Genomic DNA, 213,921 nt, shown 5'->3' on the forward strand with positions numbered 1-213,921 from the left:
CGGCAAGAGCCCCCGTGCAGACGCCGCGTTGTGCAGTTCTGGGGGGCCCTGCCGGGGAGCCCTGGGCCCTGCCCCCCGGGGGGCCAGTGGAGATAATGATCCAGAAGGGATCCCAGGGATTAGTAAGAGCTGGAGCCAGGCTGACCAACAGATGTTAATTGCATGAAGTGAATGACTAAACAGGGCTCACATAGGGGCTCATTTAAATAAATGTAAATAACCCACGCGCGCCCCCCCCCCCGCAGAAACACCAGTGAAATGATCACATGGCCCCCCAACCACCTTGCTGATCAATATTCATAAACTTCATTTGAATGCCCCGCCTTCTTTTGGCGACTTGTGCTCTGATTGGCTAGTTCCTTTGTCACTCCCTGGCCCGCCTCCCGGCCCCTCCTCTCTTGCTTCCCGTTACTTGGAGGACCCGCTAAGAAGGTTGCAGCCTAACCCGGCGGCTGTGCTGGGCCCCGCCTTCCGTGTTGGGGTGCTGGGCGCCGATTGGTCCTCCCGTGCTGTCAGTCAAGCCGCGGGGTCCCCACCGCGTCCCCGGCTGGGGCTCGGCAGCAGGTTGCGTTGCGCGGCGGAGGTTGGTGTCTGAGGCGGCCGCGGCGGCGGGCTCCCTTCCTCCGCCCCCTCGGTGCCCCGCGCCCTGCGGAGGGTGAGGAGGGGCCGGGGCGGGTGGGGTTCTCGCCCAGCCCCGGGGAGGGGGCGACGGGAAGCCCCGGCGCAGGCCGCGGCCTGGCGGAGCCCCCGCCCCAGGGACCCCCTCGGGGCTCGGCCGGGCCGGAAGAGGGGGAGGGGTATGGGGGGAGTGGAGGGGGGAAGGGATACAGGGGAGGGGGGAGTGGAGGGGTATGGGGGGATACAGGGAGGGATACAGGGGAGGGGGGGAGTGGAGGGGGGGAGGGATACAGGGGAGGGGGGGAGTGGAGGGGTATGGGGGGATACAGGGGAGGGGGGAGTGGAGGGGGGGGGGATACAGGGGAGGGGGAGGGGGAGTGGGAGGGGTAGGGGGGAGGGTGGGGAGTGGAGGGGGAGGGATACAGGGGTGGGGGAGGGGGGAGTGGAGGGGTATGGGGGGAGGGTGGGGAGTGGAGGGGGAGTGGGCAGACGGGGTTGGGATGGCAGTTGGGGGTTAAGGGGTAACGGGGCATGTGTGGACATTGGGGGGATGAGGGTAACAAGGGGTACTGGGATAATAAGGGGATGGCCATGTAGGGGGATAAGGGGACATGTGGAAGTCCTGGGGTAATGAGTGGGAGGAATAGGGGGGTACTGGGTAATAAGAGTGTATACATCGGGGAGAGTGGAGGAGTAGGGGGCATGTGAGGATACTGGGGGAATAAAGGGGAGCAGAGGGTAATGAGGAGCATGTTGGAATCCTGGGGGGAATAAGGGGGTGTTGGCATGTGGATGGGTGAATTTGGGGTAATAAAAGGGCATGTGGGGGTTCTGGGGTAATAAGACAATAGGCCTGTGGAGTGGGGGAATAAAGAGGAATGTCAGGGTAATTAATGGAGGAATGTGGGGATTTGGATAGGGCCATTTTTAGATAACTGGGGAGCAGGTACTTGAGGATATAACATGGGTATTGGGGACAGTTGGAGAGCATGGGGGTAATACGAGTTGTATGTGGGACTGGTAACATGCATATATATACATGGTTATAGTGTGTGTGACATAAATGTCACGATATTCTAGGAGGGGTTGGGAGGTAGCAAGTGTGGCGTATTGGGGAGCTGTTAAAGATGTGGGTGGAGTATATCACTGGCAAGGAGTTGATGGCTGATTGAAGGTGGTACTGGTAGCTTTCCTGTTCTTTTGGGGAGTATTTTGGAGGGGTATGTGATGATTGTAAATTACAGGCTAGTTTAGGGAGGAGTAATTGTGCTGATCAAGGTTTTTCATTTTTATGAGGTGGGGGCTAGACAGGTAATGTTGGTGTTGCAGGCAACAAGGGAGGGAAATTCTCTATCTCCTTATTGAATTTCAGGCTGAGGTGCTATAGAATGGGGAAGCCAAATACTGGCAGGTGTTCTGGGGGAGCAGGGGGGATTAGGAAGGGAAGAGTTTGTGGGAGAGGGGGTGTTATGGCTCATTCTGGAGGCAGTGGATTTCCTCTCAAAGTTGTTTCATTAGGCTGGGTTGGAGGGTCTAAACACATGTTTTTTGTACTAGGCCATTGCTAGCAGATGTGATTTTAAAATAGAAACAAAGAAGGAAATAACTAATTAGGTTATAGTCTAGTGTTAGATTTATTTTGTTCTTAGTATCTTTTTGTATTAGTGATTGTTTTGAATTATTCAAATTCCCTGTCAATACAGCTTTTTAAAAAATAGGGTGGAATTGCACTTGATGGATGGTTCTTGGTGAAACTGACAACCTAGACCTATTTGTTTATAGGTGTAGGTATTTAAAAAATGTACTCTGACAAATACGACTCTGGTGACTTTACCAGTAGAGGAGCTGACTTCCTCATAGGCCACAGGAAGCAGTAATTTGATATTTAATCTGAGTCCATCCAACTCTATAAGAGAACTTGAGGTCCTTCAAGTAACTGTTCTTGTGTTTCAGAGTAGCAGCCGTGTTAGTCTGTATTCGCAAAAAGAAAAGGAGGACTTGTGGCACCTTAGAGACTAACAAATTTATTAGAGCATAAGCTTTCGGGAGCTACAGCTCACTTCATCGGATGCATTGTTCTTGTGTTGGTTTTCTTTTGAAGCATATTAGCTTTCAGAACATCCTTAGCCTTACAACAGCATGGCAGTGAACTAACAGTAATTCTGAAGACTTAAAGCATATTCTTAACTTTATGCACTGTGGGTAGTCCCATTGGCTTCAAGTATGTGGGTATCTTTTTTGTAGGATTGGGGCCTAAATCTGTTTGCTTTATGAAGCTGTGCTATCTGCTGCAGTTTAACTTCATGGTGTTACCTAGATTACTTCAACTGTATTTATGACCAATATAAAATATATTACACAAAATAACACTAGTTATACTTAAGTACAGCTTTTTGTGTTTAAGCTTCTCTCATGCATTTTGTAGCTCTAAACCAACAAGAATAACACTTTTTTTGTTTGTGGTCTTCCAAGTGTTGTAACATGTTACAGCTTCCATAGGAAGCAGTTTTTAAATGTACCTAATGTGTTCCATTTGTAATGTTCCTTATTTTCCCCCTTGATGTAGTGTTTATACTCGTATAACTTTGTCTTCAGAATATTTTAAAAGCATTAACTAGATGCTCACAACATAGAGGGAGTTTTACAGCTGGGGAAACTGAAGCACACAATGACTTGTTCTAGTCTGGGACAAGCAGAAAGGATGATGCAGTTGTTAGGTGCTAGCTTGGGACTTGGGAGACCCAGGGTCAGTTCCTTGCCCTACGCAGACTTCCTCTGTGACCTTGGGCAAATAATTTAATCTCTCTGGGTCATAGTTGCTCAACTGTAAAATGGAGATAGGGCAATGTTACTATCTCACAGGGGTACTGAGGATAAATACAGTAAAGATTATGAGGTGCTAAGATTCTGCTGTAATGGGGGGCTGGATAAGTACTAAAGATATGGGAAAATAGTGTCAGGACTGATGAGAATTTGGGGAGTTCTAGCTCCTGACTCCCAAACTCATGCTCTAACTATTAGACACTGTTCTCCTCAAACTTGAGCAGACTCTCTGGCCTTCAGAAAGTATTAAATGCCATTCCCCCCCTTCCCCCCCCCGCTGATTAAAGTAGCCCACTACTTTGTAAAATGAAAATCACATAACTGAATGTCACTTTTAGTAATAGGGGTAATCATGATTCCTCATACTGAAAGACATCTCATTAGCCCAGTGGCTGGTCCTTTGAGCCTTGGTGCTGGCAAAATGCCTCGGCTTAACTGGTTGTCATTAGAATAGTTTATGCTTTGTGCAAGGCTTGAAATAGTCACTTGTCCACTTACCAGTAATGTGTTTGGGAGGGGGTGGAGAGAAGCAGAATTTAAGCTGCCATTTAAAAAAAAAAAACCTTCTTGTCCTTTCAGTTGTGAAGAAATGTGGGCCTGTGTAGTGCTATCTTACTGAATTTGCAGACCCAGGTCTGACAACTGATCAATTTCACTGCTGCTGTTAGAACCCTGGGGGTAGCAGTAAAGCTGAAAAACAATCATGACAGTTTCACTGTATTGCTGCTTGGAAAAAGGCAGGCTCTGGGGGGAGGGTGGCCCAAAAATGGTGGCTGCAAGAATTGCAGAGAAACAGTCCACAACAGATGAGGTATTCTGGGGTTAGGGCAGCTGAGGGGTAGGAAGAGAACTCCTCTTTAAGAGCCATAGGGGGACTTAATTTTATCAGACCCTTGCTAAGATAGTGATATGAGAAGTGAACCCCTTGCAGAGTTTCAAGCAAGGTTCTAGGATCCCTAGGATAAGAAGCTATAAACAGCAGCTTGCTCCAGTCCATGTTTTTTTGCCTGTCAATGCTAGAGACTTGTACCAGTCTAACTACAGTGGTGGCTAGCTATGAATTCTTGAAATCCTTTGTCTGGACAAGGTCTCTGTTTCCCCATCTCTAAAACAGATAAAGGGTTGAGGCTTGACTGGCTACTGTTTGAACAGGTACTTTGAAGTGTAAAATGTTAAATTATCATTTGCCTTGTCTAATGTGTTTAGACATGCATTTTTTTTAAATTGGGTGGTACCCTGACCAGTTGGTTGTCAAAGTGTTGAATTTGAAAATTGCTAGTATGACTGTTTTGTAACCCTCCTGATAGGTTAAGAGACCTAACAGGTGGTAAACACTATGTTGCCAAGGTGATGTGTTGTGTTCTCCTCCTCCTTTATGGATCTCTCATTTTGATGTGCAAAATGTCAGAAGATATTAAAGGGGGGAGGGGAATGAAGTCTAAGAAAAATGTAAGTAATGTTCCTTCCCACACTGCTCTGTGGTCTCACTTGGTTAATAACCTAAGCCTGTCAGAGGACCACTAGCAAAGCTGAAGAGGGCATAATTTTTACCCATGTCTTCATGCTGGTATCCTCAGCTTGTTAAAAAAAAATTACCCAAACTTTTGCTGCCTAGATAAGATTCAAAGGGCCAAGTTCTGCCCTTGGATTCATGCATGAAACTTTTGACTTCAGTGGGAGTTGCATGTGCATTACATATGTATATCTGATGGTAGAACTTGTACCAAATTACTCTGGGCTAGCTTACAATATTAAGCTGAGTGCTATAGGTTTTATTGCTATCATGTAAGCATTTCACCTTTCTATTTGCTCCAGGTACGCTAAATAGGTAGCTGTGGGAGAGCTGCTGTGGTACTGCAGCAACTCTGCCTCTGTTTACCCAATGAAGTCTTCAGGACACTTTGTTCATGGATGTAGCTTGGATGTGGGGACTTCAGTACCCCAGAAGTCTAAGACCAACAAACAAAAAGAGAATCTTTGGGCTTTCAGCCCCCTTCCTCTCAGGTGGTCCTCAGCTGCAGTGGCTTGGCTTAATGACTACCAGCCGGTTCCTGGTAACAAATCAAACTGTCTGACATACCCGTCCGCAGGAAGGCTCTGGCAGACTTTAGTCTTCAGTCACTCCGGGGCCCCACCCAGGCTTCTTTCTGAATGTGGGGACTGCCAGTCTGCTCTCCTTCTCAGTCAGGGCCAAACTGAGCTGTGCTCCCTCCTTTTAACTCCTCCTTCCATGCCTGAGGCCCAGCACAGGTGTAGGGGGGCTGGTGGGGGCTCCATGCAACTCATTAACCTGTTCCTGACCAGTGTGGGCTTTGTATATCCCATCACAGTAGCTTAACAAAATATACAAGAATAGACTGATAAATCTGGATGTATATGTTATGCACCTTTATTTCATTCATGAGTTTTTGAGGTTTCTAGTATTTAAGCTTCTTATATTATGGGAAAGATTATCATGGGAAAAGGGATGTCTTTGTTTAGCCTTATTTTTAGTATTAGCTGTGTTTTGTAAATCTTTATCCTCCAAAGAGATTAGGATCAAAGTTATTTTAAGTCAAGAGAAGAGACTACAAATGGTCAGGAAAATCAAGAGAAAATCTGCTTAATTTTGAAAAAGTTCAATATTCACTATACTGATTTATTTTAGTAAATAGAAATCTTAGAATTGTCTTTTGGCTTTCTTAAATACAAATGTCTTGCTTGTGCAGAGTGGAAGCAATATTTAAAGCATGTGTGTTTTTATTTTTTAACATGGAAACCAGACTTTTTTCCTGAATTGGGCTACGTGTATGCTACTGATCTTATATATGTGTTTGTGACTGAAATAGCTCCAATAACTCATTATTACCTTTGGTCTAAACTTGTTCTAAATACTTTCTGTGAACAGCTTTTTAAAACTACTGTTTACAAAAAAAGAGGAAATTCGGGCAAACTGTTAGTGTTGAGACACAAACCAGGAAACTTAGTTAAGTCAGATGCTGTCTCATAACTTGCCCTTCCCCCATCCACTCCAACAGACACAAGTGTGTCTGCCTTACCCTGACCTGTCCTATTATATATTTGTTTGCGAAATTTTAAGTGTTCAGACATGTACTTGGAAATAATTACTTTTGTTTAAAATATTAAAAGGTGTAAAATCTGAGAACTCTTGAGTCAACCATGTACTGTTTTACTTTGTCATTCCTATAGTAGGAGGAAAAAGGTAGAAAATGGATTTGTGTGAGTGTGTACTCTCTGAAAATAACCCACCCCTTTTAGTGTGAATATGACAGTAACTGAACCAGAGGTTTTAGTGCAAGCAGGATTTCCTTCATTTTCAGTCCTGAAGCTAGTGTTATGAATACAGGGCCTATGACAGTTGCAGGATGTTGTTGTTCATCATACTCGATACCTTGCCCAGTCCTGCTCTGGTCGCTGTAGAGAAATGACAGCCCTTTCCTTTCCATTAGTCCTCCTGGAACAATCAGCATGAGAAATTGGCATTCTATTAAAGTTCTTCAAATGGTTTTTCAACTTATCCCATTCAGAGGGCTTAAGGTCTATTTTTAAACATATAGAAGAGTTTATGGTGATGGTGGGTTTTTTTTGTTTTTTCAAAGCCCTGCAGGATTTTTGTCCATTTCTGCTTGCTTCGCTCTTACAATTTAGTCCTTGGGTGTTTTCTGTTCTCCCCCCCCCCGCATGTATTTTAACCTTTTCCCAGCTAAGTGCTTATTTTCTGATATTTTCCCTCTGAAATCAGACAAATGTTTCTCTTCAGATGTCATTCAGAAATTGGTTTTACAAAAAGTAGTGTTTTCTTCCTAGTTTGGTGGGTGATACTATGATCCCTGCAATGTGCTGGTGGTGAAATTTCTGTTTTGCCTGGCAACAGAATGATGTTTTTGCTCTGTAGGTCATGACTGTTAGAGAAAACTAACTAGGATTACTGAAAACGAGAGCTGTGATACTAGCTGTGGTACACCACTTGAATATTCTCAATACAAATTCTGTTTAAGATTACTATGTAATTCTTTATTTAAAAACAGTTTTGAGGGCAAATAGTTACAGAATTTAAATATAGAACTTTAAAAAAAATCCTTAGTTAAGGTTAATGAATATAATCACTTTTCTGATAGTATTACTTTCTAAATTTAATAATGACAACTTTTTGCTTTGGTGGTATCAACCACTCAAGCAGGCAGTATTGCTTGGATGTTTAAGAGCAAATGTCTATTTGTTCCATTGAAGAGGACAATCCGTGGAGGTAGGATCAATCTTTCAAGAGGAACTTTCAGCCTCATCACAATAGGAAGTTCATAGTGTATCTAGAACAAAATGTTGGCAAATCATTTTTCCTCTGACCTATGAATGTACTGAGCGCCTCTGTGGGGGCATTCTACAGAAAGTTTTGTTAGGCTAATACAATCAGTCAGATTTAATTGCCAGCTAATCCAGATTAAACATTGTCGTCCTTCCAATCATTGAATCATATATGGGTTATGCTGTTAATCTTGACCCATAGCTTCCTATTGTTATAAAATTTTAAATCTTGAAACAAAAGGCTTTTTTATTTTTTTCCAGCGGGTTGTATATTAAAAAAAAGAACCATTGTATAGTACCTGTTAGTTCTAGGAAATAAAAGTGGAACAAATCTTTTGGCGTTAGGGATGTTTTTTGCTTGAGGAGAAGTAAAGCCATGTTGCTTGGAAATGGGGAAACAAGTGTTCTATAAATTTGTTTATTTAAATGAAGTGGCGAAAAGCAAGTAGGGATCAGAAGAACATGCTGAACCAAAGGTATAATGGTTGAGCAGTTTTGGAGAGGGCTAGCCTAACAGGAATAGGAAAGACAATGGAGTCAAGTTTGGAAGGAAAGCTGTAGAAAATTGAGACCACAACTGAAAACAATAGTTTGGAAGCTCATTTAATTCACGTGGCTTTGGGAATCTGTCAATTTGGTTTTGTTGAAGTTTCTTATAACTTGTGTAAATTGTTGCTAACAGATAATGGCAGAAGTAGCCTTGGAAATCGTGATGAAATGGAAATCATATACTGTAAACTATGCAGACAGAAGCTTCTCTTGTATCCTGTATAAGGCCAGGTTTATGCTACAAAGATTTGTAGGTGTAGCTATTGATCGGGGTGTGAAAAACATACCCCCAGCTGACAGGTTATTTCTGCAAACCCCCCAGTTGTAAAAGCAGCTATGTTGACAAAGTGCTTCTGTTGGCATAACTAATGTGTATGGGAAGGTGGTGTTACTATAGTGGCAGAAACTCCTTGTATCAGCATATGCTGTCTCTACGCTACGAGCCTCTGCCGATACCGTGCTGATTAACTATACTGGCAAAGCCTGTGTAGTGTAGACCTGGCCTAAATCTGTCTTTTGTAATGCAAAAGTTATTGAAGGCTGAGTGGGAAGAATGAGTGTTGAACATCATGAAGAAATGTAGTGAGGGTAAGGAAAAGTTCTGTCATGCTGCTGTGAACCGAGCGTGAAGATTCAGGGTCTGAACTATGGTTCATTTAGTATGAAACCTTAATTCTAAATTTCTGATTTCAAATAGTTTTTAATTGCAGTAATCTAATGTATTGTGTTGATATGCTTAAAACTCTGTTTTTAGTCTAGGATATGTGTGTAGTAACTCAAGTCTAAATGACTCAATTTCTTCACGGTTCTTTAAAACCTTGATACGGTCTTTCTTTTTATGATAAGAAAGCCACTGGCTCTGATATCAGATAGCTCAAAAATTGTTTCTCAGTAGGTTTCAGAGTAGCAGCCGTGTTAGTCTGTGTCCGCAAAAAGAAAAGGAGTATTTGTGGCACCTTAGAGACTAACAAATGTATTTGAGCATAAGCTTTCGTGAGCTAGCTGAAGCTCACGAAAGCTTATTCTCAAATACATTTGTTAGTCTCTAAGGTGCCACAAGTACTCCTTTTCTTTTTGTTTCTCAATAGTTTCTGTCAAACATTAAGTTGGAGTCTGGACAGACCTGGAACAAAAAAACCCAACTAAACAAAAAAAACAACCCCTAATTGGCAGTTGGCTTCTGGCTTTTCCCGCACTCTTCCAGTTTACAAATCTGTTGCACTGTGTTTAACACTTTGCAAGCAGTTTCTATAAACTATTTTGCAAAGTCAGGTGCCTCTTTCTCCATTGCTTAATCTCTAAAACCTCAAAAAAAAAAAAAAAGACGACTTGTGGCACCTTAGAGACTAACAAATTTATTTGAGCATAAAACCTGTTAGTCTGGAGCAGTCACTATGCTTTCAGCAGAATGTTTATATATAAAACACTTCTTTTCACCCCCATGCCATTAATTTGGAGGGTCTACTCTAGCGTGTCTCATGTATTTCTAAGAACATGCGTTATTGCATTCTTTGCAGTATACTGCCATTTAGTTTGGGAAGTCATACAGCTGGCAGGCTTCAAGAATGCACTTTATAGCACTAATTGTGCTGAAACCAGTTAATCTCAATTTATCATAACCAAAATCCACCACTTTACTGGATTTTTAACTAAGTCTTGGAGGGTGGGGCTTGGATCTAACCTTACGTGAAAATAAACTAATGGCTCTCTGCAGCAAGGGTATGTATTAAAAGCAGATGATGTGTTTTTAAAGAAGTGCATTGTTGCACAGGCTGAAGTACAAAAGGTCCTGTAAAGCCTATATTTTTGTGGGGAAGGCAATTCTGTTGGTAGCTGCTGGTGAAATAGTAACTAGATTTATTTATTTCTTTTAATTCATGGCAAAGACATGCAGGATGGGTGAGAGGAACCCTTTCTGGTAGAATCTTTAATTTTCATAAAAAGAAAAGGAGTACTTGTGGCACCTGAGAGACTAAAAAATTTATTTGAGCATGAGCTACAGCTAGCTCACGAAAGCTTATGCTCAAATAAATTTTTTAGTCTCTCGGGTGCCACAAGTACTCCTTTTCTTTTTGCGAATACAGACTAACACGGCTGCTACTCTGAAACCTTTAATTTTCATGTAGATATTAGGTAAGGGTGTGAGAGCACAAATATTTGCTTTGAGTTAAGGAACAAAAGGGAGCATTAAAGCTTTACTTTAGTCAAAGGGAACAGAAAACACCAGTCCAGCCAGAAGGACTGCAGTAAATACCCAAGGGTTTCCTTTCCTTCATGAGCACAGTAGGTTGTCATTAATAGTCTATACTCCCTCCTGTCTTTTGGAAGGAGGCATTCTAGGGTTGATGAACGCAGCCTTTTGTCTGTGTTGCAAACCCTTTCTAAGCAGGGAAGGGGTTAGTCACATGTATCATTGCTCTAATGGAAAGCTGTTCCCTTGTCACATATAGGTAAGTATATCATGTAGATGCTTAATTTTATGATTTAGGGGTTTTTTGGGAGGTGGGGTGTGTGACTGGGGAGAGGACCTGGGGAATCATTTTTAAAAGTTTGGTGGTTATTTTTAAATCATTCTTTTACCCTTATGGGCTGGATGATAAATTTTGCTGATTGCTTCTCTTCCTCTTGTGATGAAACAGGTTTTAATTCTGTGTTTACTATGTTTGTTTGGACAAAATTAGGATTCCAGATCTAATTGCAACATGGTGTTTACCTTCTCCTTACACCCTTGAGGTAGAACAGTCTTTTGTGTATTCTGCTTTATTTTGCTTTTCACCCCAGAGCTTTCTAAAACTGGCAAGTTTGTATTTTCTTTTTTGTACTATAACAATCTGAAATTACAGATGTAATTCAATTTTGAAAGAGCTTCCTTTAGGTACTAAGCAGTTTATTTGCTGAGTTTTTTCTTGACATTGTCATTAGGTGGTTCTGATTTCTTTTGGCCCTCTTTCGGAGTTAGGCTGCTCTGACTGAATTTTCACTCTGTTAGTTCAGATTCAAGACCCTGTATTTTGACTTTTCAGCTGTTTTAAATCTAGTAGGCAGGGTTAGATACTGAGAAAAAGGGCATTCTGAGGTTTCAGTAGACAAAGTGAAGATCAAACCAAATTCTGTTTTCTCGGATACCCCACGTTCCAATTTCCATGGAAGACGATCCGACTAGACTGAGGTCAGTCTGTAGGGCTATTATGTCCGTCACAAAGGATAGCGACCCTCAGATTGTACTTCGTGTATCCTGCTCTTTTGTATGAAGACCTACTTTTGCTGCTGCTGCAGTGCCATGTATGTTTGCAAGTAAGCTGTGGATAGAATGTCCAGAGTAGGAATTGCAACAGAATTTTTTTTTTAAAGTTTTCATTTCAACTCCTTTGCAGCTTGTGCAATTGTGTATCTCATTCTACTGAGGGTACGTAAATTCTGCATTCTGAATGAAAAGGCTCACTTGCAGATGTTCTTCTGGGAAAGGTAACTCTTCTGCAGTCATGTAGATGTGAGATCCTGATTTTAGTAATGCTTTTGGCGCCATGCCACATGGAATTCTCATAAGCAAACCAGGGAAATGTGATCTAAATGAAATTACTATAGGGTGGGTGCACAACTGGTGAAAGACCATACTCCAAGTAGCTGTCGAAGGTTTGCTGTCAAACACGGGAAATAACTAGTTTGGTCCCGTAGGACTCTGTACCGGGTCTAGTCCTAGTCAATATTTTCATTAAGAACCTGGATAATGGAGTGGAGAACTTGATTATAAAATTTGTAGATGAAACTAAGATGGGAGGGGTTGCTTGCACTTAACAGACAGGATTGGAATTCAAAACTATCTTGACAAATTAGAGAATTGTTCCAATTCAACAAGATGAAATTCAATAAAGACAAGTGCAAAGTACTTCACTTAGGAAGAAAAATCAAATGCACAACTACAAAATGGGAAATAACTGGCTAGGCATAGTACTGCTGAAAAGGATCTCAGGGTTATAGTGGTTCACAAATTGAGTGAGTCAGCAATGTGATATCAGTTGCAAAAAAGGTGAGTATCATTCTGGAGTGTAATTAATAAGAGTTTTTTTGTAAGACATAAGAGGTAATTGTCCAGCTCTCATTCTCTTGATGGTGCCTCAGCTGGAGTACTATGTCCAGTTCTTGGCCTCACACTTTAGGAAAGATGTGGACAAATTGGAGAGAGTCCAAAGGAAAGCAACAAAAATGATAAAAGATTTAGCAAATCTGACCTTTGAGAAAAATTTGACCTGATCAATCTTCAGATATGTTACGGGCTGTTAGAGGACAGGGATCAATTCTTCTCCATGCCCACTAAAGATAGGACTAGAAGTAATTGTGTTTAATCTGATTTAGGTAAGATATTCAGAAAAAACTTTCTAACTATAAGGGTAGTTGAGCTCTGAAATCCGCTTACAAGGGAGGTTGTGGAATCGCTGTCATTGGAGGTTTTTAAGAACCAGCTAGGCAAACCTCTGTTGGGGTGGTCTAGGTATATTTGGTGCTGCCTTAGTGCAAGAGGCTGGAATAGATGACCTCTTGAGATCCCTGGCAGTCCTACATACCTATGATTCTGTGCTTTCCAGTGGAAATATACTACAGGGGTCCCATGCAGTTTTTTCAATAAATGTATGGCATTTGCCTAAATATACACCTATAATGAAGGAACTGTGTAAGAACTGAATAAGGATTAGATTCTGTTTCTTAAACATGGGATTATTTACAGGGGTCCTAGAAGCTGACAAACTTCTGTAAAAGGCAGCATCAAGGTTGAGTAACATGCAGGGTTTTGAGCATAGACTGCTGCGATGAGTCCTAAAAAGGACGCTACATTGGTTAGTGCAGATAGAATAGGATCTAAGTGACAGCAGTGGCTCCATGCTTGCAACATACCAATATAGATGAACCAAATGTTGTTCATATGGCAGATCTACTCTGGAAAAGTGGCCTATGGGTTTAGAGTAGTAATTATTTTCTAACAGCCTTGTGGAGGAAAAGCAATTGAGAGAGTTTATGGAGGACAAGGAAAAGCTTGCTCCAGAATATTAGTATAAAAATGTTTGCATGTGAGCTGCAGTGGGTGACTGTGACTAGAATAGAATTTGGCTAGGCAGAATTCATTACACACACAGTGGAGGCTACAGTCTTCCTGAATCTGAACTTGTATGCTGAAGAACCTACCTTTCTGGCAAATGGTGTGGTGGAAGTTGGGTCAAGAGCAACTGCAGGGTGCAGTCTGCAAACCCTTGGCGCCGCTAGGAACTGCCCATGTACAGAAGTGGCAAATTGCTTTGGAAAACTTCAGCCTTTGTTGGGATGTCGTAGGTGATTTGGTAGAGCCCTTCTTCAAGAAGGGCGCTCTATAAATATATCAGAAGGATAAATACCAGGGAGGGAGAAAAATTATTTAAGCTCAGTACCAATGTGGACACAAGAACAAATGAATATAAACTGGCCATCAGGAAGTTTACACTTGTAATTAGATGAAGATTTCTAACACTTGGAGTGAAGTTCTGGAACAGCCTTCCAAGGGGAGTAGTTGGGGCAAAAGACACATCTGGCTTCAAGACTAAGCTTGATAAGTTTATGGAGGGGAGGGTATGATGGGATAGCCTTATTTTGGCAATTAATTGATCTTTGACCATTAGCGGTAAATATGATCAATGGCCTGTGATGGGTTGTTAGATGGAGTGGGATCTGAGTTACTACAGAGAATTCTTTCGTGGGTGTCTGGCTGGTGAGTCTTGCCCACAAGCTCAGGGTTTAGCTGATTGCCATATTTGGGGTCGGGAAGGAATTTTCCTCCAAAGCAGATTGGCAGAGGTTCTGGGGGGGTTTTTGCCTTCCTCTGCAGCGTGGGGCACAGGTCACTTGCTGGAGGATTCTCTGCACCTTGAAGTCTTTAAACCATGATTTGAGGGCTTCAATAGCTCAGACATAGGTTAGGGGTTTATTACAGGAGTTGGTGGGTGAGATTCTGTGGCCTTCATTGTGTAGGAGGTCAGACTAGACTATCGTAATGGTCACTTCTGACCTTAAAGTCTGTGAGTCTAAGAGCTCATTGCTACGGGATTTACAGGTTCTTCTCATTAGGGACCCTAAACAAATCTCTAGTTGGGAAGAGAAGAGGACTATTGTTTAATTGTGGTGTCTGTACTTGCCAAGAATGAATGTAAATAAGCAACTATCTTCTGTGCCTGACCAAAAAGATCTGCACTTTGGACTAGGTGCTAATTAGGTATCTGACATCCATTGTCCTATCACCACATGCTCTGCCTTTATAGGGATGGATCTAGGGCAAAAATTTCAAAAAGCTCCTAAGTCACTTGAGTGCTTTTGAAAATGTTACCGCTAGACTAACAAGTGGTTCAGATTTCTAATGACCTTGGAGTTGCACTAGAATCCTCGGAGTTACGAACACCGGAGTTATGAACACCAGAGTTACCAACTGACCAGTCAACCCCACACCTCATTTGAAATTAGAAGTACACAATTACGCAGCAGCAGAGACGAAAAAAAGCAAATACAATATAGGACTGTGTTAAATGTAAACTACTAAAAAAAAAATTAAGGGAAAGCAGCATTTTTCTTCTGCGTAGTAAAGTTTCAAAGCTGTATTAAGTCAGTGTTCAGTTGTAAACTTTTGAAAGAACCACCATAACGTTTTGTTCAGAGTTACAAACATTTTAGAGTTACGAGCAATCTCTGTTCCCGAGGTGTTCGTAACTGAGGTTCTACTGTACTAGTTCTGGATTTAATCAGAAAATTTTGTTTGAGAACATTTGATCTTCTCCCCTGTCGTCCCTTCACATCTCTCTGTTGAATCATATTGGTGCTTCCATAGTCCATTTGGTTAAACATCCTGTGCTTATGAATATTTTTGGGGATAGGTCAAATAGACTGATTAGACCTATGCCTTTTTGAAGCACCTGATAGCCAATAGTATCTTCTTACATTTCACTATGTGAAATAAACAAACATAATTTACATTACTGGCAAATAGTTTCATGTGCCTCTCCCGTTCTTTTTGTTTTGAAACTGGCACCCATTTCAGTATTAAACACTTGATTTATTTTAAAATAGGGTAGATAGAAAATTTGTGGCTACTATTTTTCCTTTGAATTAGGAAGGGATGGCTTGGTATTGCCTTGGGTAAGTGCATCAGTCTTTAACTGCTGGGGAAATGGGTTTGTGTTTGTCCTAACACACATCTTAATATATTGCACAACTTCGGTACAACTTTGTCAGGTTCCGTTGGAGAGGCCCAGGACTTGGAATAGCAACAATTGTTATCGGCCAAGAGGGTGGTACATTGTGGGAATAGTTTACACAGTACCAGGGCCATGTGACTAACTTTTTTTTTTTTCTAGAATCTCACACCTATTTTTCTAGATCAGTATCACCTAATAAATATCCTAAGAGATTAGGTGCTCTTAGGTTGCTTATTGCTGCTATAAGATGCCAAGTGACTCTACTCTCTAGTCTCTTGCAAAAAGTTGCTGCGATTTAGCTCTAGTTTGAAAGTAACAGCTGGGAGAGATTGTTTGGATAATACTGTATATACTGTTACTTTGCAGGTGAAATATGATCTCTTTGCAGCTCAAGCCATTCCTTGCAGTTACCATGATTAATAGTATTAAAGGAAGTGCTTATTACCAAACTTTCTAATGTTTTCAGATGGAAATTATGCTAGCATTAGAAAGATTAAAATCTCTCCACAATGACCAGGAAGATACAATCTGAAGAAAATTTGTTGGAGGACAGGAAATTTTGTTAAACTAGCCAAAAAGCCAACTGCTATAGGAAATTCAGAGATGAAGTTGACACTGGCACTACAGCATGATATGAGAGTGTGGTTTCAGCTGAATCAGTAAGGCTGCGACTGACAAAAGTTAATTATGTAGATTCTGATTACCACCATTTCTGAAAAACTTTTGGCTCAAAGTATCCATATGAAGTTTTAGTTATTTATATACACTAACTACAGAAACAAGAGCTACAAAATGTATCCGAGAAGGTAGAGAATCTCTAGTGGAATTCTGGCTTTTCATGTGAACTTCCTGTTTAAATGTTTCAGAGTAGCAGCCGTGTTAGTCTGTATTCGCAAAAAGAAAAGGAGTACTTGTGGCACCTTAAAGACTAACAAATTTATTAGAGCATAAGCTTTCGTGAGCTATGCATCCGATGAAGTGAGCTGTAGCTCACGAAAGCTTATGCTCTAATAAATTTGTTAGTCTTTAAGGTGCCACAAGTACTCCTTTTCTTTTTGTTTAAATGTTGTTTGTTGTACTACAGGATCATTTTAGCTATTGTCCTCTATGTAAATAAGGCCTCAGTGTTGCAAGCTTTTTGCGGGCTCAGACTTGTGGGATTGACGTCAGTGAGTTGGATTAACTCTCAGGAGCAGGGGTGGGCAACTACGGCCCACCAGCCATTTTAATCTGGCCCTCGAGCTCCTGCTGGGGAGTGGAGTCTGGGGCTGGCCCTGCTCTGGCACTCCAGTTGGGGAACAGGATTGGGGGCCACTCCATGTGGCTCCTGGAAGCAGCAGCATGGCCCTCCTGTTACACCAATAAAATAAAAACCAGCAGGATCTTATTAAAGGGGAAAAGGCAAAATGCCACATTTTACTGTGAATACAGAAAGAATCATAGTAAGCAGTTATCAGAGTAGCAGCCTTGTTAGTCTGTATTCACAAAAAGAAAAGGAGTACTTGTGGCATCTTAGACTAACAAATTTATTTGAGCATAAGCTTTCGTGAGCTACATTGGATGAAGTAAAAGCTTATGCTCAAATAAATTTGTTACTCTAAGGTGCCACAAGTACTCCTTTTCAGTAAGCAGTTAGTTATAGCTATACCATTCCATTCAATTTCATATTTATTCACACATTCATTCATAGATGCCACGCACAGGTTCTGCAAGGTTATCATAGTTACCAGCCTTAGAGTTGCTCTTGCCAAGCCACTGGCCAGGTGGCCTGGACATGAGGAGGGAGCAGGGCCTTGTCTGATGCTCATCTGATGCTCCTGGAAGTTGGTTTGCAGAATCAGACCCCAAAGTTCTCACTTTCTAGAGTCCATTTTTATAGGAATTTCTTCCTATGCCAGTCTATGGGAATTGCTTCATCATGCTGTTGCTGAATCAATCAGCAGATGACGCATTCTTGACAGCTCCGTGCTGCCAGATGTTATCTTGTTCTTTGGTTCTCCCATTCTTGAGGCTGTTGGGTGGATTCCAGTCTGCCCTCCGGAGGGTCCTCTGGTTATTTCCACTTGAGGCCTTCTTCAGCCGATGGACACTGGATTCTTAGGCTGGCACCTCCCTGATCATTCAGTTATTATCCACACCAAGCATCCATCCACATACATCCTCTATCTCTCTATTTTAATCACAATTGTTAACACAGCGAGATGAATACAACAAAAGGGTGGGGAGTCTCTGGGTGCTGTTTCTGTTGTTAGAGTATTGCTTTGAGTCTCTCTCCGTGTGAGTAGTTGTTACAAAGAATTGCTTTGAGAACAGACTGTCTTAGAATGTACTAACACAATTAGCAGCTTGCAAGTTTCACACACAGAGGGAGAGAAACAGTACCAAAGACCAAGAGACCTCTTAATTAGTAATACCCTGGAATTTAAACTATGGAAATCAAATTCATTTGTGATTTTAATACAGAACTTCTTTAATATGATCCAACACTCCTCCGGCTCCTACTCATGGGGCAGCCAAGGGCCTCCGCTTTGCATGCTGCCCCCGCCCCAAGCGCCACCCCTTCAGCTTCCATTGGCCAGAAATTGCAGCCAATGGGAGCTGCAGGGGCGGCATCTGTGGACGGGGCAGTGTGCAAAGCTGCCTGGCCATGCCCCCGCGTAGGAGCTGGAGAAGGGACATGTTGCTGCTTCCGGGACCCGCTTGAGGTAAGCACTGCCCAGAGCCTGCATCCCTGAGTCTCCCCCTCGCCAGTCTGTGCATATCTTCAGTATATCCCTCCCTCTATTTGGGATAATATTCAGGAGGCATTTACATGCAAATGTTTCATGAGAATTTACCTGTTCTCAATATTCTCAAGCATTCAGAAATTGGGAGGTTGATTTAAATCATGAGATTTTAAACATTTTAGATTTGTTTTATTTGCCTTCTGTATTTTGAGCCCTGAAGCCTTATGTTTTCAGTTATTTTCTGTGCAGCCTTATGAGCTAGGATAAATATTTAATTTCTTTAGTGAAAGCAGATATTTACATGTAATCTCCTAACTCCATGAGCTGGGCCTTTAAGAAAAAACAGAGTATTTTGAGGGGCTGGCAACACTGTGATGCTTATTCCTCCTCTATAATGTCAGGTTACTGTCCATAACATTCTGCTGTAGGTTTCAGAGTAGCAGCCGCGTTAATCTGTATTTGCAAAAAGAAAAGGAGTATTTGTGGCACCTTAGAGACTAACAAATTTATTAGAGCATAAGCTTTCGTGAGCTACAGCTCACTTCATGCATCCGATGAATGCATCCGATGAAGTGAGCTGTAGCTCATGAAAGCTTATGCTCTAATAAATTTGTTAGTCTCTAAGGTGCCACAAGTACTCCTTTTCATTCTGCTGTAGGTGATGTGGAAATGACTGACAAGGAGGAAAACCTAGGAGCAGGTGACCTTGTTACAAAACAAAACATTATGTCTTAAATGTCCCTGATGTCTCCAAATCTTGTGATTTGTAACAGAAGAAATACGTACTATAAAGAATGATGGAAGAAAAATAGAGAATATGTAGCATTACCAGATTTGTTTCTAACTACTTTTTTCAGGGTTTTCTGTGAGCTGTCGGTGTATTTTCTTACCAGGTAACTTTGCCAGAAAAATCTTATTTATTTATAAATAGAAGAAAACTGCTTGTGAATTTATGGCCCATCTCTTGTCTTTGCTACCAGTATCCAAAAAATAAGCTTCATGTTCATAGAAAGATGTTTATTTGTAAAATTAGATTTACAAAGATCCATTGCTAAGCTGCTTTATAAATATTAGTTTACTTTGTCTGTAATCTGACATTGTAAACTGATCAAATTAAGGAAGGAAAAGCTTTCAAAATGCTAGAGAAATCCCAGGTTGTTTTTTTTTTCCCAGTGGCAGCTGTTGCTCCTGTTTTTTATGGGGATTGTGAAGTTAATTCCAGTTTTATTTGCCAGTATATGTGATTACTGTAATGTTATCCTAGTGAGATGGCCAGAGTTGAAGAAATAGCTTGCCCAAAATCATCTGGTTTCTTGGGATATTGCAGACTAATCGTTATCTGTTTCAGAATCTAGACTGACTGTAGCACACAGTTTTGGTTCTTGGCATCATGCAGAAGGCTACCATAGATCATGGGCCCCTTCTGAAAGGGGAAAACCTGTAGCCAGGTGGCATCTGGTTATTGTCCTGCAATGTTCCCCATACTACTGCAATGTGAGTGGTCATTCTAGAAAAGGTGTCCAATGAAAGTGTTGCTATCAGTAGGTAGTTTGTCATGGGGAGCAATGATTTCAGAAATAATCCCAGTACATATGGGTCATCTTCCTAAGAACATAATTGATCTCATTTGTCACTACTTTAAACAGTGTATTCATGTCTAATTTGGACAAAACCCACTTCTAACTCCTTTAGTTTACGTAACACCAAAACTTACTGCAAAATTGCAGGTCAACTGGAGCTCCTAGCAAAGGCAAGTGAAAACACAAGAGAATTACTAAACAGCTGAACTCCAGTTTATGTAGGGAGTGGGGAAATACCAGTTTTGTGTGTGTGTGGTGGGGGGGGGTTAAGTATTTTGGGCAAACACTGCAGAAGAGACTTCAGTAAAGTTTCTAACAGGCTAGCTTTTATTAAAAGATGGCTTTGGAAAGCAGAGTTCTTTAATTCTCTGGGTGAAGTATATGGCTTTCTTCTCAAGACAGTCACTAAGATTACAGGGAAAAATCTTGTTTGTTAAATATTTCAGTCAGTTTTAGGGATTTCTGTTAAATGGTGGTGGTATAACTTGCATTGCCACCAGATCATATTGCTAGAACTCTTGTCAACATACTGATTTGTTCCCTCCAGCCACCTCAGTAGTGTCGGTTGTTGTTTTTTTTTAAATACCGTCAGTGGTTCTGATAAAGAAATAGACTCCTAATGCTTCTGTTTCATTGCACACTGCAAGGGTCCTCATTTCACACCTGTGGATGGAGCAAAAAGATGCTAAAACCTGTCTGCTGCTTGTTGTACTTTATAGTTCAAGTTGTTGATCAAGAATTTCTATAGCAGGGGTTCTCAAACTGGGGGTCGTGAGGTTATTACCTGGGTGGTCGTGAGCTATCAGCCTCCACCTGAAACCTCACTTCCCCTCCAGCATTTAGAATAGCGTTACATATTTTAAAAAGTGTTTTTAACTTATAACGGGGGGGTCACCCTCCGAGGTTTGCTGTGTGAAAGGGGTCATCATTACAGAAGTTTGAGAACCACTGTTCTATAGGATTCTCTCTCAAAGGCAACTAATTTCAAGAGCTGCCTTAAGCTCTGATTCTCTTCCAAGCTCTTCTTGGGCCCTCACTTATAGATGCATTTCTGCTACACCATTCACTGATCATAATGATCAATATAATATCCGTTTATGATCATTAAAACTTGATTGGATCGTCAGGCAGTTGAGACTTCCAAAACCAAGAACTGTGGGGAGAACAGTGATTACTTAATGTGTAAAGAGAGCTTTGGATGAAAAATACTATGGAAGGGCAGGGTATGACTATTTTATAAATAGGCTTTTTGCATGTTCAGAAAGGGTCATTAGCCAGTTTTTCTACAAGGCTCTCTCGCACAATGCAGGTTTATTTTTTATCCAGGTATTTTCACTACATATACAAGATTTAGATTATGTGGTCACTTGCATTGCTAAAGCAGATATATATGAAGTGCATTTAATTATATGGTAATATCCTCTAATGCTGTGTGATTTATCCTTTAATATTACAAGGAGTGAAATACTGGAATAACCTGGGATGCCTGAATGCTCTGTAGTTGTCATTGACATTTCATTGCACAGGACTGTAAATCCAATGGAAATGGATAGTGCTGTGGTATGCCTTACTGCATTATATAGGCCTTTGTTATTGCATTAAAGAAAATAAAGCAGGTTATTTATGGCCAAGGAAAGATGCTCAGTACTCTAGAAGCATCTCCTGGCAAATAATATGTTTACAGATGAATGAAGGGCCTTGGCCAGTGAGTTTCTTAGTTTATTGTTTAATGGCCAGAATGAGGCTAGTTGTACAGTTTCATTATCTGGAAGTGAACCTGAGTTGGGTTATTATCATGCTGTTGCTTTTTTGTGTTTTATTAAAGAGATTTTACACTTCTGTTGGGTTAATGCTCCTTTAATTCATTTTGTGGCTGCTTTTAGTGACCATTAAGTCAGTTTTTGCTCCCGTTTGGAAGTAAAGTCATAAAGGGAGTCAAGTGGAAAAGCCAACGGAGGATGATGCATGTGGTGCTCCTGATGCAACTTCGGTTCCTCTGCCTATTACATGAAACTTTATGGATTTTCCATATATTCTTGGAGGCACATAGCAGCAGTTTACTGCGAGCAAAATTACATTGGTTAGCTCTGTTCCAGTTCATGCTTTGTTGTTTTTTGCAATCTCCAACAGCAATTTGCCTCCCCTCCGATTACCTATAGCAGTATCCTTTTGAAGATCCCACAGTAGAGGGTTCAACATAGGTACCCCATTCTTTCTTTCCGGAAATTTGGGAGTCAACTTGAAGCTCCTGCTTACCTCAGGATTCCATATGATCTTTGGTGGATTTTACTTTTGATTTATCTCTAGACCATAATTTTGAGAGATTAGGGTACAGATGAAAGGATACAAAAACCCTATTTTTCAATTTTAGTACAGTGGTTTGTTGACTCCTTTTCCTCCAAAGCTTCTCTGGAATTACTTTCCCTTGGACCTAGATAACTGTTAATGACACGTGACCATGTTTACCTTAGCACCTTGAAGAAAGCAGTATTCTTGTAATGTCCTCTCTCCATTTTAAACCATGGCAGTGATCTCTATCCAGACCTGTGACTGTTTCCAACTCTTGAAATTGTTTCCAGAGAACCTTCCTCCCCTGCAGTAGAAACATGGAAGATTCATAACAGGAATAAATAAACTTCCTTAGCTTCCTGGTGATTATCACTAATGACTCCTCTGACTTTCTAAAACTTGAAATGCATCACTGTTTTACTATGTCCAGCCACCTCACTGGCTGCACATTGAGAGGTAGCTTTTTGGGTTTTTTTAAACTGTTAATGATTAAAGTCGTAAACAAGGCATCTGTCTAGGAGGAAGGAGCTGCATGCAGTACTTGCTATCGCATGAGCTCACAGCATCTGTATTTTCTGAACTGTTGCCATGAAGACCGAGTGCCTAACCATAAAGAATGGTATTGTTATATTGTGCCCTAGCAGGCCATTGATGATGTGGGTTTTTTTTTTGTTGTTTTTTTTTGAGCCGGACAACAGAAAGCAAAACTTGAAGAGACTTGAGAAACTCAGTTTTGTCGTCTGCTCTCCCCCCTCCACCCAATAAAATGATAGCTTGGCTCTCCATTGTACTCTCCTTTGGCTACAGTTAACATGTGTTTTAACTAGTAGATATCTCTCACCTTTTGTCTGTTTGATTTTCCTCCTCTTCTCTCCTTCTACCCACCAAAACCTCCCCACAACTATAGGAGTTTGAGGGGGCTCAGAAAGTCACCAGCATTTTTGTCACCATGTTCTCTAGACCTACTTGGAGTAAGCATAGTCTAGATGACTAAAGTGGTAAAAATGCAATTGCCCTGTTAACATGAGCTGTAGTTCACGAAAGCTTATGCTCAAATAAATTTGTTAGTCTCCAAGGTGCCACAAGTACTCCTTTTCTTTTTGCGGATACAGACTAACACGGCTGCTACTCAGAAACCATTCCCACCTATGTCACCCCTGGTGGAGCAGCATCAATACCAGTGTAAAAGGAGACTTGCTGACACAGCCTTGGTGGAGCAGACAACTGCATTTGAATTCATTTGTTCACACATGTAAGATGAAAAAACAATGATAGGGTGCCCCTCTTCAGCAGAGGGTGTCAGTTTAGTTGACAAACATTGAACTGCATTACCCCAGGGAGGAGGACATTTTAGCACCTATTTTACAGAGAAGATAAATTGAGGTCCAAGGTCACAGGTCACACAAATCAGCAGCACAACTGGGAACAGAGCCTGGGAGTCAGAATTGCTGACCCTGTTTTATTACAGCAGATTCCCTTCCCTCCCTTTAAACTATCACACACAGCTTCCTGGCTTTTTTTCCATCTTACTGCAGTAATGCTTTAATTCTTGACTCAGGCCCTGTAGTGCTTAGATGTGTCAGCCATGAGGCCTGGCCAGCCATGCTGCAATACTGAGACATGGGTGAGTTGAGAATACATTATACTCTCCCTGACTTCTCTCCGTTTTAGATATTTCATTTAAGATGGTGGATAGTTTAAAGCCACACTGTCCAGAGTGGTAAGGCTAAAAATAGCATCTTCTGTTAAATGCTTTTCTTCATTCAAGAATCCAGTTTCAGTGTCTTGTTCTCCCTTTGCCCCTCAATATCTCAGAAAATTTAACCTCTCTGGAGGGTTCCAGCCCAGGAGGAATCTTGTTGGCTAACCATTCCCTGGGAACATAGGGCTGTCATGGAAATGTTGAGGCAACTTCCTGTCATTGTGTATTAAACTACTTCAATAACACTTGAAGCTGTGGACACAGTGTAAATGCAAGGAATAAAATTCTGGCCCCATTGAAGGCAATGACACAACTCCTGTGGACTACGGAAGAGCCAGGATTTTGCTAAAGGTTTTTCGTTGTAGTAGGTAATAAATTAAACACTGTTAGCCTCATTTCTTGTGCAAAAACTTTTTTTCTCCTGCAAAAGCAGATATGGAGCTAAAAGTTTGTAAAATATTAAACACATCTATGATTTATGTAACAATTCTGGGGTCTCTGCTTCGCTGGCTGTATTTTGAAAACATGGTAGACAGTGTTGCCTCAACCAGTCTGATTTGCGTTTTGAGAAGTATCTAGACAGCTCACTTTATAGGGTACGCTATATTTCTTTGTCATACTGAATCATAGGGTTAGAAGGGACGCAAGGGTCATCTAGTCTAACCCCCTGCCAAGATGCAGGATTTGTTGTGTCTAAACCATCCAAGACAAATAGCTATCTAGCCTCTTTTTGAAAACGTCCAGTGAAGGTTTCCCTTCCAACTTCCCTATGAAGAAAAGGAGTACTTGTGGCACCTTAGAGACTAACAAATTTATTTGAGCATAAGCTTTCGTGAGCTACAGCTCACTTCATCGGATGCATTTGGTGGAAAATACACAGACACACACAGAGAACATGAAAAAATGGGTTTTATCACACACACACACACACACACACACACACAGAGAGAGAACATGAAACAATGGGTTTTATCATACACACTGTAAGGAGAGTGATCACTTAAGATGAGCTATTACCAGCGGGGCGAGGGGGGGGGGAAGAGGGAGGAGGAAAGACCAGAGGAGGGACACCACGCAACAGAACGACTAACCCAGGAACCTATCCTTGCAACAAAGCCCATTGCCAACTCTGTCCACATATCTATTCAGGGGACGCTATCATAGGCCCTAATCCCATCAGCCACACTATCAGAGGCTCGTTCACCTGCGCATCTACCAATGTGATATATGCCATCATGTGCCAGCAATGCCCCTCTGCCATGTACATTGGTCAAACTGGACAGTCTCTACGTAAAAGAATAAATGGACACAAATCAGATGTCAAGAATTCTAACATTCAAAAACCAGTCGGAGAACACTTCAGTCTCTCTGGTCACTCGATTACACACCTGAGAGTGGCTATCCTTCAATAAAAAAACTTCAAAACCAGACTCCAGCGAGAGACTGCTGAATTGGAATTAATTTGCAAACTGGATACAATAAATTTAGGCTTGAATAGAGACTGGTAGTGGATGGGTCATTACACAAAGTAAAACTATTTCCCCGTGTTGTTTCTTGCCCCCATCCCACCCCCCACTGTTCCTCAGACGTTCTTGTTAACTGCTGGAAATGGCCCACCTTGATTATCACCATAAAAGGTTTTTCTTCTCTCCCCCCCCCCCCCACTTGTAATAGCTCATCTTAAGTTTCATCTTAAGTGATCACTCTCCTTACAGTGTGTATGATAAAACCCATTGTTTCATGTTCTCTGTGTGTGTATATAAATCTTCCCACTGTATTTTCCACCAAATGCATCCGATGTAGTGAGCTGTAGCTCATGAAAGCTTATGCTCAAATAAATTTGTTAGTCTCTAAGGTGCCACAAGTACTCCTTTTCTTTTTGCGAATACAGACTAACTCGGCTGCTACTCTGAAACTTCCCTAGGCAATTTGTTCCATTGTCCTACCGGTCTTTCAATTAGGAGGTTTTTCCTGAGATTTAATCAATCTGCTATGCTGTAGTTTGAACCCATTGCTGCTTGTCCTGCCCTCTGTGGCAAGAGAACAACAAAAGAGACATGCATCTCAACAACTTTCCCTACTTGAAAACATTCTGAAAGGTTTTATTTGCAAGTTCTTTTCTATGATTTATTAAGCTTAAATCAAATATGCACTTAGTACATTTGCTGTGGTGAGGAAGCAAACAGGAATACTGCTGTAGGCATGGCCTGTGGCTAAATCTTTCTAAATTCTTTTTTTCTTTTTAGGACAATGTCTGTCTTCATGACAGGCTTTGCATTAATAGTTTTGGCTGATTTCTCTGGTCTCTCTCTGAAATATTCTGTCTTTTATGTCTTTAGAAAAGCATAATATGTACATGACCAATTCCATAATATCTATATCACTTTCGTCAGCAGGAGAGAAGTTCTCTGTGATACCTCAGTTAATGGCTGACTAAGCACTTGGAATATTTCTTCATTCCTTACATGCCTAACAATAGATTTAAACAACAAACAAACCCTGTATTTATGAATGACCGTTGTTTTGGTGAGGTAGCCATCTGCAGGCATAAGTGAGAATTACTTCATCACAGAGCTCCAGCCTGCATTGATGCCAATGATCAAAGTCTCAGCCAACCACCATGAAACAGTAAGCTAAAATGTACATCATAGTTATTTAAATATTTTTGCATCATCAAAACTTAAATGGTTTAATAGAGGGGGAAAGTATCATATATCCCACACTATCTATGCAAAGAGGCGCTCTCTTACCCACTTGGCTAGTAGCTAATCTGTTTGTGTCCTTCATATAATAAATGCCTGCCAAGTAGGAAATACAGTATCTGGTTGGGCTCAGCATCTTTATGCTTTAGTACTGCACAGGACATCCACTGTTCTGGGAGCAATGACAGCTACAAAGTATATTCAGTGCAAATGATGTTTCTTGTCAAAAACAGTAACCTTGTCTTGATCATTGTAAATTCTCTTCTCTTCTGTTTTGTTTTGTTTTTAAAGGAAAAGTGTCTTCAGTCAAGCCAGAGAAATCTGCTATCTTGGTGCTGAAAACAGTAGTTTTGACATCCTCTAAACAGGTACATTTTGTGTTACAGTATACCACAACACACTCCTAAAATAACTGCTGTGCCTCTTAATGACTTGTTAGTTTCTTTAATCTATGGATCCTGGAGTTTCAAAAAACTGAGTAGCTGTTTTAATTACTCCTCCCAGTGGCTTGAAGAGAGTGGTAGCAATATGCGTAGAATCCAATCAGAGAGACTGCCAGGGCAGATAAGACTTGCCACAGGTTTGTCAAACGGCGATCATATGTTCTGTTCCGGGTTTTGTCCTTTTCCCTATAAAGGATGTGGGTTTAGATGGAAAGATACTAGGGGATATCGGGCAGGGAGGAGCTGGGGAGGAATGTATGTGTGAGATTGGGTAGTGCCAGTTTCCTTAAAGGGTTATTTGCCTGCTGCCCTAATCCAGATGCTCTGTGCGACACTTGTTGCAAACTTTAAATAGTTATGTATCTAGCCGATTGTTGCAGCATCTTTGTTGCAGAAAGCTGTCTCTATCCCTAAAAGTAAATTTTCAAGACTCTGTACAGCAATTTATTTGAACTACCTTTTGTGCTAATAGCAGTTAAACACTAAATCTTCATGCATTGTACTTGGGCTGCACCCTAAAATGCTGAAGCAGCCATGTGCTGACATGTCCTACAAAATGCATCGTCCAAAGACAAGTTTGCAAAAAGAAAAGCAGGACATGTGGCACCTTAGAGACTAACAAATGTATTTGAGTATAAATTTGTTAATCTCCAAGGTGCTACAAGTCCTCCTTTTCTTTTTGCGAATACAGACTAACACGGCTGCTACTGTGAAACAAAGACAAGTTGTGACTGCACTTCAGGCATCTTTTAGTAAAAAAACGATGGTTACAATTTTCTAACTTTGGGTAATAGTATGACTATGATAGATATTGGGTCTTCTAGAGAACACCAAGCAGCAGCTTGAATTTCGTGTCACAAGGATAATTGATTGATCAGTATAAATGTTTAGGTCACATCTACAGATTTAGAATTTGTTGTCTGTGAAGCCTATAGGAATAGGATGTAGAGACTTGTTGAAGGGCACAGGGCACAAACAGCCCCTTAATGTGAAACATTACAAAAAGGCCAACTTCTGTCTATACAAGGTGTCTACATGGCCCACTTGACCATTGTATCTGAATGCCTCACCACACTGTTGCAAGCAGGGAAACATTGCTACCTGGGTTTTACAGACAGGAAACTGAGGCATGAAAAGACTCAGTAAATTTCCCAAGGTCACACAAAAGAGTCTGGTAGATCAGGAAGTCAAAACAAGGTTTCCCAAATCCCATGCTAGTGCCCTAACCCCTGCACTATCCTTCCCCTTATTGTTCCATAGAAAATGAAAAATGATGGTTCGTAAAACAGTAATGCTTTCCTATACCTGATTGCTTGCTTGCTTAAGTCATCTAGTCCATACCCAAGAGATAGTGCAGGATTGTTGAACCCTGTCTAGTGTTAAAATCTCTGTTTATGGGGTGATTTCTCTGGCAGGTTGTTCAATGGGCTACTGGATTGTGCTTTCAGATTATTTTCCTGTTCAGCCTAAATTTTCCATTGTATTTTATCCCATTGTGCTTGGTTGCGACTCCCAGGGGTTGTATCCTCTAAATTCCTCTTCCTCCTTGATGTTCATGTGTCCCCTTGGCCTTCCACACATTTTTTTCATCGCTTAGCCAAGCTTTGGATAGTTTGTAGTGCTCCCTCAGAAGCCAATCTATCTCTGGTAGGTTTTTGTTGGGAAATACAGGGAAGACTGTTCTCAAATACTAAATATTTGATTTGCCTTTCTTGATGTGTACCTGCTTCAAATATTTCTGTATAGATTACTCCTTCGTGGTCACTGCTTTGTCAAGCAATGAATGTTTTTTTTTTTTCCCTTGGTTCATAAAGTAGTGATATGGTGACTTAAAATACTGTTAAGGTTATTAAGTAAAACTGACCTGCCTTTTGGGTGATTCCTCTTTAAACCTGTCCCCTTCATTCAGGTGACCTATCCTCATACTGTCTTTCTTCCAAACTAAGTCCTCATGGAACTGAAAGCCAAACCTAAACTAGAAATCAAATAGATTGAGCTTGTCAGCAAGGAAGCTAGAGGAGAGGCGCTTTCACAAAACAGTTTGCTGGTTCTGACTTGCACATTCCAATACTTTTAAGAGAACAGTGTCATCGGTGTGCTTGTCCCCAGTGTCTTTTCCTGTCACTGGTAATAGATTCTGGCTTAAGACTTCTTGAATTGCCACAAGAGGGCAGTTGTGTCCATGAGACTTGTGCTTTGCAGCCTAAAGGAAAGCTTCTGTTTAGTGCTTTTAAACTAGCAGAATCAGTCATTTGCCAATTATCTAAGAAAGATCTTTGGTCCCTGGATATGTTAGTAGGCATTCACTCGCTAAAATGAGGCCCAAGTGATGATTGTACCAACTAAGTTTGGTTAGAGCTGTCCACGTTGGTATGACTGGCAATTCCCCCTGCTTTCTCCAAATGGTAGCAGAAATGGAGTAACTTCCTGTTGCTGTGTGTTAACAACCAAAATGTCCCCCTAACCTGCTTCACTTCAAGGGCAGAATGTAAATCAACACTTTTTTTTTTTCTTTTGTTTTCTCCCTCCATTTCTGTATTGGCCACCTAGTGTGCTAGAACTGATTTTGCTGTGCAGAAAATGTATCCAATGCCGCATTCACAGAATTGGAGGAGAGTGCCCTCCTGTGGGCCATAATGAAATGCTTGATTGAGTCAAAGCATAATGAAACTGAAAAAATGTAATGAAAACATTCATGGATTAATTTTCTGTTGATCACTGCATGTTGCATTAGTATCGGCTTGTCTGGCCCAGAGTTAACATATTGTTAACTGGTAATCTCCCTAGTAGGTGCTAATTTGAAATATACTTCTCGTTTGGAATTATAAATGTATAGACACTATCTATGTAAACCCCTGCACAGTGAAATAAAAATTACATATTCACTAGAGTGGTGAGTTTGGGGGGCCTCATACTCTTGCTGTGTGGCGCTTTTTTCCCCTCTTGAATTTTATTCCTGAAGTAGGGCACATGTTTGAAATGTCACTGCTAGATTTGGCTTCTGTTTTCAGGCTGCATTTAAGAGAACCCTTTTGTTCCATTCATCTCTTCTAGATGAATAACCAGTGCTTCATCAATGGACTCATTCAGAGTGCTCTGCACTATGAGTTTGTCTTTAAAATATAACAATCTTTTTATTTATTTATTTTTTTTTTAAATTCTGGTGATTCTTGTCCTCTTCCTGGAGTTAAATGAAGATTGCTCTGTTGCTGACCTAGATCCAGCAGAAATTATGTTGCCTTGTTCCAGTTATCACTGCTGTATCTGGAGTATTGTGTGTTCCCAAGATTCATTAAGGTATTTATCTAGTTTCCTTATTAATTGACTCTGAAATAGCTCATTGACTTCAGATCAGTCTCTAGAATTTAGAGCACTTGTATAATATGAAAGCAAACTGAAATGAAACCTCAGAAGCCCTGTCCTGGGAGAAACGTGCAAATCTAATACAATACTGTTAACCTTGTTTCCATGTCTTTCCCTATTTGAGAAGGAAAAAAACAATATCTTTAGCAATCTCTCTTGTAATCCCTCAATTCTATATTAAAGACTGAATTTTTAGTTTCTCTAATGATGGACTAAGGTCCATTCTGAAGGTATAGCTTGAGAAGGGAGGGGCACCTTACTTTAGGCGTAGTTTGACACTGGTTTGGAGGCAAAACAGACTTACCTCTGGTTCATTAATTTCATTACAGGAATCTGTGTGCCATTCCATTTGGTCTAGTATTTGCCAGTCTTAGTCTGGAGTGGTCACAATGCAGAGCACTGTATATACAGCCAATCATTAGATGAGATATAAAACCTGATCACTTGTAAGTAAAGATCACATGGTGCTTTAAGAATTGTTAACTTCATTGTCCCATCTAGGTTTCAGCCCTGGAATTTACAGTGTATCTTTTAAAAAGAAAAGGAGGACTTGTGGCACCTTAGAGACTAACAAATTTATTTGAGCATAAGCTTTCATGAGCTACAGCTTAATTCATCAGATGCATGATCACGAAAGCTTATGCTCAAATAAATTTGTTAGTCTTTAAGGTGCCACAAGTACTCCTTTTTCTTTCTGAAGTATTTATTATTAATAAAACTTTAATTTAAATCTCATCCATTACACAGCAGACTTTTTCACTCTGTTAATGAAAAGCTAAATAGACTTAAAATTAACTAGTTGAAAACAAACTCTGAGCTTGAACGTGTGCCAAATACAATTGTGAGTTAAACGCTCTTTTTTTATGATGGAAATTGCAAATGACCTTAGACAGAAGCTATTTTGCCATATAGTGGACTGTCTTTTACTTTTTTTTATATCCTGGGCATGTTTTTAGTGTGTTTTCTCTTCTCTCCTCCCCACAACCCACTTTTCCACTAAAAGGGGAAAGAAAAAGGTTGCTTTTGATGATTATGATGATGATAGAGACTGAAAAGATCTGGAAATCATCTAGTACATCTCTTAGCCAAGGAAAGGAGTATTACTGTAACACACTTCTTCCCCTAGTTAGTTTTCCAACCAATTTGAGGAAACTGGCATCCCTGTTAATGTTTTTGAAAATAGTTTTTGGCGTTACCAGTGAAACATAAGTTCTGTTCTTTCCATGGATGCTGTGCTCTCCTGAGTGATCTGCAGTGTTAGCTATTTAAAGCCTTGGGAAAGAGCGTAACAAGATATTATTAAGCAGGGTATATAACTTCATGTATTTACCATGGAATTAGCTTGTCTTCTTTCTTTAAAGAATGAACTCTTGCAGATAGAATGTGGCTGTCTGCAGGGTTTATTGTGTATAAACTTTTTCCCTGTTGCTCATTAGTAGAAAGACACAGCCTAAGAGCATAGTTGTATGCTGTCTCTCATTCTCAGTATCCCAGAATGCTTTACAAAGAAACTACTAAGATACTAGCAGTGAAATGACTGAGTAAGCAAATGTGGTTGCCATCATTTGCTTGCCTTGAACATCTGAGAGGGTATGCTCGCTATCTCTTTTTTTTTTTTTTTTCACCTCTTCTCCTTTCTGCAGGAGTTCCAGGCTACTTAAATCCCTCTTTCCCCATAGCTTCTCAGTCTCCGGGCAACTTCTTTATAGCTTCTGTTACCTGTTACTCTGTGCACCTTCCCACTAGGACCCCTAGTGGAACCACTATGCATGCAGAGATCCCTTCCTCCTAGATGTAGGGAGCGCAGGCTCATCAGGCTGCTCTCCCTGTCTTCCAGCAGCTGCCCTATTTAGAATGTTTCCCACTGGCTTGCTGAGAAGCCCACAAGCAGCTGAGTGAGTCTACAAAAGCAGGTGCGACTAGAGCTTAGTAGCATATTTCTTGGTGGTTTGAATGGATTTCCATCTCTGAATATTGATCCCTTGATGTATGGATTACTACAGAGCAGTAGAAGAGAGAGAAGGCCGCTTTTTTGTTTTCCTCAATCCCTAAACCTTCCATTTTCAGGAATCCGTTATTGTCCGAGCCAGTTCCCAGAACAAGCTTCCTAACAACTTCATAAATGGCAACTTGGTCTAGGATCCGACGTGTGCAGAATGGCTGTGGCGGCTGCTGGTTACTGAGAATTCTGGGTCACACGCTTGGCTTTGGAAAATATGAAGACTTCTGGGGATGAGGAGAGATTCAAAAGTTGCTGCTCTTTTGGGGAGAGTGGTGGTGGGTGGCTCAGCTCCCCTGTAATCAGGGTAAGCACACCAGCCATGCAGTGTTGGCTGCCCATTCAAACCTGCCTGACACTACTGATTTTTAATCGACTGGGCTGCTTAGAAAAGGGACATGATTTGTAACTTGGTTGGCCACTAGATTGTTATCCAGGCACTATATAGCAGGATTAAAAAGAGCATTCTTATTGGCCAGTTAAGACAATTGTATGTGGAATATCTCTCCTGAGCAACTACTTCTTCAGTAATGCATTCCCCGCCTTTAGGCTTATGTAATGCTGATGTAACCATGGAGTACAAAGTCCTGGTATGGGCCTTGGGCTAGTGACCTTCTAGCCCAGAAGTGAATATTCCAAGGTGAGCCATACTGAAATCCAATTGATTACCTCACATACAAAATTGCAGTATTATCATGAATCAAAATCATGTGAGAATGTGTCCTGGTGTCTGAGTCAATTAATTAATATTAGTGGTGCTTTAATTAGCCTATTGGTACACTATGTAACATGTCCCTAAGTTACTTGATTAGTGATGTTGCAAATAGGATTCACTTGCTACCAACAAGTAAACCTCTTGCCATCTGACATCTTCATCTTCCATGAGTTGGTACCTGTTACATCTCAATGCCTGCAGCATTGTCCAGTGACTAGAGCACTAGCCTGGGAGTTGGGAGACCTACGTTCAATTTCCTGCTGTGAACTTGGGGAGATTACTTCACCCCTGTTTCCCCTCCACTCTATTGTAAATTCTTTGGGGGCATGTACTGTGCCTAGTGCAAGGGGGCTTTGATTTGGATTGGGACTTGGTGCGATTGTGGTACAAATAATAAACTGATTCACCATCTGTGCAAATGGCCGTTGTATACAAGCTGAATTTGCACTAAAACATAAGGACTAAAACGTCAATTCATAATTCTGCTGTTGAGCTGTTTAGCTGTTGTGAAACAAGCTGTCCTGCCACGGGGCTGGGTGGAGTGCCTGTAGCTGGAGTCAGTGCAAAGGATATATTACCAACTTCGCATGGTCAAAATGCATGTCAGCCCTATTCCCCCCCCCCCCAATTGGGAGATGTAAAAATAAAAGGGGATGGTGGGAGGTTTTTTCCTATCTGCCTTTTTGGTTTTTTAGGTTATGCTCAGGCTCATTTTCAAGCTTTTTTTTTTTTTTTTTGAATCCACAAGGGCTAGAAACTTAAACCAAACCCCCAAGATTCTTTCATCACAAGATTCCAGAAGGCTGGGGCTTTAAAAAAAGATGAATAAATAAATGGCAAATATTGAGGCTTAACAAAATCCCAGGATAAAAATCAATAAAATCACAAGACTTTGCAACAGAGATCTCCTGCTAATCTCCCTCCCAGAGCTGTCATAATGTGGCATTAGGGGTCTTTCAAAGCTACTGGTAACGAGTGAAAAATGGAATGTCTGTTCCATGCATTCAGGGTGAGGGCTGTGATAAACAGTGGGTACTGCAGTTAATATACTGGTGGTCCATTTGCCTTCCTGCCTCCCTTTCACCAGCTAAGAAATGATGAGAACAACCAACATAGCCTGATGAACTAAACTAGGAGTGCACCCAGTGCAGTTCATCCTCTTTGCTTTGGGATTTTTGTTTTTCCCTGCAGGGATATTGGCAATACAGGATTTTTTGCTGTCATTCATTCTGTTCTCAATCAGCTTGTTCCCATTGCATGATGTCTTGTGCTTTTACCTTTGCACTGGGAGTGATGGTGTGGGGAGGGAGGGAGCAGTTTTTGTTTCAGCAATCCGAGGTCAGGCTTGTTTTCTCTCTTTCTGAGCAGGAACAGGCTAGCCCCTGGAGTGGAATTCCGCAAGCCCTGTAAACAAAAGGCTTATTTCTGTGGAAAACACCAAAGGTGGCGCTCTGTTTATCAGGAAGATTTGAAGAGGGGTTAGTATTTCTGAGAATTGTTCCGAATTATGCTAACTCTCACCCCTAGATTTTTGTGTAGGCTTTTGGACTGAATATGCATGAAGATTACAGCAGCCACACATGTTATTAATCAGCCCTGTGTTTAGTATCTGACAGTGCTTGCACTGTTTACAAGCCAGTGAGGGGAAAAAACAAACTGCAGCAGCAAGCTTTTATTTGGAGTAAACAAAACAGCAGTTTGTGACTCTTTAAAGTAAAATTCTTGTAAGTGGGCCTTGCTAGATGTGTGTTACCTGGTTGAAGTATCTTGAAAGGACACATGAAGCTAGTAGTCCAAACATCTGATTTGCCAGCTGATTGTAGGCATGTGCTGCCTTCCCTCTTCCTCATGAATAATGAATATAACCTATACTGAGGTGCCCAGTGGCTTCAGTCAGGTTTGGGACCCCATAGTGCTAGCTGCTGTATAAATGGTACCAGCCCTGAAGAGCTCACAATCTAAGGGACTAATTTTAAACCCTTACAAAAGCATTTGAAAATATTGCCAAGAATCTGACCCTGTTCCTTTTTAAACTACCATAGAGAAATATTAACCAAATCTTTCCACTGCCCCTCTTCTCTCAATATGGCTTGCTGCAATTGATATGTAATAAGAGGTTTAACATTTTTTGGAAGGTTCTGGATTTTGGAAGGGTGTTTTCTGGGACTGGAAACTGGAGCTAGAGCAGCTGATTTAAAACCTTTAACATGCCACTTGGTGTGTGGGGGAGGTTGTTACAGTTGAACTATTCCCTATATTCAGCCAGCTGGTCCAATAAGTGAATCCATACCACAATTGCATCTGCCTGCTTTGCCCTTCCTGTGTAAACTTTGGGGTCACCTCCCTTCTGCCAGCCAAAGATTTCTGAATGGCTTATGCATCTGCTGTTCACTAGGTTAGTGGAAAGTAAGTAACAATTATACTTATCCAAAAGATGGACTGCAGAAAGGAACAGCCTCTGAAATAGCTCTAGGGCTTTTGTAATAAGCTGGCCTGGTACTCCATTATGGTGGAGAACATGGACCTGGTGATTGTAAAATAAATGAGCTTTATAACTGTTAAAAGATTAAGGGTGCCTGTTGGAATCCTAAGAGTTTTGTGAGCGGGGTAATGCTATTCATTCTGATGTGTGCTCCTTATGCCTGAACTGTTCATCAGCTTCGGGGTGAGATGCATTTCTTTTCAAAATGACACGTTAAGGAAGCTCTGATAATCACTGATAGAAGAGTAAACCTTAGGTGAACACTTGTTTATATCACTTCAGTTTTTCCATTAATTAGGTGTAAACATTTTAGGAAGCTGGTGTTTGGTGTTCATAACTTGAGTGCAAACATAGAAGAGCATATGTGCTTTATTTAACATACCTGCAGAGGGGGGTACAGTGCTTGTTCACATTCACTTGTTGAAATTTCAAAAAAGTCACTGCACAGGGAGCCTCACATCTCTTGTTATGATCATATCCCATGCGGGGACCAGTTTGTTCTACTCAACACAGCTTCATCTAGCCAAAGGTAGATGTGTTCTGCTGAGAGAGTTAAGTCATCAAATAAATCAACCCTTGCGCTTCCTTCTGCAGTTTGAAAATTGTGGTTGATTCCTTTGGCAGTTTGCTATTTATCACTTCACTATTTATCACCTCTTACTGAACACCAGAAGCATTTAAACAACTGTGCATACTTTGCAGGGTCCAAGTAACTTACTATTTAAATCTGTTTTCAGATTAGAAGCCCCTAATATTCTCTGCTATTCCATGGTGTAAAACTGCATGCAGTAGTTCTGAGCCAGCTTTGGAATGGATACTAATTTTTTTCATTTAAATCTCATCAGGAAAAGCAGAAAAGTAGTGCATTGCTGTGGCCCTATATTACTGTGAACCAAACTCTGTGGTACAGTTATAAAAGATTGGGGGCCTAGTGAGGATTTTCTAGGAATCCAGTTATTGAATTATTTTATTGTCCCTCTGGTGATTTGTTCTTGGAGGCATGGCTGAAGTCTGTATCTCTGCTGACTGAGCTGCTTTGACCGTTATCACTTAAAATGTATTGTGCTGTTGGACTGGGCCTTAGAGAGATGATAGTTTGGCTTTTGCTTAGGGAAGTGGCAGTTCATAGTAGTGGACTGGTTAAAAGCTTTGCAGTTTGGGGTGGGCAATACAAGTAAACTCTGACTCTAGTGTAGCCAGAGAGTTAAGAGGGTAAGTTCTTTTTCTTTGTTGTACAGAGACACTAACTAGTAAGAGATGGCAGGAAATCTGGGAAAGCAGTTCATGCCCTTCCCTTATAAAAAAAAAAAAAAACAAAAAACAACCCACTAGTTATTTCATAGAAATAGCCTAAGTACATAGTTGCTTATTGATGGTTTAAATTACAGTAAACTAGTATAATACCCTCTCTCCCTTTATAGTGATTTAATTAAAGTTTAACTAAAGGTGTGTTTAGGTCTGCAGCCCTCGGTATTAGATGTTGAAACTGCCTCTCTAATGGTAATGCACAATGATTAGTAGATAGCACTGTCTTCAAGAACTTATTTCTCAATATCCTAAATGGGTGAAAACACTTCTTGAGTCTCTAATCTTTCACTTGGCCCTTCCTGGAAGTAGAGGCAGTGCAGAGGTAGCAGGCAGCTCCTGCATAATTGAATTAGTGTGGTGTGTTACACAACCCATTGCCTCTCACTGTCTCTCCTTGGCTTTGACTTAAGTGCTCACCTGACATTGCAAAGGAAGCTTCTTGAAACTCAATCGTTGGTGCATATTCATAGCTGAGATTTGAACTTGCATCAAATCAAGCAAGTCCTTGCTGCTTCAGTGAGACTGTGATGCACCAGCCAGCTCAAACGTTGGCATCTGTTCTGAAGAGGGAAGAATGAGGGGAATTCTAACCACCTGTTCTCCCCCTGCTAGCATTACTCTGGTTAATTCTTCAGAGGGTCACTGAATCCAGGGTTGCCTCAGAAAGGAACACATGGCCAATGTTACGGAAAGTTTAACTAAGTAAGTGTGGGTACAAGTGGAACACGTGAAAGTGACAAGATGGTGTCTTGACCTTGTACTCTGAAGAATGTCTAGGTCCCCAGTGGTGGTCCAAAAACAAGGCTTTTGAGAGGAGCCAGTGTGATATCTTAACTACTGCCGTTTGCCCTTTATCTACAATAGCTGTCCTGGTGGTAGCATTCAGTTATATCCCATCTCTCTGCTGGATCTCCCAGTCTCTGTGGTGTTGCTCCTGACACTGATCTCTACAAGCAAGCTTTCTGTGTTGTGACATGACCTTTGTCTCGGCCTCTTCCACTTGTCTCTTCTCCTTTGTCTAAGCCTAGTTGCCTTGCTTAGTACTTAGTGGTTTGGGGCCTGATTTCTTGAGTCTGCCTCTTCTCCTGTCATAGGTTACACTGTTATCAGTGGAGGTGCTGAGCTGGAATTCCATCTCTAAAAGGGCAGAGGAGCTGTCTGTAACAATGAGAACCCTCTGTTCTAAACTTGCTCTCCTGACCCCTGAGGCATCCAGAACCTGGTTTTAATCTTTCAGATCTAATGCAAGGTTCTTTTTGAGGAAGGCATGGTCTGAGGACTGGAGTTCTTTCTGGGGCTTGAGGATTTTATGTTTACTTTGCATATAAACAGATTTTCCTGCAATGAATAATTAACTTAAGTGTCCAGAGAACAGGAAGGGGAACCTATTGATCATTGACATACGTGCAAATATGCCTATTAATAGCAAAAAGGTGACTGCATTTAATTCTAAAGGAGCTTTTCTACAAGCTCACAAAACAGTACTAAACTGTTACAGTAGATCTCTGAACGATTATCAAAGTCTCAAGTTTCTTTCTATTCATCCCTACTTTGTTAGTATTCAAGCAAACAAAAGGAGAGGTAATACATATTATTTAGGCACATGCAATTTCTAAGTATCTGTAGTGATAGCTGGCAGTTTTGTCTGTGATAAAGAACTTGCAGCAATTACTATTGCATCACAGTAAAATGACATTTGATTAAAACACTTCCCTCCAGCCAGAGTACAGAAGGTATGTCCCATTGACCAAGGTTTAAATAAATCAGAGGAAAATATTGGTGAAAGGAGCCAGTCGCTCATGGGCCCAGATCCCAGTAGAGATAAGCATAAGTGACAGGTTTTCACTCCACAAAACATTTTTGTTTGTGTTCAGACAGTAAGTGGGGGAAACAAGCTGACTTAGATTTCAGCTCAGCTGGATTCTTGGAATTGATCCAGAACACACACACACAACCTTTGTGTTTAGTGCAGTAAGCAGGGCTGACCGGAAAAAGGTTGAGCAATGTCTTACTGGTAAGCAGGAAGACTCTTCCTAAGGAGAGTTGGAAGGTGATGCAGGAGGGGAACTTCTACATATAAAAACTAATTGTGCCTTTAATGCTTCCTCTCTGACTTTTAATGTTCCGTTAAAATACAAGTTGCTTCCAGGCCTAGAACATCTTTTGTCCTTGCTGCTTGAGAAAGTTAGACTTGCCACCAGAGCTGTTTTTAGCCATTGTGACTAAGGATACTAAGGGGCTTCAGTGTAAAAGCGCTATTGTGTAGAATTCTCCTATCAGCATTACATGGGTGCAAATTCTTCTATTTGTTTGGATTCCCTTGTAATGGGGGAGGGACGGTGTCGGAGCTTTTAAAGCACCAAGCCTGGTGGTGGTGCACAAATAACTTGATCAGCTAACCAGACTGCAGAGAATTTGAGAGCAGATTGCTATTTCTAACTGAACTCACTCATCCAGTAATTGAAATTGGAGATGACTGATCTGATGTTTCAGATGCTGCCAAGTCAGACTGAGCATCACAAGAACACAGCTTGACCTCTAGGCATGCACGTACATTATGTATTAAAAAAAAAAAATCCCTTGCCAATGTTTTTCTGGCATATTCAATAGGAGCCCTGATCAGAAATACTTTAGCATTCAAACGAATCAACATGTACCTAGGTATACAAAATTCATATTCGTTGTGAACAAACTGTTTTCATTGTTGTAATAAACAAGGCCCTACATTCACTTTGGTTGAAGTATGACTACAATAAAATCACTGTGTAAATAGGGCAAAATATATTGCCCCAGTTTGTAACCTCTAATAATGCATTAAATGGATGATGCATTAAGTGATGTTAAGCCTGTGAATTCCAATTAATTTTACAAAATGAATCATAACTTTGAGCTCACAAACATTGACACCTGCTATGCCGCAGGAAAGCTGGAAGAGGTTTATTGTTGCCTGGATGACAAACAGGGGGACTAATCTTTCAAACCTCTGAGTGGCTATTTAGCTGTATTCTAGATTGCATTGGAACTAAGGTTTTGTCTGCTTGCAGTTGAAGGTGCTTCAGCATGCAGGTGTGCTGTCCGCTCTAGCATTGCCAGCCTTTTGGTCATGTTCTGAGCAGTTCTCGACTCTTTGGTGTCTACTGCTTGACTTTTCTTGCTTCCTTCAAGTTGGGATTGCTGCTGACTTGAGACAGCACGGTTGGCTCATGTGGAATTGTGCAACAGTGATCACGCTGGTTGATTAGGGATCAAGCTGGATAGGCTCCAAAGGATGTTCATCCCTCTTAGCCAGAAGTCTTACTTCATGGGGTGTAAAAGAGCTCTACGCTTCCATGCAGGAGCAAAGGGAGATGGGGAATTTTTTTTATGTGGCATCTTCAATACTGGAGGTTTGCAGCCTTGGTAGTCTTTTTTTTTTTTTTAATGGTCCTTTTTCTAATCTTTTTTGTGGGTGAGTGTAGTCATTTTGATCCATCCAGGATACCACAGCATCCATCCAAGATCGCTTTCTGCCTTTTATTCCCTCTCAGTGCTTGTAAATGTGCATTGCCGGCTGTAGCTCTCGAAATGTGCCCTGCATATTGAATCTTTTTTACTAAGATCTCTAAGTAACACTTACTGAATTCAGTCATCTCCAGTGCTTTTGGGGAATTACTGTGACTGGGTAGCAGGGACACTTTAAAAAAAAAATCAATCTAATCTAGTCCTCTTCGGAGCCTGGTATTTGATTAACCAGTAGTACCGGAACAGCAGCTATTGAGCACAGTGACTTTCAGCTTTAGTGTTGCAGGATTCATTACTCTGCACTAGAATACATGAGACGTACTGGAAATACCATACCTTCCCCATCATTTTTAATTAAGCAGAATGGCTGTAGCTGAGGCAGCACCTCAATAAATAATTTAAGTGCTGAGCTTCTCTGAACATTGATGGTATCACACTTAAAGTCTCTCTGGGAAGTGTCTAGCAAAGCAAACTGCAATTTGTTCCATTGTTATCCTCCTGCTGAGCATGGCGTTAGCACCATATATTCTATCAAAATTATTAAACCACCAATTCCAATCTTCTGTGTAAACATTCAGCATTAAAGTATTGTCTTGTTGTGCTGACTAATCCTGAAATAAGCAAACTCCAATTAATATAATGAAGCACTGTTGTAATTAAAATCCCATGCCTTTTATATAAGGTGGAATAACAAGTTATGTATCAGTAACATTGTTGAATCCGCCTGTAATTTGGTATGATGGTTGTGTTCTGGGATCACTCTACTCAATTTTACAGCCTCTGTGATCTCACTCCAAATTCTTCAGACTCTAACATGGCTTTTTTTTTTTTTTTTGCAGTGAGTTTTCCCTCTTCAAAATAAAATCTTTCTTGTGTTTTTAATTCTTAAACTGGAACAGTGTCTACAGTTGCAATTTATTCCTGGTGCTAAACTACCAATGAGAATTCATTATATTGAGAGATTGGCAGAACTAGGTGAGTGACTTTGCAGCCACTTTGAAGGAGATAACGGAGATTAAGCATTGGGCTCACACTATATAGACACTCTGGAGTCAAAGTTGAATCCCAACACGATAGACTCGGGCTGTCTATCCCCCTGAAGTAGATCAGCTGAGTTTCATGCAGTCCTGTCCTGTGTGGATCTCTCCCCTGAGACCCAAGAGGCTCTGTCTATTTTGTGTGGGTGCTGAAGATTCCCTGGGACTCGACATGTCAGGTATCCAGGCCAAAATCATTTCTCCTCCCCCCGGCCCACATACACACAGATCTAGTGCTATGCATCTAGATGTCATGACCTTTCATTGGTGTTTGCCTGTACAAATAAAGTACTGAGATCCCTTTGGGGATGAAAGGCTCTATGTAAATGTCAAATACTACTACTCTGGGGGCCACATAATATGGAATTTGTGGCTATTAAGAGTTCTACAGCAGGTTGACTGCAATGTGCAAGTGGAACTCCAGTAGTATCCTGTTCCTTTCGTTATGGACTAAGGTGTGCTCTCTTGTTTGGATCAATGTTTTAATACTTTGCATTTAACTAGATAGCTCCTTCTATATAGGAGTCACAAAGGACTTTTCCGATATTACTTAAGCCTTGCATCAGCTCTGAAAGAGGCAAGTGTTTCCCCTTTTTACTGAGGCACAAGTGAAGGGACTTATGTAAGCTTAGACAGGGAACCTGTCGCAGAGCTGGGAGTAGAGACTAGCTTTCCCAGTCCTATCCCTTAAGCAGACTGGTTTTGCTTTTCATCAGCAATGTAGTGTTGGGGTAACCCACTGGTATCCTCAGTCCACTTTACTTGTAGGTACGTCCAATGAAACCGAAGCATTTGAGAAATTCGTGCATGAAACATGCAGAGCATCATAAAATCGTTTTTAAGGTGTTCAGAGTTCATAGAGGTACATGAGATGGACCATAAAATGTACCACGGGGGAGACTTTCAAATGCATACATGGCAGCCAGGCACCCAGGTTTCTCTTGTGCCTTTGAAAATTTCCTGTCTTTACACACAACTTATTTAAGTGGGAAAGAAGGAAAAGGCAGCTGCATGCAGTGTACCTGTTTGATCTGCAGATGTCGCTGTTAAACCACTTAACTGGTTTCAGGGGTAGAAATGCTGCTCTTTTGAATTCAAAAACTATTGATACCGGCATTTTATCTAACCTTAAGTAAAATATGCAAGCTTTTAAAAAAAGCCTTACTGAGAATAGAAATCTAACTTGCTTTTGACCTGAGGTGCAAATCGCATCAGATGTTGCCACTGTGCACTGAATCCAATTGGCATGAGTGGGAGTTGCTTTGTAACTGTTTGGATGCCAGAATGAATGCTCAGAACACTCTAGTGAAGCCTTAAAGTATCAGGCAACTTTGCAGAAAGCAATATATTTAGACTTAAATTTTCAATAAAATGAGGAAGCCACCAGGTGGCAGTTCTTTGTTCTGGTGCATCTCAGCTGTTGTGTTGTTTCTGGCCCACAGATTCCAGAATCCCATGGACTGAACACCACAGTCTAGACTAACTGACAGACAGAATTCCTCTCCTGTTAGGTAAGCAAGGAGTAGACACCAATTATGCAAATTCTCAGCCATAGTCTTCCTTTTTAATTTTACATTTTTCAAACTGTCTAAATAAGGAAACTGCCATCTCGTACAGTGAAATTCAGAGCCAGAAACTAGGGTAGCTCGCAACTGCCATGCCTTTGTGGGTTGGTTATGTTTTAAAGGTGTCTATCACTACATGCTGGGCATTTTTGCTCTTGGTATTGAGTGTCTGCTGAGAAGAAGGTGGTATTGAGAAATGGATAGCAATATAATATGGCAATTAGTTTAAGAAAACCCTCATAGCTAATGGATTTTATGTAATGCTGATTAGCTGTGCAGTGATGCTGAAGTATACATAAGGATGCTATTAAATACTAAAGCGATATTCACATACTTGATAATAAATAGGCATAGTATTGTTTGTGCTCTTGTATACTAATACTGGGAGTGACTCAGGAACAGTGTGCAGAGCTTTTTACATCTAGGCTACTGAATCTGTATTGAGTTGAAAATCTTCAGTTAGTATTTGACTATTCTGTGGCCTCTGTGAAATGAATTTTTTCCCGTGTGTGTGGGGGGGAGGGGGGAACCTATTGCAGTTAATAGTCTAGAGTAACCATGAACACTTAATTCACTTATTTGCTCTAGAACAGGGGTGGGCAAACTACGGCCCACGGGCAGGATTCGGCCCGCCAGCTGTTTTTAATCTGGCCCTTGAGCTCCCGCTGGGGAACGGGGTCTGGGGCTTGCCCCACTCCAGCCATGGAGCAGGATTGCGGGCTGCACCACGTGGCTCCCAGAAGCAGCAGTATTCTCTTCCCTCCCCCCCCCCGCACCCCCCCCCCGCACTCCAGCCAGGGAGCAGGGTCGGGGTCGCTCCACATGGCTCAGAAGCAGCGGCATGGTCCTTCTTCGGCTGTTATGCATAAGGACAGCCTGGGGCTCCGCTTTGCATGCTACCCCCGCCCCAAATGCCACCCCCGCAGCTCCCATTGGCCAGGAATCGCAGCCAGTGGGAGTTGCTGGGGCAGCATCTGTGGACAGAGCAGCGTGCAGAGCCGCCTGGCCATGCTTTCGCGTAGGAGCCAGAAAAGGGACATGCTGCTGCTTCTGGGAGATGCTTGAGGTAAGCGCCGCCCGGAGCCTGCACCCCTGAGCCTCCCCTCATGCCCCAACCCCCTGCCTCAGCCCAGATCCCCCTCCAGTCCTCCAAACCCCTCGATCCCAGCCTGGAGCACCCTCCTGCACCCAAAATCTCTCATCCCCAGAGTCTGCACCCCCAACCAGAGCCTGCGCCCCTTCCCGCACCCCAGCCCTCTGCCTCAGCCCTAATCCCCTTCTCGTCCTCTGAACCCCTCGGTCCCAGCCCAGAGCCTCCTCCTGCACCCTGAACTTCTCATTTCTGGCTCCACCCTGGAGTCCACACCCCCAACCAGAGCCCTCATCCCCTCCCTCATCCCAAGCCCAATTGTGTGAGTCTTCGTGGCCCACCATACAATTTCTATTTCTGGATGTGGCCTTGTGCCAAAAAGTTTGCCCAGCCCGCTCTAGAGGAATAAAATTGGCCCCTTAGGGCTGAGCTGCTCTGGGTATTTCTATCATTGTACGTGGAAATCTATCATGCCACTGTGTTCGTTCACCGCACTTCTCCAGCACTCATTTTTAAACTTTCTGCCATCACTTGTCCCCTGTAGCGCATTCCCTATGTCTGCTGCTCTTTTGATTAAATCTTAATATTTCCTCACAAATTGAATCCTTCAGATTTTTGCCTTTTTATGTAAGGAATTTTTTTCTTACAGTGCAAAGACTGTTATGTGCATTATCTAGTTCAGTGATTTTCAAACTTTTTTTCTCGTGACCCAGTTGAAGAAACTTGTTGATGCTTGCAACCCAACAGAGCTGGGGATGAGGGCTTTGGGGTGTGGAAGGGGATCAGGGCTGGGACAGAGGGTTGGGGTGCAGGGCTGAGGTCAGGAATGAGGGGTTCAGGGTGCGGGGGGGGACAGGGCTCTGGGCTGGGAGTGCAGGCTCTGGTGTGGGGCGGAGGATGAGGGGTTTGAGGTGTGGGAGGGGATCGGGGCGGTGGATGAGAGGTTTGGGGTGTGGGAGGGGATCGGGGCTGGGACAGAGGGTTGGGGTGCAGGGTTGAGGTCGGGAATGAGGGGGTCAGGGCTTTGGGCTGGGGGTGCAGGCTGTGGTGTGGGGAGGGGGATGAAGGCTTTGGGGTGTGGGAGGGGATCAGGGCTGGGACAGAGTTGGGGTGCAGGGCTGAATTGGGAATGAGGGGTTCAGGGTACAGGAGGGGCACAGGGCTCTGGGCTGGGGGTGCAGGCTGTGGTGTGGGGCGGGGGATGAGGGCTTTGGGGTGTGGAAGGGACTCTGGGTTGGGGGGGCTCAGGGTTGGGGCGCAGGCTTACCTCAGGCAGCTCCCAGTCAGTGATGTAGCGGGGGTGCTGAGGCAGGCTTTCTGCCTCCCCTGGCACCATGGATTGTGCTGCGCCCCAGAAGCAGCAGCAGGTCCGCCTCCTAGGTGGAGGTGTGCAAGCAGTGTCCGAGCAGGTAGGGACTAGCCTGCCTTAGCTGGGCAGCATCGCTGACGGGACTCTTAATAGCCTGGTCAGCAGTGCTGACCAGAGCCGCCACCACCCAGGGCCTCACGTTCTGTGACCCAGTACTGGGTCGTGACCCGCACTTCGAAAACCCCTGATTTAGTTAACTGTTAGATGGATCTCTCTCTGCCACTCTCTTAAAAGTCAGCATCATTGAATCTTAGTTTGTCACACTTGTGTGTTATAGAGGTGCAGCATATGTTTAACCAAAACCTGATAGTTCCCATAGAAGTTACTCCCAAATCTTGCTGAAGACCTTACAGCATTAACTTGACACAGTGAGCTGGAATGAGAAATAAGTGGAGATTTAATAAAACATTGCTTAATTGGTCAGTATTTGGCAGCTCACCAACACGGTGAAACAGTTGCTGCCATGTGATGATCAAGTCTCTTCCTAAGAAAACATTGGGAAGAGTCTTGTAAACATATTAGATTCACTATAGGTATGTGAAGCTCTTCTGGCCGCCTCTGCACCTAGGGGTCATAGGTACATGCCGGTTGCTTCTGGGAGCTGTGTGGAGCCAGGACAGGCAGGGAGCCTGCCTTAGCCCTGCTGCGCTACCGACCGGACTTTCAACAGCCCGGTCAATGGTGCTGACCAGAGCTGCCAGGCTTCCGGATGCCTGGCAACCCTATCTCGGGTATACCACTATCTTATTTAGCCTCCCAAAATACCATGTGGGAAGGATGTCTTTCAGTAGTCTGTAGCACTAAAACCCTGAAACAAATAATGTGTGTGATATTGCTTATTAAAGTGCCCCTGTTACACCCATGACTCGGAACACAATTTCTAATCACTCTGTGGTGCTGGCTTCCTAACATGACTGACATCTGCAGATACGACTGAAATAAGTACTCTGTAAACTCTGCACGCAGTAAAATATTTGTCCTATTCTAGACCTGTTATATAAACCATCTTCAGCTCATATTTTAATTTGCAAGTGTGTTTAATCTCTCCTCTTTGAGATGAGAGATAATGTGAGGGGATGAGCTGTCTGCTGAGTCAGTCTTTACTGTCTCTTGTTTTTGTCCTCCAGCCCTCCTACACACTCCACCTGCATGCTGGTCTAACCTTTAGCAGCTGAAATCTTGATGTGGTTTTTCTCTGTGTAATGGGTAACAGTCAAGTAATCTTTGTTTACCTTTTGCCTAAATGACCATCCTCCCACCGCAAATACAGTTTGTTTTTTTTCACAAGGAGAAATGGCTTGCGGGGTGTGGGGTGTTTTTTTTTTTGTTTTTTTGGTTTGTTTTTTTTTTTTGGTTTGGAGGGGCCATTGCTGATGAAGAGAAGGGTGTTCCTACTAAAGCATGAGCAGTTAGCCTACCGGGGTGTGTCTGTTGGCAAACAGCCAGAATAATCCAAACACATCTTTCCTTTGAAACATCTAAGCTCCTTGCAAATGTGAATGCATTTATATTCCAGAGGCAGCTTAATTACCGGGCTGATATTTCACTATCCCACAACATAATGTGCACAGCCTACAGAATTGGGTCAGTGTTATCTAATGGACTTCAAGATAACTTAGCTTAGTAATAGTAGGAGAGTCCTAGATCACTCTGGAATACATTTGATTTCTGCTTTTCCTGTGGAACATTAATAGCAACTGATTTCTTACTTGTTTGAAATGGTGTGTTGTGTGATGTTGGACGTACATGTCTGAATTGTCCAAAAAATAAACAATCGGTCTGTTGGCATTGCTTCCAACACCACCATGCAGCTAGTACGCTGTTGAGTTAGCCTATATTAAAACAGATTTGATTTTTTTTTTTTTGGTCCGAACGCCAATAAAATCCTTAATTCTTGTGGCATAGGAGTTCTCTAAAACCTGGTCCATGTTTTTATTGCGCAAAATGCGGACTTCAGGCTTAAACTAAGCCCATCATTGCAAAGAGGATTAGGAAACATGGCTGAGTTGCACTCTTCTACCTAGTTTACAGTCCTGTCTGAACTTGTAGACAAGACAAGAAGACTTTGTCTGGCTGTAAACTTTTGGTCTGTTTTAAAATGCAAATCTTCAGTGAGGTTTTGCTGGTGGATTTCACTGAATAATCTAGCCATTGCGCTGTTTTTATATGTGTCCTAGTAATACCTGGTGTGAAAGCCCCCTATCAAATGTCACTCTTATTTTTGTTTAAGTTGTAGAACTGTGGTGCATAGAATACTTGAGTTTGACAGGGCCCCTTACATTCTCTAGCTGTTCGATTTCTCTAAATATAGATGCATGTAAAAATGCTTTAGCAGTGTTAACTTTGCATATTTTCAGTCGGTCTCCTATCTCTGTTCAGGGTGCATTATACAGCCTTCCCTCTACTCCCCCACCCCACTCCTGTCTCTACACACTTGCATTCCACAACCCTTAGAATAGCATTCCTCCTTTCCTCTACACTGGATCATTTGTTTAGGATCTGTTTAAATTTTGAATCCTAGGAACTGTCTCCAAATCACTTAAACTGCCAGACACCTTTTTTGTTAGTTACATTCAAACTTTTTTCCCTGTGGCATTTTAAGTCTCCTTCCTACTTACTAAAAAAAAAGTTGATTTTTGGCAACTTTAAGTTGCTTGTTGCTATAGTTCAGTGTGTGGAATTAATTTTGAATCCCAAAATACCATTGATTAAGTGCTGTTGCAGTTTGCTTATTAGGTAGCCAGCTCTTTCAGTTAAAGGTCTCAAGGGAAAGTTACTTTTTTTAGTTTTTTTAATGAGCGATGGCAGCTTTGACTGGAGAAATCAACCATGTCTTGAATTTTTCCTCCTCATATTGTGTATACAAGACCTCATGCATGAGCTTTTCTTTCCTATGAGAAGAACTTTGCTTCACAGCCAGTCCTAGCCAGAGAAACTCGCTATATTATTGCATGCCTTGTAGCTGTGGAAGGTCACAAGAAAAGTGTGTGCAAGACCAGCTTTGTGGTTAAAACTTCACAGAAATTGTTTGAACAGTAGGCTTTTAAATCTCTGGGGCGCCTCAGTTTTCCACCCAGCACCAGTGTTTATCATTGCTGATAACTTGGGAGAAAAAAGTTGTCCTCTGTTACACATGTTGCTCTGAGACCAGATAAGTCAGAACAAGTGCAACTCCTCTCCTGATTCAAAAGATTACAGTACATCCTGTTCTGCCAGGCTTCCTTGATGTTCCTCCCAATATGCTCGTTTTTATTTTTTCAGTGGGATTGAAGATTGATTTGTTTTTGGTTTTTTTAGTAGTTTATATATTCAGTAGAAGCAAACTTTGTATTTTACCTCTCTCTCTTTGGATGAGATAAGCCATTTGGTTCTTTCTGACTTTCTTTAATTGCATTATCTAGCATTTCTCATTCTGAAGGATACCAAGTGGTCTACAAAATTAACTAATGCAGCAGGTGTCTAATAGAGCACAGCAACCCTTCTCTGTGACTTTAAATTGTCACAGGTGCCTTGAGCCCAGGGTAGGTGCTTTTTTTTTTTTTTTTAATCTAAACTGGGTAAAACACTACACAACAGTTCACAGCAGGAGGTCAGTACAATGAGGCTTCAGAGAGCCATAATTACCTGCGCGGGAGCTTGACCAGCTCACTGGTGTTAACACCTTTTGCTCCTTTAAAAAGCATGAGGAGATGTTTTTAACGAGGGGGGTCACCCACTTGATCACTTGTTGTTAGCCAAGCTTCTTGCACACACCTAGGAGCTCCTTGCACACTCCATTTCCCCCCCCCCACAAAAGCTCCCTGGGGTGCCACCCTCCCAACCCCCTCTTTTTCAGGGACTCCCTGCAACTCCCCAGTCTCCCCCAGCTAGGGGCTCTGTGTGCCCCTCATTCCCTCTCCTCCCCACAGTCTACTAAGGACCATTATGCCAGCCAGAGTGACACACCAGGGTCTCACATTCTCTCCCATACTAGCACCATTGCAGAGGCTCTGTGGGGATTAGCTTATGGGGGGAATGGGGGCACAATCTCCCCCCTCAGGTGGTGTTCCCCATTCTCCCTCTATGCCAGAGCGTGCTCTGCTCCCTGTTCACACCTTCCCACCCTCTTCTGTGCCTATTCCCTCATCCCCATACAAGGGTCCCACATTCCAGCCCAATATGATGGTATGTGTGCATGCCCCCATTGCTCTTCATTCAGAGTACCAACATGTTACCTTATCTCATCCCTGCTCATCCTCCAAACAGAGTGTATTGTTATTGTGGAAGGTGTTCGTGGGGCCATCAACCAGGTGTTTGATCTATAGACAATTGCAGAGGTGTTTGAGGTTGTGGCTGTGCTAAAAAGTTTGTTGCGACTTCATGTGTTCCTGATTGCCCCATCCCCTTTTGTTTTTTTCAGTTTTTCCCTGAAATCAAGAGGATTCTGGCCATTGATTTCTAGCATGTTCCCTGAAACTTTGGAATTGATTGACCTTCAAAAGTTACCGAGTTACAGAAAGAGAAATGCTGTCAAGCCGACTATAAAGTCTCTGCAAGCTTAACCAATTCTCACAAGTAATCAGGACCACTCTATTGAAGAAAGATGGCATTTCCTCAGTGTAGTTAATCCCGTCAGTGCCATGCTGGTACTGATTCTGAGGAAGTAGTGCCTCTCACATGAGTGCTGCTTCCTGCAGCACCTGAACTTTCCTTGAAGGCCCCTTTGCCATGATCTAACTGGATCACAGCACTTGGTATATTCCAACAGATTTCTGGCCATTAATAAACAAAGGTTGGTCAGAGTCTGGCTGCAGCCATGTCGATGACCTGTATAGGAGACTCTTGTGCCCCTTTACAAAAGCCAAAATTCCCAGGTTTTGCCTGCTTTTCCTTTTCCTGTTAATTAGGGCAGTGGTTCTGCATTTATGAATGGCACATAGCAGAGACAGGAAGCGTAACCCCCTCACTACCTCCCAACTCCCATCAAAGTGAATGGTGGGTGTAGTGCTGAGAACTGATCCCCAGTGGTGCTGGTTTGGATAAATATTTCTGCAGATTGTCCTCAGAAATGCTGACTAAAGTCACTTTGATAGAGAGCCTCTGACACAGAATGCAGAAAACTTAGCAACAAGAGCAGTAATCAGATCATCCAAGATATTTCCTTATAAAGTGTTGGTGGGGCTGCAGAACACTGCCAGCAAGAATGGTCCGTACTGCCAGTAATTCCCCCTCCTTTTTCCTTTCTCTGTGGCAGTGAAGACTTGGTTTACGTGAAATCCACACCCTTGGCAATAAGGTTTGTGTGGAGATTGCTGAGATGCCTGCAAGATGCAGATTCTGTAGCTGTCATGTCTACAAACTCAAGAGTAACACCAGGATTTTGCAGAACAAAAATGTTTTATCAAAGGGTGCATGTCCCCCCCCCATGTAGCCATTCAGAGCAGCAACAGAAGCAGCTTTTCAGACAGCCCTAAAACAAAAGGACACGATTCCTGAGAACCTTTGAGGGAGCACCTTTTAACGCCCTTTTTGCCATCCTCAGTATAAAGAAGCCTAGGGTCACTTACATTGCAGAAGCAAAGGGTTGTAAAAGCAAACTAAGGCATGCTTCTGTACTAAACTCCTGTCTTTCGCTAGTTGAGAAAAATGTCTCAAACAATTCTTCTGATTGTAGGACAACCTAGCATCCAAGCAACTAGCCCTTGAGCGCCAAAGAAACACATTTTTTTTCTTTTACTGTTGAATCACGTTGAGTACAAACCAGATGCAAGAACCAAAGGCTCCAAAACGTAATTTGCTTTGTTTAGTGACTCTGGGATGAGGTTCATGTGAGCTTTGGGAAGTTTAGTTGTGCTTTGAATTCAGTGTTTCTAACCCCTCTTGGGATCTGGAGCTATGGGAGATTGTGCTCATCCCTTAGGCCACTACACAAAGGGATCTCACAAAACTGGGTGATTGGGCAACAAAATGGCAAATGAAATTAAGTGTGGATAAGTGGAAAGAAATACACATTGGAAAATATCATCCCAACTACACACACGCAGAGAAAGATCTGGTGTTACTGTGAATAGTTCTCTGAAAACAACTGCTCAATTTACAGCAGCAGTCAAAAAAGCTAATCCATGTTAGGAGTTATTAGGAAAGGAATAGATAACAGAAAACATCATAGCACCACTATGTAAATCCATGGTACATGCACACCTTGAATACTGCTTGTAGTTCTGGTCACCCAATCTCAAAAAAAGGCATATTAGAATTGGAAAAAGTACAGCGAAGGGCAACAGAAATGATGAGGGGAATGGAACAGCTTCCGTATGAGGAGAGAGTTAAAAGGCTGGGACTGTTCAGCTTAGAAGAGAGATGACTAAAGGGGGAAGATGATTTTATAGACATCTATAAAAATTGATTGGGGTGGAGAAAGTGAATAAGGATGTGTAATTTACCCCTTCACATAGCACAAGGACCAGGGGTCACCCAATGAAATTAACAGGCAGCAGGTTTAAAATAAACGTAGGGAGGTACTTGTCTGCTCTTACGGTGGTATGTAGTGTATGTGTAACTGTGCACTGCAGTAAAAGGGAGGCTGTGTCCCCACTGCAGTGCGTAGCTACACACACATGGGGAGGCTGCAGAGAAATGCTCTGCCAGTTTCCTGCTGCTGGAGTCTTTCCCTGTAGTGAGGAAAGGTGTCCTGCTGCTGGAGCTATGCTCCTAAAAATAGCAGTGTAGACATGGGAGGTGCTTCCTGGGCATGTAGAGAGCCGTGCAGAGTATATACACTAGGTTCTGCTGTATCTCTACTTGCGTAAGCAGGGTCTTGGCATCTAAACAGCTATTTACCCTTGCTAGGTGGGTGTACGGTATCTGTACTCTACACACTGGAACAGTTGTAGAGCTACTTTTCTAGTGTAAGACCTTTCGGGCAGAGACCAATCGTCTGTGTGTGTGTTCTGTGAAGCACCTAGCACAACTGAACATTAATCAAAAATCTGTGTTATGGGGAAATCGGCAGACACAAAACCAGATGCTGGAAGGGTACCGAATTCCAGTGATAAGGGTGTTTGTATTACACTGTTGGACTCTGCATGGGAAATCCATGCAGTACATTTATTTGTAAGTGGGAATGTTTTCAAAGCTGGCATTTTTCTGGTGGGATCATTACCTTCTAGAACCTCCCAGAAGTGACGCCATCAATCAGTCTATCCTTTTAGTATGTGCAGGCCATCTACTCCTTCAAATGAGTTTACACCTTTCTGTTTTCAAAGTGGCCCTTCTTTCTCACAGCAAGGTGCTAGATTTGACAGTTCTCTTTTCACCATAGGCGTTTCCCAACCCCTTACCATCATGAACTTTGCATCTGGAAAATGCATTAATGGGAAAGGGTGTACCCCCAGACTAAAACTAGCATAACCCTTGGCTAAAAGGGCACTTCCAAGCTATGTTGTAAACAATCATCTTTGCAGATTTTGGCTTTGTGTAGCACTTCAGTAGTGGAGGCATCTTTAAAATGGTTACCAGTGTGCAGTGTAGACGTGCTCTTCTTTTGGCAGTGTATAGAGTATGTACACTAAACTGCCCCTCTTCCCCTCCGCAGAAAAGGTATAAATAGCAGTGTAGACACTGAGGCACTGCTTTGGTGAGTAGAGTAAGGGCATTCCTAAACTTTGTGGGGATGTACCTCAGTATGGACCACACTCTGCCAAACAGTGCCTCCTCCATTGCAGTGTAGCATCGTGCTGCAGGGGTCTTTCCCTGCCACAGAGAAAGATTCCAGCAGTGGGGAAAGATTGGCAGCAGGAAAGGTTACACACCGCAGTGTGGACACAACCAGCTTTTCGCTATGGCATGCAGCTATAGGTATCCTACACCCTGTTGTCAGCGGTATGCAGTGTAGACATAGACTAAAAGATCTTTTCCATGGCTTTGTCTACACAACTTTTGGGGGAAATTGCCCATCATTGTTCCCCCACTGCTGCAGTTCCAGTAGTAATGACTAGGGAGGCCTTAAGCAGCCACCAGCATTTAACCACCATACTCGTCAGACCTCTTCTGGGCGGGGTTAAATGATGTGCTGGTTATGAACACCAGTGCCTTGGCTATACTATCACTCCTGACATGTTTTCTGCCAGTGGGGGGTTGTAACAATGGGAGACTTCAACAAAAAAGTTTAACATACAATTCCAGAGATCAGGCAGCTAGCAAAGTTGTGATGCTCCTTCAGAAGTTCTGTGCATAAAATCTCTTGCAACACTTTCTATAGTGAGCCTTGAGCTAGCACTCTTCCTTTAATGTGAAGCAACAAACTTCTGCTACAATGTAAACATCTGGCCAGCGTGGCTTATTTTGTGAATGAGACGCACAAGATTTGACGTGTGCCAAAACATCTGAGTGTAAACCATGAGTCTCCTGGACTCTGAGAATGAATTCCAGGGGTGGAGCCTAATGTCGCCACTGGTGGTGAAATTAATTTCTTTTACACCACCTACCGTAACACCCTGTGGACTGAAAATACATTGAATGTTTTCTGTTCGAGGGAGAGCAAGTGTCTCCTCACAGTTCCTGCCTGGCTTCTGTTTTAGTTGCCTTTATGGAACATCCTTTCAGGGGAAGTGGATGCATAATTCAGAGAAAATATGGATTCTTTTTGTTAATCTCTGTGCTGTTAATTTGGCTTGTTGGGGTGGAGGGAAGAGAGCATGTGTGGGGGGGGGGAGAGGGGTTGCCAATTTCAATCATAGATACAACCATCTTGAAGAAGTATGGTTAACTGGCAAACTCTGATTCGATGTACATATATGACAGGTTTCAGAGTAGCAGCTTTGTTAGTCTGTATTCGCAAAAAGAAAAGGAGTACTTGTGGAACCTTAGAGACTAACAAATTTATTAGAGCATAAGATTTCGTGAGCTACAGCTCAAATGCATCGGATGAAGTGAGCTGTAGCTCACGAAAGCTTATGCTCTAATAAATTTGTTAGTCTCTAAGGTGCCACAAGTACTCCTTTTCTTTTTGCGATGTACGTATATGAACAGGTGTTAAGCAGTCTAAAATTCCAGTCGTCTAGGAAGCACAGTTGTGGAGGACTTGCCACAATGATCACATGGCAAGCATTTTTAGAGAATGGGAGATGGAAATAGAAATGTACAGTACAGAACGAATATTGCTCAGTACACACAAACCTTCTGAAACAGAAGATAAACTTCTTATCTAGACATTTATAGGCACACCACTGCAGCTAAGGCCAGCTTCTGGTCTGTGTGCTCTAGCCTCCTTACATCTGTCAGGCTAGCTATTGTTACCCTGAACGTGCCAATTGGGCCCTCCTAGTAAGAGCAGCCCCACAGAGCAGAACCTCATGGCTATGAATTTGTGATTAGTCATTTGGGACGTACAGAAAAATATAATTGTCTAACCCTTTCTCCTTCCTCTTTTTGGTAGTTAAGTGACACCATTAATACTCAGTCATAATACCAATGCTCATTGTGCTGTCACTCACTAAAACTGGCTTATGCCCTCTCTTTTAAAGATGCTGGTGTACAGAGCCTGGTTGGAGGAGCACACACACAGATAGCCTTCTCCAGCAGTGGAGGGCTACTCTGAGTTTCTGGCAAGCTTGGGAATTGAAGACAAAATGCTGCCTGTCCTTATGATAGCTGAGAATATGCCACAACTATCTTGATTTGAAAACTGTTCCACTGTGCAATTATTTTTGCTGTCAGTTTTTCCTAATCAAAGCAAATTTTACCCTGTTTGAACTTCGGCCAGTTGCTTCTGGCTTTAAAATTGGATCCAATGCTAATAGTTAGTTTCCTTTCAGGTATTAGAGTATCCCTTCACCATGCTTTGGTCCACTGTGTTTAAAAGAAATAAGCTTACTGTTCGGTCTTTCCCACTAGGTAATGCCAGCAGCCTCTTCTCAGTACTCATAAAGTATGACATCTGTTCTCCAGAAATGCACTACTTGAGCTTTGCTTTCCACTGATGTCCCCTTTGTGCAGTCTAGTTCTTTCCTTTAACAAGGAGGTAAGAAATTTAACAATAAGGTTTGTGCATGATACAGTTCAGCTAATGTTATCTTTGTTTTAACCCTCATCCCTCTCTTCCTTTGTTACCTTGTTCTTAGTTTAGAATTACATTGTAAAGGTTCTTTTCAGGGCTTCGCTTCTGTTGGAGTGGTATTGCTCTGAGCATACTTTGTCTTAATACTTCAGTTGGCATTTAAATGGGCAGAGGATACCCAGGGATAGAGCTAATCAAGCACAGTAGTCCCCGCCTACCCCGCCCTTTTTAAACTTTTTTCCTCCAGCTATTTCAGTAACTAAATTAACATGTTTACAGCACTAAAATGCTAAGTTCATGCTTACAAGATTCTGTCTGCTGCTGGTCCCCATTCTCTGAGGAGTACACCCCTGAGCAAAACTTGTAGCACTGAGCATCTCTGTTATTTGCAGAGACTGTCTTAATGCAAAAGAAGCCTATTGAATCTTTTTTTTAGCCTTTGGCTTCTAAATAAAATAAGCCACAAAGCTCTATTTGTTGGAAAGATTATCCCTGTCCAGACACCAGAGCCTTGCAATACTTTGTCTCCTGTCGCTCTTTCCTTTTGGTTCCTCTCCATAACCTTGGGTGCCTTCACTGTATCTAGGGTCCTTCCAGCGACATTACGTGGTTATTTTCTAGACTGGTTTGTTTTTTTGCATTCAGCATTGCCCTTGGGTCTTTGGGGGTGGAAAATCCTTCGGGTTTTTAAAAAGATGCTCAAGTCTATTCCCATCAGTGGTAACTCTGGGAACTGCAGGTACAAAAGGATTAATGGCAAACAAAAATAGTACATGCGCAGTCCCAAGTGGAGCAAAAATATTCGGCATCACAGCCACTGCTGAACAGTTCAGAGCCAGGCCTGTGTATATTCGCTGCCTGCTGTTCTCAGCTTAGCACCAACAAATAAAGCAAATGGATGGGCTTCCAAGAAGGGCCTGAGAAATGGCTTTTTGCTGTGGCCTGTTGCTTTTGCTGCCGACAAATGGAAGTGCTAAGCATGTGACCTCCGGATAACCATAGTCTGTCCTGTGCCAGTGTGTTCACATCTGCTTCCAACCCAGTAGGTGTGAGGGAGAATAAACAAAATTCTTACTTCAACAAAGGCAGGGGCTGTTTTTTGCCTTTTAATCAGCCTGAATGTAAGTTAGTTATACTAGTTCTGGTGGCAAGTTCCAAACTTAAGTGCAGTTTTTCTTCTACTACTGCAAAAAGGCGCAGCTGATGTGTGTCCTTGCTTTCTGAAGGCAGCTTTCCAGGAACCCAGATAGAGTGTGATGTTTGTTATATGCTCTCCAAATGTTGCCCTACTGTCTGCAGATTGGCATGCAAGAAATAGAACTACAGTATACTGCTGAATGGTCAGCTACAAACTAACTTACCTAAAATGTACAGGTCAGGCCTATTGAGGAAGGGGAGAAAATCATTTGCATTTGATTGCATGTTTTGGCACTGGTGTACCAGAAAGTACAAGGTTCTTTTTTGGTACTTGTGTGAGGGGGGGGGGGGGGGAGAGAAGAATTCCGATCATTTTGGGTAGGCAGAAGTGTTGCATGATCACCTTTTGGCTTTCCCAATACTGTGCTATGTGCTTTCACTTAAATCAGCCAAACAGATTCAAGGCTGCAAAGTTTTGCTTCTAGGTTTTTAATGTGAAGGGTTAGTTGATCATTAAGGCTGAGCAGCAGCAAGGGACTAGATAAAGCATTTTTGTTCTTGTTCATATAGATGGGCTTGCCTTCATAAATCCAGTCACTGTCTATGCAACAAGACCAGTCCATAGGGTGTATTTTGGAAGCAGACTGCTGACCTAGTCTGAACACACCTTTGTGTTTCTCAGGCTTGGAGCCAAACTAGCACCTTCCACATAAGGCAGGAGTCAGCTGGAAAGTTGCTTATCACAGCCCCTTGTTCGGGTAGGCAAGAGGTGACTCATGACACCCAACACCTCATTTGTTTGTTTCTGGTAACGAGTTCCCCATATTGTTAGCAGGGCCATAAATTTGCAGAGGAGCTCAATTTACCAAAATCATGGAGTCATTTTGTAATGTAAAGAGATTTATTCTCCTGCCAGAGTCTGCAAAGAGAAATATGCATTAATGTAAGCTCATCGAGGCTGGGATCATCTGTTGCTCTTTGTTAGACTTAGCACACTGGGGTCCCAATCTTGATGGGGTCTCTAGTTGTTCCCACAATCCAAGTGATAAAGTTTATAATTAGTCTGCTGCTGGGTTTAAGTTTATCCATTTACACTAAGTTAAAGTCTCAGCTGTGCACACTTTCAAACAAGCAGTTTTTAAGTTTCTGGATTTACAGTCCATCTCTAGTTAGTTGTGTGGATGAAAATTGTCCTGATCTTGGTCGATCTGTCACAAAACTGCAAATCTGCTGTGGACTTGTTTGCATTCCTAAGAGAAGGCAGTCTGCTGTGGGAGCTACAAAGATCTTAGGGAGACTGTTTTCAGAGTAGCAGCCGTGTTAGTCTGTATTCGCAAACAGAAAAGGAGTACTTGTGGCATCTTAGAGACTAACAAATTTATTTGAGCATAAGCTTTCGTGAGCTACAGCTCACTTCATCGGATGATCCGATGAATTGAGCTGTAGCTCACGAAAGCTTATGCTCAAATAAATTTGTTGGTCTCTAAGATGCCACAAGTACTCCTTTTCTGTTTAGGGAGACACTAATTTTCAAGGCTCAAAATGTTGCACAAGGAAAGGTGTGCCATGCAAACGGACATGGAATTTAACTCCAAGTTTTTGAGGAGAAGGGAATATTTTTGATAGGCTCTCGCATAATGTGGCAGGCAACATAATCTTGGAAAGGCAGATGCCTAGTTGCCAAACAAGCCAAAACCAAATGAAACATTCATGGGGCTGGAAAACACATTTTTAAGAGGTCCAGGCTATGTGCCAATCCCTGGAAAAAGCTTTGGTGGTGTACCCTTCCCCCACCCTGCCCTCCAATTTGAGTTTTGTTCAGAGCTCCAGAACGTGACCCAGCCTCAGTCTTGGTGGTAGGCATTTTGTTTTGCTACAAATCCAACTTGTAAAGAGCCTATCACTGTGGTATTTAGTACTTACTCTACTTTTGATTTAGGAAGAAAGATTGTATGAAGCAGTCACTCTAGGTTTATCTTTTCTGTTGACATCTACCATATTTTGAGCATGATTACCTTCCTGTTCTGTCTTTTTAAATGTTACTGGAAAACTTGGTAATTCCAGGGTTTCTGAAAGTTGAGGTTTGTCTGTATTAACCATACTGGGTGAGAAGAACTGAGTCTGTGTAAGATTCCTTTACATAGAAGATGTCTGATGGATCAAATTTACACCTATAGGAAACATCCAACAAAGTTGCAGCAGGAATAAAATAGTGGAGATTAAACACTGGTCTTGCTGCATGGTGAGTTTTATTTCTGTTGGATTAGTACTTGTGTTTAGCTCATTTTATTTCACTAGTGTGAGAACTGACATCTCGTTCAGGCCCAACACCCAGTCTCAGCTGATCTGCAATTCAGTCATCCTTGACATTCTTTGAAGTAAGCTGCCAGTTTTGGAAGATAAAGCAATACTGAACTGAAATTGTCACTCTCTGCTCTGGAACCTCTTTCATATCTTAAACTGATTTCCATAGTTGATATCATTTGAAATCCACATCGGAGTTGTGTTAACATCTCAAGATCAGAGTTTTTTGTTGTGGCTTCCAGAGCAATATGGGACTGTCCATAAGACAACTGTATGTTTTGTAGCGGTGTAGGACCCACTTTCAGCGGACACATGAATCTTCCACTATTCCTCCTCCACTATTCCAAGGTAGTGATGACAAGGTCAAATCAACTTCCACAGCTGACTATAATGCAACTTTGACATTGCGGGAGGGACAGTTTGTTTTTGTTTAGAGTCCTGTCTTAATAAATATTAAGATGACTTTTATGTACGTACCTTAATCTTACAAACAGACACTTTACTAGGTAACCCCGTCCTCTTCTTTAGAGGGCACTGCATCCCTGGAACATTTTACTTCCCTTCATCTTGTGTTCACATGCATAGTGTCCCATGCTGCTTTGCAATCTGCTGGAGGGAGTTGCTATTCAGTAATGCCAGATATTCACGCTCAAGTGCCTACACAACATTCTTGTCCTCTACTGGGACAGGAAGCAAAGGCTGAAATTGAGAACCAGATTCATTTCCTCATCAAATGCCTTGCACTTCCCGAAACATGAAGGGTTCTTCCAGAGCTTTTTAAAATAAAGTAATAAAGCAGAAAGACATGCATTTGTAACTAACTGAAAGACTAGCTATTCTCTGTTGTGTATCAGTTCTACTCATTGTGCATTTCATAGACTCACAGGGTTGGAAGGGATTTCAGGAGGTAATCTAGTCCAACCCCTTGCTCAAAGCAGGACCAATCCCCAGCTAAATCGGTTTCAATCCTTCTGAGTCTTTGGAAAGAGTTGGTTCTGTAGATGCTATGCCTAAAAGATAGGAATGACTTTTTCAAGCATCAAGTAGCTGTAGGTTTCAGCATTTGTTGTTGAGCTTACCTTGCAAGCTATCCAGGATTCAAGGTTGCCTCCTTTTTGGATTTTAACCATATGAGTGTGACCTTTTGTCTAGACTTAGCCATCATTTATCCTTGAAGCACGGTATTGTGACCATTTTTCTAACTTTTTTTTAGTCATACACATGCTAATAATGATGAGGGCCGGTTAGGGGAGACTGTGCCTCCCCAAACAGCCAGGCATGGCCCTGCCCCCGCCCCCTATCCAACCCCCCTGCTTCTCGGTCCCCCTGACCGCCCCTGGACTCCCTGCCACCTCATCCAACCCCCCCTTCCTGACTGCCCCCTAGGACTCCTGCCCCGACTGCCCCCCCCAGGACGCCTGCCCCATCCACCACCTCGTCCCCTAACCACCCCCTGCCGCCCAATCCAATTCCTCCTCTCCTTCCTGACTGCCCCCTGGGGATCCCTGCCCCATTCAACCCCTGTTCCTCACCCTCTGACTGCCCCAACCCCTATCCACGCCCTTGACCACCCCCCCGAACTTCCCTGCCCTTTATTCAACCTCCCCCTGCTCCCTGTCCCCTTACCGCGCTGTCTGGAGCACCAGTGGCTGGCAGCGCAGCTGCACCAGGACAGGCAGCCGTGTCACACTGCACAGCACAGAGCACCGAGTCAGGCCGGGCTCTGCAGCCCTGCTGCCCAGAGCATTGCGCCTTGCAGCAGTGTGGCTGTGGGAGAGGGGGGACAGCCTCCCGGGCCAGGAGCTCAGGGCTGGGCAGGACGGTCCCGCGGGCTGGATGTGGCCTGCAGGCCATAGTTTGCCCACCTCTGGTCTAGTCAGTTACATCTACACTAAAAGGTCACTACCACAACTTAAAACATGGCTTGGTATTGCTGGGTAGTTAACATCAGATTTGGTTATAGCCCTGTACAAGTCCAAGGCTGTAGCACAGGTTGAGGTGACAAAGTATGGTCCAGTCCTTTATACGCTGCAAGCGCAAACTGGGTTTTAACTATGTCCACAGCAGGGGTTCTCAACCCGTGGGCTGCGATGCAGCTCAGTAAGCGCACAGCTGGGCAGTGTGGTAGGGTCTGGGGCCTCCAGTTGGCTGCCCTGCCATCCAGCTCCGCGTGGTGGGGTCCAGCAAGTTGGGTCTGCTGCCCAGCCCCCCCTACCCAGGGCTACACTCTGGCTCCACTATGTGGAGGAGTCTCTGGGCGGGAGGTGCTGGGCATAGAGGTCTGTGGGCAGGGTTGGAACATGCTGTAGTTCTCAACCTGCAGCCCCCGTATGATAAATAGGTTGAGAACCCCTCGTCCAGAGTGTAACAGCTGGACCCTTGCCATGGAAGGAATAGCAGTGTCAGCAGAAGGTTTGATTTGATAAAGAGAGAATATGTAATCTGGTGTGAACCCTAAGCCTTGGGGCTTTTCTTGATATCCTGTTGCTTTTGCATGTCTTCCATGTTCCTTGCTACTTTTTTGTTAAGTTTTTGCCCCTTCCCTCATTGAACTTTTCTTTCAGGTATACTCATTGTAAACCCCCAATCAGAATAAATGTTTTAAAACTGCCAGGGCTAAATTAAACTAGTGTTCGCAGACTTAGTGAAGTAACTTCCTGCAGTGATGCTATATGTGATCCTTCTTCACTAATCTCTGTATAAGATTTTTTTGACCATTTCATGAGTAGTGTTAATGCTATACAAAATATGGCTTTGCTGTAGAAGCAAAGCTTGTTGGGTTAGCAGTTGCTCATTGTGAACTGCATGGCTATACTACAGCCCTACTCAGTGTTGTGTGCCTGCAAAGGAAGGCTTCTGTTCTGTCTTTGGTCAGAACACAGTCTGCTCTGCAGCTTGTCTCTCTTCTGTACCAAAATAGACATGTTGTACTTCTCATTCAAAGTGGATCACACTGTCTGTCTGATTTACTAGAAGGACTCAAACACTCACAGCTCTGGAACATCTCTGGTCAAAAAGACACAGATCTATAAACCACATTAAAAACTGCCTGCACTGTATTGTCCAGTAGCTAAGAGAGGTGGCAGCTTCATTAAGAATCTGAATGTGTAAACACAGCTTGTGGCTGACTTTTTAATTATGCTAGTAGCCCCATTGATCAAAATTACACGTGTGCTTAAGTGTTTGTGGGATTAAGCGGTAGGGTTGCTTTTAACTTAATTAAAGAGCCACTTTTAAACTGTTTTTAAGAATATCCACACAATGGCTTTACAAAAATAGATTAAGTCTGTGCAAACAGATTTTTGCTAAATTGGTGCAAATTGTGTAGAGACAACCTGCTATATTATTCTAGGTAGAAACTTGGACTCCCCATGGCACCTTATACAGTAACGATATTGGATTTTTTTAAGGCCCTTGTTCCACCACACACAGGACAAAGTCAACCCAGTAAGGGTTAGATTAGAAGGCCAATTTTCTGTTACTAGGTCAAGCTTTCAACCTACTGACTCCTCAAAATTGGACAAAAGCTTTTTTTTTTTTTTTTTTTTTGGTGAGTGTTCTACTTGTCTTAGCTGTTCTGTTTTTACTAGCTGTTCTGTTATGAATAAGTGACTTTTCCTTCCCCTGGAAAAAATCAGGTGGAGCAATGTTGAATAGGCTATTTAATATTGCTTGGGAGAAAAAAAGAAAGAGAAGAATTTAAATCTTACTTTTTCTGTTCACAATAGCTACATGGGCTGAGCTGACGAGAACACAATTTAATGTCAAAGGTATTTCACAGCTTGCATTGCTGATGACCTTTAATTTTTGCTGGTGCTGCTTTAAATGCACAGGAGTTTAGGAGTTAATCTGGAACAACTAGAAATTGATGTTTGTGAAGATTAAAACCAGTGACATTTACCAGGCACTTACTGGAGAAGCTGATTGGGAGTCGATGGATGGGGTATGGAGGTTTGTTTTGTTTTGTTTTTGAGCTGCCTCTTTGTTCTGCGGGGTTGCTAATATTCCCAAATGCATTATGCTTTTATCAGTGGCATCTGTGGTGCACAGCCTCTGACTCATGTGCTCTTTGAGTGAGAATGACACAAGGAGAGGAAAGGCAAACAACTCCCTTGGCTCAATGAGCCCTCTACAAGACGGGGAAGGAGACAGTGGTCATCTTGGAAGGACCTTTTTAGCAGTACTCTTAATAATTACCACCCTGAAGTGGAGGAATTGTTTTTTCACTCATTTAGATTCTGCAGCCTGTGTGGTAGGGGAGGGGAGTTGATGGAAAACCCTATGGGGTTGAGGTCCCACTTAGTAGAGGCTGGTAGTTTGCAGAGGGGGAATTGATCAGAAATTGGCCCAGGGAGCTTTCTTTGAATGTTTGTGAAGCACCATATGTTCTTTTCAGCACCCTCTGAAATTTTCTTAGTGTAACTGAGGACATCCTGTGTGCTCTGTGTCCTTACTTGACCGATTCTCTCAGCACAGAATTTTAATGTACCACATTGTAGCAAGTAGCACATCAAATGATTCAGCCCACAGACCATACTTATTCTTTTAGCAGAGGTACTGACAGAAAGGGGAATACCTCTTTGGCACCAAACTACTTCAGTCAGTGGCACCAGGTCAGGTATAAATAAAAGATACAGATTGCTGATCTCTTAGATACGTTATTTTTGTTAAGAGGCTATAGAGAGTCTGCTACCCAGCCCAATACATCAAAGATTGTCAATCAGTTTATTAGCTGAAATTCCTGCAATGCACCTGCCCTGTGCAGGGCCTGTGTATTTTAACAGCATTTTAATTGCCGAGTATCAAGTCAGATTTCATAGCAGTGCTATGGCTGGAGGGCTGCATTTCTCAGCTGTGACGCCTTAGGTGCAAGTGTCCTTTCTTTAAGTTGCTAGGACCTGGAGGCAGCTTTTCCCATTATTAGAGTGAAGAAGCTTGCACAGGCAAATGAGCCGCTAAATTACCTTTCAGGTGTATCAGTCCCACCACCCTGCAGTCAAGCTCTGTCTGTTCCAAAGGGCAAACTAAAACCAGACCTTTTTGATGTCTGATTGAACAGTAAACTGAGATCCGAAGGGTGTTAAACCTCGCCTAGGAAATCTAAGCAAGGCTGGACATACTTCTCAGATATGACAAGTTTTTGATATCACACATCTTAATTACTTGCCTGGTGTCCTCCTATAAGTGAGGCATATAATATATTTGAGTAAAAATATCAATTTGTGGAATATGCAAATTTTAAATCTGCTGATTCTAATCATGGCTTTACAGCCCTGCAATTCGGTTACCCAGTCCTTTTGGTTAAATGTCTCTTCTTTCTCTCATCACTTATCATGGTATGGGTGCTCGGAACACCTGACAGCAAAGGCCTGGAGCTGGTGATCTTGACATGTTTCTGCTCTTGATGCATTGAAAATCTTCCTAAACATTCAGTTTGGTCTTAAATTGATTCTCTGTGCTACACACTGTGGCATAAATCTTAGACCCTCTTCATACCTGTTAGACAGAGGATTGTTGTTTAGCCACTGCCAGAAAGTATAGTGGCGGTTTGCCTTCTAGTTTGTGTGGTGTAAACACCAGTATGAGTCCTTAACTGATACATACTGATGTTCCTTCATTGATGTCATGTATGTAGAGCTCAACAGATTTACACCAGCTGAAGATCTGGTGCATTGATCTTTGAGCTATGATCTTTCAAAACGGAACACTGTGGAGCCAAAGTTTTCACTTGGGGAGAAAATTTTTATAGCCAACTTCCACATCATGGAAATGTGGCCATGTTAAATACAAGAGAATTCACAAATGCTGTTCTGCTTTCAGGTAGCTTTTATATTTGGGGGCTAGGAAGAATAGGACAACTTGGAAACAAGTTTTTAATGCTATGATCTGAGATCTTGGCAAGATAACAGTATGTTACAAAGTCCCAATGCAGAGACTAATTATTCATGAATAAGCTTTCATTGCTTTGATCATCTCTGCACAGAAATTTTTTTATCCAGTCTTCCACCATTGCACTATTATTTAATACTGCTCAGATTCCAGGCAAATGGTAGAGAACTGCTGAAAATTCTCTGCAGACAGCCACTTTTCAGGTGAGCTCTTTGTTGCCAAAGGAGTACAGTGAGTCTGCTACAACAGTCTGTAGTTAGGCACATGGAGAGGACATCTTTGCCCCTACAGGAACCCATTGTGTTAAACAGCATTTAGGTGGCCAACTTTTGAAACTTAAAAGCCTCCAGAAGAGAATGGGGGACAGATAGGGGAGTTTCCATATTGATTCATATTCTGAGTTGAAGTTGAGTATCTGACAGCCTTGTTGCATGTGAGTGGAGAATAAAGCACCAGAAGGGGGTCTATAGTATGTTTCTGGGAAAGTGAAATATTAATTCTGGTGTTTGCTTAAGGGGGATTTACCCACAGGTGACCCTTCTAGGAATAGATATCATGAAATCAAGCTATTCAGTTTCACTTTGAAGATGTTGAATTTCAGTCTCTCTTTAGAATAGTTTTCTTTTATGAATTGTGGACTTTAATAGAAAGTCTTCTCTAGTCTTGTGGCTGAATATCACGCTGAGCAAGTGAAATCTTCTTTGGCAGGCTGAATTCAAGAAATGCATGATATTATGGCTGTTAGACTTAAAAGCCACTAATGTGAAATTAGGTAATACTAGGACTCATAGGAGTTAAAAATATACAAGCATTTGTGTGATTTCAGCAGAAGTGAAAAACGGGGATTAAGTCTTTACAGTGGAATTGGATTTTCCAATCCATAAACCTGTTGTATTTGGCTTCCATCCTAAAGCCTTGGGATAAGAGAAATGTTCTCAAACCTTGTACCACTTTCTGCGGACAGTGTCTTTGTTCCTGTGCTTCTATAGAACCAAGCAAGAAGGTGACCGTTTAATGTGCCTTAAAAAGGCACATTAGTTTTAAACCTGGGAAGGTGGGGTGAAGGTGGATTTGAAATTTAACTTTGACTCGTCTAATGGTCTGCCTTCATTGCAAAATTAATCTGAATTATAATTCTGGAGTCCTGTCCTAACACGCACACATTCTTCACTCGAGTGGTGCTGCTATTAACTCGTGTTGGCTGGCCCATCAGGAGGTATGGGCTAAAAGCTTGAGTTAGCACAAGTCAGCTGCTAACATGACCACTCTGCAGTGTGGATGCAGGCTAGCTCTACTTGAGTGCCGCTAGTTCTCCAGTTTCTTCCAACAATTTCCCCTCTGTGCCCAGAAAGTTCAGCCAATTTATCCCATAATTCACTGGGAAAGGTTTCAGAGTAGCAGCCGTGTTAGTCTGTATTCGCAAAAATAAAAGGAGTACTTGTGGCACCTTAGAGACTAACAAATTTATTTGAGCATAAGCTTTCGTGAGCTATAGCTCACTTCACCGAATGCGTCCGATGAAGTGAGCTGTAGCTCATGAAAGCTTATGCTCAAATAAATTGGTTAGTCTCTAAGGTGCCACAAGTTCTCCTTTTATTTTCACTGGGAAAGATAATTCATAGAGGGGCTCAGTTTACCACAGTGCAAAGAACCACTGGATATGCCCTTAGAAGTCTTGGCACCCACACATGAGTAGAGATCATTCCAGGATGGGCACAGCAGCCCGAGTGGTGTTCACAGTGTGGGTGCTCTCACTTGAGCTAGGCTAACTCAAGAGAGGGAACTCAAGTTAACTGCAGTTAGCTACACTCTGCCATGAAGACACATCCTAACACATGTTTAAGTCATAGAGTTTAAGGCCAGAAGGGACCACCAGCTCATTGTCTAGTGGGCTGTGCTATACTGGAGATCAAACGCCAGCCACTACCGCACAACACCCAACAGCCAAAATCAGGCCAAACTATTACCAACCTCAGGAGACTAAACTAGACAATAATCCTCATCTAGAGAAAGCAGTCACTAACATGTTATCTCACGATCAAATCCTAGTCTAGACAAGGCCTTAGTGTTAACTAGAATCCCAGGGCAGCATTCTTTCCCCTGCCCATATTCTGTACTAACTCCAGCATGACCTTAACATTGACAAACCATGCCAATGTTGTTGGCAACTCCTGCAAAGTTTCAGCTTTAAATGACATAGTACATTTTTATGTGCTAAAGATGGGCTCGGTGCACCTGTGTATTGGCCTTTTTTAAAAAGGGCTGAGTGCCTTGTCTTTTTGACACCATGCACACTGAACAGTGCAACGTTTATCTGGCTTTGAGGTGAGGGACTAGAGGCCTGAGAAACAGGACATGCATGTTTCATTCCTCTGTTGTTGACTGTCATGAGGCCTTGAGTACCTGGCCTCAGTTTTACCCCTTTGTGAAATAGTGATAATACCTAACCCAATGATGTTGCAAGGCTTGATTAAAGCATTGTGTATCAGACACTTCACACTGAATAGGATCTTAGCCCCAAGAATTCTGAAGGCTTTAAAAAAAAAAATGTCTGTATAAATGCACATCTGAGCCTCCCCCAATCCGTTGAGTGTTAATTTCTTACCCTTCACCAACAGTAGTCCTTTAATTGGGGGAGGAAAAAAACATTTGAAAACAAAGGGAAGGCAGATTGACTCTGGGTTTTGTTTTCCACCTTTAACAGTTACTATGGCCACCCTTTGTGTCAATTTTATTTTTACATGCTGGGGAATGGTTCAGTGGAATGTTCCATTTACTTTAATGGACTGCAGTCGTCAAAGGAATGTGGAACACACTAAGGAAAACAATGTTGTTGGAGCAGTGAACTCTGCTACACTTCAGCAGCTCCAGCTATGAAGTGGCATAATTTTTTTTTCACTACAGTAATTTCATAAGAATAAGAGTGACAATAGTGGGTTCTACCAACGGGCCATGTAGTCTGGTATCCTGTTTTCTGACAGTGGCCTGTGCCAGATGCTTCAGAGGGAAGAAACGGAACAGAGCAATTATCGAATGAGCCATTCTCCTATCGCCCAGTCCCAGCTTCTGGCAGTTAGAGGTTTAGGGACCCAGAACATGAGATTGAGTCCCTGACCATCTTGGCTAATAGCTATTGATGGACCTATCCTCTGAACTTATCAAATTATTTTTTGAACCCAGTTATACTTTTGGCCTTTACAGCATCCCTTGGCAATGAGTTCCATGGGTTGACTGTGCATTGTGTGAAGAAGGGCTTCCTTACGTTTGTTTTAAATCTGCTGCCTGTTAATTTAATTGGGTGACCCCTGGTTCTTGTGGTATGTGAAGGGGTAAATAACACATCCTTGCACATTTTCTCCTCACCAGTCATGATTTCATTGACCTCTGTAAAAGTTATTTCCCCCCGCCCCCCCATCATCTCTTTTCTCCAAGATGAACAGTCCCAGCCTTTTAACTCTCTCCTCATATGGAAGCTGTTCCATTCCCTCATCATTTTTGTTGCTCTTTGCTGTACTTTTTCCTATTCTAATATGCCCTTTTTTAAGATTGGGTGACCAGAACTGCAAGCAGTATTCAAGGTGTGCGTGTACCATGGATTTACATAGTGGTGCTATGATATTTTCTGTCATTATCTATCCCTTTCCTAATGGCTCCTAGCATGATTAGCTTTTTTGATTGCTGCTGTAAATTGAGCAGATGTTTTCAGAGAACTATTCACAGTAACACCAGATCTCTGTGTGTGTGTGTGTGTGTGTGTGTGTGTGTGTGTGTGTGTGTGGTTGGGATTATGTTTTCCAATGTGCATTCTTTGCATTTATCCACATTGAATTTCATCTGACATTTTGTTGCCCAGTCACCCAGTTTTGTGAGATCCGTTTGTAACTCTTTACAGTCAGCTTTGGCCTTAACTAGCATGAATAATTTTGCATCATCTGCAAACCTTGCCACTTCACTGTTTATCTCCTTTTCTAGATCATTTATGAATATGTTGAACCACACTGGTCCCAGTACAGATCCTTGGGAGATGCCGTTATTTATCTTTCCATTGTGAAAACTGACCATTTATTCCTACCCATTGTTTCCTATCTTTTAACCAGTTGCTGATCCATGAGAGGACCTTCCTTCTTGTCCCATGGCTGCTCGCTCTCTTAATTAATGTCTGGACTCTAGCAAGCTGTATGCCAGGGATGGGCAAACTATGGTCTGCAGCCTGGATCCAGCCCCTCAGGGCTTTGGATCTGGCCTGCGGGTTTGCCCCCGGTGGTGCTGCAGACCCATGCCGCTCTCAGAAGTGGCCGGCACCACGTCCCTGAGGCCCGGGGGGGCAGAGGGCTCCGTGCATTGCCCTTGCCTTCAGGCACCAACCCCCGCAGCTCCCATTGGCCAGGAATGGGGAACCACAGCCAATGGGAGCTTCAGGGGAGGCCTGGAGGCGTGGCAAGAGCAGCGCGCCAAGCCCTGTGGCCTCCCACCCCCCAAGGGCCGCGCAGGGATGTGGTTCCAGCCGCTTCCCAGAGCAGCATGGGGGCAGGCAGGCAGGGAGCCTGCTCTGGCCCTGGTGCGCGCCGCTGCCACCCCGGAGCCGCTTTAGATAAGCGGTGCCGGGCTGGAGCCTGAACCCCTCCTGCACCCCGCTCCCCAACTCCCTGCCCTAAACCCCCTGCCTGCACCTCGCACCCCAATCCCCTGCCTTGAGCCCTCTGCCGCACTCCGCCCCCCTCCTGCACTCCGCAACCCTCTTCCCTGAGCTCCCTCATACACCCCTCACACCTCCTCTGCCCCAATCCCTTGCCCTGAGCCCATTCCTGCATCCCGCACGCCAACTCCCTGCCCCGGCCTTGCATACAATTTCCCCACCCAGATGTGGCCCTTGGTCCAAAAAGTTTGCCCACCTCCGCTGTATGCCATTCGGAAGTCCAGAGCTTCATGCAGTGCTTGGTTTTGCTTGGATGATTTTTTTTTTTTTTTTTTTTTTTTTTTTTTTGGCAATGATGTGAGATCAGCTTCTATCAGATTTTTGGCTTTGATTCACTCTGCCGGCAAGTGTATTATATAAAGCTGAGTGTTTAGTCTTGCAGCACAATATCTTTACTGTTTGTCTGCAGTTCTGAGCCACACAGGTGTGGGTTTAATATGCATCTTATTTTACTTATTTGCTTATTACTTACCTTATTTGCAGCACAGGTCCTAAATTGTCTCCCAATTTTAGTTGACATCAGATCTTGACTTGTTTTTGGTGAGGAGTACAGAGTTCTTCTGCTCTCAGTGATGATTCACTAGTTGCAGGTTTAAAGTACACCCCATTTAGAGGTAAGTATCTCACTTCAAAGTGACTTTTAAATAAATAGGCTTTTGTTTTTGTTTAATCTGCTGAGTTTGGGAGAGGGTGCCTGGTCTAGTTCTGATTTTAGAGGGGGTGTGTGTGTGTATGGGGGGGGCATTGACACGGTCCCCCCAGTAAAACCAAACCTGGACACAGCTGTCCATTGCTACATTTCAGTGACTCAGTTTAGTTGCAGTATTTAAACAATCACTGCTGCTGCATGGTTTGCCATGAACTCCCTGTTGAAGCCTCCTCTGCCCTATGTTTTTTCTGTTAAATCATGTTTTGAATTGACCTCTCAGCCAGTGGGTTGCTGATCTTTCAGTCATCTAGCCCCATGCATCCTACTGGAAGATCTCCGTGAGCTGACGCTTTGTCTTTCTTTTTCATAGCATGACAGAAAATAGTAAAGAACTGGACCCAAGGGAAGGTGTCCGCTTGCTTCAGATGCCGAACAGTGCGTTGTGCCGCCTTATGCTGTAACCAAATGAACTATTTTATTTTTAACAAATCCTCTTTTAGAGACTCTTAACAGAATCCTCAGCCAGCCCCTAAATTTGGCACTGACTTGACTTACACATGGCACACTACCTCGTTCTTCTGACTATTCAAGCACTTGATGAGGCATTAATAAGCTTCAAACTCCTACTCTGACATTTCAGAAAATCCTATTTCTACTGCATCGGAGTAGTCAGGGACTGAGCTGACTGACACTGATTCATCTGGTACTAATGGGTGTTTATTTGCAAATGGTGTGTATTTTCCCACAAGATTCAGAACAATCCATAGCATAAAATGAGCTTGCAGGAGCATTGGGTCAGAAATCCTGCTATTCAACTGTCCCTCTCGAACAGATCTTCGACAGGAGAAGCAATGCACTGCAACTGGAGGCCACATTAGATGGCACATGACTCTTCATGATTGCCCAGCTCAACATCCACTGCTTCCCTTTTCATATCCTAGCTATCGCACTGTGCTATGGTCTTGTGCCCAGTCTTGATCCCAGTCTGTCTCGTGCCCAAGCTTGTGATGCTACAGATGGACTAGCTTGTGGTATTTTTAAGCGTGGAGGATTGTGTAATTAGTCACTCTTGCAGAATCTGTAAACTAATGAGGCCAAAGAATGCATAATGCTCTCTGAGCATTTGTAAACAGCAAGCTTGCTACTGTCAAAATTCTTTACAAATTACTAGCCATCACCTGTAGCTCTCAGTAGCTAACATTATGGGCAAGCACCCTAGAAATAGCTGCAGATGTTACCATAATTGGAGCAACTAGTATTCTACAGAGCCCTTGTATATGCTGGGAATTTTAGCCATAGCTTCTTCTGGGGCAAACCCTTGGTGTAGAAAGGCTAAGATGCTGTAGGCCACAATTTGCCTCAGAGGCAGTTTACCCCTACTTGAAACTAACATAAGCTTATTCTGGTGCTAATAGTGGTTTATAGCCTCTCTACGGCCATGTCTACACTACCCGCCGGATCGGCAGGTAGTGATCAATCTATCGGGGATCGATTTATCGCGTCTAGTGTAGACGCGATAAATTGATCCCCAATCGCTCTGCTCTCGACTCCGGAACTCCACCACAGCAAGAGGCGGAAGCGGAGTCGGTGGGGGAGTGGTGGCTGTCAATCCCGCGCCGCGAGGACGCGAAGTAAGGGATTCTAAGTCGATCTAAGATGCGTCGACTTCAGCTATGCTATTCTCGTAACTGAAGTTGCATATCTTAGATCGATCTGCCCCCCCGCCCCCTCCAGTGTAGACCAGGCCTACATAAGAGAGCAGTACCAGTGTAAACCCAACTGTTGCTATCCTTCACTGAGTGTAACAAAGGTAAATCCCCAGTGTAGATTAGGCTGGAATTTCTGATCTTTTATTTGCCTAGAATTACTGAATGGGAAGAGGAGGGAGAGGTGCTCAAGCCTTTTTAATATAGTAAGTTCTCTGCAGCTGGTGGTCTGGTGCATCTAGAATCTCTTTAAAGTATGGTTGAAAGGAGGCAGTTGGTGCATAGGGCACCTTTAGTCTAAAGATCTGTTACAAGTGACAATTTGTTTTTGCAGAAAACTGAAGAGGAGGATTAAGAGCAGCCTTGTTAACCCTTCCAGGCTGGCCATTGAACTGTTGGCTTGGAAGTAGTAGTAACAACCCATATTAGATGCCTTGAACTCTTTTGGGAGTTGAGCTGTGGATCTGATAATTGTGCTCCAAACCAAGGTTCAAACCCAGAAGATTTCTATGAGGAATGTAACATAGCTCACTTTGTTTCTTGGGAGGTTATGGAAGGATCTTCCTACCTGTAGTGTGGCAAGGGGAAACTGACCTTGCACAGAGGGAGCTTCAGGGGCTCTTTCTCCCATTAGTGGCGAAATTGAAGGATGTTTACATTTGATGACAAAACACTAGGGGTCAGAACAGACATCTTATTACTACTGATTTTTGTAACTTGCCTTTTATTTCTGGCTAGGGCTTCCTTCCTTCTTGGCAAATAAAAACAGCAATATTCCTATCATTGGAATTTAACCATTATTCCAGATTGAAAATTTTGTTTGCTGTGAGGCCATTATTCTCTTCCTACCATGCTGGGGAGCAGTTTCCTAGTGACCTGATCATCTGCCTTCATATTTTCAATTCAATTCCATTCCATGGAAGCTGCTTGTCTGTTGTCAGAGCAATTGCATTCTCCAGCAGAGAATTAGTTTTACTTCATTTACTTTAATGCTGGGCTGCTACGCATATAATGTCTGTGGAATATTGAAATCCCTTGTGTGAGCGTGGTGAAGGAGGGGGGTGAATGGATGCATGTACTAAATATATTTTGATTGTGTTTTTAGTCTTCAGTGACTAATCCCACCTGGCTTCTCATCCTAGCTTTCTGCGTCTCCTTTTCCCTTTTCTACAAGCTAGTTGTGTAATAGTAAGGAATGGTATCTGGGGCATTCACATTACATCCCCTCCATAGCAATTACCCACACTTTAAATTACAGCACTTGTTTCTATCCTAAATTAAGTGTTGACACAGGGTGGAAGCAGGGAGGAGCTACAGCATCCTGCTGCCTTATCTGTCATCCCGGGCAAAGAATTTAACTAATCTTAAACGATTCCCTGAAAGATCATCAGTGTGTCTGAATAATACTTAAACTTAATTGAAAGTTGCCCCTTGTTGTGACCTATTCTGTTCTTTCAGGTAAAACCCTTTTGCTCTTTTAATCCAGAATTACCATAAACTACCATACGCATAGCATCCTTTTTCTCTTTTTAACCTTTCTTCTTCACCCTGCTTGTAATTGCTCTTTTAAAATCATTGGATGAGCCCAAAGGCCTGATCCTGTGAGATTTCAAGTACCCTCCTCCCACACTGACCTCAGCGGGAGTTGAAGGCACTCGGTGCCCCCACAGGATTTTGCCTCAAGTTTGGATGCTGAGCCCTATAGTTCATAACCCACAACAGTTACAGCACACTGTAAATGGTCAGAATGCAGCATTCCCTGAAAAGACTTAAGTAGCTTTTTGTATGAACTTGCTCCTTCAGGATTCTGAGATCTGAATGAGTCTGATTTAGGAGAATAGCTTCATGGATTAAGATTAGATTTTCAGAGGACCTAGTGGATTTAGAAGCACGTCCCAGTGGGTTTTTTAAAATCTTCCCCTCAACTCTGCCATGCACTTGTTGTCTGCGGGTTTATTAAATACGAATCTCAGATGATGTATTTTCTTATTTCTCTGAACCTTTTGCTGCAGAAACAAAACCTCATGTGCAGTGGAGAGAGGCTTGCACACAGGGCACTGATTCCTCTAGGCTGGGGGAATAGGCCGTGCGACTCACTAGCCTCAGCTGCTCAGCTGACAAATGTAGGCAAAGTTTGACAAACAGCCCACTCTGAGTGGAATGTGTGGTAGTCTTACTCTGAGGTTGAGCAGGATGGTGACTTTATAGAGGGGGTGGATAAAGTGGTGGGTGGAGGAAGGGAGCAAGACACTGAAAACTTATGCATGTTTTTCCTGATGGCTTTTAGCCCTAGTAATAGTTAATGTCAAAACAGCTGTCAGCCACCTCCAATGCACGTATATACAGGATCTTTTCAAAACACACAGTCTGCCCCTTTGCTGACCCTTCGTTTTAATTTTAATGTTGCAGACATTGGACATTCAAGGTATAATCTAGTTAAGACTCAAATTGAGGTGAAATGCTAATGCCCATTTTTGCATCCAGTCTAAAATTGCAGTGTTATGATATTTTTTTTTTTTTTAAAATGATGGCTACTCTGTATACCGTTGCTTCTGCAAGCTGCTGACAATAATCTCTACTCGGTACTGACAAGACAATGCACCCCTATGCTTTCACACATTCATAATTATTTTTATTTTGAAAAGATGGCTGTTCTCCAGAGAATGTTATGTAATGCTTTGTGATGGAGCAAATAACCACGGAGTCTGCCCTGCTTTTATCTCTAAATATGAAGGAATCCTTTCTTTCTGAGATGAACTACTGCTGCTAACAACTGTGCACTTCTCATTCTAGCATTCTATAAGCATGTCAAATATTATTAAATCATGGTTACAGTAGTGCCTATGGATCAAGCATGATCAGGGCCAGCTTGTGCTAGGTACCGGGTAGAGCAATACGCAGTTCCTACCCTGAAGAGCTCACTGTCTAAAGCTGTTTAAAAACACATGTTGAAGAGACCAACTGATATTGCATTGTCTTCTCTAAACAGTTCTAGTTAAAACAAATGTAATCTGAATCTTATGAATAAACTTTCTTCAGCAGGACACTGCTAAGATTAGACTGTTTGCGGGGTCCAAAATGTTTTATAAGCAGATATTTTCCCTAAACAGATGTCTTTTTTTAATCACTGAACATCAAGGACCCACCCTACAGCAATAAACTACTGTGCAACCAATAGAGAGGAAATTGTTTTAGTACAGTTTCCAATTACTATAGAAACAAAGTTCTTGTTTTGAACGGTGGTAGGAAAAATACCTTAAATGTCCCTACATTAAATTCAAGCTTTCTCCACTCTGGGGACTATTTTCAGAACTAATTATGCTATTTGTGCTGTAGATACCAACACTGATTCTAGCTTACTCTTGGGAACAAAACTGTGGCATAGCAGAGTCCATATGCTTTGGGAGTTAAGCAGTTCTGTTGTCAGGATCACGTTTTTTTTAATGTAAGGGATCTGTTGCATGAGACCAGTGACCACACACACACACACACACACACACACACACACACACACACACACACAGACACAGACACACACACACACACACACACACACACACACACACACACACACACACACCCCCATCTGTATGGCCTCACAGCAAAACTCCTTGAATGGTTGTAATAACTTGTGAATTTCTCAATAATAATCTCCTATGGCACCATTTAGCAACCTCAGATTTTCTGGCCTATTGAAAAATGCCACTAACAAGTCAACATGGTCCATTCTCTGGAATCTGATACATCCAGTACCTGTGGCAAATTAAGGTGCAGCAGTATTCTGAGTGGTGACCTGCTTGTCTGAGTGGTTGCTCTTTCTCCTGCTGTTCTTCATTTTCCCAGGATGAATAAGAAAAAAAAAAGTCTGTCCTGGAATGACTCAGTGTAAGTCATTACTGCATTATGACACTAGTAGAGTGAACTTTAGATCTGCGTCCATGAGGCTGTCACCAGACTCATTCTGGAGATCAGAAAGGATTAAAATAGAGGGGGGGAAATGAGACTTAAGTCCTGTTTTAACTAATTATTGGAATTTGAGGCATTGAGAATCAGTTTTCTGAGTAAAACATGATTGCTAGAAATTACACTTCTGGTTTAGTTAAGTCCTGCCTTTTTTGTATGCTTAAATTAAGTTCTGCAGACAGTCTGGAGCCAGTTTCAAAACAAGTCTCTAACAGGTAGTTAATGTCCTATATTAAAATGAAATTGTATGGAAAAGCTTGGTGTTAAAGCAAGTATTTATGCTGTAAATGTGCTGCTCTGGCTTGCTCTGTTTGAATAGAAATAGTCACCTGTGAGTGAAAGTTGGAGAAATCTCAGGGGCGCAGGGGGGACAGACCAGCATGAGGACCAAAATCATCCTGCCTAATTTTAATGCACTAAACCAGGAGTCTCAACAGAGTTGCCACTGTATTGTGTAGACGCAGAAGGGGATGTGGGATTTGTTGTATCTTTTGTTCAGTGGCCACCCCCTGAGGTCTCAAAGTGGAATTCAGAAGAACCTGTACATAATGATAACTTGCAGTGTGTTCAGCTTCTTAGCATGTGACCATTCAGTCCTTTGCAGTGTTACCTTTTTATTTAACCTTACAAACACACTAGTTTTCCTTATTACTTGTGTGTGTGTGTATGTATGCGTGTGTGTGAGTCAGCTTTGTCCTTTCACTCAAGTGAAAAGTGGTGCTTTGCTTTTGCTCTTTCCTCCTCCTCCTCCTCCTCCTCTCTCTGAGCCTATAGAACTGAGGACAAGAACAGTAAACTGAACTCACTGTGTGGGTAGTGATATGCTGTAGGAGGGTTCCCCAACCCCAGAGCCTCAGCAGTGATGCAGCCCATTGACGTAGTTTTTCCTGCATCAGAATGACTGTTGCCTAGCTGCCTCACTGAGCCTGCTTTTTTTGTTTTAATGGTCAAGTACAGAGCTGTGAAAGCCCACATGCCTTTTTACTCTCTGAAGCAGTGTTGGCTAAATGCCTGAAAAACATTCTCTAGCAGTTGTGGAAAGAATCCCATTAATTTTTACAAATCTTTTTGTTTCCCCCCTCCACCCTTCTCTTCAGAGATTTACAGTAGTTCTCCAGAGAACTGAAATCACATCTCACTGGCAGAGGCTGACCAATCTTGATCAACTAACTTCAATGCTACAAATTAACTTTGACACCAAACCACATAGAAATTAAACATGTATCTGGCTGTTTTTACCTATTGTAATACATTTTCCTCATCTCCAACCACTCTCAACTAGCTGAATTGTTGAAAGTGTATCCTCAAGAAATAAACAGGTGCTCTTCCTTGAAACTGGACTGCAGAGAGTTTTAAAATATTGAGTACTGGCACATGTACTTGACACTGCTGGCTGTGTTTCTCATATGCTTGTGCATCAGATTTTAAGGTGTAAACTGCAATAGGGTGGGTAGGATTATAGTATCAAAATGATTTTAAAGTTCCTGAGAAAATGCTGGACTGTCCACATCTTGTATTCTTGTAACAACGGGTATTGATTGTATTTTCCATCAGCTGTAAGAACAAAGAGTTCATGATACTAGTTGAATCATCTTGGCAGATGGCAGTAGTACTTCAGTTGTAAAAATGCACTGGTAACTTTTTGCATTGTAATTTGCTCTCCTGGATGAAAAAATTCAGTAGCCAATGATCATGCTCATTTGTCTGGAGTATTACAAAACTAGGTGAATTTTCTGGGGAAGTTCATACCTTCCTCGGCAATTTACCCAACACTGGTTGCTCTTAAACACTGTTCTAGTAGATAGACCATTGGTTGTCTTCAGTTTGTCACTTTAGCAACACTGTGACAATTGCAAAATTCTGTTCCATGGGATAGAAACCTATCTGTTTTGCTCTTTTTTTAACAAGTTAAATTAGAACTTTAAATTGCAAGAGTTCAAACTGGGGATTAAAGGGAGATGGCCAGGTGAAATTTGGTCTCAAACTTTTTTCTTTTGAAATTAGGTAGGGGTTTTTGTTTTTTGTTTTTTTTTGCAAAGCCTACAGCCAATAGAAATCTTTCCATAACACGTTTTATATTGAAAAGGTTTTTTAAGTGACACTTGTTCTGTGTGTACAATCTAAACTTTATAGAATTCATCTAGTGCATGAGAATGTGCAGCTCAAATGAAACTGACCAGTCAGATTTTCCTAATTTAAAAGAGAGACAGGTAAAAATGATGGAAAGATAAATTAGATGTTTTAATGTAAGATGCACATATAAGGATGTATGAAAATGCATGGGGTATTAAACTTGCTCCTGTACCTATTGAACCTGTAGCAGGATGGCAAGCTAAGGTTTTCTGACATAGGTTCATAAGTTCAGTAATACAGGTGTGTTTCTGAAATAATTTTGTGTAAATGATTTGAGTAAACTGGTAAAATTCCATTAAACCTTTCTAGGGCCACCCTTTTCCTAGGTCATTACAAGTGAGCTGATCATGGGATATGAATTTCCTGTTGCCTTCATTGCCCCTACTACTCTATGTAATAAAACAGCATGCCAGAAAATCAGGTTGTTTCCTGTAATGATGTTCCTGTCACTTGTTCCATTTTAGGTTAATTTGCTTGATAGGGAGGTTATGGTTTTCCAGCTTTCAGCTTGCTCCAGGTTCTCTGCTAGTCCTTTTTTAAAACTAGAACCCAAAGTTGGAAGTACACAAAGCTTTTTAGCTTGTAAAGGTATCTGACATATTCAATGTTGACAAGTGTAAATTTCTGGTTTAAAAGTTTTACTTAGAAATTATAGTACAGTCTCATTAAGCATCTTTAATGCCATGCAAAGCCAACCTGAATTTGCTTAAATATCTTACTCAGAGCTGTGGGTAAATAAACTTGATTCATTCTTTCCCCCTTGTGTTTTTAAAACTATGAAGCAGAATAAATTTTTGAAAAGACTGACTCTTAAAGAATGCTGGTTATGTGAAAAATGCACAGTACTACAGAGCCATGCTGGTGACGTCCTTTATCTGCCCCCTTATCCCTGCCAACATGGAGTGCCTCAGGCATTGGCCCTGCTGTATGCCCAAATACCTTCTTGCCCTTGGATGTCTCATTGCTGCCTTCAGCTTAGGTCATCACTTCTATCATTTTGACTTTCAGCCCCTGGCTAGAAAGTGATTTACTGAATGCTGTACAACTGAAGTGACCCTTCTTCATGGAAGTTTTAGTTTGTGCCATCAGATACCATTAGGCTTGTATAACCTCAGGGACTTCTAGTATCTGATGTTGCAGACTGCAACATTTTGCAACATTCTGACTTCCATTGTGAAGGATGTAAGTGCGCACTAGATGCTAACGAGTGTTATCTTGAAATAAGCACACAGAACTAATGTCCAATGTTTTTTCTTTCAGGAATAATCCAGGAACAGTGAGGAAAGGTATGTACACACTGGCCATTTTGAGCCCTTTTCTTAAAAACTATGCAACTAAAATTGACATGCTGCTCCATGGCATACAGCTCTGTCTGATAGGAATGGTTTCTGGTCTGTAGTACTGCTTAGCATTAACAACTCTGATAGTTCAAACAGAACTGAACCTTAAACTGACCATATCATTAGACCTATAGGACAAGCCTTTGCTGAATTGGTCTGTGCCACATACATAGCTCTCTTCAAAAGAGGTCTTGAAAGGACTATTCTTAACAAGCAGAGCAGGTAATTGCTGAGTGGTCCTGCATCACATGTAAACTACATGGACCAGCTATTTTCCTCCTTCTGCAACGGGAAAGGGAGGCAGCTCACTGGCGCCCTGCTCTTGCTTGTGGCACATAATGCATATTGTGGGCCTGGGTCTAAATTTATTTGGCTCATATTTTATATTTCAGGGTATTTGCTTTCCTCTTATCTCCCATCACATCCATAGCACCCCGGATGTGGCACTTCTGAGCCTTTATGACCAAGCTGTCTCGTATCTCCTCTCCGTCAAGTTACCTTTGTGGTTATGCCTGCTGAATTGCAGAAGATCCATGTTGCACAAAATCTCTTATTGGCCACAGGCTGACTAAATTCTTGTAGAAATCTTTAGAATTCATTAGGTTGCAGTAAGAGGTTGAGCAGGACGAGCAGTGCACACTGAAATAGCCTTTTTAGATCTTGCCGAATTCCCAGACATTGCAGTACATGCCAGAAAGCATAAATATAAGTAATAGCATGTCCTTGCCTGAAATACTGTGTGTGTATCTGATCTCCCTGCCTCAAAAAGAATATAAAGAGTGATAGGGTTGAATAAGAAGAATGATTAGAGGCATGGGAAAGCTCCATTCGAAAAGAGAAGACTGGGATTTGGTGGGGGTAGTACACGATAGGTATACAAAATGAAGAAACGTAGAAAGGGCAAATGGGGGCTTCTAATTATCCTCGCCCACAAATTCACAAACAAGGAGACATTCAAGGATGCTGAATGATGACAAACTTAAAACGAATGAAAGGAACTCCACCTGAAGAACTTGCTGTCATTGAAGCCAAGAGCATAGTACAGGGGAGGGCAAACTATGGCCCGCAGGCCGGATCTGGCTCATCAGGGCTTTCAGTCCGGCCCGTGGGATTGCCAGCCCTATGGTGCAGCGGGGCTAAGGCAGGCTCCCTGCCTGCCCTGGCTCCACGCCCCTCCCAGAAGTGGCCAGCACCTTGTCCCTGCGGCCCCTGGGGGAGTGGGGGCAGAGGGCTCTGTGCACTGCCCTCACCTGCAGGCACCGCTCCCCCTCTTGCAGCTCCCATTGGCTGGGAACGGGGAACTGCAGCCAATGGGAGCTTCCGGGGTGGTACCCACAGGTGAGGGCAGCGTGCAGCGGAGCCACTTGCTCCACCCCAAGGTGCCACTGCCAGACATGCTGGCCACTTCCGGGAGCAGCACGGGATCAGAGCAGGTAGGGAACCTGCCTTAGCCCTGCTGCGTGCCTCTGCCACCCTGGAGCTGCTCGAGGTAAGCGGCACCGGGCCACACCCCAAACCCCTCCTGCACCCTGCACTCCCTCCCATACCCAAGCCCCTGCCCCAGCCCTACATTCATGGCCCTGCATATAATTTACCCACCCAAATATGGCCCTCAGGCCAAAAAGTTTGCCCATCCCTGGCATAGTAGATTCAGAAAAAGATCTGACGACAAGAACGTATGCAGTCCCTTTGGGAAAAGGAAAAGATATTTTAGAAAGGATAAATACACCCTTGTGTGTCAACTCTTAAAGCAACAATTAAATGACAAGGATCAGTAAGAAACCTCCCCCCTCCTCCCCCTCCCCCCGCAAAAGCAGGTTATAAATCTTTCTTCTCTTCTACTTCTGAAGCACTGAAACATCTGGTACTGATCATTTTTATTTGATAAGCCACTAGCTTGCTGTGTATGGCAGTTTCCATAGTTCTGTGTTCCACAGGCTGTCGTGTAATTATGAGAGGAAAGGCAGGTGGTCTAAGCCAGTGCTCTGTACTACATGTGGTCCACACTGTGCAAGAATTTGAGTCCCTGTCCTAGGTATCTTTGGAAGGTGGCACTAAGTTTAAAGTGCTCTACATACCAGAACTCTGACTCCTATTAGTAATACCTAAAAACATCCCAAAAAGAAAAGGAGTACTTGTGGCACCTTAGAGACTAACAAATTTATTTGAGCATAAGCTTTCGTGAGCTACAGCTCACTTCCTCGGATGCATTTGATGAAGTGAGCTGTAGCTCACGAAAGCTTATGCTCAGATAAATTTGTTAGTCTCTAAGGTGCCACAAGTACTCCTTTTCTTTTTGCGAATACAGACTAACACGGCTGCTACTCTGAAACCTAAAAACATCCTTGTCTTTCATTAGCAAACCAACCGACGTGAAAACACAAGCACTTCTCTTGCTCGGACTGTCATTAACATTGTAAGCATGCTAGCATACAGCATTCTCTGTGGCGCAAAGCACAGAATTCTAATGGGATTGGTATTCCTGGCTCATGTAAATATGCCATTCAGAATACTCCCAGGTGTGATTTTGAATAAGGTTGTCCCCTAATAATTGATTTCTACACCTTGAAGTGCACACTTTTTTTCTTTTTCTTTTTTTTTTTTTTTTTCTGGGCTTAGTTGCTAGAATTAAGGTTTAAAAAAAAAAAAAGGCCAATATGTTTGTATACTTAAATAAAGCTTACATTTCTCTCAGGACAATTACCAGACTTCAAAATATAAACCACTGCCCTGATGGAGCAATCTATAAACCACAGTACAAAGAAGTGACTCTCCAACTTTGAATCAGGTTTATTGTGAAATCTAAAGAATTGGTGTTCCAAGTGCGGAACAGGGATGAGTAGAAACAGCATGATCAGTCATTTCCCTGTATTAGAATTGAATGACAGAGGCACTGAAACCCTTGAGAGAGGATGGAACAGAACAGAAAAAGTAAATTACAAATACACTCCAAGTTTTCTAATATGAAGTGAATGAATGTGGATTGATTGTAGGTTGCCCATCTTTAAATACTGATCATCCTTTGTATAAGACATGACTTGGTGTGTTCTGTACATTTTTCAGTATCTATTTTTTAGCCATTCATTCATTATTTTCAATTTCTGAAAATGCATCTTCCACTGTGGTGTCCTGAAATGTGCATGATCTCTTCAAGCCAACAAAGGGGCAGGTACCATGCCTTTGGCATGATTTGCATATTTTCTCAAACAGCAGAGGCATTTTCTAAACAAATAAACTTCCTTAATCAACACACTATTGAATGCATGGAAATAGGAATAAGGAAGGAAGTTCCAAACAGGCAGGGCAAAGATCAAAAGAAAAGCTAACTTGCTTAAGGCTTTTTTAACCAGATTTTCCTTGCATTTTACATTCACATTTGTAACATAATAGGATTCTGACATCCACCTCCAGAGATGTAGAGAAGTTCAATTGTATAAAAATAGTTTACAAAAATGCATCTTGCGTAGGAGGACTGGTTAAAATTCAAACTGAAAAACCTTCTAGTAGTATTCCCAGATGAGTGCACATTTGGATGTATCTCTAGATAAGCACAGGATTCTGTGTGCACTGGGTGGTTACCCTACACTTGTACCAGTCTAAAGTGTCTGTTTTTGAAACTGTGGGCATTGATCATGATGTGAAACATACTCCCTGCAAACTGTATCAAGGTAACAATGCTATAAATGTGAGCCTGCAGCCTTGGAATTGGACCATTGTGGCAGGTTTTACTTAAACTGGAAGTGATTGCAACAAAAATATAATGCAGAATTAATTGTTTTGCCTCAAGCCAGTCACTTGCTAGGCAAAGTAGGATCTACCTTTGGTGGGTTTGTAGTAACTTCTTAAGAGAGAGCTATTTTAAATTTTTGGAACACATTTAAATCTACATCAGTCTGTTCTTATGTAAACTTTCTTTGGAGTTGAGGCAGTGGGACATAATTATTTTCAGCAGATTTAAGGATGGGTAGGCAGAGTCCAAGGACTTAGCTAAATTTGAAAATTGTTTCTTACTAAGGTAGCATGTGAATTTAAAGTGAAATAGATTGATTGTGGAATAAATGTTCACACATGGGATTAATCAGAAACAGTGAATCTGAAACAACTCCATGTTTAGACAAGCTTGTATTAATTAACTCATTTTGCAGCCAATCAGTCTTATTTGTACTGAAAGGCTCATCTTTCCAAGGCGGAGGGCAGTCCTTTTTCTGGTGGTTCAACACTGAGTCTTCAGTAGAAACCATACTGTGGCACTGGGTTGTGACACTGACGTGAGGTCATGCACCACTGTTTCTTACCAAGGGCTAGACACGTTGGTTGCCGTGACACTTACAAATGCTGGAATCTATTTTCTAAAGTGGTTGTCACATGAATATGTATATTTGAGAGATACAGATTTCCCAGAAAAGGTGTAGGAGGCTTGAAGTGTTTTGGTCCAAGATGGATAAAAATCTGTTTAAATCAATCCGTTAGTTTTATTTGAATCAGATTTTTTTTATTTAAATGAGATTTTTTTTAAAAAAAAAAAAAGTAAACCTGTTTAAAACTCAATTTGAAATTATGACAGCCCTGTTAAGGCCTAAATTTACTCCAACAAAATAATGTAAATGTGCTGCATCAGTGAGCCCTCCTAAAATAGCAGGTTTCAGAGTAGCAGCCGTGTTAGTCTGTATTCGCAAAAAGAAAAGCAGTACTTGTGGCACCTTAGAGACTAACAAATTTATTTGAGCATAAGCTTTCGTGGCTTCATCGAAGTGAGCTGTAGCTCACGAAAGCTTATGCTCTAATAAATTTGTTAGTCTCTAAGGTGCCACAAGTACTCCTTTTATTTTTTCTCCTAAAATAAGTTAGTATGCTTCTCCTCTATACAGAATATGTGCTTGGGGGGGGCATTGTTAACTTTTGAGGTCAACTCAAGCATTGTAAATAATGTCACAATGTTATATACTGCAGTAAGCATCTATAGGTTCAGTTGTTACAATGGAGTGAACGCTAGTATTCACATTTTTTCAATCTTAAGTACTTTGAGTTTCTGAAGTGCAGAAAAGCTTTTATCTTAATTACTTTTGGCTATGTTCAGCTAACAGGTGCGGAGAGAATACTTCCTTCACTTGGACTAATTCATTCAAAGTTAAGAAACCGAGTGGGACTTGAAGCAGGAGAGCTAGTTTTCCCTCTTCAAATCTAGGAATTAAAATCAGGGGCGAGAGGAAGAGGTCTACTAATTCTAAGATCTTGAAGGACATTGGGGCCAGATTTTAAAAGGCACTTGAACATGCAGAATAAGGACCTAGTGGATTTTATAAAATAACTATACTTAAGCACTTTTTAAAAATCCCACTAGGCCTCTATCTGCAGCTTTAGGCGCTTAAATATCTTTGAAAAGCTGATCCCATGGGGAACAGAAACAATCTTCAGTTCACTTACTATAGTTAATATTTCTTTTCTTTAAATACAAAACATGTTTTGATAAACTTTTTATGTATCCTGAACACTTAAAATAGATTTCTTTAACTAATTAATACAATTTTAAAAGGCCTGGTTTTGTACATTTTAATTGAATTCCAATTTCCATCCAAATGCAACTTGACACAAATCCCAAGTAAAATAATCTATGAAATAATGCATCATTTACTCTTTACTAACATAATATAAAAATTAAGAATCTGAATAAATGTATTAAGCTACATAAGAATAGCCATGCTGGGTCAGACCAGTGGTCCATCTAGCCCAGTACCCAGTCTTGTGGCAGTGGCTAATGCCAGATGCTTCAAAAGGAATGAACAGAAGGAACAGTGCAATAGTCAAGTGATCTATCACCTGTCCCAGCATGTGGGAGTTAGAGGCTTAGAGAGACACAGAGCATGGGTTTGCATCCCTGACCCATCCCTTAACCCAAGTTAAGTCATTGGTGGGCCTATTCTCCATGAATTTACCTAATTCTTTTTTGAATCCAGGTATAGTTTTAGCCTTCACAACATCCCCTGGCAATGAGTTCCACAGGTTGACTGTGTGTTGAGTGACGGGAATATTTCTTTTTGTTTGTTTTAAACCTGCTGCCTATTAATTTCATTGGGTAACCTCTGATTCTGGTGTTTATATGAAGGGGTACATAACACTTTCTTATTTGCTGTCTTCACACCAGTCAAGATTTTATAGATAACTATCATATTCCCCCTTAATTGTGTCTCTTCCTGCTGAAAAGTCCTCATATGGAAGCTCTTCCATACCCTTAATCATTTTTGTTGCCCTTCTCTGTACCTTTTACATTTCTAAAATCTTTTTTGAGACAGGGCAACAAGAACTGCACGCAGTATTCAAGGTGTGGCTGTAATATGGTTTTATATAGTGGTTTATATAGCCCTTTCCTACCTGATTCCTAACAACGTTAGCTTTTTTGTTTTGCTGCTGAATACTGAGCGGATGTTTTCAGAGAACTATCCATGACTCCAAGATCTTTGACTACCAGCTAATTTAAAGCCCATTATTTTGTATGTAGAGTTGGGATTATGTTTTCCAGAATGCATTACTTTGCAATAAAATGGCAGATGGAATTCAGTCATCTAGTTTTGTGAGATTCCTTTGTAACTCTTAAGTCCAAAGCAGACTGCAATCTCGAGTAATTTTGTATCTGCAAACTTTCCCACCTCTCTCTTCACCCCTTTTTCCAGATCATTTATGAATATGTTGAACAAAACTGATCCCAGGACAGATTCCGAAGGGACACTGCTATTTACATCTCTCCATTCTGAAACTGATCATTTATTGCTACCTCTCATTTCCTGTCTTTTAATGAGATACTGATCCATGCAAGGACCTTCCCTCTTATCCCATGACTACATAGTTTGCTTAATAGCCTTTGGTGAGGGACCTAGTCAAAGGCTTTCTGACTGTCCAAGTACACTCTAGCCGCTTGATCATCTTTGTCCACATACTTGTTGACCCTCCTCAAAGAATTCTAATAGACCGGTGAGGCATGATTTCCTTTTTTAAAAGCTGTGTTGACTCTTCCCCAACAAATCTTGTTGATCTGTGTCTGATGATTCTGTTCTTTACTATAGTTCCAACCAGTTTGCCTGGTACTGAAGTTAGGCTCACTGGCCTGTAATTACCAGGATCGCCTCTGGAACCTTTTTGAAAAAAATTGGCATCACATTAGCTACCCTCCAGTCATCTGGTACAGATGCTGATTTAAGTGATAGGTTACATACCACAGCTCATAGTTCTACAATTTCATGTTTAAGTTCTTTCAGAACTCTTGGGTGAATACCATGGTCTTGGTGACCTATTCCAGGCATATAATTGATAAATGTATCAATTTATTCCAGGCATATAATTGCATAAATAAGTGTGTATAGATTGTGTCGGCAAAAAATACCAAATTTAGCTGGTTGCAAATAAAATGGTTTAATGAGCCTTTATTTAGGAGAATTAAAAGTACAAATGCAGAACTAGATTGATTTTTGTTTTTTAAATCAGCAATTCTGATCATGATTTAAATCAGTAAACAGAAAACTGATTTAAATAATTTGATTTCAATCTACCCTGCTTTGGTCACCCTAGTTATTCCTTTATCTTCTCTCTCTCTCTTCCCCCTCCCCCCATCACCTTACTACTTTCTCTTTCTACCTGAAACTGAGCATTCACCTGAGTTAGATGCAATGCTGGGAAGTAAGGAAATAGTGCTAATCTAGTGCATCCTATTAAGTGCTTTCAGGTTAGGTTGTGCGGGGGAGGAAATTGGGGGTGGGAGGGGGAATGAGGTCTGTTGTTTGTTTCCCGGATAACATCCTGCTGGTCTGTTTATCATGCTGCTGCTGGCAGCTGTTCTATATCTAGTGCTGTATGAAAAGTCTCATTTGCAACATGCACTTCTGTATATACAGATAAATTGCTGAAGTCTAAAGCACAGTATATTATAAAAGCAAATCTCTAAAACTACTAGTTTATAGGTCAGATCAATATGACTATTTCTTCATTTTTAATAATTTTGTGGGACAAACTACTAAAACAGCATCTGTTACAACATACATTGTCTAAACTAATGGGAGAAGTTTGAATGAATTTATATTCTAGTCTGTACTAATCATCTAAAATGTGTAGCTCTACAAAAAATAGTAAACTGAAGGTCAGCTATTAAATGAAGGCTCATTACTTGTTTCTCTCCTTTTATAACCTGTTGTGTAATTTGTCAGTTACTTTTCTTTTTTTGGTCTCCGTCTTTCTAGCCTGGATCTTTCAAATTAGTAACAACTACCCAGTCCTTAGCTCAACTCCTGAACTTATTCCAAGCCAACGTGACTTGACTTCCTATAAAAGAGACAAAAGAAAGCGACCTTCTGCTTCCTTTCTCTGCCTAACAGATTCCGTGGCCCATGTGGGAGTCGCTCCTCAGTTGCAAATCCTCACATGATGTTGCAGTCATCAGCATTACCGAAAAACCCAGGCTTCTGTGAAAACAGCTACACAGACACTGCAGTCACATGCTGGAGTGTAATTACTTTGATGGATGAAACAAGTGGAAAGTAGTCATCGAGTCAATCAAGCTGCATTTTAATCTGGTTTAGGGAACAAGTATTCTCATTTTTACTTGCATGCTGCTAACTTAATTAAGGGATCTTGGTTTCACTGCTAATCTATTTTGAGTCCCTTATGGGCACCTCATTTTGCCCTCTGCAGACATAGCCCTAATAACAAGGTTAGTGTATGGAAAGGGAGTGAGAGTAATAGTCACAAGACTGCTCTCGTACCAGTATGTTTTGTTTTATATAACGTGAACAAAGCCATTAGCGCTTACTGTCCTCATGTGATGTGACCACTACAAAAGGTCAAGGACATATATAGGGAAATTACCAGGAGCTATCTATGCATGGGAGTGAAGCAGTTTCAAAATATGAATGAGAAATCTCTTCTGCAGTCAGTTTGTTAGTAATTGAACCTGGCAGAAGAGTTAGCATGTGAAAGAGTTGTTTTATTCCACTGGCAACTTACTGCCAGGCTTCTGGGGCATCTTGCTTAACCATTCATTTTAAACTTGCTTTTCCATTATTGAAGCAGTATTAATTGGGGCATGTCAAAACAATTTAGTGGCTATGGCACTGGATTGGGATTCAGGAGACCTTGGGTTCTTTTCCCAGCCCTGCCACTGACCTGGTGGGTGATCATGGCCAGGTCACTCCCCCTCCATGTCCCTGCCCACCTTTTGTCTTTTTTCATTTAAATTGTAAGCTGCTGGGGCAGGGACTGTCATTTTAGTATGTTTTGTAGAATAGTGGGGCCCTGGTGTCAACTTGGGCCTGTAGGCACTACCAGAACACAAATATTAAAAGAAATCTCTTGGAATGCCTGTCATATGATTAGGGGGAGATGCCAACCACTGCATCTCCTTAAAGATGTCATGGATACCATAAATCTCCGGAGACTTCCAAAGAAATAACTTAACATAAGAACTTAAGTTTATAGATCTGGTTTTTCAGTGTCATTAATAAATGCACTTTCCTATGATGTAGGCAATTACTGCTATTATTATTATTGCTGTACTATCTACAGGCCAATGAAGAATGGCACCCAGCTGTGCAAGGTGCAGTACAAACGGAGTAGTAGATGGTCCCTGTCCCAAAGACCCTACAATCTAAATGAGACAGCCGCTGGGTGGGGGAAGGTAAAACACACAATCTGAACTGCAATTTTAGGATAGGTGCTGCTCTCCTTTGCTTAGCTTTACTTATACAAGCTTCACTTTTTTTCCTGCCTTAATTTTAATATAAGGGCTTCAAGAGTGTTGTGTTGGCCTGGAGTGGAATCAACTTTAGGAGGCTTAAGCATGGATTAAGAGGGAAGTCAGATCTGCAAGGGTGAAAAGAGAGCACATAAAGGAACAAGAGCAGATGGATTGAAAAGGATATTTTAGAACATCTTGATTGCTGTTGCTGTGTGAACTTTAGTCTAGTAGTGATTACTGCTGAGTGAGATTGAAACCTGATAAGCAAAGGTCACCTTGCAAAGATGGCATCACAAATGAAATATTTATAAGAAACTAGCATTAAGACTTTCTTCCTTTCTGCTTCACTTGGTTCGACTTACTAGCAATAAAAGGTTATTGGCGCTACTCAAACATGTGTCCCTGTGGCTCTGCCTCACTATAGGTAATAGTCATTGGTGTGCAAAAGTGCCCATTCAGTCACCCTTTGTCTTCCTTTTTATTTAAGTCTGTAGCCATTTTAACATGTTCTCCTGCAAAATGTTTCCTCTCTGGCATGCTGTGCACCACTCCTCCATTCCTCGCTTCTTTTGGGCAGACAGCTCTTGAATTAATACTGGGGAAGGTGTTTAGGAATTTTACTGTGCTACAGGTTGGGCTTTTCAAAATCATCAATGGGGAATTATGGATCCTGCTTTTCCCAGTGTAGACAAGGCCCCAGTGTCTGGTTTATGAAGACTCTCCCTCTCTTTCCTTTGTAAAGCCCTGTCAGCTGCACAAATCAGGGAAATAGGTTAGCAAAAGAAGTATTCAAATATGGTTTGTTAGAGGTGCTAACACGGTTTCCCTGTCACTGTGCGCAGAGCCTTAATGATTTCCAGAGCGGGCTGGTTGCTTAATTCTCTCTTGAATCACTGTCTTCCTAATTAAGAGTTTTAAATAGCACTCTGCCACCAGATGAGATGCTGAATCTACCAGGAATTACAATTGTCTTGACACAGGGTCACTGAGGGATTATCAGGGGTAGGTTAGAAAGTAGAAACCGCCCAACTCTCACTGCTCAAAGTAATTTTAGTTGGTGTCCGCATGTCTTGCCCATGGCTTTGCAGTAATGTCTGGTATTTTACTTATTCTGTTTTGCAATATTTAGTTTTCTTTAGCAACAGACTGTCTTGGCACCCTAAGGTGCCAAGGACATGGTCACCTCATTTCATGCTGCATACATTGTCAATGGCATGGCAGTGTTCACAGAAAGAATATTGGTCTGTTCACTTTTTTTTTTGTTGTTGTTTTTTTTTTTTGTTTGTTTAATTGATTCTTACGGTTCCCTGAAAGTTAGTATGTTGCTCCTCTTGGAAATTGCTTGTCTAAAAATCTGCGAGAATTTCAGGGAATTTTTTGTGTGCTCACATATCCCCATCTTATTTATTGTCTTTGCTTCACATAGATTGAAAAAGAGCTTGTGTCTACATGTCGGGTTGGGGGAGGGGGATGAGTGCAGCCAAAGGGCACATGGGATATACGTGTAACTGTTCTGGCTTAAGCTAGAAGTCTCCATTAGTTGAGCAATTAGTCTTTTTTTCTTAATGCCTTCTGGTATGATTCTGCCACCCTCTTAGTTTAGTTTCACTGCCTGTGAAACGAACACCTGAAAATTTGGGAGTGTCCCGTGTTGCATATGAGGTCAATTAAGGAAACAGTCAATGTATTTTAACTGAGCAATGCTGTGAACTTAAACAAGCATAGCTGTCATAGAAAGTGTTGTATGAAGAGACTGTTCTTAAGTTTGAAATCAGTGCCCTTCTGGAGAAATCAGTGGCATTTGCTCTATGTGCTCTTCTAGAAAACTCTTCTGAAGCAGTCGATTTTATCAAAAGGATTCCTGTTAGGGCTGTCGATTAATTGTAGTTAACTCATGAGTAACTCAAAAAAAAAATTGTGATTCATCGTTGTTTTTAATCGCACTGTTTAAATAATAAAATACCAATTGAAATTAAATATTTTTGGATGGTTTTTCTACATTTCATATCTATTGATTTCGATTACAACAAGGAATACAAAGTGCATAATGTTCACTTTACATTTTATAATTACAAATATTTGCACTGTAAAAATGATAAACAAGAATATTTTTCAATAGTGCAATCTCTTTATCATGAAAGAGCAAATTACAAATGTAAATTTTTTGTTACATAACTGCACTCAAACAAAACAATGTAAAACTTTAGAGCCTAAAAGACCACTCAGTCCTCCTTCTTATTAAGCCAATTGCTAAGAGAAATAAGTTTGTTTACATTTACAGGAGATAATGCTGCTCGCTTCTTATTTACAATGTCACCTGAAAGTGAGAACAGCTGTTCTCATGGTACTTTTGTAACCAGTATTGCAAGGTATTTACATGCCAAATATGCTAAACATTCGTATGCCCCTTCATGCTTCGGCCACCATTCCAGAAGACGTTCTTCCATGCTGCTGATGCTTGTTTAAAAAAAAAAATGCGTTAGTTAAATTTGTGAACTCCTTGGGGGAGAACTGTATGTCCCCTTCTCTGTTTTACCCGCGTTCTGCCATATATTTCATGTTCTAGCAGTCTCTGATGATGACCCAGCATATGTTGTTCATTTTTAAGAACCCTTTAACTGCAAATTTGACAAAATGCAAAGAAGGTACCAATGTGAGATTTCTAAAGGTAGATACAGCACTCAACCCAAGGTTTAAGAATCTGAAGTGTTGTCCAAAATCTGAGTGGGACAGGGTGTGGAGCATGCTTTCAGAAGTCTTAAAGGAGCAACACTCTGATGTGGAAACTACAGAACCCAAACCACCAACAAAGAAAATCAACCTTCTACTGGTGGCACCTGACGCATGTTCATTTTCATCATCTGAGTCAGTCCGCACTGTTTTGGATAGTTATCGAACATAACCAGCCATCGTCATGGACGCATGTCCTTTGGAATGGTGATTGAAGCATGAAGGGACATATGAATCTTTAGCACATCTGGCACGTTATATCTTGCCGTGCTGGCTACAACAGTGCTATGCGAATGCCTGTTTTATTTTTGAATGCAGGTTTTTTTGTACATAATTCAATATTTGTAAATTTAACTTTCATGATAAAGAGATTGCACTACAGCAATGCACTACACTTGTAATGGGGGAATTGAAAAATACTATTTGTTTTTACAGTACAAATATTTGTAGTCTTAAATCTAACATGAGCACTGTACACTTTGTATTCTGTGTTGTAATTGAAATCAATATATTTGAAAATGTAGGAAACGCTCAAATATTGAAATGATATTCTATTGTTTAATCACACGATTAATCTTGATTGATTTTTTTAATTGCTTGATAGCCCTAATTCCTATGTATACTATACATGCTCTCCTTTAGTTTCTCATACAAACCTCCCTTCAATGAACTCAAAATCCCATAACATGGTAGTCTGGCCAGTGCCTAAACCAGAAGTTCTCAAACTGGGGGTCATGACCCCTCAGAGAGGCCGCAACGTGGCTACATGGGGCTTGCAAGCTGTCATCTCCATGGGGCTGACAGCCCTGAGCCCCCATTAAAATTAAATTCTCCCCCATTTTTATTTTATGGGGGATGCTCACACTTAGAGGCTTGCTGTGTGAAAAGGGTCACCAATACAAAAAGTCTGAAAACCGCTGGTCTAAAAGGTGTGATATTAAAGATACAGCAACAAGGTTTCTGGACCCAAAATCTTGCTTGCTTTTTTTTTTCCTGGTTTCCTTGACCAGAAAAAACATGTACCTATTTGTTGGGGAGGGGAAAATCCTCCCTTGTTCTTTTCTTAGTGAATGCCAATGCCACACTCATGAGAGCAGCTCACAAGAACAAAGTAAACACACATGATGTAAGGGAACAGCTCACATTTCAAACTTCCAAGGAGTTGTAATTAACAGGGGAGGTGGTGTTAATGGAAGGGGAAATTACCTTAATTATACTGTGCAGAGGTGCCCAAACATTGCAGGATACAGGGACACATGGCAACTTTCCAGAGCCTGGAGGACAGCACTTTTTTTTTTCCCAGATCCCCTCTTCTGAATGGGAAATGTAACAGTATGTGAATGGATAAACTGTACAGATAGAAAAGGAGTACTTGTGGCACCTTGGAGCTTATGCTCAAATAAATGTTAGTCTCTAAGGTGCCACAAGTCCTCCTTTTCTTTTTGTGGATACAGACTAACACGGCTGCTACTCTGAAACCTGTACAGATAGAGAATGTTGTGTCCTGGCTTTAGTTTGCTTCTCTCCCTCCCTCCCCAATCTCCCACTTCAGTTCTTTACATGCCTTTACTTTCTATCCCCTCTTCTCTCCTTCCCCATGTCTGCACTCTTTCCTACCTTAATCCATTCTTAATTCCATTTCTTCTTCTCCTCATCTTTATTCCAGGCGGCCATCAGCTGCCATGCATGGCTTAAGGCTGAATGAGGCCTGAATCCGGCAAAACAGCTCATAGCACAGCTGGTTCCATACCTTGCCAATGCTTCCTTCTCCCCCGGCCTCATTTGAGACCCCAACAGTGTCAAATGGTGGAGCTCGTGGATCTTCCTTTAATCCACCCTGCCATCTACCAAATAGGAGGAGCCGCAGGGAGCATAGCATGCTGGGAAATGAAGTCCCAAAATCTCACAGGCCACACTTCCTAGGCTAGCATTGCTAGGGTAGCAGGGAACATGACGCTGAGTGATGCGAATTGGAGACAGTTACTTACCAATGGTAATGTCCTTCCTCCATCATGTCAAATGTATTAAAATCCAAACCTGCAATGCATCGCGTGGCATCGAAACCCCCGTGCCTACTCTTGTAGGGAGCATCAAATGCTCAGTGCTCACACTGTTCTCTTCCCCATTTTGGTCCTGCAAGTCGTCGTCTTACTCAAGTAGAATAATAAGACCCAAGAACATAAATGGCTGAGCAGTGATGGGACGAGAATTGGTGACATTTGTTCAACGACTTTTGTAATGTAACTTGAGGCTGAGCACTTAGACTGTTCTAATCAGGCACTGCCGTCTGAGATGAAGAAAAATGACCCTTTCTGTGTGAGGAAATCCAAGTCGAAGATTCTGAGAAAAGAAATATGCTTCTGGTGGTTGTGCAAGTTAGACTGGTCAAAATTAAATCTATTTCTAAAAATAGAGGCTGTCAATATTAACTATGAAACGTTTGCCCTTTAGAATGTGAAGAAATGTGGGTGTCACCAAATTAAATCATGTAATCTATGGGCAAATGCACATTCTGCATTTAAATTCATAGAAACTTCTTTGGGAGAATTCAACCACCATTCAGTGGTTCAGTAGAGATTGTCAGATCAGACACCTGATTTCAACAAAAAGGATTTTGTCTTCTGAAGTTAGTCAGGTTTTCGTCCCACGTTTCATGTGAAGTGCATTCTGATGCATGTTCAGTGAAGGAGAGAAAAACACTCTGGACTACTTGTCCCAGTAACAGCGTTTTGTTCTTTAACCCCCTGCAATACTTGTGATGTAACTCTAGAGGGGCCTGAGTGCATGGTCTGTTACTGCTGTCTCCCTCTTCCACTGACATGGGTGAAAGTGCAGTTAGTCAGTGACTTTCAGAACAACACACACACTTCTACATCTAACTTGCTCACCCTGACTCGAGATTTCTCTAACACTCAGTATTGCAAATTCAACCCTGGATCTTCAAACCAAACAGGTCTCATTCTGCCTCTCACATTGTCACCAGTAATAAAGGTTCTCTAATGGGAACTTACCCATACACAAAGCTGTGAGCTAACAATAGAATTCAGCAGCTCATTCTTCCAAAACTGTAGTGGATCTGCAGCAAAACTTTGTATGCTTGGCAGTGTTGCTGGTAGACATGACCCAAACGTGCATATAGCAGATATGATTAATAAGGAGATGCCGTTTTTATAGTCACTTCTGACTACAGCTGCATTGTAAAGCAATGGAAAATGTTCTCATGAAGGGTCTGAGTTCACACTTAATATCTCTTGTATGAAACTGGAAAACTAGCTTTTCTGTGCTTGTGCCAGATTAAAGCAAATGCCAATTCACATGGGCACATTAAATATTCTGTTCAATTGAAAGGTATTGGGAGTTCTGCTGGAATTAATACCAAAAAAGCCCTTTTGGAAGATTGTCTGACTCCTAGGTACATCTGCCCATTATAGATATCAATCTGGTAAAAATGTTGACATCAGATTACACTGATGTGCACTAGATTGCTTGGCAGCGAAGGGACATAGCTGCACATTCCAAGACAGACATCTCCTTGGATTCTTCCTGTGAAGCAGAACAGGGGAAGCAATTCTAGTAATTCTGATAGTTCTGGGTTGGCTGGTCCCAGCTCTGTACTTTAGAGTCTGCTTTTATCTGCTGCAACTGACAGACATTTTCCTAAGAAGCAGTAAATGAGAAACCCCACTTGGTGTTAAAATGGAGTAGAGAGAACAAAAGGAAAAAGTTTCTAGCTGCAATGATTGTGCAAACCATGTTGGCTGGTTTGGCCGGTCTGACCTTCCACATCATCACTGTACTCCTGGCAAGCACTCTGTCATTAGGAGTAAAGTGTTCAGACTTCATATTTTAAATTCAGTGTTGTGGTCATAAACACTCCTTACAACATACAATGTGCAAAGGATTATCTGTGACCAGCAGAAAACATGCTGTAATTTTATTCTTCTCTCCTCCCCTCCTCCCCCCCAAAAAAAAGTCTGTTTAGAGCTGGTGTAGCCAATTGTATATCAAGTTTGTCAAAGCACATGGAAGAGGTTAGTGTATGTTTGGTACTCATGTTCTTGGAGAACTTTTTTATGGGCCTGTACTTCACCAAGGCACATCCAAGAGCTTGTCAGTATTTTTCTTGTTTGCTTAGCATCAGCTGAATGCTGGTTCCCAATAATGTGAAGCTTGACTGAGAACAATTGTCAAGCTGGTAGTTTATTTTGCCCTAAACTGAGATAGGGCTTTTCATATGAAATAAATATTTGGCATAACATCATTTTTTGAAAACTTTTTGCTGGTAAATGTCTAAGCCAGAAGCCTCCTTGCACAGGTATTTGTAAAAGACTGAATCTGTGATGTCCAAACCTTTTTATAGTGGATTATGTTTATTTATCTAATCTGGGTATGGGATTGTCATGATTTTATAGAGGAGGCTGTTGCTTACATTTTTATTTTGGAAGCTGCAGAAAATGTGTTAAATGGGGCAGACTCCACCCTGCACTGACTCTTTTTATTTACTAAAATATGTTCAATTGCACATCTCTGTGCACACTAGTCATGCGAAGGACAAGTCCCAGAGCAGGCTACCCTCAGCTCACTTATAGACAAAAACCTGAAAAAAGACATGTCTTGAATTGTGCCCTAAAGGTTAACAAGTTTAAAGCGGTGCTGGACCAGATGTAGCGAACTCCTCTGTGAAGAGTATCTTGTCACCAAGCATCTGTCTGCCTAATCTTAAAACTGGTAGATGGCCAACTTCTGGGACAACTCAGAGATGATGCCTTCCTGGTTCTTAACCACTTAAGTCTTTATAGATCAGTTTGTAGACTTGCCTATAAAGTACATGGAAAATATTCTTGTAGTAAGAAGCATCTGGCTCTGATTTCAAGTGAAGGCAACCAGCAGTCACGTGGCTTGTTCTTAGGTTTATGGGACCTGTCTTTTATTAAATGGTTAAGCCTCCACAGTTCCCACTGACTTCAACTGTGGATCTTTGGGTACTTCTGCAGATCAGGCTTCTGGTACCTTGTCCAGAGGAACCAGCCCTCCTAGATGCTTTGGAGGGCTGTATGTAGACAATACCTACAGCAATCCAGTACCACATAGGGACTTTGGTTCAGCACTGATCTGGAGGTAACACAGTTGCTTACTAAGCCACCAGTATTGATTCATGTAGCACCTTGGATATCTCTAATCTCGGTACTGACCAAGCCTGATCCTGCTTAGAGTGGGATATCCCAATAGATCACAAATGAAAGCACAATAACTGCCGGCTAGTAGAGAACAAATAAGCTTTTGGATACTACTAACGTTTTACTGTAACAGAATAGTTGTAAAAAAAAAACCCATGTTCTTGCTACTTTGAAGTCTTTCTGAGAGGGACAGCTAACCTGGGATTTCAGTAACATTTTATCACAGCTATGCTTCTCCTGAATTGATACTTAGAAAACAGAGTAAGGGTATTTCTGGCCTAGTACCTGTAGTGCAGTATAATACAGAAGCCAAGGTTTCTTCCAGTAACAATTTTTAAAAAAAGCTTTTATAGGCATATTATGCCAGTGAAAGTTTTAATGGTTACATTACCTCGAGTATTTACCAGTATTCTTGGCATCTCAAGTAGCAATGACTGAACAAAAGATTGTTATGCCTAATCATACAATGAGGATATTATAACTTGTGGTTCTGATGTCATTCCCAGCAAACTCACTTTCCACAGTCAACTTAAAATCCTATGAAACCAAACGCCTTAGCCTTTCCATTCCTCTCATACAGAGCTGTGCAAAGTTTCAGTAAATATGCCCCCTCCCTTTTTTTTTTCTTTTTCTTCTGGTGTATTTATTCTCCAGAACTCTGACTGTCCCAGTGCCATTTGTAAGTCAGTGCTATAATAAGAATGATGTGCTCTGGTGTATTCCTCACAGTAGTTGCTTTGACTTATTTGAGTGTTGTACAGGGTATTTTTATATTCTTTAATACGTGGCTAACTTGCTTTGCAACAGTATGATCCTATTTCTGGGAGAGAATAAATTTGTGGAGCTTTTTTTTGTAAAAAACAAAGCATTCTGCTTACAGATGCTGAGCAAAGATACTTGACATTTAATTCTTCAATGCCTACATACCATGTAAAATATTTTTTGCATAGATCTGCTATATATGAGGGTAGCTGCTTTTATTCTGATAAGCTGAATTAGTTTGATGTAAGGAAAGATGTGTTTTACAGACCATAGATAACCTTTGTCTTCTAGCTACAGTGACATAAACAGATATAGCTTAGTTTTTGCTCTGTTACTATAAATGGCATGTTACTTACCTGAGTATTTCTCTTCACTCCTGCATCAAGTCCACCAAAAAAAAAACCTGAAGAACAGCAATCTTATTCAGTGTCTTGAATCAATGCCTTCATCCATACATTCCCTCTCCCCTCCAATTGGTAAAATGATGCCAAACTTTTCTTAATCTCCCAAATGCCAGCTACTCTAAGGGCTCACATGTAGACTTTGGCAGAAAAACAGAGTGCTTACAGTTCTGTGTAATGATGTGTTAGCATCTAAAGAATAGTGCAGGCAGGCATTGCCCTTCTTCCGCAAGCGTTTGGCTTCAAAATGTGATGTGCAGTCCTATGCCATTTTGGATCCATCACGTTCTTGGTGGATAGAGGACAGTCTTGTTGATGTTATGCCTGGTGTATGTTTCTGTCCAGTTTTATTGTACACAAGTTCAGGTGCAACGTAGTGCTAGGCTGCTGCTTGGCTGCTGAAGGTGAGAATTTTGCAAATGCATGACACTTAACATTGGCCTCCATTTAAGACCCTCTTCGTAGGGAAGAAAAACAAATGTGGCTACTAGACTTGGTGGGGTTTTCCCCTCCTGGTGTACTTGCTCATCTTCAGAAAACAAGATTCATTTCAAAACCTCTCCACCCACTCAGAGCATGCACAGGAGCTGCAGAGCAGCGAAGGAAAGATGAAATTTTGTTTTTGAGCTGGTGCCAATTTAGATCTGGGACAAATGACTCTAAGAGCAATGTGGAGCAGAATTATTAATTTTAGTAGGTGGTGGCAGCTTTGTATTTTTAATGGCTTTGGAAAATCTCCTACTTTTCTCTTTGCATAGTACACTTGCCTCCCTTCTGTACAAATCATAGACCTCTTGATTCTCCTAACGCAGCATTGTATGTATACATGTTCATTCCAGCACATTGTTCAAAGCTTTGTTCTTACCACTTTTCTTTTAATGTCTCAGAGGAACTTCCACCATTTCCCGACTCAGGTCAAGTAGACTATGAAAAAATCAAGGGAAGTTTCCTGATGTTCAGCCTAAACTTCCTTTTCCTTAATCTCGTCCTATAACTCTAGCGATACCCTCTTGTACCACTCTAAAAATTCCCGAGTTCTCTGTCTCTCTGCTTAATGTTTACACATGACAGATAGTTGCAGAGTTACAATCAAGCGCCCCTCTCCTCTTCCCCCTCCCCCCCGCAATTTTCAACTTCCATGGTGGTTTAGCCAAGCAGTACATATTCAGCTCTCAATCTGTCCATTTAAATCAGTCCCTCCTTTTGGGCTCCAATTCAGGACAGTATTTAAGCATGTGCTTAATTACTATCTTGAACAGGGTTGCTTTCCTAAATCAAGATATGACTTATGCAGGATCATTTTTGTAACTGTGGTGTATCAAAGTAAGAAGTCTGCTTGACTGTAATAGGCTAAATAGTACAGAGCTGCCTTTCTGGGATGCAGTACTATTTCTTCTTCCTAACATGGATTGTTGCCTTCTTCCTAAAATGGATTCTTTTCTGTATATACTATTATCCACTTATGTGTTTTGCTGTACCTCCAAATGTCATTGCAGAATACCAAAACTAAGTTTTTGTAGGACTTTCAAAGAAAGATCCAATACATCATTTAGTTATGCCCTTGTATAGAACTGTCCTAATAAAATGTTTTGCAACATGTATCTAGGACAGGTTATTAAAAAATCAACACTAATTCATTGTTACTTCCTGTTCAAAGTATATTACAGTGTGATAATTGGCTAACACTAACACTCTGGTATCTGGTAAGCACTGCTCTTAACAATAGCATGAACACCTGTACAAATGTTCTTTACTTAAAAATTACTGCTCCTCTTCAACGTTTAAAAATAACTACCCAACCTTCTTTGTACAGTGTATGTATTTTCATAAAGACTATCACCCTTTTACTTTAGGCAGTGTCACAGATTTCTTGTGTTACAGGTTACACATACAGTTACCGTATGTATTGCTCAAAGGTCATAAATGTCCTTAGCTTTAAAAGCCCGTATGCAAAAGACTTAATATTTAGCAGACAGAACTATTGAGCAATTGTGCAATTTATTATATCCCATGAGCAAGTCTGCAAGCATAATTCAGGGAATTTACTGAATCAGAGTGAAAAGGAGGAACTATCCTGCTCCTCTCTGCAGTATGGCCTCTTGAGCACCATGGATGAAATTCAGCCCTAGATGCTAATAAGCCCTCAAAATAGTACTTCTAAGTGGGACATAAGTGATTCATATTCCTTGTAATGGCCCTCTGCACATGGGCGAATTTCACCACAAAATTTAATTGTATAAGGCACAGGGAAAGTAGCTGAGAATGAACCACAAGCGATCAAAAGTAGGAAGATTTAAAGCAAGAGTTACTCCGGTACTAGAGGTGAAGCATTTTTTATGTCTGGTTACACAGCATTGCAGACTATGTGGCCATAGCAGTGTTGTAGTTTTTTGTCTCTGATCTGCAAGGCACCTGTTACTGCTGAGCTGCCATGTTATAGCCATTACTACTCAACTCACAAGCCTCTCTAGCATATTCCGTTTGCTCTTCTCCCTTCCCTCCCAGACAAAAATGTAATTAATACTGACCAAGACCCTCTAGTTCTGCAGTTGTTCCAAAGGACAAGGAGAATGAGGAGGAATGCTGTGGCCTGATTTTCAAAGGCTCTGAGCACATGCAGCTTCTATTAAAATTAGTGGGAGCTGCAAATAATTAGCACTTTGTGCACAAGTGGCCTGATTTTCAGCATACATTATCCCTTGACTGAAATGAACTAAAATGCACACAAGGGAAGATGTTAATGTTGAAAGTCTTCCTCTGCTCTCAAATCCTGACTATACCGCTTCCAAAATCCGAATCCTTCGACTTCTTGAAATCAAAGACTTTTAGCACGTTAGGTATTAGTCTAGCCTAAATTATGTAGTGGAGCATTCATAATATAACTAGCTCTTGCACCATGGACTAATATTAAAAACCCTGGGGGGTAGCTTCAGATCTTTAGAAAAAACAATCAAATTTATCTACTCAGATGAGGGAGCTGTGTTGGCTGGTTTCAGGAAGGGAGTAGATATGATGTTAACCACTCTAATTGTGTGGCTTTCATGCATGGGAGGACCTGTAGTTATCTGGGAGGTGGCTGAAATAGTCAGCCCATGTTGAACATGAATGCAAAACGGAAGCCAGCAGTTGCTTCTGTTCTTGCATTTACGTGATTAGTTACAAAAGAGCTCCTGGGTGAAACCAGGTAGTGACTTCTGCACGTATTCAGCTTCATGCTTTTGCTGCTCCTGCTGATTTTAAAAATATATATATATTGGATAGAAGTATAACTGCTATAACAGTGAGAAGTACCTGATGGCACTGAGTTCAATAGTACAAAGGTTATGATTGTGTGAAATGCATTGTCACCAGAAGTCCCCACCTACCTGACACCAAGGGCTTTTTAATGATAAAATGTATCCGATGAAGTGAGCTGTAGCTCACGAAAGCTTATGCTCAAATAAATTTGTTAGTCTCTAAGGTGCCACAAATACTCCTTTTCTTTTTGCGAATGCAGACTAACACGGCTGCTACTCTGAAAAATGAAAATGGAGGGAGTGTTACTTTTAACATCAGGCCTATCTGCAGTAGCATAGGTGCATTAATCTTACTCTTTTCTGTGGAATTTTCAAGTTTACCATGTAATTTTGCAAATAATCATATTCTAGTACAATTCCAAATCTGTGGTTTTTTTAATTCTTGTTTCAGAGTAGCTGCCATGTTGGTCTGTATCCGCAAAAAGAAAAGTAGTACTCCTTTTAATTCTTGTGTGTCTTAAGTGCCTGATGCTGTTTTACAGAATTTCATACTCTCTCTAGCAAGTAACATCATCTTTAATGGGAAGGAAATTGAGATATAGACCGCTTAAGATGTAATGTCCTCCCAGAATCTTTTGCCAGTCTCTTGAACTGTTCCAGTTTCTAAACATTTATGCAAGTAATGGATCTTGTAGATGGGGCAGTTGCTATTGATCCACATGGGCTTTTTCCACATATTGTCACTTAAATTGATGCTAATGTGTAAATTAGTGCCCTGAAAGGAAAAAATCCACTAGATAGCTTAAAAGGAACTCCAAGGACCTGAAGCTAGAGAATAGGTCTGATTTGTGTAATTGTATTCCCCTCCCCATCTTGTAAATGTGCTAATCCCTGTTTTCTCCATGGGCAGTGCTGCCAGGAACAGAGCTTGTACTGCTTCCCAGAAGAGGAGACGCACGCATGTTTTTGGATAAATATTCTAGTGACCTTGCATAATGGCACTCAGTCCTGTATTTTTAGCATGACCTCACCTGTGCTTACTGGCTGATTAAATCAGGCAATGAGCATTCATTTCAGTCAGTAGCTACATTGAGATCTCTGTCAGCAGTAGACTAGCCTCTGATCTCTTATGTCAGACTAGGGTAGTGCCATTCTAACGCTTACACTTTGGACTTTAACTGTAAACTACAATGCCCATCTGTACACCTTTCAACAGTCTTGTATCAATTAATGCTCCCTTTCCCTCGACACAGAAGCTCTTGTTTTTACATCAGAGAAAACTGCTTGGCATTTTTACAGGAGTTGCACAGTTGTAACTTGGCAACCATGTTAGTACACACTTTCACTGCAAAGATGGTTCTACAAGCTCCTCTCCCTTTAGCCATATGTTTACTGGGGAAGTGAATAAAATAGTCAGTTTTCTGTCTGCCCCTTACTCACTGAAGTCCTTGACTCCTCAGTTCAGAATTGCAAGCCCTTATTTGCTTCTAGAATAACAGGAAATTATATTTTTCCAGCTTGCTATATGTGAAGTCACATATCTTCAGCATTTTGACTAAATCCTTAGAAAGCTATTTTTTCATCCTATCTATCCTAAAAGTCACTTGCTTATTTTATTTTGCTGATCTACTAATCAAAATCATAACTAAACCCAAAAAATCAAACTCAAAGCAATAAAATAAATGATGGCTGAAATTCACTAGTGTCTGGATCTGGGAAACCATGATGGAAAGCAAATACCAAAGGCAGGGGTCCTCAAACTATAGTCCGGGTTCTAGCCTCTATTTTAATCCAAGAACTGAGAGTCAGAGCATATACCCATCAACCCCTAAAGGAAAAGTGATAACCAGCCTCAGATACTCAATTATTGTTTGGATTCCACTCACCTTGAAACTCTTGTTGGTCAGAGGTGTAAAAAAACACACACCCCTGACTGACATACTTTTTACTGGCAAAAGTGCTGGTGTGGACAGTGCTATGTCAGCAGGAGAGCTCTCTCCTGCCAGCAAAGAGCAGCTACACAGGAGACCTTACAAAGGTTCTGCTATTGAATTTAGGCCCTGCTGTGCCCCTGTAAGGTCTCCTGTGTAGCTGCTCTTAATTGCAAGTCCTAAATTGCAAGTCCTCTGGACTGGGATTCTCTAGGACAGTGGTTCTCAGACTTTTGTACTGGTGACCCCTTTCACAAAGCAAGCCTCTGAGTGCGACCCCCCCCTTATATTAAAATGTGTTTTTAGTTTATATTTAACGCCATTATAAATGCTGGAGGAAAAGCAGGGTTTGGGGTGGAGGCTGACAGCTCGTGACCCCCCATGTAATAATCTCACGACCCCCTGAGGGGTCCCGACCTCCAGTTTGAGAACCCCTGCTCTAGGAGGTGTTCAGTGCCCAATGCCGTGGAGCCCTAATGTTAGATGAAAAGGAGGACTTGTGGCACCTTAGAGACTAACAAATTTATTTGAGCATAAGCTTTCATGAGCTACAGCTCTTCAAATAAATTTGTTAGTCTGTATCCGCAAAAAGAAAAGGAGTACTTGTGGCACCTTAGAGACTAACACGGCTGCTACGCTGAAACCTAACCCTAGATGTAACACTTGGGTAGAATATAAAATATTTGCTATTAGGAAAATAGACTAGGTTAATTTCACTTGCTAGTCCTCATGCGTGAGCACTATGCTGAAGTTTTGGGGCTGTAAACGCTGCGGGGAAATGTTTAAGCCCAAACCAAAATGCAGGCACTTCTCTTGCATTTGTTAAATCCTCTTAACAAACAAAAGTGAAATTGGGGGGGGGAGGTGGGGCTTATCTTTACCTGGCCCTGTCCCTTTAAGGCTGTGTGCCCCAATCCAAAATATGGCTCTGTCTGCAGAGATTCTTGCAGTGCTCTCACCGGGTATTGTTTGTCACACCATAGAAATTTGGAGGTTTAAAAAAAATTACAGCACTCAGGAAAAATTTCAATAGCTCATTCAGCTGTTGAGCTACTGATGCAGGAAGTGTAAAAGAAAAATGGAGCCTGCTTTGTTCTCCCGAGACAAGAAGTAAAAGCCATCACCCAACAGCCACTCTCTGTTCCAAAAAAGCATGAGGTCATGTTAAAAGAAATAACCGAGTGTACACTCATTTGGTGGTTACCAGTCTCCGTCCCCCTCCTCCTTTCCTGAAGCACCAGCCTTGCTTTGGGTTCAAGACTGGTGCTAAGAATCAGTTCAGTAACATGTGCATTACCTCATGTCAAGTCCCGCTCTGTTTCTGTAGTTGCTGCCAGTGAACTCCTGGCTGTCATCCAGGAGCAGTGTGGGAAGAGCACTTTTTTCCTCCAGGGTCAGTGCAGGTCAGTGATCTGCAAGCAAGGATTTTCTTTGGAGACCTGTCCTCACTTTTTAAAAAAAAAAAACATGTTAGGAGACATTGTGATTAAAAATAGTTTAACATGTATAAGAAAAGCAGATTGAATCCCTATTGTTATTAGAGAGGAGGTAGGTGAGGTAATACCTTTTATTGAACCAACTTCTGTTGGTGAGAGAGGCAAGCTTTCAAGCTACATAGAGCTCTTCCTCAGGAAGAGAGTCACAGCTAAAGACAGGTTTCAGATGAAGTGAGCTGTAGCTCACGAAAGCTTATGCTCTAATAAATTTGTTAGTCTCTAAGGTGCCACAAGTACTCCTTTTCTTTTTCACAGCTAAAGACAAGTTCAAACAGATTATTTAGCATAAGAAGTTAGCACATATTCTAAGGGACCATTTAGGGTGAAGTGGCTCGTTAACACCTCTATAGTCCTAAGACAAAAGGGGGGTTTGTGGGTTATAGATTGTTGTAATAAGACACAAATCCAGTGTCTTTCATAAGACCATGATTTTTAGTGTCTAGCAAAGTTATGAATTTAAGCTTCCAGGCTCATCTTTTGAAAGTGTTGCGCAGGTTTCCTATGAGGATGGGTAGGTCAGATACAGTGTGATCGCTTTGTCAAAAGTGCTCACCCACAGGTGATACGGTGTTTTGTCTTTTATCATCTTCCTGTGTTAGGATCACTCGAGAGAGCATAGTGATTGTCTGGTTTCACCCACATAGTTGTTGGGGCAGTTAGTGCACTGCATGAGGTACACCACATGTTGACAGGCATGTGTAGGACCCATGGATCTTGAAAGGAATGTTGATCATTGTAGCAGTGGAGATATGTCCGCAGGTTTTGCATCTGTTCTGGAGGGGTCTGGTGCTGCTATGAGTTGGTGTGTCCTGGTCTGTGGGGAACTTGTTTCTGATGATGAGGTTGGGGGGCTATTTGAAGCCCAGAAGAGGGGATTTGGGAAAGATTTTGTTCAGGATGGGGTCCCCATCAAGTATGGATTGTAATTGTTTGATACCCTGTATGGGTTCCAGTGTAGGGTAGTAAGTGACAACTAGGGGTGAAGGCAGTTTTGAGTGTGTTAAGGTGTATATTGCAGACCTTCTCCTTGGAGCGTGTTCTGTGGTATCTAAGTGCGTGGCTGTAGATAACAGATTTCTTGGTGTGTTTGTGGCGGTTACTGGATCTATGAAGGTAGGTGTGGTGATCTGTGGGTTTCTTGTGTATATAGTTGTCTGTAGCGTTCCATTGTTGAAGCTGATCGTGATGTCCAGGAAGTTGATGCTGGTGTGGGAGTGTTCTAGAGAGAGTTTAATGGACGGGTGGTGGTAGTTGAAGTTGTGCTGAAAATCTGAGAGTTTATCACCTGTGAAGAGGATGAAAATGCCATTGATGTATCTCGGGTATATAATTGGTTTTGTGGTGCATTTGGCCAGAACTTCCTATTCAAGGTGGCCCAGGAAGAGGCTGGTATATTGGGGAACCATCCTAGTACTGGTGGCTGTTCCCATGGTTGGGACAAAGTGTTTTGTTGTTGAATTTAAAATGGTCATGGGCAAGGATGAAATGGATGAGTCTGGCAGTGTGTTTGGGGTCGATATCTGAGGGCTCTCCATTGTCTTGTAAATATTTGAGGCAGGCAGCTATGCTGTCATTCTGAGTGGTGGTAGTGTATAGGGAAGGATTGGTGGATAACCTGTTGCTTTGGCTATCTTTCAAGAGATGCAGGACACAGTATCTACACTGTTTAATCTCTAAGGTGCCACAAGTACTCCTTGTTCTAGTATCTACACAACTACAGGAACTTCAGAATCCAGTGGTTAAATATGCTCTTCCTGAACCATAGATCTGTGGATTGTTTTTGTTTTGTTTTTGTCTGGAAGGAGCGTTGTGTTCACTCTGTGCTACCCTTCTCCTCGCTTGAATTGTAGGTAGGAATAATGTGCTCTAAACAATGTTCTGAGGAAACCATTCCTAGATGTGAGAGGGTTTTCAAATTCCTCAGAGTAAGTCCCAGCAAGCAGCAATCAGGGCCAGACTTTCAAGTGCCCCACATCCTCAACTATGGGGCAGATTTTCCAGAGTTAAACTCCTGTTTGGCCCTTAATAAGGGTCAAATTTTCAAGAGCTCAACTAATCTATCCACTTATATTTGTATCTAAATGGGAGCTGAGCGCTTGAAAATCTGACCCTGGTTGTGGGGGCTCTGCTATTGAAAAGCTTGGCCCTAAGGATGTGTTAAGAAGGCAAAGGTATGTACATACTGTATTGAACGCTGCAAAATTAAGATATTTTAAAATGAGAATTAGTCTTTTCAAGGTGTCAGATCCTAACTAGCCACTGAGTCAGAGGCTTCCCCATCCTAGCTTTTAAACTACTAAGCTATATGCTTCCCTATAGTCTTGATGCCTTTTTAGCTTTGTGCCCTTTGTATCTGCAGTTAGAATGTGAGATGGAAAGGGAGGGAACAGGGCTGAATTTGCAGGTACCCTTTTTCCCTTTTTCTGTAAGTCCCTGATGGTTGTCCCCTGCTGGGCACAAAGGAAGTACAGAACCTACTTCAGACTGCCAGACAAGATTGCTTTTATATTGCTGATGATGAAAGCAGTGCTAGGTCACTGATGCAGAAAGATGTTCACATGCGGGACTGGCTTTTATGTCTTTCTGAGTGTGTGAGTCTTGTACATAGCTCCACAACTTGCTAATAGTGTTTTACCTGTACTAAATAGGTTTCAGAGTACAAGCCGTGTTAGTCTGTATTCACAAAAAGAAAAGGAGGACTTGTGGCACCTTAGAGACTGACAAATTTATTTGAACATAAGCTTTCGTGAGCTACAGCTCACTTCATCAGATGCATTATGCTCAAATAAATTTGTTAGTCTCTAAGGTGCCACAAGTGCTCCTTTTCTTTGTACTAAACAGTTTTCCTATCCTGAGGTGGAATTACACACTCTGCTGTAATACTTACATGCAGCAGCTGGCTTACAAATTGCAGTAAATTAGAGGCAGTAGCCAAAGGAGATCCTGAAGGAGCGGTATGTTCTTCTCTCTCAAACCTCTTTCGCTAGACATCTACTTCATAAATAGACTTCCCAGGGTGCAAATGCTGAGCTTATGCCCTGGCCAGTTCCATCAGCTCTTGATGGTAGGATGTGTGGCAGACAGTTCAGTCAGTTTCAGAGATTTGGGATGTGAAACCAAAGCAAAGCTTCCTCAGCATCACAAAATGCATTCTTGAGATGCTTTTCATGTAGCATGTTGAAGTCCATGACATTCAGAAACATCCAACACCAGAATTAAGTTTTTTTATTTAATATTTAAAAAAAACAAAACCCCAACATAGCTTCAGCAGTTAACTCAGATGTTAACTTGTTTATGTAGCCAGCTAGGAGTGGCTACTTCCCAGCTATGAGAAGTATGGGAAGAATTCCGAAACCAGAGGGATCAATGCATATTTATTTCCTACTGTAATATTTCCTGTCCTTAAGCTTGAGAGCACCCTGTGGGTGGGAGGGTGGAGGTGGCACTGATTGCATAGAAGAGAAAGGGATTTGTTGTTGAGCATTCCATTTTATACAAGGTAAATGATTAAACTGCTTTGAATGTCACCTCATACCTTGCAAACAAAAACATGTCAGGACAAGTCAGGTTTCTCTGTAGTTTTTTGGTGTATGCTTTTGAGTGTTGCAGCTTCATCCTCTTAATTTGCATGCTGTATATTAAACACTGCACTACATCAAGAGAATGCCAGGAGGATTGGCAGGAGGATCATGCATCACTTTCAATGCTCTTGATGTTGGGGGAGGAATGGAAAAACTAGACTCCAACATAGGCAGAAAAATTTGCCACTTAATGCATTTTCCACCACAGTGATGTTACAGTACTGAACAGAGAACTGAACTCTGGTCTCTCGCTCCTGAACTAATTTTGAAGACTATATTCAGACAGGTTTCAGAGTAGCAGCCATGTTAGTCTGTATTCGCAAAAAGAAAAGGAGTACTTGTGGCACCTTAGAGACTAACAAATTTATTAGAGCATAAGCTTTTGTGAGCTACAGCTCACTTCATCGGATGCAGACAGGCAGGGTGTTTTGATGGAAAGGAGTCGGGAGTATGAATCTGGGCAAATAATCCTTAAAAGCCCAATTAAGATAGAGTCCGAGGGTGTTTTTTGAAACTGGTGTTCCACCCCAGTACTGTAATGTACTGAGTCACGATTTCTCACAGCTGAGTGCAGTAATCACTAGTATCCCTGCATTGTTTGTGACTCAGCAAAGCAATCGTTCTGCTATAAACTCTAAAATCATTAGAATTGTGAACTACCTTGGGCATGAAAAATTGCTTTGGGAATAGGGAAACTGAAGTGAGAAACTCTGAGGATTCTCTATAGTTTATGGCAATAACAAACCAAACAAATTTGAAATGATCCCAGGCTTTGAGGACTCTTGTTTTTTCATGACTAAATATCATTTTTCAAATGTTTGTTGCATTGCAACTTATGGATCACAAATCAACATGTATGTTAGAGTGTAAGCAGTAATAAACATTGTGCAAAGCATTTGATCATATCTTAAACTCTGAAGAAACTGTTAGGTTTTTGAACCCTTTAAAGGGAACTTATCTATTTTAAATAGAGAAACCTGCTTTTAGATCAGCCTTATTTTGAGCCTTTACTTTCTGTTTGGTTTATTGATGGAACTTGATTTTCTGTCACAATTACATGGGATCGTTTCTGCAAGGATTTCTCCAGCTAACTTGCTAGCCAGTCATTAGATCAAAAGAACTGGATTGTGGGGCAGTGGTGTCAGACTATCACATGCCTCTATACACCAATGAGATTGTTTTATATCCTGTGTGAGAGATGGGTTTCAGTTAACTGATCTGCATATTTTGTTAATTGAAAACAGTGGATTCTGGCCTTCCCACAACTCAATCTAGCTTTGCTGTTGGGACTTGCTCTTTGTTTTTCATGATCAGTTTTGCCGTTATCTTTTGCCTGGAATTCATGCAACCCTCACCAAATCAAAATTCTTTCTGCTTGCCTGCTCTATTCCTGCTTCTTATTTATTGCTGCTCTGTCCCTCACCCCCATTCTCGATTTACTACCTGGTTGCTGCAAGACTGTGCAGTCCTTCCTCACTGCTTTCAACACTTCTTTCCTTAAAGAGATTTCCAAACATTGCCAGTTAGTACAATACCTGTGTTGTATTTGCATACACGTTCTTAATTTCATTGATCGCCTTCTCTCCCAGCAGCTGCCTTCGTAGTATTTTGCTTGCATTCAGGAGTGTGCAGCAATGCTGTTCTTTCCACAGGTCTGTCCTGCTGCTGCTATGTGGGAAGTGTTATTACCTTGTTGCTGTAGCATGTGTCCTATGCTTACATCACCTCTTCAACACAAGTTTTCAATGACCGGGTGATCATGACCTGTAGGTTGTTCCCTTTCTCAAGTCTTCAGAGTGTTGTGCTGTTGGAGGAGGAATGTGGAGATAGGCAGAGAACTTCAAGGCTGCCTAACTTTCTGAAGCTTATGACTCTAATCGTGCTGTAATTGCTCACATGACCACGTGAATATACATATAGGAGTGTTTTAACTTTGCATGTACTAATGCAAGGTTTCTGAAACTCAGGCGGTTTTCTCTGCAGAAGCACTGTCTTCCTACTCCATATCTCCCTTCTCTGACCCAAAGAGTTAAAACCTGCCTAGGCAAAGGGGGAATGAGGCAAGAGATTTCTTTCCAATTGCATCGCTTTGCTGAGTCATGAATGGAAAGCAGTTTGCCGTGTTGTAGCCTTGTTGGTCCCAGGTTATCAAAAACAAGGTAGGTGAGGTCATATCTTCTATTGGTGCAATACTTGCATTGTATTTACATATACGTTATTAATTTAATTGATTGCCATCTTTCTCAATGGCTGCCTTTGTAGTAGTAATAAGATATATTACCTCACCTACCTTGTGTGTGTCATATCCTGGGACCGACACAGCTACAGTGCTGCAAACAACATGAAAGATGTTGAATTTTGCTGTTTAAAATGGAAACTTCACAACATGAAGAAGGAAGTCAGACTAAACAGAAACATCTGCTTCCTGATGCAAGAAACAAAACATCATCCCCAGAGGACTTACCATCTGTAACCCTCTGACCACTCGATACAACTTCAAATATGCTGAACAGCTCTGCAGGAGGACTTCAAAAAAACTAAAGAACCATCTCTTGCACCTTACATACTTCAGAAGGGACCCCTTCAAATAAGAAATCACATGCTCCCATACATGGGAAATTTAGAAAACCTGGTACAGAAGTTAGTCTAATAAAAGATATTACCTCATCTACCTTTTTTCTCAGCAAAAGCAGAACGGTCTATGGAATGTGAACAGTCTTCATAGAATATCAGGGTAGGAAGGGACCTCAGGAGGTCATCTAGGTCTAACCCCCTGCTCAAAGCAGGACCAGTCCCCAATTTTTGCCCCAGATCCCTAAATGGCCCCCTCAAGGATTGAACTCACGACCCTGGGTTTAGCAGGCCAATGCTCAAACCACTGAGCTATCCCTCTTTGCAGAGTCATGAATAGAGATGACACAGAAAGGAAAGGTCTTCCTAGACAGATGTCTAAATATTCTTTCGTGCCTCTATCTATATTCTTAAAAAGAAAAGGAGTACTTGTGGCACCTTAGAGACTAACAAATTTATTAGAGCATAAGCTTTCGTGAGCTACAGCTCACTTCATCGGATGCATTTGGATGAAGTGAGCTGTAGCTCACGAAAGCTTATGCTCTAATAAATTTGTTAGTCTCTAAGGTGCCACAAGTACTCCTTTTCTTTTTGCGAATACAGACTAACACGGCTGCTACTCTGAAACCTATCTATATTCTTGTAAGGTATCATCCCTGACTTACAGGTGAGGAACGTTGGGTGGGAGAATTATTTGCCCAAGGTCATACCACAAATCAGTGGCAGAGATGTGAGAACAGCCCAGGTATCCTGACTGTTTTGTGTTCTTTATTCTCTTTAAAATTGTATTCCCAAGTACACAACATTTTAAAAATGTTCTCCTTGGGGAAAAAGAGGGAGGATCAGATTACCCTAAACCTCATTCCGATATGAACTATCATAGGATCAAAAATGCTTTGCTCAAACATACTTCCATAAGGTCCTCTTCCAAAGGATTTCACGCTGGGAGTTTACGTATCCATTATAAATCTACTGGATGACATCTTTAAAAGTTTATTTGGGCTTCTTAAAGGTCCTGAAACAGTAATCCAATCCTTTCACGTGCTATGCAACAAGCTGCTTTATCTTTTGTGTTCATGGTTTCCAGTTGCTAATGACGCGTTTAGTCAATTATTTACCAGGGTAACGGAAATCTTTTTTCAATACTTGTCTGGCAAAGCAGTCCTGGAATGTGACCGGTATTATAGCTTGGCTACCTGAAACATTCCGGCAATCTCAATTTGAGAGGCAATTTAACTATCCTCCACCTTTTCAAAGAAACTAATTGAGATGTTCTTAAAGCCTGGGAACACACTGCTACCATGCAGCTAAGACTACAGATCTGGTCACACATACTTCTAGTTATAGTAGCCTTTTTAGCTTGCTTAACAAGAGGGGACTGCTATCGGTGGGTGCAATATGTGTGTTGAATGGGTGCATGTTGGGTCAATGGAAGAGCAGCACATATGCATTGTAATAATCTGAGTTGCATAACTGCTGTATGCTCCAGTAGCTGAGTGATTTCTTATTTGGCTAAATCTCCAATGTAAGTCTATCTGATGTGGAAATAAATACTAGCTTTCTCATTGAATTGTTTACAATGCTGTACTAGAAATTGAGCTTGGAAGCCATGCAATGCAGCCGAGGGAATGCACACTTGTTTGTTAGGCCTCCTCTTTTCCCTCCAAAGCTCCTTTTCATTTAACTTCCAGTGCTGCTGCTGTTTCTCCAGCAGCTGTAGTTGTTCCTGCAGAGGAGCCCAGGTGAGCAGCTGCTGGCTGACCATAAAGTCTGGAAGCAAACAACAAATGCCTAAGCAGTTATTTCTTCTCTAAACTTAGAATGAATCAGCAGTAAGAAATCATTGGCCTTCTCTACAGCATCTTTTCTCCATAGCTCTGAGGGCTTTACAAAGGTGGGTTAATATGGCTTTGTCATCCTAGTGCATTAAAAAATTTTAACTAACCCTCAATATCCCTATGAGATGGGCAGGTATTTCTATTTCCACTTTATAGATGAAGAAACAGGCCTGGGCAGGTTAAGTAACTTGCCTGTGGTCCCACCAAGTTCTTTCTAATCGTAGAGGAGAGTCCATACAAGCTCCCCGCCTTTAGCAGCTACACTATTTTTGATAACGTTGGCTGGTGGGAGTGCTACTGTCAACTGGGGCTGCCAGCCTTCTAACAACTGTCCTCTAACCCTCCCCAGAACAGGTCTAGACAACACACTGACTGCCAGCACCTTGTCTATGTTCTCATCAGTGCCACCTCCAGTGGTAGCAATGATGGGAAATCAGAAAAATCGGTCTAGTGTACACAACACCTAGATATCTTGATCTGCAGCATAGCTCCCAGAGTTCCAGTTCTTCCACAGGCTGTGTTGAATTTTTGCATTTGTCAGCCTTTTCATGTAAAGCGTACTAGATTATAACAAGGCATGTAGTTCCCTTGACAAGAGAAGCAAGATACTCAATTTCATGCCTCCATATCTTAATGATGGCTTGATGCACCTGCACTGAAATGCTGTCCAGGCTTAGAATACTGGCTGGGTCTTTGAGATGAAGTTTCATCATCCCGTCCCCATGACTCCAATTGCTAGGTTAGAAATGAAAATGAAGTTAATTTAGAAGGACGCTAAATGCAGGATAACTGATAATGGTCAGTGAAATTTAATTTTCCCTTTCGTCTGACCGTGAAAGTAAAATGTAGAGGGGCCTTTTGCTTCTCAAGTGTACTTCAAAATGTACCTTCTTGAGTGAACCAGAACATATTGAGCTTTCAGGTGAGGCTGATCTGAACATTTTATTCAGATACAGTACAGGTATTAAGTGCACTTGGAAACGTTCAGTGCATGTTGTGCACGAAGGCCAGAGGTAGCATCTGAAGTAGTTTTATATAATAGAAATATTCAATGGTTACTCTTTTGAGGGATGGGGAGGAGATTCTGATGGTAGAAATGTGTATTTTTAAAACAAAAAGAATCTGGGCTTTGAAGAATTACACAATCAACACTTAAAGGCATGAACAATGCCTGTCACCCTTTGTTATGCATGTCAGATCTCCAGTTGGTGGTTTTATGCCAAGAAGTGATGTCAAACCCCAGAAACTGGAAAAAGTTAACAAAAATTAGGATGGCACATAGCTTCAAAAAGTCCCTTTGCATACTCGTATTAAGGAAAACTAGTTGGGTTTCTGCAAACTGGAGCCCACGCTCATAAAATGGGAGTTGAGGACTCTTGACCCTTTGCAGAGTTGGGTCCTAAATGTTTTGCACTGATCTGATGAGAATTACAAAGCAACTCTTTGGTCAGATTATCTGTAGATAATCCCAAGTGAAACTAGGATTGTAATTTTGCACCCATGGTCCTACTGGATATAGTAACTATCTACCCCTTCTTTGTTAATACATGACCACAGTGCGTTAACAGATACAGGGGGCATCAATCTCGGGGGTTCAAAGCTCGGTCACTGCACTGTCAACCTGTGGTGGTGAGTTTAGTGGAACTCTATTGTAAACATTAGTAAACTGAAGTTTTCATACAAGTCCAAAACTCAAGCTAAACCAAACATGGTTGAGTTAGTTTTGTATGTAAAGGAGGTCTATATGGCGGTGATGTGGGAGGGGAACAATTATTTGAATGCCCTCTCTAAAAACTATGGGCCGGTCTTGCACCCTTATCTACCTGATATTCCCTTTGTACATACACAGTTCCTGCAGACTTCAATGATTTCAGGATCAGGCTTTAATGACTGAAGAACACGGAGACTGTGTTCTTTCACTTTTCATGCCATGTTCCTAGCCAGAAGTAGCCACTCTGTTCTCCAGAAAACAAAAGATAAAGGGACAGATTCAAGTGACAAAATCATAGTTGAAGCCCATTTCCTACCTAATGTTAGTATTCATGCTACAGAAGAACATCGCAGCTTTTAAAAATCTAACTTGTTTTTCACTATGCATGTGACTTACACGTGTGTGTGTGTGTGTGTGTGTGTGTGTGTATTCGTTTGTTCGTTCGTTCTCAGCTTGGATAGTCAAACTAGCTGAGTCACTTTCTGGCTCTCATGCAGGAGCTCAGCACTGTAGAGTTTGGGTTGCAAATGCTGCTGGGGAACAATAGTTCTTACTATTCCTACTTGGTGAATGTCACCAACATTTTTTATGTTTACAGCACCTCCGTTTCGGATGTAGTTTCATATGACGTGTCAAACTACGGTAAGAACTGCTCTGTAACAAGGCAAAGGTTTTAACTCCTTTACTATGCAACTGTAAGCTCCCATACCCTTATGCGTGGACATATTTCCTTCACTACTCTCTTTTGACAAGGCAGGCTGCTTCTCAGTCTGTTTAAACAATACAACAATCATAAGTACCTGGAATACTCTTCGAAGCTACTAAAGTAATCAGACTGGTCCTTGGCATTTTGTGGGTAGATTTTCTTCTTTAGACAAGTGCTAGCTTTCTCAAGAGACCATTATTTTGACTAGAAGCGCTGCTTGCCTTGCACACCTTGTCAGTACAAAGAGCACCAAGATCTATCACACTAATTCACAATCTGTCCCACTGCATGTTAGGCCTGGACTTCCTTGCTGTATATAAATTTCACTGTCATCTTGTCCAGACAGTTGTGAATTATTGATCTGCACTGTCAAGCAACTGCCACATTCCGTTGCAGAGAACTTCAGTGGTAGATTGTAATCCCTATATATTAAGGCAGTGAACTGAATTCAGGACTGGGAACCAGGGAACGTCAGATTTCTAATCCATGCTCTGTCACTTTGTGTGTGACCTTGGACAAGTCCCTTTTCTGTACATCAGTTTCCCCGGCTGAAACATGGGGCTATCATCTATTTGACCAAGACCTGAGCAACATTGGGCTGGGCTGGCGTAGTTGCTTTGCCAGCACTTCTCTGGGCCCCGCTAGTTTGTGCAGAATTTAAGCTTTCATTTAAAAAAAAAAATCTCATTTTAAAAACGCTTCCTAGCCTCTATGACTGTGAAGAAAACTCTCCAAATGTGACATCATGCAATACTTGTCATTTTGACTCTGCAGATGATAAAGCAAGACAATCTTAGTTAACACTGAAGCCTCATTATGATAAATGTACAGTAACTATCAACTGTGCTACCTTGATCATTTTAGCCCAACCATTCAGCTATTCTGGAATTATTTTAGGTAGAGAAGTTGTCCCACTTTTTTTTTTTTTTTTTTTTTTTCCAATTTGACTCTTGGACAGTGATCTTGTGAGGTCTAGTTGATATTTTCATAGCACTTTTTGTTTCCAAAGTACTCTAGACATGGTAAGTATTTATTTTATTATGCACTTTGGAAGCCTTTATGCTGAAAAGCTGTATAGAAATGTAGTTTGATCTGTAAACATTTTATCACTGGTGGCATATAATGCATCGTTTCTACTCTGACTTATGTTTCTTGGGCACTGAAATGTTGCTATTCGTGGTTATTGCTGTTGGAATCATGTCTTAGTTCTGTCTTATACATTTCACACTACAAAGATACTGTAACCCCCTCACCCCAAAACAGAGCAGATTATATCTCAGCATCCTCCTTTCAGCCCTGAAGCTGCATAATCCCTGTTAAGATGGCAATTGTATCCCATTACAATAGGCAACTGGTTTCATTGCACATAGAGCCATATGGATTTACTTTCATTCACAGGAATGCAGTTAGACTATGAAAAAACAGGTGAAGCAGAAAAGATGCAAAATAAAAAGGTGGTGTAAAGTGACATGCAAAAATGATCCTTCTACCATGATAACTGTAAACAGGGCTTGTCATTTAAACATGAGTTAACTCGGTTCAAATGCCAGTCTGTTTCTGAGCTTGCATTCCTGGGTGTACCGAGGCAACATGGAGCGTTTCACAGCCCAGCCATAAGAACGCTGCAAGGTGCCATCACAGCGCAGAAATATATAGGGTCCTTTTGTTGTATACATTGTATTTATCTTCAAGATGCTTGATCTTTATTTTTCTTTTGCAATGTTGTAGCCGTGTTGGTCCCAGGATACTAGAGTGACAAGGTGGGTGAGGTAACGTCTTTTATTGAACCAATTTCTGTTGGTGAGAGAGACAAGCTTTCGAGCAACACAGAGCTCTTCTTCAGGTCTTCTTTTTTTCATGTCCTTTTCTAGTTATTATTTCAGTGTCTTTATTGCTTGAATAAGCAAAGCAAGGTTTACCATGTTCATTAGGGTGTTCTCCATCTTTAGCAACTGTTCCTCTACTTGGGACTTACCAGAAGAACATTCCCAGGGAAATATGATCTTCAGCATCAGTTTCTCAACAGTGTAACAGTAACGTAGTTCATGCCTAGCCTGCTGCCTTCTGGTGTTGAATAGTTTCAAAGATGGGTTTATATTGCTCTCTATTCTTTATTTTAAGGGAGCCTTTAGGCTGCACTTTCTCAAACCATTAAATCACAGAAGCATGCAGATGTTGGTATGGGCCACTACTTCATGCACTTATCTAATGCATCCGATCAAGTGAGCTGTAGCTCACGAAAGCTTACGCTCTAATAAATTTGTTAGTCTCTAAGGTGCCACAAGTACTCCTTTTCTTTTTGCAAATACAGACTAACACGGCTGCTACTCTGAAACTTATCTAAGCAGAATATCCTTATGATCGTATTCCTTCCTCCCTGCTTGGTGTCCCAACTAAAACTTGGATTGGAAACTCTAGGGCAGGGCTGTTTTGCCTACCTCATCTTTTTGTTGCAATAAAACTAATAAACATACCAGCAATGGCTCTTAGTGATGCTCTGCTTTGAAATCGGTAGCACGTGGAGTATGTTGCTCTCTAATGTTGTTTGTTTGGTATGTCCTATTACTATACCCATCAGTTGGGGGAGTTTTTTGTCAAAAAATAGTATAGTGCAGTGGAAGGAAATCTGCCTACCTTCAAAAGAATGAGTTATTTGTGGGCTTTTCCCAAATTAACCATTAGAGGGATTTCTTCTGCACTTCTTGAAGTGACTAAATGAAACATCATTTGTGGGTTAAAAGTGAAGGACACGCACTCATTAATTCTGTGTTGCAAACTATTGCTGTCGATGGATAGTGTGTAACTGCAGATAGACCCTCTTAAGCCAGGGCAAGGGAGGAGTAAGGACTCTTACCCTTTGCAAAAGGTTTAGACTATTGGCTTAAGAATTGTAAAGCTAGCATGAGAGGCAGATAACTCTGCGGTGCCTGGTGACAATATCTGTCCTTTGCTGTGTCAGATTTATGTCCCTCATCTGGAAACTAAGCTGAATGTTATGTAAATTAGCTCAAATTTGTGCATTATCTTGCACTTCTTAGTACAATGCACTGCTCAGGATATTGCTATAATTTCATTAAACAGGCTTTGGCTGATTCATCGGTGGTGTTCCATAAACAGAAAGCTGTAAAGATACAAACAGGTGACTTTGCTGTTGCAAACATAAATGGCATCCAATTGCTTGTATTTCCCCCCTCCAACTCTGTGATAAGTCCTATCCAGACGAACAATTAATATTTTAACAATGACTATATGACTACTTTATTTGCAGTAAGGTCTTGCCAGTTCTCTTCCCTGGTCCTAATACCACTGCATATGCTGTAGGAAGAACTGCGCTGTAGCTGCCTTTTTAATAATAGTCCTGCTGTCTAATAGGATATTTCACCAGGCTATAACTTACTTTCTTTAGATATGTAAATGAGACATCACTGATCCAGACACACGGTTGGCTGCACTAAAACCAGCAAGAGGCAGGGGAAAACTAGCCTGCCTTTTGCACTGTTAATGCCACAGACACGTTGGCAGTAGTAGTACTAATAATTAATACCTAACTGGCTTAATTTAGTATAAGAGCTCAGTGCTAAATAAGTTTGCTTCCTATAAATGATACAAGGTCACATCACAGGCCACTGACATTCCTCTTCTGAATTTGTCGGTATTTGTTAGGGAGACTAGCAGTTCTTGTGTAGCTCTTCACGCTACAATAGCAAACTTTTTTCAAGATAAGCTGCCCTTTGCAGCTACCAGCTTATGCTGGTGCAATCTAGAAACACTACTTTTTAAAGCAACTATTTTCAAAACTCTGTACATGTGAGAGGGTGGTGGAACTGTGGTTGCTTTATCATGGGAAAAGATCAAATCTTGGAGCATCCTACACACGCTCTCTCCTTAGTCAGACTGGGTCTAGAAAAGTGCTGAGTCATAGAAGTTAAAGCTGTGCCAAGCACCCTTATAGGCAATCTCAAGGAGGCAGATTGTACTATGGGGAAGCAAAGGTTTTAAGATTGTGACATTTGGGTCTCGTGAGGGTAGTGTGATGAGACAGCTGATTAAGATTTTTGTAGGCTCTTATCCCTTTTTAATTCCAGATACCATTATGCCCTGATCTGCAAAGTTATCTGAGTTTGGATTTGAGTAGTTGCAGATGCCACCAGTTTGGGGGCAAGACCTACTTTCTGTTGTAAACCACCTGGATTTTCTCTCTGCAGCTTTTTCTTTTCTTGAGAAACCAGAAATTCTACATGAGCTGACATGCCTCCACCAGCTTAAAAAAAAAAAAAAAAAAAAAAAAAAAAAGCTTTGCCTGCCCTTTTAAAATGTTGTTGACTAAAAATTCTCCAGTAACAGTATGTTAAGGGTTGGTACCTTGCGCTGATAATGATAGCATGTTCCAGTGTATAGGGAAGGAAACTTCCAAATAAACTCCTCCCTACTGCGTTAGGGAGTAGTCTAATAATAGAATTAGTAATGTTGGCTGAAACACCATTTGTTTTTCTTCAGCATTCGATGTTACAAAATGAAATTCATGAGTAGAATTTGTCATGGATCTAAAAGTTCAATGAGGATTGCACAATTCTGCCAAACAAAACATGCCCAGAGCATGCCATTCTGGTCTAGAATACACCCTTTTAATGTCTATATTTAGACTGAGAGAGATATTTTTAAGCAGGACAGATGCCTGTTTTTCCCTCTTAAAAAGAGCAGTTTAGTGTCTGCTTTGAAGCTGTCTGAGTTGGAAAAATTGTGGATTAAAGCTAGCACACCAGGATTCCCATATGTGGCTGACTAGAGATCTGGGAGTGTGGTTCATCTCCAGCCTGGTGCTTGGTCTGATTTTAAGTTCAATTGCAATTATCAGGGGTTTGGCAATTGGCGTAGGAGTTGCAAGAGGGGAGGCAGCGTTGACACCATCCTTCCCTCTTGTCTCAGTTCTCTACAGTTTCCTTCAGGTCATGGGTAAGTCACTGTCAGGAGATGCCCAGGAGGCTCTTTCGGATGACCCCTCTGTAATACAAATGTAGCAGCACCCTATGGGACCGGTCAGTGGCTGGTATCAGAGAGCAGAATTTGCCAAATTCGTCAGGCTGAAACTGTGGCAGAGGGTAACACTACTGCATATCACATGCTGCGTCCATGAGTGAACACCAGGGGACTGCAAGTTGCTCATCAGCAACAGAGTTGGATGGCAGTAGCAGAGGTTTATTTTAATTTGAATAAACCTGCCGATAAGTAGATCGCACCCAACATTGTTTTTGTTACTTTCTGGCCATTAAGAAATGGCATTTAGTTATCTGCTTTGATTGCCCTGAATTTTACTGGCCTCTGCTCTGCATATTCATTCATGGGATGAATGTAGTAGTCCTGGACAGTGTTAAATTGTTGCCTCAGCTTTGCTGTGCAGTCCCTTGGAATCATGTTTGTTCTGAGCCAGGCTACAGCCTTCTTAAAATCCAAGGCGGTCGCATGGTTGGAACCTTGCTTGTGTCTGCCCTGCACAGCTAAACAATGCGAGTTGTGGTGGAGCCTTGCCATGTCATCAGAGTCCCCCAATGCATTTGACTTTCTGCAGCATTGATGGTACCCAGGTCTCGGTCGCTTCTGCATTGGACCCTCCATCCAGGGCAGCTGAGCAGGTCATACTTCAGAAAACAGACAATGAAATCCCTTCATGTTGCTATCTGTGACTCTGAACCATGCTGCCACCTTTTCTGAAACATGTCATTTCCACTGGCACTGCTCTTGTGCACTTGGCTTTCACGTGCACTCATGTCCTTATTTTGCAAGACCTCATCTGAGACGCATGCTCTAAATATCCCTGTAATTGCTTTGCATCAGCTCATCTGACTGGCTTCTCTGCTCCTTGTCTAGCACTGGACTCCTTTCTGGTGTGAGAGCCTTTTTTTTGTTGTTGTTGTTCCTGCAATCTGGAAGAACCTCCTTGGGTCTTCTCTGCTCCTTGACTATCCATCTAAATTCAGATCCCACCGGAGACTTCTCCCTTATGGAGCCATTTGAGCATCTTACTCTGCTTTTCAAAGACACCCATTGAAAAATTGCGAGGGGTGAGGTGGTAGTGGTGGTAATGTATGTTGTTTTGTATTGTGCTATTGTCAAGGGGCCAAAATCATGGATCAGGGCCACACTGTGCAAGGCACCATATACACAGAGCAGAGAAACAGTTACTGCCTCAGAGCTTCCAGTCTAAGTATGAGGTGAGACAACTGGTAAATACAACAAACAGACAAGGAGAATGGGAACCTCAGGAAACAATGAGACTCATCTAACTAAAAATCTTTCACCCAAGATAACAGAAAAATATTCCTGTTAATTTTTCAGTCTGTTTAATTTGTGCATTTGGCAGCACTTTCTGTATAGTCTTTTCACTTTCCTCTGTAGTTAGTAAGCTTCTCCCTCGCTGAAAAGACCCTTATAATATATAAATAGGAGCACAGGAATTATGTCTTGAATAAAAGGTATATAATAAAGGGAACTTGGGAAAAAATCACAACATATTACATGGGATCTCTTCCAGAATGGTTACATGGGTGTCTTGTTGCAGTTCTGAACAGTGACCTCTTATATGTTGCATTAGGTTCAGTGTGAAGAAGACAAGAAGTGGACAAGAAGATGAAATTCTGCTGTTTTAGGACTCTCCCTGTCCAGCTTTCCGAGAGGATGTAGCACAGAGTGAACCTTTTTGCTTCTTAAATCCAACCTTTCTCTCTTGTTTTGCTTTGTTGTAGCGTTCTCAAGTGCTGGGGGCTAGAACTGATGGCAGACAATGTCAACGACTAACAACATAGCACAGGCCCGGAAGCTGGTGGAGCAACTCCGTATCGAGGCTGGAATTGAGAGGATCAAGGTGAGAAGGGGATCAGGAGTAGCACGCACGAGTAACCTTTCTCTCAGTAGTTATGAGAAGGGGAAGAGAGGGCCTCTATGTACGTTTGTTAGCCTGTGCCAGAATGGGCTATGAAAACATAAATTAGGCCCTCTCCATGTTGCTATTGAATCATCGCCATTTGCTATCAAGCTTCCTTTAACTCCTGTGGACAGACACTGTTTCGGAATGGCTGCATATTGCCCCTCTGCATAAAGTGCTGTATGCTTTATAGACTGCTCTGTTAACACTTGTTTGGAAAAACCATTCAGTCACCTTTACGGTCATGCTGTGAGCAGAGCCAGTTCTCTCAACTCTGCACTAAAAGTACCCTGTAGCAGAGGCACATGCTGCTGTAATCTCTCTAGTGGACTTGGCTTTTGCAGCACCTGTTAAGTGAATTTTGCTTCCTAAATGAGTACCCCACAAACCATCTCAACTTTTATTTCTCCCTACCCTGCCTGAACACAGTTCACAACCTCTGCCAACGGGTCTCTGGTGTACTGCTGCTTCTCTTTCGTTGCTGTGTCTTAGAATACAAAATAAATGCAACATCTCTGTACACACACGCATGTTACGCTCTGATTTCAGGCATTTTATCATGGCATCCTTTTATCATGGCATGTTTTGGGAACAGGGAATATGTCCTCTGCGCCCTCTTTCACACCCGCCATGCCTCCTGAAAATCGGAGAGTGGATCCTTAAGTATTTTACTCTCTTCTGGGATACATGCTCCTCTCAGCCCTCCAGGAGGCTGCAGTATCTCCATTGAGCATGTGATTTTCAGTGGACAGCTTCTGCTGAAGGGTACGGGTGCTAGTTTGTGCATTAGCATCTTGTACTAACTGGCCCCACTGGGCAGTCATTCCTTCTCGTTGCCTACAAACTCCATCATCTCCTGACCTTTCCACCCCAATGAACAAGACACACAAGGTCATTCTTAGAACCCTGGGCTCTTGTGCCCTGGAAGAACTGCACTTGTCCAGAAGGCCAGCAGTTTTGCTCTAATCTGGAAAATGACTTGTTTTGTATGCACTGGTTTTTAGGGGCAGGAAGGTTGTAATGTTTCTGCTGTCGGTGGCTTAAAGTGAAGCTCCCTGGGAACGGAGAGAAGGTGGGTGGGTGGCTGGGTAACTGCAGAGAAGTGTTCATGAAAAATCACTTCCTGTCAGCAAGCAGAGCAAAAAAAGCCTTTACTGTGTCTTTCATCACCATCCAAAAATTAAAATATTGGTTAAATATACATTAATTCCTCCTGGTTTAAGATTTAAATGCTTCCTGGTTGAAGAATGTTTTCTTTGACTGTCAGTTTCTGCAACTCTTGCAGGGATAGATTCATCATCTTGAGCTTTTGATGGGCAGAGGGAGCTGCTACTGCTTTGGAATTTCTTTTTTAAATCCAGCCTGAGGTTTTGTAGCTGTTTTTAGGGGCACTACTTTCCAGACTCCAGTGATGCACTGATCTGAGAGGCCAGTTTGGGGAAGACTCAACAAATTACAGGTCTCCCTGGCACAAACATTGCTGAGTCTCCAAGTATTACTAAGCATCTCTAACTTTCAGATCCAAAACTATGTGTGGTGAAGAGCAAGAAGGGTGTGGGTGTAGTTACCTACCTTTGTGCTTATTGTAGAGCTTTTGCTGGGGGAAAGAACGACGACGACGGGACTGCAACATACCACTATGTAGCCTGTATGGAGAAGATGTGCTGTCTAGGTCAACTTCAGTTTGTTTGGTTTTTAAAGCCACGAACCAAGCCCTGTCCAAGCAATCGATCTGCTGGTCCTGTGAGATAGTGGGTCAGATGCCTCCCCCATGTCTTTTTTTCCCTTCTACATCCTCCGTTTTCTTCTCTGGATGTTTCACAGCTAAAATGAGTGAAATGTGTCTCTGCATTGCAAATAAATGTGGGTGAACTCCTGTTTCTATTATGGGAGAAAAATGTGGGCTTCCTAGAGGAGTGACTACTAAATCGTCAGCTGTGAAAATAAATGCAAACCTTATGCCAGTCCTCTGAAACTCCACTGCCAACGTTTGTTGAACAAGTTGGGAGAGGAGAATGGCAGGATGGAGGATTAGGTACTCAGAGAATTGGGCAATGAATGACTTCAACTGGACCTGACACTGCAAGTTTTATGCTCCCCCAGTGCATCACAATGCTGATCAACTGCATACGTCTCTCCTGTTCAGGAATAACTCACTGTGGCATCCAGCCTCAATAATTTGCACACCTCTAGTACAGAATATCACACAGCATCATAGAACTGGAAGGGACCTCGAGAGGTCATCTAGTCCAGTCCCCTGCACTTGTAGCAGGACTAAGTAGTATCCCCGTTGTCACTCTTCCTCCTCCTTATTCAGTTCACTTAAACTGTTTATAGATCAGTTGAAAGGTTTAGGATCACTCCCAGGGCTTTCAGGGCACCTACTGTCAGACTCCTGTCAAGATAATCTCTCTCCATTCCCTTTGCTCTGGAATTAGGAGTCATTACTGTTCCTTAGAGCCTCATGTGTGAGTAGTTGGTTTCAGCTGGAGGTTTGACCTTGTCACTGATTGCAGAAGAGAGAGTTACTGTCCCCTCCACATATTTGGTCAGGGTGGCTAGTGACAGTTGGTGTTAGAAACCTGCCATGACTCCTAGGGTTTCAGTACTTTTTGTATTATTGCACTAGTCTCCGAGACTTCAGCCAGGGCTGGATACTGGTGCTGTGCAAATAAACAGTGATGGTCCCTACCCTCAAGAGCTTATAGTAAGACAGAGGGTGGGAGAAAGTATAGCGGGAGAAGTGAGGCACAGATTAAGTGAGTTGCCCAAAGTCCCAGTCTGTGGCAGAGCCCAGAACTGAACCCAGATCTTCCGAATCCCAGCCCAGTGCCTCCAGCACCAGGCCAGCCTTCCTCTGGCTCTTTGTACACTGCGTTGTTTCTAGAAGGTTCAGAAACTGAAATGCACCAAATTGCTGAATCTTCCAATGTAAGCTCTCTTTCTGCAGGCTGTACTAGGATGTGTCCTGACTGCATCCTGGGGTGAGGTTATCTTGTAGACTGTCTCTCCTCCTCCTCATTATTTACTTTAATAGATCTCACTGGTGGGAGTAATTGACTGAAATCCTCTCCCAAGGGCAATAGTGGAAGCCCCTTTGCTTGGGTCATTGTACGTGGTGTGGACAAAGCACTGGAAAGCAAATTAAAGGACCATTCTGTGCTACCCACGGGTGTGGGATGAAATTAAATTTAATAGGTCTTTTCATTCTTAAGTCTGTGATTGCAGGTAGGGTTTGCATTGGCAGGATCTGATGCTGAAATAGAAACCTAGAATAAAACTATTAAATATGAATAATTCACATCTGGGACCAGAAGAGACCTCCCTGTGATATGAGGATTCTGTATGTTGTGTGTTAGCCCTTATGTACAACCAGCTGTTAAATCAGTAACAAAGAATACAGCGTTAAGTACAGTCTCCAAAGCTAGCAAAACCTCCCTGACTTAAACCTAACCTAACCACATATCCCAGGCTTCTAATTACTAAAAGGTGCATCCAAGTTAGCCTCCCCTTCCATCTAGTGTCTTGGTTGGGTTGTTACTCTGGGTTCCAAGTTCTCAGAATAAATCTTTGAACTAAAATAAGCAGGAGCCTAAGTAACAGCTTCTAATGCTTTCAGTGCTGTGGTTTTCAAAACCTCCATTTTTAGCAGCAGAGAATCACCACTTCCAGGCATGCATTCTCTCCTAAAGTCCTGAAAGATGACAGAAATTACTTATGGGGTGGGGGAATATAATTTTAAAAGTGCTCTCATTCTAGTAAAGAGAGAGAGTTTTCCCTTGCGCTTCAGTTTATTTTTATACCTGAGTCTTAAGCATTTCTTTCCATGCTCATTTCCCCTTTTTATTTCTGGTGATCAGTTTTGTAGAGTTCCCATTGTGAAACATTGGACTTGTAACTTCACCACCCCTAAAATTCCAGTCTCTGTCCCCTCCTTAGAACACTTGCTGCACATCTGTATAACTCAAAAACGTTTAAGAGCAGCTGGTCTGGTGCAGGCCGCGTGCGTTGAGTGCTGGCCATGAGGTGAGTTTGTGGGGATATCCAAGGCATTCTTCTCACTAAATCTGTTCTTTCTCTCTGAACATTTAGGTCTCCAAAGCATCTTCTGAACTCATGAATTACTGTGAGCAAAATGCCAGGAATGACCCACTGCTGGTTGGAGTACCCGCCTCGGAGAATCCTTTTAAGGACAAAAAGCCTTGTATCATCCTATAGCTTTCTTCGCTCTCGCGTGTACACTCTCTCTCAGGCAGGGCACCATTCTGTATCGATTTAAACCAAGTCCCAAACTTAAAACTGCGCAGAGGGATAAACACTAAATGTTGGATTCAAATAGAACTTAAAATCTCAAATTGGAAGTGTTCAGAAGGGGCTCAGCTGCTCCTGGGCGGTTTGCAAACTAAGAGGGGTTCCAATTTACAAAACCATCGGGGTGGGCGGGCACATTATTAATGCTAATTCTGTTTTCAAGGGTGGTGGGAGAAACAAGAATTTAACTGCATTTGTCAATGGGATTCATGGCCTCTTAAAAAGATGGAGTTTTGACCTTTTTAAAGTATTTGGGCAAAACTTTGGGTGTACTTTTGATTGTTAGTTATTCCAGCTGACGTATTCAAAGAATTTCAGTCTGATTGCTCTGTTTCTTGGGGAGGCTGTTTGTGGTGGTGGTGGCTGTTTATTTTAAAAAAAAAAAAATTAAGTGGATATTACAAATTAGTAAATTCAGAATTAGTGGTGGGGGAGGGAGAGCAAAGTGTTTGGCAGCTGCATTGTAATGTGTAACGAAATCATGAAACTTTCTCTCTCCATGAAATGTGGCATGTGGTTCTGAAGCATCATATGATCTTACGGTATTTGTTACAAATGAATCCCATTGTGGGGAGTATACTTCGCAGAGTAACCCATCAGCCATGAAAACTGAAATGACTCTCCTTAAGTTGTGCTTAGCCCAAGGCAAAGGAGATGTGGGTGTTTACACCCTCCGGTCACAATTTGGATTTTTAGTTCTGTGTGTTGTTACCACTATTTTCCTAGCAGAATTTCGATGTTGAGGGCATTGAGTTGGGTTTGTTCTGCCTTTTTCTGATGGGTGGTGGGATTCGTTCTGTTCTGCAGTATCCTGTTGACACTTTTTTATCCTGGCCTTTCAGAGATTCTAGGTCCAAAACACTAGAACTGGCCACCATTAACCTCCCAGCTCTCCTTCCCTCTCATTAGTCATTAATGTGGATCTGTTGCATTCAAACCTATTCATTGGGAGTGGGGGGGTGGTTTAAGGCTGTCAGGAAGAAGTATTAACTCCCAACAGTTCCCATCCCTTGGAAATAAGAAAATTAACTAATTTTTCATTTACCAACATAACTATGGGCACTGCACATTTGGGAACAAACTCGAGACACAGCAGCAGGCAAGGGGCAGTGTCACCTGCTGCAGGATGTAAGCGACAGTAATAACAGCTCCTAGGTGGACTGAAGGTAGCGCAGGGCCTTTTAATCTACTTTGTGGATCCTTGCTGCAGCATGCAGGTTCTGAGCACCCCCACCCTGCAATGCAACCCAGATGGTGCTTGGAAGAAAGATCAGAGCTCAGGGAAGTACTGCTGCCTCTCCCTGGTAGTTAGATCTATTACCATGGGGTGCATCCTGGGAACATTTTATAAGAACGCAGAATTCTGAACAGTCCTCTGGCACCGCCGCAGATTTGCGTACCAGCTTAAAGAGAACCTGTCCAATACTGTCCACTTGATCTAAACAGTCAGGCCTAGATCTCTTCCTACAAGAGAATACCCAGCTTTCTACGGAGAACATGGAGAAGTAGGGGAGTGGCCCACTTCTGAGGGACGAGCAAGCTTCTGAGGTAGCAGAACAGTTACTAATTTCTCATTTCTGATGTAAAATGGGAGTTGAATACTGGCAAATTCAAGGTGCAAGTACTAATAGTTTTTACTTGACTCACAGGGTGTCCATTTGTACATAGTCTTGCCACATTTGGGTCCAGATTGTGTTCAGGATGAGAAGGATAAAAGCCTCCAATATGGAATCCTAGGAAGCCTACCACACTGAGCTGTTTCCCCAGTGTTTTGGGTCTGTTTGAAATGTCTAGGCCTTTAATAGAAGCCCAGTGCTTTGCACTTTTGGTACCCTCAAAGCCAGAGAATGCTTCCTGTCGCCAGGTCAATCTTTGTGCTGTAGACAAGAAAAGCTAGAGGAGAACTTGGGTTTGAGCTTTCATGGGAACTCTGAGGATTTGGGCTCTTCTGAGGTGCAGTCTGGGGGAGGGAAGACTTGCATATCAATAATGGAGACTGTACACACCTTCTACTAGTAAAATGAGCAACCAGGGATCTGCCTTGAGCCCAGCCTAGGCAAGCAGGCACTGCTCCCCGGTTACCTCCCTGGTGCTCCTGTAAGGGAAAAGTGTTGCAGCGTGTGATACTTTCAAAGGCGGTTCTGGAGCCCAGGCTGTGCTCTCTGTCCGGATTTGTGATCCTGGTATGCCATCCAACAGCAGTTACTTTGGGTGAAATGAAAGGTGGGGGAAGGGGGAGCTAGTGCCACAATTCAGGCTAAAATCTATAGGGATAATAGCCGAGTCATTGACACCGGCCCTTTGACAGAAACCTAGCTTAGATTCTTTCCAACTCGGTGCGCACACAGTGCCTATCTGCTTGGGGAGTAACACTCAATCTTTATCCATTCAGCGTGAGATTTACTAGTGGGATTGCAGATGGGGGATGGGACCTAATAATCTGAGTCTGCCTCTCCTAAATGCCACTCCACTCTACCTGCTCATGCAACCGATTGACAGGGCTGGCTGGTGACAGGACGGGAGCACCTCTTATGCAGGAGGGACATGCTTTGTTGATCTCGTGGGTTCCAGATATTTTGCCGGCAGCTTTTTATTACATGATCATTTGCCGTTTTAAAACAATCACATTTGTAAACACTACTGCAAACTGCTGCACATACCGTACGTCGGGCTGCCGCTTTCACCTGGCTTTCTGGGGCCCTGTGCTGAGCTGAGGGAGCTTCAACCTTCCACTGGCCTTTCCAAGGGCCCTGGGTTCCAATCCTGAAATCAGCCAGCAGCCTCAAAACTAGTTGCCAGCTCCCCTTCCTGCCCTTTGCCTATGCGCCACAGGAAGTGGGTGGCAGAGGGGAGTGTGTTGCTTCCCTCTGATGAGCCTTCCCCAGGGCATGCTCATTAAATGCCTCTGGGCTGGCATGGCATTCCCACTCCTCTCCTTTGCACTGTGAACTGCTGGCTTGCTGTAGGCCGTCCAGTGCACATTGTTAAACTTGATCTGTCAGCCAAGAAACCCAATGGGCCTCTCCCGGGGCAGCCAGCTGCCTTTGGGGTTTCCTGTAGGCTGAGCTATTCCCATAAAATTGGCGAGCAATGCCTTTGTTCTCTTTTGTCCAATGTGATTTAAAACTCTGTTGAAGGTTACTCCTGTAGTGGGAAATTAACACTGTCCCAAGAGGTGTCTGGGTTTCTCCCCAGTGGGGCTTTCTCTTGTAGATTAAGGATTCCTTCTGTTCTTAACCTAGTGTGGTTCCAGCCTTATTTTTCTACTCCAGATTGCTGATTCTTCCTTTACATTAGAGAACAGTGCATGGTGCTATGGTGGGCAATCTAGGCAGATGCATGAATTTCCGGGTCAGCCAGAAGACCTGGGTTCTTCACGTGCATAGGAGAAAGCTAGTGGCAGAGGTTACTGCAGAAGCTATCCACTTCTACTCCACTCCAGACCCAAGCAAAGGACAGGCCAGTGTCATTAGCTCGGACAGCCTAAGGAGTCTCCGAAAACCTACCCCTCTGAGGCTGATGCCATCCCTCTCTCCCCTTCCAGCAGGCCTTTCGTGTCCCACGCCACTGCCATCTCCTGCCCAAAGCTCTTTCGAATTGTCCCTGGGTCAAGCTCTCACCCCCTGTACTATGTCTGCAGGGTTAGTCTATAGTAATCATATAAACTCCAGACACTTGGTTCCCCCACAGTCATTCTATTGTTGAATTCCACCAGCTGGTCACTTAATAGTTTAGCAAATTGGTGTCGATCTTCCTTTTCTTTCTCTCTGCCTGGCATATCCAGTTCAGCACCTTTACCTTATCTCCCTCTGTCTGAATCCCTCTAACATGCCAGCCGGTTTGTTAACCGGGAAGGGTGGTCCTTTACACTATGAACCTGTAGTGGAGTTTAGACTGTGCCATATTATCTGTGTGGAATGGGGCTGGGGGTGGAATGGTCTTCTGGTGCAGGACACAATTTGAGAAGGTTGGGGAGAGGGGACAGGACCCATGTGCCAAGCAAGAGCCAATTCCTTTGATTCATACAGTCGATGTTTTTATGGTTTCCCCACAAGAGTTATGCAAAGAATATGGGGAGGAGGGAAGCTGGGGGCAGCTGGCAGCTCAGGCCCCACTGATCCAGACCACGTTTTCATGAACCTTTCACAAGTGCATGCCCTGTGCTGTCCAGAGTCCCTGACTCTCCTTGGTCTCCACAGATGCTGATTAGAGGCGAATGGAAGTCCTTGGCACTATATAAGGGGAGTGGGTGGGGAGAAGGCAGCTGGATCTGAACAACTATTTCCGAGTGGGGCGGGAGGGTTGGAAGGAGCCTTGCCACTTGGGTATCTGATGTATCTTCAACTGGTGACTTGCCTCTAGGTGGAAAAATCCTCAACCTTTTTTAGTTTTTCCTTGTCTGAGTAAATGGGTGATCATATTGTAGATGTTTTTGTATAGCATAAATATAAGTGCAAATTACAGTAGCTGCTTGTACTTTGTTAGTGCATTTGCCCCCCCCCCCAAAAAAAGACACTTTCAGGACTTTTTAAGTGCTCCAAAATGTAAAGGGGGGAGGAAGGTAGTGGTGCCTCTATTATGAGCTGAATCAGTGGCCAGACAGCCAGTGCCAGCTCAGCATTTACTCCACAAAGACCTTTTTGGGTGGCAAACACATGCCCAAATTTGTCTGAGGATTCTTTAGCATGTGGTGAAGCTGTTGCCCAAAATAGAAAGGTGAGGGATGTAATCTCTAGGCCAGTCTGTTCCCCCTGCTGTTGGAGGGCTTCCAGCTGGCTAGCAAGTAGCCAGGAGGCTACCCTGCTGTGTGAGGCCACCCTGCTGTGTGCCAAGTATCTGGGCCCCAACAAACAGGTTACACAAGGACAAAGGCTGCATGATGCCTCTAGCTGGAAAAAGAAAAGGAGTACTTGTGGCACCTTAGAGACTAACAAATTTATTAGAGCATAAGCTTTCGTGAGCTACAGCTCACTTCATCGGATGCATTTGAAGTGAGCTGTAGCTCACGAAAGCTTATGCTCTAATAAATTTGTTAGTCTCTAAGGTGCCACAAGTACTCCTTTTCTTTTTGCGAATACAGACTAACACGGCTGCTACTCTGAAATCTAGCTGGAAAGATCATGTTACTTACAGCCTTCCCCATAGATGGTCTCTGTACTTGAAACCAGGTATATGGTTGGCTAGGATTTGGGAGTATTTCCCATGCAACCCCCCCTTAAACAGCCCCCTCATTATAAATGTAACTCCAGTGCTCTGCCTCTCCTGAAGGCATCTTTGGTCCTGTTCCTCTTAGAATAAAGGCAGCTTTCCTTACCTAGCTCTGACCAGCATCCTTACCTGTTTGAGCCAGGCTTATCCATTAGGAGAGCAGGGCAGCTGAGCACGTGGCAACAAGACAGAGCAGCAGTGCTTGCTTCCGTATCCCCTTTGCACTCGGGTGCACTGGCACGCAGCAGCCGCTGTGACAAACAAGAGCACTGTGCTCTAGGTGCTTCTAAAAAGCCAATCCCTTTGATACTGTAGTGATCTCTGGGCCTCAAGCACTGTGTCCTTATCCTTTAATTCACCTTCCAGCTGTGTGAGGAGAGGCTTTAAGGGTGTTCTGCTCATTGCTCTTCAGAAATGCTAATGGGGAACTCATCACTCTTTGCCCAGTTCTGAGAAACAAAAATCCCTCTTCCTTTTACGAGAACTTAAAAAGTCAACTTTATTTAACTAAAGTAAAAATAACGCATTTCCATCATCAAAACGGGAAGCCACGCGTCTGGCACTTTGTGCTCTTCATTTCTCTCTCTGGTTTCTTCTGATTTTTTTTTTTTGCCAAACTCTGATATTGTTGCCAAATGCAAATCAAGGGTTATAAAAACTGTATTTTAGGAAGTAATCAGTGTCTGTAATGTAGGTTCTTCAGAATGTCTGCATTTTTGGATCCCTGGTTTTTATTTCTGGTGTGCCATAGACCAGTTTCTTGCACAGTGTTTAATATTTTGTGGAATTGTTGTTAAAAAGTGAATTGATAACACAATAAAAAGGCTCACTTTTCATTTTACCTGGCATGCTGTTTATCCTTCGTACAGCCACCTACACCGAGAAGCCATTTCTGCTAGTCAGCTGCAGTTCCTGAAGACTGAGCAGAGTATTCTCTTGAATGCCAGAGTGCCAGCGACTAAACGCAGCCGGCTAGATCTGTAACTGGTGAAAATTAGAGAAACTCCATTGACTTCAGTCCCAGTTTTCGCCAGCTGAGGATCTGGCCCAGTATGAACAAAATTGAAGAGATGGCTACTATTGGCTATGGCTAACCAGCACCATTTTGCATTTGTATTGTGGTGGTTTTAGCCCCAGATTCCCAAAGTGCTTTACATGCAGGAATCTCTTCCCCTGCTGTGGAATCGCAGCGGCTCTGGGCAGAAGTGAAACCGCATCTTCTAACTGAAATGGCAGGAGAAATGTGAGTTGGCAATAGCGTAGAAAGTGCAGTGGGAGGTTCCTCAGACCCTGCTGTGTCCCTGCACTCCAGTGCTGAGCTCCCTGCAGCAACCCTCTGCTGCACCATTCCTAGGATCCCTGAAACTGGAGAGAGCAAAGGTGACCTGAACTCCATCATCTAGTTCATCTCCCCCTCGCCCCCGCAACTAGTGCAGTCTTGGATCAGAGAGCACCTGCCCTGATTTCCAATACCTCTTTCTGTTCTAGTCCAGAGATCCAAGAACCAGTGTGACACCACATCTCAATCCCTTGCTATTCCAGCCCCCAGTCTTCTCTGGGAGTGCTATGTTTTGCCGAATGCTCTGGTGTGGGTGTATCCCCAGAAAAGACTTCAACCACTGGCCTAGTGCTTGTTTGTGGTGCGAGCCAGGATTTGAATCAGTTTCTCTAGAGAAAAATAATCGGGTTTTAATTCTGGTTTAGCACCTTCCCTGCAGCAAATGGCTTAAAAACCAAATAGTGTCAGGCATTTCCTTCTCTTATAAATGCTGGTTCCTACTCTGCAGACCTCCCAGGATTGTCCAAAGGGGCTTAGCATGGCCTGCAATGACTTGTAGGTTTTCCAAAGCCACTGCAGCTAATCAGACTTGCTTGGGATTCTCCAATAACCAGGCATTACGGAGATGAGACATTCCCAAAAGGGGCTGACACGAGGCCAGATCTGCACCTTCTGCAGTCATTTACACCAGGGCAAAATGTTTGGATGCTGCTAAATGCAGGTTTTAACATACTTTTAATTGGTTTGGGCTTCCTTCTTTTATAAAGTCACTTGTCAGATTATCATCTAATGACATAATTCACACCAAGTATTTTATTTCCCTGGGGGAGAAACAGCTGGAGCACGGTAGCCAACCCCTCCAGCTTGTGCCCAGTTCTGAAGTCAGGATCGTTCAAGAGTTGGAGCATTTGGAGAGTATATTCAATAACCGCAAATCAAAGCAATTGGGTCCTGTTACTGATTAACTTCCTGGCAGAATATGCCTGACTTGTGCTTAGCACCTTTCGCGCAGGGAGCCTCAAACCACTTCCCACCCAGGAACCCTGCCCAGTTCCTGGGAGGCAGATATGGGTTGAACCCACTTCTTGCCCCCATGGAAATGGAAAGTTACAGTGAAGTGACTTGCCCCAGCAATGCGTCTCTGGAACAGGGGTGAGAACACCGCCAGGCTGTTGGCCCCTTACTTTAAGTTTACACCTTGTCCTCTCAGAGCTGGGAGCAGACCCCCAAGAATCCTGATGCCCAGCCCCCACTTGGTCTGCTAGGCAAAGCCGCTTTCCCAGAAGCGTGGGTAGAACCCAGGAGTCCTTACTCCACCTAGATTATACTGCATCTGAGCAAGAATTCTCGCAAATCTCCTACATTCACTTGCACCTCTCAATGTTGTAACCTGTAAGGGAGAAATTGCCCTTATGAGGCCATTACAAAGGGAGCAGATTTCTAGTGTGCAGGTTATAGAGCACTTAAGGGAGGTGATACAGCGGAAACCGCATCCCGGGGTGACACATCACCAGGGCCAATCCCAGCTGCTTTGCTCCAGCAGAGCAGGGTGGCGGTTTGTTCAGCTGGCAGGGATGGCTAAAGCTTTGAAGCGTACCATCTTCCACCCCCCCACACACCCTTTCCTAAGTAAAGATGGATCAGAGCTGGAGCAGGGATGCCACTGAACCAGTGAACAAAGGGTAGTTCTTCCTGCCATCTCTGCTGGCTCATCACCGGCTGCTGCAGTCGAGTTCTACCTCCTTCTGGTCCCAGATGGGTGCTCCCTTGGAATCTGCATCGTGGCTGCACCAAGGTCCTGGTGGGTGGCCAAGCTGGAGCGCCCAGCCAGCAGAAGGCTAAAGCTGAGCTGCAAGTAGGGAAAGCTCCTGCAAACGAAGGGTCCCATCCACGGATCTCTGGTGAGCCTCGCGGGGCCTTAGCTCTGGGGTGAGTTTGGGCTCCGAAAGCTGCCCTGCCCGTTGCTTCTCTCCCTCTCTGTCACTACCACTCTGTGCTCCCTAGGACCAGCTGTCTTGGCACCTTTTCTGGCATCCAGGAATAGCCACATGCCATACTCCAGCTCTGGAAACACCCCCCCACACACACACACATGTTGTTTCGCTCTTCAAGCTTCAGGATTCCCAGCACATGATATGGAAAATCCCCCTCGTGCCGGTTGTCCAAGTCCGGGAAAGGCTGGGCTGGGAGGGGCAGCCTGGCTCTGGCCTGGACCTGCAGTCTGCCCCTTGCCTTCCAGCAAAACTCCCTGGGCCTCAGCAGTCACATGGGGATGAGCATCCTTCCTGGCTCGTCTCTTTCCATCGCACACCCCTCAGGGCAGGGTCCCCCCCAATCTCAGGGCACGGCTCTCGTGCTGCTATAGTGCAAAGGCCATGGCCTGTGTTCGTCCCCGCCGGCTCCAGCCAATGTAACAGCGACGGTCCCTTTCTCCTGCCATGGAGGTGGGGATGACTGCATGCAGCTCTGGGGTGCAGCTGTCCTGCAGTGACACGACCCACCAATTATCACATCTGACCCCCCACACACACACCACCAGGGTGGGTGGCTAGGCCATGGGTGCAAAGGGCTCATGTTCTGCTCCATTTGCAGCCATGGGCCAGGGTCGAGGGTTGTTTGGAGGCGGGGCAGCCTGGAAGAGAGCCCCGTGGAGGCTGAGTCAGATAAAAGCCTCTTGCTGCCCGCCGCTTGCACCAGCTGAGCTGGATTTGTTCCTGGGAAGCTGGGGCCAGGAGGCTGCAGGCAGAGCCCTGCGTGAGCTGGAGTGAAAGCGAGAGCCTCGTTTCTTTCCAGGGCTGCCACGGTTCCTTTCCTCTTCTCTGAAAGGGGAAGTGGACTCAGGGCTGAGCTCCCCCTTCCTGTTAGCACCAGCTGCATTTACTGGCAGGCTCTGATCTCCGCCTGACTGCTGCACCAGCAGTATGTGTTCGCTTTAAACCCGCCTAGCCAGGCTTGGGGTGCTGCCTGCTGCGGGCGCAGGCTGCAGGGAACTTGCTCGGGCACAGGCGGCTGCTCGGCCTTATCTCCCTTGGCAGAGCCTCCAGCCGCAGCCCCCCTCGGCTCGCTGGGGCAAGCCATGCGGAGGAGCTCCAGGCACAGCTAGGCCTCCCCTCCACCGGTCTCCCCCCCCTTCAGCAGCACTGCACGGGCAGGGGGTGCCCTCTGCCCTGCCAGGGTGTGTCTACGCTGCACAACCAACCAACCCCAGGGCAGCAGCTCTCAGGGCCTGGGGTAGAGACCTGCCTGCCTGGGCGGTGCCCGGTGACAGGGATGGGTTCCCTACATGGCTGTTTTTCGGTCCAGTACCATGAGCCCCACCAGCCCCAGCCAGATGAGCCAGGCTCGGGACTTGCTGCTGAGGTTTGTTTTATCTTTGCAGCAGGGACGGACCCTCAGTGGCAGTCAGACCCCAGGGGCTGCTTCGCTCATTGGTGCCTCCTTAAACAAGCCTCCGTCTGGAACACTGGCAGCCCCATGCACTGCAACCTCCGCCCGAAGGTGTGTGCTAAGGCCCCCCACCCCAAGCACTGGCTCATCTCATTGAGTGCAATGCTGGCACCCCGAGGAGGAGAGGGGCATTGTCTGCTGCTTCCCGATGCCTCCCCCTTTGCCTTCACTGTGTGTACTTGGCTCCACACAGGATCAGGCCTCCTGGAGCCAGTGGGGGCGCTGCCTCCAGCTCTGCCCCGGGGCTCCCTGTGTGTCCCCGCTCGCTACAGTCAAAGCGCGATTGCTGCAGCTGTCTCACGGTGGGCCTGGTTTGTGGGCTGCATCACATACAAACCACCCAGCTGCGTGTGGTTTCAGCTTGTAGGCTTGTAGGCAGGTTTGCACATCTCGCCCTGAGTGGGGCTGGGAAGGGGGAGACACCCCCCCAGCTGTTGAGCCACCGTGGGGCTGGCCTTTGGGGTGATGCAGTGCAGCCTACTACCGCCACTGGCTTCCTTGGTCTCAGAGCTCTCTCCCTGGCCTGTGCCGGCTGCTCTGTGCACCGTGGGGCCGCTCACCCCTGCTTGCTGGGCGTGTGATGCTCCCTGGCCTGGCTCTGCATTCGGTTCCCCTTTGCTGCTCCTCTGGCCAATCACCCCTTGTGTGGCAGGAGGCCTCCTGCTGGCGACGCCTGGCAAGGTGAAGCCAGGTTGAGTTCCTGGAAGGAAGCCAAGTCTCAGCCGGCGGGTGTGGGGAAAAACTTGGAGCAGATTCCCGCCCGCCCAGCCCAGGCAGGAATGTGTCTTGCAAACGGGCAGTCTGGGACTAGAGCTTCCTGCAGATGCTTGGAATAGCTGGGATTTTTCAGTGTCTGCCCGGAACTGCTGAGCTGGAAACGGAGCAGGGAGGGTTGGAGGGAGAGCTGGAGCCAACCGCCCGCTGCATGACAAAGCAAAGGTCTCCAATGCAGCCGGGCTTGAGAGGGACCCACCTGCTGGAGCCCAGGTGCACAGATAGGGCCCCGGCTGCTGCATCAATGCCAGGTTTAGCTACATCACCCCCCGACCCATGTCCAGCTAAACCTGTCTGTCTGCTTATCGGCTGCCAGCTTGGAAGGGGGGAGCCCCCCCGAGCTTGCCCCACTTCCCCACAGAGGACTGGCCCAGGCTGGGCAGAGAAGGGTTCAGGGCCCTGTCGTTGCTTTCCAAGCCTGGCTGAACAGTGAGCGTGAAGATGTGCTTGGAGCCTGGTTGCGGTCGTCCTCCTGTGTCTGCGGCCGAGGGCTTCAGCATCCATCCTAGATTGCATGAACCGGAGCCAAGCTTAGGGAGGGTGGGGGGGGGTCTCTTTGCACAGTGGGTTGCCCCTATCCCCACATTTGCACAGCAGGCCCAAAGGCTGGTGGATGGGGGTGGCTGTCCAGTCCTGCTCTCTCTGCTGGGCGCTCACCAGCACCGGCTGAATTCAGGCTCCGAGCCAGGGGCGTTTGGGAAGCCGTTTGCCTCATTTAACAAGCTTGTTTCCCCAGCTCCCGCGCGCGGGATGCCATGAAGCAGCGCCTGGCAGTGATTCAGTGGGGCCAGAGCAGCTTGCAGCTGCTCAGCCAATGCAGCCTGGCCCTTTCCTGGATCTAGTGTGAAACGGTGGAGCTCCTCCCAGGCAATGCCAGAGGCCGGCTGGCTGCAAGCACCAGTCACCCTTGCTGGTCCCCTGGCTGTAGCTTGCGTGGGGCAGGGGCCCCTGTGACCTGCTCTCGCCTAACGAGGGCCGTGTCCTGGTGCAAATCACAGGCAGCTGGGCTAGCTCTGGGGCCAGCTTTGACTGCATCTGCTCCCCCTCCCGCCCCTTTCTGGGGGAGCCCAGCAAAAAGCTCAGCACTGGGGGGTAAGGGGGGCTCGCAAAGGCTATTTTGACACCCAGCCTTTAACCCTTAGGGAGGCAGAGGCTCTGGGGAGGGTTGATCCAGCAGGGCTGGCCCCAGGGAGCTGGGCACAGTGGGTTTGGGTATGAATAAAATGACATGGTTGGTGGGGCAGGGGCCAGCTGGGAAGTACCTGATGTGAGAGAGAAGCTGGGGCCTTGGCTGTATCCTGTATCCAGGGCCCTGACGAATTGGCCATAAGTGGCGCAGGCCCCTGAATCTCTCTGAGCATCTGGCCCTGCCCCTGGGGTGATGGGTGGGTTTTTCTCTCCCGCACAAACAACACCCAGGAATTCCAGCGAAGCCGCGCTGGGGGCTGGCCAGCAGGAGGCGCTCACACTGCCCGGTGGCCCGGGGGAGGGAGCCCTGGCAGAGAAGGGCTGTCATGGGTCTAGAACAGGCTCCTTGTGGGACAGGTATCTTTGTGGCCAAGCCCGGCAGGGGAGCGTTATTGCTGAGTAACAAGTGAGCAATGGGGACTGGGTTTGGTTCTGTGGGAATCAGCATCTTTACCCCCCTGGCCGTCTCCCTGGGGCCTTTCTAAAAATAGCAGCTGGGCTACCAGCATCTGCAAAGTGGCTAGTGCTCACCAAGATCCCTGGGCTGGGACTCGCTGGCTGAGGAGCCACCAGCTGGTCCGGGCTGCCATGGAGCAACCAGCAGGAGCCTCAGCTCATCTGCCCCTGTGGGGCTTCCCGGGGCTAAGGAGCCGCTGACCCTCAGTAGGTCTGGGGGGAGCCTCAATTGACCCCTAGGGCTACGCTGAGACAGCGGAGGAGCTGGGGCCCTGCCAGGGGCCACGTAGGGGAAAGGCGCAGGAAGGGCCCAACCCAAGCCTCTGTCAGCGGCCCTGTGCCCACGGCTGGTGCTGCTTCTGCCCTGCTGCTGGGAGGGACTGTGCCCACACCTGGGAGGGAGGGAGTGGGAGGCCTGAAAGCCTGAGGATGCTACAAAGGAATCCTGATTCCGTGAGAACCCGGGAGTCCGGGCCGCGTCCCCCCTGCTCTGACGGACCCCGCTCCCGGAATTGGGGCGAGAACCCGGGAGTCCGGGCCGCGTCCCCCCTGCTCTGATGGACCCCGCTCCCGAAATCAGGGCGAGAACCCGGGAGTCCGGGCCGCGTCCCCCCTGCTCTGACGGACCCCGCTCCCGGAATCGGGGCGAGAACCCGGGAGTCCCGGCCGCGTCCCCCCTGCTCTGACGGACCCCGCTCCCGGAATCGGGGCGAGAACCCGGGAGTCCCGGCCGCGTCCCCCCTGCTCTGACGGACCCCGCTCCCGGAACCGGGGCGAGAACCCGGGAGTCCTGGCTCTCAGTCCCACTAGACCAGCTCCCGCTCAACCCTCCTTCTTTTTTCATTCTGAAAAACACTTCAAATGAAAAAATCTTTCTCCAATAAAACCCAGACTGGCCCTGGGGGCCAACCCTGCTGCTTTTATCCCCCTCCGCCCCCCCCCCCGGCCCTGGCTCAGCTCCCAGATTCCTGGAACCCCTCTTCAAAGGAAACCGCAAGGCAGGGCGAAAAGAGCCACCGCCCGAGCTGGCAAAGTATGACAGAAACTCCGGCCCCCCCTCCCGCCCCGTGGGGCGCCAGGGGAACCCGGCCTGGGGGAGCTGGGTGGCTCAGGGATCCCAGCCCCATGCCCGGGTGGCTCAGCTGGGTGCCGCGTGGCCAGGAGCGAGGGGCTCGGCGGGCCCATCTGGCAGCTGCCCCAGCACCGCTGCGCCGTCGGGAAAGTTGCTGATGGAAAAAACCTCTGAGCTGCTGCTAAAAATAACCCTCCCTTCCCCCCCCCCCCGAGCTATTTTTAGCCTTGCTGGGGCTGGAATGATCGGCCCTTGGCGTCAGAGGCCAGGAAACTCCTGGCACCCCAGCCTGCCCGGGGCAGGAGCCTCGGCGCACCCCGGGTGGCAGCGGGACAGGGACGGGGGGGCACGTGCAGGGAGCCCTGCCAGCAACCGCCCGCTTATTTCCCAGCCCCGCTGGGTTGTGGGGAGCCCCAGGTCACCTCCTGGAAGGGGCCAAATCCCCCTCTGCTGCCTCAGGACTGATGGGGGAAAGAAACGGGGGCAAATGGCTCCCCTTCCCCCAGCTCTGTGCCTGGCCCCCAGGTATAGTCCTCTGCCCTTCCAGCCCTGCCCCCCAGCTCTGTGCCTAGCCCACAGCCCCTGCCCTTCTAGCTCTGCCCCCCAGCTCTGTGCCTGGCCCATAGCCCCCTGCCCTTCTAGCTCTGCCCCCCAGCTCTGTGCCTGGCCCATAGCCCCCTGCCTTCTAGCTCTGCCCCCCAGCTCTGTGCCTAGCCCACAGCCCCCTGCCCTTCCAGCCCTGCCCCCCAGTTCTGTGCCTGGCCCTCAGTTCCCAGGCAAAGTCCTCTGCCATTCCAGCCCCCCTTCCGCACCCGTCCCCAGTCACCCCCCCCTTGCTATTCCAGCCCTGGGATTTCTACCTGCCCCCCACCCACAAGCACTGCCGATGCTCCCTAATCCCAGATATTTGTCCACAGCTGCTGGTGTCCATGTTTAGCGCATGACTGTATTTGCATGTGCGCGTGTGTGTGTGCATGCGCGCGTGTGTATGTGTGTGTGTGTGCGCGCACGCACACACTGCCTGGGCAGGTGTATTTCTGTGCATGCATCAGCATATCCTAGTGTGTGTATCTGCAGACCTGGGCAGATGTGTTTGTGTTTGGGCAGGTCTGTGTGCGTGCATATGCAGTCTTTTAACACACACGCACCCTTGGCTGTGGCCTTGTCTCTTGGGCATGTGCCCTGCATTGCAGACAATCTGCCCTCTGTGCCCTGCATTGCCCAGCGGGCAAGAGGCCACCAGCCGGGTGGGGGGCCACCAGCCAAGAGGGGGACACAGCGCACACGGGCAGGCACCGGGGCTGCTGCAGGCTCCTGGGCCCAGCTCGGCAGATGCCAGGTGGTGCTGGAGGAAAAGGGGGCTGGGGGGGGGGGATCGCCAGCACACATGGTGCCATCTCCACCAGCTTCCTGCAGCTGGTTAAGGAGTGTTGGGCATACATCTGGTGCCATGGGGCTGGCAGCATGTTACTCGGGGTCATTTCTCTGCATGAAGGATCAGGCTTTATCAGGGGCGGGATGGGGGCATCTCCAGAGTTTGGGAGGGGTGAGATCCTCGGGTGGGGGGCATCGCCTGCCCTTGCAGGGGGGGCAGCATATCTTGATCCACCCTCTTTTTCTGGGCAATCCCTTCTCCTCCCCTGGTGTCCCCGAGGGATGGGGGCTTGTGAATCACCCACATGCTGCGGAAAGGGGGATTCCAGGGGCCTGGGAACCACACATGGGTGTGGGGGAGGCTGCTGTCAGAGCTGCCCCCAGCTGTGGTGAGGGGGATCACGTCTGCTCCCCCGGGATGACACTGTGTGGCCGCCAGGGGCCAGGTCTCCTCAGCGTGAGGCTGCTCCCACAACGCACTGGAACGGTTCAGGGCTGGTGCAACCCATGACGCCACCGAAGGCTGGGGACTTCCAGTTCCCCCCCCCCCCCGCATGCACTGTACTTCCTGATGGGGGTGGGGAGGGCTCAGTGGGCGTGTGACAGCGACAGTCATACTGCAGAGAGACACCCACCTGGGGCCTGATCCTGCCCAGTTCATCCCCACCTGGGATTGGGGCCATAAACAGCCCCCTCTCCCCCTAAACACACCACCTGCCAATCTGGGTCTGCGCCCCACTCCCCCCAGACTGGGCAGCATGGGGCCCGAGCACTTGGGTGGAAGGAGCTCTCAAGCTGGTTGCTGAGTGAAGTTTATGTGTCTGCCCACTCAGCGGCAGCGTGGGCTAGTGGTCAGAGCAGAGGGCTGGGAGCCAGGACCCCTGGGTTCCTCCCATACTGAGGTACCAAATGCCCCTCATTTGAATGGCTGCTCTATGAAAACGACCAGTCCCAAAGAAGTCATCAGGGTGCACGCTGGTGGGATCCTAGTCACAGTGCCCTGGGCAGCTGAGGCTGCAGTGGCCAGAGGTGGGTGTTGGGGTCCCCCCCATCAGGGCTGATTAAAGGAACTCCCCCGTCTCAAGTTCTGGACTCTCCCTCCTTCCAGAAATCCCCCGGGGGGAGTCCTTTGCAGCTGCTGGCCCTTGGGAGCTGTGCCGGGAAGGTTTCTGCTGAGCTCATTTCTAGCCCAGGGCCTGAGCTCTCCCTGGGGCAGATAGGGAGAGACCCCCCCACCATGGGGGAAACCCCAGGAGATGGGCCCTGGCCAGGGAATCCCCTAAGGCTAAGTCTGTAGCTCAGTGCCTGAGCTGCCGAGCCAGCCCAGGGCCAGTGCATGGATGGGAGGCTGCCGGCAGTGCCAGGTGCTGCAGGGAGTGATGTGGGTGACTCCTCTGGGACCGCTCAGCATCGGTGCTGAGCCGCGAGGGGTGTGGGGCTGCAGGGACCCTCTCCAATGTGGGGCAAAGCCCCCGAGGCCTTGCCTTGTGGGGAAATCTGGGATTCCCACCGGGGCAGAAGCAGTCGCTATAACCCTCATGTCCCACCCCCCAGTTACAACCAGCACACTGCTCTCCTTCACAGCCTGGCCCAAACTGCCATGCCTTGTACCTGTGCACTGTTAAACAGCTGCCATGCTGCACCCCAGAAACTGCTGCATTTCCGCATCCCTATAAACAGCCTCTGTTCCCTACCTCAGAGACAGCTGCATTTCAGCACTAGACAAGGGATTTTGGTATAAACAGCCTCCATGACTTACCCCAGAGACAGCTGCATTTCAGCAATGGGCAAGGGATCCCGGTATAAGCAGTTGCCATGCGCTGCCCCAGAGGTGGCTGCATTTCAGTGGTGGTTATTTTGGGCATGAACTTGGTAATTAGATTAGTCTGTAATTTTCTTGCCCTAGAAGAAATGCCAGGCAGAGCTACAAGCATTGCTAGACTGGGCCCAAGGGGAGGATTAGCCAGGGCAGCATGGGGCAAATCAGGGAGAGGATTAGGGGCCTGGTTTGCAAAGGTGCTGCCCAACTCCCCTGAGTCCAAGCTCCCATCACCTTCTCCCGGCCTTGCAGATGCTCAGGTCCACAAAAGCCAGCAAGTTTGGGTTTGCTCTCTGCCTCCACAGGGCGAGGGGATCCAAACACCCCAAACCTCCCCTCCTGTGGGACGAGCAAACCCTTCTGAACCCTGCTGCCTCCAATCCCCTTCCTCCCCCTCTCTGACAGCCTGTCGCTGGGGGAAGGCTGGGCCCACTCAGCCCCCAGGGAGGTAGCTGCCCTTAGCCTCCCAGCCCATGCCTCTGTGTTTGGGGAATGGGGGCAGGGGAGAGGTTGTGACCACACATCCCCATGTTGCCTTTTGTGTCTCCACTGCGCACATCTGCTCCCCCGCCAGCGTGTGCCAAATCTCTATCTTAATGGGCCAGACGGGTGCCTCTCACCAGCAGCTGGGAGAGCCCCCCTCAGCCCGGCTGGGGTGCAGGAATGTCAATGGTCGTGGCAGCTGCCTAATTCCCGCCCCCGCCCCCCCACTCCTGCTGCCCCCTCCTGCTCCGGCTTGTGAAGGGAGCCCTGGGGGAATCTGCCAGGCCCTGCATGCTCCCAGGGATGTGCCCCCCCCACACTGGAGCCATGTATTCTAGTGGCCTAGTGGATAGAACAGGGGACAGGGAGTCAGGAGGTCTGGCTCTGAGTGGGGAGTAGCCTGTGGACTAGAGCGTGAGAACTGGGAGTCAGGAGTCCTGGGTTCAGAACGGGGGGGGGGGTTAAATCTAAAATCTACAGGTTTATTCATAAAAGAAAAAAGATAGAGCTGAGAGCTAGAATTGGTTAAATGGAATCGATTACACGCAGGAATGGCAAAGTTCTTGGTTCAGGCTTGCGGCAGTGATGGAATAAACGGCAGGTTCAAATCAAGTCTCTGGAGAACATCCCCAGCTGGGATGGGTCTCTCAGTCCTTGGTTCAAAGCTTCAGTGTAGCGAAGTCCCTCCAGCGGTAGGAAGCAGCATTTAGAAGGGGGGCCTGGGAATCAGGACGCCTGGGTTCACTTTCTACCTCTGCCGCGTTGCCTTCGGCCAGGCGCTTCCCTGCCCTTGTAAGTGGTGAGAACAGCCCAGATTTGCTCCCCCGGCCTGGCAAGGGGCTTGGAGATCCATCGAAGGCTGGAGCTGGAGCTGTGGGAAGGGGGAGGGCAGATGTTTGCCAGCTAATGATACCCGCCCAAAGCGCACCAGTTAGGACAGGCGGGGCGGGGGGCACTCAAATGCCGAAAGGGCAGAGCCAGGGTAGAGCTGGAGCGGCAGCTGGACACTCCAGAGCAGCAAAGAAATTCCTACTCAGCGTGTGAGATTTGGGGCAGGGACCATCTCTGTGTTCATACAGCATCGAGCACAATGGGGGCTGGGCCATGGCTCTACCCACCCAACAACAGCTGTGGCACCCTGGCTCCCAGCATCCTCCTCTAATTCCCTAGACCCCACTCCCCTCACAGAGCCATGGACAGAACCCAGGAGTCCTGGCTCCCAATGCCCCCCCCAACTCACTAGACCCCACTTCCCTCACCGAGCCCATGCATAGAACCCAGGAGTCCTGCCTCTCAGCCTTCCTGGTGTAACAACCCACTGTTAATGGGGGGGGGATGAAGCCAGGGGACAGCTCCCCCATCTCCTGAGGCTCCTACAAAGGCTCTTGTTTCCAGCCAGGATAGGTTCTTCCCCTCTTGCTCCAGTTTATTTCATATGTTTTAACCCATCATTTGCTTCTGTCCCCAGTGCCCCAATCTTCCCCCAGGCCTGGCCCCGCTCAGCCCAGGACCCAGGGAGCAGCACCCTGTTCCCTGCGCTCCCGGCCGGCAGTGGATGGGAGGACAGAGCATCGGTGCAGCGGGACGCGCCGGGCCCTAATCGAGCCCCAGGCCCTGAGGAATTTGGTGAGTAAATCTGCCCAGGGATCTGCCATCGGGGAGCCAGGGTTCTATCACCCCGTGGAGCCGGCCCTGCGGGGATGGGGGGGTGTGAGCTGAGAGGGGGAGGTCAGAGGGATGGGAGAGCGAGAGCCTCAAGGCCACCTCACACTGAGACCCAGGGGGTTTAGGCACCTGAACTGAGCCTCTGGGCCTCAGAGCCTGAGATCTAGCCCTGCTCAGTGCTTCTCCGCCTCCTTTGGCCTCCAGTGGCTCACAGCAGGGCCTGGGGGGCTCCGGACACCTGGGTTCCCGTGCTGGTGCTGTCCTCCCGTTTCCCCTTCTGTTCTCTTTGGGGCAGGCACAACAGGGAGACACTAGGCACCACCATAATGACAACATGCTTTGCGATGTATTAGACGGGGAAACTGAGGCACGGCGCGTGGCTGTGACGAGTTCCGGCTCACCCAGCAAATTAGCATCAGAGCCAGGAATGGGACCCAGGAATCCTAGCTCCTAGCCTTAGGTCCTAGCCACCCGCCTTCGTTTCCCTGGCTGGGAATGGAGATGTGCCAGCCCAGAGTGGCTCCAGCCTGGCCCCTGCCCGTTCCTGGGAGCCACGGCTCATGGCGAGGGGAGTCCCTGGCCCAGCTGCTGCGCCTGCCCTTTCAGCTGCAGCTGGGGGTGTTTGCGAGGCAGGTCACGGCTCCCATTGTCCTGCTGCCTGCAGCCATCTGCCCAGCGCCCCGGGCCAGGCGGCGTGTGCTGCCATCTCCATGAGAATGAGCCCCTGGGTCCTCCCGCTGCCGCCAGGCACTGGGCCCCCTGACCCCGTACAGCTGGCGCCCCTGGCTGGAAGCACATTAAACGCTGCACACGCCAGATGGGGGTGAGGTGGGGGGACATCTGTGTGGTGGGGGGGGGGTCCTCAACAGGGCCTTTATGTCTGGCCAGATCAGTCCTTTGCAGCGGAAATAAGCCAGGGACCTGGCTCCCAATCTCCCCCCACCCCATGGGGCTAAAGCCCAGGCTTCCGGACCGGTTCTGATCCCATCCCTGCCCCCCCCATTGCCTCTCTGTGTCTGGCGGGGCTGCCCGTTCCCAGATAGGCGTCTCTCTCTAGCCCCCAAGTGCCCTGGGCAGGGCGGGTCTGGACCTGCAGGGACCCCGCCTGGCCCTGAGCAACGAGAAGAGATCCAGGACCCCCTTCCCCCACCCGCACAATGGGCTCTGTTTGGGGGGGTCCCCACGCTGGGCACTGTCCCCCTGAGCCCTTTGTCACTTCACTCACTCCCCATGAATTCCCTGTGATATGCCCCCTCCCCCGACCCATGACCCAGGGAGATCCCTGCCCATCCGGAGCAGCTTGTGCCTTGCCCCCCCACATTGTCATACAAAAGGCAGCTATGCACTACCCCGCCCTCACCCTGCTCCCCACTCTGACAGCTGTTTGTGGGGCCTGCATTGTGCAGGGCGACCCAGCCAGGCCCCAGCGCATGCGCCAGCCCCCGGAACCCCTCCGCCCTTCTCCTGGCTGCAGAGAAAGAAAAGGGAGTTTAAAAAGGGGAGAAAACATGACTATAAACAATTGTTGTAACCCCTCCCCGCATCCTGGTGGGCATGACTGATCAGTTGCAGGGTGGGGGGTCCGTGCCAGTCAGGAGGATAGGGGACTTGGGATTTTCCAACAGGAATGTAGCTGCGTGGCTTGTATGTGCAATGGCCGTGCATGTGTGTGCACAGGTAGATGCATGTCTGTGGATGTGCACATTTGTGTGTGTGTGTGTGTGTGTGAGCGCACACCATTGCCCTCTGCAGGATGTAATCAGAAGTGCTCAGCTGTGTGTCATATGCCCAATACTGCTGACAGCTAATGAGGATTCTCTTCTAGCATCACTCGCAGAAGTGTGTGTGTGTGTGTGTGTGTGTGTGTGTGGTGAGAATGTATAAAGGGCTCTGGGTTTGCATTAGTGGAGCCCCCATATACCTTCTCTGCTGTGCCAATCCGGCCTGCGAGCCACACACTAACAGCCTCTCTGGTCGGGGGCGGGGAGGGGGCAGAAGCAGCAGCAAAAGTGAACACAGTTAAAAACAAATAAGACACTTTCTGAACCCCCTGAACATTTCATTTGGGTTTGGTTCAGGGGGTGTTTCTATTTGCTACCACAACGGTTTATATGGGAGAAAGAATATAATCGGATGTAGTCACTTGAACAGCAAGCTGGGAGTCAAGACTCCTGTGATCTAGCACCAGCTCTGGCAGGAAGTAGGGTCTAGTGGTTGAAACAGGGGGGGCTGGGAGCCAGGTCTCCTGGGTTTTAGCCCCAGCACTGGCAGGGGAGTGGGCTCTGCCCCAAAGAGCTCCCAGTCTAAGCAGATGTAGGAAGGATCTTTCTCTCCCATCCTACAGCTGGAGAAGTGAGGCCTAGAGAGACTTGACCAAGGTCACATGAGTCAGTGGCAGAACCGGGATCTGTGCCCAGGTCACCTGAGTTCCAGCTTAGTGCCCTTAGCCCCAGGGTCTCCCTTCCAGCCAAGTCATTGCCTCAGTGTTGTTAACACTTTGCGTCCTGGCTGGAATTTGGCAGCGCAGGAGCAGCCTCGTCATCCCTGCAGCTTAGGTCTGGTTTGTTGTGATCATCGGCTGTTATTTCTACTGCAGTTTGGCCACCCCCAAGTGCCCGGGAATGACCCCAGCAGGCCTTCCCCTCCAGCAAAACCCTGGAGCGTGACTTAGATATCCCGAGAACATGACTGTCAAGTCCTCCTCGGAGCCACTCGAGTTCACAGTCCTGGTTTTGTTGTTGTCGGTTTTTAAACGCAAGCTGAGAATCTCACATATTCACCTGACTTAGAGGAAAAAAATCCCCCAAAGCCTGAGAGTTGGCTACTGCCCCGGTGTGTGTGGTCCCTTTAAGGGGAGCTGGGGCCCCAGTCCACCTGTGAGGGGCTGTGTTAAGGACAAGGAGCCCATCTCTGTCCACCTGTTAGCAATTAACTGTCTAAGTGGCTGTTTGGCAACTAATTGACTGAGAGCCCCTGGGCCAGGTGGCATTGGAGGAGGTGGCTCTGAGGTTGTTGTGGCCCAGTCAAGCTTTCGGGAGAAAGAAGTGAGTGGAAAGGGGCTGGTCTGGGAGAAGCTAGCCGAGGGCTACCACTGGCCCAACCCCGCAGGACAGCGGGGGGCTCCTGCTCTGAGGCATGTGAGTTTGTTTTGCTTGAGAATCTGGGGCCCTGCATGAGGGAGAGGACTCTCGGCATTGCACTGGGGCCAGAAGATGGGTGGGCTGGAGGGGCTGATGGGGGGGTTTACCCTGTGAAAGGAGCCAGTAAATGAGATGCATCCCCTCCCCAAAGGGGGCGGGGGAGGTGGAGGTCTCTTGTTCTTGGTGGCTAATGCAAGCCCCAGGAGGGAGCTGAAGGCTCTTTGCAGGGCCCGAGAGTGTATGCCTCGGGGTGTGGCCCCCTCCCAGTGCCCAGCTATTGGCTTTGCTGTTCCTGCCCCGGTCTCAGCCCCCTGGCGCACAACTCCAGTGGGTCATGTGGGGTCGCAGTACCCGCCTGGGCAGAGCAGAGGTGACATGGGAGCGGGCCCTGCCCGCCACCCCTGCCCCCGGGGGGTTTCATGGGATCAGGGCTCAGCTGGCTGCTTCTGTGGTCTCAGCCCCAGGGTGGGGGCAGCTGGGTCTGGGCAGTGAAATACGGTCCCTGCGGCTGGAAGCAGCTTTCCAGAGCCGGGGTCGAGAATGGCTCATCCTGCGCTCCCCGGCAGCAAAGAGCCCAGCCTGCCAAGCGCTCTCCCAGGCTCCCTGTCTCTCTCACCCCGCGGCCCCCCTCCAGCAGCGGGCCGCTCTGACCCCAGCGGGACTGATTGGGTTTATGAGGGGGGTGCAGGTCCCACCAAGCGCAGGTCAAAGCTGGCACGTGCTCTGGCATCACCTGGGCCGAGGGGTCGGATGTTTTCAGTGGAAACTCCTTCCCCAAACGTGCCTGTCCCTGGGCGACCCGGGATGGACAGGATGGGAAAGGCAGGAGGGGCCCTGCGCTCTGGTAGGTGGGTCAGCCCCTCTAGGGTGTGCCAGGGCAGTCAGAGATGAAAACAGGCGGTTAGATCACAGCGTGTCTCCGAGCAGGGCAGGGCACCTGTGGCCCACCCTTCCCTAACACTACAGCCCTTCTCTTTGAACTTGAGCGGGCTGGAGCGGCTGGAAAAATCCCGGCCCCAGCCCTGCAGGCTCTGTGTGCATGGAGGGGCTGACAGCCGGGAATTGTGGCTCCACGCCACAGCCTGAGGGGCTGGCAGAGCTGCTTGCATGGTTCCCCTCCCCTTCTCCCTGCTGACGCCGGCATGGGTCTGGAGACACCAGCCCCGGAGTGGGGATAGTGGGCAGGCTGCAGTCCTGGGCTGGGAATCTCTCTAAGGTCCTCTGCCAGATTTGGATTCAGTTTCCCCCTGAAAGTCCAGGCTGAGGAGTGGCTACCCTTTGGCACCAACTCCTGCCAGCCCAGCCAGCCTGCTCTGGGTTACCCTATGCCTCTCCCTGGGGGTTGGCTCAGCAGAGATCTCCCCAGGCCCTGCGTGGGTGCAGCCGTCAGGCCTGGCCGTGGCTTGGGACAAGGGAATGGCAGTGCCACAGGACAGGGCAGGGAGGGGCAATTGGGTCAGGAAGTTTTCCAACGGTGCAAAAGCTGCTTGCAGCACAAGCACTGAATGATACACCCCCCCCCATAGTCCCTGCAGATGCGGCCCAGGCCTGGCGTCTCATTCTCCAGACCCGTCCCCCCACCCCATAATCCCTGGAGCTGTTGCCCAGACGTACTATACAGCCAGATTGTCTGTCACCCCAATCCCTGGGATGCCCAGATTCAGTGCTGCATGCCCTAGTACCTCACGGGAAACTTCTCAAAGACAGAACTTCTGTCACCCCACTGCTGCGTGATCCCACCTACGGTGCCCACCCAGCTTGCCCATAGCTAGAGCCGCCTCTGGTTGTCAGGTCCAGTTAGATGTTGCAAAGAAGGCTGGTGCAGTGGTTCTTGCCAGGTAATGCCCTGTGCCATTTTTACCAGCTCTGCCCAGGGTCCATGGAGAACAGAGTATGAATTAGAACAGCCTCAGGGCAGCTCTAATTTACACCAGTGACAGAACAGCCTCAGGGCAGCTCTAATTTACACCAGTGACAAAGCAGGTCCCTGCATAAAGGGGGCTTAAAGCCACCTTAGCCCACTGCCATCTCTGCCCCTAGCCAGGAATGGGGTCACTGAGGCTCAGGCCCCTGCACTCTTTGGGGCTGCCAAGCCGGTGCCTCCCCCTCTTTGAAAACCAGAGAGAAAACTCAGCCAAAACCTGCTAGCATCTTAGTTCATCATTCTTTGGCACCAGCCCCTTGCAGACAGAACAACGCTAACCCAAGGCATGGGCAGCACCACACTGATACACGCAGCTTCCCCAGCCCCAGGAACAACCCTGCAACGTGCCAGCATGCAGGGGGGAGGGGAGCGTGGAGGGGGAGGCAGGTCAGGCTGCAGCTCTGCAGAGGGATGCAGACCCCGGAGTCCTGCCTGCCTTGTGCCCCTTCTTCAAAGGTCTCTTGCCCCGGTCTGAGCTACCACTGTAAATCCTGCTCTTTGAGGGTGCTACTTCAGGGATTTTTTTCAGCCTTGGGAGAGATTAAACCCTCCAGGACCTTAAACTTTCCCTTCCTCGGGGGCCAGGATCTCTTTCTTCACTGTTGTTGTGTGTTGTTAAGCAGCTCCACCCCAGAGGCGGCTGCATTGCAGCGGCTGGGAGGAAGTGGTTTTCTGTACCTGGCCCAGAAAGGCCTTGGGTTAAAAGGTGCCATGGGCAGCTCAGCAGATGCTGCTATTTGATATTATCTTGACTAATAACAATGCAAATCAGTCCACCTTGGTGAAAGGGGTTTTAATGGGGTGGGGGAGGGTTGGGATGAATTCACTATGAGATCTGCAAATGGGGGAAGAAAGTTAGCCTGTCCCGTCTCATTAGCAGGGAATGATCAGTCCCTTTTCCAGAGGGGCGGCCAGGCCAGGCCGGAAGGGCAAGGGGGGCGACCGTCAATGAAGCAGGTTGCCTTGAGCAGTCCCAGTTGATGGGCTTAGGTGTCATGGCCCTGCTTTCCGTCCCCTCCTCGTGCGCTACGAGCCGAGACCTCTGTGCTGGGCATGGTCTGAGGTGGGGCCTGTCTTTTCAGTCCGCCTGTACAGCAACCAGCACTGCTCTGGGGGCAAATGCGAGGGAGCATTCCCACTGTGCCCTGAGGGCCGTGCCAAAGTGCACTTTCTTACCATTCAGCTAAACCACTGGTGGTTGTTCATTGTTTCCTGTTCACCAGCTGCTGTGTTATAAGCCAGAGGTGGCTGCACTTCAGTGGCAGGCAGAAGCCCTCTCTGTGGATATTGGGTATTGCAGTCTATGTTTGGGATCCTTCAGGGGCAGAAGCTACCCAAGCGAGCTGGGGACTGGTAGGCCAGGTGAACTCAGGGGCCTGGCACTCCAGGGCTGTTGCAAACTCGAGGCTCTGTCATGGAGAGTGATTCATGGCTGGACCCTTTCCGCCTGCCCCCTGAGCCGCCTGGTTTGAGTTGGCCTGCAGCATGCCCGCACAATGTGCCAGCCCAAACCTGTCCCTGCTTTTGCCTGGGGCCACAGTAACCTGACGTGTCTGCTTCTCCCCACTGCTGGGGAAGTGGCCTGCCTAGGAAGGCTTTTACAAGCACTCTGCAATCTGAGTGGGGGCAGGCCTGGCCCCGGGCTCCCAGCCCAAGCGGTGCATGGTTGGCGCTGGTTTGCTTCGCCCCTGCTCTGACCACCAGCCGGACTCGGTGCTGAGTGGCCGAGTCACTCCGGAAGCCAGCTTTTGCTGTGTGCTGCTGTTGATGTGAGCACAACCCCCGCCCACTCCTTCCGCCACAGCCCGGGTGTGATGCCAGGCATGGCTGGCCGGGGAGAGGGGTTGTTTTCCAAGCGCTGCGTTCTGGGAAGCGGGGCGGTTTCATCCCAGTCCTGCTCCGCTCCAGTCACAGCTGCAAAAGCAAAAGGACAAATAAACAAGCAGCTGGGCTGGGCCAGCCAGGGCCTGGGAGCAGCCTCCGGCACTGCCTCTGCAGGGGGAAGGCAGCCTGGGCTGCCGGGAAAGGCTCGGCGCTCCCCCCGGAGCTGGCTGGCCCGCTTCTTCCTATACGAGCAACCTGCAGGGGCAGGCGGGACGGTCCAGAGAGATCCTGGTTCCTGCAGCATCTCTCATGCTGGAAACTGCAAGTCCCCAGAGCATTGGCAGGGGGTGGGAATTCGTGGTCCTGGTTTAGCCCCATTCTAGAGACTGGATCACATCTGAACTTTGTGTGTGGCTGTGGCTGGAGAATGAACCCAGAAGTCCTAGCTCTCCACCCCTCCACTACTGCATTAACCACGAGCTTACACTCCCTTCCCAGAGCTGGGAGGAGAACCCAGGTGTCCTGGCTCCCAGTGGTCTTTTGCTCTAACCACTAGACCCTCCTTCCCTGCCAGAGCTGGACATGGAGCCCAGGGGTCCTGACTCCTAGTCCTTCCCAGAGTGCATGGCCTCTGCTACGTGACACTCAGAACAGGAATCGCCTACTGAAGTCACATCCAACCAGGGAGCTCAGATACCGGCCCGGCATCGAGTGGGACGGGGACTCAGCGGGGGTGGGAGAGTTGAGGAAAGGCCCGTGCGGTGCACACGTATGCACACGTGCACACTCAGGGGCACAGTGCTGGGAATGCCCCAGCAAATCTCCAAACCCACAGCAGGCTTGGCCCACCCCTACCAGCTGGGGGTGCACGAGAGGTGAAACAATGTATTTCTGTGGGGCCTACTAAAAACATGGTGAACTTCTCAGATGGGTTGAAGGAGGGGTGGTGTCTAAACTTTCTGTCTGTCTCCAGCCTTAGATGTCTGTCTATTGCTCCCTAACAGCCCCTTGTTCCCCCCCCACCCCAAAATCCAGATCCTGGTCGCTGGCCAGCATGCACAGCGTTTGCCAGTGACATCCCCTTAACCTGTTTTCCATTCTCTAGGCCACTCCTGCCCCTATCTCTGCTGGACCTTGTGCCAGGAGCCTATGCCAAGCTGCTGCCAGGATGCCGCTGTCCTTTGTCCTGCACTGCCTTGGGTGCACCTGATCTCCGTGACCCGCATTCAGGTTAATCTGCAGCAAAGCCGGCTCCATGTTCCAAGGCTGCTGCGCTGGCTCTCGGGGCAGTGGGCACTCAAGGGGGCCCACGTCCCCCTGCTGCCCTGTAGCAGGATCTCCCGCAGTGGGATGGGAAGGGCCGCCTGGCCGAGGGCACGCAGAGAGCGTGATGGGACTGGGGCAGCCTGATCTCAGGGAGAACCAGGCTTGTCTAATCTCTCCCCAAGGCCTCTTTCCCAGTACCCAGGGCTGAGAGCCAGAGGCCAAGCCCCAAAGGGAATGCCAAGGCACCAGCTGAGTCTGGGCTGCTCGAGTCACCTCTGGGAGAGGAGTAGGGTCTAGTAGTAAGAGCCGGGAAGGGTGGGGGTTCAGGACTCAGGCTCCAGCCCCAGTTCTGGGAGGGGAGTGATGGCTAGAGCAGGGGAGGCTGGTCCCAGCTTGGGGAGGAAGTGGGGTCTAGTGGTTAGAGCAGGGTGGGAAGCTGGGAGTCAGGTCTCTTGGCTGTGTCCCCAGCTCTGTCACTGGTGGTTTGACCTTTGGGGAATCTTTTTCCTCTGCCTCAGTTTCCCAGCTGGCAGGGGGGTGATGAGGCTCCGTTAACAAGGTAAAACACTGAGGTGGGTGCCCTATGGCTGATGCCCACCATGCTTACACATCCCCCAGCTTGGGAGGAGCCAGCCACGTGGCTCGCTAGGATGCCGAGAGTGCCCCGGGCCACACGCCGGCTGAGCCACTGACTCAGCTGGTTTCAGGGAAGCCGGGTTCCCTCCCACCAGACATTGCTGCACCTGCTCAGCTGGGTGAGGCCCTCTGCTCAAGGCAGCCACCTTGCACCCAGCTAGAGAGACAAACAGCCCTGCCCCGGTCTGCGCCCCCGCACTGGGCACCGCTGCCCGCCACTGGGATCGTGTGTTCCACAGGGCGCCCCGGGGCAACAGGCGGAGCTGGAGCCGCTAGCATGAGTCAGAGTCACGAGCGAGTTGCTAAAGAGCTGCCTTCTGCGGTGTGTGTGGCCCAGACCTGGGCCAACAGCTCCTGCTCCAGGTGAAAACGTCTCCCTGCTGCAGGCCGAGGCTGCCCATGGGATCTCCTGCCTGAGCCGCAAACTCTGCTGTGTGCCCCAAGGCTGCAGCTGGCCGTGCTGGCCTCGGTTCTAGCCACTGTCCCCTTGGGCAACTTGTTCTCTGCCTGGATGGTGGCAGGAAAGCCCCTATAGCTGCTATGGGTCAGAGCAGGGGCCCAATGCAGTAAGGGTTAATATGCCCGGGGGAATAGATCAGGGTGAACTTGTGCCTGCAAAGATAATGGGGTTAGAGTGGGGCTGGGAGCCAGGACTCCTGGGTCCTAGTCCTGCTCTGGAAGGTGTGTGTGCGTGTGTGGGGGGGGGGGGAGGAGTCTAGGTTAGAGCAGGGAGCCCTAGGAGTTGTGGGGGGGCGGGGCTGACTTCTATTCACGAGTTTCAGAGTAGCAGCCGTGTTAGTCTGTATTCGCAAAAAGAAAAGGAGGACTTGTGGCACCTTAGAGACTAACAAATTTATTAGAGCATAAGCTTTTGTGAGCTACAGCTCACTTCATCGGATGTAGCTCACGCTCAAATAAATTTGTTAGTCTCTAAGGTGCCACAAGTCCTCCTTTTCTATTCACGAGTGTGCCCCTGATTTTCTTTGTCAAGTCCCTTCCCCAGTCTGTGCCTTTGTTTCCCTTCTCGTGGACAGGGCCAGGTACCACCTTTGGCATGGATGTCGCTGGGAGCCACAGGAAGTTGGCACCTGTGGGTGGGGTGGGGCTCTGAATCGAAAGCCTCTGGAAGAGGGCAGAGGACTCTTGTGAGAATTCAGGAGGCTGTAGCTGGGAGCCAGCAGAGTGCCTGCCCCTGGCAAGGTCTGGCATGAGTCTGGGGATGGGACGGTGCCCGCTTCCCCCGCCCACTGAACCCATTTCTCCCTGCTTTTGTTGCTACGTTTCCCATTTCCTCTTTCGTAACCGGCCACACCCTCCTGCCCCCAGGCTATGCCCCAGAATCGAGTGGCTACTGGGATGGCTCACCCCATCCCCTAGCACTGAGCCTTGGAAGGCAGCTGGGCCCTGCCCTGGGCTCTCACGCGAGCGGGGCCGGCTCCCAATGTTTACTGTTCTCGCTAACACGCTCTCTGTAGGGCGGGTGCTTCCCCCAGCCCTGCTCCTGGCTGGAGCTGTCCTAGGAAGGCGGGTCCCTAAGGGGACGAAGGCAGCTGCTCCCCTTTGCCTCCTCGGTGGGCACCTGGAGCACCCTGGCATTGTAGGGATGCTAATTGGGGCACACCGGAGTGAGCTCAGGACTGGGAGCCAGGACTCCTGGGTTCCATTTCCCAGCTCTAGAGGGGTAATGTGGTTTAAGGGAGAGAGCTGAGGCCTGGGGGTCGGGGCACTTGGGGCCAGCACTCAGAGGGGCATATGGGCTGAGGATTGGCAGCCAGAGTGCCTGTCATCTGGTGCCCCCTCTGTGAGCACTGTGCGGTCAAGTGGGGAAATCCAAGGACAGGGAGGCAGGATGCCTGGGTTCTCTTCCTGCCTCTGTGACTGACTCACTGCGTGTGACCTCAGCTGAGTCAAGCCCCTGCTCTGTGCCTCAGTTTCCCCACGTATGAAAGGTGGGATCATGAGACTTTTGCATGTGACTGTTGCTCTGCATGACCATGATGGGCTTCGGACAGCTTGGCCTGCAGCTGCTCTGGGGATGGGAGGCTCAGCCTGGGGGTCGATGGAGCGGAGGCAGGGCTCCCAGCTGTCCTTTTGGGGGCAGGGCGCCTTGTCCTGATCCTTTCCAGGACAGAACTGAACTGGGGCTGCTACCTGTGAGGACAGAATGCCGGGCCGCCTTGAGCCCATCATGCTGGCCTGTGGGCAGCAGGATCTGAGCATCTGGACAGATTTCCAAGGATGCTTCCCTCCAAAGAGAGACCGTTCTGGGGAATCCTAGACAGGTGGCAACCCAGCCGGCTAGCAGGCTAGTCCCTGTGCAGCCACCCAGACCTGGAGGGAGCCGCTACGGGACGGTGCCATGGAGATGGAGTGTCTTGCTGGGGCAGTGACACCTCCCCCCCCAGTTCTCGGCATCCACATTGGCACTGGGAGCGGGGTGGGGGGAACTTTTCGTCCTGGGTAGGGGTGACGCCAGCCCTCCCCTCCTGCCCCAAAGCTGGGCTGGCCCAGGGGGGGTCCTGTGCCAGAGCAGACGCTCTTCATTCTCCCCTCCCTTCTCCCACCCCCGTCCAGTGTGTGTGTGTGTGTGTGTGCAGGGAACTGAGCCCCATAACATCTGGGTCCCAGATGAGGTGCCCTCCCCACATGGGACACTCGCCCGGCTGTGTTGGCTACCACTGGGACAGGGGCATGTGCAGGGATCACGCAGCCGGGGGGGGGCATTCCTAGCTGAGGGCTCTCTACTCTGGACCCCTCCATCTCCTCCCCAACGGCAGCAGGATTGGACACGGGGGCCAGGGCCCCTCTGACTAGAGCAGGACAATCAGACGCCCCCCTGCCCCAGGGTCACCTAGTGAGTTGGGCAGTTCTTAGACTGGAACCCGGGATCCTCCCGTCTGCTGGACTTTTGCTTCCCCACTGACAGATGGAGACGGGTGGGGAGCAACATCCAGCGCCTCCCCCCCCCCCCCGCCTCAGAGAGAGTGGGAGGTCCCAGCCTGGAGCTGGGAGTGGGGGGATGGAGCTGGCACTGCTCGGTCGGGGACGGGACTGCGTGTTCTGGGCCTGGACTCAGGGCTTTGTGCCTGCCCAGCTAGGGCACCGTCCCGCCTGTGAAATGACTCAGCGGGCAGGTTGGCTCATCCTGGGAAACCCCCCCCACCAGGGCACAGGCTCCCCAGATGCTGAGGGAAGGGGCAGGCCGGCTTGATGAGTAATCCTGGCAGTTGCCCGGCTGTGGGATGCAGGTGGCGCCCGGAGTTACCTGTTGGGACCTTCGCAGCATGCGTGGGAGGGTGGGGGAGAAGCCACCTGGCGATGACTAGGAGGTTCACCGGTGAGTGCAGGGATGGGTGGGCAGGACCCTGACAACAGAGAGATGTGCCCAAGGAGATTGTGTGCGTGTGTGTGTGTGTGTGTGTGTGTGTGCGCGCACTGTAGGTGTGAACCTACTCACAGGCGTGTGTGCGTATGGGCACTGTAGGTGTGAACCTATGTGCATGGAGGTGTGTGCAGATGTAGGTTCATATGTGCTTGTGCACCCGTGTGTGCATATCAAGCCATGTGTCAGGGTGGGTGTGTGCACTTAGCTCTGAACGTGTGCATGTGGTTACGTGTATCTGTGTTCCATGACACGATTCACATGCCTGCGTACATGTGCCTATGTGGAAATGGGCATGTATGTCAGTGATGTGCCCCCCATGCGTATGTATTTGTATACCCAGCTTTAGCTGTGTGGCCTGCATTTGTGTGGTGCATGCATAGTCACGCATGTGAGTGCATGTATCAGCAGCATGCATGTGTTCCCAGGTCCGCTTGTGCAGATACACCAGTGTTTGCATGCACCCGTGTGAGCCTGTGCAATAGATGTCAGTGTTGGTGTGAAGTTCCCCTCCCCGACCTCTGAGAGATTAACCAGCCAGGGCCTGATTCTCAGCGGAGACGCTCCTGATTTACCCAGAATAAGGGAGGGCAGAATCCGCTCCTTACTGCCTGGACTTTGCCCCTTCCCCTCTATTCTCCTGCCTGAGCTGGGACCACAAGAGCTGAACCCAGCTCCTCTGCTGGGGGTGTGGGGGGGTGGATCAGTGCCAGAGGCGCCCTCCAGGCCAGGAGCCCTGGCAGTACGTGCAGACCCCGGCACAGCGGGCCCCGATCCTGACTGACTTGGGTCCCCGAGGGCCTACCGCCGCGTAACTGTCACCGAGAGCGACCGACGCCTGGCGGCTGCTCTGCAGCTGGCTCAGCTCCCAGCGTCTGAGCGGGAGGTGCAGACACTGGGACTCTGTGAGCCGTGCTGCTTATAAAAGGTGTGTGTCTGCAACTGGCTCCTTCCAACCGCCCCATGTCTGGGCCAGGAAAGACATGGAACGATTGGAAAGGCCAGGAGAGGAGATCCTGAGGGGGCGGGCGGGAGCTGCCTGTGTGCTTCAGACAGGGGCTTTTTGGCAGCCTTCCTCTGCCTGTGGGTGTGAGAGAAAGAGAGAGAGTGGAGGGTGGGCTGCCAAGTCTGTCTGGAGGGATCCTCCCCTCCCCTGACTGCTCCAGGGGTGTCCTTTGCAAATGGAGCCCCCACATGAGCTACTGCCCTCAGGAGCCTGGTGGTGTCCCAGGGCTGACCCCCCATTGCGATGGCTCTGAGCAAGCAGGGGGTGGGCCAGGAGGAGGATGGGGGTTTGCATGAGGCTTGGTGTGGAGCAGCGGGAGAAAGCTGACCTACCCCAGGCTGAGCTCCCCCCGTCCAGGAAGATGAAACGGAGCGAGCAGCCTCGCCATGAGGCACTAGACCCTCTCGCCCGGCTGCAGTCGGTGGGGTAGGCAAAGCTTCCCCTCCTTGCTGGCGGGCAGTGAATGTTGCCCTAGAATGTAGGGTCCACACTGGCACCCACGGAGAGGAGGAGGCTGGGGTCTGTCTCGCGGCGCTATCCGTGCAGGCTCTTGCAGCCCAGGCAGGGCCCACCCTCTGCAATCGGAACAGCTGGAGACGTTTCACTGTGAAAGCGGAGAATAAGGGTGGCAGGGAGGGGTCTCTCTGTGCCCCCGGCTAGTGCTTTTTGCCCCCTCCCCAGCAGCAGGGCGTGCCCCATCATTTGGCAAAGGCTGCCATAAGCTACGTCACCCTAAGCCTTTCAATGGCTGCCCAGTCCAGCATGCGCTGGGGTCACCGTCCTGCTGCCTCGGCCACCACCTCTCCCCAGTGAGCCCCTCGCCCATGGTTCGGGGCCCCACCCCATCAGGCAGAGCTGAGATTCCAGCTTGGTGCCCTCTGCTTGTGGGAACGGGAGTAGTGCCAGGAGCACTGGGCCAGGGCAACCCCAGGCGATGCCCCCCCCCCAGCCCTGTCAGCCAGCCTGGCTGGGGAGTGAATTTCGAGCATGCGCTGGTTTCCTGAGTGCCAGGAAGCTCTGACTCAGCACTGGCTGGCTGGAGGAGTCAGTGGCCACGCGGTGGGAGGGGCGTGGGGTCAGGTTAGCCATGTGTGGGTCATGCATGTTCTCTTGGCCCGGGGGACGTGGGTTACGGGATGGGCAGTGCTGTGGCTGGGACAATCACTGAGCCGTCTGTCTGGCTTTTGTCGGAGCGGCGTTCCGGGGCTGGCTGGGGCTCTTGTGGTTATAATTAGGGATGGGGCCAACCAGTTCAGACACAGCATCACCCAGCCTGAACCTGCTCCTCCCAATTCTGCACTGAACCCCCAAAAGCTTTGAGATCCTCAAAGGAAAGGCATAAAGCACAGGAGTTACAACAGGCACTGTGCATGGGCTTCCCAGCTGGGGGTCACAAGCACTCTGTCCTGCTGAGTGGGGCAGGGGTTACAGGCATATCGGGGGGGATCCCAAGTATAGGGGATCCCTGCATGGGAAAGGGAACAGTCTGTAAACCGCTGGGTCACCCCAGGGTTGGGAGCTGGGGTTCTGGTTCCAGCACATTGTGCAATCTGTTTGCAAATTTCCCCATCTGCCCCTCAGCTGGCCCCAGGCAAGGGCCCCCCTCCCCTGCCCAGCGCCTGGCAGAGGGTGCAGCAGGACTGGCAGGGGAGCTGCATGTCTTGGTGTATACATATGGCATTTGCATTGGCATGGCTGTTTGTGTGTGTGTGTGTGTGTGTGTGGCATTTGCACTGGCATGGCTGTGTGTGTGTGTGCACATGTGTGTACAGCACAGGGCTCTGGCATGGCTGTGTGTGCGACAATGGAACTGGCATTGCCTCTAACCCCATCCCTCTATTTCGCTCTCCTCTCTCTTCCTCTGCCATCTGTTTTCCATCCCTCCGCTGCTGAGCCACCAGCCCCGCTCCCTTTCTCCACCCCAGGGTGAGATCCGGGCCCAGTGGGGGGTGCATGGAACTGGGGGTGGGGAGGGGGAATCCATGCGGGGAAGATCTGGCTAACGTGCCTCAGACCAGAAAAGCCTCCAGACAAGCCATGAAGCAGAATCACTGTCTGGGCCAGCAGGGATACCCTCCGCGTCCCGCCCCACCGCCTGGCAAGGACCCACCAAAAGCCGCTGAGTCAGACGCTTCCAGGCCAGATGGCAAGGGAGACAGCAGGGACCAGCCAGAGGTTGGGGGGGTGGAAGGGGAATGTCTGAGGAAGGGCCCGGGTGGGGGCCCCCTCCTGAGCCGCGGTGAACACCCCCAGAGCAACCCCCCCCATGTACCACATACAGAGCTGGAGTGAGGGACTCAGGGCTGGGTGCCTGCTACTGAATCAGGGGCTGGGGCTCACATCCCAGGCCAGAGGCCAAGGCCAAGAGCATCAGGGAGCCCCCCTGAAAGGAGGGCAATGAACCTCCCCTCCCCCGAGACTCCCATGGGGAACCAGGACAGGACTCAGGACTCCTGGATCCCATGTGCCATTAGATCATTTCCTGCCCCTCCAACCCTGGAGGATGAGGGCAGCTGCCGTTTCCCACGTCCCTGCCGAGCACTCCCCGGTCCCGTGGGGGCTGCAGGGAACATGGAGGGGACCCCACCTGATGTCACTTTCTCATGTGGTTTCCCCACCGGGGAGGAGGGGCAAGGCCCAGCCGGGGGTATGGAAGGGGGGCTCTGCTCTGCTGATGCTGGCCAAGCCACACGCAGCCTCCACCCTGGGAAACGGCTGCGTTCTCACAGTGTCTGTCTGCACGCCCGGCTGGCTCAGGGCAGGCTGCCACGGCCCTGGGATCCAAGAGGCTGAGCCACTTCCCGGGCAGGGCTGGGGATGGGCACTGGGTCAGGACCGGGGGATGCAGCCATTGTGGGCTGGCTGTTTCATCTAATCTAGGGCTAAGAAGTACTGTCTAAGTGCTGAATATTTTATCTATCCATCTATCCCCATACACACCTACCTACTTATCTCGCTCACCCTGGCAGCCGATCACCCAGCCCATCAGGCCATGAGCCATGCTAGCTAATGCGTTCAGAAGCCACCGTTTGTCCTAGTCTAGACAAGGCCTTAATGAACTAACCCTCCTTCCCCCCATCCCCTCCCCAGGATGACTTAGGGTCCAGATCCCCCTTCCTCCAGGTGGAGTAACTCAGGCTGTTGCTCCTGATTTACACCAAAGGGAGCGATTGGAGGATCAGACCCTGCAGGGGCTGCTGGGACTTTCCAAACTCCCCCCTACTCCTCTACCATCCAGGGCAGGCTGGCTGGCTGCAGCCCCGGGGCGTTCAAAACCTAAAAGGTGTGTGTGCAGGGGCGGGTTAGGGAGAGGGTTATTTTTGGCCTGGTTCCTCAGGGGTTGTGGGGGGGGGGAAGGAACAATGAACAATTAAAAAAGAACAAAGGATGGTGGTTACCAACCCTAAGAGGAGGGAGAAGAGATCACAGAGCGGCTCTGCAGACCCTGGGAAAGAGAGAGAGAGAGTGTGTGTGTGTGTGCTCCCGCGCGTGAAATGAACAATGCATGGTCCTGTGGGGGGGTGTAGAGGAGATTTGAGAGCTGTGATTGATTTTGTATGTGAGTGAAAATCATGATTGTGGCTGTGTGTGTGTGATGATTGTGTATGTACCTATAGTTACATTAGCATGGTCATGTCTATAATTAGGCTTGTGTGTCTGTGTTATAACTGTGTGGGTCTGTGAGCGTGTTACATTCTGCGCGTGGCTGTACTGATGACGGTGTGCAATAGGCTAGGATTTTGTGCATGTCTTTATGGTTGCATGCGTTGTCCAACTGCACAGGTATGTGCCAGTGTGTGTGCGTCTAACAATATGTGTGCGCGCAACACCACGCATACCGTTGTGCTTGTCTGTGTTGTGAGTGTGTGTGCATGAGCCCATGTAGGTCGTTGTGCCTGTCTGTAATTGGGGCACGGGGGGGCAGGTGTTTGCAATGCCCTGTACCCAGCTGTGCTTCTATTCAGGGGCTGCCCGTGTTTCCGCAATGGTGAGATTTTCCCTGCGTGTGTTACTGGATGGGGACCATGGTAACGCTGCACACACGGTCCACCTGGGGGTGCACAGCTGGCTCGCTGCTTGGCATGTGCCCACCAGCCTGAGTGCAGCTCCCGGCGCCATCCGATATGCCCATATGTAGCCTTGGCGCCCTCCTCCCACTGAGCACCAAGCTGCTGCAGCTGAGGCCTTGGTGCTGCTATTCAGAGGGGTTCAGTGATGGGCTCCCCTCTCATGCCCCTTCAGGGGAAGGGGAGCTGGGCAAGGCCTGGCTGCCAGCGGGGGAGGGTTGCTTTGACAGAGGCCCAGAGATGCAGCCATGGCCCACCTGTTTAATCCCTGTGGGCGGGGCAGGTGGGTCGGTATCATCATCCCTGTTCTATAGGGGGGGAAACTGAGGCACATGGCAAGTCAGTGACAGTGCCAAGTATAGACCCCAGCCAACCCCCACAACCACTAGTCCCCACTCCCTTCCCAAAGGAGGGAATAGACAACTAGAACCCAGGAGACCTGACTTCTGGCTCCCTCCCCACCCCCCTGCTCTGAACTACTGGATGCTATTCCCCTCCCTCACCTAGAGCCAGGAACAGAACCCAGGAGTCCTGGCTCCCAGCCCCCTGCTCTCTCACAGGAGCAGCTTATCATTTGCCCCCAGCCCCATAGGCTCTGTGCTGCCCCTTAAACTCCAGGTGCCATCAAGCCAGAGCCCGGCGGGCCAGCCCAGCTAAGGCAGGGGCTGAGAACAAACCCCGGTGCTCTTCCTGCATGGGAGGGCGGCAGGACAGGAAATCCAGAGCCCTTCCCAGCACAGCGGCTGGCTGCGGTGGAATCCTCCATGTCCCCGGCCCCCTCCCCTCCTGCTCCTTTCCTCCTTGGCCCAGGCTTGGCAGAGCCAGGGCGTTTCTCATTGTGTCCAGATTTCAATGCTCAGCAGCCCCCAGTGAGCTTTCCCAGGAGCCTTGCGGGTCCCTGCACAATGGGGCAGCTGATAACGCCTTTGGCAAGGGGCTGCTTCACCAGCCGGGGGCACTGCTCTGGAGGGGAGGGGGAGCAGGGGAGCGAGGGGCTGCACGGGGGAGAGGGAGGGTGTGAGGCTGCGGGGGGGGCACTCAGAGATGCGGTGGGGGAGGGGAAGGGGGCACCCAGAGTTGGGGTGGGGAAGGGAGGGGGAGTGGGGTTGGGAGGACACATTGATGGGGTGGGGGAGGGAGAGGGCCCAACGCTAGGGAGCCACAGCGGGCCTGATCCTGCAAACGCTGACTCAGCTCCATTAATGCCCTCGGGTTTTGTAGGGTGAGGCGGTGAACGGGGCTTGGCAGGATCAGGGCCTGAGCTCAGACCCCAGCCTGTGTCTGGCCCTTTCTACAGCCCACCCGGTTCCAGGGCTTCCCAGACCCTACTCCCTTCCGGGCCCTGGACTGTAATAACCCTGGACTCCCCAGGATTTCACCAGGACCTCAACAACCCATGATGCAACCCCATGCAACTCTGCTTTCTATTTAGATTCCTTTGCACCAGTCAGAGTTTTCCACCCCTCCCCCAGGCTATTTCAAGGATGAGGCGGATCAAAGTCAGCTGAGGAATTTAAGAAGGGCCGAGGATGAGAGAGCATGACCGAGGCTGGAATTTGAACCCCGCTGAAATGTAGGCATCTGATCACACTCAGATCTAGTGGCCAAAGCATGCGATGGGGCATCAGGACTCCTGGGTTCTCCTGCTGGCTTTGCCACCGAGCGCCTTCAGCCAAACCTCCTCCCCTCACTGGGTCTTGGGCTGTATTCTGGGAGATGATCAAACTGGCTGGGTGACACTCGCAAAACCCCTTTGAGATCCAGCCGCCCTCGAAGCTGGTTATTACGGGGGCAAAAAATAAAAAATCCAAGTTTGAAGAGCTTCAAAATCCTACATGGCTTGTGATGGTTGGTTTGTTTTTTTCAAAAAAGGTCCAGTTTCGTGGCGGGGAAGATGCCGACTAGGTCTGGAGTGAAATCGAGTCCAATTCCCCCTCACGAGCAGTAGTAGTTTGTCAGGACATTTTAAAGAATAATCTCTTTGGGGCTGACAATCTTGGGAGCGCTGGCTGGCTTTGGAAAGCCACCGGTTTCTGCAAGACAGGTGGCTGTTTTGGGGCCAGTGCCACAAAAAATTCTACATTGAGAAACAGTCTGAAAAAGAAATGTGTGGGAATTTTCATGCAAAATTTGGAGCCAACATTTGCTTGAGACCTGCCTCTGATGCTGACCAATATGATCTCATTGTTTCCTTTCACGCTCCCATCTGATTGGCTCCATCTGTAGCCTCGCATCTTAAATTGGAAGTGCTCTGGGGCAGGGACTGGCTTTTGTTCTGTGTTTCTGCAGCAGCTGGCACAATGGGCAGTTAATAGGTCTTCCGGCTGCTCCTGTGCTACAAATAATAAATTGTAATTGTCCTAATGAATAATCTGTCCAGTTTGTTATTATTTAATCCAGTACCCCCCCCCCACACCCGCCGCCCCATGTTAACATCATCAGTCTGGGTCGTTTCTCTGTGATTTCTGGGCAGGTCCCTCCAGACAGCTTTACTCCTTAGCCACCAGAGCCGGAAACGTCCTCCTTTGTTAAATGGCAGCTGAGCTGCATGCGGCATTGCCCAACTCCAGAACAGGAGCTTTCCGGAAAACGCTGACCACCAAACCCCAAGAGACTAGCGAGCTGGCAGTGCCGCTGGACCGGTGCTACCGTTTCCTGGGATCAGCCTTGCTGTGCTTGGCCAGTTCTAGCCCTGACACACAGGAACCCAACTTTCCTAGACTTTTGAAGCACTGTAACTAAGAGGCAACTTAGTCCAGTAGACATGGCTCTGGGACGGGAGACAGCAGCTCTGGGTTCTAGTCCCACCTCTGCTCTGTGACAGTGGGGCAAGTTGCTTTGCTGCTCTGTACCTTGGTTTCCCCTCCCACCTTTTGTCTGTTCTGCCTGTGAGCTCTGGCTCTTATTGTGCATGTGCAGCGCCCGGCACAATGGGGGCCCTGATCTCAGTTGGGGGTCTCCAGATGTTACTGGACTATAATTAAAAGCAATGAAGTTTGAGGGTTGGTTAGAGCTTTGATCAAAGATTCAGCCCCAGGCTCCTCCACTCCTGTGGGGCATTAAGTGCATCACCTACTAAACCTGGCCTGGCCTTCCAAGAGTCCAGCTGGCAGCGGTCGAGTTGTTATTATTTATATAATGCCCTGACAGCTTGGGAACCAGGAGTTCTGAGCCGGCCGCAGCAATGAGTCATTCATGCCTGACAAGCTCATCACACAGGTGAATTTTCCAGCTGTTACATCCATCCACAGCTCACGCTAGCACAGAATGTTCTCACCACCTTGGGGCATGATGCGGCTGGCAGGAATGACTGAGTAGAGGCACCAGATCACAAGTGAAGCGAATTGGGTGGTCTTAGCCCACTGTGCCCGCATCTCCTCATGCCATGGGCATGGGGCAGCAGGTGGGCACTGGGTGAGGGCGTGTGAATTCAGTGAAGGTTCTGTTAACCCTTCCCTCCCCGGTCTCCTCCCTCGCCCAGCCCCACTGGCCTCAGTAAAAGAAGTGCTGGGTGACTGTCCATGACCTGTGTTCTGCAGCAGGTCAGACTGGGCCCTTCTGGGGTTAATCATCTGGGGCCCAATTGCCCTGCCCCTCGCCAGGGCAAACGCCACCGACCCAGCAATGACGATTCACATCACGTTGCACTGGTGTCGATGACGGCAGGATGCTGGAGGATCCGCCCCGCCAAGCCCCTGCCCTGGGGACCCGGATCCCTGCCCGTTTGCACCACAGAGCTTTGAGAACCCCCCCATCAGGCCTTTGCAGCTGCTATCACTGAGGCCTACGTGGAACCGTGCATCCGGGTTCAGAGACAAGCTTGGCTCCGGGCCAGATAGATTCCCCTGATAATGTCAAAGAACAGCTGATTTAAGACAATGTCCTGGGGAGATCACAGCTCTCCAGAGAGGGGAATAAATTAGCCCCTGCTAGCAGCAGGTGTTTTATTTTTTCCCCTCTTTACACAGAGCGATGTTCTCACCCTTCCTTCCCTGCTTGCTCTTATGAAACTGGGTTAAAGTAACATTGCAATGACGCAGCTAGCCCTGGGCTGTAGAGTTCGGGGGTAGATCCAGAGAACTGGAGGGCAGGGGGGTTAGCAAAGCCACAAGAGCCGGCCACTGCACTCCTATAGGCGGAGTCGCTCTCACTGGGGGTCTGCCCTGCAGAGGTCACTCGAGTGAGACCAGCCACACGGTGAAATGGCACTTCACATTCAAGCGAAGGGGTTGTGTGCGGACAGGACTCGAGTTCGGGCCAGACGAGTTATAACAGTTACCTCTGCAGTAAGAGAAGCCGTTAGACTGGGGCTTTGTAGCCAGTGTCACGGGACATTGGTGGCAGGAAAGAGCCTGGAGCCTGCCAGGGCACTGGGGATCACAGAATCCCAGAAGTCTGATCTGGCTTAGTGCAAAGTGATTTGAATTGGCTTTCAGGCTAGGGCTGTGAGCTGGGCCTCAAGTCAGGGTTCAGTTCCTGGCTCTGCTACAGAATACCCATGTGACCTCGGACAAGTGACTTAATCGCTCTCTGCCTCAGTTTCCCTATCTTTAGGATGGGGTTAATAATCCTCCCAGTCCTTGTCTGTATAGGCTGAGAGCTCTTTGGAGCACCTGGTACAACGGGGCCCTGACCTGAGTTACCATGTGCTGGCATCACCTGGAATGACTGGGCCCTGATCTCGGTTACCATATGTGGGCAGCACCTGGCACAATGGGGCCCTGATCTCAGCTAGGGTCTCTAAGAGTTGTTGTAAATAACAATGGTGCCATGTGTCTCCAACCAGCCGTCTTCCCTGCCAGGCAACTGGCTAGGACAGGGCCATCTGACGGGGGTGTTGGATCCTGAAGCCCACAGAGCGAGAGAGGCGACTATCTGTGCAGAAGACGGCGTGGGGCGGGAGTGGAGGCGCTGGCCAACGGCAGAGCGTCAGGACAGGGTGGCAGGGAGGTTATGCTAGGGCAGCCTGGGGGCTCATGAGTCTCTGCATCTCCAGGCAGGCACCTCCTGAATATGCCAGGAGCCAACTTAGCTCTGACAACCCATCCTGCCACTGGGCCGAAGCTGTCAGCAGGGAGAGCTCTGGAGAGGAGCAGGCCTGTGTCCCCGGGGGGCTCCGGGGCAGAGGAGAACAGCGGGGACCTCACTGCGCCGCTGGCAGGAGAAGCACCAGGGAACCGCAGCCGGGGCAGAGTGGGAGGCAGTGAAGAGGCTGCATGGCACTAGCTGGGCGGCCTGGGCACCGCTGGCGTGTCTAGCAGGGCTCGGCTCGGGATGCTGCCACGCCCATTCTGGCTGCACTGCACAGGAGGGGGAGACAAAGAGGGGGCGAACTTGGCCTTTGGGCCTGATCCTGCATGGCACCCGCGCCCCATGCCATCAGCACCCGGCGAGGGCCTGGAGCACGGATCACAACAGAGCCCCAACATTGGCATACCAGGTGTCCTTTCTTTAACGGGGTCCCCTAGAGATCCCCAAACCAGAGCCACAGACCCAGCAACAGCCCCCAAGAGACATTCTGCAAGAGGAATGTCGGATCTGAATCAATCTCCATGCATTCCCCTCCTATATCTATCCCCATCCACCCCCTGTCTATCGGTCTATCTATCTCCATCCACCCCATCTATCTATCTATCTATCTATCTATTCGCATACACCCCCTCTGTCTAGCTATCTATCCATTCCTATATACCCCCTCTATCTATCTATCTATCTATCTATCTATCTATCTATCTCACACCTAGTTCCAAGTGCTCTCTCTCTCTCTCTCTCTTTACTCTGCAAAGGGCAAAGGAATATCCAACTCTTAACCAAAATGAAATGCAAGGAAATTGCACCATTCTTTGCATCTTTTCTTTTCTTTTCTTTTCTTTTCTTTTCTTTTCTTTTCTTTCTTTCTTTTTATTTTCGCAGGGCCCGGTGTCTGGCTGTGGGGCAGGGGAGGATCCATCTCTCTCTCTCTCTGTTTGTTTGTATTTTGGAGGGGCGGCTCCAGCTGACGTTCAACGTATTTTTTTCAGCCGATTTTTTTTTTTTAAAAAGCAAAACAGAAAGTGTCTGTCTGGCTCCTGTGCTGGGTGAGCTGAGTGGGGGATGGGAGAACGCTGAGTAGGATGCAGGGGGTTGAGTGGCAGAAAGGGGGAGTCTGCACTAGGAATGGGGTGCTACGTAGAGCAGGGGGAGCTGCACCAGGGATGGGAGCTGGGGGCCCCGAGTGAGGGGGGAGGCGGAGAGACCCCCAGAGCTTGCGGAGTCCTCGGCAGCCCAGGGTGCGTCTCCCCATGGAGATGTCCAGCTAGGCAGCCTCCTTGGGCAGGTGGAGCCAGCCAGTTTCCCACGCTGCACCAAGGAAGCAGGCGAGGGCCCTTCCCAAGGTCACTGGCAGGGCACTGGGAATGCTGCAGAGTCATGTTTATGCTGCAATTCCTGGCAAGTCAGGGACATGCGCCAGAGCAGGCCAGGGCTGGATGTGGGTTCCCAGCAGCGCAGGGGGGACCCAGGGTTGCTCCCTCCATGGGAAGGAACTCGCTGTGTTCTCAGTGCACAGACACCAGCCCTGTGCAGTTGACCAAGCCTTGCCAAGAAAGCCTCGCTCCGCTCCCCATTGGTCCGGCTGCAGGGCTCTGACCTCCAGCCTGTTCTCTGACAGCGGGGAGGGTGGCCGTGACGCCAGAGGGAGAGGATCAACGTCCCCAGCTGGGTGCTGCTTGCCAGATGGCTCTTGGGTTTCCTTGTAACTTACCAGGAATCAGCTGACGGTTTCATGTTTATACAGAAGGACTGAACTGAGTAACACTTGATCCGTGCGGGATGACTGGAGCTGGGGGCTGGGAAAAGTCGAGATTAAGCCGGATTTGTTGTTGCCATCAGAAGCTGGGGCACAGTGGCTTTATAGACAGTGAGAAATGAATAATAATACCTAGGGCTTGCACGGTGCTTTTCATCCATAGATCTCAAAGCGCTTTCCAGCCTCCTTAGCCTCAGATGGGGAAACTGAGGCAGAGGCTGCCCAGAGTTCCCCAGCAATGCAAGCAGCACAGATGCAGGTAGAAGCCAGGTGTCCTGTATCCAGCACTCTATCCACTAGGCTACACTGCCTCTTTGCCTAGTTAAGGCAGGGAACTCGCCCGGGGAGCGGAGAGGGACCCTCATGGCCAGTTCATCCCTCACCTCCTCTGCTGAGGTTGCCAGTGAGAGGCCACTTCATGCCATCGGTGATGGGCGCCCGTCTCGGTGGAAAGAATCTGGTCAGGTTTTGGTAACTTCTGAGCTCTTGCCTTTTCCATTTAGGATGGGGACGGCCATGACCCCACAAGACGGAGGCCTGGCTCTCCAGGCCACGTGGACAGAACCTTTCCAACGTGTGTCCTAGAACGTCAGCAGAGGGCTTGTGTTCGGCTTCTGCGGCTGGGAACGCTGCAGAACTGGGGAGTTTAGATGAAACAGCGTCAAGAAAACCCTACTTGGGTGGTGCGCTGCTTGGGTGGAATAAGTGAGAATTCGTCATTTGCCTCCCGGTAGCAAAGAACTCACTGCTCAGGGCCCATCTGAAATTTGGGGAAGCTGCCACCTCTTGGTCCACCAGCTTCACACAAGCTTGGACCCCCCACTAGCATTTCATCCTCAGGAAGGAGCTAATTTTCCCAGCTCCCTGAGCCTCCAATGTTTCACAAAGTTCCTCTTATTACAGTAGCATCTAGTGACCCCCTTTGTGTCAGGTGCTGCACAGACACATGGCGAGAGACAGACCTCGCTCTGACAAACTCCGTCTCAATAGAGTGGGAGGGGAAACCGAGGCATGGCCTGGGGGAAACAATTTGCCCACAGTCAGCCGGCAGAGCTGGGATTAGAACTCAGGTCTTGTGAATCCCCACGTGGTGCTCTAGCCACTAGACAATACTGTGTCCCCGAGGACGTAATTCTGTTTTGGGAAAGCCTTCCTACTGCTGCATTGCTGAACAATAACCAGGCTGTTAGCAAACTCTGCGGTTTGTTTGGACAAGCCCCTGGGCGGGCCCCAGGGTGCTGGATTACGCAACTCACTCATGGCTAAATTACCAGTAGGGTTTGCAGCACAGTCTAATTGTCTCCCACTGGTGTTTTGTAAGGACCCACCCCCTCCTCCCTGCCCCAGCCTGCAAATACTTAGCTTGGGGTAGCTTTATGGGCCGAGTAGTGTGTAAATAGGATGCGGGGGGGAATGGGAATAACTGAAAAGGCATATTTTTCAAGGCGAGCCTCCGCTCAGGGCCAAAGGTTTCTCCAGCGTTCACCACACAATTTTGTTCTAGTTATTTTACTGAGAGTCTTGCAATGCTTGGGTGTTTTCTCTTAAATCATCAGCCCCTGGAGTCCTGGGATGACCTGACTCTCAGCTTCCACGGCGAACCAAAAAAAAAAAAGTTTCTAGCCCTCCTGGGCATGGAGAAATACAGCCCTAAAGGCGCAGGAACCAGAGGGCAAAGAACATGAAACCCAAATGTGTGACTCTTTTTAAGATCTCATGATTTTAAGCCAATCTCATGATTTTTGTTGGCTGTATTTGTGAGTTTTGACTGCATGGGGGTGGGGAGAAGCAAAAGTGCAAGGTGCTGAGCTCTTATGAAAATCAGGCGACTTATTTCAGAGTCTCTTCTGCTTTCCCCCCCAGGGTAATTATTCCTTTTCGCTTTATACATAGTGCAGTCCCTCTGCCCCCTCCACCAGGCTGAGTGTCTTCATGCCCTTCTCAACCACAAGCAGTGGCATTACCGCTCCTGCCCCAGACCTAGCCTCAAAGTCTATTTAACCAGCCCCTTTGTGTGGTGGACAGCAGCTCAAGGACAGTGAATTCCTCACTTCGGCTTCGTTAGCACCTTTTGTCTTGGAACCTCACAGGGCTTATGGGCAGCAGCCTCATAACAATCGTTGGAGGCCAGAACGCATTTATCGCCATTTTACAGGTGGGGAAACTGAGGCACAGGGTGGTGAAAGGTCACACAGTGAGTCAGTGCTACAATACTGCATAGATGCCAAGAGGCCTGACTCCCAGCCCCCTGCTCCAACCACTAGACCCCACTCCCTCCCAGAGTCAGGAGTAGAACCCAGGTGTCCCAGCCCCCTGCTCCAGCCATCTAGCTCACCCAGGGTCTGTGAGCCCTGGGTCTCCTGTGCTGGCTGTGCATGTACTGCACTCGATACGTTTGTGCTCCCGGGCTCCCTGACACCTCCTTCCCTGGTGTGTCTGGCCAGGGCGAGCAGTGAGCTCCACCTGCTTCTCCTGCGACAGCCGCGGGAGCGTGTCCCGGGTGTTGGCAGTGCACTGCTCTGCCAGCTCCAGCCAGTCTGCACCACCCGCAGCCCCTCCAGAGTCTGAGCTCGTTCCCTGCTCCCAGCTTCCGTCCCTGCCCCTCTGCCAAGCTTTCCCCCCGCAGCCTCAGATCCCAGGGCTTGAGGGTGGGAGGGGGGGTAGCCTGGGGGTTCCGGGGGGGGAAGGGTCAACCTGACTCAGGGGGCAATAAACTCTCTGAGCCCCCTCCCCCTTATCCGCTGGATGCGTCACCCCACACTGTGGCTGCCATCTGCCCCCAAAAGCTGCCGATTCCAACAGGGAGGGAGCTTTAAGGTTGGGGCGGGGTCAGCCAAACAGCCTGGAACAACGCGGGGTGCGTGCTCCTCTGGGGACCCTTCACACACACACACAGCGGGCCTGGGTGTCATCCCTTCCCCCAGGGAAACTCTGCTGGGCCCGAGCCTCGGCTGGTGCAAATCAGCAGAGCAGAGGATCTGGCCCATTGACTGGGGTGGCTGAGCAGAGCATCAGGCCGGAACATGCCTCCTGCTCTTGGTCCAGGTAAACAACCGAGCAGCCCCAGCGCCCCGGATGCAGCTGAGAGGGGCTGTCAACAAGTGCCCATGTGCTACACCAGCTGACGGACCACGGCCACGCCGGGAACTTGATGATCTGCAGCCCCAGCTGGTTCCGTTGTGTCTGGCAGCTGCTCAGAGTCGGGGCGAGGAAACCAAGAGTAACACTGCAGAGAATAACACCCCCCCAGCCCCCCACGGCGGCTGCCCTGGCGCTGCCCACGGCTGCCGGGATTGGCCCATTTGCCTCTGCATGTTCCCACGGCGGCCGGAAATCCGGCAGCCCGCCGTTGCCCCCAGTGTCCTCCAGCTGATCGGCCTCCCCACCCCTGGGAGGTGCCTCTTCAAAGGGACGAGGCCACAGAACCTGTCAGCCGGGGCACATGGCTGCCAGCTCCCCAGCCGAGCGTCACGTGGCCCCGGGCTCGGACACAGGCTCTGCTCCCCCTTTCTCTGTGGCCCCGGCCCCTTTTAACCCCTTCACAGCTGAGCCCCTTCTTTCAGCAACACCCTACAAACCCTGGGTCGTGACCTACCTGGTACCAAGGGCTGCCGTGGGGGGAGGGAATGTAGATTTTGTTGACAGGTACCTGGTACATGAGTCAGCATCCAAGTGATGTATTCCAGCCCCAGGGATTTAAGAACATGTTGGAGCGGATAGGGCTGGGAGTCAGGACTCCTGTGTCTATCCCCAGATCTTGGAGGGGAGTGGAGTCTAGTGGTTAGAGCAGGTGCAGCTGGATTTTAGTTCACTGAGTGACCTTGGACATGTTGCAGCCCTTCTCTGCCTCAGTTTCCCCCCTTTGTAAGGCCTCATAGAAATGATGGCCGCTGCCTGTAGGGACAGGGGCATGCCTTGTGCCAGGGATGAGCTTAGCAAGGCGTCCTCAGAGAATGACATCCCAAGAGTAGCAGCCGGGTGGGGTCTTACGTGCTGGCTTCACAGCCCAGCCCCCTCCTCAGTGGCCTGGAGGTATGAAGCAGGGAGAGAGCTCACGCAGCTACCATGCAGGGGGGGTCATTGCGACGTACATGGGGGCTGCGAAGGCTGTCAAGTGAGAAGTGTGCTTCGCACCAATGGGCAGTGGTTCATACTCACTTTGCACAAGTGTGTATGATGATACGAGGCCGGGCAGTGGAAATTCAGGCCCTCTGGCCTAGGTCAGCGCATTGGCTAGAGGGACCCAGCTCTCCCGCACTTTGCCCCCGTGGCGATATTGCCGCTCCTGTTCGATGGTGTTTCACACCCACTCTGGGCTCACTGTGCACCGGTGCAACAGCAGGAGGTGCAGGGCGCTGGAGATTCAGGCCCAGAGGCTGGACGGATTCATGGGCCTGACTGTGGCAGTGCAAATCAGGAGCATTTCCATGTAAGTCAGCGTCAGGCCCAGCAAATCCAGGTCCACCTGCCACCTGCCCCAGACCTGCATGGCGTGGCTGCAGGGCCCTGCACCGGGTGCAGTCGGTTGCACTAGTGCAAAATGGGGCTGCCTCCGGCATTTTACACTCACTTTGCACTAGTGTCAGTGGCTCAGCAAGGGGCAGAATGAAGGGGATTCCTCCCTGGGGCGTGCTGTGCCCCGCAGCTCAGAGCCCCATGCTTTTGAAACATCTAAGGAGGACCTGCCCCAAGGCCTCTCCAGCTGCGGCCCCCCTTGCTCCTGAGAGGCTGAGATAAGGACGGAGACATTGTCAGGGACAGGAAGAGGCAGATCTGGCCCGGCATTCCTGCCCTTTTTTGGTTTATCTGGAGCCCACCTTACTGCTCCCGTCCTCCCTCCCCCCCCCCGCTGTGACCTGATCTCACGCCTGCTGGGCCAGAACCGTCTCCCCTGCCCTTGGGGTGGATCCAGCGTGGCAGCAGGGGACAGGGGCACCCCGTGGGGTGGGGGAGGGAAGGGGGTTCCTCATTTTTTTAAATAAATGGGAATTTTCAGCCCCAGAAGGCGGGGGAGGACTGCTTGCTGGTTTGTCATTGACTAGAATTCCAGTTGCCAGGGCCCCTTTCTGGCTGTCGGTGGACCGGCACATTGAGACCCCCTGCCCCCTGTTATTCTGGAAGCACCAAGAGGCTCCAGCCAAAGTCACGATCCCATTGTGCCGGGTGCTGCACAGACACAGTCAGAGCCAGGCCTTGCCTCAAAGAGCTGCCAGTCTAAACAGACAAAGGGCAGGAGGGGAAACTGAGGTATGGTGGGAAAAAAGCCCAGGTGTCCTGAGTCCTGGCCTGGCGCCCTACCCACCAGTCCACGCTGCCTCTGAGCTGACTTCTGCAAGAGCCAGCGTGTTCCCCCGTTGTGCAGGCTGGGCTGACCCTCCCGCACTGACCCGCTTTTCCTGCAGCATGAAACAGCCAACGCGGGCGTGCATGCGCACCCTGGTTTTCTGGCTCTCTTCTCACACTCCCCATAGTGTGAATCAGGAGTGGTTCCCTGCAGGCGCTGGGGGCCCGGCTCCCCCCCTCTCTGCCACGGCAGAGCGGAACGGTGGTGTTTACCCTGCTTTGGACCGGTGAAAAGCCCCCAGCTGAGCCAGGACAGGCTTGGTTTCCCACTGCCCTACAGCTGGCACCCCCGGGCGCACCTGTGTGGTATCCGAGCCACTTCTCGCCTGGGTTCTACTCCTGACTCTGGAAGGGGAGCGGGGTCTAGTGATTGGAGCAGGGGCCTGGGAGTCAGGACTCCTGGGTTCTGTGTCCAGCTCAGCAAGGGGTATGTGGCCAGTGGTTGGGTGGGGAAGGGATAGTGAGTCAGGTTTCCTAGTGTAAGCGGGAGGAGAATCAGGCCCTCTCTCCCCACCCCCACTTGACTCCCCCCCGCCGGCTGCCGGGTCACTGCTTCTGGGGTAACTGAGGCAGCCGGTCATGAGCAGCCCCTCCCATGCACTCCTGCCAGGCTCTGACTCCATGGTCCGGGGCCTCCCTGGCAATGAGCCAGGGCAATAGCCCCTGATCCCTGCTCTATCGCTCCATCACAGAGGGCAGGGCGGGGCAGCCAGAAGTGCCTGCGTCCCGTGAAGCCCTTTTCTGTCTGTGCTGGGTGCGAGTCGCCCGCTTGATTAGGAGCCAAGTGGGGCTGAGTAATGGCTGAGCCAGCACAGCGCCCCGCCTGCCAAGCGGCACTGAGGCACGATGCAGCCTAATTACAGGGGAGTGCCAACCTGCCATGCCCAGGGCAGGGGGTAGGTGGGCCAGGCGGGGTTGTGGAGGGCCAGGGATGGGAAGCTGGGGGCAGGGCTGCAGGGGATGTATGGGGGGGATCCAGGTATCGATAGCATGTGTGCATGTTATGCCCATGGATGCATGTGCATGTGTATGTGCAGCATGGTTCACTGGCAGACAGGACACTGTGTTTTCTTCTGTGTGTCCATCCCCCACTTTCCTTGGGGCAACTGTCCCAGCACAGCGTGTGCAGCCACTCCCCTTCTTCACCCCACACAACCCTGGCTACGTGCACCCTGCCTCTGTTCTTCTGTCAGCCGGGGGGGGGGGGCTGCTGCGGCTTTGGTGAGTGCTCAGTGTTTGTGTTCCTGCTGGGGTGTTTGCAGAGCCCGTCTCACAGGGACGCCAGCCCCTAGCCTCTGAGACAAAGAAGAAATAACAGCTGGGTTTAACTTGGCAGTGGGCCGGGGATGGTTCCAACCCGCCGTGCCTGGCATGGAAAGGATGGGAAGTTTGTAGCCACCTGGAACGGATGCAAACTGGGCTAGATACAAGATGTGGAACCATGTGGGACCCAGCTTGGGGCCGGAACGTGAACAGGCTTAGGTTGAGAGCCAGGGCTGCCGAGGTGGGGGGAAAGAAGGGGCAATTCTACTAAGCGCAGGGATCCCCCAGAATGTCTGTACCCATGGAGTAACTAAAGTGAAACGTGCAAGAGCACTAAACTCATCTGGCAGGTAGAGCGAGGGGCTGGGAGTCAGGCCTCCTGGGTTCTGGCCCCAGTTCTGGGAGGACAGTAGGGTCTAGGGGTTAGAGCAGAGGGAACTGGGAGACAAAATCCAGTCCAGGTCCTGCTGACTGGCCCCTCCGTCTCCAAAGCCCTTTCTCCTCAGCTGGCTCGGGGGCAGGGTGAGAGCCTGGAGGCATCCCCCGGACTCTGTGACCTCCTCGGGATTCCTCCACCTCCCACCTCCCGTGGCAACTCGGGACATCCAGGCCAGGCCCCAGAACATTGCCTCAGGCTTGGCAGAGCTGACATGCTACCTCCTGTCACAGACGAATCACCCTGCTGCTATCTATTTATCTGTCCCAGGGCCAGCCTCTTACCCGTATGGGAGAGAATCTGTCCCAGGGCAGGAAAAGCAGCCCCCACCACAAGGCACTCAGTGCTGCATCTGTCTGCTGGGGCCGAGGCCCGGGGAGGGGACCCCAGAGCAGGTCTCCGGGGAACTGCCAATGGGTTGGCCTCTCTGGCCATGGAGCTCCTGCAGCTGAGTGGTGGGCAGGCACTGTCCAGGCCAGAGCCCTGGTGCTCAGGGAACAAACTGTGCAGTGGGCCCTGAGAGGCACAGAAGGGTGCACACGCCCGGGAAACTCCATGGGGCGCCGCAGTCCAGGCAGCAAGCAGAGTCCTGGGCTGTGGGTTAGCAGAGTGGCAGCAGCACCCGGGGCTGTCAGAGCCCAGGTGTGCCATGGCCGGGTCTGTGCAGCACCCAGGCTGGGCAATGGTAGCGGCACGCGCCTGCGGCATGCCAGGGTTTGAGTGTGACCAGGAGCCAGCATTCAGGTAGGCGCAGGCAGTGCAGCGTGGAATGGGCCCAAGCCAAGCTGCCTGGTTAGACTCCAGGACAAGTGGAGGATGCAGCCCTCAGTTTTCAGGGACCTCAGAGCTGAACCCACGGGCCAGGAAGGCGCTTTCCTCCCACTGACACGGCTGCAGACCAGTTCCTCCCCCCCCGAGGGGCTGTATTGTGCATGTGGCCTAGTGGGGCTGATGCAGCGAGGTGCCATGGGCCTGTGAACCAGGTGTATGTGCAAAGCTGCCTCTGCTCCCAGCCCAGCCCTGGGGTGAAGCTGGAACAGAGCAGCAGGTTAAATCAGGTCAGGGCACCAACAGCGGCTCCGTCTCTGCTGCTTAAACTGGGAGCTGAGTGTGTGAGGAGCAATGGAGGCTCAAGGCTTGAGCGAGCCAAGATATGCAACCCCCGTGCACACACGCATACGCAAACCCGCGCAGGCACAGACACACTCAGAGCCCAGCACAACCATGTACGTGCAAAACTATGGACCCCTCCCCTCCAACAGTGTCCCAAGGTGCTCCGACCCTGCAGGCTCCCCCTGTTCTTGATGGAGCCGGGGGGGGAATTCTCCATTGTTCTCTGCTGGGGGGGTCCTCTATTCTGGGGGTGGGGCCGCTCAGCTCTGTGCCCAGGCAGCCAGGAAATCCATGCAAACAGCCGCTGCTTGCTCTGCCAGGCTGCGGGGTGACCAGGTCTTAGCCGTTGCCCTGTGCTGGGAGCAGGATCACACTCTCGTCTCCACCAACCTGCTTGCTAAGGTCACGGGCTGGGCCAGAAGTCCTGGGTCCTACCTGGCGGGGCTCTGGGGATGGCGCTGTGCCAGGGCCCATCCACTTTGCACCAAGCCTGGTGACCAGATTTTTCCTTTTCCTTTGGCAGGCTATGGCCTGCCAAGGCTGCTTGCATCCTGGCCCCAGGACGTGCCAGTCGCCCGCCACCAGGACCCCTCCCGGCTGGCTTGAACCTGGCAGAGGCAGCTTCTGTGCTGAACAGTGAACCAAGAAGGGGGAGGAACGGGACGAGCAGGACCAACACCTTACCAGTGCGTAACTAATCATTAATACTAGCCAAACCGGCAGCGAGACAGGGAGCCTCATGAACAGCGAGAGCTCGCTGCAGGGCATCGTGTGCCCGTAGTGCTTAGCCACTGGAGGTGAAATTCACCCAAGAGTTGCTGCAGCACTTCTGTCCTCAAAACAGGGCTAAGGACAGAGCTTACTGATCAGCTGGGACTAACTCCCTGTTCCTGGGTGAAACTGACATGCACTGCATGACCTATCCTAGCAGCACCAGCTTCACCCCCCACCCCAAAAACAAGGTCCTGGGGGAAGCCAGAGCTGGTTTCATGTGGCTCCTAGAGGCCCAACCAGCAGAGCTCTTTGCAAGCTCCTAGATTCGCCCCTCTGCTTTGGTGAAAGCTGATTGCAGCAGCTTGCAGGGTGTGAGTCCTTATCAGTGCTCCAGCCTGTGCCTTCGGAAGCTGCAGAGATACTAGTTAGTGCAGCCTTTGGAACACAATGTTCTTCCATCCCAAGGGCCTGGGGTCATCACGGGTTGGTGTGGCGGTGACAGAGGCAGTGAGAGTGGTGGAAGCGAGGAGCGGCAGATGGCGGAGAGCAGGCTGGCTGTGGGACATGGTGCACAGTGGAGGGATGCAGAGAGAAAGCTGGCTCTGTTTCAGGGCGTTCAGTGAAATCCTGCATCACCAAGGAGCTGTGCACCGGGGGTGAGGAGCCCAAAGTGTTTTGCAAAATAAATGCACCCCACAGCGCTGAAATGCAGTCACATCTCAGGCGGTTGGAGGGGGAGATGGGAGTCCAAACTCCTGAGTTCTATGCCCAGCTCTGCTTCTCTGTGTGGCCTTGTGCACTTCACTGCTCTGCGCCTCAGTTTCCCCATCTGCAAAAAAAAAGGTGAAATACTTCTTGAGTGGTGCTGTGAGGCTTCATTTGTTAATATTGGGAAAGTGCTTGGAGATCCTTGGCTGGAAGGTGCTAGGGGTGGGGGTAACATTAACGAACATGCCTCATCAGTACCTGTTGGACCCCACTCTCCCTCCTCCCACACCAAACTTTCACCCTGTTTGCTAATGAGGGTTATTGTCATCAGCAGCACTGACGGTGGCAATACAGCGTAAAAACAACCTCCAAGCGAGGAAAGGAAGATGTGTGTGTTTGGGGGGGGGGGTGAGCAGGGAAGCTGTGCATGCAGGAGTGAAACCAACAAGGAGGAAGTGCTGACCTCCCGTGCTACACTTTAGAGCCAGCTCAGAGCTGGAGCTGGGCAGGGTTTTTAAGCTGCGTGTTTCCTGCAGGTGGACAAGTGGCAAACAGGCCATTATAGTGCAGGCACCTAGTCTAATAACTGGCATGGGGGAGGGATGGGCTTCAGGACACCTGGGTTCTGGTAGAAGAATGAGCGTGAATAATTAGAGCAGAGGGACTAGAATTCATGATTCCCAGGTATTATTCCTGGCTCTCAGAGGGAGAGCAGGGGATGGGGAGTCAGGACTCCTGGGTTCGCCCCCGGATGCCGGGAGGATGATGTTGCCTAGAAGTTGGAGCAGGGAGAGTTCTCTTCCTGGCTTTCCTACTGACTCCTTGTGTGATGTTGGACAAATCCTACCCCCAAGCCTCAGTTTCCCCATTTGGAAGTTAAGGCTAATGGCACCTTTGTCAGTTGCTCTGAGAGCCATGGCGCAAATGTGTGACATGCTGTTGCTCATGCAAGGTGTTACTGCCTTTGCAAATGAGAACATGCCATTAAGTGCACAACTGCTCTCTAAGGAAGACTGGTGTTCGGAACCGCAGTTGGTGTAAATCCGCCCAGGCCCATTGGAGTCAAGGGTCCAGATCACCAGAGGACAAAATCAGTGTCGCTCCATTGACTGCTTCAAAGCTTTGGATACCGCTGTTCCTGTGAAATAAGGGGATGTGGCTCAAGGGTTGTTAGGTTATGTAACCCATCTCTTTCCTCATGGTGTTGACAACAGGGGCTGGCTTGATGCCCCGGTAATGGGCAGCCAGTAACCTGCGGTCCCTGTAAGTATGGGCGGCAGCAGGGAAAGGTTGCCCCCTACCCCTGCCCTGGAAGGACTAGAGGTGAAATGGGCTCAGCCCTCATGGCCCAGTCAGTCCTCGGGGTCTCTGCCAAGGCTGCCAATGACGGGGGCCAAAGTGGTGACAAGACTCAGTGACATGGCTGCTCGGACTTGGGCTGAGACCCAACCAAACTCATGTGATCCAAGCTGCCAATCTCCCCACCCCTGGGAATGCCAGCGGCATTTGTTCACTGCCATCCCCGGAAGGAGGGGACAGCCCCAGGGGCAAGGGCAGAAGCCTACACACACACACTCGTGCATGCAACCTGCACAGGTGTGCAAGCCCCTGAGTCTTGTGCACAAGCTGGGGATGCCCATGCATGTTCTGTGCATGTGAAAGGGGAGACAGGAGGTGCACGTGAAAATGTGTGCACACCTAGGCTCGTGCCTCTGCACACTACTGCCTGCTCTCACCCCCCCACCAGCTCAGTCCACCAGGGCTCTCTAAGGCGGTATGTGACAAGCCGGCCGCCCTGTGCCCTGCTCCAAAGGAGAACGGGGCCCCAGGGGCAAGGACACCTCTGGCATAGGAGATGACCCTTCCTTTAGCAGGGAGGAGCATGCGTGAGCAGTGCTATCCGATGTGCTGGCTGTGTGGCCACTGGGCCTCCCCAGAGACCTAGCTTCTGAGCTGCTATCCTAGACCTCACCCTGGGCTCCCCGCTGCACCTCACTCCTGACCCACCCACCCTGGGATTGTCCAGTCCTGGGCTCCCCGCTGCACCTCACTCCAGACCCACAGCACCCACCCTGCTCCCAGGATAGTCCCCGGAGGGAGCTCGCTAATCAGGCCAGTTGCTGTGGGCATGTGTCTGCCAGGGAGGATAGGCTGAGACCCACCAAACCTAGTTACACGTGTGAGTGAGGATTTAGGGTCTGAACAGAAAGAGTGGGGCTGGAACCCAGAAGGGCCTCCCGGGTAAGAGCTAAGCTGGAATCACCTGTGTCACTTCCTCATTGGCTTGTTTGGCCACCTGGCTTTATTTGCATAGCCCTTTCCACCTGTTCAGCAGCGGCTGGCAGGCCAGATGCAGAATGCTTCACGGCTGTTGCGTTTTCCCAGGGGAATCCCCAGCTCTTCCCCCTTCCTGAATGCTTCCAGCCTGGCCTTGGCCATGGAGTTTGTTCTGGGGAAACCGGCAGCCCTGGTGGCTGAGTCATTAAATAGCTACACTGCCCAGGCTGCCAGCGTCTTGCACCTGAGGCTATCCGAGCACTGTGTAGCTTTTGCTCCTTCCCCAGGAAGAAGGGAGGGTGTATGGGGAAGGTAGGGCTGGGACGTCCCCAAAGGTTACACAGTGAGTCAGTGGCAGAGCTGAGCCTGGAACCCAGGAATCCTGACTCCCAGGCCCCTGCTCTGACCACTAGAAAATACTTCCCCCTCCCCCCAAATCCTCTCTTTAGGCCCAGAATGGATGTGGCACAGGCAGTGACGGGTCAGATGTCCCTCATAGCTTGCTCTTTGCTGGTGGATCTCATCCCTGCATGCCAGCACGCCCCCCCCCAACTCCCCGCCGTAGGGCCAAGGGGGGAGGGGAGGGACTCTGGCTCCAGGGCTCAGCTCCCCACCCCGCAACACAGCTCTCCGCCCTGTTTCTAACAAGACTCCCGGCAGGGCCGAAGGATGTGCAGCTCCTGAGTGGCTGCTTCCCTTAGGGGGCTTGATCCTGGGTGGAAAGATTCCTGTCGGCTGCCGTGGTGGGTTTTGGGCATAAGGCTGCGGGGACGTGTCTCTTATAAGGGGGTGCCGAATCTCCCTCTCCTCCGGCCCTCCCTCGCTTGGCCCCTGGGGATCAGATGGGGCCTGGGTGTCAGCCCCCGGCCTCCGCTCCGTCCCTCTGGGTTGTGAGCATCACTCACTGCTCAGCTGCGTCCTATGTGGTTGGTGGTTGTGGTGACTTCATCACGGAGACACTGGGCTCTGAGTCCCCCCGGCTGGAGGCGGCTCAGGGGATTTCTGCTGAGCCCATGTGGCTGTGAAAACCCTCCCAAGCACAGAGCATGGGCGTGGAGGGGGTGGGCATGTGGCTGCCCAGAAGACAGCAGGTCTGCCACGAGGGGGGGTGGGGGGGTGTCCCCTGGCCCAGGGAGGCTGAGGCAGCTTGCTCCTGGCAAGGCTAGGAACCCCCCCGCCCCCGCAGCCTGGGGAAGGGGGGAGGGGTTGTGCTCAAAGGGCAGCTTCCTACATGGCAGCGAAATCACCAGCAGCGCCCACCATGCCACCCTCTCATTCCCCACACCCACGAGCCGGGGGCTGCCCAGCCAGGAACATGGGCAGCTCTCTGGTGGGGGGGTTGGTTTGGGAGGTCACTCTCTGGAGTCCCCCGGGCTGGATTCTAACTAGCAGGCTAAGAGGGGGGCAAGGCTCCATCTCCCATTTCCAACCCTCCCAGCCCCCAGGGACGGGGTGGAGCTGGGAGAACAGACTGGGGCCTTAATAACAGGAGTGCAGGGGCAGTGGAGACTGAAGGCCAATGACACACAAGATGAGCCCACACCCATGGACACCCACCCACATGTGTGCCCACAGGAACATGCATGGGCCAGCGCACACGGACGCACACACATACGGGATGGGCTCCCCCTCCGGCTGCAAACAGGTGCATCATGCGCACTTGCCACTGCCCTGTGTGTGTGTGTGCAATGACCCGCCCCCCCACCCTGGCTATCTGCATGTACAATTGCATGTGCATTTTATACACCTATCCTTTTTTCCCCAAACAGCCCTCCCCGCCGACCTTCTTCCATATTATTTATTTACATTTTCCAGTTTGGGGAGATTCATCAGTTTCATGTTTGTTTCTTGCAGTTCCCACTCAGTTGCATTTCCAGATTTTCAAGCTCTGGCACAAAGCTGCAAACATGGGGGGTTGCAAATCTTGCAGGTTGTGGCGGGGCCGGGGAAGCTACAGGGAGCGTACTATTTGTGCAGAAGAACCCCAACTCCAGTAGATTCTCTCATGTTGGCTTCCCAGAAAGCCTCCTCGTCTTAGGTCTTCCCAGACACTTTGCTCCCTGCAGAAGCAACAGGATTTCCCATCAAGCCCACAGCTCACACCTGACTCCCTGCCCCAGGGCTATCATGGGGAGCCCTGACCACAGGAAATCAGCTGTTCAGCCTCAATTTTGCTTTCTGGAGGCAGGTCACACTCCAGAATTGAAAGCGATAGCTGTGCGAGGGCAGCTTCACCGCAATAGGAGATGGGACATGGGAACTGAAGGCAGCTCTGAGCAGCAGGGGCTCTGCACCTGTCCAGGGCATGGGCTTCCTACCCTCATGGGAAGAATCAGGCCCACCTCACCATACTTATGTATTTTCTGCAGCCCCAGGAGTGCTTGCAAGTGCAAAGTCGCTGACTGGCAGCCAAGGGGATTAGCTGCAACAATGGAGAAAAGCAGATGCCACCGGGCAGTCAACCCTAGCGTCTCCTCCACCCCACTAACCCCTGGGTCAAACAAGCCCCCAAACCATGGGACAGGTCACTCCTGACCAATTACCTCACCCAGTCAGGAGGAGCTAGCGTGAGGCTCAGGAGACCAGGCTCCACTTGCCACAGTCTTGCTGTGCAACCTTGGGCAAGCCCCTTTCTGCGCCTCAGCTTCCCCCCTGCAAAATGGGGACACCGGCAATCCAGCAGTGGACTAGATTTAAAGCAGTAGAGTGATCTAGAATGGGTGGGATGGACCCCCCCCATTATGCTGACATAGCAGGTGATGTTAGGCAAGATCTCCCATTAGCTGAGCCTGTGTGCATGGCTTATTTGAATTAAAGGCTACTTTTGCTAGCCAATCACTGCTGGCTGTAGCCCACAATTGGGGCTCATGACCTTTTAAATACCTGGCATGAAAAAAAAAAACAAAACAACCCATGTCTAGTTCCCTGTTTATTCTGCACAGGCAGGGGCTGGTTTAGTACAGGACAGCTGATGCCCCCACCCTGCACCAGGGCTATGGGGGGCTTTTCTGCCCACAAGGCAGAGAGGAGGAAGAGATGAAGCGTATTTTCCCCTCCAATCTGCAGGCAATACCAGGCTAGGAATGTCCCAGCCTAGGCAAGCCTCAGGTGTAAGGACTCTGCATGCCCTGGGGGGGAGGGGGTTGAATGCAGGGGAATGGTCTTGCCCTAGAACCAACCCTGCCTCCTGACACTTAGGGCCCCCATCTAACCCTGCCCCACGAGGGCCCAGAGCAGAGTGGACCTATTGCCACAGCCCAGCTAGCCTGTGCTAAGCCAGCACTCACCCCCTGTAGCGCTACGTGCAGGGTAAGCCGCCCTGACGGACTCAACTGAAAGGGGCTAGCATGAGTTAGGGGCTTGTTCTGTAGGTGCTCCATGCTTCTGAGTCAGTGGCAGAACCAGGCTCCTGTCAAAAGAACTTGTAGGTGGAAGTGGGTCTGCAGCAGCAGCTGTGCTGGCAAGTGCTGCCCAGGGGCAGCTAGACCCAGGAATTGCACACCCAACAAGGGCTGCTTTCAGCTCAGCCTTGTAGGGGGCACCACCATGGAGAGGGAGGGGCTGGAAGATGCCAGGAAAAAGAAACTTCATGCACTTCAGTAAGTCTAGTCAAACCTACACACTGATGATCCATGATCCTGAATTGAGGGGGGGGGGCTTTGAGTCAATTTAAGGACCTAATTAGCACTTCTCATTAGCCCCCACTCTCCAAACTTGGCCCATGCTCCTTCCTCCACACCCCAAAACCAGACAAAATCCTGTTTAGCTGCAGAATAGCCAAGGGGCTGCACCAGCCAGGAGCTCACATGGCATTTTGCAACAGGCCAGCCCTTAATTGCTGCTTGTTTAAGCCTCTTTGTCAATCTACAGAAGTGGTGGCACCAGCAAGCCAGAAAGCCACAGTGTTTTGCAAAGAGTGAGAACAGGGCTGGCTCCTTGAAGTTGATTTAAGAACACAGCTACATCCTGATCCGATCACAGAGTACAGGACATGCCATGTGACGCAACATGCAGGGACTGGGAAGTGTCACAGCTGAAAGGGGAAAAAAAGGATGCAAGAGGAAGTGATATTTAGCTTTCAGAAATTTATTGCAAGTTCATTGTACAAGAATATATAGAATCACTTAGCGGCTTGAGTGCAAAGAAAAAAAATTGCAATCTTGAGTTTATAAATATAAGACATTCTGTCCATTGAAAAAATAAAAAAAGAGTTCATTTGCAACTGTCTTTTTCAGTCCTCGCATCTTCCATCCACAACACAAAGCAGATGCAAAAAAATGTAATAAAAATCCAGTCTCTTCCCCACCCTGCCACATTAAGTCCTCAGCAAAATGTGGTCATGCCCCCTCCCGCTGCAGAAAAAGGGAGCGGAGGGAAATCCAGTTCTTTGCCATGGATCAGTGGCATCCACACCCCACGCAGAGAAACACGTCAGAGAAACACATCGTGCCTTGCGTACAGGATTCGAGCGCTCTTCACATTCGAGGATTCAGTCGCCTTGACTCAGCCATTCCCCCAAGCATGTCTCCTGCCTGCCTGCTCCTTCACCCGTCTCCACACGGTCACGGTCACAGCCCCTTTGCTATCGCCAGTCCCCCGGCACTCCTCCCTTTCCACGCACACTGTTGCTGTCGGCCCAGGCTCTCCTCTCCGCTTACTCCTTAGCTTTTATTTTGATGGGGTGGTTTTTTATTTTTTAAAATGTTGTCGTTTTTTTGTTAAAAAACATGAATTCAGCACAAAACAAGAAGGCAGTGCCCGGCTCAACGCTCCAGCAGTGAGACATAGGGGACCCACTGGTTGTTACAGCGGCTTTCTTCACAGTAACTGGCCACTTCCTCCAACCCTTGGCTCTTCCAGGAATCGGTGTGGGGATTCTGGTGGGAGAGAAGACAGATCCAACCATTAGCAACAACAAACGCAAACCTCTTGGACATCACCCCAGCCCATTCACGAGACATACTCGAGTGGTGACCCACACCACTGGCTGTTCAGCAACATACACATCACTGAAGCACCTTGGCTCAGCCCCAGGTCACATGGCTGACCATTTTAGCCCTGCATCAGCACCACTGAACAATACAAGCTCTCCCCTACAGGGGTGTGATTGGCTCCCAGGTGATGGACACCCTCCCTGCTCCCCACCCCCCTGCACCCAGCGACACAGGGGACTCACCGTCACCAAGATGCAGTGCAGGTCCCGGGGTTCGCTGCTGTCCTCCAAACTCTCGCCGAGGACCTTGGCCAGCCGCTGCATGCCGGACACCCGCAGGATGTTGATGTCATTGTCGCAGCAGAAAGCCTGGATGAGGGTGAAGTGGATTTGCAAGGCGATGTCACCCTCATCTTCTTCATCAATGGCAAGGAGGCAAAGCACCACGCTGTCTGGATCCCTGCAGGGCACGGGGAGAAAGCAGACCGGTCAGGATCGGGGGGGGGACAGACCCCAGAAATCGACTGTCCATCTAAGGAAATGAGTCTCAGCCATACACGCCACCCCCCCCCCCCCGCTGCTCCTGGGGAAAAACTGCCAACAGCCAGTGCCAGAGTGCCTGTCTCTTGCATCGGTCACACCCAGATTCCCCACCATCGCCCCAGCTCTAGCACAGGTACGTGAGCTGGGCACCCCCCCAAAGCTGGGCACCCCCCCCAGCCACGTCAGCTGATCAGACCCTGCACACGTCACGGCCAGCGCCACTTACACATTCATGAGCTTGGCCGACTCATAGACGCCGACGGTCAGGCAGTCCTGCCTCTGCGCCGCCACCAGCAGCTGTTCCACCGCTTCGCTCACGGTCTGCATCCTTTGGGAAAGGGCACGGGGGGGGGGGGGGAGAACCACGTTAATGCGGAGCCGCTGTGGAAAGCCCCGCCGGCGGAGAGACGCCAAGCGCCAAGGCGGCTGCTCTTGCAGCATCGCAAAGGAGGGAGACACTTACTTTTGGGCGGCGTTGTCGCAAGGCACCAGCTCTTCCAGGGTCATGTTGCAATTATAATCCACAGCGGCTTGAAGTCAGGAGGAGACGGGAGGGAGAAGCAGCAACCCTCAGCCCAAGGTCCCCAGCTGCAAACCAGAGGGCGGGCGGGACCCGTGCAATAATCCACTGGGGAAACAAGGCTCGCTCCTCCCGGCGGCAAGCTCCCCGCGACGTCCGACGCTCCACCCGCGGCTCAATCCGGCGCCACTCCGAATCCAACGCCCCGGCTCGTCCACACAGTCTCAGGGAGCACGACTGCTGCGGGCACCTTTATAGCCTTGCAGAAGGGGCGGGGCTTCTCCTTTCCCATTGGTTCCTCGGCCACAAAGGGAAAAAAACCCGGTGCCAGCTGATTGGGTCTCCCGCTGGGGGAAAATCGCGAGTAGCCCCACGTGGGGCGGGGGAAGTTTTGCAAGGGAGGAATTTGCTTAAAAAACCACACACACAAAACACACAGCACGAGCGAGAGTTTCGATAGACTTTTCTCAGCAGGTTTTGTTCCTGTGCTGGGCAGAGGCGTGGGATTTCCACAGAGCCGTGGGGGCAGGGCTGCAAGCCGTTTGGTCAAGGCCGAGCAGAAATCCCTTGCTGGAGAATTTGGACGGGCTACGTTCAGAGGAGAAAACTATCCCAAGGGTTTAAATGGAAATGCATGCCCCTGGAAATCCCCCCCCCCCGCCGCTTTCCCAGGAAGCCCCGGCCACCCTGCCCCGGGCTAGCTCTGTTCAGGGACCAAAAAAAACACGTCCAGGCGAGGATGCATTTGGCAAAGGAAAAGCAGGGACATTATGCAAAGGGAAAACAGTATTCTCTTCCACTCCGGAGCAAATTTCGAGATGCTGGGGGGGCGGGAAGATGTCTAGGACTGAGCTCTTGGGGCTGCAAAAAGCAAACTTGTCTGGTGAATTCCCTGCTATGCAGGGGTACGTTGCCTCTCCGCACCCCCACTTGATCAGGGCGATACCCATTCCACCTCATAGGCAGAAAACGAAGAGCACCAAGTGTAGTGTTGTGTAGGCGGCGGTGGGGAAAGGATGAGTTAATCATGAGGTTTTAGAACCAGTCATGGTTTCTGCAGCTTGCAAAAACTTGGTGACTCGTTTCACAACAACGCCTGCAGCGTGCATCATGTTTCTTTGGCTTGGACCTTCTCGGGGTCCTCTCTTTTCTTCTGCAACGCACCTTAGACCCCAGGTGTGTGTGTGCGGGGGAGGCTGTACAGTCTTTACTGGGGTACACACGCAGCTAGCTGCAAACAATACTCGCTTCAGGCTCGCGCTCATGATGGGAGCTGCTTGGGTGGCAAGACCGAGTTCAGGCCGAGAATTAACCAACCTCCAAATCTCCGGGTCCCTCACAAACCCGGGAACGCAAACAAGACACCGTGTACTTTCCCGAGCAGCGGAGCTGCCAAGGGACTTGCAGGGAGCGCCGCTGAGCTGGCCTTCGGCTTGGGTTTGAATGCATTTTCCAAAGCGAGCACCGGGGAGGGGGGGAGTTGCGAGGTTCGCCTAACGCCCCGCTCTGCAAAGCACGTGGGAGGTCGAGCTTGGAGCCTGAACTTTTGCAGAGGTAAAAGGTCCCCGGTGCAAAGCAGGGCGTGTTGCAATAAGCTTGCTCGAAGCTAACGTTTCTGGGGAGATTAGCCCCAGGTGGATTTGCAAAAAAAAACCTAGAAAGTGCAAGTGGCCGCTTGCTGCCCCAATGGGCTGGTCTCTCTGGAGTTGCAGGCACAGGGCGGGGGGGGGGCGCATCACGTGGCTCCGGGGAGCGCCCCCAGCTCAGCGCCGAGGGGGTGCCATGAATGACATTTCTGCATTGCAGGGGGCGGTGCTCAGGACCTGGGGTTCAGGCTGCAGAGGGCCGAGTTTCTCCCCCCTCTGACCCTTCCTGCCCGGGGCGCTCGGGGGTGGCTGCTTTGCACCCCGGGGTTGTGCGTTGTCCCTGCAAAGCCGGCCCTCGCCGTGCCAGGCCGGCCGGCAGCCAAAGCAGCCGGCGGAGGCAGCTCGCGGCGGGCAAGGCCGCCGCCTAGCGGGCCCGGCGTGCAGAGCAGGCTGGCGGGCCGGCCTGCCGCCTGAAGTGCAAACAGCTCTGGGGCTTTGCCGCCCCAAAACCTCCTCTCGTGGTCTCAGTGGGAGTTCCGCGGGCATCCGCCCAGAGCCCCCCGGCTGGCGAGGCGGCTAAATACCTAGGAGGCTCTGGGCCGGAGAGACAGCTGGGATGGGAACTCTAGAAGTATGCTAGAGGGATAACAGGGGCTGGATGGGTGTGGGGGGGATAGATTGAGGGGTGTGTATAGGGATAGATAGAGATGTGCGTATGGAGATCAATGGATAGATGGATAGACAAAGGGTGTGCATGGGCACAGTTATGTAGAGGGGTGTATGTGGAGATCGATGGATGGACACATAGAGGGATGTATATGGAGATCAATGGGTGCGTATGGGATTATGGATGGACAAATAGATAGCAGGGTGTGTATAGGGGTAGATAGAGGGGTGCGTCTGGAGATCAATGGATAGACAAAGGGTGTGCATGGGGATAGATACGTAGATATGTGTATATGGAGATGGATGGATGGATACATAGACGGAGGGGTGTATATGGGGATAGATAGCTGAAGGCTGTAGTGTTTTGGGTCATGTGAATAAGGAGGTTGCAAGGATAGGAGCTAACAGCAGGTCCCAAGGGGCTCACGCTGGCCATCCCTGGCCCTGCAGACAGCCCCACTGGTATGCTGGGCTTTAGTGGGTATAGGGGGAGGCCACCCTAAATCCTGGCTTGGGGATGGCTACCCCTGCTGATGAGCCATGCTTCTCGTTAGCATTCTTCCTCTGCTTTCCTGAGCCAGGCCGCTGTTGTGCTAGGCGCTGGACAGACACAGAGTACTGCCATCCCCAAGCGTTCCAAAATCGGAGTCACCCCCCACATATCATGAGATTAACTTAAAAATCACAAGATCCTTTTCGTTTGGCTCCTGGTCTGGGAGCCTGCAGGGGCCACGTGTTTGAGCTTTTCTCTGTGCTACATAGGTCCAAGCTGAGACTCTCAGGTGATCAGGTGGTTCCTGCCGATGGGAGCTTTCAGAACGGTCCCCCTGCCCTGAGCATGACAAGCCTCCTTCACGTGGCTAAGGGGTGACTTGATCACAGTCTGCGAGTACCGAGCTGGGGAACAAACCTTTGCTAATGGGCTTTCCCCTCTCGCAGACAATGGTATCGTGAGGTCGCATGGCTGTCAGGTGAAGCCTGGACATAAGAGATGCATCTCATACTGGGAGCGTAGCCAGCGGAGCAATTCGCAAAGCATCGTGGTGGGTTTTCCATCGCTGGCCATTTTAAAATCCCCACTTTCTGTTTTCCTAAAAGATCTGCTCTGGTTCCAACGGGAATTATTTGAGGGCGGTTACAGGTGTGGGCTGGGGAGGTTCTGTGCCCTGTGATGTGCAGGAGGTCAGACTAGCTGATCATGCCGGTCCCTTCTAACCTTGGGATGTGTGCATCCCTGAGACTTCAAGCCCCAGGTCTATTAAACAGCGAAGGCTCCAGGCCGCATTCCAGTTTAAACCTCCTGTGTTTCCATGTATTGTTAGTTTGCCATTCATCTCCTTCTGTCAGTCCCGATCCCCACCCCGACAGCGCCATCCTCTGCCGTGGGGTGGCTGGGTGCCTAGATAGGGCATTTCACCGGGATGGAACTGTGGTCGGTTGCTGCCACCTGCTGACCCAGTTTGGTGACAGCTCATAGACTGTCACGGCAAGATAAGGTGACAGAAAGTCGGTGCTGATTTTGGGGGGTGCAACTTGAGACAGCTGAGAGGGGCCTGATTTTCAGAGGTGCCCCTCTTCAAGGTGTCTTGAGGTGTGACCCTCAGAACTGAGGGACTCAAAAAGCCTCCCATATTGGCCTCACCTTTGCTCTCGGTGCAGTTCTCGTCTGTGTAGGTCTGGGTACCGCACTGCTTGCCGGAGTATCCGAGGGCTTCCCCCTCTGTGCAATGGGGTGGATGAAACTGGCTCTGCAAAGCGCGTTGGGATCTGGTGGTGGAACAATCGAAGGGCTTGGCTCGAGCCGTGTCCGGGTGTTTGTATTATCTAGTTAATACGAGCTGTAGGCAGGCAGAGACCCACCGAAACCGCCTCTACTTGCACACCCCAGGCTGATCCGATTTTCCTCTCCGCTCGGCTTGTTTTTAAGGCCCAGCCTCCCCATCCTGTTGTTCTCTGTTCCCTCCGGCTGCAGTCAGAGAACGTTCTGTGTCGGCCCAGGGTAGGAGCAGGGCACCCTGCCAGGTCCCTGCTCCCTGCCACAGGCCAGCCGTGCTCTGGCTTGGCCAGCACAATGTTTTTCTGTACACTGATTGGGATTTATCCTGCAGGAAACTCGGCCCGGGAGCAGCAGAGACAGGGCTGGGGAGGCAGTTTGCAGCTGGGGTGTTTCTGGGGCTGCAGGAAGTGCGTGTGTCTGACGTCAGCCAAAGGTTCCCCAGGATGCCAGGGGTGCAGTCTGGCCTTGTGGCTAGGGCTTTGGGCTGGGACCCGGTGTTGGGTGCAGAGGAATGGCGGGGGGCGGGGTAGTGGTGGGTGCAGGCATGCTGCAGTGGGCCCGCTGGGTCCATGGGCACTGGGACGTCAGCGCGTGCAGCTGCCATCAACAGCCAGGTGGGGACCACGTGAGCAGGGGACTTTGGCCGCGGCAGGAGGCTCTCAGCCCTCCCTGGGAGGTGCCATCTGGAGCCAGAGCCCAGCTCATGCGAGGATGCAGCTCCGGCAGCTGCTTCCACAGGCTTGGGGTGCTGCGACAGAATCTGATCCCCCAAACCCTTCACTCCTCCCAGACCTCAGCTTGGCTCCCACCAGCCCTGCGTGGGGCCTGCTCTGCAGGGCCTGCTCCCCTGGTGCCGGAGCCCCCGGGCTCCCTGCATGCGGCGCTCAGGTGGCATCTGGGGCTCCTACCTGGTTGCCAGGGTGACAGAGTTTCCATTCACCTGGGTTCCCCGTGGGAGGCTGCAGGGCTTGGTCTGGGCAGCCAGATGCGACTGGAGGCAGCTACTGCCATGGCAATGCTGGGGAAGGGGGGTAATTACTGAGATACCCCCAGCTCCAGCCACGTCCTCTGCATGTCAGGACAGAGGCTGGAGGATGTCACCCCTCCCTCTATCCTTGTCCAGCCCCCTCGCATCTACTCTCCGTATGCACCCTACCCTCTCTCTAACCCCCATGTTTCTCGCTATCTCTGATCACTGCAGTATGTGAAACTAGCGACCCCCAGACACCTGGCCCTCGCCTGCAGGAGACACACACATGCAAAAGCCCCTGAGCTTTGCCAGCCAGGCAGCTCTGGCTCCATGATGCAGGTAGAACCGGTGTGAATGTGCCTGGCTGGCAGGTGAGGGTGGGCTGGACTCCAGGGCAGCCCTTGCCCAGCTCAGCCAGGGGGGCAGCCCAGGGCTGGCTCTGTTGTAGCTGCAGATGGGGCTTGGCGAGGGAAGGGGTGTCCTGGAACCTGTCAGTTCCCTACATGGGCAGCCGGGGAGCACCGGTGGGAGGTGCGGCTGTTTCCTGGCTTGCCCAGAGCAGCAAACACCTTCGAGCCAGTGGCCCTGGGAGATTAACAGAGGGGACTTCGGAGCCAGCAGCTGGGAACATCTGGGGGATCGGAGCGAGGCTGGCTGACTCCAGTGGTGGATCCAGCCCCGGGGCCATTCACTTGGCTTTGTTCCAGCTGATTAGTAGCATGCATGTCTGGGTGAGTGGCAGCTGGTGCTGCCTGAGTGACTCCATCGTGCTGGGCATGTGTCAGTCCCAGCTGCAGCATGCGCGGGGACCAGGTGATGTGTGGGGCATGTGGGGGAAGCCCCCCCCCGCCCTCCTCTTGACCCCACCCAGATTTTCTAGGCAACCAGCTCTGGTGTGGCTGCTTCATTCTTGTTCTTAATCCCTGGATTTGAGGTGCCTGCCGGAAACACGTGTCTCTGGGCTGCCAGGTGGCGCCCATGTGGGCTGAGAGGCTGGGCTGGGGAATGGTCAGGGAGGTGGGGGGCAGGCAGTGTTTACATGCATGCACGTGGGTGGGTGGGGGAGCGTGCATGCTTGCATGCAGGTATGTTGGTGTGGGCACTTGCCGAGTAGGCAGGCGTGTGTGTTATGTGTACTCGGGGCTGTGAACACGTTGGGTGGGCAGCTGAGTGTGGGGTGCACATGGGTGGAGGCAGGTGTATGTGTTGTGTGCGCTCTCGGTGTTGTCTGTGCAGGCTGTGTGTGTTGTGAGTGTGCATGGGTGTATGTGTTGTTTGTGGGTCAGGGTGCAGCTGTGTGTGTTGTGTCTGCTCTTGCATATGTACATGCCTCTTGTATGGCTGGCCATCCATTCCTGGATGTCCACGTGTTACATGTCTGCAGATCCTGGCATCAGAGAACGTCTCAGAGAAACACTTTCACCTGGGTGTCTGACCCTGGCTGTCCGGCTTGGCACTGAGATGAGCTGCTGCAGTGGCCATCCTGCCGAAGAGGAGTCACAGGCCAGCCAGGCCCCGCACGGATCCTATTCGCCAGCTCAGCGTGGCTCCTATCAGCCAGGCCCCGCAGGCACCAGCTCAGCCTTGCTGACAGTAACCTTGGACTGGGAGATCAGGCCCAGCCCATTTAGCTGGTGTAAGAGGAAGAGGAGTTTGGCAGAAACAGATGCTAGCCCCGGAAGGAAATTTTGTCTGCCACCCCACAATCCAGAGCGAAAGGCCACCAGTCTGCTCAGCACCCCAGCCAAGCGAGGTGCCGGAATGAAACAAGCCGCTCCCAGCAGGCTGCCCCCATCTTGACACCGGGTGGATTGTGATTTTCAGCCCCGTGCTGTCGCTTTCACCTGTGGAACTGGCTGCTGCAGGGGTTGAGCCAGGCAAACAGCCCTGGAGAAGAGGGGTCCTTGGCTGGGGCCCGAAATGTTTGCAGCTGTGGGCTCTCAGTGCTCACCAGTCAGGGTGTGAGATGGGGGTAGGCAGGGCTCAGGAAGGAACCTCCTCCCGCCCATCAGCGTATGGAGCCACGGAATTAGGGGCATTACAGGGAGGAGAGCTTTGGAGACGGGATTCCAGGCCAGAGTGCCAGGGCTGGTTGGCTGGAGATGGGATTGGCAGCAGCTGCATGGACCCACTATCTCTTGCTATGGAGACAGAGAGCATGTCCCCCACACCTGAGTCCTTCGTTCTGAGCCAGGCCTCCCAACCGGGGGGGCTGCTGGGGTCACATGGCCAGCCATACTTTTTGCCATGTGCCAGAAGGGACAAATGAGCACATGGGCTCCACGGGCAGCAACAGGCAGCTGCTCACTCCCCAGCGCGTCCCAGCAGCGTGGCAGGAGTGTGAGCAGCTGCGGGGAAGGGGGGAGGCTGTGACGACAAGGCTGCCGGGCTGGGTGTGTGCGTCCAGCATGGACACGAGGCACAGATGTGCTCCATTGTGTGGGAAGCACCTGCTGGCAAAGCACAGGTTATGAGCTGTGAGTATTTATAGGTGCCTGGGGGAGGCGGCAGGGCTGGTTCTCTCTCCGGTTACATGTATGTGTGTGGTGACGGTGTGCAAGGGGAGAGCGTGCAGTGGAGGATGGGGGGTGTTGTGAGTGTGCAAGGGTGTACTGTGTGAGGGCATGGAGTATGCATGTGAGAAGGTGCAAGAATAGGAGGACTGAGGGTGGGAGGATTGTAGATGTGTTTCTGCAGCGTGTGGATGTGTGTCAGGAGGGTGTGCTGTGCAGTGGTGCATAGCATGCGTGTGCGAGGGGCTGTGCTGGGCCAGGCTGCACGGGGTGAGTGTGTGCGGTGTAGTGTTGCACAGAGTGAGTGTGTCGGGATGGTGCACACCGCGAGTGTACAAGGGAGTGTGGTGTGTATGTGTCAGGAAGGCACATTGTTTTGACTGTTATATTTATTTCATTTACACATCACAAAGCTCCCCACTGGGTAAGAAGGGACCAGTTTTACAGCCACTTTTCTGACTGCAGCTCCACCTTAACGTCTCTTCTTGTAACCACGTCTCTCCCTCTCTGTCTCTGCTCTTCTCTCTCAGCCATCGGCTCCTCCACATGAACATTCTCCATGGCACATCACGCTTTGTCCCCATCTCCGGGTGCACAGGATGCTGCACGGTACATGTTGCCATTCATAAAGCTGTCCTGAGGCTGGACTAGAAGGTAAATCTTGGGCCCAGAAGAACTCATGAGTGGAAAAACACCGGCATTTTAAAAAAGAATAGAGCTGAGGGGTTTTCCAGGTTCTCAGACTTATTTGCTTCAATTTAGACTTTGGTTTTCCAAGGGAAAGGGAATTTCTGACTCATAAGAACATAAGAGCTGCCGTACTGGGTCAGACCCATGGTCCATCTAGCCCGGTCTCCTGTTTCCTAGAGCGGCCAGTACCAGAGCTTCCTGGGGAGTGTACAGAACAGGGCAATTTTGGAGAGATCCACCCCTGAATTCCCCTCCTGATTTCGGGCAGTCGGAGGTTGAGGGTCACCCCCAGCATGGGATCATCCCTGACTCCCTGGGCTAATAGCCATTGATGGAGCTCTTGTTTGAACCCAGTAATACTTTAATCATCACAATATCCCACTGGCAGTTTGTTCCATGCAAATGGGAAAGGCCATCCCGATTATGCTGAGGGCTGTGATAAAGAGGGTGGGGATCATTGTTCTCTAAGTTCACCGACAGCAGGACAAGAAGTCATTCGTTTATTTTGCAGCAAGGGAGATTTAGGTTAGGTATTAGGAAAATCTTTCTAGCTAGAAGGCTAGTTAAGTGTTAGAGAGGTTGTGGAATCCCCATCATTGGAGGATTTTAAGACCAGGTTGGACAAACACCCATCAAGGATGGTCTGAGTTTCCTTGGTCCTGCCTCAGCGCAGGGGGCTGGATTTGATGATGCCTTGAGGTCCCTTCCAGCCCTGCATATCTATGATTCTCTTCTGTGACGTGGATGCAAATCATTTCCATCTGCTTGCAAGGGCAGCTGGGGAAATGGACCAATCAGTGCAAACCACCAGCATAGCAACATTGACACCCCCAGAGCACTGGCAAATTCCTCCCGCTGTGGACCCTGCCCAGGATTTTTAAAAGCAGTGGCTGGTCTCTTGTATTTTGCAAGAGCTGACTGGGACCCACATTTTCAAGCTTCTCATCCTAAGCTTTTCAGGTGGGCCTGAAATCCAGCAGAACTGAGGTCTCCCTCCCCTGGGTGTCGATTGTGGAACAGGCTAGCGCCCCAGGTGGCATTTTCAGCCCATGTCAAAGTTTCAGTCATTACTGTTTGTCTTAGAGCCGGGTGGAGAGGCCCTGATTGGGATCAGGGCCCTGGTGTGCCTGGCCCTACACAGATCCCTGGTAAGAGAGAGTTTCTGCCCTGAGGAGTTTGTGATCTAACTATCCAAGACAGACAAAGCTGGGGGAAAGGACTGATTATTATCCCCAGTTCCAAGAAAGGAAGCTGAGACAAAGGGATTTGGCCAAAATCATGCAGGCAGAACCAAGAAGGGAGCCCAGGTATCCTGCGTCCCAGCCTAGAGCCAGAGCCAGCTTCTCTTCATTGAGTTCAGCTTTGCTAATATTGGCACAAAGAACGATCTGCCTGCAGCACGGTGCTGCCTCAGTTCCAGTTTCTGAGTGTGTCTGACAGAAAGCGTCCTCTTGTCTCCAGAAAAGTAGGGCTGGTTCCACACCTCTTCCAGGCCCTCCTGAGCCGAACAGTCATTGTTCAGAGAGGAACTGAAAATATCATTCACGGCTTGCATGGCAGCTTGGTAAAGGGCCGGAGGCTGATCTCAGTTACAATGGTGCAAAGCCAGAGTCACCCCACTGACCCCCCTGGAGGGAGTCCAGCCTAACTGAGATTAGCATCTGGCCCAAAGGACTGAACAACTGGAGAGCAAATCAGTGTGGCTGTCTGTGGATTCCATTTCAAAGCCAGACGGGCACAGCCAGCTGTGAGACCACTGGGAACAACCTGCAGCTGCCTGGGGAAGATCACACTGAGGACCTTGGGTGGCGCTCCAGGAACTTCAGTGAGTCCTTGGAATATGGGGACAATCCAGCTCCTGCCAGTCCGTTGAAAACTAGATACACCGAGGCACTGGGCAGTATTGCTGATCTGGATTTACTCCGGGGAAGGGGGTGAGACTGGAATCAAGGTGTCTCATGCAAAGGCCGTGGGAGCAGCTCGGCCGATGGGTTGGAATTTCAGAAACCATCACTTCAAAATGTGCCTATAATGAATAGGCACTTAAGGCTGGGGTTTTCCGAAAGGAGTTGGGTGCCCAGATCCCCTGGGTGCTGAGTAGCAAATTCCCTTAGGTGCCTTTGAGACTAGATTTAGGGATTGAGATAAGTAGGCTGCTCACCAGGATTTCCACTGAGGTCTCTTCTAAAGGACCTTGGCAGATCTGGCCATTTATTCAGGTGGCCAAATATGGACTTAGAAACTTCCCACATTTGAAAAACCGTCACTTTTCAGTCCTTGTGTCTTTTTCTTTCCAGGGTGAAAGACTGGGACAGCGGCATCTGCTCCATAAGCTGTCTCCTGGCTGTATCTGCTGTTATTCTCATTGCTCAGAAGCTGGCAGGCAAGGATAAAATCATGACTCTAATCAATTACACTTGAAATAAATATTTATGACTTATTTTTTGGAAGGGAAGAGTAAAAAACCTGTCCCCGGCTCGTTAAAGGAAATTAGTTGTTGATTAGCACATGGAGCGGAGTTTAATGAAGAGCAGTTGTTTCAAATTTTGCAGTTTCTGTGTGGGTCTGGAAAGCTCATCTAAAATATGGGCTCCTGTGGAGACAGGAGACCAAACAAATCAGAGCTATTGGGCCTGGTTCTCCATTGATCTGCACCGTGAGCGAGTATTTACACGATTGCAAAACGGAGGTGACATGCTGGCAGTGAGCCAGTTTGCACTAATGTAAGTGACTACACAAGGTGTAAGGAAATTGAGGCAGAGGCCCCAATCTAGCTAGCGATTCCCAAATGTCCCCATCATCTCATTATCTATCTGTGTGAGACAGGCTAGGCGTCGGTAATGTGATGGGGTAGTTACTCTCTAGAGCTCTGGGTTCAGATCCTGTCTGAGTCACAAGTGCAATGAGTTTAGCGGGTCACATTTTAGGCCTGTCTCTAGTGTACAAGTACAGTGACATTTTTGTTTGCTGATTTCAGGGAGCCTTACTTGAGACACCGTTCCTCTCACCAGTCCTGGGTTTTGGGGGATTGTCTCACTTTGACCCCTACAACTCTCTCTCCTGGTTGAAGCAGAGAACATTTCCCGTATTAAGCTTGCTATGTTAAAGTAGAATCAGTTACTATGAGTAAACGAAAATACAATTAAAACTGAGTGTGCAATTGTAGCCGCAAAGCGGTATTTCGCTTGTGCAAAGTCACAACTCCACATGTTTCTACTGGGTGGTTACGCTCATGTTTCTTTTTATGACTCTGACCCTCCGTGTGTCATTAAACCCCCCACTTCCGCCAGGAATGCCATGCCCAGGAGGAGTTGAGTTGTAATTTGAGAAGGAGTTCAGAGAGCCACAGCTGGCCACACCACATGAGGGAGCGTTAAAATGAGTCAGAGCCAGGATTGGGTTATCCTATCGGTAGCAGAGTCTCGCATGATTAAAACGGAAACTTGAGCATGGGCCAGTAATTGCAGGATTATCAAATAAATAAATAAAAATAAAATTACCCACCAAAAGACTCAGCAACAGCCATAACTGATGAAGACACCGAGGGTTGGCCCAAGACAAAAGTGAAAGTCTTTGTCTGTTTAAAGACACTTGGCAGGCCCTGCACCATTTTCTACAAAAATCGAGGTGAGAGCGAACGTCTGCTTTTTGTGAACATTGCAGATCTGATTTTTCTCCTAGTCATGGCGAATACAAAGATACTTCAAGACATATTGCTATGGAGAAACATGCAAGCGGTGCCAAGGCTGTGACAGTCAAAATCATGGGCAACTTTGTTCCCATCTGCTGAGTCAGAAACGAGTGATCGCATAACCAAAGCTGGTTTCAGAGTAGCAGCCATGTTAGTCTGTATTCGCAAAAAGAAAAGGAGTACTTGTGGCACCTTAGAGACTAACAAATTTATTTGAGCATAAGCTTTCGTGAGCTACAGCTCACTTCATCGGATGATAGCTGTAGCTCACGAAAGCTTATGCTCAAATAAATTTGTTAGTCTCTAAGGTGCCACAAGTACTCCTTTTCTTTATAACCAAAGCTGAAATTTGATTTACAGAATGTCTTCTGGAGCATAACGTCCCTCATGCTAGCAGTGATCATGTTAGTCCTTTCTTTAAAACAACGCTCCCAGACTCCCAAATTGCTGAGAGCTATGCGTGTGCTTCCACAAAAGCGACCCCTGTTATACAAGGGACAGTCGCACCTAAAACACTTGCAAATGAACATTGTGCGATCGAAGGCCTTGAATGATATTGTGCTTTGGATGCTAGTTCGGACGACGCGAGAAGTATTTTCCATCCTGTGCTAAACCAATATCTTTTCCCACATGAAGTGCCTGCAGCATCAGCCTTCACCTGAACTGCAAAAAGGCAAAACCTGCCACATGGATCAGTTTGTCCACCCGCTGGGAACACTCTGCAGAGGAACAGAAGCCGCTGTTTTGCTGGAGGTGAACACTTACTTTTGTTCTAGCCAAAACTGGCTGTAAAATTCATTAACAAAATCAATCTGGGTGCTGACAGTTGTTTCAGAATTTGTCAGGAGTGAAGACAGACAGAAAGACATTTGTTGGGCTTAGTTTCTTTTGTTATTTTGAACATGTTGTTATAATAGCTGCTATACCAAACCTTCCCCAGAATGTAATTACTTGATTGATTTTTTTTTAAAATGTGTCCTGCTTTAGCCACTTGAAATGTTGGAAGCTCTGAGGTACCTGGGGCCTGATTTTCATCAGGGCTGCGGACCTTTCACTCCTGATGAATTCAGAGCTCAGCGATTGCTCAGAAGAACAGACCACCAAGACGGTCAATGTTACAGTCGTCTGGGAGCCCCATCCATGGCCTGCCAATAGCAGGCGGTGCTGCTCAGACAAGGAGAAAGGGAGGCACCCCTCCTCTCCGGCACAAACCATCCCAGGGAACAGTGGACTGAAGGCCACACAGAGGTGCCTTAGCTTCCTGGAGAAATTGTCCACGCAGCCTTGGGTGTTGCAGAGTTTTGGCAGCTTTAACCATTGTTTGCCAGAGCTTTTCCTTCTCCTTGCAGAGGGGCTGCAGTGGTCACAGCTGCATGTTATTAAATAGTTGTCCTGTTTCACGGCAGCTAGAATTTGTTTAGTATTTTTATTTACATTTCCAGGAGGGTCTAGAGAGCCCACCGGGGCCCCATCATGCTGGATGCTGCACAGACACAGAGTGAGTGAGAATCTCTGCCCCAAAGAGGTTGATATCTAACTAGACAGGACAGGATCATTATCCCTGCTTTACAGATGGGGAACTGAGGCACAAAGAGATGCAGTGACTTGCCCAGGAAATCTGGAGCAGACCTGGGCTCCAGTCTCTTGGGTTCCGTCTAGTCTCCGAACCACAAGGAAGCCTTCATCCCGGGGGGAACTGATTTTCACGCTCCTTGTGTGGAGCCTGAGATCACGTCCTAATCCTGATAACCCAGCCTGAGCTGAGCACCGACACAGCTTGTTACACCAGTGGACCCTCTCCCCGCTGCACAGCTTGTGAACATTTGCCATCCCTAGACGGCGCCGTGTACCTCCTACCCACAGAGGGCGCTGTGCAGAGCAGACCGGCGCTCCGCCTGCCAGCCCCCCCCCTCTGTGGCGGGAGAGCAATGCCCTCTGGGGGCTGTAGTCCAAGCCTCCTCGGCTGCGCTGAAGAACGCAGCGAGGGGTGAGGGTGAAGAAAACTACATTTCCCAGGGAGCCTGGAGACAGTCCCTGCCTGCATGCATGGGCTCTTTGCAAGAAGTTGTGTGCGGGGTGCAGGCTGCTCCTGCCCTGAGATGGCGCATTAGGGGTGCAGGCTTTGAGTGCAATGGCTGAGTGTGCGGGGGAGATAGTGTACCAGAAGGAGGGGCACCAGGTAAGTGATGGGGGGGAGGGGCAGATTGCAACCCAAATGCGTCAGACTCTGGAGCTGCTGGAGAACCCCACTGGGCTTCAGGCCCCCGGAGTTTGGCCTCTAAAATCCTAGGGTGGGGGGCTTCCTCCCCAGACTTTTTTTTGTGGGGAGGGGAACTCACAGATAGGACTCAGTGTGGCTCCCCCCCCCCCCCCCGCACACACACACTTGCAAAACAAGGTGAAGAATCTGCACTTAAAAAGCTGGAGTCATTTATTTTGCTGCTTTACACTAAGTTCAAAGGGGGGAAATGAGAGAGCAGGGGCTGCCCCCTCCCCTAAAAGGGATTTTAGCTGCTGGGGGCTGGTTAGAATAGCCTGGAATCCAGCCCTAGCTGTAGGGTGGTAGCACCCCCTGGAGAAGTGGGAAACCAGTGGATGCAGAAGCCTGGTGGCTATTATTAGTATCATTATAGTATTTATTTCCTACCCCGAGGATTGTGTACGATTTAGAAATGCCGATATACTTTTTGGTTTTAATACCACAGCAATGATGCTGATTGGTTTGTTACAAAGATTTCAGCAGTGCCAAACCTTCTTACTTGCAGGGTTTTTCCTGTCTTGGGTTTTAGAGGAGTGAATGAGCCCCTGCCCCATATTATGTGGTAGGCGTGGGGGGCGAATGCTGCTCTGCTTGCTTTGTGACTTGTTTACAAGGGGCCCTGATCCTGCACAGAACTAAGCAGGTGCTTAACTTTAAGTCTGTGAGTAGCCCCGCTGAGTTTGGGCAGCACTCGTATTTACCTTGATTGGGAAACAGCATGGCCTAGTGGGAAGAGCAGTGGACTGGGTTTTTATTCCCAGTTCTGCCGGTTTCACCCTGTGTGACTTTGGACTTTTCCCATCTGTAAAAGGGGAAACACATCCCTGCCTTGTACCGCATGGCGAAGCGTGAGGGGTCATTAATCCACTTCTGGCTGTGGATCAGAGTTTCTCCAGGGGGGATGGTTTAATGTGTCCAGGCTAATCAGGATTGTAGCTTTTCAGGGTAAGAATTGGGGTAGGTGCCGGCTGGTCTGGGTGAACTCCCACTGGCATGCCTTTACTTTCTTATCTCAGCATCGCCAACCCCAAGCATGCACAATCATGGATCAGAAAACGTGTGATTGCCTTAAAAATAATAAGATTTGCCGTCCTTTTTTTTTGGCTTTCAGAGGCTTGAGATTTCTGGGCTCATGTTTTTAAGCTTTCCTCTATAACTCGGTGGGCTAGAAACAGTTTGGATTTTTAAATGTAAGCCGAGATTCTCCTGTGATCCCAGGATCTCAAGAACTTGGGAGCTTTCAAACCAATCATGCGAGTTGGCCGGACAGTTACGCCCGAGCAGTGTGCCAGGGAACAAAGAGAACGTCCTTACTTGCTAGTGCTAAGGGCCCGATTCTGCGTGGGTCGGCGCGACCAGGTCCCCAGTACTGGATCGGGGCTCGCAGTTGCCTCTCTGCCTGCCAGCGTATGTCATGCTCTCGGAGCAGCTGGTTCTGGTGCCTGGGCTCAGCTGAAGGACGCAGCCCCACGTTGTGTGTGTAGACGACCCTCCGTAACGGGGTGTGTGCTGTTTGCAGAATGCTGACTGCACAGCGTCTGACGACTGCGCTCTGATCCGCTCCTACGACCGAGCCGTCCGCTCCTGTAAGGTGAGGTACTCGGGGAGGCTGTGCTGAGCCCCTCTCCAAACCGAACTTCTGGGATGCTTCCCTCTGTGTCCCTGCCTGTTGGATGTGCCCCACGAGCTACCTGCTCCAGGTCTTGCTGACCCCAGCCCCCTAGGGATTGGGGCAGAGGCTGCAGTCCGTGCTGCCTATGGGGCAGTGACCTGGCTGCTGGCACAGGTCTGAGAGCTGCCTTTGCCCTCCTGCTCTGGGAAGTCCCCTCCCTCGCCGTGTCTGATGCTCCCCCAGCCCTGCGCGGAAAGGTTGGTCCTTTCAGCCTGTCTCAGCGGGGCAGGGGGACAGAGCAGCTGGTCTCCCAAATCCCCCTCCTTCTCTCAGCTGCCGCAGTATCTCCAATGTTGCAGGACACCCTGGGAGCTGGCGACAAGGACCAGGCATCCAAGAGCTCTGAGTCTTCAGCCTCCAGCGGGGCTGAGAGTGAGGGAGATGTGGATGAGGAGGAGGAGAAAGAGGAGGAAGGCTCCCAGGTGAGTACAGAACAAGAAGAGATCTGCAGGATCCAATGCTGGAGTCGGGGCGGCGCATGGAATAGTGCAAATGCTGCACTAGCATGTGCGTTGCACAATGATGGTTCATGCTGGGTAGCGTGGGCTACGGCCCATCCATTACCCGTGCTGACGCGTGTCCCCGCTGCAGCCCTGAGGCCCTGTTCCTCTGTCTCCCCGCAGTGGAAGGTGGGTGACACCTGCTGCGCCGTCTGGTCCGGAGACGGGCTTCTCTACCCAGCTCACGTCGTCTCCCTGAGCGAGGGGGGGGAGGCCTGCGTGGTGGAGTACGACCTCTATGGCAATCGGGAGGAGCAGCAGCTGCGGGACCTGTTCCCCCCTGATGAGAGTCCAGACGACTCGCTGGAGCCCCGGAGAATGGTGAGATGCTGCCAGGTGGGGCTGCACGGAGCGGGCTGGTGTCGGGGGGGTGCTGGCAGGGTTAGCCAGAGGGGCCTGGCTCACTCCCCTTAACCTGGGCACTTGGCCTGCCCTATGGGGGAGCTGTCTGCTCACAGATTCATCCATCTCAATTGGAGGTGGTGTGGTGTGGTGGTTAGAGCACAGGACTGGGAGCCAGGATTGTTCTCAGGGGGGAGTGTGATTGAATGGTTAGAGCAGGGGAGAGCGTCAGGATGCCTGGGTTCTGTTCCCAGTGTGGGAAAGGGAACGGGGCCTCATGACCAGAGCCCAGGTCTGGGATTCAGGACACCAGGGTCCGATTCCCAACACACAGCAGAGCTCTGCCTCCTTCTGGCGCTGCAGGGGGAGGTGGAAGGTGCTGTCCCGAGATGGGGTTTGGCCGGGACCCCGAGGCAGACACAGACTCTGGGGCCTCGTGGGATCCCTAGTAGCGAGACTCTCTGTGTGATGGGCTCTTCTGTGAGCCACGGTTGGTGTCGCTCCCCAGTGGAAGGCGGGTGACGTCTGCAGCGCCATCTGGTCGGAGGACGGGCTGCTCTACCCGGCCACTGTGCGGTCGGTGGACGCCACGGCGGGGACATGCCTGGTGGAGTTTGTCGGCTACGGGAACAAGGAACAGCAGGTGCTGGAGGAGCTGCTGCCCCCGTGCGGGGCCATGGATGGGGACCTGGACAGCTGGAGGGTGAGTGGCCCCCCATGGGAGGGGGAGTGAAGGCCATTAAAGGAACCCCCACCCCAAGGCTGGGTGGCTGAGGGGGGGTAAAGGGGGTTCCGTTAGTGAGGGACTGATTTGGGGGAGGGGAGATCTCGGCTGTAATCCATTGCAGCATCCCCAAATCCCTCATTTAACTTCCCTTCCCCTTAACTCTGCCCATTGATCTGCCCTCCCCCACCCCGTTTTTCTCTTCTCTTTCCTTTGTCCCCCCTGATTACCCCCAAAGCTCAATGCTAGGGGGCTCTGTGCTGCAGGGGGTGGGGGGGCTCAGTAGGGGCGCTCTCCCTGGCAGTCAATGTCCCCTCTTCTCTCCCTTGAGTGATCCCCTGCCAGCTCTGTGCCTCCCCCCTTCTCTGTGGGGTCCCCTGGGGCAGGTGTGGGGGGTCGCAGGTCTGGCACTCTCCCTGCTGTGTGCTGGTGGCAGTGCCAGGCCTGGTGCAGGGCACGCCAGGGGCACACTCCGCTCTGATCCTTGTGTCTCCATGGCAAGGCTGAAGCGGACGCCCCCAGAATGCCCAAGGGATGCAGCCCCAGCTTCCCCCGCGAGTCGTCCCACAGCTGGAGGAGGCAGAGCACGAAAGGGGATTGGGCGCATTACTTCCCCCCGCCGCCCAAGGTGAGTGCCTGGGTTTGCCTCAGCGGGACAGTGACCTGGGGGAGCTTCAACCGCAGCCCCCACCCCACGTGTCCCCCCCACCCTCCCCGCATCGCAGGGAGAAGAACGCAAACTGCGACCCAGAGCCCTGAAGCTAAGCAGGGTTTGGTCTGCTCAGGCCTTGAATGGGAGACTCTCGGGGAGTCTGTGGGGAAAGCCCTGGCTGCTGCATGGGAACGAGGTGTCTCGGGGGGGGAGATCTCCGTGGGGGGGTGTCAGTGCTGACCCCACTACCTCAGGGTGGTGCTAGGGGGCACTGGGCTGCAGGAAGCAAGGCAGGGGGCCCAGTAGGGGGCATGGTCCCTTTGGAGTGGGTGCTGACTCCAGTGCCCAACATGGCACAGTGCCCTCCCCTGGCAGTCAGGGTGGAGCTAGGGGGGGGCTGTGCAGCTGGTGGTAGGTGGGTGGGTGGGGGGTCACTGTCCCTGGGGGTCATTGCTGTACCCGTGCAGTAGGGGACGCTGTGTCAGTGTTGCCATCACAGAGGAGCAGCACGATGGAGGGCCTGGGCCCGTGGCCCTCCGAGCGGGGACTAGTGGGATTAGCCCCTTCGAGCGCCCTGGTTCCCCTTTAAATGTCATGGCCCTGTAACAGGGCCCCCTCCCCACTTAGCACAGACCTGGGGGAGGGGAGGGAAAGGATGGGGGCAGCCCATTAAGGTCCGTGGGCTAGTGACCCATGCCCTGCTGGGGTTTTGGAACAGCTGGCGGGAGATGCTGGGATCACACCATGGGGCCGTCTCCATCCCTGGCTCACTGGGGTCGCATCCCCGTCCTCTCTCTGGGCTCATGCCCGCTGGGCGCTCTCTCTGCCTCCCTTTCAGAGCGGCTCCTGGTGGCCTGGTCCCTTGCTGCCCTTCGGCCCCCGGCCTCGCAGAGCCGCCTGCCCCCCGGTGAGTGTACACGCTCCTCTTCGGGGACCCGTTTCTACAGCAAACCCAGAGCCTCCGCCACTCCCACCCTGTGGGAAAGGGCCCTGGATGTTGATCTCCTGCCCCAGCCCTCCCCCTGGGGCTGGAGGAGGGGCAAACCAGTGCAGAACCCAAAGCCCGGGGGCTATTAAAGGGCAGTATTGGTAGCCAACTGCCATCTCTGGTAGCCCATGCTCTGGCCAGACTTCCAGGGCGAGCTGCCGTCCTGCAGCGTCCAATCTAGGGGGTTGCCAGCCCCATGAGCTATGAAGCCAGAGCCCATCCCCCTGAGCCTGGCATGGGAGCCCAGTGCTGCGGCACCCCCAGCTTTGCCCAGACTCTCCTGGCCCTCTCTGGGAGGCGAGGGAGGGGGAAGCCCCCCCGCAGGCTGGAGCACAAAGAAGCCACTAGATGGAGCCAGCGGGCTGTTGATTTGTGCATCACTGTGGGAAGGAGTTCTGGGGGGGGGGGGTCCAGAGTCCCACCTGGGCGGGGGGAGTCAGGTAGAGCTCCTGGGTCCCTGTGCATCCTGGGTGAGTGGGGCCCCCCCAGGGGAGGGGGGGATCTCTGCAAGCATCTTTATTGCTAGGGAAGGTCCCTGACCAGGAACTCTGCTCCTGCTTTTCCAGGTCGTCCCTCCCCCTCCGCCACTGCTTCTGGACCCGCTGTGCACGGAGGACGATGAGGGGGGCGCCCTGGCCTGCATGCTCCTGGCCTGGTACATGAGCGGGTACCACACTGGCTTCTACATGGTAAGGCCTGGCCGGGTGGGGATCTGCCCCCTAGCAGTGGGGCTGTCTTGCCCATCTCCCCGGTGCTGCAGGGTGGGGGCCGGGGCTGCACTGGCCACTTGCGGTACCACACCCCCTCACTGTGGAGGTTGGCTGGCGGTGCTGGGCGTGAGCCGTGCTGCCTGCAGCTCTGCGTTTAGCTTCCTGGGACGGAGCTAAATGGGGGAGGGGCTTGCTGGGACACAGGCTGGATGCCCTTAGGGGCTCCCCTCACTGTAGGGGGCTTTTTGGGGTGGGGTGAGGGTGGGGCTAGTGGGCAGAGGAACGGGGGGTGCGTCCAGGTGCTGAGCTGGCACGTGCCTGGGGCTGGATTTGAACTGGCAGCCTTTGAGTGCTACACATTAACCCTTTCGTGCCTTGCAGGGACTCCGACAAGGCCGGGCGGAGGTGGCAATCCCCCCTGCAAAGCAGGGACCACGGTGGAAGAAGTCGTCCCCGCGCAGTTAGGGGCAGGTTGGGTTTGCACTGTGCGGATATCGGCGGGGGGGAGCTGAAATGCTGGGGGTGTTTACCGGGCACTGACTCCTGACTGTGGGGCAGGAAGTGATCTGGTCCGTGTGGCACAGGGCTCTTCCTCGCCCCCAGATCCGCCAGTGCCCCTCAGTCTTTATCCCTCCCCCTCAGCCAGCTATTCCCCCAGGTGCCTGCGGACGTGGCCAGTTGTGCCAAGCTGTGCCGTGATGTGGATAAACCTCCCCTGAGACCCCTGGGAGCGGATGAGTGCTCATGGCCCGCTCCGCCCCATGCACGGCAGCCCTTGCACCCCATGGATCTCTAGGGCAACCCATCCCTCAGCTAGGCTCCTCCCGTCAGTGGGGTAGTTCTGGGGGAGCCCCCCAGCAGGGGGCAGCAGCGTCACCTCGTCTCCTCCCCCCTCATCCCTCCCCGTTCCTTCTTACAGCTGGCTCTGGCTCCTTGCTCTGCCCCGGCAGGCTGGAGGCAGCGGCACCGTCGGCCGGAGGTTTCCACGCTGGCGCCGGCGCTCATGCTTAGAGAACTGGGATTCTGCAGTGCTGGGTACCAGCTCACCGTGCACCCCGGGGAGGAGAGGATGGAGGCAGCCTCGGTCCCGTGCTGGCTCCGAGCCTGACTGGAGTCCTGGGTGTAGAGGCATCGCTCCCCAGCGGCAGGCGTGCAGAGACAGGAGGGCTGGTGCCCGTCGGCGGTTTCCAATAAAAGGTGTTTGTCAGACCCTGGGCTCCAGGAAGGTTATTGCTCTGGATGGGTGGAGGGGGAGGGGTTTTCCCATCAGTGGGACCAGGGGGGGATGGCGGTGGGCTCCCGTGTTTGAAACACGCTCACTGTGACCGATATGGGCTAAGGTGCTGGGCTGTGCCCTACGCCCGTAGGAGTTCGCACCCCTCCAAGGCTGGGTGGCTTTTCTGAGGAGAGGCCATGGGGGGGTCACTGGGTGCAGTTCTCGAGCCTGTGACACACAGAAGGAGCAGGCTAGACGATCAGATGGTCCCTGTGAGTCCTGGGTTCGAGTCCTGGCTCTGCCACAAACTCTCTGGGTGGCCTTGGGCAAGTTGCTGCATCTCTCCGGGCCTCTGTAAAATGGGCAGAATGCTCCTGGCTTTGTCCCCGCCCCCGCGTTTGTCTCATCTTTGCTCCTGGGGCTCTTGCCTGTGTCTAGGCAGCCCCCAGCGCCACGGTGCCTCAAGGAGTTTCCATGGTGTGACTCCACATTAGCACTGGGTCAGATCCGGGCCCCTCGCCCCACTAGGGCCTGTGAGCCTAGGCCCGAGCCGTACGCTCTCTGCGCCTGGCTTGGAGGTGAAGCCAAAGTCCCTGTCCTGCCTGTACAGTCCTGAGCCCTTAGAAAATGCAAGGATTTGCCCTGGTGCCTTAAATCTCCCTGTTACCAGATTTGCCTGTTACTTGGGGCTACGCTCATTTATTAGGGTTACTCTTCTGGGGCGGTGGTGGGGTTCTGTAATTCTATCAATGTCCTGCTTGTGTCACTTGTGTTTTCGTACGGAGCTCTGCTGCTTCTTGCTGCAAGTTCCTGCCCCATGGAGCTATCCTGCAGGCCCTAGGGTCCCCAGGGCTGGGTTCTTCCAGCCCCAAATCAGACGAACGCGCACACACATGAACAGCGCGTGTCTGAGTGTGTCAGTCAGCACTCTCAAGCTGACCCCTTATATGTCCCTGGACTCAGCAGGCTGGGCTGAGCAGCACTTCCAAGCTGCCGCGCTCCTATGCCCCGGGTTCTGCACGTCCCTATCCCCACTTTCATGTTACAATTGTTCTGGTCATAACCCACTGATGAGCAAACCCCACAGGATTTTTGGGCACTGCAGGGATCTTAGTTTAGGTATGAGGAGAGTTGCTGCAGAGCAAATGGGGAAGCCGAAAACACAAAAGAGAGAGGGAGGGAGGGAAGCAACCAGTTTAACCATAGAAGTTATTTATTGCCAGGTAATAACCATACAAGGGGAACCAAACAAAACAGTTACAATAGCAAATCTAGCTTAAATTTGATTACAAAAATCAGGTTTAGAAAACTATAACTGATCTCACAAGTCAGGGTCAGAAGGCTATACCGAGAGAGAGAGAGCTGGGTTCTCACCACTCCGTGAAGCTGGAATCGATCGTGGGTCCAAGGTGGTGGCGGTAGCTGAGGGTCCGGAGTCGTGGAGATAGGCAGAGCCTCCAGCACGATCACTCAGGAGAAGATGAAGTCCCAGTGGAACTGATGCAGATTTTGGATCCAGGCATCAGAGAACTTGAGCGTAGGTAGGGGTTTTTGTTGGGAAAGAACAATGGTTCAAGGGAGAACACTAGATTTGTTTGTGGGTAAACTGATGGCTCAAGGGAGAATACCAAAGTTTTGTTCAGGCTAGACAATAGGAACTGCTCATTCCTGGCTATGGGCAGTGTTCCTTCCAGGGAACTCTCAATGCAATTCGGCAGCTTCGGTATTCTGGATACCAATAAAGGACTTATTGCTAGAATTGGTCTGATAACTACAGAGCTGGGTGTGTGCAGAGGTAGGTTCGTTAACATCTGGAGTAGAGATCCCCCGCCATGCACTGCTTCCCTGCCTTTCTGGTCCCTGAGTTCCATGCGGTTCTTGCCTTGGAATCTCTGTTCTCCATTCTGTGCGCTAATGGAGATGCCTCCTTGTCCCATCTTCGATGCAAATGAAGCTAGGGGAGTTCCCTTCATCCTGTCACCCTTGTCCCAGGGGTTTAGGTGTCTCCCACAGCCTTGTCATTGCATTTGTAAGTCTTCTGATCAGTTTTGGTTCAAGCAGAGGCTGGGGGGGAGTGTCCTTCGTGAGTCAGACAGGCTGGATACTGCGCCCTGTTTCCCCAAGTCACAGAGCTGACAGGTAACATCCTCCCCACTCCCAGCCTCGCATCCTCACCGGGAAGCAGCAGCCTTGGGTTGCTCCCCTTCAGTGCTGCTCTAGCTTCTTCAGCCCCTGCTTGCTCCCCTGGATCCTTTGGCCACAACACAGGGGCTGGAGCCGTGAGAGACTGACGGAGCCGCCCCCCTCGGGGATGGCCAGTTGATTCCTCTGGCGCTCAGCGGCTAACTGCTGCCGTTCCTGCTGCCAGGATTTATGGCTCGGGGCCCGGCTGCAGGTGCCAATAAGGACTCAGCAAAACAAATCGTGTTTACAGCCAGCTGGGGGGCTGGGGATGCCTGCCCATGACTCGCGGGGCCTGGCCCTGCAGGAGCCTGCTCTCCCTGCTCCGCACCCAGGCCTTGTAACCCCAGCCGCTAGTGCCCCACCGCTGCCCCCGAAGAATGAAACAAAATATCATCAAATCTATTGCAAAGGAACCAAAACCCCCAGCTGCTTGTGTCTCACCAGCTCCCCCTTGGAAGACTCCCACCCAGGCCCACTTACAAAGTAACTGTCCTAGCTACGCAAAGGGCTGCCTTGCTTTTCAGCTGGCCTTCCCTGAACGGTGGCCCGGGTGAAACCAGCTGGGTGTGGGGAACTCCTTGCCACTAGACTGGGCTGATCTGCCCAGCCAGAGCAGAGTGCCAAGCACAGCTCTCGGCACAAGCCTCCCTTGGGCAGGGGAGACGAGGCAGCGCTGCCTGCATCTGACAAACACAGTTACTCAGCTGCGGTCTCCCTGGCCGCAGCATGGCTGAAGCTTGCAGCCATCTGCTGTCTGCGGGGACCTGCCGGGCTCAGCTCAGTGGCTGGTTGGGGAGGGGGCAGGAAGCTGAGAAGTCGTGTGTTGGGGGCCGGGGAGTAATGTTGGCTTGAATTGGTTGCCCCTGCCCTGGGAGGGTGACGGTGGCTGAGGGGGCGTGCACAGAGCTTGCTGCTCCCGCGGCTGCCGGCTGCGCAGAAAGCCTGCCTCGCTGTTTGCCCAGTCCCAGCTGCGGGGCGGATACTGCTCGCTCCTTGCGGGATGTCCTGGGGCGGGGGAGCCTGGCTGGTTAATTTCATTGCAGCACCAGGGCCCTTTGCGGGGTGACCTGCTCGGTGGCCGCGCACGGGCCGTTTACGTACATCCTCGGCGCCCGCGAGGTGTGATAGGAAACTGGCACCAGCCTCCTCGGAGGAACGTTGCTCCTCCCGCCAAGCTTCTGGGCCTCGTCTTCACCCGTGGGAACTACACAAGGCAAAATCCTAGTGAGGCCTGATCGGTTTGTAATCCCTCAGTTAGCAGGTCCGGCTGTAGCCCATGAAAGCTTATGCTCAGATAAATGTGTTAGTCTCTAAGGTGCCACAAGTCCTCCGCATTCTTTCTGCAGGTCTAGGCTGACACTCGGCTCGTGCACAGAACCGATTCCCCGGCCTGCACCTTCTTGGGGCTTCCCTGGTCTTACCCTTGGCCCAGGTGGCTCAGGCTCCGTCTATGCTACAGCGTGATTCCCCTGCTCGTGTGCGGGTGCACTCGTGGGGCAAACAGGAGTATAAATCACAGTGTAGCCATGGTAGTGGCCTGGGGGCATGGCTGAGCCATGCCAGGGATAGGTCCACCTGGCACCGGTAGGTACACACTCAGCATGGCTCACCGCAGCTACGCGGTTATTTATATTCACGCTAGCTCGTCAGCTGGCGTGATCAGCGTGGAGAGAGCACGTGCCCCCGAGCAGGGGATTCACCCCCCCGCTTGTAGTGTAGAGGGAGTGTTGGAGTACCTGGAAGGGATGGACTGTCTAGCTCCCAAAGCAAACCCCGACTTTGCCATTAGTCCACAGTCAACAAACCAAAGGTCTTTTCAAAAAGAAAAGGAGTACTTGTGGCTCTGAGAGACTAACACATTTATTTGAGCATAAGCTTTCGTGAGCTACAGCTCACTTCATCGGATGCATTCAGTGGAAAATACAGTGGGGAGATTTATATACACACACAGAGAACATGAAACAATGGGTTTTATCATACACATTGTAAGGAGAATGATCACTTAAGATGATCTGTTACCAGCGGGGGGGAGGGGAAGGGAGGAAGAAAACCTTTAGTGTTGATAATCAAGGTGGGCAATTTCCAGCAGTTGACAAGAACATCTGAGGAACGGTGGGGGAGGGAATAACATGGGGAAATAGTTTTACTTTGTGTAATGACCCAACCACTCCCAGTCTCTATTCAAGCCTAAGTTAATTGTATCCAGTTTCCAAATTAATTCCAATTCAGCAGTCTCTCGTTGGAGTCTTTCTGAAGTTTTTTTGTTGAAGAATAGCCACTCTTAGATCTGTAATCGAGTGACCAGAGAGATTGAAGTGTTCTTCGACTGGTTTTTGAATGTTATAATTCTTGATGTCTGATTTGTGTCTATTTATTCTTTTACGTAGAGACTGTCCAGTTTGACCAATGTACATGGCAGAGGGGCATTGCTGGCACATGATGGCATATATCACATTGGTAGATGCGCAGGTGAACGAGCCTCTGATAGTGTGGCTGATGTGATTAGGCCCTATGATGCTGTCCCCTGAATAGATATGTGGACACAGTTGGCAACGGGCTTTGTTGCAAGGATAGGTTCCTGGGTTAGTGGTTCTGTTGTGTGGTGTGTGGTTGCTGGTGAGTATTTGCTTCAGATTGGGGGGCTGTCTGTAAGCAAGGACTGGCCTGTCTCCCAAGATCTGTGAGAGTGATGGGTCATCCTTTAGGATAGGTTGTAGATCCTTGATGATGCGTTGGAGAGGTTTTAGTTGGGGGCTGACGGTGATGGCTAGTGGCGTTCTGTTATTTTCTTTGTTGGGCCTGTCCTGTAGTAGGTGACTTCTGGGTACTCTTCTGGCTCTGTCAATCTGTTTCTTCACTTCAGCAGGTGGGTATTGTAGTTGTAAGAATGCTTGATAAAGGTCTTTTGGCCATCCTGGGCTCAGCTCATGGGTCTTGCTCCGCATGGGGCTCCGACTCCCTGGGCTTTTCCCCGCTGGGACACCAAGTACATGGACCATGACGGTCTCTCTCCTCCTGGGGACACCGAGCGCTGGCTTGGCCTCTTCTTGGAGGACCCTGCCCAGGAGTTAGTGCCACTCTGGCAGCTCAGCTCTCCAGCCAAATCCGGCCCCATGGCTCCCCTCTGCAGCCAGCCCATACTAACTGCCCAGGCCTCTGCCCAGCAGAGGTGGCAGACTGGGCTGACTAAACAGGACTGGCCGGCCCTGAGCCCTTAAAGGGACAGGCCTTGCAGTCCCCCGTGTCTGTACTTCAACCTACTAATTCATGTAAAAACTATAACCTGCCATATCGGCCCTAGGATTTTACTTTGCAGGTGTTAATGCAAGTCCTGCAAGCCCTTTCCCCCCTAGTGAAGATGCACCTGTTGTGGTCCAAGCAGGAGTATGTCTAGCCCCTGGGGACAGGATGTCCTAACCCTTTCACAGTTTCTCCCTAGATCCCAGTCTAAAGGTCTGATGGGACGACCTACAATGGCGTGTAGCCGATCAGCGACTGCTAGCAGCAAATATCTCCAATGGTCGGAGATGAGACACTAGCTGGGGAGGGCTCTGAGTTACGACAGAGAATTCTCTCCCAGGTGTCTGGTTGGTGGGACTTGCCCATATGCTCATGATCTAACTAATCGCCATATGTGGGGTTGGGAAGGAATTTTCCCCTGGTCATATTGGCAAAGACCCTGGGGGTTTTTTTGCCTTCCTCCGCACCATGGGACATGGGTCACTTGCAGGTTTAAACCAGTGTAAATGGTGGATTCTCCGTAACTTAAAGTCTTTAAACTGTGATTTGAGGACGTCAGTGACTCAACCAGAGGTCAGGGG

General features: G+C 48.0%; 3 protein-coding genes across 16 annotated transcripts; 2 read left to right on the forward strand and 1 right to left on the reverse strand.

The window, feature by feature from the left end:
- Positions 1-381: 381 nt before the first annotated feature.
- Positions 382-130,808, forward strand: GNG7 (G protein subunit gamma 7). 11 transcript variants are annotated; one of them, XM_043502403.1, is made up of 8 exons: positions 382-655; positions 5,257-5,495; positions 26,791-26,867; positions 78,211-78,305; positions 79,145-79,170; positions 102,159-102,218; positions 116,803-116,842; positions 121,823-121,871. In XM_043502403.1, the coding sequence occupies exons 2-7, from the start codon at positions 5,324-5,326 to the stop codon at positions 116,808-116,810; spliced, it is 438 nt and encodes a 145-aa protein (XP_043358338.1). In that variant the 5' UTR covers positions 382-655; positions 5,257-5,323; the 3' UTR covers positions 116,811-116,842; positions 121,823-121,871. The 11 variants fall into 11 exon arrangements, with proteins under 11 accessions (XP_043358338.1, XP_043358339.1, XP_038239666.1 ...); XM_043502410.1 differs by lacking the exons at positions 5,257-5,495; positions 78,211-78,305; positions 102,159-102,218; positions 116,803-116,842 and adding exons at positions 10,932-11,025; positions 11,667-11,757; positions 126,094-130,808 and having other exon boundaries at positions 476-655; positions 121,823-121,941; XM_043502406.1 differs by lacking the exons at positions 5,257-5,495; positions 78,211-78,305; positions 102,159-102,218 and adding exons at positions 55,245-55,371; positions 126,094-130,808 and having other exon boundaries at positions 508-655; positions 121,823-121,941.
- A 54,225-nt stretch (positions 130,809-185,033) lies between these two features.
- On the reverse strand, positions 185,034-187,216 carry GADD45B (growth arrest and DNA damage inducible beta). Its single transcript, XM_038384461.2, has 4 exons — positions 186,903-187,216; positions 186,666-186,767; positions 186,140-186,356; positions 185,034-185,840 (listed from the first exon to the last, which is right to left on the reverse strand). Exons 1-4 carry the CDS (start codon positions 186,944-186,946, stop codon positions 185,727-185,729), a joined length of 477 nt encoding a protein of 158 aa, XP_038240389.1. The 5' UTR covers positions 186,947-187,216; the 3' UTR covers positions 185,034-185,726.
- Positions 187,217-200,856: 13,640 nt separating this feature from the next.
- Positions 200,857-207,909, forward strand: LOC119848288 (survival motor neuron protein-like). Of its 4 annotated transcripts, none has more exons than XM_038383907.2 (10): positions 200,857-201,031; positions 202,632-202,703; positions 203,084-203,206; positions 203,408-203,605; positions 204,135-204,329; positions 204,853-204,978; positions 205,841-205,909; positions 206,557-206,679; positions 207,082-207,160; positions 207,620-207,909. In XM_038383907.2, exons 1-10 carry the CDS (start codon positions 200,984-200,986, stop codon positions 207,709-207,711), a joined length of 1,125 nt encoding a protein of 374 aa, XP_038239835.1. In that variant the 5' UTR covers positions 200,857-200,983; the 3' UTR covers positions 207,712-207,909. The 4 variants fall into 4 exon arrangements, with proteins under 4 accessions (XP_038239835.1, XP_038239836.1, XP_038239837.1 ...); XM_038383908.2 differs by having other exon boundaries at positions 200,858-201,031; positions 207,082-207,171; XM_038383909.2 differs by having other exon boundaries at positions 200,858-201,031; positions 207,082-207,167.
- The last annotated feature ends 6,012 nt before the right edge of the window (positions 207,910-213,921 follow it).

This window comes from Dermochelys coriacea, chromosome 25, assembly GCF_009764565.3.
Source record: "Dermochelys coriacea isolate rDerCor1 chromosome 25, rDerCor1.pri.v4, whole genome shotgun sequence".
Taxonomy (NCBI): Eukaryota; Metazoa; Chordata; order Testudines; family Dermochelyidae; genus Dermochelys; species Dermochelys coriacea.

Excerpts from the sequence above, each read along its gene's own strand:
- GNG7 (XM_043502403.1), top strand. The coding sequence starts at position 5,324 with ATGAAGTCTTCAGGACACTTTGTTCATGGATGTAGCTTGGATGTGGGG. Across the intron at positions 5,496-26,790 it reads TGACTACCAGCCGGTTCCTG|GAAAAGTGTCTTCAGTCAAG; the intron begins GTAACAAATCAA and ends TTGTTTTTAAAG. Across the intron at positions 78,306-79,144 it reads ACAGCATGCCAGAAAATCAG|GAATAATCCAGGAACAGTGA; the intron begins GTTGTTTCCTGT and ends TTTTTCTTTCAG.
- GADD45B (XM_038384461.2), bottom strand. The coding sequence starts at position 186,946 with ATGACCCTGGAAGAGCTGGTGCCTTGCGACAACGCCGCCCAAAA. Across the intron at positions 186,768-186,902 it reads TGCGACAACGCCGCCCAAAA|GATGCAGACCGTGAGCGAAG; the intron begins GTAAGTGTCTCC and ends CCTTTCCCAAAG. Across the intron at positions 185,841-186,139 it reads TGCACTGCATCTTGGTGACG|AATCCCCACACCGATTCCTG; the intron begins GTGAGTCCCCTG and ends CTCTCCCACCAG.
- LOC119848288 (XM_038383907.2), top strand. The coding sequence starts at position 200,984 with ATGGCTGAGTGTGCGGGGGAGATAGTGTACCAGAAGGAGGGGCACCAG. Across the intron at positions 201,032-202,631 it reads ACCAGAAGGAGGGGCACCAG|AATGCTGACTGCACAGCGTC; the intron begins GTAAGTGATGGG and ends TGCTGTTTGCAG. Across the intron at positions 205,910-206,556 it reads GCAGAGCCGCCTGCCCCCCG|GTCGTCCCTCCCCCTCCGCC; the intron begins GTGAGTGTACAC and ends CTGCTTTTCCAG.